This window comes from Muntiacus reevesi, chromosome 1 (assembly GCF_963930625.1).
Source record: "Muntiacus reevesi chromosome 1, mMunRee1.1, whole genome shotgun sequence".
In the NCBI taxonomy this organism is placed as follows: Eukaryota; Metazoa; Chordata; class Mammalia; order Artiodactyla; family Cervidae; genus Muntiacus; species Muntiacus reevesi.
The window spans coordinates 19,978,059-20,238,478 of record NC_089249.1 but is presented as its reverse complement, the minus strand read 5'-3'; the positions used below and the strand labels follow the sequence as shown (position 1 = coordinate 20,238,478).

Below are 260,420 nucleotides of genomic sequence, written 5' to 3'. Positions count from 1 at the left end.
CAGTGACTTCTTGATGACAATGGTGGTGATGATGGTGGTGGTAGCGGCAGTGATGACAACACAGTGGATGGAACATCTGACAGGTATCCATCCAGGTGCCCTTTGAGTTTAGGGTACACTGAGAGACCAGTGAAGTTCCCATGAAATTCCCAGTGTTATGTAGGAACAGAGATTGATTTGGGAAAAATAGTAAGAGGAAAGTAGAAGGCACCAACAGATCAAGGAACTATGCGGTGTGTCAAGGAGATCAACCAGCCTGGGGCCAACAGACAAGGCCTCTCTGACCCTCAATTTCCTCCTCAGTTGGGGATGAAGTTAAACAAGGTATTCTAGGACCATCTGCCTCTCTCCACATTGTGTTCTACAGACTTTAGTTCAATAAATATGAGCTGTTTCACTGAGGCTTCCTTGCATTGATTGATGAGCTCAGCTGGGCTCCAGATGCCTGACCTCCTTCCCCATGAACCTGTCTCCCAGGGTCTCAGGGAGCATGTTCTCCATGGCTCCTCCTGCCTGCCCACTGGGCTCCCATTCAGTCATTTCCCTCAGACCCTGGAGCCCCGCAGGCCCCGTGGGATGCCCCAGGGGAAGCCCGTGTCGTCTGACTTGGGCTGAGCATGGGGATGCTCCTCCTCCAGCCCCGGGGACCAGGATGGACACAGGGCCCCCAAGGGTGACTGAGAGCAGACGGCCTGTGTGCAGGTGTGAGGGGGGGTCAGCCGTAAACAGAGGGGCAGAGTTACAGCACACGCAAAACCCAGGCTGCCTTCACGTTTCCGCAGGACTCCTGCAGGACCTTCCAGAACTGTTTTCCTGTGTTTACCTCAGGGCACTGCCCTGCCTCACCTGTCTATTCCCCACACGGGGCGAGAATAAGTCTTAAGAATATTGATCTTAGCCCTAAGTGCTTCCCCTCCTCCATGGCGGCCCATGACTCTGGGCACAGATGCTCAAAGCCTCCCTGCAGCCTAGCCTGCTGGACCCTGTGGTCCCCCAAGGGCAGAGCTGGCCGCTAGGCTCACTCCATCCCCAGGAGCGGGACTGAGGGGCTGGGAGAAACGAACAGGAAGGAAGGAAAGTCCATCCAAGGCCATGTTCTGACCTGGTCACCCATTGGGGGTTGCACCTGCCAGGACCTTCTGAGGAGACTTCATGGGATGCCTTAGGCTCCTCCTCTCCAGGGAGAAGAGGGCAGCATCTGGGTGTTGCTCTCACCCCACGGGTCTGCTCCATGAGGCACTGACTCTCTGTGTTTCCTTGTGTCGAGCATGTGAGCACTTAACAGGTTCCCATACCTGGAGCCCAGGGCAGGAAGCCAAAGACCCAGGACCTGGAAATGATCCCAGGACGTCTCTCCTAAGTCCCTCCCCACGTGCCGCACAGCCTTCTCCACACTTCTGTCCAAACCTCCCTTGGAAGACTTTCCTCAGTGCCTCTGACTCCCTCTCAGCCCAGGTTTTCCTGAGGATCCAACCGGTCCTCTCATTCCTTTCTGAAGACCTCAGAAGTCATGGCCATCGCCTGCCTGACCCTCAGACATGTGAGTTCATTCCTTCATCAGTTCTTCCTCAGTTCCTGGAGAATTCCCATCCTGCACAGACTTCTCTGGGCAGGTTTCAGGCACCAGGTACAGAACCATCAGTGTCCACGCCCATCGCCCCGGAGCCCCTAGAGCTGGACCCCATTGAGCTCACTGTGCGGCTGATGCAACTCCACGGTGATGCGTGTCAGGTGAAGCCCTGTGGTTCTGAGCACAGAGACTGAGTTTGGTTGAGTGAGCGCAGAAGAGCATGCACTGGGAGGGAAGAAGCCCAGGTCAGAGAACAGAAAGATGTCCCCAACGTGCACAGTTCAGGGAGGACAGGAAGCAGGACATGTCCCCCTCCAGGATCCCACAGTCTGGCCCCTGAGGTCCCGTGAGCAGGGGCTTAGGGCCAAACACCTGGAATCTCAGTGTCAAGGTCCCAGGAGACAGAATAACTTGGGCCTGGGGACTGTATCCTTGGCCTAATAGTTCAGGCTGAAAGATGAGAAAGATGAATGTGTAACAGGGACCTGAACCCTGGGGGAAATTCTCAGGTAGAGAGGCTCCAGATTTAGTGCTTCCTGGATGCACACATGCCTTCTTCTCAGACCAATGGATATGACTCTCCTCACACTGTTCTGGGTCCAATCACCCCACACAGGACAGTAAGTGCCCTGTCCACTTCCCCAGCTGGAGACAAACATGAATTATAGCCACCTGTTGCATCTTGCAGCAGGGGGGAAGGGCCCCAGCTTGATGCTAGTGCTTCTCCTGCTCCGTTGGGCCCCTTTCTCAGTATTCTGCATGTATGTTATATATGTGCAGGCAACAAGGAGGTGCAATAGAGACCCCGGCCTCCAGGAACATTGCTCCCCTGACACCAGTCTTCACTGGAATCCCACTGCCTCTTCCTCTTTGCTGCAGGGAAATTCACACCTGCGGATCCTGGGCTGGGCCATCACTGTGTCAGCACCATCACCTGGGTCTCCATCAGGTCCTCACTGCCCCTCTGAGAGCAGGAGGTATCACCCCAATGGAGAATAGGAGGAAGCTGGGCCCAGGGACCAGAAGAGTGGCTGAGGCCCCTGCCTGGGAAGGGCCATTCTGGGTGAGCCCTCTGGGTGCCTTGAGCCTCCTCCCTGATCCATGTTGAGCTGATTGGTTGGGAGAAGGCAGGGTGTCCTGTTCCAGGAGGAAGTGAAGCAAGCCTGTGGTGTTTCTGCAGCTCAGCTCATCCTGGCCCGGGGCAGTGTACCCACCCCCCGGGAGCCCAGCCCTTGCAGCTGTCTGTCCCCACCTGCTGTCCTGTCCCACGTGGGGAAACGGGCAGGGAGGTGTGCTGTACCCATGTGTGCCCGCCCCCCAGGGCCTGCGCGCCTCCGGGCAGAGCCTCTGCTGACAGTGTCATGTGTCTCTCATGCCTCGGTGCTGGGCATCTTTAAGATCCTGCTCCCATCTCTCAACAATGCCTGGAAGTTCACATTAACTTGTTCTTTTCCAAGGGGTGATGTCCTGGACCTCACACCGGTGATGACAGCTGAGTCTGGGCAAAGCCCTCCCTCCAAAGACAGTGACAGTGTTTCTGAGAGACAGCAGACATGTTATGGCCAATCATTCTTTAACCTGATACTTAAAGAAGCTGTATATTTCATTATGAAAACACTACAACTAACAGTTCAGATTCAAGAAATGGGGTAAAACCTAGAGAAGTAAAATAATTCCCCAGTAAGATTATTGGACATCTCCCTACAGCGCAGCTATGTTTTTAGAAGCAAACCTCAAAAATCTTGTCATTTCTTCTGTACATACTTTAGTTTATCCATATATTTTAAAAAGGTCTTTGCCTGGTGGCCAAACCCTAAAGAATCTGCCCACAGTGCAGGAGACCTGAGTTCATATCCCTTGGGGAAGACTTCCTGGAGAAGGGAATGGCAACCCACTCCAGTATTATTGCCTGGAGAACGTCATGGACAGAGGAGTCTGGCCAGTCTGTGGCTTCACAAGGACTTGAACATAACTGAATGACTAACACTTTGAAATTGTGTAAGTTCGCTCTGCCCATATTATTGAAATTTAGGCTCTTGCAACTTCCTTCATTTTAAATAACACTGCAGTGAACATATCTGTGTATGAAATTTTCTCCTCATCTTTGAGGCTGTTTTTCTGGGGGTGGGCCCTGCAGATGACATTGTTGGGGTAAAGGGAATGAACACTTCAAGGCTCCCTGTGTTTGACACATCCGCCCCCCACCGCCACCCACCCTGGGTGTTCCTGCAGGCTGATTTTGCTACCAAGGCCTTGGCCAAGGCCACCTATCAGCGCATGTTCCACTGACTGGTCCTGCGCATCAACAAGGCTCTGGTCAAGACCAAGAGGCAGGACGTCTTGTTCATCGGGATCCTGGATATCGCTGGCTTCAAGATCTTTAATATGAGCCTCTCTCTCTCGAGCCCCTTCCCTCCTCCCAAGCCTCTGGGGCTGCCTTTTCCAGACATCTCTGGATACCTGGGTGAGGGTTGGGGAATTGTAGGGAGTGTGGCACAGCCCCCTGGGTGAGGGCCACACCTGTAGGCATTGTTGACTTTGTTACTGCCAAAGTTATGGGCAACAAGTGGCATAGCTGACTTCATACCACCTGGCACACAGCCTCCAGGGGCTGGATCCCAGGGCTTGGACCTAATTGAACAGGGGTGTCCTCAGTCTGTGGAGGTCCTGGCTTAGACGAAAGCTTGTTCTTCTCGGCAAACTGTGTTGCTTGCACAGAGTGTCTAACAACTGGTTACACTCAGATGCTGGGTTACACCCAGTCTGGGCCCAGCCACCTCATCAATGACAGTTGTTGATGAGTGATTCATCCTGTCACAGCGGTACTCCCAAGCCACTAGTGGCCCTTGCGTGCCATCCTGCACCTGGCCCCACTTTCTTGGCTTCCCCTGCTTTGCAGCTTACGTTCCTAAGTATGTTGAAGCCCCTCTTACTTTAAACTACCTGTTTAAATAAATACACTTTCTCTAATTACCTAGAGTAATATACCAGAGTCCCCATGTCCACTGCTATCTTTGTTAGAAATGCACAGGGACAGAGATGCCAGCAGGTAAGATCCCTTCAGGGCCCAGGTTCTGTGTTTCTCTGCAAGTCTGACTCCTTACCTGGCCTGTACTGGCCCCCTCCTGCCCCCTTCCTGGTGTCCCTCCACCCCACTTTCCCTGCACCAGGAGAAGTCCATCAGCAGAGCATAAGCCCGATCCAGGGCCTTGGCCTTTCTCCAGGACTCTGTGCTGGCTGGGGTGGCATGTGGTCAGCGGCCAGCTCTCCTCTTCTAGATCAAGGCCCTGGAGCTCGAGAGCAATCTGTACCGCATGGGCCAGAGCAAGGTCTTCTTTGGGAGCCGTGCTAGTCCACCTGGAGGAGGAGCGGGACCTGAAGATCACAGACGCCATCATCGGCTTCCAGGCCTGATGCAGGGGCTACTGCCCCGGGGAAGTGAGTCCCGGGACGCCCACCACCGGCTCAGGGCCCCCAGCTGGCCTGTGGCGGAGGCACTGATAAAGCGGGGCCTGGGCGCCCTCATGCAGACAGGTGTCCCCCGGGGAGGCCCACGTGACATTCCCGCCCCTCTGCTTCCTGTATTTCTGCCTGAGGCTTAAAGTGAGCAGGCGGGAGGGGTGACTGTGCTCCAATTATCCCTGCAGGAAAACCCCTGCCTCCCGCTGTTCCTCCCTGTGTCCCTTCTGTAGGGGTGACACCCAGAGCCGGCTGTCCCCAGAGGACCCCAAGCCCGGGGTGGAGGCGTCCTGTAGTCCCGGCGGCCCCTGTGGGGGAGGGGCGGACCTGCGCAGGTCGGGGGGCGGGGCGGCTGCCCGTGAGCCCCTGACTCCTCTGTGTCTGGGCTCTGGGGTGTCTGTCCTGGCCTGAGCCCTGAGCCCTGGGAACAGGGTGTCAAGTGAATGTTTGCAGGACGTGAGCTGCTGACACTCTCCCACCAAACACACGTCCCTGAGTTGTTGGAACAAAGCGCCCACCTCTCCCCTCCTCTCAGCGCCCTTACCTGCAAAACACAGCAGATACATAACATTTGGCTTTAAGACGAAACTATGGTTGGCTCTCCTCATGGAATAACTTTCTGTCCCTCCCTCAGTCCTGTATGGTGGGGACCATAATGGCCCAGAGACACTTCCTGGGGTGAAGCAGCCCTGGGGGAAGGGCAGGTGGGCCTCCATGGGGCACCCAGGTCTACTGCAGTCACTTCTGCCTGAGGCAAACCTAGAAGTTCACCAGCAGTCCAACTGCAGGACTCCAGACGGTGGGAACTTGATTCTCCATTTCTTCATCTGTGAAATGGAGCCAACACTCCTAGAGCTGGTGTGAGAGTTCAACAGGAAAGGCGTGGACGGTGCAGTCACAGCGCCGGGCACACGCTCCACCCTCCGTCCACAGAGGCTCTTTGCTCAGGAGCCAAACAGGGGGTAGGGCCAGCTCTCCGTTGTAGACTTCTCTGAGTCGCCAGGACACTGGTTTTCTGATTAAAGTCCTTCATTTGGAGAGAAAAAAATCTGTTTTCAGGTGGAGATAAGCCGAGGTAGAAAAGGGCAGCATGCTCTCAGCCCTTCCCATGAACTTCTGCATCCACTTAATGGCAGTGACCCCCAAGGCCGGTCCTCCTCATGGGGACTAAATGCAATAGTTCCATCCCTGCCAGCAGGGCTAAGTCTAGAGGGATCTGATCAAAAGGGATGGGGGGAAGGGTATGGAAAGACTGGCTGAGGGGTGGCCTTAGGCCCCTCTTCCAGGTACCATGGGAGCAAAACAGGAAACAGTGGACTCTACAGGAGAGGTCAGGGAGGGCTTCTCAGAGGAGGTGATGCCAGATTTGGGCTTTGCAGAAAGCATTTCACCCGGCTGGATGCAGCAGGTGTCCCTGACAGAAGAACCTAGAAGTGTGAGCGAATCCTAGAAGCCACCTGGACGTGATCCTCAGCAGCAGAGTATTACCAGTATACACTGAGCAACTGGTCTGCTCTAGGACTGCACCGCATGCTGGAGACACGAAGGTGAATGAGGCAGGCAGGCTGGCGAGTGTAGGGTTAGAGGGGTGAGAAGATGGAAATGGGTGGGTAGTGATTTGCCAAAGGACTCACAGTATGTGGGGTGACAGGTCTTCCTTCATGGAGCCTGAGACGGAGTGGACTGTGTCAAGAACGTTGTGGAATGTCAGGACTGGGCTTCTTTCTCTAAGGGGGTCAGCTGGAGGTGGAAATAGTCTCAGGGTGGGGCCTGCTGGACCGGGTGTTTGTTTGACTTGAACCACTCAGAAGTGACAGCTTTGTTTTCAGTTCTGCTTCCCAGAGCATATCTGGGCCCAGAGGGTGTATGTGGTCATTGCAGAAATGCACAGCTGGTGGCTGCATCTGCACAATTGAGACATTCTGGATCTTGTTGACACTCAGCCAGAGGAAGACGCCTGAGTAAGCAGGGGAGAGGGACCCTGCCCATCTCCCCGACCTCAGGATGAATGTCTGAGAAAGGATATGTCACTAGTCGACAGAAGAAGGAACTGGAAGCTCAGAGAGGTGAGGTCATGGCCGAGGCAGCAGGTGAAGCAGGGGCAGAGCCTGGATGTGGAGGCAGGTGTGTCTGAGGGCTTCCTCCCAGCTGAGGGCCCCTGAATAGAGCAGAGGGAGGGCAGCACCCATCCCGGTGGGCTCAGCTCAGGGTGGGCTCCTGAGATGTGAGCAGTGAGCCCAGGAGGAAGGTGGGTGTTGGGGGTGCTCAGTACTTTGGGAAACTGCAGGAAGCAGAGGGGGTGGAGGAGGACAGGGGAGTCAGAGCCTCCCCTCCGATGGCCTGGCCTCCTTGAAGCTGCCCCCAGGGTGCTAGGCTGGGGAGATGGGGTAAAGGGGAGGTTTTTCAGTTACAAGGAATCAGGGTTGGTGAAAAACCCTGCCTCTGAGTGCCAGGCTCAGTGCCAGGCTCTGGGGGAGACCTTGGCCTGGAGATGGACAGGACGCCAAGCGGGGAGTCGAAGAACATTGACTTCCTGTGTTCGCTGGGCGCTCTGCTCAGGATGTGGGTGATGGGTGGTCCTGTGTGGGGAAGATGGCCCTGCTGGAAGACGTGAGAAGGGCTCACTGCACAAGGTCCACATATAATCCCTCTGTTGCAATATTAAGATAAAAAGCCAAACTCTACAGACATCAGTATAGCAGGAGGGGCATGAGCTTAGATCTATGTTATTTATCGGCAGAGACAACCCTACAAACTTAGTGTTATTAAAACCATGTTCCCACCCCTCCCTCGTACCCATGTCCAAAGGCCTGGTCTTGGCCTCCTCTCTGCCCACAGAGAGCTGTGTGACCCTGGGCAAGCTGCCTCCTGGGGAATTGATTGTTCTATTCACTTAATAAGTTTTTAAAAGCTGATTTCCGTTTTCCCTGTTGTGCAGATGGTTTTTCTGACCTGATTTATGGGATCCGTGGCAATTTTAATTTTCAAGAGACCATTAGGTCAGAATTTCCTTTATATCTTGTGGAATATGTGTATTTAGAAAGGTTTCCTCAAATCAATGTTATTTTTAATGCTTCCTTCAGTCCCTTCAGTTTTTTCTCTCTGGTTTACACTGGATCCTTTTGAATGATTGACTGATTACAACCTTTAGTTTCTTTTCCGCCTTTTTCTCTTCCTCTTTCTCCCCCTTCTATGCTCCCTCCCTCTCTAACTTTCACAGGGGAACTGGGGTTGTGCTGTGTCATCGAGAAGCTGGTTGTTTCATGTCCCCAGAAGGGGTCCCACCCCTCATATTTTGGCCAAGCTGTGCCCAGGAGGGCATAGGGTGCCCAGAGACCCTGGACAGGAGGAGCAGCAGAGAACAGACAGGGTCCCTGATGATGTGGGTAAAGTTCTCAGACCTGGAAGGAACTGAGCAAAAAGGGATAATGACCAGGAAAGTGTGACCTTCAAGAGGACCTGGAGAGGAACTGGAGGAAGGTGGCAGAGGGAGGCTTGGAGCTGGGCCTCCAGGGACAAGTAACCCATCACATAGTGAGGCCAGTGGGGAAACACGTTTCCTGGGGAGGGGCAGCCTGTGCCAAGTGATGTGTCAGGCTCCTGCAGCAGGCCCTGTGGAGACAGAGAGTGTGAGGAAGACAGGAGCTGGGGCAGTCAGGAGGGTCTGGGTGCTGTGCTAGGGACTTTCTTAACTCCCCTTTCCCTTCCCAGGGAGCATGGCTGCAGGCACATGAGTGAGATGGTTGGGGAGAATCAGTCTGCCCATGAGGAGAGGAGGGATACATGACTGGCCATGCAGCTGGGCAGGGACAGTCTTCTTCAGGTTCCTCCCCTCTCCCACCAACAGCCTTTCTAGAAAGGGACCATTCAGAGGCTAACAGAGGAAGATGGCCTGGATAGGAATCCAACAGAGGAAGCACTGCCCACATCCACACCCATGTGAGGCCACAGACAAGGGTCATGACCAGGGCAAGAATGGGAGGGAAGGACAGAAGATGAGTCAAGTGTTCAACGCATTTACAATTGTTTGTCATCATCCAGGAGCCGGCCCTTCTGCCTGAGCCCTCCTCTTTTTTCTGACTTGACTCTGTTCTCATGTTTCAAGATTTCAATAGGCTGGCCTGTCTCCTGGGGTCCTGCAGCTTCTGGGCAGAGAAGGAGGCAGGGGGCCAGCCACCTCTCCTCTCGTATTTACTTGGAGGAGGGCGGGCCTTTGTGAATTCTCCCCCATCCACACGACAATGCCGCCAGCCTTCGCCACCAGGCACACCCCCTAAAAACAAGCTGATGGTCACTGTTCCTGAGGGGGAGCTGTGGGCCTCGCAGAGGAGGGTGTAGAAGGAAAGATTCTAGGAGTGGAGCTTAGGTAAGGCGATTTGGGTAGAGCTCTAAGGAAATGGGGTTGCTCTAGATTGGGTGCTGCAGAGAATGAGGGGCAGCACTACCGTGGAGTCTCAGTAACTCCATCAGTGGAGAGAGGAGACCAGAGTGAGGATAAAGCTGTAATGGGTAAAGAAAGAGCAGTCATGCTTTTCAGCCAAGGGAGGGGGCGAGGTGTGGGTGAGGGCGCAGTGATGGGTGTTTGCTGTCTCCTCACTTCTGCTCTCAGGGTGACCCTGTGTGAGGCTGGAGTTCTGTGAGAGCCTTTACATCCAATAGGAGAAGAGCATCGCCCTGTTGTGACACCAGGTCAGCCTCGGGATGTCAGGGGTTCTTCCTCCATCCTTTATAAACATTCGTGTAAATAAACAGAGAGGAATATACCCAGAGACGTCAAGACTCCTCTTATTATTAAATTCAATTAACACAGAATATTTCCATCACTTTCACTCTTCTTTGCACCATAGAGACAAAAGAAAGGCACCAGCTCAGGTGTGTCCAGCTCTTCGCAGCCTCATGGATGCAGCCCTCCCAGCTCCTCTGTCCATGGGTTTCCCAGCAAGAGTACTGGAGTGGGCAGCCATTTCTTCCTCCAGGGGATCCTCCCTGCCCAGGGATCAATCCCATATCTCTTTCGCCTTGCATCCCCTGCATAACCACTAGCATTCTTTTTAAACGTTATGTCTCTCATTTTGGCCATACACATCTAAAGTCCTCTCATTTGAATTTTATTATGAACTCATGTCCTTTCACAGACTCAACCTGTCTCAATGAAATGTATTCATAGCAATCATTATCTTTTATTATTATTATTATACGTGAATGTCCCCATATGACCACTACTCTGACCATCTTTAAGACCATCCTGTCTTTGCAAGAGGGGAGATGCTGGTCTCTGGGATTCACCTCCCTGGCAAGGGGTCTTCCTTCCTTTGAGGGGATGGAAGCCCATGGGTGCACACATGGGTGGGCAAGATGCTGCTGGACAATATCTGTTTACAATCCACTCATGCTTTTCAGCCAAGCATGTTCACTCTTGTTACTCTGGTTTAGCTCTATTTTCATGCCTACTTTTCTAGAGAACTAGGTTTCATCAACACAAACATGTCTTCTACACTGACAGTTGTCACAGCAGGAGTCACACATTTCTTGTTGGCATTTAATTCAACTGCCTCCATGATCTTTAAGGGGATGGCACTAGAAACCACCCCATTCTTGTGGGTTACTGTCTGCTATAAAGTGACTTCTGTTGTCTTACAGTTAAAACAATCCAGTCCTAAGTGCATATGGTTAAAACAGATCAATTTGTACAGAGGATTCTGCTCATTCCTTCCCAAGGAAAAGTTTCTTCTTTGGATAGTTAATCAATCTCTTTAAATGATATTACTACTTTGGGAAGTAGAATAGTGTGAGAATGTGTACGCAGGAGACAGGAACCTGGATTTGGATTCTGGCTCTAGCACTAGCTGTGTGCCTTGAATATATTCCTTAACCTCTCTGAGCTTCAGTTTCCTTTCTTATAGGATCATTGTGAGAACTAACAGGAAGTGAATTCATACCAAGCGATTGGGAAGGTGCCTGGTGCAAAGTGGGAAGTCATCAACCACAATCGCTAATAAGTAGTAGGTATTGCATTTTGCTTTTTCTTGACTTAAATTTGATAGGATTTATTTACATCTTATTCGGAAAAATGAGGATTTCAGTTATTTTTCTACTTTCTATTGTACCTGTCCCCTTCTTCTCTTTATATCATTATTCCACTAATTGTATATCCTCCGTTAAGAAGCTTTGTAGTTGTAAGCACTTTATTTACATCTTTGTTTCTTATGCTCTCGACTGGACCTACTATTTCTTGATTCCCAGCTTTATAAACTGAGATATTAATCCTCCTCCTCCCTTCAGTGCTTTGCCTCCCAAGTTCTAGAAGTGTATTTCGATTTTTAAATTAGCAAGTACATTTACTTCACATATTTAAATACTCTGTTTCATTTTAAAAGATAAAGATTGTATTATAATGACTATAAATGAAAGAAAACTAAGATTTTTGAATCACTATATTATACATCTGTGAGTTATATCATATTATATATATATTCATATTACTTCAGTTTTAAAACAGTCTCCAAAGGACTTGGACATAGATATATTTACTTTAGATTAAAAAAAAATAAAAGAATTTACATTTTTGGTGATATTTTAATACATTTTTTATGAGCTAACTTGTACCATATAGCTGCACATGCTTCTCAGCAGGTCCGTTCAGTTCAGTCGCTCAATCGTGTCAGACTTTGTGACCCCATGAACTGGAGCACAGAAGGAATCCCTGTCCATCACCAACTCCCAGAGCCTACCCAAACTCATGTCCATTGAGTCGGTGATGTCATCCAACAATCCTCCTGCGCTTTAATTTTTCCTGATGTTTTTAACTGTCTTCATCTTCACCCCTTGCATTCTTTCTCTTCAACATTTCCTCCATTTCTTTCCAACTGTGCCTCATGTGATACCGAGTGCTCTGTCCCTACAGTCTCTGGACTTCTTATCCCATTCTGGACTGGTTTCTCTCTAGGTCTGCTGTGCACCCAGCTGGGATCCTTGGATTCCTTTCCCACTGGGTTGATGTTCCTGATTCCTGGATCCCACGTCTGTCTCTCTCATGGGTATCCTTTACCTTCCTCCATAATTAAACAAACATGTAATCTATGTGTTTTCCTGCATCTCATTCTCAAGTAACCTTCTAAAAGTCTGGTGAAGAGTGAAGGCTGCTGTGAATATGGGATGGGATGTGGGGCTGGTGAGCTTGTCCCCTGCTCTCCCCTCAGCCTCCCTCTCATCTTGCTCCCTCTCTGGGTCTCTGCCCAGCAGACAATCCTTCTCTCCTATGAACAGGCTCCCTGTTTCTCTCCCTCTACTGCACTCCTCTTTATTCAGCTATCACTTCCCCATCCAGTGTGTCTTCAAATATTTGTTAAAAACTCTGGTCTCCTCTTGCTCCCATGTTTGTTTTTATTAGCAGCAGAGGGAGGAGAGGCAAGTATGGGTTCTTGACCCAGTGAGTGGGGTGGAACCAGGGTACCAAGGGCAAGACTTCTGTCCTTAGGTAAGTCAGGTAACACCTATGTCAGCTTCCTTATTTGTGAATGAGGATACAATGGTACACATCTCAAAAGCTAACGGAATGACATATGAGGTACCATTGGTAAAGTTTCAGAGCCGATACCAATGCAGAGCAACGATCACAAACACAAGTTACTCTTATCAGTGAAAGTGAAAGTTGCTCAGTCATGTCCGACTCTTTGTGATCACTTGGATTACACAGTCCATGGAACTCTCCAGTCCAGAATACTGGAGTGGGTATCTGTCCCCTTCTAGAAGGGATCTTCCCAACCCAGGGATCGAACCCACGTCTCCTGAATTGCAGGTGGATTCTTTACCCACTGAGCCACAAGGGAAGCCCAGGTGAAGTTGCTTCCACTCGATTGTGAACCAGAGACCTTTTGAGTGTTAGGTGAAGATGGTAACCACTACACTACGGAAACCATGCACTCTTATCAGTAGATGGAATTATACCAGTATATACCTTTACCATCATTTCAGTCAAGTCTCAGGAGGAGTGGTTGACAGATGCTCTTTTGCTTTCTCAAAAATCGTAGCTACACATCATCAACACTTGCTTTCCTTTCTCATCTCCCATGGCAAGTTAATCACATGCAGAACCAAAATAAATTATTTAATGATAAAGATATGATCTTTTATTTAAAGAAAGACCACGGAGAATGGGTATATATGAAAGGATAGACACCCTCGTATATTAAAAGTGTGAACATAAATTGCTATAGTTTGTTTGCATAACATTGTGGCTCTAGGTATGGAAATATCTAGGTGTTGATGCCATCTGATCTTATTCTACTTCTAGATATAGCTTAAGGATACAGTCTCAGATGTAGGTGAAGTTTTATACAAGGAGAATATTCTTTGCACTATTATTTACATAAAGGATTAGAAACTACATCAAGTCCAATAATCAGGAGGGGAAAACAAGGAGGACAGAACACCTGCAGGAGTTCTCAGCCACTCAGAGCAGGGAGACAGGAATTGGGGCAGGGCTGGTGGGACTCGAGGCCCTTGTGGGAAAAAAGGCTCTTGCACAAGCAAGGAGGACCTGGGCTGTGGGAGCTGTATCACCAGGAATTTTGTCAAGGAGAGACTTGAGCACAGGGAGCTCATCATTTTGCGATGAAAACAGTCATTTACCAGTTAACATATATCCACAAATACATATTTTTGTTTATTTTAGGGAGTAGAGCATAGTCATCCAAAATGTGTGATTTGCATCAGAAAGACTCGGGTTCCAGTCCAGACTCTGGCACCAGCGCAAAAACTTGGACTAAGCTAAGTTTAAGTGAGTTTCAGGAGCCTGCATGTCAATGACATTGGATCAATATTACTATTAATATTAGTTAATACCAATTGGAAACCACAGATATCCCAATCTCACTTCATTTCCAGAGTATCATCTCCTATCTGTTCTAGTCTCTGGTTTGATTGTTCCTATAACTTCACAGATGGCTGTCTCCTGTCTGATTACCTTCTTCTTGGCCCCAACAGGAGAGCAGGATTCTGACTTGGCTTGGAAGGAGCTGTAGGAGGTGAGTGACTTTGCTGAACTAACAACCAGCAGAGCCCAGGAGACAGAGAACCACACTGGGCTAAGTCCCTGGAGGACCTGGTGGCCGTCCAAGGGGAACCCGCTGAGAACTTGGCCCTCGCTGTTCCCTGCAGCCACTGCGCCCTCACAGTGGAGCTCACAGTCTATTTCTCTTCTCCAGCGTTGAGGTCATACCTCCTTCCAGCCTGACACAGACAAGGAGCTGATGGGAAGTCTGTGAGAGCCCCTGCCACCACCATGAGCTCAGAGAACTTCGGACACTGCTCAGGTAGTCAGCTGCCTCTTCTCTGGAAGGTTCCTACTTGTGATCCAGAATTGAGGGTGGTGTTTCCAGGATGAGTTATACTACAGAGGAATCAAGAACCATGAATAGGATGGATAAGCATCCTTGAGCTTCCAAGAGAGACCAGGAGATTCCCCTCACCCTGGAGTCTGCCCACAGCCTCCTTCCTGGCCCTCTGCTCAGGATCCATGACCAAGGTGCTGACTTCCTGCCTCTCCCACCACCCAGCAAGTGACTCAGAACAGAGGCCGGGAGAGCACATGCGGAGCATGGACAGCAGATGGGTGTCCCCAAGGCCAGGCAAGCCTAGGAGAGGAGGTCCTCCAGCTTCACTGGAACTTCTCCTGCTCTCTCCCTTGACCCTCGCCTCTGCTGCTCCCAGAACCTGGGGCATCACCACAGAAGCTGTTTCCTCCGGCTCTTGCCCAGCCACTCTGCAAGGGTCAGTGGACTCTGCACTGAACCTCATTCTGGCCTTTGCTGCCTCCCACCTAGAGAGGAGGAGTGATGAGGATCATATTGACTCCACCCCTCCTCCATGTGGTTGATCCCTTCCCCTGCCCATCCTAGAGTCTGTGGTCAGAAGCAGGAATGTTCTCACATGGTAGTTTTACTCAATGGCGTGTGACCCTAAAGTCTTTTCTAAAGCTAGGTAACATGAGTTTGTAATGTTCTTTTAAGTTTCGTATGTACAACGTTATATTTCTACTTCTATATACACTACTGCATGCTCACCACCAAAAATGAGTTGCAAAGAATCCCCATTGTGTCCTATAGAGTAGAATGAAGAAACCACAGGAGTTTTAAATGTAAGGAGGATTCAAAGTCATGTCCAAAAAATGTCTGACACTTGACCTTGGATTCAACCTCAGAGCTTTCGGCTCTGTGGCCTTGGGCTGTCCCTCCTCCTGCCTGAGTTTCACTTTCCTCTTCTGTGAAATAAGAATAATGCCTCTTTGTGTGGATTTAGCAAGAAACACATTTTATATCACGTCCCAGCCCACATACATATATATAGCCTGGCCACCAATATCTTAGCTGCAATTCAATAACCTCCAGATCTCTGAAATCACACAGGGATTTTGATAACTCATTGAGGAGTAATCTTACCCTGCTGTGATCTGAGGCTATTTACAATCATTACATTCTTTACCACATTTAAGGTGAGTATTCACTTGTTTCACTGCCCAAACATGAAAGCACTCATTTATAGGGTGCTACCTGTCTATTCTGGAAGTGGTAACTAACAGATCACACTTGCTCTTTCTTCTCTTTGTGTGTGTGTTTTCAGTTGCTCAGCCATGTCCAACCTTGCAACCTCATGGGCTGCAGCCTGGCAGCCTCCTCTATCCATGGGATTCTCCAAACAAGAATATTGGAGTGGCTTGCCATGCCCTCCTTCAAGGGATCTTCCTGATTCAGGGATCAAACCCACATCTATCACATCTCCCGCATTGGTGGACAAGTTCTTTACCATTAGAACTCCCTGGGAATCCCACCTTGACCTCTATTTACCTGGGAATCCTACGTAGGACCTCATTCCACCTAACCTCCTTACAAGCCCTATCTTCAAAAAGGTCACCTGGAGGTTAACATTCAACACAAATTGGGGGTGGGGGGACAGTCCATCCATAACCCTAGGTGACCTCACCAAGAGCACCCCAGGCGACTGCTGCTCAGCAAGATGAATTTTAACTACTTTATACTCAATAACATTTATGTTCCACCACAAATTATTCTAATCTTATTCCCTTTTCTTTCATCTAGATATTGAGATCTTTTTTGAGGAGGTTGTTGAATGTCTCTGGGACATACTGGGCAGAAAGGAACTACTCCTCCTGCTGAATGAATTCCTGGAGAGAATTAAGACTGAGGCCAGTTTGTCCAGGTAACCTGCCCACGTGCACCAGGAAGGTCACCCACATCCCCCAGCACCAGGCTAGCTTCCTCCTGGCAGGCACACCTCCTCTAGGCAGGACCCTATGGTTGGGGTCAAGGGTGTTCCTTCTCAAGATCCCATCAGGAATGTTTCCTCCATGTCATTTGCTGACAGTGAATCATCTGAGGTTGAGAAGAATTGAAACCTGCAAGGAGGGGGCAGGTTATGTGACCTTTAACAAGTTACTGAACTACTCTCTGCTTTAGTTTCTTCATCTTTTCATTTTTATTGTGAGGACACTGAGATCATGCATGTAAAGTGCTTCCTGTAATGACTGACACAGATTAAGTACTCAGTTAATACAAACACTTAAAAAACTTGTTGGGAAGAGACAGGGCTCAAGGGTCTTCTTTCTGGTGATAAGAACCAAGCAGAATGTCCTTTGGAACAAGTTAGAAAATCCTGACACCACCATTTGTTTCCTGGCTTCTGCCTACAGTCTTTCTATTCCCCATGTTAGGAACTGTAACAACCCTGCTGGATCCTGCTGGCCCATAAGGCAGAGAGGCTAGAGAGGAACTGGAGGAGCTGGTGGGATCCTGGATTTAGCCCTGCCCAGCTCCTGGGCCTGTGGGCCTAAGACTTTGAATCTCAGATCTGTCCTGTGTCCAATGGGAAGAGCAATTCAGTCTGATGGATTGTGGTGATGGCCTCAGAGTGAACTGCAGGGTCAGAGGTGGGGAACCAAGAGCAATCATCTTGTCCAAAGGACCAGGGAGGCCTGCACCAGGGTCAGACCCAGGGGTCAGGGTGAAACAGAGGGTCTAGGTTGAAGGACTAGTAGGCAGGCTTGGGTAGCAGGACCAGGACTAGAATGAGGAGAGTGGGCCTTAAGGACACAGAACTGAAGGGACTGTGACCCTAGCAGAGGTCCCCTGAGTGGGAGGGGGGAGCATTTCTTCCCTCCCTGATGGGATCCCCTCACGCTGGGCTAGAGGGCCCTGGGTGACTTTGTCTGCACACCTTGCCTTGGACCTGGCTTCTCCCTCCATCTGGGACCCTCTCCTAGTCTACGTGGAGTCCCCCTGACAGTGGGAAGGCCGTGTGACTCAGTGAGCCCTCCAGGGTCACAATGAGTGGCTCCAATTGTGTGTCATTTGAGGGATTCTGAGGAGCCTCACGCATCCCCACCCAAGAGGAAAATGCTTCCTCCACCAGCTGTGCAAGTGCCAGTCTCTTCAGGCTCAGCCGTTCAGATGGGTGTTTCCTCAAGTGTCTTAAATCTTTAGAGGTTCTCCAAAGTTGCACACAGCCTGGGGTGCAGGCAGGTGATGCTGTCGCCAGGTAAATTGTGAGTTATGTTGGTGACCCCTGAGCGGTTGAGGGTGCTGGGTGATGGGTCAGGAGTCAGTGAGGTGAGCTGGAGAGTCCAAGGGAAACCAGGACTCATAGCACATCTCCTGCTTTCCTGTCAACTGGGGCAGTGGGTGGTCTCTATGACCTTCTGCTGAGAAGGTCAAGGGCACAATGCTTAGAAGACAGCAGATGGCAGGTCAAGTGATTATAAGGTGCTTCTAGCTCTGACTTTTGGGGTTTAAAAAATTCTAAGTCATAGAGACAGCCAGTCTGCAAAGAGTAAGGGCACAGTGCCCAGGACTGCCCTTACTTTGACCTCATTCACAAATTTAGAGGATCCCCAAAACAACTCTCAGTTTCAAGAATTCCCGATAGAATAGACAAACTCACTGAGGGTTTCATGATCCCAGCTACAGTTTACTACAGAGAAGGAGAAAAGTTCCCACCAGCCACAGGGCAGAGTCTGGGCAGGTTTCACAGTCGAAGCTTCCATTGTCCTCAGGACACGTACTGACCTGGATTCGGTGTGTGACACGATGCACAGAGTATTGCCCATCAGGGACACTCACCTTGCTTAAAAGCCAGATTACCCTGACCTGTCATCTCCAGCCCCTCCTGGAGGTTAGACTCGTGCCCTAGCGTCCAGCTCTCCCAGATGGCAGAACTGACACCAAGAGACCCAGAGACCTACGATCACTCGTCACCTTGTCAGACTGACCAGTGGCCAAAGACCTGGGCAGGCAAGGACACTCCTATCAGTCGCAATAATAGGGGTTTAGGGACCACTTTGCAGGAGCCAAGGGCAAAGACCATGGAGACTTCTCACTACACACTGAGGCTCTTGAATGAAGGTTTTCTCAACCAGTCCTACTTGTCTTTGTTTATCTGTGGAGTTCCTACTGCAAAAACTCTTTAGAAGTGAAGGTGTTGACCCACCTGTGAGACATCTTTACCACATACCTTTTCTCTGACTGAGCCATATGGCCTGTGGGATCCTCATTCGCCAACCAGGGATAGAGTCAAGGCCGGTAGTGGGAGTGCAGAGTTGTAACCTCTGGACCACCTGGGATTTCTCTCAAATACCTCTCTTAAGTTGCCAGTGTCCTAAGGTGACTTTTGTTTACCTATTCCAAGTTTAGTTATGTCAAGTTGGAGCATCTATAAAGTATGAAATGTGTTTAAGGTTCAAAGAGAAAAGTTTACACTTATAAAATTCTTCTCTAATTGATTGATAGTAACATATCTGTATTTATGAAGAATAGATATTATGGAGCCAGTTTTACAGACAAGCAAACTGCCTTTCTAATCCCTTGACCTTCATTGTTACAGGGAAGAGGCAGAGGAACTACACAAATACCTGAATGAATTAAAAAGAGCTTTGGTTGAGGAGGGCCAAGAAAGAGTCCCCAAAGAGCAGCTGGACAGGAGGAGGTTTGTGATTAAGTTTCCTCGGGTGAAACGGCAGCTGGAGGAGTTCATAGGCAAGTTCCACGAGCTCGCAGACAAGGTTGACAAGGTGCATAAGGGATGTACCATCTCCAATGTGATGGCCCATAGCACTGGTGCTGTGTCTAGTATTCTAACCATTGTTGGCCTGGCTCTGGCACCCGTGACAGCAGGGGCCAGTGTGGTGCTCTTGGCCACTGGGATAGGACTGGGAGCAGCAGCTGCTGTGACCCATGTGTCCACCAGTATCATCGAACATGTGAAGAGGTCATCAGCAGAAACCGAAGCCAGTCACATGATGTCAAGTGTCGTCAAGAAATGGAAGGTTCTCTTAGAGGTACTCAAGAGCAACCCCCACATTGTTGACACAACAGAGAAAGTCACAGAAGCTGTGCAATGCATTGAAATGAACATCTATGCCATGGAGACAGGCAAAGCCAACCCTGGCTCTGCACCCAGTGCAAACATCTACATGAGCCCTGGGAGGATCTCAGGCCCAGCCATTCAGCAGATAGAGGCAGGTTTCAAAGCCACAGCTTTAACAATCACCAAAGGAGTCCGGATCGCAGGCTTGGCCACTGCAGGGGTCTTCCTTCTGGTGGATGTGGGCTTCCTGGTGAAGGAGTCAAAGCACTTGCATGATGGTGCCAAAACAGTAGCAGCTGAAAGCCTGAGGCAGCGGGCATGGGAGTTGGAGAGGAAGTTGGAGGAGCTCACCCAGATCTATGAGAATCTGCAGGAGGACCTGATTTAGCCACCCCCAGAGCAGTGCAGGGTCCAGGGACACGTGAGGGGCTAAAGTGCAGAGGTACCTTGTTAAAGGGAAAGAGAGGGAGACCACATTAATGAAGCTGGGTGTTAGGAATTTGGCATTTCTGTGGTTGAGCACAGCAGGGAAGGGATGGATGTAGGTGATAGATGAGAGAGAAGGAAGGGGCCTGGTGCCTGGATTAAGGGAGGAGGGGGCACGAGAGAATGGGAGGCGGGGAGAAACCACCTTTTTTTCATACTAAGAACTTTTTACTTTGTGTTGGAGTATAGTCGATTAACAATGTTGTGATAGTTTCAGGTGAACTGGAAAGGGACTCAGCCATACACACACATGCATCCATTTTCCCCCTAACTCCCCTCCCATCAGAAACCACTTCCTTTGGACTAAAGGTGACCCTGGAGGCAGAATGAAGGGAGAGGCAGGTGAACTAGCAATGAGAGGCCAGGTATAGGAACGGGTTGACAATGGGAGAAAGTCAGAGAGTTAGGATTGTTGGGATCCAGAAGGAGCAGGGGCTCCTCTATCGCCCTCCCCAGGCTGTGATGTCCCAGCAAGAAGAGTCTTCCCCTGCTGGTGGTCTCTGGACCTCACCTCCACATCAACTCACCTGTGGCCCTAGCTGATGTATCTTACTAAGGCAGTGACTTCTTTTATTTGTTTGCTTTATTGAAGGATAATTGATTTGCAATATTCTGTTAATTTCAGGTATACAGCAAAGTGATTCAATCATACAGGTATCTATGTATTTATCTGGGCTTTCCAGGGGGTAAAGAATGTGTCTGCTAAGAAGTCTACTCATACCTTGATCATTGCAAAGGAAGTGGACCCCTCTCCTTTATCTCTTCCCTTGTCTGTAAGCTCCAGGCCCTGGCCATGCAATTGTTTTCATCCTCTCCTAGTCCAGTTAGTGAACCACTTCTCCACATAACCATGGCCTCCGCTCTACTGGCTTTTTTTGTTCCTTGTCTTGGGAGTATGGGCAAGGCCAGTGCATGGATGTGAAAACCTGTCACTTGCCAGGTCACAAATAGGAGTCATTACTACCCTTACTGTCCAAAACCCTGAACTGTATTCTGGCCTCACTCTAAAATGGTCCCATCCTAGAGCTGATGGACAAGAAGCAACCTGCAGGTGTGGGTGCCACAGGTACCTCTGGGAGGAGCACAGGGGGATGGTCGAGCCAGCTTGGACCACCATCTAGAAGGAAGAAGCCTAAGGATAAGAGGGAGGTTGTAGTTTAAGTTCTTGCCTTCCGGGCACATGAGGACCAATGTGGGAGAGAGCAAAGCACTTCTCAGATGAGGGTTGTTAACAAAATTGGCACAAATGACCATATTCAAGTTGAATAAAGCTTTTAATAAAACAGTCTTGTTCTTTATAAAAAAAAAAAAATGTGTCTGCTAAGCAAGAGACACAGGTTTGATTCCTGGCTAGGGAATATTCCCTGGAGGAGGAAATAACACCCCACTCCAACATTATTCTCTGGGAAATCCCATAGACAGTGGAGCCTGGCATGCTACAGTCCATGGGGTTGCAGAGAGTCAGACACGACAGAACATCTCAGCATGTGTATATCTATATTCTTTTTTATCCATTTCTATTATAGTTTATTACAAGATGTTGAAAACTGTTCCTATGCTACTACAGTAGCAGGCCCTTGTTTATTTGGTGTGTATCTGTTAATCCCATCTCCTAATTTATCTATCCCTCCCAAACTTTGGTAAAATGTTCATTTTCTATGTGTATGAGTCTCTGTAAATATGTTCATTTGTATTATTTTCTGGATTCTACATATAAGTTAATATCACATATTTGTCTTTGTCTGACTTACTTCAGTCAGTATAGTAATCTCTAGATCCATACATATTGTTGCAGATAATATTATTTCATTCTTCTTTATGGCTGAGTAGTATTCCATGGTATGTATACATGTACTACATTTGCTTTATTCATTAATCTGTCAACAGACATTTAGGTTAATATAATGTCTTGGCCGTTATGAATAGTACTGCTATGAACATCAGGGTACATGTATCTTTTCAAATTAGAGCTTTAATTTTTTCTAGATACATGCCCTGAAGAGGGATTGCTAAAGCATACGGTAGCTCTATTTTTAGTTGTTTAAGAAAACTCCATGTAGTCTTCTATGGCGGCTGCACCCATTTACATTCCCACCAACAGTGGAGGAGGGTTCCCTTTTCTCCACAGCCTCAGAGCATTGTAGATGTAGAGGACGGCCCCTCTGATGCTGTAGGGGGGATAACTTACTGCAGTGTGACTTGCGTTTCTCTAATGATTAGTGATGTTGAGTATGTTTTCATGTCCCTGTGGCCATCCGTGCGTCTGCATGGAGCATTGTCCGTGTGGATCCTCAGGCAGTGACTCTGATGACAAGGATGGTCCTGGCGCTGGTGACAGTACTGGAGCTGACAGCACCATGGGGGGAACAGGTGACACGTCGCCAGGTGCTCTTGGGTCCAGAGTGACTGAGAGACTGGGGACGTCTCCATGAAAGTCCAAATGTGGAGTAAGAACAGAGGTTGATTAAAAGAAAGAAAGAGAGAAAGAAGGATGAAACAAGGAGGCAGAAACAGGCCAAGGAACTTTTCAGTGTGTGAGGAGATGAAACAGCCTGGGGTCAAAAGACACGACTTTCTACCCTCGCTTTCTTCTTCAGCTGGGGGTGAGGCTGAATAAGATGTTTCAAGTTGCTCTGGTTCTCTTCACCTTGTGTTCTCTAGAGTATGGTTCAATAAATATGAGCTGACTCACTGAGGCTTCCTTGCATTGACTGATGGGTTCACCTGGGCTCCGGATGCCTGACCTCCTTTCCCATGAGCCTGTCTCCCAGGATCTCTAGGACCACGTCCTACATGGCTCCACCTGCATGCCCACTGGCCTCCCATCCAGTCATTTCCCTCAGACCCTGGAGCCCTGCAGGCCCCGTGGGACGCCCAGGGGAGCCCGTGTCATCTGACTTGGGCTGAGCATGGGGATACTCCTCCTCCAGACCCAGGGACCAGGATGGACACCCAAGGGTGACTGAGAGCAGAGGGTTTGTGTGCAGCTGTGAGAGAGGGTCAGCCATAAACAGAGGGGCAGAGAGAGACAGCACACACCTCACCCAGGCTGCCTCACATGAGGACTCCTGCAGGAGCTTCCAGAACTGTCTTCCTGTGTTTACCTTGGGGCACTGCCCTGCCCCAACCATCTATGTCCGGCACTGCCTAGAATGACCCATAAGAATATTGACCTTAGCGGCAACTGCTTTCACCTCCTCCACGGTTATCTGTGACTCTGAGCACAGATGCTGAAGTCTAATTTCAGACCAAAGCAGCGTGCAGGAGCCTGGGGTCCCCTGAGGGCAGAGCTGGGGGCCAGGCTCCCTCGATCCCCAGGAGCAGGACTGAGGGGCTGTGAGATGGGAGCAGGGATGGTAGGAAAGTCCTTCCAAGGTCATGTTCTGACTGGTCACCCATCTGGGATTGCACCTGCCTGGAACTTCTGAGGATCCTTCATGGGATGCCTCAGGCTCCTCCTCTCTAGGGAGGAGAGGGGGGCATCTGCGTGCTCCTCTCACCCCTACAGGCCGGCTTCATGGGGCACCGACTCTCTATGTTTCCATGTGGAGCATGTGAGCAACAAACAGCCTCCCACACCTGGAGCCCAGGGCAGGAAGCCAGAGACCCGGGACCTGGAAATGATCCCAGGACGTCTCCTACGACCCTCCCCACATGATGCAGAGCCTTCTCCACACTTTTGTCCAAACCTCCCTTGAAGACTGTCCTCAATGCCTCTGACTCTGACTCCCTCTCAGCTAGTGTTTCCCTGAGACGTCAACTGGCCCTTCCATTCCTTCCTGAAGACGTGAGAAAAAAAAAAAAAGCAAAGTGAAGTTGCTCAGTCATGTCTGATTCTTTGCGACCCTATGGACTGTAGCCTGCTGGCCTCTCCCATCCATGGGATTTTCCAGTCAAGAATACTGGAGTGGGTTGCCATTTCCTTCTCCAGGGGATCTGGAGAAGGATCGACTCAGGGATCGAACCATCAGCAGTCATGCCCATCACCTGCCTGACCTTCAGAAATAGGAGTTCATTCTTTCATCAGTTCTTCAACAGTTCCTGGAGAATTCCCATCCTGCACAGACTTCTGGGCAGGGATTCAGGCGCTGGGTACAGAACCATTCAGTGTCCACCCCCAAGTCTCCCTGAACCCTTAGAGCTGGACCCCACTTAGCTCAGTGTGTGGTTGATGCAATTCCGCGGTGACCCCTGGGTCAGGTGAGAGCCCTGTGATTCTGAGCAAGAGACTGAATCTGACTAAGTGACACAGAGGAGGTGCTGGGGGAAGCAGGGCAGGTCAGAGAAAGGAAAGAAACCCCCAAACTCACGCAGTTCAGGAAGGACAGGAAGCGGGACAGGTCCCCCTGCAGGAGCTCACGGTCTGTCCCCTGAGCCCCCGCCAGCAGGGGGCTTAGGTCCCGGCACCAGGAATCCCAGTGTCAAATTCTCAGGACACAGAATAGCTGGGGTCCGGGGACTATATTTTTGGACCAGTAGGTCAGGCAGAAGTCTGCAGAAGACAGTATTTACACTAAAACTGCTTCTTTTCAGCAAGTTGCGTCGCTTGCACAGAATATCTACCAAGAGTTTACACACAGAAGAGTGATAAGCTGGCCTGGGCCCCGTCTCCCCGTCAATGACAATCAGTGATAAGGGACTTGTTCTGTCACAGCCCTGCTTCCAAACCATGTGTAGTCCTAGCCGGCTCCTGCCTGTGGCTGCAACCTGCTCAGCTCTACTGCTTAGCTCCTCTGTCTCCTAAGGCTGCTAAACCCACTCCTGACTATATATTACCTGTTAACCACAAAAAATAAAAAAAGCTTTTTCTCTATTTACCTAAGGTAAAGCTGCCTGAATCCCGATATCCACTGCGACCTTTGGTAGAAGTGCACATGGGTAGAGACAGCCAGATGTGAGATTCCTTCAGGGCTGAGGTTCTGTGTTTCTCTGCAAGTCTAGCTCATGACTTCCCCTTTGTTGACCCGAACTTGTCCCCTTCCCAACCCCTTCTCCACTAGACCCCCAGCTCCTGCTTCCCCTGCATCTGGAAAAGCCTGCTCACAGAGCAGCAGGACTGACCCTGGCTCAGGCTCCTCGCCCAGCTTTGGCCTTGCTCCAGAGCCCAGTGGTGGGTGCTGGTGTGGGGAGTGGGGTGCGGTATGGGATAAGCATCCAGCTCTCCTCTTCTAGATCACAGACCTGGACAGCAGCCTTTACCCCTTGGCCAGAGCAATGTCAGCAAGGTAGGCGGGTATCAAGTGGGAAAGAGGGAGAGAGGGAGGGGCTGGGAAGAAGCCCATGCGGTGGGAGAGTGATGTGCCAAGGGCCTCACAGTCTGTTGGTGGCAGGTCTTCCTTCACAGATCCCGGGTAGGATGTGCTGAGCCAAGAAGGCCCTGGCATGTCAGAGCTGAGCTTGTTTCTCTAAGGGGTCAAAAGGGAGGAGGCAAGAGCCCAGGGTGGGGCCCGGTGGGTGGGCAGGCCTGAGTAACTCAGACATAGGGCTTTCACTTTCACTTTTGCTTCCCGGTGTATATCTGGGCCCAGAGGGTATATGTGGTTTATTGAGAATTTGCACATCTGGGGGCTGCATCTGCAGAGCTGAGAACAACTGGATCTTGTTCACACTCGGGCAGAGGAAGACTCCTGGGTAAGCAGGGGGTTAAGACTCTGCCTAATTCCCCATCCTCAGGATGAATGTCTGAGAAAAGGATGGTTGTCACCAACTGACAGAGGAAGGAAATGGAAGCTCAGAGAGGTGAGGGCATGGCCGAGGCAGCAGGTGAAGCAGGGGCAGAGCCTGGATGTGGGGCAGGTGTGTCTGAGGGCTTCCTCCTGCCACCTGGGCCCCTGAACAGAGCAGAGGGAGGGTGGCACCTGCTCAGGTGGGCTCAGCTCAGGATGTGGACTCCTGAGACGTGACTGGAGACCCGAGAAGGAAGGGGATTTGGGCGGGGCTCCAGTCCTTTGGCCTAGAACACACAGAAGAACTACACAAAAAAGGTCTTAATGACCCAGATGACCACCATGGTGTGGTCACTCACCTAGAGCCAGATATCTTGGAGTGTGAAGTCAAGTGGGCCTTAGGAGGCATCACTAGAAACAAAGCTAGTGGAGGTGATGGAATTCCAGCTGAGCTATTTCAAATCCTTAAAGATGATGCTGTCAAAGTGCTGCACTCAATACACCAGCAAATTTGGAAAGTTCAGCACTGGCCACAGGACTGGAAAATGTCAGTTTTCAATCCAATCAGAAAGAAAGGCAATGTCAAAGAATGTTCCAACTACAACACAATTAAACTCATCTCACACACTAGCAAAGTAATGCTCAAAATTCTCCAAGCTAGGCTTCAACAGTATGTGAACAGAGACATTCCAGATGTTCAAGCTGGGTTTAGAAAAGGCAGAGGAACCAGAGATCATATTGACAATTCATTAGATCATAGAAAAAGCAAGAGAATTCCAGAAAACATCTACTTCTGCTTCATTGACTACACTAAAGCCTTTGACTGTGTGGATCACAACAAACTGGAAAATTCTTCAAGAGATGGGAATACGAGGGAGGAGCTACGATGGTGGAGGAATGGGACGGGAAGACCACTTTCTCCGCTACAAATTCATCGAAAGGACATTTGAATGCTGAGCAAACTCCACAAAACAACTTCTGATCACTAGTAGAGGACATCAGATGCCCAGAAAAGCAGTTCATTGTCTTCGAAAGGAGGTAGGACAAAATATGAAAGACAAAAAGAGAGACAAAAGAGTTAGGGACAGAGACCCATCCTGGGCAGGGAGTTCTAATAGAGGAAGTTTCCAAACACCAGGAAACCCTCTTACTGGCAGGTCTGGGGGAAGTTTTTGAATCTCGGAGGGCAACCTAACTGGGAGGAAAAATAAATAAAACCCACAGATTACATGCCTAAAAGGAACTCCTAGCAGAAAAGTACCCCAGACGCCCGCATCCGCCACCTGCAAGTGGGGGCGGAACGGAGAGGAGCAGGCTGCGTTGCTTAGGGTCAGGACCGGGCCCGAATGCCCTGAGGGCAATCAAAGGGAGCTAACGTGAGATAGCAACTTAAACTGTGGGATAGCAAGAGAGAGAGAGAGAAAATTAACTGGCAAAAAGCCCTAACTGAAGACACTGCTGGCCCGTTCACAGAACAAAGGAAGGACTGGGCAATTCCAGAGAAGAGCTAGCCAGCTGCAGACTGGCCCATCCTCCACTGGAGGCAGGAGGCAGGGGGGAGGGGAATGGGGCAAACTTGGCCCCAGAGAGGGCACCCCCGACGAAACTGCAAACAGGCTCCCAGTTTCTAACCAAAGACTTCCTGAGATCCTGGACGGTTGACATCCGCTGGGAGGGTCGCAGCTAGAGACCAGCTCCCCAGAACAGACACAAGATGCACCCAACCAGCGCGCCTGGAAACCGAGGCTGGGACCGCGGAGGGGAGAAGGCACACCGCACCGGGGAGAGTGCGCCCGTCAAGCTCCTGGCTGCCTGAGCTGCTTGGGCGGGAAAGGCACAAAACGCAGGCCCAACCAAGTCTGCGCTTTTGTGGAGTACCTGAAAACTGGAACCGCAGGCCACGCAGGGCCCGCCCCCTACAGAGCAACCAGGAGCCTGAGTAGTGTAGACGGGGAAAGCACACACCCGTGAGCGGGGGCAAACCCAGTGTGGCCAGAACACTGTGTGTGAGTGCTCCCCACACACGCCAGTGACATTTGTCTGCAGCGCCCCTCCCTCCCCGCAGCACGACTGAACAGGCGAACCTAAACAAGAGACCACCTCTGCCCACTTGTGTCAGGGCGGAAATGAGACACTGAAGAGACCTGCAAACAGAAACCAATTAAACAAAGGGGATCGCTTCAGAAGTGACAGGGGCAACAGATTAAAATCCCTGTAGTTAACACCGACTACACTGGAAGGGGCCTATAGATATCGACAAGTGTAAGCTGGAACAAGGAGCTATCTGAAACTGAACCGAACCCACACTGCCTGCAACAGGTCCAGAGAAATTCCTAGATATATTTTTACTTTTTTTTTTAAATTTACAGAAAAAGATTTAAAATTTAAAGTTTTAAAATTTAAAATTTTTTTTAATTTTTTTTTCTTTTTTCTTTAATTTTTTCTTTTATTTTCTTTTAAAATTCCCTATTACTCCTCTATTACTCCTTAATTTTCATTTTCTTTTATTTTCTTTTAAAGTCCTCTATTACTCCTTAATTTTCATTTTCATTTCACTATAACCTTGCAAAAAAAAAAGACCTATTTTTAAAGCGAACTTCATATATATTTCTTAAAAAATTTTTTTTTAATTTTTGAAAAAAGAATATTCTCTAAGAGAGGAATGGCTGCTATCTAAAAGTCTACAAGCAATAAATGCTGGAGAAGGTGTGGAGAAAAGGGAATGCTCTTACACTGTTGGTGGGAATGCAAACTAGTACAGCCACTATGGAGGACAGTGTGGATATTCCTTAAAAAACTGGAAATAGAACTGTCATATGACCCAGCAAACCCACTCCTGGGCATACACACCGAGCAAACCAGATCTGAAAGAGACACATGCACCCCAATGTTCATTGTTTTGCTTTTAATATTGTATTTTTAAGAGTCTAACCTCTACTCTAGATTTTTAATCTTTGTTTTTCAATATTTGATATTAATTTTGGACATTTAATAATCCAATATTCAGTACCCATTTTTACTCAGGAGTGTGATGATTACTCTGTCCCCCTTTTGACTCTCCTTTTCCTCCCCCAGATCACCTCTATTTCCTCCCTCCCCCTTCTCTTTCCAATCCAATTCTGTGAATCTCTGTGGGTGTCTGGGCTACGGAGAACACTTAGGGAACAGAGTCCTGCATAGATCTATCTCTTTCCTCTTGAGTCCCCCTTTTTCTCCTCCTGCTCGTCTCTATCTCCTTCCTCCCTCTCCTCTTCTTCATGTAACTCTGTGAACATCTCTGGGTGTCCCTCACGGTGGAGAATCTTTTCACCATTAACCTAGAAGTTTTATTATCAGTGCTGTATAGTTGGAGAAGTCTTGAGTCTACTGGAAGAATAAGACGGAAATCCAGAGACAGGAGACTTAAGCCCAAAACCTGAAAATGTAAGAGAACTCCTGACTACAGGGAACATTAAGTACTAAGAGATCATCCAAAAGCCTCCATACCTACACTGAAATCAACCACCACCCAAGAGCCAATAAGTTCCAGAGCAAGACATACCACGCAAATTCTCCAGCAACACAGGAACGTCAACATACAGGCTGTCCAAAGTTACACCAAACACATAGACCCATCTCAAAACTCACTACTGGACACTCCATTGCACTCCAGAGAGAAGAAATCCAGTTTCACACACCACAACTCCAATGCAAACTTCCCTAACCAGGAAACCTTGACAAGTCAATCATCCAAACCCACCCACTGGAAGAAACCTCCACAATAAAAAGGAACCACAGACCACCAGAATACAGAAAGGCCACTCCAAACACAGCAATCTAAACAAGATGAAAAGGCAGAGAAATAACCAGTAGGTAAAGGAACATGAAGAATGACCACCAAGTCAAACAAAAGCAGAGGAGATAGGGAAAATACCTGAAAAAGAATTTAGAATAATGATAATAAAAATGATCCAAAATCTTGAAAACAAAATGGAGTTACAGACAAATAACTTGGAGACAAGGATTGGGAAAATGAAAGGAAGGTTTAAGAAGGACTTAGAAGAAATAAAAAAGAGTCAATTAAAAAGGAGTATTGCAACAAATGAGACCAAAAACACTCTGGAGGGAACCAACAGTAGAATAATGGAGGCAGAAGATAGGATAAGTGAGGTAGAAGATAAAATGGTGGAAATAAATGAAGCAGAGAGGAAAAAAGAATCAAAAGAAATGGGGACAACCTCAGGGACCTCTGGGACAATGTGAAACTCCCCAACACTCGAATCATAGGAGTCCCAGAAGAAGAAGACAGAAAGAAAGGCCATGAGAAAATACTCGAGGAGATAATAACTGAAAGCTTCCCTAAAATGGGGAAGGAAATAGTCACACAGGTCCAAGAAACCCAGAGTCCCAAACAGGATAAACCCAACGCAAAACACCCCAAGACACATATTAATCAAGTTAATAAAGATCAAACACAAAGAACAAATATTAAAAGCAGCAAGGGAGAAACAACAAATAACACACAAAGGGATTCCCATAAGGATAACAGCCGATCTATCAATAGAAACTCTTCAGGCCAGAAGGGAATGGCAGGATATACTTAAAGTAATGAAAGAGAATAACCTACAACCCAGATTACTGTACCCAGCAAGGATCTCATTCAGATATGAAGGAGAATTCAAAAGCTTTACAGACAAACAAAAGCTGAGAGAATTCAGCACCACCAAACCAGCTCTTCAACAAATGCTAAAGGATCTTCTCTAGACAGGAAACACAGAAAGGGTGTATAAACGCGAACCCAAAACAACAAAGTAAACAGCAATGGGACCATACCTATCAATAATTACTTTAAATGTAAATGGATTGAATGCCCCAATGAAAAGACAAAGACTGGCTGAATGGATACAAAAGCAAGACCCCTATATATGTTGTTTACAAGACACCTACCTCAAAACAAGGGACACATACAGACTGAAAGTGAACGGATGGAAAAAAATATTTCACGAAAACGGAGACCAAAAGAAAGCAGGAGTCGCAATACTCATATCAGATAAAATAGGCTTTAAAATAAACGCTGTGAAAAGAGACAAAGAAGGACACTACATAATGATGAAAGGATCAATCCAAGAAGAAGATATAACAATTATAAATATATATGCACCCAACATAGGAGCACTGCAATATGTAAGGCAAATGATAAAGAGTATGAAAGGGGAAATTAACAATAACACAATAATAGTGAGAGACTTTAATACCCCACTCACACCTATGGATAGATCAACTAAACAGAAAATTAACAAGGAAACACAAACTTTAAATGACACAATGGACCAGCTAGACCTAATTGATATCTATAGGACATTTAACCCCAAAACAATCCATTTCACCTTTTTCTCAAGTGCACATGGAACCTTCTCCAGAATAGATCACATCCTGGGCCATAAATCTAGCCTTGGTAAATTAAAAAAAATTAAAATCATTCCAGTCATCTTTTCTGACCAGAATGCAGTAAGATTAGATCTCAATTACAGGAAAAAAAACTATGAAAAATTCCAACATATGGAGGCTAAATAACACTTCTGAATAACCAACAAATCAAAGAAGAAATAAAAAAAGAAATCAAAATATGCATAGAAACAAATGAAAATGAAAACACAACAACCCAAAACCTATGGGACACTGTAAAAGCAGTGCTAAGGGGAAGGTTCATAACATTACAGGCTTACCTCAAGAAACAAGAAAAAAGTCAAATAAATAACCTAAGTCTACACCTAAAGCAACTAGAGAAGGAAGAAATGAAGAACCCCAGTGTTAGTAAAAGGAAAGAAATCTTAAAAATTAGGGCAGAAATAAATGCAAAAGAAACAAAAGAGACAATAGCAAAAATCAACAAAGCTAAAAGCTGTTTTCTTGAAAAGATAAACAAAATTGACACCCCGTTAACAAAAGGAACAAGAACCAAATCAATAAAATTAGAAATGAAAATGGAGAGATCACAACAGACAACACTGAAATACAAAGGATCATAAGAGACTACTACCAGCAGCTCTATGCCAATAAAATTGACAACTTGGAAGAAATGGACAAACTCTTAGAAAAGTATAACTTTCCAAAACTGAACCAGGAAGAAATAGAAGATCTTAACAGACCCATCACAGGCATGGAAATCAAAACTGTAATCAGAAATCTTCCAGCAAACAAAAGCCCAGGACCAGATGGCTTCACAGCTGAATTCTACCAAAAATTTAGAGAAGAGCTAACACCTAGCTTACTCAAACTCTTCCAGAAAATTGGAGAAGAAGGCAGGCTTCCAAACTCATTCTATGAGGCCACCATCACCCTCATTCCAAAACCAGACAAAGATGCAACAAAAAAGGAAACTACAGGCCAATATCACTGATGAACATAGATGCAAAAATCCTTAACAAAATTCTAGCAAACAGAATCCAACAACATACTAAAAAAATCATACATCATGACCAAGTGGGCTTTATCCCAGGAATGCAAGGATTCTTTAATATCCACAAATCAATCAATATAATACACCATATTAACAAATTGAAAGATAAAAACCTTATGATTATCTCAATAGATGCAGAAAAAGCCTTTGACAAAATTCAACATCCATTTATGATAAAAAAAAGAAAACTCTCCAGAAAGCAGGACTACAAGGAACATACCTCAATATAATAAAAGCTATATATGACAAACCCACAGCAAACATTATCCTCAATGGTGAAAAATTGAAAACATTTTCCCTAAAATTAGAAACAAGACAAGGGTGCCCACTCTCACCACTACTATGCAACATAATTTTGGAAGTTTTGGCCACAGCAATCAGAGCAGAAAAAGAAATAAAAGGAACCCAGATAGGAAAAGAAGAAGGGAAACTCTCACTGTTTGCAGATGACATGATCTTCTACATAGAAAACCCTAAAGACTCTACCAGAAAATTACTAGAGCTAATCAATGAATATAGTAAAGATGCAGGATATAAAATTAACACACAGAAATCCCTTGCATTCCTATACACTAACAATGAGAAAACAGAAAGAGAAGTTAAGGAAACAATATCATTCACTATTGCAACAAAAAGAATGAAATGCTAAGGAGTATATCTACCTAAAGAAACAAAAGACCTATACATAGAAAACTATAAAACACTGATGAAAGAAATCAAAGAGGACACAAATAGATGGAGAAATATACCGTGTTCATGAATTGGAGGAATCAATATTGTGAAAATGAGTATACTACCCAAAGCAATCTATAGATTCAATGCAATCACTATCAAGCTACCAACGGTATTCTTCACAGAACTAGAACAAATAATTTCACAATTTCTATGGAAATACAAAAAACCTCGAATAGCCAGAGCAATCTTGAGAAAGAAGAATGGAACTGGAGGAATCAACCTGCCTGACTTCAGACTCTCTACAAAGCCACAGTCATCAAGACAGTATGGTACTGGCACAAAGAAACAAATATAGATCAATGGAACAGAATAGAAAGCCCAGAGATAAATCCATGAACCTATGGACACCTTACTTTCAACAATGGAGGCAAGACTATACAATGGAAAAAAGATAACCTCTTTAATAAGTGGTGCTGGGAAAACTGGTCAACCATTTGTAAAAGAATGAAACTCGAACACTTTCTAACACCATAAACAAAAATAAACTCAAAATGGATTAAAGATCTAAATGTAAGACCAGAAACTATAAAACTCCTAGAGGAGAACATAGGCAAAACACTCTCTGACATAAATCACAGCAGGATCCTCTATGACCCATCTCCCAGAATATTGGAAATAAAAGCAAAAATAAACAAATGGGACCTAACTAAACTTAAAAGCTTTTGCACACAAAGGAAACTATAAGCAAGGTGAAAAGACAGCCTTCAGATTGGGAGAAAATAATAGCAAACAAAGGAACATACAAAAGACTAATCTCAAAAATATACAAGAAACTCCTGCAGCTCAATTCCAGAAAAATAAATGACCCAATCAAAAAATGGGCCAAAGAACTAAACAGACATTTCTCCAAAGAAGACATACAGATGGCTAACAGATGAAAAGATGCTCAACATCACTCATTATCAGAGAAATGCAAATCAAAACCACAATGAGGTACCATTACATGCCAGTCAGGATGGCTGCTATCCAAAAGTCTACAAGCAATAAATGCTGGAGAGGGTGTGGAGAAAAGGGAACCCTCTTACACTGTTGGTGGGAATGCAAGCTAGTACAGCCACTATGGAGAACAGTGTGGAGATTCCTTAAAAAACTTGAAATAGAACTGCCATATGACCCAGCAATCCCACTCCTGGGCATACACACCGAGGAAACCAGATCTGAAAGAGACACATGCACCCCAATGTTCATCGCAGCACTGTTTATAATAGCCAGGACATGGAAGCAACCTAGATGCCCATCAGCAGATGAATGGATGAGGAAGCTATGGTACAAATACACAATGGAATATTACTCAGCCATTAAAAGGAATTCATTTGAATCAGTTCTAATGAGATGGATGAAACTGGAGCCCATTATACAGAGTGAAGTAAGTCAGAAAGATAAAGACCAATACAGTATACTAATACATATATATGGAATTTAGAAAGATGGTAACGATAACCCTATATGCAAAACAGAAAAAGAGACACAGATGTATAGAACAGACTTTTGGACTCTATGGGAGAAGTTGAGGGTGGGATGATCTGAGAGAATAGCATTGAAACATGTATATTATCAAGTGTGAAACAGGTTGGGTGCATGAGACAGGTGCTCAGGGCTGGTGCACTGGGATGACCCAGAGGGATGGATGGGGAGGGAAGTGGGAGGGGGGTTCAGGATGGGAACACATGTAAATCCATGACTGATTCATGTCAAAGTATGGAAAAAAAGCACTACCATATTGTAATTAGCTTACAAATAATAAAAAATAAAGGAAAAAAAAGTTAAGCTATTCACTTGGGGTGACCATTTCATCAATATGCTAATAAAATGATATTTTCAGATACCCATTGGTGGTGTATATATCATCACTGATTTATAATTAATAAAATTTAAAATAGACATTTTAGTTTGTATAAGTTGGGAAGAATACTAATTATCATCCAAGCATTGAGTTTTCAAACAGTCTTAAGTCATAGAATTCCTCTTGAAAGAAAGGCATACATGAAATCACCAAAAACAAAAAAAAAAAGAAGAAGTCACTGCTTGAAGATCTACATAGACAATTCTTCATGAAGATGTACAGATGGCCAACAGGTACATGAAAACATACTCAACATCACTAATTATTAGAGAAATGCAAGTCAAACTACAATATGTTATCTCCCCTACAGCATCAGAGGGGCCATCCTCTACATCTACAATGCTCTGAGGCTGTGGAGAAAAGGGAACCCTCCTCCACTGTTGGTGGGAAAGTAAATTGGTGCAGCCGCCATAGAAAACTATATGGAGTTTTCCTAACCAATTAAAAATAGAGCTACCGTATGATTTAGCAATCCTGCTTCTGGGCATATATCTAGAAAAAATTAAAGCTCTAATTTGAAAAGATACATGTACCCTGATGTTCATAGCAGTACTATTCATAACGGCCAAGACAAAAGCTCCAATTCAAAAAGTAACATGCACTCCAGTGTTCAGAGCAACACTATTTATAATAGCATGGAAGCAACCTAAGTGTCCATCAATAGGTTAAAAAAGGTGCGAAACAACTGGCATAGTACCCAGCCATAAAATAATAAAATAATGCTGTTTTTAGCTGCTTGGATTGACATAGAGATTATTGTAAATGAAGTAAGTCAGTCAGAGAAAGACAAATATTGTATGATCTCAATTATATGTGGAATCAAAAAGTAGTACAAATGGACTTATCTACAAAACAGAAACAGACTCACAGACAAAGAAAACAAACTGATGGTACAAAATAGGAAAGGGGAGGAAGGGTAAATGGGAATATGTGATGAGCAGACGCACATTACCATACATAAAATAGATAGACAATCAGGATTTACTGTACAGCACACAAAACTGCATGTATAATCAGTACATTTGGCTGCACACCAGAAACCCACACAATACCGTTAGTCACCTACACTTCAATAAAAACAAACAAACAAACAAAAGAAGTCACTGCCTAATTAATAACAACCTGCTGGAATCGAAGGTGAGGTTATGCTGGAGACATGGGGCTAGAGAACACCACCAGGGGGAACGCTTCTTGCTGGGACGTCACACCCTGAGGAGGGTGATAGAGGAGCCCCGGCCACTTCTCCTGGATCCCAACAGTCCTCACCCTTTGACTTTCTCTCATTTTCAACCTTTTCATATTCCTGGCCTTCCACAGCTCGTTCCACCTGCCTTTCCCTTTATTCTACCCCCAGTGTGTTCTTCAGTCCAAAGAAGTGGTTTCTCCCCTCCCCTCACTCTTTAGCCCCTCTCCTCCCTTAGTCCAGGCTCCAGGCTCTTGCTTTGTCCTCATCTGCCACCTGCATCCATCCCTCCCTTGCTGTGCTCAGCTCCAGAAATGCCAAATTCCTAACACCCAGGACCATCAATGTTGTCTCCCCTCCTTTTCTCCTCTAACAAGCTGCCTCTGAGACACCCAGCAAATGTCCCTGGTCCCTGCACTCCTCTGGGGGTGGGGGAACTGAGCCCTTCTGCAGATTCTCATGGATCTCAGTGAGTAACTCCAATATGCTTTCCAACTCCTGGGCCCACTGCCTCACCTTTTCAGCTGACTCTGCCTTTGCTCCACGATGTAAATATATTGACTCTCTCACCAGGAAGCCCACATCTATCACAATGCCGATACATGCCATGACTATGCTGGTGATACAGGCTCCTTTTGCCATTGCTGAAGCCATGCCTCCAAAAGTTTTCTGCACCTGAACGCTGCCATGAATGAAGGTTTTCCCTTCGGTTATGAAGAACTTGAGTTTGACTGCTAAGGCAGGGCTGCCTTCTATCACCTTGATGAATTGGAAATTCTTCCCAATGATTTCTAGCACTCTGATGAATGATTTATTTGCAAGAATAATATGAACTTTCCTTTTATGGAGTACATCCTTGATTACCTTCCATCTCTTCCTGTCACCAGACAGCAGTTGGGAACGATTTCTGCTGATGACGTGTTTACTTGTTCCACGATGCTGGTGGACACATGGGTCACAGCAGCCGCTATGCCCAGTGCTAACCCAGTGGCCAAGAGAGGCAGAGTGGCCCCCATTGTCAGAGATGCCAGAGTCAGGTGAAGGATGCTGAGGATGCCAGACACAGTGCCAGTGGAGTGGGCTACTACCTTAGAAATCTGCAGTCTTTGTGTACCTTGTCAACTTTGTCTGCAAAAGCATGGAGCTTTTCTGTGTCTTTCTCCAGGTCTTGTTTCATGACAGGAAACTCCTCCAAAACCTCTTTCTGTCCAGCTGGTCTTGTTGGAGTGTGTCTGGGTCCTTTCCACTCAAGTTTGTATTCAGCCTGTTCAGATATTCATGTAGTGCCTTTTCCTCCTCCCTGTAATAATGAAGGTCAAGGAATTAAGACAATTTGTTTGTGTGTAAAAAAAGGCTGGACAGGATCTATTCTGCATAAATTACAGAAATTGTTTAATTAAATGTTTATAAGCATTTCTTTTTACATTAAGCACATATTCGGACATTGTAGATGCTCCATATACTTATTCAATGGTGGAAAAAATAAGCAAAGGTCATATTAGGATTCAGTTAAGGTAGGTATTTGGTAAAGACACTCGGGACAGGCAAAACCATCACTTGCTAGGAGTTGGTAGGGTGGGAACTCCACAGAGAAACAAAGAAAAGTTTGATTTGAGCAGAAAACCCTTCATTCGTGGACCTTAGTGTGTAGTGAGGAGTCAATCTGCTCTTAGCCCTTGATTCTGGGAAGTGGTCTCTAAGTCCCTAGAATATTCTGGCTGATAGGAGTGTTCTCATCTGCTCGGGCCTTTGGCCACTGGACAAACAGGAAATGTGACATTCCTGATGGGGCCTCTGGGTTACGCGGTATCAGTTCTGACCTCTGGACCGCCAGGAGGAGCTGGTGACCACAAGTTAGGATAATTTTTTTTTTTAAAACAATGGAATTTTATTTTTATGAAAAACGAGTTTACAATCATTTAGTAAATGAAGAGCAAACACTTCATATCCTATCCCGTAACTTTAAAAAAATCATTAGTAAATAAATATCTGTGAACAGATTAAGGGAAAGGCAGACTGGATAATAACCCACCTCTGATGTTCACACTCCCTGCATGTGACTCACTTGAAAAGGATGAAAACAGCACTGAGATAACTGATAAGATATGGTTGAATCTCATCCTCATCATTCAAATAAGCCCAGTGATACTCATTTTTTGCTCATCATGGGCAGCAAACTGTACACATTTTACTGAAGGAATACTTTGATAGAAGCACTTATTTAAATTATATTGTGCATCACAACTATTAAAATGGCTTGAACAGTTCCACTTAACCCCCATTTATAAAGTGCAACTATATAATATTCTACATTTTATCTGGGGTGTGATGAATATCTAGACAAAGTACCCCAGCTGCCAATTTCCACCACTTCTGGAAAGATCTAGATGTGTGAGAAAGGACTGTCCCCCATACAAAGAACCAATTCCACAAACCTACTAGTAAACAAATACATTTATATAACTGGAACCTCAGGATGCTAGAGTTGTACCCATTTAAAAAGCCATTCAACTACCTTTAGTCTTTAAAAAAAAGCCTACACTGCAATATCCTAAACATCGTCCTGTGCATCTCACAATGAAGACAGTGGCCTTGCAGTGCTGGATTAGGAGAGTGCAGCATCGCTGTGAAGAGTAGCATGCTATGGTTTCAAGGAACATCACTGTCACAGCATCGGATTCTGTGCATCGGGATCCAGGTCATTGTTGCCAGAAGGGGGATGGATGGGTAGAATATCCAGCTCATCCACTTTGGGAGTCAGATGCATGACTATCAGCTGGTCCTGGGGAATGTCTGCAGCAGCGGCGGCAAGAGTGGTGATAGATATACTCTTCACACGCTGAAAGTCTACATGCCGGCTCTTTCCTTCTTCCTTCTCCCAAGACATTTGAATAAAGGGTCTTTGGACATAGTTGTAAATCACTTCAGGGCGACCCCCAGGCCTTTTCTTTACTTTTACTTTGTAGGTAGGATAACCTTCTATTCCTAGTCTAATCTTCTTAAGACCCCTTTCCTTCAAAACTGATTTGGCTACATCTCTGTTTTCAATGTACTTGAAAAATCTATAAAATTTTGTGCTATAAATAATTTGTGAATATTCTTATCCCATCTGTGGTGGATATTCTTCATCCCAATCAACTACATCATCATCTGTAAGCACCACTATGTGGCATTCACGTTCCCCACTCTGGGCACTGGCTACCATGAGAGGCAGGATCATTTCTTCCAAGTAAAATTCAAACTGTCTTCGAGCACCATCATTTGACAACTCATGCATTAGGGCGCTGAGATCTTTATATTTAATAGTACTATATTCGAAAGAGATACAAAGATAGTCACAAGCTTCTCTCAACTCAGGAATAGATATGCCATCAGGACCACGGATTATTCCTGTTTTATAATAATCCAGAATTGCTCGGAATACAGTAGAGCCAATTCCTTCTGCCACCTCATACTCTCCCTTCTCATTAGAACGTGTTAAGTTATGTTCTCTGCCAGATCCAAACATCCTGCCCAACATTGTGTTTGGCTGTGCAGTAAAAATGGGTGGGTCTACAACAAATCTAGTGTTATCCACTCTAAGTGTCACTCATTCTGATGTTCTTACATTCCGAGCTCCTCCTTTTGCGTTTTCATACACAAACACCATTCCCCCAGACGTCTTACAGCTACTATCTGAACTTGACTGACTACTGTTTCTGCTGCTGTTCCCAGCTCTGCTACTGGATCCATTTGGAGAGGCTTTCTGAGGACAAGGACTGCTTGGACGAGAGGAACTGTGATCTTTTTCACATTTAACATGGTGCTGTCATGTTGGAGAAGTAACATTTCTAATTCAAGGAGTGAGCTGAAATTCTGTTCTTTCATGAGATGAATCTCGTGATCTGTCACTTGACCTTCGTCTATCTCTTGATCTCTCATGTCCCCCACTAGCACCATGCAGACTCATTTTGGTGTGGTCGACAGCTCCTTTAGCAACATGTGAGGGAGTGCTTGAATGATTATGAAGTTTACGAGGTCTACTATGCAATTTCCGATCCCAATTCTCCGGATCACTGGAGTTACTGTCATAGGTATGAGGCCGTCCTGCCATCCCACTTCAAGCTTCCTCACACTACTGCTCTGAAAGCACACATGTAGCACCCATAACCTGTAGACCCCTTTGAGTGTCCAGGCACAGGCCAGGTCAGCGACACCTCGGCTTCCTCCCCAAGTAGATTCCTCCAGAGACGTGTCTGTGGCTGTGGCTGCTCCGGCGGCTGCGGCTACTCGGATAATCTGTTTTTAAGTGGGTGAGATTCCCTGGCAGACAGTGCTCTGTGTGTCCTGCCGCACACTCATTCCAAGGCTGGAAGGTATCCTGGGGACAACGGAAGCTTTGTGTGTGAAACCCTCCCTGTGGCTGAAACTGCATCCTTTCCTGTAATAAGCCATAACCGGGATGACAATATCTTCAGTGAGTTCTGAGAATCTTTCAGGGAATTCTCAAACCTGAGGGTGATTATGGGAACCCCCAAACTTGCTACTGGTGTTAAATGTAAGGACAGTTCTGGGAACTGTGCTCTCAGGTTTAGCAGGTTGGCTAACTCTGCATACTTAGGGAAAAAAAAAGTCAGAGGTAGAAGGCACCTTCAAGATCATTTTGCCTGGCATCTGCTGTCTTCCAAGGCTTGTGCCCTTGATCTTTCCATTGAAAAGTCACTGGGTCCATCCACTTCCCCAGCTGACAGGGAATCAAGAGATGTGCTGTGAGCCCTGGTCCCCTTGGACTCTCCAGCTCACCTCACTGACTCCTCACCCATCACCCAGCATCCTTGACCTCTCAGATGTTACATGTTAGCTGGTAAATGGGCCTGCACCCCAAGGCCATGTTCAACTTTATACACCCTCTCCAAGACTCAAGAGACTTTAGGAAACATCCATCTGAATTGTTAATCCTGAAGAGACTGGCACTTGCACAACTGGTGGAGGAAGTGCTTTCCTCTTGGGTGGGGATGCGTGAGGCTCCTCAGAATCCCTCAAATGACACACAATCGCAGCCACTCACTGTGAGCCTGGAGGGCTCACTGAGCCACACGGCCTTCCCACTGTCAGGGCCGCTCCACGTAGACTAGAAGAGGGTCCCAGATGGAGTGAGAACCCAGGTCCCAGGCAGGGGGTGGAGGACATGATCACCCAGGGCCCTCTAGCCCAGCGTGAGGGGATCCCTTCAGGGAAGAAAGAAATGTCCCCTCTCCCACTCCCAGAACCTCTGCTAGCGTCACAGCCCCTTCAGTCCTATGTCCATGGGGCCCACTCTCCTCATTCTAGTCCTGGTTCTGCTGCCCAAGCCTGCCTACTCATCCTCCAACCTGGACCCCCTGCTCTACCCTGACTCCTGGGTCTGACCCTGCTCCAGGCTTCTCTGGGCCTTTGGACTAGATGAATGCATTTGCTTCCCCACCTCTGACCTGCATTTCACTCTGAGGACATCACCATAGTCCAACAGATTGAATTGCTATTCCCACTGGACACAGGACAGATCTGAGACTCCAAGACATAAGCCCAGAGCCCCAGAGCTGGGCAGGACTAGAGCCAGGACCCCACCAGATCCACCCAGTTCCTCTCCAGCCTCTCCACTTTATGGGCCAGTTGGATCTTGCAGGGTTGGTACAGTTCCTACGATGGGAAAGGAAAGGACTCTAGTCAGAATCCCCAGGAACACAAAAGGATGTTGGCAGGATTGACTGACTTGCTCAAACATGAGCCCTGCTTTGTCCTCATCTCTAGGAAAAAGATCCTTGGCCCCTATCTCTTCCCAAGAAGTTTTTTTTCAAAGTTAATGTTAACTGAGCACCTACTCTGTGTCAGCCATCACGCAAAGCACTTTGCATGCATGATCTCAGTGTCTTCACAATAAAACTGAACAGATGAAGAAACTAAGGCCGAGAGTAGCTCAGTAACATGTCCAAGGTCACATAACCTGACCCTGTAGCAGGTTTCACCTCTTCTCACCCCGAGGCCATTCACTGCCAGCAAATGACATGAAGGAAGCACTGCTATTGGGATCTTGAGAAGGAACATGCTTGACTCCAACTATAGGATGCTGCCTGGAGGAGGTGTGCCTGCCAGGAGGAACCTAGCCTGGGGCAGAGGGAGCTGAGTGACGTTCCTGGTTACCTGGGTAAATTGTCCTTAGCCACAAATCTCTCCCAGTTTTGGAGTAGGAACTTCAGTTTCTTTTTTGTGATGTGGGAAATCTCAATGACTACTCGAAAAGCAGTTTTGCTCTCTAGAGGGAAAAAGAAAAGGATAAAATTAGAAGAAATTGCAGTAGAATGTAAATGGTGTTGAGTAGTTTGCTCCTTGGAAGAAAAGTTATGGCCAACCTAGACAGCATATTAAAACCAGAGACATTACTTTACCAACAAAGCTCTGTCTAGTCAAAGTTATGGTTTTCCCAGGAGTCATGTATGGATGTGAGAGTTGGACTATAAAGAAAGCTGAGCGCCGAAAAATTGATGCTTTTGAACTGTGGTGTTGGAGAAGACTCTTGGGAGTCCCTTGGACTGCAAGGAGATCCAATCAGTCCATCCTAAAGGAAATCAGTCCTGAATATTCATTGGAAGGTCTGATGCTGAAGCTGAAACTCCAAACCTTTGGCCACCTGATGGGAAGAACTGACTCATTTGAAAAGACCCTAATGCTGGGAAAGATTGAAGGTGGGAGGAGAAGGGGAAAACAGAGGAAGAGATGTTTGGATGGCATCACCAACTCAATGGACATGAGTTTGAGTAAACTCTGTGAGTTGGTGATGGACATGGAGGCCTGACGTGCTTCAGCCCATGGGTTGCAAAGAGTTGGACACGACTGAGCGACTGAACTAAACTGAACTGAAAATGTGTTAAAGGTCCATCTTCCTGACCAAAGGTCCCTGGTATCATGGGAGGGGATATATGTGTCCCCTCTGCCCCAATTCTTATGCTGAAGCTCTGACCACCCCTCCCTGAGGACTGAGGTGGCACAGTCCAGACCTGAGTTCAGTTCAGAGTCCCCTGACCCTTGCAGAGTGGCTGAGGAGGAGGGGGTGGCAGGGCGAGAACTGGAGGAAACAGCCTCTTGGTGACACTCCAGGGTCTGGGAGCAGAAGGAGGCTTGGAGCAAGGGAGAGGGCAGGAGGAGCTCCAGGGATGTTGGGGGACCTCCTCTCCCTCTCCCGCCTGATCTTGGGGATCCCCATCAGCTGTCCCCCTCACCGTGGGCTGTCTTGGCCTCACTTCTGCGTCCCTTGCTGGGTGGCAGTGGGGGAGGAAGGTGGCACCGTGCTGCGGTGCCCTGAGGATGGGTTTGGGATTGATGCTGTATGGATAGGACCCCGAATGTGGGGGCTCCCCTGGCCTCTCTGGAGAGCTCCAGAATGCTCAGCCACCCCCTTCTTGGTTTTTGATTCCTTTGTGGGTTGTCTCAGCCTGGAGGCACCACCCTCGATTCTGGATCACAAGTGGAAACCAGTCAGACAAGTGATAGCTGACTACCTGAGCAGTACAAGAGGTCTATTGAGCTCATGGTGGCAGCAGCAGCGTCTTGGAGATGTCGCTTCGGCTCACCCGTCCAAGTCAGGCTGGAAGGAGGTATGGCTTCACCCTTGGGGGAGACAAAACAGACTGTGGGCTAGATCACGTGTGAGCAGGGGCTGCAGGGAGCAGAGAGGTGGGAGTTCTCTGGTGGGTCCCCTGGGACGGCCACCATTGCCACCGGGGACTTAACCCTCTGTGTTTCTCTGTTCCCTGGACTCTGCTGCCTGTTAGTTAAGACAAGTCACTCACCTCCAAAGCTCCTTCCAAGCTGAGTCAGAGTCCTGCTCTCCTGTTGGGGCCCAGGGAGAAGGTAATCAGACAGGAGACAGCCATCTGTGAAGTTAGAGGAGCAATAAAACCAGAGACAGAAGAGCACATAGAAAGGAACATAGAAAGGAATACTCTGGAAATTATGGGAGGTGGGGACACCTGTGCCACTAATTGGTAATAACTAATATTGATTCAGTGTCTATGATGTGCAGGCTCCTGAAACTCACCTATAGGTCAGCCCAAGATTTCATGCTGTTGCCAGAGTCTGGACTTGAATCCAAGTCTTTCTGATTCAAATAGCATGTTAATGATAACTATGCTGTACTCTGAACAATATACAAAAATACCTACCTGGGGATATATGTTAATTGGTAAGTGACTCTTTTTATTCCAAAATGATGTCTTGCTCCCTGTGCTTGAGTCTCTGCCTTGATAAAGTTTCTGGAGCTGCAGCTCCCACAGCTCACATCCTCCTTAGGAGCCTTTATCCCACAAGCCCCATCCCTGCAGCCCTGCTCTGGGCCGCTGAGGACCTGGATGTTGCCCAATCCTCTCTGCTGTCCTCCCCTGACTGTTGTGCTTTAGGTTGTTTCTAATTATTTGTGTAAATAATAGTGTAAAGAACACTCTTCCTGTATGAAACTTTGCCTGTACTTGTGACTGCGTCCTTAAGCTGGTTCTGGAAGTTGAATGATTTGGTAAGCGCTCTAAACATTTTAAATGTTTTCATACGTAGAGTCGCTCTCTTGTCCCAAAACATTGCACCAATTTATTACAGTTATATTCATATATGAGACTGTCGATTCTTTCAATCTTCCCAATCCTCAGAAGTCTCTACTTTAAAACAGATCTTTATAGAGAGAGAATTTTTTAATTCTGTTTGGGATTACAGTCCCTTGGTAGGTGATGAAAGAAAACAAACATTGATTACATTCAGCAGCATTGTAAGAAGACAAAAGTGCATTTATCAACTACTCCTGAGACCTGACTGAAATGATAGTAAACATGCTTACAGGTATAATAATTGCTACCGATAGGAGGAGTCTTTGTGCTTGTGATCTTTGCTCTGAACTGATAGTTGATCTAAGACTTTACCAAATATAATTTGGATTATTGCAGTAACCCTTGAGATACATACCCTTACTCCCTTCCTTTTCTCATAGATGTTATGTCACTTGCAAAAGGTCAGAAATCTTGTCCATGGCACACTAGGTTTCAACCCACTTACTGGGCTTAAGAACCCATACCTCGCCTCTTGGTACTCTGCTGCTAATACAAAGCCAGGAATGTGGGCAATAGGAGTCCAGAGTCTTCAGAAATAGTTTGAAGACTGACTGGATGAAGAAGTGACTGCTGAATAAAGAGGAGTGGAGGGAAGAGATGGGGAGAAGGTGTACAGGCAAGAGGGATGCTTGCTTAGAGCAACAAGGGAGTGACACAGAAGGAGAGAGCAGGGGACAGCCTCAGCAATCTGCATACTATCACATATTCACGCAAATCCACACCAGAGGGAGGGAAACCGGGATTCAGAGACCCCAGAATAAACATTTCTGTATTCTGGAATTTAGGGGTCCTCAGGCAAGCACTCTAGAGCAAAGTTTACCAGTCAACTTTACTCCCTCTTAAATATGAATGGGTAATCCAGGGTCAGATACATGGAAACGATGACAGTGTGGGAAAGGGTGACTGAGATAAACAGATGAGAAATGACACCAGAAGAGATGGATGGATGATTTTGAAGCCAGAAAATAATTTTAAAAACTTGAACCCAGGTAGTTAAGTAGATTAGAAAGGATTTTTATTCATAAAATGCACTGAGATGCACTGAGAATAGGGAAAAAATGAAACAGACAAAAAAAATCTTGGGACTTAATAAGTGTTTACAAAACAAGTCTAAAGAAAGATCAGAAAAGAAGGTCAAAAAAGCTTCCAGAGATTTTTTTTTTTTAATAACAGAAGAAATGGAGCTAAATGGAGAACAGAAAAGTTGCTATTCCCAATCGTTCCTTAGAAAGGTACTTGAGAGTGAGGTGCAGAGGGAAAGAAAATGTGTGTGTGTGTGTGTGTGTGTGTGTGTGTGTGTGTGTGTGTGTGTGATAATGCGAAGGATAACCAAGAGAAAGAAAGATTCCTAAATGTGATCCAGGAATCAGGAACATCAACCCAGAGAGAAGGGAATCCAAGGATCACAGCTGGGCACATAGCAGATCTAGAGAGAAACCAGTTCAGAATGGGGTGCAAAGTCCAGAGTCTGTGGGGACAGGGGACTCGGTATCATATGAGGCACAGGTGCAAAGAAATGGAGGAAATTTGAAGATAGACAGTGCAAGGGGTGAAAACAAAGGCAATTCAAAACATCACGAAAAACTAAAGCTATGCCAAAATGTATGTGCAAACGCAGAGTATTAATACAAGTTACTCAAGAGAAAATATTTAAAACGTCACAAAAATGTAAATTGTCTTCTTTGACTTTTAACTTTTAGAACAAAGCATTTAAATATGAGAACTAAATTTATTTGCTGTCAATCAATATAAATATTAAATCACACTTCTAAAAGTTGGGAGCTGAAGCACTGAAGGGAGAAAGAGAAATAGTCTCATTTTACATAGTGGGGAATCAAGAAACACCAGTTGAACCTGAGGGCCTAAGAAAGAATGGCACAAATAAAGTGCATATAACCACAAAGTTTTCTAATAGAAGATGTAAGATGAGTGATATAATGATATTAGAAGAAGATGGAGAAGGATGTAAGAAAAGATATAAAAATAACTGAAATCATTTCTTCCCTGGTAAGAAGTAAGTTAATAGTATCCAACTTTTTTAAATTAGGAAAAGAAAAATATGATGCTTAATATTTATTAGCTATTGTGGTTGACGCTGCCGTACTTTGCACCAGGCAGCATTCTAGGTACTTCTCAAGCATCCACTTATTTTTAGTTCTCTCAATGACCCTGTAAGTAAGGAAATTATCTAAGGATATTGCTGAATTACCTAAAGAAAAGGAAACATCTAAAAGTGCTTTTTACTACGAAGGGGTTTCCAGAACCCTCTGTATAAACTGATTTGTTTTAAACATATGCATTTAGTATTTTGGATTTTTTAATTTTATAAAAGCAGAAGTCACTTCATAGTAGTTAGTAACCCATAAGAATGGGTTGATTTCTGGCGCCACCACATAAAACTGGTGGAAGCAATTGGATTAAGAGACAATAAGAAGTAAGCCTGACACCTGATGTGACAACTGTCAGTTTAGGAGGCATGTTTGTGATGATGAAGCCAAGTTCTCTAGGAAAAGGAAGGATGATAATACATGTAAACCAGGAAAACCACAGTGAACTGTGGCCTTAAACAGATACATCATCTAGCAGCAGCTTGCCCACAAACCTGTGCACCCATGGGCTTCTGTCCACGCAAAGGAAGCAAGACTCCTTGAAGGGGAGGTCAGTTCCACAGGTCGGCATCTATATCCACAGGTCGGCATCTATACACCCCCAAAGGCAAAGATTCTCTTGGAAATGTTCAGAGCAGCATTTAGAAGGGGCACCCACATAAAATGAACTTCGAATATGCTTGCAATGTGAGAGACCTGGGTTCAAGCGCTGGGAAGATCCCCTGGAGAAGGAATGGCTGCCCACTCCAGTATTCTGGTCTAGAGAATTCCATGGACAGAGGAGCTGGGCTCCTCTGACAGTCCATGGGATCACAAAGAGTCGGACCCCACCTAGCAACTTTAACAGAATCACATAAAATAATGCTGCTGACGATGGAAAGTGAATACTATGATCATGTTTCATTGGGTCAAGTTGAGTCTAAGAAAGGCCATGAGTTCATAATAATTCAAACAGAAGAGTTTATATCAAGTGTGGCTAAGAAGGGAGACACAAAGCTTACAAAAGGTAACTATGCTGCAAAGAGGAGTAAGTGTAGTGGGAAATAGTTCATTGTTAATTGAATTTAATAATAAGAGGAGTCTGAAAATCTATGCATATATTCCCTTCTGTCTATTTATGTGACCATTAAAAAGGACTGAGAAGGAAAGAATACCCCCGACATCCTGAGGCTGGCCTGGTATCACAACAGGGCGATGCTCTTCTCCCATTGGATGTAAAGGCTCTCACAGAACTCCAGCCTCACACAGGGTCACCCTGACAGCAGGAGCAAAGGAGACAGCAAACACCCATCACTGGCCCTCACCCACACCTCGCCCCCTCCCTTGGGTGAAAAGCGTGACTGCTCCTTCATTACCAATTACACCTTAATGCTCACTCTGGTCTCCCCCCTCCGTAGGTGAGTTACTGAGACCCCCCACTTAGAGGAGTGCCCCTCATTTTCCATGTCACCTGATCTAGAGTGGATCCATTTCCTTAGTGAGTGAGTGAAAGTCTCTCAGTCATGTCCAACTCTTTGCGACCCCGTGGACTATAGAGTCCATGGGATTCTCTAGGCCAGAGTACTGCAGGGGGTAGCCTTTATCTACTCCAGGAGATCTTTCTGACCCAGGAATCAAACTGGGGTCTCCTGCATTGCAAGCAGATTCTTTACCAACTGAGCTATCAGGGAAGCCCCCATTTCCTTAGAACCTCCCCCAAATCCCCTCCCCTGAGCCCCCATCCGAGAATCGTTCTGTCACCTTCTCTCTGTGATGCCTGGGGCTGTCCTGCAGGAAGAGTAACATCAGCTTGTTCACTAGGGAGTGTACCTGGTGGTGGGGCTGGAGGCACTGAGTGTGTGGGTGAGAGAGAACTCGCGCGGGCAGGTCTACCTTGAAGCAGGTGCGAGAGGACAGCTGGCTGGTCCCATGCCGCCCGCCCCGTCTGGAAGCGGCATGACGCGGGAGCCGGGGCAGCCGAGTGACATCATGAAACACGAGGACCAAGAGCCAAGGCAGAGAGAAGAGGAGGGCTTGGGCAGAAAGGGCTGGATCCTGGATGATGCCAAAACTTTGTAATCACATCTGAACCCTCGACCTCATCCTTCTGTCCTTCCCTCCCATTCTTGGCCTAGTCATGACTCTTGTCTGGGGCCTCAGCTGGGTGTGGACGCTGATAGTCCTTCCTCTGCTGGATTCCTGTCCAGGGCTTCCTCCTTTGTTAGCCTCTGATTGGTCCCTTTCTGGAAAGGCTGTTGGTGGGAGAGGGGAGGACCCCGGAGAAGCCTGTCCCTGCCAAGGTGCATGGCCAGTCATGTATCCCTCCCCTCCTTATGGGCAGACAGATTCTCCCCAAGCATCTCCCTCATGTGCCTGCAGTTATCCTTCCTGGGAAGGGAAAGGGGAGTTAAGAAAGTCCCTAGCCCAGCAGCCAGACCCTCCCGACTGCCCCAGCTCCTGTCTTTGTCACACTCTCTGTCTCCACAGGGCCTGCTGCAGGACTCTGACTCCTCACTTGGCACAGGCTGCCCCTCCCCATGAAACGTGTTTCCCCACTGGCCACACTATGTGACGGGTTACTTGTCCCTGGAGGCCCAGCTCCAAGCCTCCCTCTGCCACCTTCCCCCAGTTCCTTTCCAGGTCCTCCTGAAGGTCACACTTCCTTGGTCATGGTTCGCTTATTGCTCAGTTTCCCCAGGTCTGAGAACCCTACCCACATCATCAGGGGCCCTGTCCGTTCTCTGCTGCTCCTCCAGTCCAGGACCTCTGAGTACCTTCACCCACCTGGGCACAGCCTGGCCAAAATATGAGGGGTGGGACCCCTTCTGGGGACATGAAACAACCAACTTCTCAATGACAAGCACAACCCCAGTTCCCCCTGTGAAAGTTAGAGAGGGAGGGAGCGTAGAAGGGGGAGAAAGAGGAAGAGAATGGAGAAGAGGTGGAGAAGAAACTAAAGATCCTAATCAATCATTCAAAAGAATCCAACGTAAACCAGGCAGAAAAAACTGAAGGGACTGAAGGAAGCATTAAAAATAACATTGATTTGAGAAAACCTTTCTAAATACACACATTCCACAAGACATAAAGGAAATTCTGACCTAATGGACTCTTGGAAATTAAAATTGCCATGAATCTCATAAACCAGGTCAGAAAAAACATCCACAACCACAGGGAAAAATGGAAATCAGCTTTTAAAACCTTATTAAGAGAATAGAACAACCCATTCCCCAGGAGGTAGCTTGCCCAGGGTCACACAGCTCTCTGTGGGCAGAGAGGAGGCCAAGACCAGGCCTTTGGACATGGGTATGAGGGAGGGGTGGGAACGTGGTTTTAATAACCCAACGTTTCTAGGGTTGTCTCTTCTGGTGAAAAACATAGATCTAAGCTCATGCCCGTCCTGTTATACTGATGTCTGTAGAGTTTGGCTTTTTATCTTAATATTGCCACACTGGGATTGCATGTGGACCTTGTGCGGTGAGCCCTTCTCACTTCTTCCAGCAGGGCTATCTTCCCCACACAGGACCACCCATCACCCACATCCTGAGCAGAGGGCTCGGTGAACACAGGAAGCCAACGCCCTTTGACTCCCCACATGGTGTCCTGTCCATCTCCAGGCCGCAGTCTCCCCCAGGGCCCGGCACTAGGCCTGGCACTCAGAGGCAGGGTATTTCACAAACCCAGATTCCTTGTAACTGAAAAAACTCCCCTGTCCCCCATCTCCCCAGCCTAGCTCCCGGGGCAGCTTCAAGGAGGCCAGGCTGTAGCAGGCGACGCTCTGACTCCCCTGTCCTCCTCCACCCGCTCTGCTTCCTCCAGTTTCCCAAAGTACTGAGCACACCCAACACCCACCTTCCCCCTGGGCTCACCGCTCACGTCTCAGGGGTCCATGTCCTGAGCTGAGCCCACCGGAATGGGTGCCGCCCTCCCTCTGCTCTGTTCAGGGGCCCTCGGCTGGGAGGAAGCTCTCAGACACACCTGCCTTCACATCCAGGCTCTGCCCCTGCTTCACCTGCTGCCGCAGCCATGACCTCACCTCTCTGAGCTTCCAGTTCCCTTCTTTGTCAACTAGTGACATCATCCTTTCTCAGACATTCATCCTGAGGGTGGGGAGATGGGCAGGCCCCTCCCCTCTGCTTACCCAGGCGTTTTCCTCTGACTGAGTGTGAACAAAATCCAGATGTTCTCAGCTGTGCAGATGCAGCCTCCAGTTGTGTATCTCTGCAATGACTACACACACCCTCTGTGCCCAGATATACTCTGGGAATCAAAACTGAAAACAAAGCTGGCACTTCTGAGTGGTTCACGTCAAACAAACACCCTGCCCACCAGGCCCCGCCCTGGGACTATTTCCACCTCCATCTGACCCCCTTAGAGAAAGAAACCCAGTCCTGACATTGCACAACCTTCTTGACACAGTCCACTCCGTCTCAGGCTCCATGAAGGAAGACCTGCCAACAACACACTGTGAGTCCCTCGGCAAATCACTGCCCACCCACTTCCATCTTCTCACCCCTCCAACCTCACACTCACCAGCCTGCCTGCCTCATTCACCTTCATGTCTCCAGCATGTGGTCCAGTCCTGGAACAGACCAGTTGCTCAGTGCATACTGGTCATACTCTGCTGCTGAGGACCACATCCAGGTGGCTTCTAGGATTTGGTCACACTTCTAGGTTCTTCTGCCAGAGACAGCTGCTGCATCTAACTGGGAGAAATGCTTTCTGAAAAGCCCAAATCTGGCATCACCTCCTCTGAGAAGGCCTCCATGACCTCACCTGTTTCACCTCCCAGGCTCCTCTGTCCCTGGGATTCTCCATAGTTTGGTCTTAAAGCCAACTGTTATGAATCTGTTGTGTTTTGCAGGTAAGGGCGCTGAGAGGAGGGACAGGTGGGCGCTTTGTTCCAGCAACGCAGGGACTTGTGTTTGGTGGGAGAGTGTCAGCAGCTCACGTCCTGCAAACATTCACTTGACACCCTATTCCCAGGGCTCAGGCCAGGACAGACACCCCAGAGCCCAGACACAGAGGAGTCAGGGGCTCACGGGCAGCTGCCCCGCCCCCTGACCTGCGCAGGTCCGCCCCTCCCCCTCAGGGGCCGCCGGGACTACAGGACGCCTCCGCCCCGGGCTCGGGGTCCTCTGGGGACAGCTGGCTCTGGGTGTCACCCCTACAGAAGGGACACAGGGAGGAACAGCGGGAGGCAGGGGTTTTCCTGCAGGGAAAATCAGAGCACAATCACCCCTCCCACCTGCTCACTTTAATCCTCAGGCAGAAATCCAGGAAGCGGGGGTGGGGGGGGGGAGCGGGTGTCACTTGGACCTCCCCCGGGGGACACCTGCCTGCGTGAGAGCGCCCAGGCCCCACTTCCTCAGCGCCTCCACCACAGGACCACTGGGGGCCCTGAGCCGGTGGTGGGCGTCCCGGGAATCACTTCCCCGGCGGGCAGCCCCTGCATCAGGCCTGGATGCCGATGATGACGTCCGTGATCTTCAGGTCCCTCTCCTCCAGGTGGGTCAGCACGACTGCCCAAGAAGACCTTGGTCTGGTCCATGTGGTACAGGTTGCTCTTGAGCTCCAGGGCCTTGATCTAGAAGAGGAGAGCTGGCCGCTGACCACATGCCACCCCAGCCACCACAGATTCCTAGGGAAAGGCCAAGGCCTTGGATCGGTCTTGATGCTCTGCAGGCAGACTTCTCCTGGTGCAGGGAAAGCCGGGTCAGGGGATGCCAGGCAGGCGGCACTTGGGGGCCAGCACGGGCCAGGTAAGGAGTCAGACTTGCAGAGAAACACAGAACCTGGGCCCTGAAGGGATCTTACCTGCTGGCATGTCTGTCCCCATGCACTTCTAACAAAGGTGGCAGCGGACATCGGGGCTTCGGTAGCATTACCCTAGTTAATTAGAGAAAGTGTGTTTCTTTAAACAGGTAGTTTAAACACAAGAGGGGCTTCGACATACTTACGAACCTAAGGAGTGAAGCAGGGGAAGCCAAGAAAGTGGGGCCAGGTGCAGGATGGCACGCAAGGGCCACAGGATGAGTCTCTCATCAACAGCTGTCATTGATGAGGTGGCTGGGCCCAGACTGGGTGTAACCCAGCATCCAAGTGTAACCAGTTGTTAGACACTCTGTGCAAGCAACACAATTTTCCTAGAAGAGCCAGCTTTCGTCTAAGCCAGGACCTCCACAGGCTCACGACACTCCTGTTCAATTGGGTCCAAGCCCTGGGATCCAGTCACTGGAGGCTGGGTGCCAGGTCGTATGCAGTCAGCTCTGCCACTTGCTGCCCATAACATTGGCAGTAACAAAGTAAACGATGCCTACAGGTGTGGCCCTCACCCAGGGGGCTATGCCAAACTCCCTACAATTCCCCAACCCTCACCCGCAGATATCCAGAGATGTCTGGAAAAGGCAGCCCCAGAGGCTTGGGAGGTAGGAGGGGGCTCAAGGGAGAGAAGCTCATATCAAAGATCTTGAAGCCAGCAATGTCCAGGATCCCTATGAACGAGACGCCCTGTCTCTTGGTCTTGTCCAGAGCCTTGTTGATGTACAGGACCAGCCCATGGAACAGGCGCTCATAGGTGGCCTTGGCCAAAGCCTCGGTGGCAAAGTCAGCCTGCAGGGACACCTGGGGCGGGTGGCAGTGGCGGGGGGATGGATCAAACACAGGGAGCCTTGAAGCGCTCATTCCCTTTACCCCAACAATGTCATCTGCAGGGCCCAGCCCCAGAAAAACAGCCTCAAAGATGAGGAGAAAACTTCATACACAAATATGTTCACTGCAGTGTTATTTAAAATGAAGGAAGTTGCAAGAGCCTAAACTTCCAACAATATGGGCAGAGAAAACTTAGACATTTGCAAAGTGTTAGTCATTCAGTTGTGTTCAAGTCCTTGTGAAGCCACAGACTATAGCTGGTCAGACTCCTCTGTCCATGAAGTTCTCCAGGCAAGAATACAGGAGTGGGTTGCCATTCCCTTCTCCAGGAAGTCTTCCCGACTAAGGGATATGAACTTGGGTCTCCTGCATCGTGGGCAGATTCTTTAGGGTCTGGCCACCAGGCAAAGACCTTTTTAAAATATAGGGATAAACTAAAGTATGTACAGAAGAAATGACAAGATTTTTGAGGTTTGCTTCTAAAAACACAGCTGCACTGTAGGGAGCTATCCAATAATCTTACTGGGGAATTATTTTACTTCTTTAGGTTTTACCCCATTTCCTGAATCTGAACTGTTAGTTGCAGTGTTTTCATAATGAAATATACAGCTTCTTTAATTATCAGGTTAAAGAATGGTTGATCATAACACGTCTGCTGTCTTTCAAAAACAATGTCCCTATCTTTGGAGGGAGGGCTCTGCCCAGAGTCAGCTGTCATCAGCGGTATGAGGTCCAAGACAGCACCCCTTGGAAAAGAACAAGTTAATATGAACTTCCAGGCATTTTTGAGAGATTGGCGCAGGATCTTAAAGATGCCCAGCACCGAGGCATGAGAGAAGCATGACACTGTCAGCAGAGGCTCTGCCCGGAGGCGTGCAGGCCCTGGGGGGCGGGCACACATGGGTACAGCACACCTCCCTGCCCGTCTCCCCACGTGGGACAGGATGGCAGGTGGGGACAGACAGCTGCAAGGGCTGGGCTCCCAGGGGGTGGGTACACTGCCCCGGGCCAGGATGAGCTGAGCTGCAGAAACACCACAGGCTTGCTTCACTTCCTCCTGGAACAGGACACCCTGCCTTCTCCCGACCAATCAACCCAACATGGATCAAGGAGGAGGCTCAAGGCACCCAGAGGGCCCACCCAGGATGGCCCTTCTAGGCAGGGGACTCAGCCACTCTCTTAGCCCCTGGGGCCAGCTTCCTCCTGTTCTCCATGGGGGTGATACCACCTGCTCTCAGAGGGGCAGTGAGGATCTAACGAGGGCCCAGGTGACGGTGCTGACACAGTGATTGCCCAGCCCAGGCTCTGCAGGTGTGAATTTCCCTGCAGCAAAGAGGAACAGGGAGTGGGATCCCAGTGAAAACTGATCTCAGGGGAGCAATGTTCCTGGAGGCCGGGGTCTCTATTGCACCTCCTTTTTGCCTGCACATATATAATATACATGGAGAACACTGAGAAGGGAGTCCAACGGAGCAGGAGATGCACTGGCATCGCCCTGGAGCCCTTCCTCCCTGACATCACTGCAAGATGCAGCAGGTGGCAATGATTCATGTTTGTCTCCAGCTGGGGAGGTGGGCGGGGCACTTACTGTCCTGTGTAGGGTGGTTGGACCCAGAACAGCATGAGGAGAGTCATTTCTGTTGGTCTGAGAAGAGGGCACGTGTGCATCCAGGAAACACTAAATCTGGAGCCTCTCTACCTGAGACTTTCCCCCAGTGTTTGGGTCCCTGTTACTCATTCATCTTTCTCATCCTTCAGCCTGAACTATTAGGCCAAGGATACAGTCCCCAGGCCCAAGTTATTCTGTCTCCTGGGACCTTGACACTGAGATTCCAGGTGTTTGGCCCTAAGCCCCTGCTCACGGGACCTCAGGGGCCAGACTGTGGGATCCTGGAGGGGGACCTGTCCTGCTTCCTGTCCTCCCTGAACTGCGCACACTGGGGGCTTCTTTCTGTTCTCTGACCTGGGCTTCTTCCCTCCCAGTGCACGCTCTTCTGCGCTCACTCAGCCAGACTCAGTTTCTGTGCTCAGAACCACAGGGCTCTCACCTGACACGCGTCACCGTGGAGTTGCATCAGCCGCACAGTGAGCTCAATGGGGTCCAGCTCTAGGGGCTCAGGGGGCGATGGGGGGAACACTGAGTGGCTCTGTACCCGGTGCCTGAAACCTGCCCAGAGAAGTCTGTGCAGGATTGGAATTCTCCAGGAACTGAGGAAGAACTGATGAAGGAATGAACTCACATGTCTGAGGGTCAGGCAGGCGATGGCCATGACTGCTGACGTCTTCAGGAAGAAATGAGAGGACTGGTCGGAGCCTCAGGAAAACAGGGCTGAGGTGGAGTCAGAGGCGCTGAGGAAAGTCTTCTGAGAGAGGTTTGGACAGAAGTGTGGAGAAGGTGCTGCAGCACGTGGGGAGGGACTTAGGAGACGTCCTGGGATCATTTCCAGGTCCCGGGTCTCTGGCTTCCTGCCCTGGGCTCCAGGTGTGGGAGCCTGTGTGGTGCTCACATGCTCCACACGTGGAAAGCCAGAGAGTCGGCGCCCCATGGAGCAGGCCCGTGGGCTTGAGAGCACACCCAGATGCTCCCCTCTCCTCCCTGCAGAGGAGGAGCCTGAGGCATCCCATGAAGGCTCCTCAGAAGATTCAGGCAGGTGCAAGCCCAGATGGGTGTCCAGATCAGAACATGGCCTTGGATGGACCTTCCCTCCTTCCTGCCCACTTCCCCTAGCCCCTCAGTACTGCTCCTGGGAATGGAGTGAGCCTGGCATCCAGTTCACCCTCGGGGGAAACAACGGCTCCAGAAGGCTAGGCTGCAGGGAGGCTTTGAGCGTCTGTGCTCAGAGTCATGGGCCACTGCGGAGGAGGGGAAGCAGGCAGGGCTAATTCAATATTCTAGCCCTAGTGGGGCGATAGACAGTCTATTCCTAGTGGTGAATAGACAGGTGAGGCAGGACAGTGCCCCGAGGTAAACACAAATAGGCTGTTCTGGAAGGTCCTGCAGGAGTCCTGCAGAAACGTGAAGTCAGCCTGGGTGAGGTGTGTGCTGTCTCTCTCTGCCCCTCTGTTACCGCTGACCCCCATCACACCTGCACACAAGCTATCTTCTTCAGTCACCCTTGGGTGCCCCGTGTCCATCCTGGTCCCCGGGGCTGGAGGAGAAGCATCCCCATGCTCAGCCCAAGTCAGACGACACGGGCTCCCCTGGACTTCCAATGGGGCCTGCAGGAATCCAGGTTCTGAGGGAAATGACTGAATGGGAGCCCAGTGGGCAGGGAGGAGGAGCCATGGAGAACGCACTCCCTGAGAACCTGGGAGACAGGCTCTCGGGGAAGGAGGTCAGACATCCGGAGCCCAGCTGAGCTTATCAATCAATGCAAGGAAGCCTCAGTGAATCAGCTCATATTTATTGAACTAAAGTCTGTAGAACACAATGTGGAGAGAGGCAGACGGTCATCGAATACCTTGTTCAGCTATATCCCCAACTGAGGAGGACATTGAGGATCAGAGAGGCCTTATCTCCTGGCCCCAGGCTGGTTGATCTCCTTGACGTACTGCATAATTCCTTGATCTGTTGGTGCCTTCTGCTTTCCTCTTTCTTTTTTTCCCAAATCAATCTCTGTTCCTACACAACACTGGGAATTTCATGGGAACTTAATTGGTCTCTCAACGTACCCTGAACTCAAAGGGCACTGGATACTTGTCAGATGTTCCATCCACTGTGTTGTCATCACTGCCGCTGCCACCACCATCATTACCGCCATTGTCATCAAGAAGTCACTGTCTGAAGTGTGACGTAGACCATTCTTCAAAGAAGATATACAGATGGCTAGCCAACATATGTAAAGAGGTTGAACATTGCTAATTATTCAGTTCAGTTCAGTTCAGTTCAGTCACTCAGTCGTGTCTGACTCTTCGCGACCCCATGGACCACAGCACACTAGGCCTCCCTGTCCATCACCAACTCCTGGAGTCTACTCAAAGTCATCTCCATTGAGTCAGTGATGCCATCAAACTATCTCATCCTATGTGTTTGCTAATCAAAACCACAATAAGGGATCACCGCCTACCAATCAGATGGGCCATCAAGTAAAAGTCTACAGACAATCAATATTGGAGATGATGTGGAGAAAAGGCAAGCCTCCTACACAGTTGCTGGGAATGTAAATTGCTGTGGCTGTTATGGAAAACAGTAAAGAAGTTCCTTAAAAACTAAAAATAGAGCTATCATGTGATCCAGCGACCCCACTTCAGGGCATATATTTGGAAAAGAAAAAGTTCCCATTTGAAAAGATACATGCACCCCATGTTCATAGCAGCACTATTTGCAATAGCCAAAACATGGAAGTAACCTAAATGTCTGTCAACAGATGAAGGGATAAAGACAATGTGGTACATACAAACAACGGAATATTACTCAGCCATAAAAAGCATGAAATAACGCCTTTTGTAGTAACATGAGTGGAGCTAGAGGTGACCATACTAAGTGAAGTAACTCAGGGAGAAAAGACAGACATATAATATCACTTACATGGAGAATCTAAGAAATAGTCTAGGTGGTTCCCTGGTGGTTAGAATTTGGTGGTTTTGCTGCTATGGCCATGTTTATCCCTCATCGGGGATCTGAGATCCTACAAACTGCTTGGCATGACCAAAAAAAGAGAGTACAAATGAATTTATGAACAAACCAAAACAGACTCATAGTCATAGAAAACATAACTTGTTACGAAAGAGAGAGAGGGGTAAACTAGAAGTATGGGATTAACAGATGCACACAACCATACATAAAACAGATTAAAAAAAACAAGGACTTTACGTATGGCACAGGGAATAATATTCAGTATCTTATAATAATCTGTAATGAAAAAATTATAAAGAATGTAGATATATACATAGATTATGTATAACTGAATCACTTCGATGTACACCTCAACTAACAGAATATTGTAAATCAACTCTACTTCAATTAAAGAAACAAGCAGACAAAAGAAGTCACAGCCTAATTGAGATAAAACGCTGGAATCAAAGGTGAGTTGTTGGAGAAGTAGGGATCGAGACCACCGCCAGGAGGAGACTCTTCTTGCTGGGTCGTCAAACCCTGGGAAGGGCAATAGAGCAGCCCCTGCTGCTTCTCCTGGATCCCAACAATCCTACCTCTCTATCTCCCACTTTCAACCCTTTTGTATTTCTGGTCTCTTGTTGCTAGTTCCCCTGCCTCTCCTTGTATTCTGCCCCCAGTGACTTCTTTAGTTCAAAGTAAGTGGTTTCTGATGGGAAGGGAGTTGGGGGAGAATGGATGCATGTGTGTGTATGGCTGAGTCCCTTCACTGTCCACCTGAAACTATCTCACCACTGTTAATCACCTGTTCCTCAATACAAAATAAAAAGTTCATAGTATGAAAAAAATAAGAGGTTTCTCCCTCGGCCCCCACCCATTCCCTAGTCACCCTTCCTCCCTTAATCCAGGCTCCTTCTCTCTCCCCATCTATCACCTACATTCACCCCTCCCCTCACGTGCTCAGCTGCAGAAATGCCAGTTTCCTAACCCTCGGCTCCAACAATTTTGTCTCACTCTCCTTTTTCCCTAACAAGGTGCCTCCACACCTTGATCCTGAATGTGTCCCTGGACCCTCACTGCTCTGGGGGTGGTGGAGTTGGGTCCTCTTGCAGATGCTTATAGATCTGGGTGAGCTCCTCCAGCTTCCTCTCCAGCTCCCTGGCCTGCTGACGCAGGTTTTCAGCTGATGCTGTCTTTGCACCATCATGCAGGTGCATTGACTCCTTCACCAAGAAGCCCACATCCACCAGGAGGAAGACACCTGCAGTGGCCGCACCCACGATTCGGGCTCCTTTGGTAACTGCCGAAGCCGTACTTTTGAAAGCTGCCTCTACCTGCTGGACGGCTGGTGCTGAGATTCTCCCAGGGCTCACGAGGATGTTAGCATTGGCTGCAGAGTCAGGGTTGGTTTCGCCTGTCTCCATGGCATGGATACGTCTTTCAAGGTGTTTCTTGGCTTTTGCCAATTTCTCTGTTGTGACAACAATGTGGGGCTTGCTCTTGAGTACCTCTAGGAGCACCTTCCATTTCTTGACAGCAATTGACATCAATTGACTGGCTTTGTTTTCTGCTGATGACCTACTTACACGTTCCACGATGCTGGTGGACACAGCGGTCACAGCACTCGCTGCTCCCAGCCCTATCCCAGTGGCTGAGAGTGCCATACTGGCCCCGGCTGTCACAGGTGCCAGAGCCAGGCCAAGGATGGTCAGGGCGCCAGATAAAGCGCCGGTGCTGTGGGTCACCACATTGAAGATGGTATAGTCCCTGTGGACCTTGTCTACATTGTCTGCAAGCTCCCGGAGCTTGCTTATGAGCTCCACCAGCAGCTGCGTCACCCGAGGAAACCTCCTCAGAAACCTCCTCCTGTCCAGCTGCTCTTTTGGGAGCATTTCCTGGTCCTTCACAGTCAAGTCTCCTTTCAATTCATTCAGATATTCATGTAGCGCATTCATGTCTTCCCTGTAACATGAAGGTCAAGGGCTTAGAAAGGCCGTTTGCTTGTCTGTAAAATAGGTTCCAAAATGTCTATTCTGCATAAATACAGAGATAGTACTATAAATCGATTAGAAGAGAAATCTACAAAAGTAAAATTTCCTCTTTCAACATTAAACACAGATTTTATAGGTTTTAGATGCTCCATAAATTTCTTCAATCCTCTAACAGATAAACAAAAGTCACCTTAGGATACTCGTAGCTTAAGAGAGATATTGGATGGAATTCCCTGGTGGTCCAGAGGTTATGACTCTGCACTCTCACTGCCTCGGGCATGATTCACTCCCTGGTCAGGGAACGAGGATCCCACAAGCCTTGTGGTTCAGCCAAAAAAAAAACCAAAACGCATTTGGTAGAGATGTCTCAAGAGACAGGGCAACACCAGCACTTCGAAAGAGTTGGTGAGTGGGAACTCCACAGAGAAACAAAGAGAAGTGGTGTTAGAGCAGAAAACCTGCATTCAAGGGCCTCAGTGTGTGGTGAGGAGTCAACCTGATCTTGGCCCTTGGCTACAGGGAAGTGGTCCCTAAGCCTCTAGAATATTCTGTCTGGTACCAGTGTTCTTGTCTGCCTGGGCCTTTTGGCCACTGTTCAGTCTGACAGGAGACATGTGATGGGGCCTCTGGAGGAGGTGGACTCTAGGACATTCGTCTGACCTCTGGGAGGGGCTGGAGACCACAAGTCAGGATAATTTGTCTTTAAACAGGTGAGTGTCCCCGGCAGGCAGTGTTCCCTGTGCCCTGCCACTCACCGAGCTCCGGAACAGTAACGCATCCTGGGGACAATAGAAGCTTTGGGTGTGAAATCCGCCCAGACTCTGCCCTGTGGCTGATGGAAACCCAGAGGCTTCCTGTAATGCACTGGGATCATGATGGCTCTCAGTGAGTCCTGTCTGTTCTATAGGGAATTCTCAAACCTGAGGGGGGTTTTGGGGATCCCCTATATTTGCCATTGGTTCAAATGAAAGCATAGTCCTGGGCACTGTGCCCTCACATTTTGCACATTGGCTATCCCTATGACTTAGAATTTGTGAAAAAAAAAAAAAAAAAAACAGCCCAAAGTCAAAACTAGAAGGCCTTAACAGTCCTTTAGTCTGCCATCCGCTGTCTTCTACGGCTTGTGTCCTTGGCCTTCCCAGCAGCAGGTCCCTGAGTCCATCCACTGCCCCAGCGGCCTGGAGATCAGGAGATGTGTTGCTGGTTCCTCTTGGACTCTCCAGCCCACCTCACTGACTCCTGACCCAGCACTCAGCACCCCTGACCTCTCAGGGGTCACATGTTAATCTGTGACAGCTTCATGACCCTGCACCCCAAGGTCATGTGCAACTTTATGGAACCTCTAAAGGTTCAAGATGCTTGAGGAAACACCCATCTGAATGGCTGAGCCTGAAGAGACCTGCATTTGCACAACTGGTGGAGGAAGCATTTTCTTCTTGGGTGGGGATGCACGAGGCTCCTCAGAATCCCTCAAACGACACACAATCACAGCCACTCATTGTGACCCTGGAGGGCCCCCTGAGCCACACGGCCTTCCCACTGTCAGGGAGGCTCCACGTAGACTAGAAGAGGGTCCCAGATGGAGGAAAAGCCAGGTCCCAGGCAGGGTGTGCAGTCATAGTCACCCAGGGCCCTCTAGCCCAGCATGAGGGGATCCTGTCAGGGAGGGAAGAAATGTCCCCCTCTATCACTCAGGGGACCTCTGCTAGGGTCACAGCCTCTTCAATTTTGTGTCCTCGGGGCCCACTCTCCTCCCTCTAGTCCTGGTCCTGCTGCCCAAGCCTGCCTACTAGTCCTCTAGCCTGGACCCTCTGCTCCACCGTGACCCTGGGTCTGACCCTGGTCTAGGCCTTTCCGAGCCCTTTGGATGAGATGATTGTACTTGCTTCCCCATCTCTGACCCTGCAGTTCACTCTGAGGTCATCACCATAGCCCATCAGATTGAATTACTATTCCCACTGGACACATGAATTCTGAAACTGTAACACATAAGCCCAGAATCCAGGAGGTGGGCAGGGCAGGATCCAGGATCCCATCAGCTCCACCCAGTTCCTCTCCAGCCTCTCTGCTTTGTGGGCCAGCAGGATCCTGCAGGGTTGGTACAGTTCCTACGATGAGGACTAGAAAGGCTTTATCTAGGTAGAAGCCCGAGTAATACACATGATGGCATCAAGATTTTCTGACTTGCCCCAAAGGAAATTCTGCTTGGTTCTCATCATCGGAAAGAAAACTCTTCCCAACAATCTTTTTAAATGTTAATATTGATTGAATACCTACTCTGTATCAGTCATTATGGGAAGATCGTTGCATGCAAGATCTCAGGATCCTCACAATAATACTGAACAGATGATGAAGCCAAGGCAGACAATAGCTCAGTAACTAGTCCAAGGTCACATAACCTGCCCCTTCCTTATAGGTTTCATCTTTTCTTAACCTGGGGTTGTTCACTGCCAGCAAATGACATGGAGGAAACATTCCTCATGAGATACTGAGAAGGAACATCCTCGACCCCCACAATAGGGTCCTGCTTGGAGGAGGTGTGCCTGCTAGGAGAAACCTATTCTGGTGCCGCGGGGTGTGGGTGACCTTCCTGACACACCGATCCACCTGTGGAGCTTACCTGGACAAACCAGCCTTCGCCTCAATTTCCCTCAGGAATTCAGTCAGCAGGAGAAACAGTTCCTCCCTGCTCAGTATGTTCCAGAGACACTCAGCGACATCCTCAAAGAAGATCTCAATATCTAGATGAGAGGAAAGGGAATAAGGTTAGAAGAATTTGTGAAGAGAAAAAGGGAAGGTGTTAGTAGCTCAGGCCTATCTGACTCTGTGACCCTGTGGGTTGAAGCTCGCCAGGCTCCTCTGTCCATGGGGTTCTCCAGGCAAGAATACTGGAGTGAGTAGCCATTCCCTCCTCCAGGGTATGTTCCCAACCTAGGGATAAAATCCAGATCTCCCACATTGCTGGTAGATTCTTTACTGTCTGAGTCACTGGGAAACCGCAGAAGATTTTGTGGTGGATCATAAATGGTTTTGGGTAGCTTTTTTTGTTTGTTTTTAACCCTTTGTGACCTGGGGGAGGGCTCACAGATTTTGACAATCCACTCTAAAACAGGTATCTAGATCACCATGGTGACAGAAGTTGAAGAGAGCTATTTGAGTTTTTTAATTTTGTGGACCCGAAGTGCTGAAACTCCAGTTGGATGTTGCTGTACCAATTCTGGAAGACCACCAGGTTCTAACAAAGTCCAAGCATGTGGTGTAAACCCAGTGGACGTATATATTCTCTCTGGCACTCACAGTGTAAAACCACTTCTACCTTATACGCCTAGCTAAGATATGGCTGGGTTAGTAGAAGCTGCTGGAGAGACCGTATCTGCATTCAAGAAAGGTGACATTCACTACCAGGACGATCTTTGGGGGCTACACTGAGTTAGCTCTGGAAACCCATCACATTGTTCACACGCTTCCCCAAAAAACTGGACTTTAAACAAGGAGCTGCCATCAGCATCTCATGTTTTACTGCTTATCGAGTCTGCTCCACAGTGCCCGTGTGAAAGCTGGAGAAAGTGTTGTGGGGCTAGTGGAGGAGCTGGAAGAGCAGCAGGCCAAATGGTTAGAGCTTATGGCTTAAAGATCTGGGCACAGCTACTACTGAGGAAGGACAAAAGATTGCTTTCCAAAATGGAGCCCATGAAGTGTTTAATCACAAAGAAGCTAATTATATTGATAAAACTAAGAAATCTGTTGGTGAAAAAAGAGTTGATGTGATTATTGAAATGTTTGCTAATGTCAAACATAGCGAACATTTAAATTTTTTTCACATGGAGGACGAGTAATAGTTTTTGCCCCAGAGGTCCTATTGAAATAAACCCACAGGATCCATGACAAAGGAATCTAGCATAAAAGGAGTAGCTCTCCCTTCATCCTCCAAGGAGGAATTTCAGCAGCTTGCAGCAGCCCTCCAAGCCGGAATGAATTGGTTAATTGAGACCAGTAATACGTCCCCGGTATTCACTGGAGAAAGTGGCCCAGGTTCAAGAAGATATCATTCACAGCAGTGGGGCTACAGGAAAAATGATTCTTCTCTTAAAATCATTAATCCTGCCATTGATTTCCTGTGTAATTAAAAGGTTTCTTACCTTAGTTTTATGTAGACTGCATTTGCTCTGCTTAGCAATCATTTGATTCAGTGAGTTTCTTCTATTTAAAAAAATTTTTATCTTAGGATTATTAGGCGTTGGAGTGCAGTTTATTTTATAGCTGGGAATATTCTTTATGCCTTCTACCTCTCATCAAGGAATAGTGGGAAATAGGATATTAATGGTCACTTGGCATTGGAGGACATTACAGAAATTCTTAACCAATGCTTATCATTAATTCCATACCTTTGACTGCTGCTACTGCTAAGTCACTTCAGTGGTGTCTGACTCTGTGCGACCCCATAGACAGCAGCCCACCAGGCTCCCCCGTCCCTGGGATTCACCAGGCAAAAACAGTGGAGTGGGTTGCCATTTCCTCTTCCAGCACATGAAAGTGAAAAGTGAAAGTGAAGTCGCTCAGTCATGTCTGACTCTTAGTGACCTCATGGACTGCAGCCTACCAGGCTCCTCCGTCCGTGGGATTTTCCAGGCAAGAGCACTGGAGTGGGGTGTCATTGCCTTCTCTGTACCTTTGACTAAAACATGCTAATTCATAATAGGACTGCTTGATTATCAAGCCTAGTTCTCTTTACAAAGGTTCTTTAGTCTCTAATTAACACAGAACTATACTGGACTCTGATGATTCTCTGAATTAAATGAGACCCCTTTTCTAAACTAATCTCACCTAGATCTACCAGTCTCTTGAAGGGCAAGATAAACCATGTCCAGAGAAATCTGTTAGTTTTCCAATATTCCCCAATATTTTATGCTATTCACTAGGTTAATCATTGACCACCAAGGATCCATGTACTCTCTGAGGACATCAGCCTTATCTCTGGTATGATATGATACTAGGTGCATAGTTGGGTTTCCCAGGTGGCGCTAGTGGTACAGAATCTGCCTGCCAGTGCAGGAGATGAAGATGTTGGTTTGATCCCTGGGTCAGGAAGATCCCCTGGAGAAGGGCATGGCAACCCACTCCAGTATTCATGCCTGGAGAATCCCAAGGACAGAGGAGCTTGGCGGGCTACATAGGGTTGCAAAGATTCGTACATGATGAAGTGACTTAGCACATCAAGTGCATAGTTTCCAAATCTATATGTATTGATTGATTCAACTTGTTTCTGACCACATGAAGGCTTTTAAGTCACAAATGGTGGTTCAAGCTCCTCCAAGTGCCACAGCCTTCTCCAACTGTTACTTGGGCCCTCCTGGATCAAAGATCCTCAATATGAGGATAAGCAGAACATGCTGCTTCAACAATTTAGGGTCTGTGTCCCTGGCCAGCTTGAAGCAGTCTGAACAGAATTGCCACCCGTTTTCCCTAGTAGCCATATTCTCCTAAATGAAAAGGGGAGAAATAAAGGATGACAGTCAGGGAGGAAGGACAGGGGTCCCCAAGTGGGAGGAGGAAGTAAACTGCTAGTGGCAGACATTTTTTCCCCCTTATCTCCATGAGATTAAAAGGTTCCTTATAATCCTGTGTTGCCATGACAACACCTGGTGCCCCCTGAACTTAACTTTTTCTCAAGCCTTGAGCTAACCATTGTGTATTTCTCATGGAAATATTTTTCATAAGCTGTGTTAATGAAACTATTCATTTGCTTGGAAATCTGCCTTTCTTCAAGATTCATGTCAGTTGTTTTATGGCCAGAGGTGAGTCCCCTTGTGCCATTCTCTCTCACAATGCATGTTGTGGGAGAGGAGCCAGGTGCAACACTCTCTGTCTGAGGCATTTCTTTTATCCATTTAGCAGCTTGCTATCAGCTATATAACACCTTGCTAAAAACTAGCAAGGGGGCACTCTTTCTGTCCCCTTCAGAAGTCTATCTTAGAAGCTTTCTCTACCCCATTTACACTTTAATAAAACTCTTCTACAAAAAAGCTCTGAGTGATCCAGCCTTGTCTCTGGCTCCAGATTGAGGTCTTCTCCTTGGAGGCCAAGGATACCAGATTCACTCACAGCTCACGGAAGTAACCTTTCAGAATTGTATCTTTGTGTGCCGGGGATCATGTATTTTTATTTAAATTAATAAACAAAGTTCATGCCTTAAGAATGATCTGCTTTAGTTATCATAATATGATAACTATAATAAATTCTAGAGCAAAATTTTTTAAAAATGCTCTTTAGTATAAATTGTTGAAATTCATCTTCCTAAGGAGTGATCACCTGGGTACTGTTGGTAGAGTCACTTGGGTCATGGATGGACCTGCTTTTCCCACCCTCACCCTCCAATTCATATGTTGAAGCTTTAACCCCCAGTGACTGTATTTGAAGATTGGGCCTTTAAAGAGGGAATTGGGGTAAAATGAAGTCATAGGTGTGAGGGTCTAATCCAATAAGATTGTTGCCTTTATTAGAAAAGAAGACACCAGATTCTCTCTCTTCCTGTCCTCTCCTCCAGAGGAAAGGCCATGTGAGGACACAGTTAGAGCGCAGTTAGGAATTGCAAGTCAGGTAGAGAGGTCTCACCAGAAACCACCACTACCTTGATGATCTTGGCCTTCCAAACCTCCAGAATCATGATCTAATCCTGGGATTTACATGTCTTCAGAAATCAACAATTGTAATTTTTAGAAAGAGAATGAGGGCTTTTTGGTGATACAGTGGTAAAGAATTGGCCGGCCAATGCAGGAGACACAGGAGTTGTGGGTTTGATTGTTGGGTTGGGAAGATCCCCTGGAATAGGAGTTGGCAACCCACTCCCAGTATTCTTGCCTGGAAAATTCCAAGAACAGAGGAGCCTGGCAGGCTACAGTCCATGAGGTCACACAGAATTGAACAAGACTGAACAGACGAGCACATGCACACACACAAAGAGAGAGAATACAGGGCCTGTGTGTTTGTGAGTTACTTCTAGCAGAGACTGGCAGCACCCTGCAAATGAATGCTTTTTTGTTTTGGCAGTGAAACAAAAGAATATTCACATTAAATGGGATAAAGAATGCAATGAAAATAATTAACCTCGGATCAGTACAGGGCAAGATCACTGCTCAAATGAGTTACCAAAATCCCTGTGTGATTTCAGGGATCTAGAGATTATGGAATTGAAGGTAAGACATAGGCAACTAGCATATATATATATATGGGGGGGGGGGCGGTGCTGGAACTCAATGTAAGATGTGTTTCCTGGTACATGAACACACAGAGGCATTATTCTTATTTCACAGAAGAAAGTGAGACAGACAAGAGAAGGGACAACCCAAGGCCAGTGAGCAGGAAGCTCAACGGTGGAAATCAAGCTCAAGTGTCAGACACTTCTTGGACATGACTTTGAATCCTCCTTATTTTAAACTCCTCTGATTTCTTCAATCTGTTACTAGGGATTTTTCCAACTAAATTTTGGTGGTGAGTACGCTGCAGCTGGAGGAGAGCTTGGCAACCCACTCCCATATCCTTCCCTGGAGAATTCAGTGGACAGAGGGGCCTGGTGGGCTGCAGTCCTGGGGGTCGCAAAACATCGACAACGACTGCGCAGCTAAGCAGAGGCTGCAGCAGCACACCGCAGCACACACAGAAGGAGAAGTCCAGTGCTGATCGCGTGAACTTATAGAACGTTGTAAACCAATGTGACCTCATTCTAAAAAGGGTTTAGGACCACCCACCGCTGAGTAAGACTGCTATGTGAGAGGACCCTAATCAGAGACACTCAGGATGGGTAGGGGAGGGGATCAGCCAGGTGGAGGAGGGGTGGACACAGATGTGATCCTGTGAACAACCCGGTCACCCTTCCCCTCCAGGTGGGAGGTGGCAAAGGCAGACTGGGGTTCAGTTCACTGTCCGCGGACTCTTGCGGAGCGGCTGGGTGAGTGGCAGGGTGAGAGCTGAAGGAATGGTGTCTGCGGTGATGCCCCAGGGTCTGGGAGCAGGACGAGGCTGGGCCAGGGAGAGGGCAGGAGGAGCTCCAGGGACCCTGGGGGACTCCTCTCGCTGCCCCATTTGGCCCTGGGGACTCTCTCTGGTGTCCCCCTCCCCATGGGCTGCCCTGGCCTCACTTCTGAGTCACTTGCTAGAGGGCAGTGGGGGAGGAAGTGAGCACCTAGCAAGTGGATCCCCAAGGAGAGGGCTGGGAAAGAGGCTCTGTGGACACACTCGCATTGGGGGAACTCCATGTGGCCCCTCTGGGGGGCTCCAGGATGCTTATCCATCCTCTTCTTGGTTCTTGATTCCTCTGTAGGTTAACTCTGCCTGGAGGAACCACCCTCAATTCTGGGTCACATGTAGGAACTGGCCAGAAAAGAGGCAGCTGCCTACCTAAGCGGTCTCCGAGGTTTTCTGAGCTCATGATGGCAGCAGTGGGGTCTCAGAGATCTCCCGTCAGCTCCTTGTTTCCGTCAGGCTGGAAGGAGGAGTGACCTCACCCTTGGGGAAGAGAAAACAGAATGTGGGCTCGATCACAAGTGAGCAGTGGCTTCAAGGAGCAGTGAGGGCTGAGGTCTCTGGTGGGTTCCCCTGGGACGGCCACCACTGCCAGAGGGGACTTAACCCAGTGTGGCTCTCTGTCTCCTGGGCTCTGTAGGTCACTAGTTAAGGAAAGTTACTCATCTCCGTCCAACTTCCTCCAAGTCAGAGTCCTGTTATCCTGTTGGGGTACAAGGAGAGGATAATGACAGGAGACAGCCATCTGTGAAGTTATAGGAGTAATAAAACCAGAGACGGACGAACAGATAGGAAGGAATACTCTAGAAATTACATGAGGTTGGAGCAACTCTGTTACTAACTGGTAATAGGTGATGTTGATCCAGTGTCTATGATGTGCAGGCTCCTGAAACTAATCTAAATTTAGGTCAGCCCAGTTTTTCACACTGGTGCCAGAGCCTGGATTTGAACCCAAGTCTTTCTGATCCAGATCCCAGGTTTGTGATGACTATGCTCTACTCCATTTAATATATGAAAATAAGTACTTGAGGATATATGTTTATTGGTAAATGACTCTTCTCATTCTAAAACGATGTCTTGCCCCCCAGGTTCGAGTCAGCCTTGACAAAGTTCCTAGTGGTACAAGTCCGACAGCCCAGGTCTTCCTTGCTTCTGCAAGAGCCTTTATCTGACAAGGGCCTGGAGTCCCACCAGCCCCAGCCCACTTCCTATATCCCTGCCCTGCATGGCTGAGCACCCCGAATGGTGCCCCGTCCTCTCTGCTCTCCTCCCCTGACTGCTGGACCCTAGGTTGTCTCTAATACCTTCTGGAAATAATAAAGAACATTCTCTTTCATCTCATTAGAACTGATTCAAATGAATTCTTTTTAGTGGCTGAGTAATGGAGCCCATTATACAGAGTGAAGTAAGCCAGAAAGATAAAGAACATTACAGCATACTAACACATGTATATGGAATTTAGAAAGATGGTAATGATAACCCTATATGCAAAACAGAAAAAGAGACACAGATGTACAGAACAGACTTTAGGACTCTGTGGGAGAAGGTGAGGGTAGGATGTTTTGAGAGAACAGCATCGAAACATGTATATTATCTATAGTGAAACAGATCACCAGTCCAGGTTGGATGCATGAGACAAGTGCTCGGGCCTGGTGCACTGGGAAGACCCAGAGGGATTGGGTAGAGAGGGAGGTGGGAGGGGGGATTGGGATGGGGAATACATGTAAATCCATGGCTGACTGATGTCAATGTATGACAAGACCCACTGTGGTATTGTAAAGTGACTCGCCTCCAAAGAATAAAAATAAATGAAAAAAAAAAAAAGAAGTTAAAAAAAAAAGAACATTCTCCTTGTAGTAAACTTCACTCACATTTGAGGCTGTCTCCTTAAGCTATTTCTAGAAGTAGAATTACTAGATCAGAAGGCATCAATACCTAAAACATTTTCATACCTAGAGCCACACTGTTATGCAAACAGACTGCCATAATTTATGTTCGCACTCATAATATATGAGGGTGTCCATCCTTTCAGACTTTCCCATTTTCAGTGGTCTTAAAAAAAAAAGCTTCAGGTCTTCATATATATAAAAAATTTATTTTGGTTCTGCATGTGATTATCTTGCCATGGGAGAAGAGGAAGGAAAGCAGATGTTGATTACATTTAGCTACTGTTTTCAGAAGGCAAAAGAGCCTTTGTCAGCTCCTCCTCCTGAGACCTGACTGAAATGATAGTAAAGGTATTTACTGGTATAATAATAGCTGCGGAGAAGGGTGACTTGTGTTTGTGGTCATCGCTCTGCATTGGTATTGGCTCTGAAACTTTACCTATGATAACTTGTATGTTATTCCATTAACATTTGATATGTGTACATTGTATCCCCATCTACAGATAAGGAAGCTGAAGTACAGAAGTTTTATGATTTGGCCAAGGTCAGAAGTCTTGCCCCTGGCAGACTGGATTCTGCCCCACTCACTGGGTTCAAGAACCACAGCCTGCCTCTCCTCCCTCTGCTGCTAATAAAGACAAGCATGGGGGCAACAGGAGACCAGAGAGTTCAACAAATGTTCGAAGACTCACTGGATGGAGAAGTGATAGCTGAATAAAGAGGAGTGCAGGAGAGGGAGAGAAACAGGGAGCGTGTTCACAGGAGAGAAGACTGGTCTGCTGGGCAGAGCCCCAGAGAGGGAGCAAGATGAGAGGGAGGCTGAGGGGAGAGCAGGGGACAAGCTCACCAGCCCCACATCCCATCCCATAGTCACAGCAGCCTTCACTCTTCACCAGCCTTTTAGAAGGTTACTTGAAGTTGAGGTGCAGGGAAAAACAATAGGTGGTGTGTTTGTGTAATTATGGAGGAAGATAAAGGATACACACAAGAGAGATTGATGTGGGATCCAGGAGTCAGGAACACCAAGTCAGCCAGAAGCGAATCCAAGGATTGTAGCTGGGCACACATCTGATTGAGAGAGAAGCCAGTCCAGAATGGGATAAGAAGTCCAGAGTCTGTAGGGACAGGGGACTTGGTATCATATGAGGCACAGTTGGAAAGAAATGGAGGAAATGTTGAAGATAAATAGTGCAAGGGTGAAAATGAAGCCAATTAGAAACATCAGGAAAAACTAAAGATCTGCCCAGAAGAATGTGCAGCTTTTTGGTACAAGTTAGCTCTAAAAAAGTGTATTAAAATATGTAAACTCTCTTGTTGATTTTTTAAAGGAAATCTAAGGTAAATTAATATATGTCCAAGTTCTGGTTTTCCCATTTTGATTATTTTGGATGCTTTAAAACTGAAGTATTGTTGATATATATAATGATTAGCAATTCAGTTAATCAATATAAAAACTAAAATACATTTCTAGAACTTGGGACCTGAAACTCTGAAGGGAAGGGTTGTTTACAAACCTAGGAGTAATGACATTGTAGCTCCAGATGAGAGTATAACAAATAAATATGTAAATAAAATGTTTAGAAGTGCAAAGTTTCCTAATAGAGGATATAGAATTAGAGAAATAATGATATAAGCAGAAGATGGGGAAGGGTATACAAAAGTACAAAAGTATAAAAATAAATGAAATCCTTATTTTTCCTAGTAAGAAACGAATACATAATATACAAATTTTTAAATCAAGAAAATTAAAAATGTAATACCTAATACTTATTAGCTGTTGTGGTTGATGACACCCCACTATGCACCAGGCACCTTTCCAATTGCTTGGTATGAATTCACTTACTTTTCATTCTCACAATAATCCTATAAGAAAGGAAACTGAAGCTCAGGTAGGTTAAATAATTTTCTCAAAGCACACAGCTAGTGATAAAGTCAGAATCCAAGTCCAGATTCCTGTCTCCTGAGCACATTTGCACACGATTCCACATCCCAATGTAGTAATATCATTTGTGTGTGTGTTAATCACTCAATGGGTCTGACTCTCTGTGACCCCGTGGACTGTAGCCCATCTAGTTCCTCTGTCTATGGAATTCTAGGCAAGAATACTGGAGTGTGTTTCCATTTCTTTCTCCAAATATAATTTAAAGACATTGATTAACTATCTAAAGAAATAGCTGGATTTAGAAAAGGCACAGGAACCAGAGATCACATTGCCAACACCTGTTGGATCATTGAAAAAGCAAGAGAGTTCCAGAAAAACATCTACTTCTGCTGTATTGACTATGCCAAAGCTTTTGAGTATGTGGATCACAACAAACTGAAAAATTCTTAAAAGATGGGATTACCAGACCACCTGACTGCCTCCTGAGAAATCTGTATGTAGGTTAGGAAGCAACAGTTAGAACGGGACATGGAACAACAGACTGGTTCCAAATCGGAAAAAGAATGCTTCAAGGCTTTATATTGTGACCCTGCTTATGTACTGTATATGCAGAGTACATCATAAGAAATGCTGGGCTGGATGAAGCACCAATTGGAATCAAGATTGCCAGAAGAAATATCAAGAACCTCAAGTATGAAGATGACACCACCCTTATGGCAGAAAGCAAAGAAGAACTCAAGAGCATCTTGATGAAAGTGAAAGAGGAGAGTGAAGAAGTTGGCTTAAAACTAACATTCAGAAAACTAAGGTCATGGCATCTGGTCCCAACACTTCATGGCAAATAGATGGACAAGCAATGGAAACAGTGACAGACTTTATTTTGTTGACCTCCAAAATCACTGCAGATGGTGATTGCATCCATGAAATTAAAGACACTTGCTCCTTGGAAGAAAAGTTATGACCAACCTAGACAGCATATTGAAAAGCAGAGACATTACTTTGCCAACAAAGGCCTGTCTAGTCAAAGCTATGATTTTTCCAGTAGTCATGTATGGATGTGAGAGTTGGACTATAAAGAAAGCTGAGCTCCGAAGAATTGATGCTTTTGAACTGTGGTGTTGGTAAAGACTCTTGAGAGTCCCCTGGGCTGCAAGGAGACCCAATCAGTCCATCCTAAGGGAAGTCAGTCATGAATATTCATTGGAAGGACTGATGTTGAAGCTGAAACTCCAATCCTTTGGCCACCTGATGAGAAGAACTGACTCATTAGAAAAGACCCTGATGCTGGGAAAGATTGATGGCAGGAGGAGAAGGGGATGACAGAGGATGAGATGGTTGGATGGCATCACCAACTCAATGGACGTGAGTTTGAGTAAACTCTGGGAGTTGGTCATGGACAGGAAGGCCTGGCGTGCTGCAGTCCATGGGGTTGCAAAGAGCTGGACGTGACTGAGTGACTGAACTGAACTGAAAGAAATAGCTTTTCCTTGGGAAGGAATGAGTAGAGCCCTCTGTACAAATTGATGTTTTTTAACCATATGCACTTAGGATTTTGATTGTTTTAACTCTAAGACTGCTGCTAGTGAAGTTGCTCAGTCGTGTCTGACTCTTTGCAATCCCATGGACTATAACCTGCCAAGTTCCTCCATCCATGGAATTTTCCAGCCAAGAGTACTGGAGTGGGTTGCCATTTCCTTCTCCAGGGGATCTTCCCAATCCAGGGGTCGAACCCAGGTCTCCCACATTGCAGACAGATGCTTTACCATCTGAGCCACCAGGGAAGCCCTAAGACAGCAGAAGTCACTTTATAGTATTCAGTAACCCACAAGAATGGGGTGGTTTCTAAGCACCACCACCTTAGAGATGATGGAAGCTGTTGAATTAAGTGCCAACAAGAAATAGGTGTGACTCTTGCTGTGACAACTGTCAGTGTAGGAGGCATGTTTGTGTTGATGAAACCAATTTCTCTAGAAAAGTAGGCATGAAAACAGGGTCAAACCAGAATAATGAGAGTGAACTGTGACCTTCAACAGCTATTGTCCTGCAGCATCTTGTCCACCCACATGTGCACCCATGGGCTTCTGTCCATCAAAGGAAGGAAGACCCCTTGCAGGAGAGACATTCACAGGCCAACATCTCTGTTCCTGCAAAGGCAAGGATGCTCTTGAAGATGTTCAGAGAAGTGGTCAGAAGGGCACCCACATATAATAATAATAATAATAATAATAATGAAAGGTAATGTTACTATAAATATATTTCATATGGCCTTGTTCAGTCTGTGAAAGGCCATGAGTTCATAATAATAAGCAAATGAGAGGACTTTAGATAAAGTATGATCAAAAAGGAAGACATAGAGTTGAAAAACTGCACTAGTGGTAATGCAGGAGATGAAAAATGCAAGAGATGTGGGCTCAGTCCCTGAGCTGGGAAGATCCCCTGGAGAAGGAAATGGCAATCCACTCAAGTATTCTTGCCTAGGAAATCCCATGGAGAGGAGCCTAGTGGGCTACAGTTCATGGGGCTACAAAGAGTTGGACAGGATTGAGCTGGTATCTTTCTTTTCTTCTCATGGTGTAAAGAAGAGCAAGTATAACAGAAAATATTTTGTTGTGAAATAAATTTAATAAGAAGAGCTGTCTCAAAGTCTGTGGGGATATTTCCTTCTGTTTATTCACAGGAATGTTTATAAAGGATTGAGAAAGAAAGAACCCCTGACATCCCAAAGCTAGCCTGGTGTCACAACAGGGTGATGGTCTTTTCCTCTTGAATGTAAAGGCTCTCACAGAACTCCAGCCTCACACAGGGTCACCCTGAGAGCAGGAGTGAAGGAGACAGCAAACACGCATCACTGCCCCCCCATCAAGGAAACACCCCTCCTTTGGCTGAAAAGCATGACTGCTCCTTCTCTACCAATTGCACCTTTATCCTCGCTCTGGTCCCCAACTCCATAGATGGAGTTACTGAGACTCACATTGGTAGAACTGACCCCTGTTCTCGGCAGCACCCAATCTAGAGTTGCTCCATATCTTTAGAGCCTCCCCCAATCCTGGGATCTATCTTTCTATCACCTTCTCTCTGTGATGCCCAGGGTTGTCCCTCAGGAAGAGTAACCATCAGCTTGTCCACTAGGGAGTGTGCCTGGTGGCAGAGGCTAGAGGCACCGACCCTGTGGATGGGAGAGTATTCACAGAGGAGGCCTGCCTCCAAGCATATGGGAGAGGAGAGCTGGCTGCTCCCCTGCCTCCTTCTTTGCCTCAAAGCTGCAGGACCCCAGGAACCAGGGCAGCCAATTGAAATCATGAAACATGAGAAGGAAAATTCAAGCCAGAAAGAAAAAGAGGAGTCCAATAGAAGGGCCAGCTCCTGGATGAGGCCAAAGAATTGTAAATGCATCATGACTGTGGACTTATCCTTCTGTCCTTCCCTCCCATTCTTGTACTGGTCCTGACCCTTGTCTTGGGCCTCAGCCAGGTGTGGATGTTGGGCAGTGCTCCCTTCTGCTTTATTTCTATTGAGGATGTCTGTTAGCTTCCAGGTCACTTCCTGTAAGGCTGTTTCTGGGAAAAGGGAGGACTGTGGGGAACCCTGTCCCTGCCCAACTGCATGGCCAGACAGAGAGCCCTCCCCTCCCCGTGGGCAGACAGAGATTCTCTCAAACATCTCCCTGCACATGGGACAGCTCATACTCTATGGGCAGGGATAGTAGGGGTAAAGGCAGGGTCAGATTCAGAGTCCTTAGCCCATCACCAGGCCCTCCTGATGCTCCTACTCCTGTCTGACTCACCCTCGTGATCACCTGGCCCTCCTGATGCTCCTACTCCTGTCTTCCTCACCCTCATCCTGACTCCACAAGGCCTGGTCCAGGGGCCTGGAGGACTCCCAGCTCCCTGGACTCTGATTCCCCCCCAGCCTCCAGGCCTTCACTCAGGTTGCTCCTCCCCCTGCAATTTCTTTCCCCACCTGCCTCACCAGGTGAAATGTTACCTGTAATTAGAGTTCCCACTCCAAAGCCTCCTCCCCCTGCTGCCTCCTGGAGTTCCACTCCAGGACCCCCTGGAATCTTGCACTTTCCTGGTTTCGGGTCTGTTTGTGTGGGGTTTCTTCAGCTCCCAGCACTGGGCAGCTGCCCTGTCTCTTCTCTGCTGCTCCTCCTGCTCCAGGGCCTCAGGGGCTCCCTCCACCCTCCCGGGCACAGCCTGGTTAGAATACGAGGTGTGGGACCCGTTACTGGGACATGAAGCAACCAGTTTCATAAAAACACAGCACCACACTTTTATCTGCGGTGGAGTGCTTCCATTTGTTTTCCTTGTCTGTCTTGATAAAAGTTTTTGATAAATAGTGTTAGCACATTTCGGAGCATTTCCATTTATGGTCATCCTGCACTTTCCAGAAGATCACCCTCTACCAGTAAACTGTGATGTGAGACCTACGTCATCTATGCTCTATGTCATCTTGGTTTAGGAAAGCTTTTGTAGGAACAGACACACACCTGCCTCCACATCCAGGCTCTGACACTGCTTAACCTGTACTTCGGGCCATGATCTCACCTCCCTGAGCTTCCATTTCCCTTTTTCTTTAAAGTAGTGAAAATTATCCCCTTCTCAGACAGTCGTCCTGAGGATGGGGAGATGGGCAGGGCTCCTACGCCCCTGCTTACCCAGGAGTCTTCCTCTGCCGGAGTGTGAACAAGATCCAGTTGTTATCAGCTCTGCAGATGCAGCTGCCTTCTGTGCGTCTCTGCAATAACCACACACTTTCGGGCCCCAGATATACCCAGAGAACTGAAAGGGAAAGTGAAAACTTCTTCCCTGAGTTGCTCAAGTTAACAACACCCTGTCCACCTTGGCCCCAACCTGGGCTATTCTCACCCCCTCCTGACACCATGGAGAAACAACCCCCAGCCCTGACATTCCACGACCTTCTTGACACAGTCTTCCCTGCCTCATCTCCTTGAAGGAGAAATGTCACCCACACATTTTAAGTCCCTTGGCGAACCACTCCCCCCTCCACGGCCATCTTCCCACCCGCTCAGTCCTCTCCACCCCCACGCAGTCGCCAGCCTGCCTGCCTTATTCACCTTTGTTCCACCAGCATGTAGTCATACTGCTGCTGCTGAGGGCTATGCCCATGTGGCTTCTAGGATTTGTTCATGCAGATCCTACTGCCAGGGACACCTGCTGCAACCAAGCTAGTGAAATCATACTCGCCCTGTAGAGCCAAAACCTCACATCACCTCCCCTGAGAGGCCCTCCAGGGCCTCCCCTGCAGAGTCCACTCTCCCCTGCTTGCTCCCATGGTACCTGCGAGAGGGGCCTAAAGCCACCCCTCAGCCACTCTGTCCATACCCACCCTTTGATCAAGTCCCTCTGGATTCGGCCCTGCTGACAGGGTCAGAACTAGTGCCTTCCGGTCCCAGCAACTCACCTGAGGAGGCCCAGCATTGGTGGTCAAAGCCATTTGGATGGGTGCCAAGTTCCTAGGAAGGGCTGAGAGCATGCTGCTTTTTTCTCCCCTTGCTTATTTCTGTTTGACACAGTTCTTTTTTCTCCAAACGGAGGACTTTAAGAGGAAGGCTAGTGACCTGGCAACTCAGAAAAGTCTACAACAGAAAACCAGTCTTAATTTCTGTTTGGCTCCTGAGCAAAGAGCCTAGGTGTATGGAGGGCTGAGAATGTGCAGACTCTGTGCAGGCACCATCCACACCATTCCTGTCCATACTCTCACATCAAATCTAATCAGTTTCAGCTCCATTTTTCAGATTAAGAAACAGAAGAACAGGACCCACAGCCTGAGAGTCATGCAGCTGGACTGTCGGTGGACTTTCCTTTTTAGCCCCAAGCAGTATGGGCAGCAATGGGCCTGGAACCCTCATGGAGACCCACCTGCCTGACATCAGGGCTGCTTCACCCCAGATAATGCCCTGGTCATCATGGTCACCTCCTTTCAGCTTTTGAGGGAGGACCAGAGGAGTGATGGGTGGTATCCCATGATGACCACACACTAGATTTTGATGTTACAATCACCCTGGAAATTAGGCCAGCAATCTGATCTCATTTTACTGATAAACAACCAAGGGGAGGGGCAAGGTGTGGTAGAAGCCCACGGTAGAAGCCACAATTCAAGCCAAGATTGTTGTTTGCCTATTGTAAATGCCACTCTGTGTTTAAAGTACTTTTTGTTTTCAACTATCTTTTTTCCAGTAAACTCCCTCCTACTGATACTTCTCTCTTCCAATAGCATGAGTTTATCTGGACAGTCAAGCAAAACCACCATGAGATGCAGAACTCAGCTAATTCATGTGTGTGGGAACCATGTTTTACTGCTTTCTCCGAAACATCTCCTGGAACTTAATCTTACTCATTCTCTCTTCTTTGCTTGCTCTTTCTCCCTCCTTTAAGTCAGATGTTCTGGTGGACACATCAGCATTATTAGATGCTGTTCTGCACACAGAACAAACCCCCTTATCTTCAAAGTCCTTTCTTTATGACTCTAATGTAATTACCTCTGGACCTCCGAGAGGTTTCCTTAATCTTAGAATTCTGGTCTCTTCCTTGCCTTACTGCTCTTACTTAATAATTACAAGATAAGTTATCAATAAATATGCACACTGCATTATCCCAGAGAGTATCTCTTCTGCGAGACACTCCCATAATCTCATGTGTTTGTGAGAATTATTCAGTGCGCTGTTGCCACAACTGGCACCTGATCAGGGACCACGCCCATGCAAGGAAAAAGGATGTCTGTTGATCCAGGTAGGGACTTCGGCCTCTGAGGCTAGAGATGGAACAAAGTCGTTAGACACGCAGTACTTTTGCTTTCTGCTTTGGGTAATTCTCTTTCTTCTCAACAGCTTTCACATTATCATCAGCTTTCCTTTCTGCTTGCTGCCGCTGGTTGTAAGGTTTTTGTTTCACTCTTAACTAAACCTCTTATGGTGATTTATACTCATTGTCCTTGGTATCCACAAGAAGATTCTTTGAAAGTGTCTCATTGGGAATGAGTAGGTCATTGGTTGAGAAAGTTGTGAATGCGCAGCATCTAAATACTTGGAATTTATGTTGTATTGGGTTTCTGCCATAGAAAAATGAGAAATTCCTTGGACTGATCCTATTCCTCTGCCAGAGGCACCTCCACCTCCTCCTTTTATTATGTTTAAACCCAGCTGAATAGCATCAACAAAGACTACTTTACCTGCTCATGAATCTGCTCAAGGACTTACTCAATCACTTCCTAATGTTTCTCAGCATTCTATGGTAGAAAACATGGTCAGAGAAGGTTTAGAGAAGGAAGGAACTGTAGATACCTTCCCCAGGACAATGGCATCTCTAGTTCATTTACTAATGGGATCATAGAAAGTATAGGTGGTGGATACCAAATGACTCCCTGGGATTGGAAGACGCTTGTAAAAATGGCTTTACCTACTGCTCAATACTCCTTATCGTTCCAAGAATATAGAGATTACTGTACTATGCTTGCTTTAAACAGTCTTCAAACAAAGCATCCCTGTTAACATAGATACGCTTGTGGGAGAAGGACAACACATACCTGTGGCTGCTCACACCAAAACGGACACTCAGGCTTCTACAGAAGCCCCCAAAGCTGCGCATAAACCTCGTCTTTGTTTACCCAATCTTACAGTCCCACGGGAATCCTTTTCTACTATAAAACAAGGAGCAAATGAACCTTACATAGCTCTGTAGACAATTACAAAATGCTCAGTTCAGTTCAGTTGCTCAGTCATGCCCGACTCTGTGTGACCCCATGGACTGCAAGATGCCCGGCTTCTCTGTCCATGACCAACTCCTGGAGCTTGCTCAAACTCATGTCCATTGAGTCGGTGATGCCATCCAACCATTTCATCCTCTGTTGTCCCTATCTCCTCCTGCCTTCAATATTTCCCTACATCAAGGTCTTTTCTAAGGAGTCAGGTGTTTGCATCAAAATGCTATTGACCGACAAATTGGTTATTTGGAGACTCGGAAGGTATTAATACTGCAATTAATTCTTGAAAATGCAAATGAAGATTGTAAATGAGCCATGCAACCCACTGGTAATTTGCCAACAACTAATATGTCAGAAACATTAAAAGCCTATCAAAATATAGGAACAGAATCCCATAAAGCTGCTATGCTGACCACTGCATTAATTCCCCAAAGATGTTTTAAATGTGGCAAACCTGGACATATGCAAAAAAAAAAAAAAAAAAGTCATTCTGGTAAAAGGAACCTTTTCTAAAATGTCCTCTTTGCAATAATGGCCTCCACTGGGCTAAGCAGTCCCATTCCAAATTTGTTAATAAGGGACAGACTCTGTCAGGAAACTACTGGAGATTTCAACCCCAGGCCCCACAACAAAAACATGGGACAAACAAAAAGCAGACTTGGAATGTGAAATGCCCCAGAATGGAGTCCCAGTAATCCCTTTTTGAACACCAAAAGAGTTCAAAACGAAAGCTAATCTCAGATTTAAATGCTGCCACAACCAGCAGGATAGGACTGGACCTTGTTATTACTGAAAGTTGTACTTTTGATATTATCGATGATAATGTATTCCTACAGAAGTTTATGGCCCTTTACCTAAAGGTATAGTTGGATTTATTTTAGGCCACTCCAGCATAACTGTGAAACATATTCATATTTTACCAAAAGTAATTGATTCTGATTACACAAGCAATATTCAAATTATGGCTTTCTCACATACTTATCAGACAGTAGAGAAAGGGATAAAACTTACACAGTTATTACTTGTGCCTTATTTTGTGCCCTCAACAGAGAAAAAAATTAGGAAAGGAGGTTCTGGATCTACAAATGCAGCCTATGGGACTATGCTGATTAACTCTAACCACCCTAGATTAACTCTAAAAATTCAAGACCTTTCTTTCAAGGGCTTAGTAGAAACAGGAGCTGATGTAACTATCATCACAAAATAAGAATGTCCCTCCGACTGGCCTTTAAAAAGAGCCCATGGACAAATGTTAGGTGTTGGAGGATTCCAAAAACCATCAAAGAACCTTTCCAAAAATCTGTACAGATTCAGAAGGGCATGTAGCTATTACCTGTCCTAACATCATGACTATTCCTACAACTTTATGGGGACAAGATATACTACAACAATAACAATTAAAACTACAGACACATTCATCGTAAGGGCCACTGCTTTTATACCACCATTACAAACTATTTGGACTGAGCACCCCCCTCCCCCACTGGTCTGGATTGAGCAGTGGCCCATGACAAAAAAAAAGACAAAAAGCATATAGAACAATTGATTAAAGAACAGTTAAATGCAGGAGACATAGAAGAGAATCTTCCATGAACCCATGGAATACTCCCATCTTTATTATCCCCTGAAAATATTAGGAAAATGGCATTTAAATCATGATTTAAGAGCAAGTGATGCTCCAATACAATTGTTGGGTTCATTACTACCAGGTATTCCAAACCCCTCTCTAATTCCAGATGATCACACTAGAATAGTTTTAGATCTTAAGGACTCCTTTTTACCATACCCTTACATCCTGAAAATAATCAGAAATGTGCCCTTTCAGTTCTTAATGTAAATCATCATCATCCTTTGCAATGATATCAGTGGAAATACTTACCTCAAGTATGATGAATAGCCCCACCATGTGTCAAAGATTTGTAGATTTAACTCTGCAACCATTAGGACAACAACTTCTCAATGCCTATATTTGTCATTATATGAATGACATTCTTTTAGCTCACACTTTGCCACAAAAATTAACAGAAATTCTCTCTTCATTACAGACATATTTGAATTCACAGGGGTTAATAATAGCTCCAGAAAAATCCAACACATTCCCCCATGGAAATACATTGTCTTTCAAATTTTACAAAGAACAATTATTCCTTTATAATTTTCTTTCAAGTTTCCAGAACCATTAATGCTTCGTTATTTATAGCAATTCTTGGGTCACTTAAATTGGATACAACCTAGCTTAAGCATACCGACATATGCAATGCTTCCTTTCTTTCAGTTATCACTGGCAAATGAAGACCCTATCTCACCCTGCTATTTTTCTTCTCAATATTATGCTTTACTAAAACAATTTAACACTGCTTATGCTAAACATTTTCTTGACAGGTGTGTTCACATCCTCTTTAACTGATTCTTCTTTCTACAAAACATACTCCTACAGCAATACTTGTCCAAATCTTACCTAAAGAGATAAAAATCATTGAATGGCTACATTATCCTAATCAGCCAAAATGCCATTTTCTTCCTTATCTACAGGTGAGACTACATTTGTGACAGCAAGGACACTTACGTCTCTGTCGCCTTACTAGCTCAGATCCACAATTTATATGGGAATATCTAAAGAAAACGTGGAATTATATCAAACTAATGAACAAGTAAGCCAGAAAGATAAAGACCAATACAGTATATTAACACATACATATGGAATTTAGAAAGATGGTAACGATAACCCTATATGCAAAGCAGAAAAAGAGACACAGATATATAGAACAGAATTTTGGACTCTGTGGGCCATATCATATTTTACAGGGGAGTTTATTTACAACATGCCGATGGATAAAAGAATTTCTATTTTATAATTAATGCCCTTTTCTTTACATCTTATTATCTCTAAACATCCTATTCCTAACATGCTTACCCTCTATACAGATGGCAAACTCAAGGAATAGTAACCTTGAAAGAAACATCAGAACGGAAAAAGATCCTTACCAACCCCCAAGCTTGTGAATTAGCTGCTGTCTTGCTCACTTTAAAAACCTTCTCACGAACTTCCTTTAATCTCTTAACAAATTCTTTTACATTGTTAATATCATTCAACAATTGCCAGATTCTATTTTAAATACTTCAATCGACAAATGATTACTTTCCCTCTTCATTTCTATTTAAACTCTTTTAACTAGAAGATAACATCCTTTTTTATAGCTCATATTTTAGGACATACACAATTTCCCAGAGTTCTCACTTTTGGGAATCAAAAGTTGACTTATCTCTTTGCCTTATGGGATCATTATTTACTGAGACCTTTCAGTCACACCAATTCTTCCACCAGGGTGCCAAGGCACTATGTAAACAATTTGCTTTAATCCTACAGAAGGCCAACCTGCCCCACATGTCAATTATTAACTCCTTTTCTCTCAGCAGGTGGAGTTAACCCTGACAATCTTTCTTCTAATGAGTTTTGGCAAATGAATGTGACTCATTATTCTCCATTTAAACCATTTCACTTTGCACATGTAACTATTGATAATTTTTCAGGCTTTCTGTGGGCTATGCCCAACAAGAAGAACAAGCACGTCATGTGCGAACTCACCTTCTTGAACGTTTTGCTCTTTTAGGACATCCTCAAGCCAGTAAAACTGATAATGCTCCAGCATATACATCTCACAAACTTTGGGATTTCTTTCATCTATGGGATATTAAACACATCACAGGTATTCCTCACAACTCTACTGGACAAGCCATTATTGAATGTGCAAATGAGCTACTGAAATGATTTTTAAATAAACAGAAAAGGAAAGAATTAACCCCTCCCAGGGAATGATTGTGTATTGCCCTATTCACTCTTAATCACTCTTAGTCAATTTATAGAAAAGTTTTCACAATAAGCTGCTGCTAGACATTTTTCTCCTCCACATTCACAAGAATATCCTCTAGTACTTTTTAAACAACCACCCTCTCCTATTTGGCAAGGACCTGTTAAATTACTAACATAGGCAAGGGGATATGCTGCATTTCTGTCTTCATCAGGTCCACTTTGGATCCCTGTCTGTTGTGTGAAACCTTATCATGAGTTGGCACCAAGAATTTCAAGATCCATTACCAGAGTTCCATCTGTTGACCATCCAGAAGACTCCTGGCACGTCTCTTCCAAAAACACAGAGGAATAAACATCTACCAGTCACTGACATTACATGGGGTGACAACAAATGTCTTACTTCAAGAGCTGAAATAGCACTTGTTAATACTGGCACACCTGTTACTCCTGAAAATCCATAACTGTTACCACAGCAGCTGCTATTGCAGCAACTGCTGCCACTGCCCTTTCTATATCCTTAAAAACCGCCAACCAAGTACAGACTTTTATGACTAATATAACTTCCGACTTTACTGAACAAGTAGAAACTGATCTAATGATTTTTATCTCGACTTGCAGCTTCGGACACCACGGTTTTGGGGCTCAGTGAACATCATTGTGCTCTTTGGACTCAATCACAATTAGACTGTGATAGTGTATTTTCTCATGTGTGTGTTACACCTTATTTTCTCATAATTATTCTGAAACCCGGAATGATTTGTGTCAACAACTAGATCCAAAATCAGACCCTATACTCAAAGACTTTGTCCTACACTTACAACACATCCTTCATCAACAGATTCAATCCCTTCAACAATACTGTTCAGATGTTACTATTCAAACCTTCTTAGATATAGCCACATGGCTCAACCCAAAGAGCTGGTTCTTCTCCCTAAATTTAAAATCTTGTTATTTTCCCTTTCATCTTATTCATAACATTGCTTTGTGTTTTATTTCTAGTCAGAATATTGTTTCATTTTCTTGACTCAACTGCACTGAGGTGATGCTAATGCTATTCCTCCCAAAAGAAGATCAAAGAAACATTCATTAAAGAAAATGAGAAGACGGGAATTATGGGAACCATGTTTTACTGCTTTCTCAGAAATGTCTCCTGTAATTTAATCTTACGCATTCTCTTTTCTTTGCTTACTCTTTTCCCCTCCCTTAAGTTAGACATTCTGGCTGACATGTCAGGACTAGTTAGATGCTGTTCTGCACACAGAACAAACCCCCTTATCTTCAAAGTCTTTTCTTTATGATTGTAATGTGATTAGAGTCATACAGAAACCAGAGATCAAATTGCCAGCATCCATTGGATCATTGGAAAAGCAAGAGAGTTTCAGGAAAACACTTACTTCTGCTTTATTGATGATGCCAAAGCCTTGACTGTGTGGATCACAACAAACTGTGGAAAATTCTTTAAGAGATGGGAATCCCAGACCACCTGACCTGCCTCCTGAGAAATCTGTACACAGGTGAAGAAGCAACAGTTAGAACTGGATATGAAACAACGAACTGGTTCCAAATTGGGAAAGGAGTATGTCCGGCTGTATACTGTCACCCTGCTTATTTAACTTATATGCAGAGGACATCATGCAAAATACCAGGCTGGATGAAACACAAGCTGGAATTAAGATTGTTGGGAGAAATAGCAATAACCTCAGATATGCAGATCACACCACCCTTATGGCAGAAAGCGAAGAGGAACTGAAGAGCCTCTTGATGAAAGTGAAAGAAGAGAGTGAAAAAGTTGGTTTAAAACTCAACATTCAAAAGACTAAGATCATGGCATCTGGTCCCATCACTTCATGGCAAATAGATGGGGAAACAATGGAAACAGCGACAGACTATTGGAGAAGGCTCTTGAAAGTCCCTTGGACTGTGAGGAGATCCAACCAGTCAATCCTAAAGGAGATCAGTCCTGAATTTTCATTGGAAGGACTGATGTTGAAGCTGAAGCTCCAGTACTTTGGCTACCTGATGCAAACAACTGACTCATTTGCAAAAGACCCTGATGCTGGGAAAGATTGAAGGCAGGAGGAGAAGGGGACAACAGAGGATGAGATGGTTGGATGGCATCACCAACTCAATGGACGTGAGTTTGAGTAAACTCTGGGAGTTGTTGGTGGACAGGAAGACCTGGCATGCTGCAGTCCATGGGGTTGCAAAGAGTTGGACATGACTGAGTGACTGAACTGAACTGAAAGCACACTAGGAGTCCCTGTCCATCACCAACTCCTGGAGCCTAACCCAAACTCATGTCCATTGAGTCAGTGATGTCATCCAACCATCTCATCTTCTGTCATCCCCTTCTCCTCCTGCCTTCAATCTTTCCCAGCATCAGGGTCTTTTGCAAATGAGTCAGTTGTTTGCATCAGGTAGCCAAAGTACTGGAGTTTCAGCTTCAGCTCCTCTTCGCTTTCTGCCATAAGGGTGGTGTGATCTGCATATCTGAGGTTATTGCTATTTCTCCCAACAATCTTGATTCCAGCTTGTGTTTCATCCAGCCTGGTATTTTGCATGATGTCCTCTGCATATAAGTTAAATAAGCAGGGTGACAGTATACAGCCGGACATACTCCTTTCCCAATTTGGAACCAGTTCGTTGTTTCATATCCAGTTCTAACTGTTGCTTCTTCACCTGTGTACAGATTTCTCAGGAGGCAGGTCAGGTGGTCTGGGATTCCCATCTCTTAAAGAATTTTCCACAGTTTGTTGTGATCCACACAGTCAAGGCTTTGGCATCATCAATAAAGCAGAAGTAAGTGTTTTCCTGAAACTCTCTTGCTTTTCCAATGATCCAATGGATGCTGGCAATTTGATCTCTGGTTTCTGTATGACTCTAATCACATTACAATCATAAAGAAAAGACTTTGAAGATAAGGGGGTTTGTTCTGTGTGCAGAACAGCATCTAACTAGTCCTGACATGTCAGCCAGAATGTCTAACTTAAGGGAGGGGAAAAGAGTAAGCAAAGAAAAGAGAATGCGTAAGATTAAATTACAGGAGACATTTCTGAGAAAGCAGTAAAACATGGTTCCCATAATTCCCGTCTTCTCATTTTCTTTAATGAATGTTTCTTTGATCTTCTTTTGGGAGGAACAGCGTTAGCATCACCTCAGTGCAGTTGAGTCAAGAAAATGAAACAATATTCTGACTAGAAATAAAACACAAAGCAATGTTATGAATAAGATGAAAGGGAAAATAACAAGATTTTAAATTTAGGGAGAAGAACCAGCTCTTTGGGTTGAGCCATGTGGCTATATCTAAGAAGGTTTGAATAGTAACATCTGAACAGTATTGTTGAAGGGATTGAATCTGTTGATGAAGGATGTGTTGTAAGTGTAGGACAAAGTCTTTGAGTATAGGGTCTGATTTTGGATCTAGTTGTTGACACAAATCATTCCGGGTTTCAGAATAATTATGAGAAAATAAGGTGTAACACACACATGAGAAAATACACTATCACAGTCTAATTGTGATTGAGTCCAAAGAGCACAATGATGTTCACTGAGCCCCAAAACCGTGGTGTCCGAAGCTGCAAGTCGAGATAAAAATCATTAGATCAGTTTCTACTTGTTCAGTAAAGTCGGAAGTTATATTAGTCATAAAAGTCTGTACTTGGTTGGCGGTTTTTAAGGATATAGAAAGGGCAGTGGCAGCAGTTGCTGCAATAGCAGCTGCTGTGGTAACAGTTATGGATTTTCAGGAGTAACAGGTGTGCCAGTATTAACAAGTGCTATTTCAGCTCTTGAAGTAAGACATTTGTTGTCACCCCATGTAATGTCAGTGGCTAGTAGATGTTTATGATCCTCATAAAAATACAGGGAAATATTCTTCTCATTTTACAGGCTAGGTCAGGTAAGTTGCTCCATGTCACAGAGGTGAGAGATGGCAAAGGCCAGATTTGGGTTTAGTTCAGGGTCTATTGACCCTCACAGAGTGGCTGGGCTGGCAGCAGGGCAAGAGCTGGAGGAAACAGGTTCTGTGGTGATGCCACAGGGTCTGGGATTAGGAGCAGATTTTGACCAAAGGGAGAAGGCAGGAGAAGTCCCATCTGGCCTCGGGGACTCACTCTGCTGTCCTCCCTCCCGGTGAGCTGTCGTGGCCTCACTTCTGAGTACCTGTTGGGTGATGGGAGGAAGTGAGCACCTTGGACTTGGCTCCCTGAGTAGAGGATCCAGAAGGAGGCCTTGGGGACACCCCTAGTTGCAGGACTTCCCCGACCCCTGTGGGCAGCTGGAAGTTGCTTATTCATCCCCTTCTTGGTTCTTGATTCTTCTTTGGGTTAATTCAGCCAGTTGGCACCACCTCAGCTCTGGGTCACAAGTAGGAACCATCCAGATAAGAGGCAGCTGATTACCTGAACAGTCCCCCAGGCCTTCTGGGTTCATGGTGGCAGCACTGGGGTCTCAGAGATCTCCCTTCAGCTCCTTGTTTGTGTCAGGCTGGAAGGAGGTGTGGCTTAACCCTTGGGGAAGAGAGAACAGACTATGGGTTCGATCATGAGTGAGTAGTAGCTGCAGGAAGCAGTGGGAGGCAAATTTCTGGTGGGTTCCCCGGGGATGGCCACGAGTGCCACCGGGGACTTAACTCTGTGTGGTTCTCTGTCCTCTGGGCTCTGCTGGCCACTAGCTAAGATAGGGGCTCCCCTGGTGGCTCAGACAGTTACTCATGTTCCCACCAGCTCCCTCCAGGCCAAGTCAGTGTCCTGCTCTCCTTGGGGCACAAGGAGAATGTAGTCAGACAGGAGACAGCTATTTGCAAGGCTATAGGGACAATGAAACCAGAGACAGAAGAAAAGATAGGAGGGGAATGCGCTTGGAATGAAGTGAGGTTGGGAACACTTGTGTTTACTAATTGGTAAAAGATAATATTGATCTAGTGTCTATGACGTGCAGACTCCTGAAACTCACCTAACCTTCGGTAAGCCCAAGTTTTCACACTGCTGCCAAAGCCTAGACCTGAACCCTAGTCTTTCTGATCCAAATCACATGTTTGTGATGACGATGCTCTACTCCCTATAATATACAAAAGTATTTATTCATTGAAAGTGAAAGTCTTAGTTGCTCAGTCGTGTCTGACTCTTTGTGACCCCCATGGACTGTAGCCCTCCAGGTTTCTCCATCCATGGGATTTTCCAGGCAAGAATAGTGGATTTGGTTGCCATTTCCTTTTCTAGGGGACCTTCCCAACCCAGGGATCGAACCCAGGTCTCCCATATTGCTAGCAGACTCTTTACCATCTGAACCACTAGGGACATCAATTTATTCATGGATATATATTAATTGGTAAATGACTCTTTTCATCCCAAAATGATGTCTTGCTCCCTGTGTTTAGTCTCTGTCTTGATCAAGATCCTTGTACCTCAGCTCTCACAGTCCACACCCTCCTTGCTTCTGCAAGAGCCTTTATTCTACATGGGCCTGGAGTCCCACAATCCCTGCCCCATCCCTGCAGCCCTGCCCAGGGAGGCTGAGCACCTCTGATGGGACCTAGTCCTCTCTGCTGTCCTCCCCTGATTGCTAAATTTTTGGCTCTTTCTAATTATTTATGTAAATAATAGTGTAAAGAACACCTTTCTTGTAGAAAACTTTACTTGCATTTGACTATTTCCTTAAGCTATTTCAGGAGTAGAATAACTATATCTGAGTATATCAACATGTAAAATTTTTTTATACTTAGAGCCACACTGCTTTGGAAAGAAACAACACCAACTTACATTCACACTCATGGTATGCGATGTGTCCAGCTTCTCAGTCTTGCCAGTTCTCAGTTGTTTGTTTAAGTAGCAGATCTTTATACAGAGAGAATCTCTTTTGATTCTGGTTGTGACTATCTTGTGTTGGGAGACGATGAAAGAAAGCAAATGTTGCTTATGTTTATGTACTATTTTAAGAATTCAATAAAGCACTTCTTAATGACCCCTCCTGAAACCTCCGGGCTGAAATGATAGCTAAGGTCCTTATAGTAATAGCTACTGATAAGGGTGGTTTGTGTTTCTGATTTTGCTCTGCACTGGTATTTGCTCCAAGACTTCATAAATTAGAAATCATATTTTCTGGTAACCCAGAAGTCTGTACCCTTGTATCCCTGTTTACAGCTAAAGAAGCTGAAGCATAGATGTTTTGTTATCTGCCCAAGATCAGAAACCTTGTTCAGCATAAGTTGGGTTCCAACCCTCTCTCTGGGCTCAAGAATTCATACCTGACCTCTTCTCACTCTGTGGGTACTTTTAAAAAATCATGGATGGAGGTAATAGGAGCCCAGAGTCTTTAACACATATTTGAAAACTGATTGGATGGAGAAGTGATAACTGAATAGAGAAGAGTAAAGGGAGAGAAACGAGAGTGTGTAGGGGCAAGAAGAATGGTCTGCTGGGCAGAGTCCCAGAGAGGGAGCAAAATGAGAGGGAGCCAGAGAGGAGAGCAGAGGATAAGCTCACAGGCCCTATGTCCCATCCTATATTCACAGAAGCCTTAAGCCTGCAACAGAGGGAGGAAATCAGAAAGGAAAGACTCCAGAAAAAATTTTCTGTCCTATGGGAAATCACAGGTCCTCATCCAGTCACTCTACAAAAATGCTTGCCAGTCAACCCTTCTCAATCTTAATATGAATGGGCAATCCAGGATCAGATGTATGAGAAATATGACAACCTGGAATAAATGACTAAGATAAGTGATAAAAATGACATCAGAAGAAACAGATAATTTTTTAAAAATTATTTATTTATTTGGCTGAGCTGGATCTTAGTTGTGGCATGCAGGATATTTTAGTTGTGGCATATGAACTCTTTGTTGAGTTTGTGGAATCTAGTTCTCTGACACAGGCTGCCTGTGTGGGGAGCATGGAGCCTTAACCACTGGACCAGGGATGTCATGAAGCAGAGAATTTTGAAAACTCAAACCCATGTCTCAAGAAGACTAGAAAGATATTTTATTCATAAAATGAGAACAAAATGCATGGGAAAGGTAAATAAATAATGAAACAAACAAAACAGATCTTGGAAATTAATAAAGTGTTTACAAAATAACTGTAAAGATAGATTGGAAAGAAAGTCAAAGGAAGCTTGTGGAAAATTAAGCAAACAAACGGCAGAAGAAAAGGAGCTAAATGAGGAATAGAAAGGTTGCCATCCACAGTTGTTTCTGAGAAAGTTATTTGCAAGTGAGCTGCAGGAGAAAAAAGGGGTGCGTGTGTGTGTTTATAGAGTGAGGTGAGGAATAACCATGAAAGACATGGATCCGGGAATCAGGACTATCAACCCAGAGAGAAGAGAATCGAAGGATCACAGCTGGGTGTGCACCAGACCTAGAGAGCTACCAGTCCAGAATGGGATAGAATGGGATAAGAAGTCTAGGAGTTTGTGGAGACAGGGGACTTGGTATCATATGAGCACAGGTGGAAAGAAATGTAGGAAATGGTGAAGATAAACAGGGAAAGGGGTGAAAATAAAAAGCAATTACAAACATCAGGAAAAACTAAAGCCATGTAAAAATCATATGCAACTGTATGGTAAAAGTTAGCTCTACAGAAAATATTTAAAACATCACAGAAATGTTAACACTCTTCTTTGATTTTTAACTTTTTGAACAAAACTGAACATTTACTTTTTTTTTTAATGTGCTGCATGGCTTGTGGGATCCTAATACATTGACTGGAACGGAGAAGAAAAAGAGGAAGAAGAAGAAACAAAAAGCTTCTTCTCAATCATTCAATCAATCCTGAAACCCAAAGGAATCTAAATGTAAACCAGAAAGAAAGAAAGAAAAAAAAAAAAACCTACAAACATATTGGAAAAAATGAAAACATAATGTGAATATACTAAGTTAAGGAAACTTTTCTCACCAGGCCACAAATCCCTGAAACCAGTGGATCTCTTAAAAATTAAAAATTGCAAAGGACACCATAAATCAGACCAGAATACAAGAAACCTGGAGACAGCGTTTGCAATATTTGCAGTAGATAAGGGTGAACATCTTCAACAGCCATAGTAGCTACAAACCCACATAAGCAGACTGAAACCAGCTTTTTAAAAATAAGAAATCTGAACAAACAATTTCCCAGGAGGTGACTTGCCCACAGTATCTTGGGGCAGACACAGGTCTCCATGGGCAGAGCGCAGGCCAAGACCAGGCCTTCTGACACAGGTATATAGGTTGGGAATGTGATTTCATTATATTTTTAAAACTGATCAAATTTTACATTTTATTCTTTATTTTTTGTTTCAGCTGGGCCTCCTGGCATGTGGATCTCAGTTCACTGACCAGGGATGGAACAAACACCTTCAGGGTAAACATGGAGTCTTAACCACGGGACTGCCAGGAAAGTCCTAGGAATGTGAATTTAATAACCCCAAAGTTTCTAGGTTTGTCTCTGCCTATCTGAACACATAGATCTAAGGTCATGCCCCTCTTGTTATACTGACATGTCTACAGTTTGGCTTTTTATCTTAATATTGCAGCACTGGGATCATAATGTGACATAGTGCAGTAAGCCCTTTTCACTTCCTCCATTGAGAGCCATCCTCTCCTGCACAGGACCACCCATCACCCACAGCCCTGAGCTGAGGACCTGGCGAGTACAGAAAGACAAGGGTCTGGGGCTCCCTACTTGGTCTCCTGTCCCTCCCCTTTCAGGCCTCAGTGTCCCCCCAGGGCCTAACACTGAGCAGGCACTCAGAGACAGATTAGTGATAAACCTGGATTCTTTGTTTCTCAAAAGGAACCCTTTCTCTCATCAGCCTCAGCACAGCACCGGGGGGCAGCCTCAAGGTGACCAGGGCACAGGAGGAGAGGGTCTGATCCCTTCCCTTCTCCATCTGCTCTGCCTCCTACAAATTTCCCAACAGACTATGTACCCTTGACACACACCTTCCTTCAGATACAGCCTCCAGCTATGTGTCTCTAAATAGCCAGACACACCTCTGAACCCAGACCTGAAGAAGGAAAGGGGAAAGTGAATGCCCTCACGTCTGAGTGGCTCAAGTCAAACAAGCACTCTGCCCACCAGGCCCCACCTTGGGCTTATCCCACTCTCCCTGCTGACTTCTTTAGAGAAACAATCCCAGTCCTGACATGCCAGGTCCTATCAGGTCGGCACATCCTACCTTGGGCTCCGAATAGGCAGACCTGCCACCAAAAGACTGTGAGACCTTTGGCCAATCACTCCCTCACCACATGGTGTTTTCCCAGCACCCTCTGTCCCCTGCATCAGGCCCTGCAGCCCTGAAGGAAGGTCAGGTGGACCTCCATGGGGGGAGTCCAGGCCCACTGCAGCCCCTTCTGCTTGACAAAAAGTCCACCACCTGCAAGACCCTCAGACTGTAGGAACATTATCTTCTCTGTTACTTCATCTGTAAAACAGAGCCAACAATTCTTAGAGTTGATGTTTCAGGTTAAACAGGAAATACATGGACATGCTCAGCTCTTCTTTTTGCTCAGGATCCAAACAGGAAACACAGCTAGTTTATGTTTTAGACTTTTTGAGTCAGGGCACTAGCCTTCCTGTAAAAGTCCTCAATTTGGAGAGAAGTATATCTGTTGTCAAGTAGAAATAACCTGGGTTAGAAATAGCAGTATGCTATTAGTCCTTCCCACAAATTTCTGCTATTGTTGTTGTTGTTATTTAGTTGCTAGGTCATGTCCAACTCCTGTGACAAAATGGACTGTAGCCTGCCAGGCTCCTTCTGCCCATGGGATTCCCCAGGCAGGAATACTGGAGTGAGTTGTCATTTCCTTCTCCAAGGGATCTTCCTGACCCAGGGATTGAACCTGTATCTCCTGCATTGGTAAGCAAATTCTGTACCACTGAGGCACCTGGGGTCCCCCAGGAACTTCTTCATTCATTCAGTGGCATGGACCACCAAAGCTGGGCCTCCTTGACTGTGTTACTGGGCCCCAAAGGCCCTGGTGCAGTCCGTGCCATCAAGACCAAGTCTACAGGTACCTGATCAAAAGGGATAGAGGTGGGACATGGACAAAGTGGCTGAGAAGTGGCCTTAGGCCCCTCTCCCAGGTACCATGGGAGCAGAGCAGGGGAGAGAGGACTCTGCAGGGGAGGTCCTGGAGGGCTTCTCAGAGGAGGTGATTCCAATTTGAGTTTTACAGGATGAGCATGATTTTTCCAGGTGGTATAAGCAGGTGTCCCTGGCAGAGGGTCCTAGAACCCACATGGGCCTGGCAATCAGCGGCAGCAGTATGACCTGTATGTGGTGAGCAGCTGGTATGTTCGGGAACTGTGCCATGTGCTGGTGGCATGAAGGTGAATGAGGCAGGCAGGCTGGTAAGTGTGTGTAGGGAGGGAGGAGGGATACAGAGGGAATGCTGGGAAGATGCTCACGGGGAGGGGGAGTGATTGGCCAAGAGCCTCACGGTCTGTTGCTGGCAAGACTTCCTTTTCAGAGCCTAAGGCAGGATGTGCTGACCTGATAAGAACCCGGCATGTCAGGACTGGGCTTGTTTCTCTCAGGGGGTCAGCAGGGAGGGTGGGATAAACCCAGGGTGGGGCCTGGTGGACAGAGTGTTTGTTCGACTTGAGCCACTCAGAAGTGAGGACATTCACTTTCCCCTTTTCTTCTCCGGGTATATCTGGGTCCAGAAGTTGTGTGTAGTCATTGCAGAGAGGCACATCTGCAGATTTGAGAACACTGGATCTTGCTCACATTCGGCCAGAGGAAAATTCCTGGGTAAGCAGTGGAGTAGGACCCCGCCCACCTCCCTATCCTCAGGATGAATGTCTGGGGAAAGGATGATTGTCATTAGCTGACAGAGAAAGGAAATGGAAGCTCAGAGAGCTCATGGCCGAGACGGCAGGTTAAGCGGGGGCAGAGCCTGGATGTGGAGGCAGGTGTATCTGAGGGCTTCCTCCCGTCCCCCTGGGCCCCTGAACAGTGCAGAGGGGGGGAGACACCTGCTCGGGTGGGCTCAGCTCGGGATGTGAACTCCTGAGATGTGAGTGGTGACCCCAGAAAGAAGGTGGGTGTTGAGGGTACACAGTCTGTTGAGAAATTTGTAGGAGGCAGAGGGGATGGAGGAGGTCAGATCCTCTCCTCCTATGGCCTGGCCAACTTGAGGCTGCCCCCAGGTGCTGTGCTGAGGCTGATGGGGAAAGGGTTCCTTCTGACATACAAGGAATTCAGGCTCATCACCACCCTGTCTCTGAGTGCCTGCTCAGTGACTGACCCTGGGGGACACCGAGCCCTGAGAGGGGAGGGGCAGGAGACCAAGTGGGGAGACCCAGGGCTTTGGCTTCCTGTGCTTGCCAGGCCCTCAGCTCAGTGATCCTCTGCGGAGGAGGACGGCCCTGATAGAGGAAGTGAGAAGGGCTTACTGCACTATGTCTGTGTTATGATCCCGGTTTTGCAATATTAAGATAAAAAAAGGCAAACTGTAGATATGTCAGTATAACAAGAGGAGCATGACCTTAGATCTATGTGTTCAGACAGGCAGAGACAAACCTAGAAACTTTGGGCTTATTAAATTCACATTTCTAGGACTTTCCTGGCAGTCCTGTGGTTAAGACTCCAAGTTTCCACTGAAGGTCGTGTTGGTTCCATCTCTGTTCAGGGAACTGAGATCCCACATGCTAGGAGGCCGAACTAAAACAAAAAATAAAAGTAAAGAGAGAATAAAGTGTACACTTTTATCAGTTTTAAAAATTTAATAAAATCACATTCCCAACCTAAATACCCATGTCAGAAGGCCTAGTCTTTACCTATGCTCTACCCACAGAGAGCTGTGTGACCCTGAGCAAGACACCTCCTGGGGAATTTCTTGTTCAGATTTCTTACTTGTTTTTAAAAAGCTGATTTCAATCTGTTTATGTGGGTTTGTAGTTCCTATTGCTGTTGAGGATGTTCACCCTTACAACATCTTGAGGATGTTGTAAATAATGCAAACACTGTCTTCAGGTCTCTTGTATTCTGATCTGGTTTATGGTGTCCTTTGCAATTTTTTTTTTTCTTTATTAGTTGGAGGCTAATTACTTCACAACATTTCAGTGGGTTTTGTCATACATTGATATGAATCAGCTATGGAGTTACATGTATTCCCCATCCCAATCCCCCCTCCCACCTCCCTCTCCACCCGATTCCTCTGGGTCTTCCAAGTGCACCAGGCCCGAGCACTTGACTCATGCATCCCACCTGGACTGGTGATCTGTTTCACTATAGATAATATACATGCTGTTCTTTCTAAACATCCCACCCTCACCTTCTTCCACAGAGTTCAAAAGTCTGTTCTGTACTTCTGTATCTCTTTTTCTGTTTCGCATATAGGGTTATCATTACCATCTTTCTAAATTCCATATATATGTGTTAGTATGCTGTAATGATCTTTATCTTTCTGGCTTACTTCACTATGTATAATGGGCTCCAGCTTCATCCATCTCATTAGAACTGATTCAAATGAATTCTTTTTAACGGCTGAGTAATATTCCATGGTGTATATGTACCACAGCTGCCTTATCCATTCGTCTGCTGATGGGCATCTAGGTTGCTTCCATGTCCTGGCTATTATAAACAGTGCTGCAATGGGTGCACGTGTCTCTTCAGATCTGGTTTCCTCAGTGTGTATGCCAAGAAGTGGGATTGCTGGGTCATATGGCAATTCTATTTCCAGTTTTTTAAAGAAATCTCCACACTGTTTTCCATAGTGGCTGTACTAGTTTGCATTCCCACCAACAGTGTAAGAGGGTTCCCTTTTCTCCACACCCTCTCCAGCATTTATTGCTTGTAGACTTTTGGATAGCAGCCATCCTGACTGGCGTGTAATGGTACCTCATTGTGGTTTTGATTTGCATTTCTCTGATAATGAGTGATGTTGAGCATCTTTTCATGTGCTTGTTAGCCATCTGTATGTCTTCTTTGGAGAAATGTCTGTTTAGTTCTTTGGCCCATTTTTTGATTGGGTCATTTATTTTTCTGGAATTGAGCTTCAGGAGTTGCTTGCATATTTTTGAGTTTAATCCTTTGTCTGTTGCTTCATTTGCTATTATATTCTCCCAATCTGAGGGCTGTCTTTTCACCTTATTATAGTTACCTTTGTTGTGCAAAAACTTTTAAGTTTCATTAGATCCCATTTGTTTAATTTTGCTTTTATTTCCAATATTCTGGGAGGTGGGTCATAGAGGATCTTGCTGTGATTTATGTCAGAGATTGTTTTGCCTATGTTCTTCTCTAGGAGTTTTATAGTTTCTGGTCTTACATTTAGATCTTTAATCCATTTTGAGTTTATTTTTGTTTATGGTGTTAGAAAGTGTTCTAGTTTCATTCTTTTACAAGTGGTTGACCAGTTTTCCTAGTACCACTTGTTAAAGAGGTTGTCTTTTTTCCATTGTATATCCTTGCCTCCTTTGTCAAAGATAAGGTGTCCATAGGTTCATGGATTTATCTCTGGGCTTTCTATTCTGTTCCATTGATCTATATTTCTGTCTTTGTGCCAGTCCCATACTGTCTTGATGACTGTGGCTTTGTAGTAGAGTCTGAAGTCAGGCAGGTTGATTCCTCCAGTTTCATTCTTCTTTCTCAAGATTACTTTGGCGATTCAAGGTTTTTTGTATTTCCATACAAATTGTGAAATTATTTGTTCTAGTTCTCTGAAAAATACCGTTGGTAGCTTGAAAGGGATTGCATTGAATCTATAGATTGCTTTGGGTAGAATAGCCATTTTGACAATATTGATTCTTCCAATCCATGAACACGGTATGTTTCTCCATCTGTTTGTGTCCTCTTTGATTTCTTTCATCAGTGTTTTATAGTTTTCTATGTATAGGTCTTTTGTTTCTTTAGGTAGATATACTCCTAAGTATTTTATTCTTTTTGTTGCAATGGTGAATGGTATTGTTTCCTTAATTTCTCTTTCTGTTTTCTCATTGTTAGTATATAGGAATGCAAGGGATTTCTGTGTGTTAATTTTATATCCTGCAACTTTACTATATTCGTTGATTACCTCTAGTAATTTTCTGGAAGAGTCTTTAGGGTTTTCTATGTAGAGGATCATGTCATCTGCAAACAGCGAGAGTTTCACTTCTTCTTTTCCTATCTGGATTCCTTTTACTTCTTTTTCTGCTCTGATTGCTGTGGGCAAAACTTCCAACACTATGTTGAATAGTAGTGGTGAGAGTGGGCACCCTTGTCTTGTTCCTGATTTCAGGGGAAATGCTTTCAATTTTTCACCATTGAGGGTGATGCTTGCTGTGGGTTTGTCATATACAGCTTTTATTATGTTGAGGTATGTTCCTTGTAGTCCTGCTTTCCGGAGAGTTTTAATCATAAATGAGTGTTGAATTTTGTCAAAGGCTTTCCCTGCGTCTATTGAGATAATCATACGGTTTTTATCTTTCAATTTGTTAATGTGGTGTATTATATTGATTGATTTGTGGATATTAAAGTATCCTTGCATTCCTGGGATAAAGCCCACTTGGTCATGATGTATGATTTTTTTAATATGTTGTTGGATTCTGTTTGCTAGAATTTTGTTAAGGATTTTTGCATCTATGTTCATCAGTGATATTGGCCTGTAGTTTTCTTTTTTTATGGCTTCTTTGTCTGGTTTTGGAATTAGGGTGATGGTGGCCTCATAGAATGAGTTTGGAAGTTTACCTTCTTCTGCAATTTTCTGGAAGAGTTTGAGTAAGATAGGTGTTAGCTCTTCTCTAAGTTTTTGGTTGAATTCAGCTGTGAAGCCATCTGGTCCTGGGCTTTTGTTTGCTGGAAGATTTCTGATTACAGTTTTGATTTCCTTGCTTGTGATGGGTCCGTTAAGGTCTTCTATTTCTTCCTCGTTCAGTTTTGGAAAGTTCTACTTTTCTAAGAGTTTGTCCATTTCATCCAAGTTGTCCATTTTATTGGCATAGAGCTGCTGGTAGTAGTCTCTTATGATCCTTTGTATTTCAGTGTTGTCTGTTGTGATCTTTCCATTTTCATTTCTAATTTTGTTAATTTGGTTCTTCTCTCTTTGTTTCTTAATGAGTCTTGCTAATGGTTTGTCAATTTTGTTTATTTTTTCAAAAAACCAGCTTTTAGCTTTGTTGATTTTTGCTACGGTCTCTTTAGTTTCTTTTGCATTTATTTCTGCCCTAATTTTTAAGATTTCTTTCCTTCTGCTAATCCTAGGGTTCGTAATTTCTTCCTTCTCTAATTGCTTTAGGTGTAGAGTTAGGTTATTTATTTAGCTTTTTTCTTGTTTCTTGATGTAAGCCTGTAATGCTATGAACCTTCCCCTTAGCACTTCTTTTACAGTGTCCCAGAGGTTTTGGGTTGTTGTGTTTTCATTTTCATTCATTTCTATACATATTTTGATTTCTTTTTTGATTTCTTCTTTGATTTGTTGGTTATTCAGAAGCGTGTTATTTAGCCTCCCTATGTTTGAATTTTTAACAATTTTTTTCCTGTAATTGAGATCTAATCTTACTGCACTGTGGTCAGAAAAGATGACTGGAATGATTTCAATTTTTTTGAATTTTCCAAGACCATATTTATGGCCCAGGATGTGATCTATTCTGGAGAAGGTTCCGTGTGCACTTGAGAAAAAGGTGAAGCTGATTGTTTGGGGGTTAAATGTCCTATAGATATCAGTTAGGTCTAGCTGGTCCATTATGTCATTTAAGGTTTGTGTTTCCTTGTTAATTTTCTGTTTAGTTGATCTATCCATAGTTGTGAGTGGGGTATTAAAGTCTCCCACTATTATTGTGTTACTATTAATTTCCTCTTTCATACTCGTTAGTGTTTGCCATATATATTGCGGTGCTCCTATGTTGGGTGCATATATATTTATAATTGTTATATCTTCTTCTTGGATTGATCCTTTCATCATTATGTAGTGTCCTTCTTTGCCTCTTTTCACAGCATTTACTTTAAAGTCTATTTTATCAGATATGAGTATTGCGACTCCTGCTTTCTTTTGGTCTCTGTTTGCATGAAATATTTTTTTCCATCCGTTCACTTTTAGTCTGTATGTGTCCCTTGTTTTGAAGTGGGTCTCTTGTAGACAGCATATATAGGGGTCTTGTTTTTGTATCCATTCAGCCAGTCTTTGTCTTTTGGTTGGGGCATTCAACCCATTTACATTTAAGGTAATTATTGATAGGTGTGGTCCCGTTGCCATTTACTTTGTTGTTTTGGGTTCACGTTTATACACCCTTTCTGCATTTCCTGTCTAGAGAAGATCCTTTAGCATTTGTTGAAGAGCTGGTTTGGTGGTGCTGAATTCTCTCAGCTTTTGCTTGCCTGTAAAGCTTTTGAATTCTCCTTCATATCTGAATGAGATCCTTGCTGGGTACAGTAATCTGGGTTGTAGGTTATTCTCTTTCATTACTTTAAGTATGTCCTGCCATTCCCTTCTGGCCTGGAGGGTTTCTATTGATAGATCAGTTTATGGGATTCCTTATGGGAATCCCTTTGTGTGTTATTTGTTGTTTCTCCCTTGCTGCTTTTAATATTTGTTCTTTGTGTTTGATCTTTGTTAATTTGATTAATATGTGTCTTGGCGTGTTTTGCCTTGGGTTTATCCTGTTTGGGACTCTCTGGGTTTCTTGGACTTGGGTGGCTATTTCTTTCCCCATTTTAGGGAAGTTTTCAGCTATTATCTCCTCGAGTATTTTCTCATGGCCTTTCTTTTTGTCTTCTTCTTCTGGGACTCCTATGATTCGAATGTTGGGGCGTTTCACATTGTCCCAGAGGTCCCTGAGGTTGTCCTCATTTCTTTTGATTCTTTTTTCTTTTTTCCTCTCTGCTTCATTTATTTCTATCATTTTATCTTCTACCTCACTTATCCTATTGTCTGTCTCTGTTATTCTACTCTTGGTTCCCTCCAGAGTGTTTTTGATCTCATTCATTGCATTTCATTTTTAATTGACTCTTTTTTATTTCTTCTAGGTCTTTATTAAACATTTCTTGCATCTTTTCAATCTTTGTCTCCAGGCTATTTATCTGTAACTCCATTTTGTTTTCGAAATTTTGGATCATTTTTATTATCATTATTCTAAATTCTTTTTCAGGTAGATTCCCTATCTCCTCCTCTTTTGTTTGACTTGGTGGGCATTTTTCATGTTCCTTTACCTATAGGGTATTTCTCTGTCTTTTCATCTTGTTTAGATTGCTGTGTCTGGAGTGGGCTTTCTGTATTCTGGATGTCTGTGGTTCCTTTTGATTGTGGAGGTTTTACCCAGTGGGTGGGGTTGGGCGATTGGCTTGTCAAGGTTTTCTGATTAGGGAAGCTTGCATCGGTGTTCTGGTGCATGGAACTTGATTTCTTCTTTCTGGAGAGCAATGGAGTGCCCAGTAATGAGTTTTGAGATGGGTCTCTGTGTTAGGTGTGACCTTGGGCAGCCTGTATGTTGACGTTCAGGGCTATGTTCCTGCGTTGCTGGAGAATTTGCGTGGTATGTCTTGCTCTGGAACTTACTGGCTCTTGGGTGGTGGTTGGTTTCAGTGTAGGTATGGAGACTTTTCGATGGTCTCTTTTTACTTAAAGTTCCATGTAGTCAGGAGTTTTCTGGTGTTCTCAGGTTTTGGGCTTAAGTCTCCTGCCTCTGGATTTCAGTTTTATTCTTCCAGTAGTCTCATGACTTCTCCAACTATACAGCACTGATAATAAAACTTCTAGGTTAATGGTGAAAAGATTCTCCCCCATTAGGGACACCCAGAGAGGTTCACAGAGTTACATGAAGAAGAGGAGAGAGAGGAGGGAGATAGAGATGAGCAGGAGGAGAAAAAGGGGGACTCAAGAGGAGAGAGGCAGATCTACTCAGTTGTCTATTCCCAGAGTGTTCTCCGTAGCCCAGACACCCACAAAGATTCACAGAATTGGATTGGGAAGAGAAGGGGAAAGGAGGAAATAGAGGTGTTCTGAGGTAGAAAACAGAGAGTCAAGATTGGGAGAGAATAATCAACACACTCCTGAATAAAAATGGGAACTGAATATTGGATTCTTAAATGTTCACATTTATATCATGTACTGAAAAACAAAAATTAAAAACCTAGAGTAGAGGTTAGACTCTTAAAAATACTATATTAAAAACAAAAACCAAAACACACAAAAAAAGTTTTAGAAATATATATGAAGCTCAGTTTAAAAATAGGGCTTCTCTTCTTTTTTTTTTTTTGGTAAGGTTATAATGTATTGAAAATGAAAATTAAGGAGTAGTAGAGGAGTAATAGAGGACTTTAAAAAGAAATAAGAGAAAACGAAAAATAGAAAATAGAAGAGAAAGAGAAAAAGAAAAGAAGAAAAAAGAAAAAGAAAAAAAAATTTCCCCTAATTAAAAAAATCGTAAAAATCTATGAAAATGAAAGTTAAGGAGTAGTGGGGGAGTAATAGGGAATTTTAAAAGAAAATAATAGAGAAAAAATAAAAAAGAAAAAATAAAAAAATTTTTTTCCTTACTTAAAAAATATAAAAATAAAAATATATCTAGGAATTTCTCTGAAGCTGTTGTGGTCAGTGTGGGTTTGGCTCAGTTTCAGATACCTCCTCGTTCCAGCTTACACTTCTCGGTATCTACAGGCCCCTTCGGGTGTAGTCGGTGTTTTCTACAGGGATTTTAATCTGTTGCACCGGTCCCTTCTGAAGCGGTTCCCTTTGTTTATTTGGCTTCTGTTTGCCGGTCTCTTCAGAGCCTCATTTCCGCCCTGACACAAGCGCGCGGAAGTGGTCTCTTATTCAGGTTGCTGGTTCAGCCGCGCTGCGGGGAGGGGCTTGGCGCTGCTTTCTCCGTCTGTGCTGCTTGGGCTCCCGGCTGCTCTATATGGAGCGTGCCCTGCGCTGTGCGCGGTTCCAGCCCTCGGGTGTTCCACAAAAGCACGGAATAAAAAGCTGCGCCTGCTTTTTATGCCTTCCCTGTCAGAGCAGTCCAGGTAGCCAGGAGCTTGACAGGTGCACTCTCCCCAGGTGCAGTGCGCCTACTCCCTTCCGTGGTCCCAGTCTCAGTCCCAGTCGGGTGCAGCTCCCTCCGATTGTCCTCAGGGCACTCAGGCCCGGACCTTACCCTAAGCAATGCCGCAGGCTCCTCTCCGTTCTGCCCCCACTTGCTGGTGGCGGATGCGGGCATCTGGGGTACTTTTCTGCTGGGAGTTGCTTTTAGGCTCATAATCTGTGGGTTTTATTTATTGTTCCCCTCCCAGTCAGGTTGCCCTCCGAGGTTCAAACACTTCCCCCAGACCCGCCAGTGCAAGGGTTTCCTGGTGTTTGGCAACTTCCTCTATTAAGACTCCTTTCCCCGGGACGGATCTCCGTCCTTAGCTCCTTTGTCTCTCTTTTTATCTTTTATATTTTGTCCTACCTCTTTTCGAAGACAATAGGTTGCTTTTCTGGGAGCCTGATGATCTCAGCTAGCTATCAGAAGTTGTTTTGTGAAGTTGCTCTGCGTTCAGTTATTCTTTTGATGAATTTGTAGGAGAGAAAGTGGTCTCCCCATCCTAATCCTCCATCATCTTGGCTCCTCCCCCTGCAATTTTTAATTTTTAAGAGATTCACTGGTTTCTGGGATTTGTGTCCTGGTGAGAAAAGTTTCCTCAACTCAACAGTATTTTACCAGTATGCTTTCATTTTTTGTCTAGTATGTGTGTAATTATTTTTTTCCTTTCAGGTTTGCATTTAGATACCTTTGGGATTCAGGACTGATCATTATTTTTTGTTTCTTCTTATTTTTCTTCCCCATTCTACCTATCCCCTCCTTCCATTGTCTCCTCCTCCTCTCCTGCTTTCCTTCCCTCCTTGCCTGTCTCCTTCTTCTTCTCCTTAAAGCAGGACATATTTAACAGGTACCTACTGCAGTCAAAAGGAGCACACTCTTTTGTGAGGTTTTGCGTATGGCCATATATTTGGGAGGGAACAGGCTTCTCCAGGTTCCTCCCCTCTTCCTCCCACCAACAAATGAACAATTAGAGACTAGCAGAATAGGATGCCCGGGATAGTAACCCAGCAGAGGGAGCACCGTCCAGCATCCACAGGCAGCTGAGGCCCCATACAAGGGTCAGGACCAGAGCAAGAATGGGAGAGAAGGACGGAGGGATGAGGTCAAGGGTGCAGCCACATTTGCAAGTGTTTGGCATGATCCAAGTGCAGTTTCTTCTGGTGATACCCTCCTCCTCTCTCTGCCTTGGCACTTGGTCCTCGTGTTTCATGATTTCAGTTGGCTACCCTGGCTCCTGGGGTCAAACAGCTTCCAGGCAGAGAAGGAGGCAGGGGACCAGCCAACTGTCCTCTCCCACGTGCTTCAAGGGGTGCCTGCCTGTATGAATTCTCTCCCATCCACATGTCAGTACCTCCAGTCTCTGCCACCAGACACACTTCCTAGCGAGCAAGCTGAGGGTTAGGTTACTCTTCCTGAGGGAGAACCCTGGGCATTGCAGAGGAAGGTGTAGAAAGAAAGATTCTAGGATGGGGCTCAGGTGAGGCGATTTGAGGGAGGCTCTAAGGAAATAGGGCCATTTTAGGTTGGGTGCTGCAGAGAATTGGAGTCAGTTCTACCAATGAGAGTCTCAGTAACTCCCTGTATGGAGACCAGAGCGAGGATAAAGGTGTAAATGGTAAAGAAGGAGTAGTCATGCTTTTCAGCCAAGGGAGGGGGCGAGGTGTGGGTGAGGGCGCAGTGATGGGTGTTTGCTGTCTCCTCACTCCTGCTCTCAGGGTGACCCTGTGTGAGGTTCAGTTCTGTGAGAGCCTTTACATCCAATAGGAGAAGAGCATCGCCCTCTTGTGACAACAGGTCAGTCTCGGGATGTCAGGTTTTTTCTTGTTTTATTTCTCAAAACTTTATAAATGCTCACATGAATAAACAGAAGGGAAAATAGCCATAGAATGCAGGACTCCTCTTCTTATTAAATTCAATTAAAAATTAAACACTTCCCATTATACTAATTCTTATTCGCAACAAAACTACTATTTTAATATCTAACTTTGGTGGTATATATATAATTTTTCTTTTGTATTGAGTAGAGTTAATTTAACAGTATTGTTAGTTTTAGGTGTACAAAGTGATTCAGTTATACATATATGTGTATCTATTCTTTTTCAAATTCTATTCCCATTTAGGTTATTAGAGAACACTGCACAGAGTTGTGTGTGCTATACAGTAGGTCTGTGATGGCTATACTACACTTGGCAATGTGTACACATGAATCCTTTTTGGATATATTTTTTCTGAAACGTTCTCATTTTAATATTATTATGGACTAATGGCCTTTAACAGACTCAACCTGGTCCAATTAAACAAGATAATATTTATTTTCCATTAGAATGATGATGATGATTCTACATTGGTGCCCCCTGTCACCACAGCTCTGAGCATCTTCAAGAGCATCCTTGCCTTTGTAGGAGCAGAGATATGGGCCTCTGGAATTCACCTCCCTTGCAAGGGATCTTGCTTCCTTCGAGTGGACAGAAGCCCATGGATGCACATGTGTGTGGGCAAGATGCTGCTGGACAATATGTCTGTTTAAGGTCATAGTTCACTCTGATTATTGTGTTCACTCTGGTTTATGTGTGTTATCATCCCTACGTTTTTAGAGAACTTGGTTTCATCAACATGAACATGTTTCCTACATTGACAGTTGTCACAGCAAGAGTTAGGATTCTTTCTTATTTGTACTTCACCTGATTCAGAAAACTAAGATCATGGCATCCAGTCCCATCACTCCATGGGAAATAGATGGGGAAATAGTGTCAAACTTTATTTTTTGGGGCTCCAAAATCACTGCAGATGGTGACTGCAGCCATGAATTTAAAAGACGCTTACTCCTTGGAAGGAAAGTTATGACCAACCTAGATAGCATATTAAAAAGCAGAGACATTACTTTGTCAGCAAATGTCCATCTACTCAAGGCTATGGTTTTCCAGTGGTCATGTACGGATGTGAGAGTAGGACTATAAAGAAAACTGAGTGCAGAAGAATTGATACTTTTGAACTGTGGTGTTGGAGAAGACTCTTGAGAGTCCCTTGGACTGCAAGGAGATCCAACCAGTTCATCCTAAAGGAGATCAGTCCTGGGTGTTCATTGGAAGGACCGATGTTGAAGCTGAAAACTCCAACACTTTGGCCCCCTGATGTGAAGAGCTGACTCATTTGAAAAGACCCTGATGCTGGGAAAGATTGAGGGCAGGAGGAGAAGGGGATGACAGAGGATAAGATGGTTGGATGGCATCACCGACTCAATGGACATGGGTTTGGGTGGATTCCGGGAGTTGGTGATGGACAGGGAGGCCTGGCGTGCTGTGGTTCATGAGGTCGCAGAGTTGGACACGACTGAGCAACTGAACTGAACTGAACTGAACTGATTGCTCCCACCATTTTAAGGGGTGGCAACGGACACAACCTAATTCTTGTGGATTACTAACTACTATAAAGTGACTTCTGCTGTCTTAAAGTTTAAAAAAATCTGAAGTGCTAAATGCATATTGTTAAAATAAATCAATTTCTACAGAGAATTCTGCTCATTCCTTCCCAAGGAAAAGCTTTTTTCTTTGTATAATTAATTAATGTCTTTAGATAATATTCTTACATTGGGGCACAGAATAGTGTGAGACTGTTTGCTCCGGAGATAGGAACCTGGATTCAAATTGCTGGCTCTGGCACTTGCTGGGCACTTTGAGTACATTACTTAATCTCTCTGAGCTTCACTTTCCTTTCTTTTTTTTTCCCAATTATTTTTATTAGTTGGAGGCTAATTACTTTACAGTATTGTAATGGTTTTTGCCATACATTGACCTGAATCAGCCATGGATTTACATGTGTTCCCCATCCTGAACCCCCCTCCCACCTCCCTCCCCATCCCATCTCTCTGGGTCATCCCAGTGCACCAGCCCTGAGCACTTGTCTCATGCATCCAACCTGGACTGCCGATCTGTTTCACACTTGATAATATACATGTTTCAATACTGTGTGGAATTTTACTCAGCCATTAAAAAGAATACATTTGAATCAGTTCTGATGAGATGGATAAAACTGGAGCCCATTATACAGAGTGCAGTAAGCCAGAAAGATGAACACCAATACAGTATACTAATGCATATATATGGAATTTAGAAAGATGGTAATGATAACCCTATATGCAAAACAGAAAAAGAGACACAGATGCAAGGAACAGACTTTTGGACACTTTCCTTTCTTAAAGGGTCATTGTTAGAACTAAAAGTGATTGAAAGCCTACCAAGCACTTGGAATGTTGCTTGGTGCAAAGAAGGGAGTCATCAACCACAATATCTAATAAATGCTAATAAACTGCATTTTTTTCATTATTTATTTCCCTTTTCCATGCATCTTATTCTCATTTTATGAATAAAATATCTTTCTAATCTTCTTGAGACATGGGTTTGAGTTTTCAAATTTTTTCAATTTTCAAAATTCTCTCTTATGTGACTTCCCTGGTGGTCCAGTGGCTAAGATTCCATGCTCCCAATGCAGCGGGCCTGGGTTCCATCCCTTGTCAGGGAACTAGATTCCACAAGCTCAACAAAGAGTTTATGTGCCACAACTAAAATATCCTGTGTGCTACAACTAAGATCCAGCATGGCTGAATAAATAAATAATTTTTTTAAGTTATATGTTTCTTCTGATGTCATTTTTATCTGTTTATCATAGTCCTTTTTTTTTCCAGGTTGTCATATTTCTCATATGTCTGATCCTGGATTACCCATTCATATCAAGATGGAGGAGGGTTGATTGGCATATTTTTGTAGAGTGATTGGATGAGGACCTGCGATTTCCATAAAACAGAAATTTTTTTCTGGAGTCTTTCCATTCTGATTTCCCCCCTTTGTTGCAGACTTAAGGCTGCTGTGAATATGGGATGCACCATGGGATTGGTGAGCTTGTCCCCTGCTCTCCCCTTTGGCTCTCTGTCATCTTGGTCCCTCTCTGGGACGTTGCCCAGTGGACCATTTTTCTTGCCTCTACTCCCTCTTGCTAGTTCTCTCCTTCTGCTTTTCTCTGTTCAGCTATCACTTCTCCATTCACTCAGTCCTCAAATATGTGTTGAAGACTCTAGGCTCCTATTGCCCCCATTCATGGTTTTGTTTTTGTTTTGTTTTGTTTTTAGCCACAGAGTGAGGAGAGGCAGAGTATGGGTTCTTGAGCCCAAGAGTGGGTTGGAACCCAGTCTACGCTGAACCAGGTTTCTGACCTTGGGCAAATCACAAAGCATCTATGCTTCAGCTTCCTTAGCTATAAACAGGGATACAAGGGTACAGACTTCCAGTTTATCAGAAAATATGCTTTATAATTTATGAAATCTTAGAGCAAATACCAGCTCAGATCAAAATCAGAAACACAAACCACTCTCATTAATAGCTGTTACTCTAACTATAAGGACCTTTACCATCATTTCAGCCAGGTTTCAGAAAGGGTAGTTAATAAGTGCCCTTTTGAATTCTTAAAATAGTACATAAACATAAGCAACATTTGCTTTCTTTTGTCATCTCCCAACACAAGATAGTCACAACCAGAAACAAAAGAAATTCTCTCTATATAAAGATTTGCTACATAAAACAGACAACTGAGAACTGGCAAGACTGAAAGGCTGGACACATTACAATTCATGAGTGTGAATGTAAATTGGTGCAGTTTCTTTCCAAAGCAGTGTGGAAACTGCTTAGATGTTGATAAGCCCAGACACAGTTATTCTACTTCTGAAATAGCTTCAGGAAAAAGTCAAATGCAAGCAAAGTTTTCTACAAGAAGAGTGTTCTTTGCTCTATTAATTACATAAATAATTTAAAAGAGTCCCAAATTTAATACTCAGGGGAGGACAGCAAAGAAGACTGGGCCCCATCAGAGGTCCTCAGGCACCCAGGGCAGGGCTGCGGGGATGGGGCGGGGATCGTGGGACTCCAGTCCCTTGTAGGATAAAGACTCTTGCAGAAGCAAGGAGGGCATGGGCTGTGGGACCTGAAGCACCAGGTACTTTATCTCAAGACAGAGACTTGAGCACGGGGAGCAAGACATCACTTTGGAATGAAAAGACTCATTTACCAATTAACATATATCCACAAGTAAATATTTTTGTATATTATATGGTGTAGAGCATAGTTATCACAAACATGCAATTTAGATCAGAAAGACTTGGGTTCAAGTTGAGGCTCTGGCACCAGAGTGAAAACTTGGGTTGACCTAAGTTTAGGTGAGTTTCAGGAGCCTGCGTGTCATAGACACTGGATCAATATCACCTATTATCAATTATTAAACACAAGTGTTCTGAACCTTGTGTAATTTCCAGAATACTCCTTCCTGTCTGTCCTTCTGTCTCTGGCTTCACTGTTCCTAGCCTCACAAGTGGCTTTCTCCTCTCTGATTACTTTCTCCTTGCACCCCAACAGAAGAGCAGGACTCTGACTCCACCTGGAGGGAGCTGGTGGGAGGATGAGTAACTTTCCTTACCTAGTGGCCAGCAGAGTCCAGGGGCCAAAGGACCACGCTGGGTTAAGTCCCTGGTGGTACTCATGGCTGTCCCAGGGGAAATAACCATAGACCTTGCCCCTCTCTCTTCCCCAAGGGTGAAACCACACCTCCTTCCATCCTGATGCAGAGAAGGAGCTTAAGGGAGATCTCTGAGATCCTGCCACTGCCACCATAAGCTCAGAAGATCTGGGGGACTGCTCAGCTAGTCACCTGTCTCCTATCTGACTGGTTCCTACTTATGACCCAGAATTGAGGTGATGCCAACGGCCAAAATAAACTAGAGAAGAATCAAGAACCAAGAAGAGGACGGATAAGCATCCTCGAGACCCTAGAGGAGTCAGGAGAGCCCAGCAGCCAGGGCTCCACCCACAAGGCCCTCTGCCAGGCCCTCTGCTCAGGGAGCCAAGTCCAAGGTGCTCACTGCCCCCACCACCCAACAAGTGATGCAGAAGTGAGGCCAGGACAGCCCATGGGGAGGGAGGACAGCAGAAGGAGCCCCCGAGGCCAGACGGGGCTTCTCCTGCCCTCTCCCTTTGGTCCGAACCTCCTCTTGCTCCCAGCCCCTGGGCCTCACCACAGAAGCCAGCCCAGCTGCTCTGTGAGAGTCAGCAGACCCTGAACTGAATCCCAACTGACCTTTGCCATCTCCCACCTGTGTGATGAGGAGCACCTTACCTGACCTCACCTGTAAAATGAGAAGAATATTGCCTTATATTATGATGAGGATCAAATATAATGGGTGTCCATGGCCTGGGCCACATAGCAGGTCCTGCAGAGTGTGATGCTGTCCCCTTTACCTGGAATGTGTTAGTTTAGGTGGAAACCTCTCCCCTCCTCCAGATATCCCTGCCCCGTGCTGAATTGGGACACCTGCCCAGTGCTCTCGTATACAAGCACCTGCTTACCAAGTGTGTCTGGCCTCAGATAGGTGCTCGTCCTATTGTTCTCAAATGCCCATGCAGACACCCAGGTGTTCAGTTTCTCCACCCGAATCATTCAACACACAGATTTAGCACTCTGGGTTCCCTCCATGCGAGCTGGGATTCTTTCTCCCTTAGTGACACAGGGAAAAGAGAAAAGTTAACAACTTCATGCCATGGGATAGAAAGAGAGAGTGAGAGATCTTGTGACTCTTCTTCTGGGAAGGACATCAATCTTATTGGAATAGACCACACACTTATGGCCTCATTTCACTGTAATTACTGCCTTAAAGGCCCCTATCTTCTAATACAGTCATTACAATGGGGTCTGGACTTTAACCTTTTTTTCTTTTTTTCCCAATTATTTTTATTAATTGGAGGCTAATTACTTCACAATATGGTAGTGGTTTTTGCCATACACTGACATGAATCAGCCATGGTTTTACATGTGCTCCCCTTGGGGCTGGTGGACACAGCCCACCTGTAAGCCCAGGTGAATCCATCAGCAGTATTCCAGATGACTGCTGCCCAGGAAGGTGAACTTTACCCACTTTATGTTGCTGTTCTTCGCCACCCCATGGACTGCAGCACACCAGACTTCCCTGTCCATCACCATCTCCTGGAGCTTACCCAAACTCATGTCCACTGAGTTGGTGATGCCATCCAGCCATCTCATCCTTTGTTGGCCCCTTCTCCTGCTGCCTCCAATCTTTCCCAGCATCAGGGTCTTTTCTAATAGGTTGGCTCTTCACATCACAATACCATTTACCTTCCACCATAATTTCTTCTAATTTTTTTTTCCTGACTAGAGAGCCAAATGGAGAAGGAAATGGCAACCCACTCCAGTATTCTTGCCTAGAGAATCCTGTGGACAGAAGAGCATGGTGGGCTGTTGTCCATAGGGTGGCATAGAGTTGGACATAACAGAAGTGACTTAGCATGCATGAATGCGTTGGAGAAGGCAATGGCAACCACTCGAGTGTTCATGCCTGGAAAATCCCAGGGACGGATGAGCCTGGCGGGCTGCCGTCTATGGGGTCGCACAGAGTCGGACCCAACTGAAGTGATTTAGGGGAAGCAGCAGCAGAGAGCCAAAGCTTTTCTGAGCCTGTCGTTAGGTATTTCCAGGAAAGAGTGAGCTGGGAGGAACTGCCTTTCCTGCTCACTGAAGAGGAAGCCTGTGAGAACTTTGTGACAACGGCTGGTTTCTCCAGGTAACCCACAAAGTTGTGCCAGAAATCTCACCCAGATCCTTCCCAACTCAGGCTAGTTTCCTCCTGGCAGGCACACCTCCTCCAGGCAGGATTCCATGGTTGGGGTTGAGGATGTTCCTCCTCAAGATTCCAGGAGGAGTGTTTCCTTCATGTCGTTTGCTGGCAGGGAATGTCCTCTGATTGAGAAAAGATGAAACCTACAAGGAAGGGGCAGGTTATGTGAACTGCACAAATTACTGAGCCTTAGTTTCTCTGCCAAGTTACTCTGCCTTAGTTTCCTCATCTGTTCAATTTTATTCTGAGGAAACTGAAATCATGCATGCAAAGTACTTGGCAAAATTGCTGATTCATGTGGCGGTTTCACACTGAATAGTTCTCACAAACACCCAAGATTATGAGAGATGGTACAGGGGGACCTCGCAGAAAAGACACTCTCCAAGAAAAGCCTGATCCCATATTTATTGACAATTCATCTCGTGATCCTTAACTAACAGCAGCAAGGCAAGGCAGAGACCAGAATTTAGGGTTAACGAAGCCTCCTCCTGGAGGTCCAGAGGTAATCACATTAGAGTCATAAAGAAAGGACTTTGAAGATAAGGGGGTTTGTTCTGTGTGCAGAACAGCATCTAACTAATGCTGACATGTCAGTCAAAACGTCTAACTTAAGGGAGGGGGGAAGAGAAAACAAAGAAAGGGAATGGGTCATTTTCTGTGATGAAGCAGTCCTGTTGTCAGGAAGGTGGGCCTCCATGGGGGGGTCCAGGCCCATTACTGCCCCTGCTGCTGGGGCCTAAAAAGAAAAGTCCACCGGCAGTCCAGCTGCATGACTCTCAGGCTGTGGGTCCTGTTCTTCTGTTTCTTAATCTGAAAAATGGAGCTGAAACATCCTAGAGCTGATGTGAGAGTGTGGACAGGAATGGTGTGGATGCTGCCTGCACAGAGTCTGCACATGCCCAGTTCTTGATACACCTAGGCTCTTTGCTCAGGAACCAAACAGAAATTAAGACTGGTTTTCTGTTGTAGACTTTTTTGAGTTTCCAGGTCACTAGCCTTCCTCTCAAAGTCCACAACTTGGAGAAAAAGGAACTGTCAAGTAGAAATAAGCCAGGGGAGAAGGGAGCAGTGTGCTCTCAGCCCTTCCCACCAACTTGGCATCCATCCAAATGGCTTTGACCACCAATGCTGGGCCTCCTCAGGTGAGTTGCTGGGACCGGAAGACACTAGTTCTGACCCTGTCAGCAGGGCCAAGTCCAGAGGGACTTGATCAAAGGGTGGGCATGGCCAGAGTGGCTGAGGGGTGGCTTTAGGCCCCTCTCGCAGGTACCATGGGAGCAAGCAGGGGAGACTGGACTCTGCAGGGGAGGCCCTGGAGGGCCTCTTAGGGGAGGTGATGTGAGGTTTTGGCTCTACAGGGCGAGTATGATTTTGCCAGGTTGGTTTCAGGAGGCATCCCTGGCAGTAGGATCTGCATGAACAAATTGTAGAAGCCACATGGGCATAGCCCTCTGCAGCAGCAGTATGACTACATGCTGGTGGAACAAAGGTGAATAAGGCAGGCAGGCTGGCGACTGCGTGGGGGTGGAGAGGACTGAGCGGGTGGGAAGATGGCCGTGGAGATGGGGAGAGGTTCGCCAAGGGACTTAGAATGTGTGGGTGACAGTTCTCCTTCAAGGAGATGAGGCAGGGAAGACTGTGTAAAGAAGGCTGTGGAATGTTAGGGCTGGAGTTGTTTCTCTATGGTGTCAGGAGGGGGTGAGAATAGCCCAGGTTGGGGCCAAGGTGGACAGGGTGTTTTTAACTTGAGCAACTCAGGGAAGAAGTTTTCACTTTCCCTTTTGGTTCTCTGGGTATATCTGGGCCCCAAAATTCTGTGGTCACTGCAGAGATGCCAGAAGGTGGCTGCAACTGCAGAGTAGAGAACAACTGGATCTTGTTCACACTCGCCCAGAAGAAGACTCCTGGGTAAGCACAGGAGTAGGAGCCCCGCCCATCTCCCCATCCTCAGGACGACTGTCTGAGAAGCGGGTGCTCCTCACTACGGAAGAAGGGAAATGGAGGGAAATGGAAGCTCAGGGAGGTGAGGTCATGACTCGAGGCACAGGTTAAGCAGTGGCAGAGCCTGGATGTGGAGGCAGGTGTGCGTTTGTTCTTACAAAAGCTTTCCTAAACCAAGATGACATAGAGCATAGATGTTGTAGGCCTCAAATCACAGTTTACTGGCAAAGGGTTATCACCTGGAAAGTGCCGATGGCCATAAATGGAAATGCTCAAAAATGTGATACACTGTCAGAAAGAACTTTTATCAAGACAGAAAAGGAAAACAAATGGAAGCACTCCACTGCAGTTAAAAGTGTGGTGCCTGTTTTCACGAAGCTGGTTGCTTCAAGTCCTAGTAATGGGTCCCATACCTCGTATTGTAGCCAGGCTCTGCCTGGGAGGGTGGAGGGAGCCCCCAAGACCCTGGAGCACGAGGAGCAGCAGAGAAGAGACAGGGTACCTGCCCAGTGCTGGGAGATGCAGGAACTCCACACAACAGATCCACAACCAGGAAAGTGCAAGATTCCAGGGGGGCCTGGAGAGGAACTGGGGGAGGCAGCAGGGGGAGGAGGCTATGAAGTGGGAACTCTAATTACAGGTAACATTTCACCTGGTGAGGCAGGTGGGGAAAGGCATCGCAGGGGAAGTAGCAACCTGAGTGAAGGCCTGGACACTGGCGGGGGGTGGGGGGCAGGGGGGAAATCAGAGTCCAGGGAGCTGGGAGTCCTCCAGGCCCCTGGACCAGGCCCTGTGGGGTCAGGAGCGTGAAGAAGACAGGAGTAGGAGCATCAGGAGGGCCTGGTGATGGGCTAAGGACTCTGAATCTGACCCTGCCTTTACCCCTACTATCCCTGCCCATAGAGTATGCGCTGTACCACGTGCAGGGAGATGTTTGATAGAATCTCTGTCTGCCCCACGGGGAGGGGAGGGCTCTGTGTCTGGCCATGCAGTTGGGCATGGACAGGCTTCCCCGCAGTCCTCTCTTTTCTCAGAAACAGCGTTTCCAGGAAGTGACCTGGAGGCTAAAGAGGAAGACACTCACAATAGAAACCCAGCAGAAGGGAGCACCGCCCAACATCCACACCTGGCTGAGGCCCAAGACAAGGGTCAGGACTAGGACAAGATTGGGAGGGAAGGACAGAAGGATAAGTCCACAGTCATGATGCATTTACAATTCTTTGGCCTCATCCAGGAGCTGGCCCTTCTGCTGGAGCCTTCTTCTTCTTTCTGGCTTGAATTTTCCTTCTCATGTTTCATGATTTCAATTGACTGCCCTGGCTCCTGGGGTCCTGCAGCTTTGAGGCAAAGAAGGAGGCAGGGGAGCAACCAGCTCTCCTCTCCCATATGCTTGGAGGCAGGCCTCCTCTGTGAATACTCTCCCATCCACAAGGTCGGTGCCTCTAGCCTCTGCCACCAGGCACACTCCCTAGTGGACAAGCTGATGGTTACTCTTCCTGAGGGACAACCCTGGGCATCACAGAGAGAAGGTGATAGAAAGATAGATCCTAGGATGGGGCTTAGGGGAGGGGATTGGGGGAGGCTCTAAAGATATGGGGCAACTCTAGATTGGGTGCTGCCGAGAACTGGGGTCAGTTCTACCAGTGTGAGTCTCAGTAACTCCATCTGTGGAGTTGGGGACCAGAGCGAGGATAAAGGTGCAATTGGTAGAGAAGGAGCAGTCATGCTTTGCAGCCAAGGGAGGGGTGTTTCCTTGATGGGGGCAGTGATGCGTGTTTGCTGTCTCCTTCACTCCTGCTCTCAGGGTGACCCTGTGTGAAGGTGGAGTTCTGTGAGAGCCTTTACATCCAAGAGGAAAAGACCATCACCCTGTTGTGATAGCAGGCCAGCTTTGGGATGTCAGGAGTTCTTTCTTTCTCAATCCTTTATAAACATTCCTGTGAATAAACAGAATGGAATATCCCCACAGACTTTGAGACAGCTCTTCTTATTAAATTTATTTCACAACAAAATATTTTCTGTTATACTTACTCTTCTTTACACCATGAAAAGAAAAGAAAGAGACCAGCTCAGTCCTGTCCAACTCTTTGTAGCCCCATGAACTGTAGCCCATCAGGCTCCTCTCCATGGGATTTCCTAGGCAAGAATTCTTGAGTGGGTTGCCATTTCCTTCTCCAGGGGATCTTCCCAGCTCAGGGACTGAATCCACCTCTCTTGCATTTTTCATCTCCTGCATTACCACTAGTGTAGTTTTTCAACTTTATGTCTCCCTTTTTGATCATACTTTATCTAAAGTCCTCTCATTTGCTTATTATTATGAACTCATGGCCTTTCACAGACTGAACAAGGCCCAATGAAATATATTTATAGTAACATTACCTTTCATTATTATTATTATTTTTATTATTATATGTGGGTGCCCTTCTGACCACTTCCCTGAACATCTTCAAGAGCATCCTTGCCTTTGCAGGAACAGAAAAGCCAGCCTATGGATGCCTTCCCTGCAAGTTATCTTGCATCTTTGATGGACAGAAGCCCATGAGTGCACATGTGGGTGAGCAAGATGCTGCTGGACAATATCTGTTGAAGGTCACAGTTCACTCTCATTATTCTGCTTTACCCCTGTTTTCATGCCTACTTTCCTTGAGAACTTGGTTTCATCAACACGAACATGCTTCCTGCACTGACAGTTGTCACAGTAAGAGTCACACCTATTTCTTGTTGGCACTTAATTCAACTGCTTCCATCATCCTTAAGGTGGTGGTGCTAGAAACCACCCCATTCTTGTGGGTTACTGAATACTATAAAGTGACTTCTACTGTCTTAGGGCTTCCCTGGTGGCTCAGATGGTAAAGCATCTCCCTGCAATGTGGGAGACCTGGGTTCAATCACTGGATTGGGAAGATCCCCTGGAGAAGGAAATGGCAACCCACTCCAGTACTCTTGGCTGGAAAACTCCATGGATGGAGGAACTTGGTAGGTTATAGTCCATGGGATCGCAAAGAGTCGGACACCACTGAGCAACTTCACTAGCAGCAGTCTTAGAGTTAAAACAATCAAAATCCTAAGTGCATACAGTTTAAAAAAATCAATTTGTACAGAGGGTTCATCTTTCCCAAGGAAAAGCTATTTTTTTCAGTTCAGTTGAGTCACTCAGTCGTGTCCAACTCTTTGCAACCCCATGGACTGCAGCACGCCAGGCCTTCCTGTACATGACCAACTCCCAGAGTTTACTCAAACTCATGTCCATTGAGTTGGTTATGCCATCCAACCATCTCATCCTCTGTCATCCCCTTCTCCTCCTGCCTTCAATATTTCCCAACAACAGGGTCTTTTCCAGTGAGTCAATTCTTCTCATCAGGTGGCCAAAGGATTGGAGTTTCAGCTTCAACATCAGTCCTTCCAATGAATATTCAGGACTGACTTCCCTTAGGATGGACTAATTGGATCTCCTTGCAGCCCAGGGAACTCTCAAGAGTCTTTACCAACACCACAGTTTAAAAGCATCAATTCTTCAAAGCTCAGCTTTCTTTATAGTCCAACTCTCACATCCATACATGACTACTGGAAAAATCATAGGTTTGACTAGATAGGCCTTTGTTGGCAAAGTAATGTCTCTGCTTTTTAATATGCTGTCTAGGTTGGTCATAACTTTTCTTCCAATGAGCAAGTGTCTTTTAATTTCATGGCTGCAATCACCACCTGCAGTGATTTTGGAACCCCACAAAATAAAGTCTGTCACTGTTTCCATTGCTTGTCCATCTATTTGCCATGAAGTGTTGGGACCAGATGCCATGATCTTAGTTTTCTGAATGTTAGTTTTAAGTCAACTTCTTCACTCTCCTCTTTCACTTTCATCAAGAGGCTCTTGAGTTCTTCTTTGCTTTCTGCCATAAGGGTGGTGTCATCTTCATACTTGAAGTTCTTGATATTTCTTCTGGCAATCTTGTTTCCAGCTTGTGTTTCATCCAGTCCAGCATTTTTATGATGTACACTGCATATAAGTAAACAAGCAGGGTCACAATATACAGCCATGATGCATTCTTTTTCCGATTTGGAACCAGTCTGTTGTTCCATGTCCCGTTCTAACTGTTGCTTCCTGACCTACATACAGATTTCTCAGGAGGCAGGTCAGGTGGTCTGGTAATCCCATCTTTTAAGAATTTTTCACAGTTTGTTGTGATCCACACACTCAAAAGCTTTGGCATAGTCAATACAGCAGAAGTAGATGTTTTTCTGGAACTCTCTTGCTTTTTCAATGATCCAGCGAATGTTAGCAATTTGATCTCTGGTTCCTCTGTCTTTTCTAAATCCAGCTATTTCTTTAGTTAATCAATGTCTTTAAATTATATTTGGAGAAGGAAATGGAAACACACTCCAGTATTCTTGCCTAGAATTCCATAGACAGAGGAGCCAGATGGGCTACAGTCCACGGGGTCACAGAGAGTCAAACCCACTGAGTGATTAGCACACACACAAATGATATTACTACATTGGGAGGTGGGATCGTGTGAGAACATGCTCAGGAGACAGGAATCTGGACTTGGATTCGGACTCTAGCACTAGCTGTGTGCTTTGAGTAATTGACTTAACCTCTATAGGCTTCGGTTTTCTTTCTTATAGGATTGTTGTGAGAACTAAAAACAAGTGAATTCATACCAAGCAATTGGAAAGGTGCCTGGTGCATAGTGGTGTGTCATCAACCACAACAGCGAATCAGTATTAGGTGCTGCATTTTTCATTTTATGATTTGAAAATTTGTATATTATTTATTTATTTCTTACTAGGAAAGATAAGGATTTCATTTGTTTTTATTCTTTTCTATACCTCTCCCCATCTTCTGCTTATATCATTATTTCTCTAATTCTATATCCTCTATTAGCAAGCTTTGCACTTCTAAACATTTTATTTACATATTTATTTGTTATACTCTCAACTGTAGCTACTATTTCGTTACTCCTAGTTTTGTAAACAACTCTTCCCTTCAGAGCCGACTCCTGGATCCCACGTCTATCTCTCTTGTGGGTATCCTTTATCTTCCTCCATAATTACACAAACACACCACCTATTGTTTTTCCCTGCACCTCAACTTCAAGTAACTTTCTGAAAAGGCTGGCGAAGAATGAAGGCTGCTGTGACTATGGGATGGGATGTGGGGCTGGTGAGCTTGTCCCCTGCTCTCCCCTCGGCCTCCTTCTCATCTTGCTCCCTCTCTGGGGCTCTGCCCAGCAGACCAGTCTTCTCTCCTGTGAGCACGCTCCCTGTTTCTCTCCCTCTCCTGCACTCCTCTTTATTCAGCTATCACTTCTCCATCCAGTGAGTCTTCAAACATTTGTTGAACTCTCTGGTCTCCTGTTGCCCCCATGCTTGTCTTTATTAGCAGCAGAGGGAGGAGAGGCAGGCTGTGGTTCTTGAACCCAGTGAGTGGGGCAGAATCCAGTCTGCCAGGGGCAAGACTTCTGACCTTGGCCAAATCATAAAACTTCTGTACTTCAGCTTCCTTATCTGTAGATGGGGATACAATGTACACATATCAAATGTTAATGGAATAACATACAAGTTATCATATGTAAAGTTTCAGAGCCAATACCAATGCAGAGCGATGACCACAAACACAAGTCACTCTTATCCGCAGCTGTTATTATACCTGTTATATATACCTAAGTACCTTTACTATCATTTCAGTCAGGTCTCAGGAGGAGGAGTTGACAAAGGCTCTTTTGCCTTCTGAAAACAGTAGCTAAATGTAATCAACATCTGCTTTTCTTCCTCTTCTCCCTGGCAAGATAATCACATGCAGAACCAAATAAATTTTTTATATATGTGAAGACCTAAAGTTTTTTCTTTTTTAAGGCCACTGAGAATGGAAAAGTCTGAAAGGATGGACACCCTCATATATTATGAGTGCAAACATAAATTATGACAGTGTGTTTGCATAACAGTGTGGCTCTAGGTATGAAAATGTTTTAGGTATTGATGCCTTGTGATTTAGTAATTGTACTTCTAGAAATAGCTTAAAGAAACAGTCTCAAATGTGAGTGAAGTTTAATACAAGGAAAATGTTCTTATTATTTACACAAGGTATTAGAGACAACCTAAAGTCCAGCAGTCAGTGGAGGACAGCAGAGGGGAGGGGGCACCATTCAGGGTCCTCAGCCACGCAGGGCAGGGATACAGGAAGTGGGCTGGGGCTGGTGGGACTCCAGGCCCTTGGGAGATAAAGGCTCTTGCAGAAGCAAGGAAGACCTGGGCTGTCGGAGTTGCACCACCAGGGACTTTGTCAAGGCAGACTCGAGTCTGGGGGGCAAGACATCATTTTAGAATGAGAAGAGTCATTTACCAATAAACATATATTCTTAGGTAATTATTTTCATATATTAAATGGACTAGAGCATAGTCATCACAAACCTGGGATCTGGATCAGAAAGACCTGGGTTCAAGTCCAGGCTCTGGCACCAGTGTGAAAAACTGGGCTAACCTAAAGTTAGATTAGTTTCAGGAGCCTGCACATCATAGACACTGGATCAACATCACCTATTACCAGTTAGTAACAGAGTTGCTCCAACCTCATGTAATTTCTAGAGTATTCCTTCCTATCTGTTCGTCCGTCTCTGGTTTTATTAGTCCTATAACTTCACAGATGGCTGTCTCCTCTGTCATTATCCTCTCCTTGTACCCCAACAGAGTAACAGGACTCTGACTTGGAGGAAGTTGGACAGAGATGAGTAACTTTCCTTAACTAGTGACCTACAGAGCCCAGGAGACAGAGAGTCACGCTGGGTTAAGTCCCCGCTGGCACTGGTGGCTGTCCCAGGAGAACCCACCAGAGACCTCAGCCCTCACTGCTCCTTGAAGCCACTGCTCACTTGTGATTGAGCCCACATTCTGTTTTTTCTTCCCCAAGGGTGAGGTCACACCTCCTTCCAGCCTGACGGAAACAAAGAGCTGACAGAAGATCTCTGAGACCCTGCTGCTGCCATCATGTGCTCAGAAAACCTCGGAGACCGCTTAGGTAGGCAGCTGCCTCTTTTCTGGCCAGTTCCTACATGTGACCCAGAATTGAGGGTGGTTCCTCCAGGCAGCGTTAACCTACAGAGGAATCAAGGCCAAGAAGAGGATGGATAAGCATCCTGGAGCTCCCCAGAGGGGCCACGTGGAGTTCCCCCAACGGGGGTGTGTCCACAGAGCCTCCTTCCCAGCCCTCTCCTTGGGGACCCACTTCCTAGGTGCTCTCTTCCTCCGGCACTGCCCTCTAGCAAGTGACTCAGAAGTGAGGCCAGGGCAGCCCATGGGGAAGGGGACACCAGAGGGGGTCCCCAAGGCCAAATGGGGCAGTGAGAGGAGGTCCCTCGGGGTCCCTGGAGCTCCTCCTGCCCTCTCCCTGGCCCAACCTCGTCCTGCTCCCAGACCCTGGGGCGTCACCGCAGACACCATTCCTTCAGCTCTCACCCTGCCGCTCACCCAGCCGCTCCGCAAGAGTCCGCGGACAGTGAACTGAACCCCAGTCTGCCTTTGCCACCTCCCACCTGGAGGGGAGGGGTGACCAGGTTGTTCACAGGATCACATCTGGCTCCACCCCTCCTCCACCTGGCTGATCCTCTCCCCTACCCATCCTGAGTGTCTCTGAAAAGGATCCTCTCACACAGCAGTCTCACTCAGCGGTGGGTGGTCCTAAACCCTTTTTAGAATGAGGTCACATTGGTTTACAATGTTCTATAAGTTCACGCGATCAGCACTGGACTTCTCCTTCTGCTTGTGCTGCGGTGTGCTGCTGCAGCCTCTGCTTAGCTGCGCAGTCGTTGTCAACGCTTTGCGACCCCCAGGACTGCAGCCCACCAGGCCCCTCTGTCCATGGGATTCTCCAGGGAAGGATATTGGAGTGGGTTGCCAAGCTCTCCTCCAGCTGCAGCATACTCACCACCAAAATTTAGCTGGAAAAGTCCCTAGTCGCAGAATGAAGAAATCAAAGGAGCTTAAAATAAGGAGGATTGAAAGTCATGTCCAAGAAGTGTCTGACACTTGACCTTGGGCTCCACCTCTGAGCTTTCTTCTCACTGGCCTTGGGTTGTCCCTTCTCCTGTCTCACTTTCTTCTTCTGTGAAATAAGAATAATGCCTCTGTGTGTTCATGTACCAGGAAACACATCTTACATCATGTCCCAGCCTCCCCGTATATATACATGTATATTCTAGTGCCTACGTCTTAACTTCAGTTTCATAACCTCTAGATCCCTGAAATCACACAAGGATTTTGGTAACTCATTTGAGCAGTGATCTTGCCCTGTACTGATCTGAGGTTAGTTATTTTCATTACATTCTTTATCCCATTTCATGTGAATATTTTTTTTCACTGCCAAAACATGACGCATTCATTTGCAGGGTGCTGCCAGTCTCTGCTACAAGTTACCACAAACACACAGGCCCTGTATTCTCTCTCTTTGTGTGTGTGCATGTGCTCATCTGTTGATTTGTGTTCAATTCTGTGTGATCTCATGGACTGTAGCCCGCCAGGCTCCTCTGTTCTTGGGATTTTCCAGGCAAGAATACTGGGAGTGGGTTGTCATCTCGTATTCCAGGGGATCTTCCCAACCCAGGGATTGAACCCATGACTCCTGTGTCTCCTGCATTGGTAGGCCAATTTTTTACCACTGTACCACCAAAAAGCCCTCGTTCTCTTTCTAAAAGTTAAAATTGTAGATTCCTGGAGACATCTAAATCTCAGGATTAGATCATGATTCTGGAGGTTTGGAAGTCCAAGATCATCAAGGTAGTGGTGGTTTCTGGTGAGACCTCTCCATCTGGCTTGCAATTCCTAACTGCCCTCTAACTGTGTCCTCACATGGCCTTTCCTCTGGAGGAGAAGGCAGGAAGAGAGAGAATCTGGTGTCTTCTTTTGTAATAAAGACAACAATCTTATTGGATTAGGGCCTCACACCTATGACTTCATTTTACCTCAATTGCCTCTTTAAAGGCCCAGCCTTCAAATACAGTCTCTGGGGGTTAAACTTCAAGATATGAATGGAGGGTGAGGGCAGGAGAAGCAGGTCCATCCATGACCCAGGTAACTCTACCAACAGTGCCCAGGTGGTCACTCCTCAGGAAGATGAATTTTAACAATTTATACTAAAGAGCATTTTTTTTAAATTTTGCTCTAGAATTTGTTGGAGTTACCATATTATGATAACAAAAGCAGATCATTCTTAAGGCATAAACTTTGTTTATTAATTTAAATGAAAATATATGATCCCACACATAGATACATGTATCACACATAGATACAATTCTGAAAGGTTACTTTTGTGAGCTGGGAGCAAATATCTGGTATCCTTGGCCTCCAAGGAGAAGACCTCAATCCGGAGCCAGAGACAAAGCTGGATCACTCAGAGCTTTTCTTGAAATAGAGTTTAATTGAAGTGTAAATTGGGTAGAGAAAGCTTCTAACATAGACTTCAGAAGGGGACAGAAAGAGTGCCCCCTTGCTAGTTTTTAGCAAGGCATTATATACCTGATCAGTTCAGTCGTCCCTCAGTCGTGTCTGACTCTTTGCAACCCCATGAATCGCAGCAAACCAGGTCTCCCTGTCCATCACAAACTCCCAGAGTTTACTCAAATTCATGTCCATCGAGTCGGTGATGCCATCCAGCCATCTTATCCTCTGTTGTCCCCCTCTCCTTCTGCCCCCATTCCTCCCAGCATCAGGGCCTTTTCCAATGAGTCAACTCTTCGCATGAGGTGGCTAAAGTATTGGAGTTTCAGCTTCAGCATCAGTCTGTCCAATGAACACCCAGGGCTGATCACTTTAGGATGGACTGGTTGGATCTCCTTGCAGTCCAATGGGCTCTCAAGAGTCTTCTCCAACACCACAGTTCAAAAGCATCAACTTTTCAGTGCTCAGCTTTCTTCACAGTCCAGCTCTCACATCCATACATGACCACTGGAAAAACCATAGCCTTGACTAGATGGATCTTTGTTGGCAAAGTAATATCTATGCTTTTTAATATTCTATCTAGGTTGGTCATAACTTTCCTTCCGAGGAGTAAGCATCTTTTAATTTCATGGCTGCAATCACCATCTACAGTGATTGGAGCCCCCAAAAATAAAGTCTGACACTGTTTCCACTGTTTCCACATCTATTTGCCATGAAGTGATGCCATGATCTTAGTTTTCTGAATGTTGAGCTTTAAACCAACTTTTTCACTCTCCTCTTTTACTTTCATCAAGAGACTTTTTAGTTCCTCATCACTTTCTGCCATAAGGGTGGTGTCATCTGCATATCTGAGTTTATTGGTATTTCTACCGGCAATTTTGATTCCAGCTTGTGCTTCATCCAGCCCAGCGTTTCTCATGATGTACTCTGCATATAAGTTAAATAAGCAGGGTGACAATGTACAGCCTTGACGTACTCCTTTTCCTATCTGGAACCAGTCTGTTGTTCCATGTCCAGTTCTAACTGTTGCTTCCTGACCTGCATACAGGTTTCTCAAGGTATGCCCATCTTTTTCAGAATTTTCCACAGTTTATTGTCATGCACACAGTCAAAGGTTTTGGCATAGTCAGTATAGCAGAAATAGATGTTTTTCTGGAACTCTCTTGCTTTTTTGATGATCCAGCAGATGTTGGCAATTTGATCTCTGGTTTCCCTGCCTTTTCTAAAAGCAGGTTCAACATCTGGCAGTTCATGGTTCATGTATTGCTGAAGCCTAGGTTGGAGAATTTTGAGAATTACTTTATTAGTGTGTGAGATGAGTACAAGTGTGCTGTAGTTTGAGCATTTTTTGGCATTGCCTTTCATTGGGATTGGAATGAAAACTGACCTCTTCCAGTCCTGTGGCCACTGCTGAATTTTCCAAATTTGCTGGTATATTGCATGCAGCACTTTGACAGCATCATCTTTCAGGATTTGAAATAGCTCAACTGGAATTCATCACCTCCACTAGCTTTGTTCGTTATGATGTTTTCTAAGGCTGACTTGACTTTACATTCCCGGATGTCTGGTTCTAGGTGAGTGATCACACCACCGTGATTATCTGGGTCATGAAGATCTTTTTTGTACAGTTCTTCTGTGTATTCTTGCCACCTCTTCTTAATATCTTCTGCTTCTGTTAGGTCCATACCATTTCTGTTCTTTATCGAACCCATCTTTGCATGAAATGTTCCCTTGGTATCTCTAATTTTCTTGAAGAGATCTCTAGTCTTTCCCTGTCTGTTGTTTTCCTCTATTTCTTTGCATTGATCACTGAGGAAGGCTTTCTTATCTCTCCTGGCTATTCTTTGGAACTCTGCATTCAAATGAGAATATCTTTCTTTTTCTCCTTTGCTTTTCACTCTTTTCTTTTCACAGCTATTTGTAAGGTGTCCTCAAACAACCATTTTGCCTTTTTGCATTTCTTTTCCATGGAGATGGTCTTGATCCCTGTCTCCTGTACCATGTCACGAACCTCCGTCCATAGTTCATCAGGCACTCTGTTTATCAGATCTCATCCCTTAAATCTATTTCTCACTTCCACTGTATAGCCAGAAGGGATTTGATTTAGGTCATACCTGAATGGTCTAGTGGTTTTATACCTGATAGCAAGCTGCTAAATTGATAAAAGAAATGCCTCAGACAGAGAGTGCTGCACCAGGCTCCTCTCCCACAACATGCATTGTGAGAGAGAATGGCACAAGGGGACTCACCTCTGGCCATAAAACAATTGACATGAATCTTGAAGAAAGGCAGATTTCCAAGCAAATGAGTAGTTTCATTAACACAGCTTAAGAAAAACATTTCCATGAGAAATACACATTGGTTAGCTCAAGGCTTGAGAAAAAGTTAAGTTCAGGGGGCACCAGGTGTCGTCATGGGAACACAGGATTACAAGGAACCTTTTAATCTCATGGAGATAACGGGGGAATAATGTCTGCCACTAGCAGTTTATTTCCTCCTGCCACTTGGGGACCCCTGTCCTTCCTCCCTGACTGTCATCCTTTATTCCCCCCCTTTTCATTTAGGAGAATATGGCTACTAGGGAAAAGAGGGGGCAATTCTGTTCAGACTGCTTCGAGCTGGCCAGGGACACAGACCCTAAATTGTTGAGGCAGCATGTTCTGCTTACCCTCATATTGAGGATCTTTGATCCAGGAGACCTGAAGTAATAGTTGGAGAGGATGTGGCACTTGGAGGAGCTTGAACCACAATTTGTGACTTAAAAGCCTTCATGAGGCCAGAAACCAGTTGAAATAATCAATACATATATATTTGGAAACTATGCACTTGATGTGCTAAGTCATGTCATCATGTACGACTCTTTGCAACCCTAGGTACTGTATGTAGCCCGCCAAGCTCCTCTGTCCATGGGATTCTCCAGGCATGAATACTGGAGTGGGTTGCCATGCCCTCCTCCAGGGGATCTTCCTGACCCAGGGATCAAACCAACATCTCCTACATCTCCTGCACTGGCAGGCAGATTCTGTACCACTAGCACCATCTGGAAAGGCCAACTATGCACCTAGTATCATATTATACCAGAGATAAGGCTGATGTTCTCAGAGAGAACATGGGTCATTGTTAGTCAATGATTAACCTAGTGAATAGCATAAAATATTGGGGAATATTGGAAAACTAACAGATTTCTCTGGACATGGTTTATCTTGCCCCTCAAGAGACCAGTAGATCTAGATGAGATTAGTTTAGAAAAGGGGTCTCATTTAGTTCAGAGAATCGTCAGAGTCCAGTATAGTTCTGGGTTAATCAGGGACTAAAGAACCTTTGTAAAGAGAACTAACCTTGGGAATCAAGCAATCTTCTTTTGAATTAGCATGTTTTAGTCAAAGGTATGGAATTAATGATAAGCATTCGTTAGAATTCCTATAATGTTCTCCAATGCCAAGTGACCATTAACATCCTATTTCCCACTATTCCCTGATGAGAGGTAGAAGCCATAAAGAATATTCCCAGCTATAAAATAAACTGCACTCCAACGCCTATGAATCCTAAGATAAATGTTTTTTTAAATAGAAGAAACTCACTGAATCAAATGATTGCTAAGCTGAGCAGATGGAATGTACATAAAACTAAGGTAAGAAACTTTTTAATTACACAGGAAATCAATGACAGGATTAATGATTTTAAGAGAAGAATCATTTTTCCTGTAGCCCCACTGCTGTGAATGATATCTTCATGAGCCTGGGCCACCTTCTCCAGTGAATACTGGGGACCTATTACTGGTCTCAAATAACCAATTCATTCCGGCTTGGAGGGCTGCTGCAAACTGCTGAAATTCCTCCTTGGAGGATGAAGGGGAGCTACTCCTTTTATGCTAGATTCCTTTGTCATGGATCCTGTGAGTTTATTTCAATAGGACCTTTGCGGCCAAAAACTATTACTGGTCCTCCCTGTGACAAAAAGATTAAATCTTCACTAAGTTTGACATTAGCAAACATTTCAATAATCACATCAACTCTTTTTTCACCAACAGATTTCTTAGTTTTATCAATATAATTAGCTTCTTTGTGATTAAACATTTCGTGAGCTCCATTTTGCAAAACAAACATTTGTCCTTCCTCAGTAGTAGCTGTGCCCAGAATCTTTAAGCCATAAGCTCTAACCATTTGGCCTGCTGCTCTTCCAGCTCCTCCACTAGCCCCACAACACTTCCTCCTGCTTTCACACGGACACTGTGGACCAGACTCGATAAGCAGTAAAACATGAGATGCTGATGGCAGCTCCTTGTTTGAAGTCCAGTTTTTTGGGGAAGCATGTGAACAGTGTGATGGGCTGCCAGAGCATACTCAGCGTAGCCCCCAGAGATCGTCCTGGTAGTGAATGTCACCTTTCTTGAAAGAAGATACATTCTCTTCAGCAGCTTCTACCATCCCAGCCACATCTTAGCTAGGTGTATAAGGTAGAAGTGGTTTTATACTGTGAGTGCCAGAGAGAATATATACGTCCACTGGGTTTACACCACATGCTTGGACTTTGTTAGAACCTGGTGGTTTTTCAGAATTGGTACAGCAACATCCAACTGGAGCTTCAGCACTTTGGATTGGCGAAATTAAAAAAATCAAATAGCTCTCTTCAACTTCTGTTGCCATGGTGATCTAGACACCTGTTCTAGAGTGGACTGTCAAAATCTGTGAGCCCTCCGCCAGGTTACACAGGGTTAAAAAAAAACAAAAAAAGCTACCCAATACCATTTATGATCCACCACAAAATCTTCTGCGGTTTCCCAGTGACTCAGACAATAAAGAATATGCCAGCAATGTGGGAGATCTGGATTTTATCCTTAGGTTGGGGAGATCCCCTGGAAGAGGGAATGGCTACTCACTCCAGTATTCTTGCCTGAAGAAGCCCATGGACAGAGGAGCCTGGCGAGCTACAGCCCACAGGCTCACAAAGAGTCAAAAAGGACTGAGCGACTAACACTTTCCCTTTTTCTCTTCACGAATTCTTCTAACCTTATTCCCTTTCTTCTCATCTAGATATTGAGATCTTCTTTGAGGAAGTCGCTGAGTGTCTCTGGAACATACTGAGCAGGGAGGAACTGCTTCTCCTGCTGACTGAATTCCTGAGGGAAATTGAGGCAAAGCGTGGTTTGTCCAGGTAAGCTCCACAGGTGGATCTGTGTGGCAGGGAGGTCACCCACACCCCGAGGCACCAGAATAGGTTTCTCCTAGCAGGCACACCTCCTCCAAGCAGGACCCTATGGTGGGGGTCGAGGATGTTCCTTCTCAGTATCTCATGAGGAATGTTTCCTCCATTCATTTGCTGGCATTGAACAACCTCAGGTTGAGAAAAGATGAAACCTATAAGGAAGGAGCAGGTTATGTGACCTTGGACTAGTTACTGAGCTATTGTCTGCCTTGGCTTCATCATTTGTTCAGTTTTATTGTGAGGATACTGAGATCTTGCATGCAACGATCTTCCCATAATGACTGATTCAGAGTAGGTATTCAATCAATATTAACATTTAAAAAGATTGTTGGGAAGAATTTTCTTTCTAGTGATATTCCATCAACTATCTCTCTTAAGTGACGAGTATCCTAAGGTGACTTTTGTTTTTCTGTTAGAGGATTGAAGAAGTATGGAGCATCTACAAGGTATAAAACTTGTGTTTAATGTTGAAAGATGAAATTTTACTTTTGTAAATTTCTCTTCTAATCGATTTATAGTACTATCTCTGTATTTATGCAGAATAGAAATTTTGGAACCATTTTACAGACAAGCAAACTGCCTTTCTAAGCCCTTGACCTTCATGTTGCAGGGAAGACATGAATGCACTACACGAATATCTGAATGAATTAAAAACAGACTTGGCTGGGAAGGATCAGGAAACAATCCCAAAAGAGCAGCTGGACAGGAGGAGGTTTCTGACGAAGTTTTCTCGGGTGACTCAGCAGCTGGTGGAGCTCATAAGCAAGCTCCGGGAGCTTGCAGACAATGTAGACAAGGTCCACAGGGACTGTACCATCTCCAATGTGGTGACCCACAGCACCGGCGCTTTATCTGGCGCCCTGACCATCCTTGGCCTGGCTCTGGCACCCGTGACAGCCGGGGCCAGTATGGCACTCTCAGCCACTGGGATAGGGCTGGGAGCAGCGAGTGCTGTGACCGCTGTGTCCACCAGCATCGTGGAACGTGTAAGTAGGTCATCAGCAGAAAACAAAGCCAGTCAATTGATGTCAATTGCTGTCAAGAAATGGAAGGTGCTCCTAGAGGTACTCAAGAGCAACCTCCACGTTGTTGTCACAACAGAGAAATTGGCAAAAGCCGAGAAACACCTTGAAAGACATATCCATGCCATGGAGACAGGCGAAACCAACCCTGACTCTGCAGCCAATGCTAACATCCTCGTGACCCCTGGGAGAATCTCAGCCCCAGCCATCCAGCAGGTAGAGGCAGCTTTCAAAGGTACGGCTTCGGCAGTTACCAAAGGAGCCCGAATCGTGGGTGCGGCCACTGCAGGTGTCTTCCTCCTGGTGGATGTGGGCTTCTTGGTGAAGGAGTCAATGCACCTGCATGATGGTGCAAAGACAGCATCAGCTGAAAACCTGCGGCAGCAGGCCAGGGAGCTGGAGAGGAAGCTGGAGGAGCTCACCCAGATCTATAAGCATCTGCAAGAGGACCCAACTCCACCACCCCCAGAGCAGTGAGGGTCCAGGGACACATTCAGGATCAAGGTGCGGAGGCACCTTGTTAGGGAAAAAAGGAGAGTGAGACAAAATTGTTGGAGCCGAGGGTTAGGAAACTGGCATTTCTGCAGCTGAGCACGTGAGGGGAGGGGTGAATGTAGATGAAGCTGAACAAGGTGTTCTAGGACCATCTGCCTCTCTCCACATTGTGTTCTACAGACTTTAGTTCAGTAAATATGAGCTGATTCATTGAGGCTTCCTTGCATTGATTGATGAGCTCAGCTGGGCTCTGATGCCTGACCTCCTTCTCCATGAGCCTGTCTCCCAAGATCTCAGGGAGCACGTCCTCTATGGCTCCTCCTGCCTGCCTGTTGGGCTCCCATTCAGTCATTTCCCTCAGACCCTGGAGGCCTGCAGTCCCCGTTGGACACCCGGGGGAACTCGTGGCATCTGACTTGGGCTGAGCACGGGGGTACTCCTCCCCCAGCCCCAGGGACCACAATGGACGCGGGCAACCAGGGGTGATTGAGAGCAGAGGGCTGTGTGCAGGTATGAGGTGGGAGGTCAGCTGTAAACACAGGGGCAGAGAGACCGTACACACCTCACCCAGGCTGCCTTCATGTTTCCGCAGGACTCCTGCAGGAGCTTCCAGAACAGTCTTTTTGTGTTTACCTCGGGGCACTGCCCTGCCTCACCTGTCTATTCCCCACATGGGGCTAGAATGACTTGATCTTAGCCCTACCTGCTTCCCCTCCTCCATGGCGGCCCATGACTCTGAGCACAGATGCTCAAAGCCTCCCTGCAGCCTAGCCTGCTGGAGCCTGTGGTCCCTCAAAAGCAGAGCTGGATGCCAGGCTCACTCGATCCCCAGGAGCAGGACTGAGGAGCTCTGGAAGTGGGCAGGAAGGAGGGAAGGTTCATGCAAGGCCATAATCTGACCTGGTCACCCATCTGGGATTGCACATGCCTGGACCTTCTGAGGAGCCTTCATGGATGCCTTAGGCTCCTTCTCTCCATGGAGGAGAGGGGAGCATCTGGGTGTTTGTCTCACCCCCACGGGCCTGCTCCATGGGACACCGATTCTCTGGCCTTCCACGTGTGGAGCATGTGAGCACCTAACTGTCTCCCATGCCTGGAGCCCAGGGCAGGAAGCCAGAGACGCAAGACCTGGAAATAATCCCAGGACATCTCCTAAGTCCCTCCCCACGTGCTGCAGCACCTTCTCCACACTTCTGTCCAAACCTCTCTCAGAAGACTTTTCTCAATATCTCTGACTCCCCCTCAGCCCTGTTTTCCTGAGGCTCCAACTGCTCCTCTCATTCCTTCTTGAAGACGTCAGCAGTCATGGTCATCGCCTGCCTGACCTCCAGACATGTGAGTTCATTCCTTCATCAGTTCTTCCTCAGTTCCTGGAGAATTCCCATCCTGCACAGACTTCTCTGGGCAGGTTTCAGGCACCGGGTACAGAGTCACTCAGTGTCCCCCCCATCTCCCCCTGAGCCCTTAGAGCTGGACCCCATTGAGCTCACTGTGCGGCTGATGCAACTCCATGGTGACGCGTGTCAGGTGAGAGCCCTGTGGTTCTGAGCACAGAGACTGAGTCTGGCTGAGTGAGCGCAGAAGAGCATGCACTGGGAGGGAAGAAGCCCAGGTCAGAGAACAGAAAGATGTCCCCAATGTGCACAGCTCAGGGAGGACAGGAAGCAGGACATGTCCCCCTCCAGGATCCCACAGTCTGGCCCCTGAGGTCCCGTGAGCAGGGGCTTAGGGCCAAACACCTGGAATCTCAGTGTTTCAAGTGTAATCAAGTTCCCAGGAGATAGAATAACTTGCGCCTGGGGACTGTATCCTGGGACTAATAGCTCAGGCTGAAAGATGAGAAAGATGAATGAGTAACAGGGACCTGAACCCTGGGGGGAAAGTCTCAGGAAGAGAGGCTCCAGATTTAGTGCTTCCTGGATGTACACGTGCCCTCTTCTCAGACCAACAGAAATGACTCTCCTCATGCTGTTCTGGGTCCAACCACCCTACACACGACAGTAAGTGCCCCACCCACTTCCCTGGTTGGAGACAAACACGAATCATAGGCACCTGCTGCATCTTGCAGTGATGTCAGGGGTGAAGGGTCCCAGCGTGATGCTAGTGCTTCTCCTGCTCCGTTGGGCCCCTTTCTCAGTATTCTGCATGTATATTATATATGTGCAGGCAGCAAGGAGGTGCAGTAGAGACCCCGGCCTCCAGGAACATTGCTCCCTGACACCAGTCTTCACTGGGATCCCACTCCCTGTTCCTCTTTGCTGCAGGGAAATTCACCCCTGTGGAGCCTGGGCTGGGCCATCACTGTGTCAGCACCGCCACCTGGGTCTCCATCAGGTCCTCACTGCCCTTCTGAGAGCAGGTGGTATCACCCCAATGGAGAACAGGAGGAAGCCGGGCCCAGAGACCAGGAGAGTGGCTGAGGCCCCTGCCTGGGAAGGGCCATTCTGGGTGAGCCCTCTGGGTGCCTTGAGCCTCCTCCCTGATCCATGTTGGGTTGATTGGTCGGGAGAAGGCAGGGTGTCCTGTTCCAGGAGGAAGTGAAGCAAGCCTGTGGTGTTTCTGCAGCTCAGCTCATCCTGGCCCTGGGCAGTGTACCCACTCCCCGGGAGCCCAGACCTTGCAGCTGTCTGTCCACCTGCCGTCCTGTCCCACGTGGGGAGACGGGCAGGGAGGTGTGCTGTACATATGCGCCCGCCCCCCAGGGCCTGCACGCCTCCGGGCAGAGCCTCTGCTGACAGTGTCATGCTTCTCTCATGCCTCGGTGCTGGGCATCTTTAAGATCCTGCTCCCATCTCTCAACAATGCCTGGAAGTTCACATTAACTTGTTCTTTTCCAAAGGGTGCCGTCCTGTACCTCACACTGGTGATCACAGCTGAATCTGGGCAGAGCCCTCCCTCCAAAGACAGTGACAGTGTTTCTGAGAGACAGCAGACGTGTTATTACCAAACATTTTTAACCTGATACTTAAAGAAGCTGTATATTTCATTATGAAAACACTACAACTAACAGTTCAGATTCAGGAAATGGGGTAAAACCTAGAGAAGTAAAATAATTCCCCAGTAAGATTACTGGACATCTCCCTACAGCGCAGCTATGTTTTTAGAAGCAAACCTCAAAAATCTTGTCATTTCTTCTGTACATACTTTAGTTTATCCATATATTTTAAAAAGATCTTTGCTTGGTGGCCAGACCCTAAAGAATCTGCCCAGAATGCAGGAGACCCAAGTTCATATCCCTTGGTCGGGAAGACTTCCTGGAGAAGGGAATGGAAACCCACTCCAGTATTCTTGCCTGGAGAACGTCATGGACAGAGGAGTCTGGCCAGCTATAGTCTGTGGCTTCACAAAGACTTGAACACAACTGAATGACTAACACTTTGAAATTATGTAAGTTCACTCTGCCCATATTATTGAAATTTAGGCTCTTGCAACTTCCTTCATTTTAAATAACACTGCAGTGAACATATCTGTGTATGAAGTTTTCTCCTCATCTTTGAGGCTGTTTTTCTGGGGCTGGGCCCTGCAGATGACATTGTTGGGGTAAAGGGAATGAGCACTTCAAGGCTCCCTGTGTTTGACACATCCGCCCCCCACCGCCACCCACCCCGGGTGTCCCTGCAGGCTGATTTTGCTACCAAGGCCTTGGCCAAGGCCACCTATCAGCGCATGTTCCACTGGCTGGTCCTGCGCATCAACAAGGCTCTGGACAAGACCAAGAGGCAGGACGTCTTGTTCATCGGGATCCTGGACATCTCTGGCTTCAAGATCTTTGATATGAGCTTCTCTCTCTCGAGCCCCTTCCCTCCTCCCAAGCCTCTGGGGCTGCCTTTTCCAGACATCCCTGGATATCTGCGGGTGAGGGTTGGGGAATTGTAGGGAGTGTGGCACAGCCCCCTGGGTGAGGGCCACACCTGTAGGCATCGTTTGCTTTGTTACTGCCAAAATCATGGCCAGCAAGTGGCAGAGCTGACTGCATACGACTTGGCACACAGCCTCCAGTGGCTGGATCCCAGGGCTTGGACCTAATTGAACAGGGGTGTCCTCAGCCTGTGGAGGTCCTGGCTTAGAAGAAAGCTGATTCTTCTCGGCAAACTGTGTTGCTCGCACAGAGTGTCTAACAACTGGTTACACTCGGATGCTGGGTTACACCCAGTCTGGGCCCAGCCACCTCATCAATGACAGTTGTTGATGAGAGATTCATCCTGTCACAGCGGTACTCCCAAGCCACTAGTGGCCCTTGCGTGCCATCCTGCACCTGGCCCCACTTTCTTGGCTTCCCCTGCTTTGCTCCTTACGTTCCTAAGTATGTTGAAGCCCCTCTTACTTTAAACTACCTGTTTAAATAAATACACTTTCTCTAATTACCTAGAGTAATATACCAGAGTCCCCATGTCCACTGCTATCTTTGTTAGAAATGCACAGGGACAGAGATGCCAGCAGGTAAGATCCCTTCAGGGCCCAGGTTCTGTGTTTCTCTGCAAATCTGACTCCTTACCTGGCCCGTGCTGGCCCCCTCCTGCCCCCTTCCTGGTGTCCCTCCACCCCACTTTCCCTGCACCAGGAGAAGTCTCGCAGGGCATAAGACCAATCCAGGGCTTTGGCTTTTCTCCAGGACTCCGTGCTGGCTGGGGTGGCATGTGGTCAGCGGCCAGCTCTCCTCTTCTAGATCAAGGCCCTGGAGCTCGAGAGCAATCTGTACCGCATGGGCCAGAGCAAGGTCTTCTTTGGGAGCCGTGCTAGCCCACCTGGAGGAGGAGAGGGACCTGAAGATCACAGACGCCATCATCTGCTTCCAGGCCTGATGCAGGGGCTACTGCCCCGGGGAAGTGAGTCCCGGGACGCCCACCACCGGCTCAGGGCCCCCAGCTGGCCTGTGGCGGAGGCACTGATAAAGCGGGGCCTGGGCGCCCTCATGCAGACAGGTGTCCCCCGGGGAGGCCCACGTGACATTCCCGCCCCTCTGCTTCCTGGATTTCTGCCTGAGGCTTAAAGTGAGCAGGCGGGAGGGGTGACTGCACTCTGATTTTCCCTGCAGGAAAAACCCCTGCCTCCCACTGTCCCTCCCTGTGTCCCTTCTGTAGGGGTGACACCCAGAGCCGGCTGTCCCCAGAGGACCCCGAGCCCGGGATGGAGGCGCCCTGGAGTCCCGGCCGCCCCTGAGGGGGAGGGGCGGACTTGCGCAGGTCAGGGGGCGGGGCGGCTGCCCCTGAGCCCCTGACTCCTCTGTGTCTGGGCTCTGGGGCGTCTGCCCTGGCCTGAGCCCTGAGCCCTGGGAACAGGGTGTCAAGTGAATGTTTGCAGGATGTGAGCTGCTGACTCTCCCACCAAACACAAGTCCCTGCGTTGCTGGAACAAAGCGCCCACCTGTCCCTCCTCTCAGCGCCCTTACCTGCAAAACACAACAGATACGTAAGAGTTGGCTTTAAGACCAAACTATGGTTGGCTCTCCTCATGGATAACCTTCTGTCTCTCCCTCAATCCTGGATGGTGGGGACAATAATGGCCCAGGGACACTTCCTGGGGTGAAGCAGCCCTGGGAGAAGGGCAGGTGGGCCTCCATGGGGCATCCAGGTCCACTGCAGTCACTTCTGCCTGAGGCAAACCTAGAAGTTCACCAGCAGTCCAACTGCAGGACTCCAGACGGTGGGAACTTGATTCTCCATTTCTTCATCCGTGAAACGGAGCCAACACTCCTAGAGCTGGTGTGAGAGTTCAACAGGAAAGGCGTGGGTGGTGACTGCACAGCGCCGGGCACATGCTGACCTCTCTGTCCACAGAGGCTCTTTGCTCAGGAGCCAAACAGGGGACAGGGCCAGCTCTCCGTTGTAGACTTCTCTGAGTCGCCAGGACACTGGTTTTCTGATAAAAGTCCTCCATTTAGAGAGAAAAAATCTGTTTTCAGGTGGAGATAAGCCGAGGAAGAAAAGGGCGGCGTGCTCTCAGCCCTTCCCACAAACTTCTGCATCCACCTAATGGCAGTGACCCCCAAGGCCAGCCCTCCTCATGTGGGTCACTGGGAATAAAGGCACTAGTTCCATCCCTGCCAGCAGGGCTAATTCTACAGCGATCTGATCATAAGGGGTGGAGGTGGGGCTGAGACAGAGTTGCTGAGGGATGACCTTAGGCCCCTCTTCCAGGTACTATGGGAGCAGAACAGGAAACAGTGAGTCTACAGGTGAGGTCTCATACGGCTTCTCCCAGGAGGTGATGCCAGATTTGGGCTTTGCAGAAAGCATTTCTCCTGTTTGGATGCAGCAGGTGTTCCTGGTAGAAAAACCTAGAAGTGTGAGCGAATCCTAGAAGCCACCTGGACGTGGTCCTCAGCAGCAGAGTATGACCACTATGCACTGAGCAACTGGTCTATTCTAAGATTGTACATCATGCTGGAGGCACGAAGGTGAATGAGGCAGGCAGGCTGGCGAGTGTGGGGTTGGAGGGGTGAGAAGATGGAAATGGGTGGGTAGTGATTTGCCGAGGGACTCATGGTGTGTTGGTGGCAGGTCTTCCTTCATGGAGCCTGAGACGGAGTGGACTGTGTCAAGAAGGTTGTGGAATGTCAGGACTGGGCTTCTTTCTCTAACGGAGTCAGCTGGAGTTGGAAATAGTCCCAGGGCGGGGCCTGGTGGGCAGGGTGTTTGTTTGACTTGAACCACTCAGAAGTGAGAGCTTTGCTTTCAGCTCTGCTTCCCAGAGTGTATCTGGAAACAGAGGGTGTGTGTGGTCATTGCAGAGACGCACAGCTAGTGCTGCATCTACACAACTGAGAACATCTGAATCTTGTTCACACTCAGCCAGAGGAGGACTCCTGGGTAAGCAGGGAAGTGGGACCCTGCCCCTCTCCCCATCCTCAGGATGAATGTCTGAGAAAGGATAATGTCACTAGTTGACAAAGAAGGGAACTGGAAGCTCAGAGAGGTGAGGTCATGGCCACAGCAGCAGGTGAAGCAGGGGCAGAGCCTGGAGGTGGAGGCAGATGTGTCTGAGGGCTTCCTCCCAGCCGAGGGCCCCTGAACAGAGCAGAGGGAGGGCGGCACCCATCCCGGTGGGCTCAGCTCAGCACGTGGACCCCTGAGACGTGAGCGGTGAGTCCAGGGGGAAGGTGGGCGTTGGGTGTTGTCAGTACTTTGAGAAACTGGAGGAAGCAGAGCGGGTGGAGGACAGAGGAGTCAGAGCCTCCCATCCTATGGCCTAGCCACCTTGAAGCTGCCCCCAGGGTGATAGGCTGGTGCTGATGGGGAAAAAGGGAGTTTTTTCAGTTACAAGGGATCAGGGTTTGTGAAAGAATCCTGTCTCTGAGTGCCAGGCTCAGTGCCAGGCCCTGGGGGAGACTGCGGCCTGAAGAGAGACAGGAAACCAAGCCGGGAGTTGAAGGGCGTTGGCTTCCTGTGTTCACCGAGCCCTCTGCTCAGGATGTGGGTGATGGGAGGTCCTGTGTGGGGAAGATGGCCCTGCTGGAAGAAGTGAGAAGGGCTCACTGCACAAGGTCCACATGCAATCCCAGTGTGGCAATGTTAAGATAAAAAGCCAAACTCTACGGACATCAGTATAACAGGAGGGGCATGAGCTTAGATCTATGTTTTTCACCAGAAGAGACAACCCTAGAAACTTTGGGTTATTAAAACCACGTTCCCACCCCTCCCTCATACCCATGTCCAAAGGCCTGGTCTTGGCCTCCTCTCTGCCCACAGAGAGCTGTGTGACTCTGGGCAAGCTACCTCCTGGGGAATGGGTTGTTCTATTCTCTTACTAAGTTTTTAAAAGCTGATTTCCATTTTCCCTGTGGGTGCAGATGTTTTTTCTGACCTGGTTTACAGGATGCATGGCAATTTTAATTTCTAAGAATCCAGTAGGTCAGAATTTATATCTTGTGGAATGTGTGTATTTAGAAAGGTTTTCTCAAATCAATGTCATTTTTAATGATTCCTTCAGTCCCTTCAGTTTTTTCTCTCTGGTTTACATTGGATCCTTTTGAATGATTGATTGATTAGGATCTTTAGTTTCTTATCCATTCTCTTCCTCTTTGTCCCCCTTCTACCCTCCCTCCCTTTCTAACTTTCACAGGGGAACTGGGCTTGTGCTGGTCGAGAAGCTGCTGGTTTCATGTCCCCAGAAGGGGTCCCACCCCTCATATTTTGGCCAGGCTGTGCCTAGGAGGGCATAGGGTGCCCATAGGTCCTGGACAGGAGGAGCAGCAGAGAACAGACAAGGCCCCTGATGATGTGGGTAGGGTTCTCAGACCTGGAGGAACTGAGCAAAAAGGGAACATGACCAGGAAAGTGTGACGTTCAAGAGGAGCTGGAAAGGAACTGGGGGAAGGTGGCAGAGGGAGACTTGGAGTTGGGCCTCCAGGGACAAGTAACCCGTCACATAGTGAGGCCAGTGGGGAAACACGTTTCATGGGGAGGGGCAGCCTGTGCCAAGTGAGGAGTTTGAGTCCTGCAGCAGGCCCTGTGGAGACAGAGAGTCTGACAAAGACAGGAGCTGGGGCAGTCGGGGGGGTCTGGGTGCTGGGCTAGGGACTTTCTTAACGCCCCTTTTCCTTCCCAGGGAGCATGGCTGCAGGCACCTGAGGGAGATGGTTGGGGAGAATCTGTCTGCCCATGAGGAGGGGAGGGATGCATGACTGGCCATGCAGCTGGGCAGGGACAGGCTTCTCCGGGGTCCTCCCCTCTCCCACCAACAGCGTTTCCAGAAAAGGACCAATCAGAACTAACAGAGGAGGACGCCCTGGACAGGAATCCAGCAGAGGAAGCACTATCAGCGTCCACACCCAGTTGAGGCCCCAGACAAGTCATGACCAGGCCAAGAACGGCTGGGAAGGACAGAAGGATGAGGTCGAGGGTTCAGATGCGATTGCAAAGTTTTGGCATCATCCAGGATCCAGCCCTTTATGCCCAAGCCCTCCTCTTTTCTCTGCCTTGGCTCTTGGTCCTCGTGTTTCATGATGTCACTCGGCTGCCCCGGCTCCCGGGTCATGCAGCTTCCAGGTGGGGCGGGCGGCACAGGACCAGCCAGCTCTCCTCTTGCACCTGCTTCAAGGTAGACCTGCCCGCGAGAGTTCTCTCCCATGCACAGACTCAGTGCCTCCAGCCCCACCACCAGGGTCACTCCCTAGTGAACAAGCTGGTGGTTACTCTTCCTGCGGGACAGCCCCAGGCATCACAGAGAGAAGATGACAGAACGATTCTCGGATGGGGGCTCAGGGGAGGGGATTTGGGGGAGGCTCTAAGGAAATGGGGGCTTCCCTGATAGCTCAGTTGGTAAAGAATCTGCCTGCAATGCAGGAGACCCCAGTTTGATTCCTGGGTCGGAAAGATCTCCTGGAGTAGATAAAGGCTACCCCCTGCAGTACTCTGGCCTAGAGAATTCCAGGGACTCTATAGTCCATGGGGTCGCAAAGAGTTGAACATGACTGAGAGACTTTCACTCACTCAGTAAGGAAATGGGTCCACTCTAGATCAGGTGACATGGAAAATGAGGGGCACTCCTGTAAGTGGGGGTCTCAGTAACTCACTTATGGAGAGGGGAGACCAGAGTGAGCATTAAGGTGTAACTGGTAAAGAATGAGCAGTCATGCTTCTCACCCAAGGGAGGGGGCGAGGTGTGGGTGAGGGCCAGTGATGGGTGTTTGCTGTCTCCTTTGCTCCTGCTCTCAGGGTGACCCTGTGTGAGGCTGGAGTTCTGTGAGAGCCTTTACATCCAATGGGAGAAGAGCATCGCCCTGTTGTGATACCAGGCCAGCCTTGGGATGTCAGGGGTATTCTTTCCTTCTCAGTTCTTTTTAATGGTCACATAAATAGACAGAAGGGAATATATGCATAGATTTTAAGACTCCTCTTATTATTAAATTCAATTAACAATGAACTATTTCCCACTACACTTAGTCCTCCTTGCAGCATAGATACATTTTGTAAGCTTTGTGTCTCCCTTCTTAGCCACACTTAATAAAAACTCTTCTCATTGAATTATTATGAACTCATGGCCTTTCTCAGCCTCAACTTGGCCCAATGAAACATGATCATAGAATTCACTTTCCATCGCCAGCAGCATTATTGTAAGTTGCTCAGTCGGGTCTGACTCTTTGTGATTCCATGGACTGTCAGGAGCCTGGCTCCTCTGTCCAGGGAATTCTCTAGACCAGAATACTGGAGTGGGGAACCATTCCTTCTCCAAGGGATCTTCCCAGGGCATGAACCCAGGTCTCTCACATTGCAAGCAGATTCTTTACCATCTGAGTCACCAGGGAAGCTCATTTTATGTGGGTGCCCCTTCTAAATGCTGCTCTGAACATTTCCAAGAGAATCTTTGCTTTTGGGGGTGTATAGATGCCAACCTGTGGATATAGATGCCGACTTGTGGAACTGACCTCCCCTTCAAGGAGTCTTGCTTCCTTTGCGTGGACAGAAGCCCATGGGTACACAGGTTTGTGGGCAAGGTGCTGCTAGATGATGTATCTGTTTAAGGCCACAGTTCACTGTGATTATCCTGGGTTATGTGTATTATCATCCCTCCTTTTCCTAGAGGAATTGGCTTCATCATCACAAACATGCCTCCTAAACTGACAGTTGTCACATCAGGTGTCAGGCTTATTTCTTATTGTCTCTTAATCCAATTGCTTCCACCAGTTTTATGTGGTGGCACCAGAAATCAACCCATTCTTATGGGTTACTAACTACTATGAAGTGACTTCTGCTTTTATAAAATTAAAAAAATCCAAAATATTAAATGCATATGTTTAAAACAAATCAGTTTATACAGAGGGTTCTGGAAACCCCTTCGTAGTAAAAAGCACTTTTAGTTGTTTGCTTTTTCTTTAGGTAATTAAGCAATATCCTTAGATAATTTCCTTGCTTACAGGGTCATTGAGAGAACTAAAAATAAGTGAATGCTTGAGAAGCACTTAGAATGCTGCCTGGTGCAAAGTGGGGAGTCGCCAACCACAATAGCTAATAAATATTAAGTATCATATTTTTATTTTCCTAATTTCAAAAGTTGGATACTATTAACTTACTTCTTACCAGGGAAGAAATTATTTCAGTTATTTTTGCACCTTTTCTTATATCCTCCCCTGTCTTCTCCTAATACCATTATATCACTCATCTTACATCTTCTTTTAGAAAACTTTGTGGTTATATGCACTTTATTTGTGCCATTCTTTCTTAGGCCCTCAGGTTCAACTGGTGTTTCTTGATTCCCCACTTTGTAAAATGAGACTATTTCTCTTTCACCCTCCAATGCTTCAGTTCCCCACTTCTAGAAGTGTGATTTAATATTTATATTGATTGACAGCAAATAAATTTAGTTCTCAAATTTAAATGCTTTGTTCTAAAAGTTAAAAGTCAAAGAAGACAATTTACATTTTTGTGATGTTTTAAATATTTTCTCTGGAGTAACTTGTATTAATACTCTGCGTTTGCACATACATTTTGGCATAGCTTTAGTTTTTCCTGATGTTTTGAATTGCCTTTGTTTTCACCCCTTGCACTATCTTCAAATTTCCTCCATTTCTTTGCACCTGTGCCTCATATGATACTGAGTCCCCTGTCCCCACAGACTCTGGACTTTTCACCCCATTCTGAACTGGTTTCTCTCTAGATCTGCTGTGTGACGAGCTGTGATCCTTGGATTCCCTTCTCTCTGGGTTGATGTTCCTGATTCCTGGATCACATTCAGGAATCTTTCTTTCTCTTGCTTATCCTTCACATCATCCCCCCCACCCCCAACACACACATCTTTTATTTCCCTCTGCACCTCACTCTCAAGTAACTTTCTAAGGAATGATTGTGAGTAGCAACTTTTCTGTTCTCCATTTAGCTCCATTTTTTTGTAATTAAAAAAAATTTTTCTGGAAGCTTTTTTTGACCTTCTTTTCCAATCTTTCTTCAGACTAATTTTGTAAACACTTATTAAGTCCCAAGGTTTATTTGTCTGTTTAATTTTTCCCCAAATCTCAGTGCATCTTCTCATTTTATGAATAAAAATCCTTTCTAATCTAATTAACGACCTGGATTCAACTTTTAAACTTATTTTCTTCCTTCAAAGTTGTCTATCCGTCTCTTCTGGTGTCTTTTCTCATCTGTTTCTCTTAGTCACCCTTTCCCACACTGTCATCATTTCCATGTATCTGACCCTGGATGACCCATTCATATTTAAGAGGGAGTAAAATTGACTGGTAAGCTTCGCTCTAGAGTGCTTGCCTGAGGACCCCTATATTCCATAATACAGAGATGTTTTTTTCGGGGTCTCTGAATCCAGGTTTTCCTCCCTCTGATGTGGATTTGCATGAATATGTGATAGGATGCAGATTGCTGAGACTGTCCCCTCCTCTCTCCTTCCGCATCACTCTCATGTTGCTCTAAGCAAGCATCCCTCTTGCCTGTACACCTTCTCCCCGTCTCTTCCCTCCACTCCTCTTTATTCAGCAGTCACGTCTTCATCCAGTCAGTCTTCAAACTATTGCTGAAGACTCTGGGCTCCTGTTGCCCACATTCCTGGCTTTATATTAGCAGCCAAGTACTGATAGGTGAGGTGTGGGCTCTTGAGCCCAGTAAGTGGGTTGGAACCTAGTGTGTCATGGACAAGATTTCTGACCTTGGGCAAGTCACATAACATCTATGAAAAAAATAAGGGAGTTCACTTCAGTTCAGCTCACTCACTCAGTCATGTCTGACTCTTTGTGATCCCATGAATTGCAGCAGGCCAGGCCTCCCTGTCCATCACGAACTCCTGGAGTTTACTCAAACTCATGCCCATCGAGTTGGTGATGCCATCCAACCATCTCATACTCTGTTGTCCCCTTCTCCTCCTGCCCCCAATTCCTCCCAGCATCAGGGTCTTTTCCAATGAGTCAGCTCTTTGCATGAGGTGGCCAAAGTATTGGAGTTTCAGCTTCAGCATCAGTCCTTCCAATGAACACCCAGAACTGATCTCCTTTAGGATGGACTGGTTGGATCTCCTTGCAGTTCAAGGGACTCTCAAGAGTCTTCTTCAATACCACATTTCAAAAGCATCAATTCTTTGGTGCTCAGCTTTCTTCACAGTCCAACTCTCACATCCATACCTGACCACTGGAAAAACTATAGCCTTGACCAGACGGACCTTTGTTAGCAAAGTAATGTCTCTGCTTTTTAATATGCTGTCTAGATTGGTCATAACTTTCCTTCCAAGGAGTAAGCATCTTTTAATTTCATGGCTGCAGTCACCATTTGCAGTGATTTTGGAGCCCCAAAAAATAAAGCCAGCCACTGTTTCCACTGTTTCCCCATCTATTTGCCATAAGGTGATGGGACCAGATGCCATAATCTTAGTTTTCTGAATGTTAAGCTTTAAGCCAACTTTTTCACTCTCCTCTTTCACTTTCATCAAGAGGCTTTTTAGTTCCTCTTCACTTTCTGCCATAAGGGTGGTGTCATCTGCATATCTGAGGTTATTGGTATTTCTCCCGGCAATCTTAATTCCAGCTTGTGCTTCTTCCAGCCCAGCGTTTCTCATGATGTACTCTGCATATAAGTTAGATAAGCAGGGTGACAATATACAGCCTTGGCATACTCCTTTTCTATTTGGAACCAGTCTGTTGTTCCATGTCCAGTTCTAACTGTTGCTTCCTGACCTGCATATAGGTTTCTCAAGAGGGAGGTCAGGTGGTCTGGTATGCCCATCTCTTTCAAAATTTTCCACAGTTTATTGTGATCCACACAGTTGCAGGCTTTGGCTTAGTCAATAAAGCAAAAATAGATGTTTTTCTGGAACTCTTTTGCTTTTTTGATGATCCAGCAGATATTGGCAATTTGATCTCTGGTTCTTCTGCCTTTTCTAAGACCAGCTTGAACATCTGGAAGTTCTCGGTTCACGTATTGCTGAAGCCTGGCTTGGAGAATTTTGAGCATTACTTTACTAGCGTGTGTGGTAGTTTGAGCATTCTTTGGGATTGCCTTTCTTATGGATTGGAATGAAAACTGATCTTTTCCAGTCCTATGGCCACTGCTGAGTTTTCCAAATTTGCTGGCATATTGAGTGCAGCACTTTCACAGCATCATCTTTCAGGATTTGAAATAGCTCAACTGGAATTCCATCACATCCACTAGCTTTGTTCATAGTGATGCTTTCTAAGGCCCACTTGACTTCACATTCCAGGATGTCTGGCTCTAGGTGAGTGATCACACCATCGTGATTATCTGGGTCATGAACATCTTTTTTGTATAGTTCTTCTGTGTATTCTTGCCACCTCTTCTTAATATCTTCTGCTTCTGTTAGGTTCATACCATCTGTCATTTATTGAGCCGATTTTTGCATGAAATGTTCCCTTGGTGTCTCTAACTTTCTTGAAGAGATCTCTAGTATTTCCCATTCTGTTGTTTTCCCCTATTTTTTTGCATTGATCACTGAGGAAGGCTTTCTTATTTCTCCTGGCTATTCTTTGGAACTCTTCATTCAAATGGGAATATCTTTCCTTTTCGCCTTTGTTTTTTGCTTCTCTTCTTTTCACAGCTATTTGTAAGGTGTCCTCAGACAACCATTTTGCCTTTTTGCATTTCTTTTCCGTGGGGATGGTCTTGATCCCTGTCTCCTGTACCATGTCACGAACCTCCATCCATAGTTCATCAAGCTCTCTGTCTATCAGATCTAGTCCCTTAAATCTATTTCTCACTTCCACTGAATATTCATAAGGGATTTGATTTAGGTCATACCTGAATGGTCTAGTGGTTATCCCTACTCTTTTCAGTTTAAGTCTGAATTTGGCAATAAGGAGTTCATGATCTGAGCCACAGTCAGCTCCAGGTCTTGTTTTTGCTGACTATATAGAACGTCTCCATCTTTGGCTGTAAAGAATATAATCAATCTGATTTCAGTGTTGGCCATCTGGTGATGTCCATGTGTAGAGTCTTCTCTTGTGTTGTTGGAAGAGGGTGTTTGCTATGACAGTGCATTCTCTTGGCAAAATTCTATTAGCCTTTGCCCTGCTTCATTCCGTACTCCAACGCCTGTTACTCCAGGTGTTTCTTGACGTCCTGCTTTTGCATTCTCAGTCCCTTATAATGAAAAGGACGTCTTTTTTGGGTGTTAGTTCTAAAAGGTCTTGTAGGTCTTCATAGAACCGTTCAACTTCAGCTTCTTCAGAATTACTGATTGGGGCATAGGCTTGGATTACAGTGATATTGAATGGTTTGCCTTGGAAACGAACAGAGATCATTCTGTCATTTTTGAGTTTGCATCCAAGTACTGCATTTCAGACTCTTTTGTTGACTATGATGGCTACTCCATTTCTTCTAAGGGATTCCTGCCCACGGTAGTAGATATAATGGTCATCTGTGTTAAATTCACCCATTCCAGTCCATTTTAGTTTGCTGATTCCTAGAATATCGACATTCACTCTTGCCATCTCCTGTTTGACCACTTCCAATTTGCTTGAGAGAGAGAGAGAGAGAGAGAGAGAGAGAGAGAGAGAGTGACCAGACTGGGGTGTGAAGCAGGGTCTGGCGATGCTTTATTTTTTTTTACCGTGGCTTTTAGACCCTAAGTTAGTACATTTCTAAGGGGAAGATAGTTTAACATCACATCAGCTTGTCCTTCATGAAACCAGGGTGTTTTCTGCATACTTCTTTGTTTATGAAGGTCTTGTACATTATTTTCTGGCCTTGGGACCTATTAACATTTTATGCAAGTCAGGTGAATGTAAACCTATTTTCTGTTTCTGTGGTGATCTTAACAGAAAAGTTACAGTCTCATAGGGCAACAGTACAGCATGTCACAACATAGTAGAAATATAACCTTGTTAACATAAAGGTCAATTCTTCTGCAGAAGTTGTCAGTTGAATTTATCTAAGAGGTTTACCCCACACAGACTCTGCAGCTTCAGTGAGGCAACCTCTGCCTAGCACTCCTGGCTGACAATTAAGAACCATCTCATTGTGACCACACTAGGGCTAAGCTCTTATTTTTCTAGATCTATAATTATATTAACTAATGGTTTCCACTGCACAACCTTAGCACATTAAGAGTAAAAACACAGCAAGCAAGTGTTAACCCAATAACCAATTTTAGAATAATTTTTCTTGTGTTTTCTAATAGGGCTTCCTCACTCCCCAAAGGGCTCTATGTCTATTGGGGCCTTTACATGATCAGGTTCTTTATGGTATTTTATGATTAGGGTATTATGAGCAGTCATACATATTAGTACCAAGGGCATAAACGCTTTTGCTAAACAAACTAGAATGCCAGCAAAGGAGTTTAAATTGAAACACTCCTTTCATCCTGGATAATCTCATAAGATACACCACCTGGGAAACTTATTGATGAAAGTTCTAAATTGATTCTTATTTGGAAAGAGATCGGGGAAGACCTTCTGCCTATGTCACAGAAATTAGGGAGTAGTCTATTGAAGCAAGCATCAGAAAGACAGATATCATCTTTAAGGTGAGCACCGGGGGCAGCTTTTCAGAATCCCTGAAAACCTGATCCACATTGCCTGTCAGGTTTTCTCCTCATGACCTTGTCATGGGCAGGATCTCGTGAGCTGGCTCCCAGCACTATGCAATATTGCTCTTTATAGCATCGAACCTTGCTTCTATCACCAGTCCCATCCACAACTGGGTATTGTTTTCGCTTTGGCTCCCTCCCTTCATCCTTTCTGGAGTTATTTCTCCACTGATCTCCAGTAGCATATTGGGCACCTACCAACCTGGGGAGTTCCTCTTTCAGTATCCTATCATTTTGCCTTCTCATACTGTTCATGGGGTTCTCAAGGCAAGAATCCTGAAATGGTTTGCCATTCCCTTATCCAGTGGACCACATTCTGTCAGACCTCTCCACCATGACCCAACCATCTTGGGTGGCCCCACATGGCACGGCTTAGTTTCACTGAGTTAAACACAACTGTGGTTCTGTGATCAGATTGGCTAGTTTTCTGTGATTATGATTTTAGTATGTCTGCCCTCTGATGCCCTCTCGCAACAACTACCATCTTACTTGGGTTTCTCTTACCTCAGACGTGGGGTATCTTCTCACAGCCGCCCCTCCTGAACTTGGACGTGGAGTACCTCCTCTCGGAGCAGGGGTACATATCTCAAGGGTTACTGCAATAATCCAAATTATATTTGGTAAAGTCTTAGATCAGCTATCAGTACAGAGCAAAGACCACAAGCACAAAGACTCCTCCTATCGGTAGCTGTTATTATACCTGTAAGCATGTTTACTATCATTTCAGTCAGGTCACAGGAGGAGTAGTTGATAAATGCACTTTTGTCTTCCTAAAATACTGGTGAAGGTAATCAACGTTTTCTTTCTTTCATCACCTACCAAGGCAACATAATCCCAAACAGAATTAAAAAACTCTTTCTCTATAAAGATATGTTTTAAAGTGGAGACTTCTGAGAATTAGCAAGATTAAAAGAATTGACAGTCTCATATATGAATATAACTGTAATAAATTGGCGCAATTTTTTGGCACAAGAGAGCGACTCTAGGTATGAAAACATTTGAAATATTTAGAGCCCTTACCAAACCACTCAACTTCCAGAACCAGCTTAAGGACACGGTCTCAAGTACAGGCAAAGTTTCATACAGGAAGAGTGTTCTTTACACTATTATTTACACAAATAATTAGAAACAACCTAAAGTACAACAGTCAGGGGAGAACAGCAGAGAGGACTGGGCAACAATCAGGTCCTCAGCAACCCAGGGCAGGGCTGCAGGGATGGGGCTTGTGGGATAAAGGCTCCTGCAGAAGCAAGGAGGATGTGGGCTGTGGGAGCTGCAGCTCCAGAAACTTTATCGAGGCAGAGACTCAAGCACAGGGAGCAAGACATCATTTTGGAATAAAAAGAGTCATTTACCAATTAACATATATCCCCAGGTAAGTATTTTTGTATATTGTTGAGAGTACAGCATAGTTATCATTAACATGCTATTTGAATCAGAAAGACACGGATTCAAGTCCAGACTCTGGCACCAGCATGAAATCTTGGGCTGACCTATGTTTAGGTGAGTTTCAGGAGCCTGCACATCATAGACATTGAATCAATATTAATTATTACCAATTAGTGGCACAGGTGTTCCAACCTCCCATAATTTCCAGAGTATTCCTTTCTATGTTCCTTTCTATGTGCTCTTCTGTCTCTGGTTTTATTGCTCCTCTAACTTCACAGATGGCTGTCTCCTGTCTGATTACCTTCTCCCTGGGCCCCAACAGGAGAGCAGGACTCTGACTCAGCTTGGAAGGAGCTTTGGAGGTGAGTGACTTGTCTTAACTAACAGGCAGCAGAGCCCAGGGGACAGAGAAACACAGAGGGTTAAGTGGCACTCATAGCCATCCCAGGGGAACCAACCAGAGACCTCCCCCCTCGCTGCTCCCTGCAGCCCCTGCTCACGCGTGATCTAGCCCACAGTCTGTTTTGTCTCCCCCAAGGGTGAAGCCACACCTCCTTCCAGCCTGACTTGGACGGGTGAGCCGAAGCGACATCTCCAAGACGCTGCTGCTGCCACCATGAGCTCAATAGACCTCTTGTACTGCTCAGGTAGTCAGCTATCACTTGTCTGGCTGGTTTCCACTTGTGATCCAGAATCGAGGGTGGTGCCTCCAGGCTGAGACAACCCACAAAGGAATCAAAAACCAAGAAGGGGGTGGCTGAGCATTCTGGAGCTCTCCAGAGAGGCCAGGGGAGCCCCCACATTCGGGGTCCTATCCATACAGCATCAATCCCAAACCCATCCTCAGGGCACCGCAGCACGGCGCCACCTTCCTCCCCCACTGCCACCCAGCAAGGGACGCAGAAGTGAGGCCAAGACAGCCCACGGTGAGGGGGACAGCTGATGGGGATCCCCAAGGTCAGGCGGGAGAGGGAGAGGAGGTCCCCCAACATCCCTGGAGCTTCTCCTGCCCTCTCCCTTGCTCCAAGCCTCCTTCTGCTCCCAGACCCTGGGGTGTCACCAAGAGGCTGTTTCCTCCAGTTCTCGCCCTGCCACCTCCTCCTCCTCAGCCACTCCGCAAGGGTCAGGGGACTCTGAACTGAACTCGGGTCTGGACTGTGCCACCTCAGTCCTCAGGGAGGGGTGGTCAGAGCTTCAACATATGAATTGGGGAAGAGGGGACACATATGTCCCCACCCATAACACCAGGGACCTTTGGTCAGGAAGATGGACCTTCAACACATTTTCAGTTCAGTTCAGTTCAGTCACTCAGTCGTGTCCAACTCTTTGCAACCCATAGACTGCAGCAGGCCAGTCCTCCATGTCCATCACCAACTCACAGAGTTTACTCAAACTCATGTCCATTGAGTCAGTGATGCCGTCCCACCATCTCATCTTGTTTTCCCCTTCTCCTTCCACCTTGAATCTTTCCCAGCATTAGGGTCTTTTCAAATGAGTCAGTTCTTTGCATCACGTGGTGAAAGTATTGGAGTTTCAGCTGCAACATCAGACCTTCCAACGAACACCTAGGACTGATCTCCTTTAGGATGGACTGGTTGGATCTCCTTGCTGTCCAAGGGACTCTCAAGAGTCTTCTCCAATATCACAGTTCAAAAGCATCAATTCTTCAGTGCTCAGCTTTCTTTATATAAAACTTTAACATCCATATATGACTACTGGAAAAACCATAGCTTTGACTAGAAAGATTTTTGTTTGCAAAATACTGTCTCTGCTTTTTAATATGCTGTCTAGGTTGGTCATAACTTTTCTTCCAAAGAGTAAGCTACTCAATGCCGTTTGCATTCCACCACAGTTTCTTCTAATTTTATTCTTTTCTTTTTCCATCTAGAGAGTGAAAATGTTTATCAAGTTGTCGCTGAGCCTTCCCAGGACACAGAAAATAAACTGAAGCTCCTAACCCAAAACTGGGAGAGATTTGTGGCTAAGGCCAATTTACCCAGGTAACATGCATGGGTGCACCAGGAATGTCACTCAGCTCCCTCTGCCCCAGGCTACGTTCCTCCTGGCAGGCACACCTCCTCCAGGCAGCACCCTATAACTGGAGTCAAGGATGTCCCTTTTCAAGATCCCAATAGCAGTGCTTCCTTCATGTCATTTGCTGGCAGTGAATGGCCTTGGGGTGAGAAGAGGTGAAACCTGCTACAGGGTCAGGTTATGTGACCTTGGACATGTTACTGAGCTACTCTCGGCCTTAGTTTCTTCATCTGTTCAGTTTTATTGTGAAGACACTGAGATCATGCATGCAAGGTGCTTTGCATGATGGCTGACACAGAGTAGGTGCTCAATTAATATTAACTTTGAAAAAACTTCTTGGGAAGAGATAGGGGCCAAGGATCTTTTTCCTAGAGATGAGGACAAAGCAGAGCTCACTTTCAAACAAGTCAGTAAATCCCACCAACATCCTTTTGTGTTCCTGTGGATTCTGACTAGAGCTCTTTCCTTCCCCATCGTAGGAACTGTAACAACCCTGGAAGATTCAACAGACCCATACACCAGAGAGGCTGGAGAGAAACTGGGTGGATTTGGTGGGGTCCTGGCTCTAGCCCTGCCCAGCTCTGGGGCTCTGGGATTATATCTTGGAGTCTCAGATCCGTCCTGTGTCCAGTGGGAATAGCAATTCAATCTGATGGACTATGGTGATGGCCTCAGAGTGAAATGCAGGTTAGAGGTGGGGAATCAAATGCAATCATCTCGTCCAAAGGCTCAGGGAGGCCTGGACCAGGGTCAGACCCAGGAGTCAGGGTGGAGCAGAGGGTCCAGGTTGGAGAACGAGTAGACAGGCTTGGGCAGCAGGACCAGGACTAGAGTGAGGAGAGTGGGCCCTGAGGACACAGGACTGAAGGGGCTGTGATGCTAACAGAGGTTCCAGGAGTGGGAGGGAGGATATTTCTTTCTTCCCTGATGGGATCCCTTCACGCTGGGCTAGAAGGGCCCTGGGTCATCATGTACTCCACACCCTGCCTGGGACCTGGGTTCTCACTCCATCTGAGACCCTCTTCTAGTCTACGTGGAGCGGCCCTGACAGTGGGAAGGCCGTGTGGCTCAGTGAGCCCTCCAGGCTCACAGTGAGTGGCTGCGATTTTGTGTCATTCGAGGGATTCTGAGCAGCCTCACGCATCCCCACCCAAGAGGAAAACACTTCCTTCACCAGCTGTGCAAGTGCCGGTCTCTTCAGGATTAACATATCAGATGGATGTTCCCTCAAGTCTCTTGAGTCTTGGAGAGGGTGTATAAAGTTGCACATGGCCTTGGGGTGCAGGCCCATTTACCAGCTAACATGTAACATCTGAGAGGTCAAGGATGCTGGGTGATGGGTCAGGATCAGTGAGGTGAGCTGGAGAGTCCAAGGGAACCAGGGCTCACAGCACATCTCCTGCTTCCCTGTCAGCTGGGGAAGTGGTTGGACCCAGTGACTTTTCAATGGAAAGATCAAGGGCACAAGCCTTGGAAGACAGCAGATGCCAGGCAAAATGATCTTGAAGGTGCCTTCTACCTCTGACTTTTGGTGGGTTTTTTTTCCTAAGTATGCAGAGTTAGCCAATCTGCAAAATCTGAGGGCACAGTTCCCAGAACTGTCCTTACATTTAACACCAGTAGCAAGTTTGGGGGTTCCCATAATCACCCTCAGGTTGAAAATTCCTTAGAAGCATTCTCAGAACTCACTGAAGATATCGTCATCCCGGTTATGGTTTATTACAGGAAAGGATGCAGTTTCAGTCACAGGGCAAAGTCTGGGCGGGTTTCACACACAAAGCTTCCGTTGTCCCCAGGATGCTTTCCAGCCTTGGAATCAGTGTGCAGCAGGACACAGAGAACTGTCTGCCAGGGAATCTCATGCACTTAAAAACAAATTATCCTAACCTGTGGTCTCTAGCTCCTCCCGGCGGTCAGACTAATGACCTAGAGTCCAGCTTCTCCAGAGGTCAGAGCTGATACCACATGACCCAGAGGCCCGCATCGTGAGTGTTACCTTTCCTGTTTGTCCAGTGGCCAAAGGCCCGAGCAGATGAAGACACTCCTATCAGCGAGAATGTTCTAGGGGCTTAGAGACCACTTCCCAGAAACAAGGGCTAGGAGCAATTGACTCTTTGCTACACACTAAGGTCCATGAATGAAGGGTTTTCTGCTCAAATCAAACTTTTCTTTGTCTCTCTGTGGAGTTCCCACCCTACCAACTCCTGGCAAGTGATGGTTTTGACCTGCCCCCGAGTTCTAAACCAAATACCTACCTTAACTGTATCCTAATATGATTTTGGCTTATTTTTTCCACCATTGAATAAGTATATGGAACATCTTCAATGTCTGAATATGTGCTTAATGTAAAAAGAAACACTTATAAACATTTAATTAAACAATTTCTGTAATTTATGCAGAATAGATCCTGTCCAGTCTATTTTTACAGACAAACAAATTGTCTTAATTCCTTGATCATCATTATTACAGGGAGGAGGCAGAGGCACTACATGAATATCTGAACAGGCTGAAAACAAACTTGAGTGGAAAGGACTCAGAGACACTCAGAGAAGACCAGCTGGACAGAAAGAAGTTTTTGGAGGAGTTTCCTATGATGAAACAGGACCTGGAGGAAGACACAGAAAAAATCCATGCTTTTGCGGACAAAGTTGACAAGGTACACAAGGACTGCACGATTTCCAAGGTGGTGGCCCACTCCACTGGCACTGTGTCTGGCATCCTCAGTGTCCTTGGCCTGGCTCTGGCACCTCTGACAATGGGGGCCACTCTGCCTCTCTTGGCCACTGGGTTAGCGCTGGGCATAGCGGCTGCTGTGACCAATGTGTCCACCAGCATCGTGGAACAAGTAAACACATCATCAGTGGAAATCAAAACCACTCAACTGCTGTCCCATGACCGGAAGAGATGGAAGGTAATCAAGGATGTACTCCTTAAAAGGAGACCTCAAATTATTTCTGCAACAAAGTCACTCATCAGTGCCCTAGAATACACTGAGAAGCAAGTCCAATTCATCAAGGTGATCAAAGCCAGCCCTGCCTTAGCAGCCAAAGTCAAGTTCTTCATAACCAAAGGGAAAAACATCATTCATGGCGGTGTTCAGGTGCGGAAAAGTTTTGGCAGCGTGGCTTTAGCAATGACAAAAGAAGCCCGTATCACTGGCATAGTCATGTCAGGTATCGGCATTGTGATAGATGTGGGCTTCCTGGTGAAAGAGTCAATACATTTACATCGTGGAGCAAAGGCAGAGTCAGCTGAAAAGCTGAGGCAGCAGGCCCAGGAGTTGGAAAGCATATTGGAGTTACTCACTGAGATCCATGAGAATCTGCAGAAGGGCTCAGTTCCCCCACCCCCAGAGGAGTGCAGGGACCAGGGACATTTGCTGGGTGTCTCAGAGGCAGCTTGTTAGAGGAGAAAAGGAGGGGAGACAACATTGATGGTCCTGGGTGTTAGGAATTTGGCATTTCTGGAGCTGAGCAAGGGAGGGATGGATGCAGGTGGCAGATGAGGACAAAGCAAGAGCCTGGAACCTGGACTGAGGGAGGAGAGGGGCTAAAGAGTGAGGGGAGGGGAGAAACCACTTCTTTTCGACTAAAGAACACACTGGGGGTACAATAAAGAGAAAGGCAGGTGGAACTAGCTGTGAAGGCCAGGAATACGAAAGGGTTGAAAATGAGAGAAAGTCAAAGGGTGAGGACTGTTGAGATCCAGGAGAAGTGGTTGGGGCTCCTCTATTGCCCTCCTCAGGGTGTGACGTCCCAGCAAAAAGAGTTCCCCCTGGTGGTGTTCTCTAGCCCCATGTCTCCAGCTTCAACTCACCTTCGATTCCAGCAGGTTGTTATTAATTAGGCAGTGATTCTTTTGGTTGTTTGTTTGTTTTTATTGAAGTGTAGGTGACTTACGGTATTGTGTGGGTTTCTGGTGTGCAGCCAAATGTACTGATTATACATGTAGTTTTGTGTGCTGTACAGTAAATCTTGATTGCTTATCTCTTTTATGTATGGTAACATGTATCTGTTCATCACATATTCCCATTTACCCTTCCTCCCCTTTCCTATTTTGTACCATCAGTTTGTTTTCTTTGTCTGTGAGTCTGTTTCTGTTTTGTAAATAAGTTCATTTGTACTACTTTTTAGATTTCACATACAATTGAGATCATACAATATTTGTCTTTCTCTGACAGACTTACTTCATTTACAATAATCTCTATGTCAATCCAAGCAGCTAAAAACAGCATTATTTTATTCTTTTGGGTACTATTCCAGTTATTTCGCATCTTTTCTCATCTATTGATGGACATTTAGGTTGCTTCCATGCTATTATAAATAGTGCTGCTCTGAACACTGGAGTGCGTGTTACTTTTTGAATTAGAGCTTTTGTCTTTTCCAGAAGTACTAACTCATACAATAACTCTACATTTAGTTTTTTAAGGAAACTCCATGCTTTTCCATGGGCTTCCCAGGTGACTCAGTGGTAAAGAATCTGCCTGCCAATACAGGAGACAAGTGTTCGGCTTCTGGGTTGGGAAGATCCCCTGGAGAAGGAAATGGCAATCCACTCCAGTATTTTTGGAAACATTCCATGGAAATGTCCTGGAAATATTCCATGGACAAAGGAGTCTGGCAGTCCATGAGGTCACTAAGAGCCAGACATGACTAACGACTAACACTGGATCTCCTCACCTTGTGTTCTCCAGACTTTATTTCAATAAATAGGACTGATTCACTGAGGTTTCCTTGTGTTGACTGACGGGGCTCACCTGAGTCCAGATGCCTGAGCTCCTTCCCCGTGAGCCTGTCTCCCAGGATCTCAGGGAGCGCGTCCTCCATGGCTCCTCCTGCCTGCCCGCTGGGCTCCCGTTCAGTCATTTCCCTCAGACCCTGGAGCCCCGCAGGCCCCATGGGACAGCCGGGGGAGCCGGTGTCATCTGACCTGGGCTGAGCACGGGGATACTCCTCCTCCCACCCCGGGGACCAGGATCGACACGGGGCACCCAAGGGTGATTGAGAGCAGAGGACTTGTGTGCAGGTGTGGGGGGGGGTCAACCATAAACAGAGCAGCAGAGAGACAACACACCTCACGCAGGCTGCCTTCATGTTTCACCAGGACTCCTGCAGGACCTTCCAGAACTGTCTTCCTGTGTTTACCTTGGGGCACTGCCTTGCCTCACTCATCTATTCCCTGCATGGGCTAGAATGACCCATAAGAATATCGACCTTAGCTTCCTTATCCATTCGTCTGCTGATGGGCATCTAGGTTGCTTCCATGTCCTGCCAATTATAAGGAAGCTATGGTACATATGCACAATGGAATATTACTCAGCCATTAAAACGAATTCATTTGAATCAGTTCTAATGAGATGGATGAAACTGGAGCCCATTATACAGAGTGAAGTAAGCCATAAAGATAAAGACCAATACAGTATACTAATGCATATATATGGAATTTAAAAAGCTAGTAATGATAACCCTATATGCAAAACAGAAAAAGAGACACAGATGTACAGAACAGACTTTTGGACTCTGTGGGAAAGGCGAGGGTGGGATGTTCTGAGAGAACAGCATCGAAACATGTATATTATCTAGGGTGAAACAGATCACCAGGCTAGGTTGGATGCATGAGACAAGTGCTCGGGGCTGGTGCATTGGGAAGACCCAAAGGGATGGGATGGGGAGGGAGGTGGGAGGGGGGATCGGGATGGGGAATACATGTAAATCCATGGTTAATTCATGTCAATGTATGGCAAAAATCACTACAATACTGTAAAGTAATTAGCCTCCAACTAATAAAAATAAATTTTAGAAAAAAGAATATCAACCTTAGCAGCAACTGCTTTCGCCTCCGCAATGGTTACCCATGACTCTGAGCACAGAAGCCGAAGCCTAATTGCAGACCAAAGCAATGTGCAGGAGCCTGGGGTCTACCAAGGGCAGAGCAGGACACCAGGCTCACTCGATCCCCAGGAGCAGGACTGAGGAGCTGGGCGATGGGGGCAGGGATGGAGGGAAAGTCCACCCAAGGCCATGTTCTGACCTGGTCAACCATCTGGGCTTGCACCCGCTTGGACCTTCTGAGGAGCCTTCATGGGATGCCTCAGGCTCCTCCTCTCCAGGGAGGAGAGGGGGTCATCTGGGTGTTGTTCTCATCCCATGGGCTGCTCCACAGGGCACCGACTTTCTGTGTTTCCACGTGTGGAGCATGTGACCACCTAACAGTCTCCCTCACCTGGAGCCCAGGGCAAGAAGCCAGAAACCCAGGACTTGGAAATGATCCCAGGACGTCTCCTAAGTCCCTCCCCACGTGCTGCAGAGCCTTCTCCACACTTTTGTCCAAACCTCCCTCGGTAGACTTTCCTCAGTGCCTCTGACTCCCTCTCAGACAGTGTTTCCCTGAGACTTCAGTCGGCCCTTCCATTCCTTCCTGAAGATGTCAGCAGTTATGGCCATCATCTGTCTGATCCCCGAATCATGAGTTTCTTTCCTTCTTTCATTCTTTGTAAGTTCCTGGGGAATTCAAATCCTGCACAGACTTCTCCTGGGTAGGGTTCTGGACCCAGTGCCTGGATACAGAACCATTCAGTGTCCATCCCCATGTGCCCCCAAACCCTCAGAGATGGACCCCATCCAGCTCAATATGCAGATGATGCAATTCCACGGTGACCCCTGACTCAGGTGAGATCCCTGTGCTTCTGAGCAACAGAGACGGAGTCTGGCTAAGTGAGCACAGGAGAGCGTGCACTGGAGGGATGCAGGCCAGGTCAGAGAAAGGAAAGAAGCACCCAAACCTGCACAGTTCAGGAAGGACAGAAAGTAGGGCAGGTCCCCCTGCAGGAGCTCACAGTCTGTCCCCAGAGGCCCCTTCTAGCTGGGAGCTTAGGTTCAAGCACTTGGAATCTCAGTGTCAGGTTCCCAGGAGACAGAAGAGCTTGGGTCTGAGGACTATATTCTTGGACCAATAAGTTAGGCCGAAGGATGAGGAAGTTGAATGGTTAACAGGGACCCAAACCCTGAGGGGAAAGTCTCGGGAAGAGAGACTCCAGATTTAGTACTTCCTGGGTGCACAACGTGCCCTCTTCTCAGACCAATGGAAATGATTCCCCTCACCCTATCCTGGGTCCAAACATCCCACACACGACAGTAAGTACACTGCCCACTTCCCCAGCTGGAGACAAACACGAATCATCTCCACCTGCTATGTGTTGCAGGGATGTCAGGGGAAAAGGGTCCCAGTTCAATGCTAGTGCTTCTTCTACTCTGTTGGGCTCCTTTCTCAGTGTTCTGCATGCATCTTATATATGTGCAGGCAGCAAGGAGGTACAGTAGAAACCAGGACCTCCAGGAGCATTACTCCCCTGATACCAGTCTTCACTGGGATTCCACTCCCTGTTCCTCTTTCCTTCAGGGAAATTCACACCTGCGGAACCTGGGCTGGGCCATCGCTGTGTCAGCACCATCACCTGGGTCCTCATAGGTCCTCACTGCCCCTCTGAGAGCAGGTGGTATCACCCCCACGGAGAACAGGAGGAAGCTGGGCCCAGGGTCCAGGAGAGTGGCCACAGCCCCCACCTGGGAAGGGCCATCCTGGGTGTGGCCTCCGGGTGCCTTGAGCCTCCTCCCTGATCCATGTTGAGTTGATTGGTCAGGAGAACACAGGGTGTCCTGTTTCAGGAGGAAGTGAAGCAAGTATGTTGTTTCTGTAACACAACTCATCCTGGGCCCAAGGTGGTAGACGCACCTCCTTTCAGCCCAGGACACGGGGCTGTCTGTTGCCACCTGCTGTCCTTTCCAATGTGAGGAGAGATGAGCACAGGTATGCCCTGCACCCAGGACCTGAGTCCCTTCTGGCAGGGCCTTTGTGGAGGTTCCTAGCTCCTCGCTTGCCCTGAGTTTGGTGGTTTTAAGCTGCTGCTCCTAGTTCGCACAGACTCCTTGAAGTTCACAGAGCTGCCTTCACACCAACTGGCACACAGCCTCCAGCTGGCTTGTTCCCGGGGCTTAGACCTCAGATCACATGGGTGTCTTGCGTCTGCAGAGGTCCATACTTAGAATACACCAGTTTTCTCAGGAAGATGTGCTGCTGACACTGAATATCTAGCAACTGGTTACCCTCAGATGCCTGAGGAGCTGGTCTGGACCCAGCCTCTCCGTCAAGGACAATTGGTGAAGAGCACCTTGTACTGACCAGTGAGGCTCTCAAGCCACCTGTGCTGTTGCCCATCACCCTGCACATGGCCCCACACTGCTCAGCCACCCCTGCTTAGCTCCGTCTGCTTCTGAAGGACGTTGAAGCCAGTCTTGAATTTAAAGTACCTTTTCCAAAAGAAACCTTTTGGGACTTCCCTGGTGGTCCAGTGATAAAGAATCTGCCTGCCAATGCAGGGGACACAGGTTTGATCCCTGGTCCGGAAAGATCCTACATGCTGCAGAGCAACTAAGCCCGTGCACCGCAACTTCAGAGCCCGCACACTAGACCCGTGCTCTGCAAAAATAGAAGCCATTGCTATGAGAAGCCCATGTACTCAATGAAGGATAGCACACTCGCTGCAACTAGAGAAAGCACCCCCTGCCCCTCAACAATGAAGACCCAGGGCAGTCAAATAAACAAACAAAGACATTGTTTCCCTAGTGAATGCCTAATGCTTCCCTAAGGTAATGCCTCCTAAGCCCCACTATCTACTGCCACCTTTGTTAGAAATGCACGTGGGCAGAGACTCCAGCAGGTAAGGTCCCTACAGGGCCGAGGTTCTGTATTTCTCTGTGGCTTTCACTCGTTACCTGTCCCGTGCTAACCCCCACCTGCCCCTCCTGCGTCCCCTCAGCCCCACTCTCCCTGCACCAGGAGGAGGCTGCCCACAGAGCAGCAGGGCCAACCCCGGCTCCAGGCCCCTCCCCGGGCCTTGGCCTTTCTCCGGGACTCCGTGGTGGCGGGGGTGGCACATGGTCAGCAGCCGGCTCTCCTCTTTCGGACAGAAGCCCTGGAGCTCGACAGCAACCTGTACCACATTGGCCAGAGCAAGGTTTTCTTCTGGGCCAGCGTGCTGGCCCACCTGGAGGAGGAGCAGGACCTGAGGATCACGGACATCATCATTGGCTTCCAGGTCTGCTGCTGGTGCTACCTGGCCAGGAGGTGAGTCCCGGGACACCCACCCCACTCAGCCTGATCCTCACTCGGGGTCTGTAGCTATCCTGTGGTGGAGGGCAGGTAGGAAGCGGGGCCTGGGCACCCTCATGCTGTCAGATTCCCGCCGGGGAGGCCCACATGGCTTTCCCTGCCCCTGAATTTCTGCCTGAAGTTTAAAGTAAGCAGGCGGGAGGGATGACTGTGCTTGGATTTTCCCTCCAGGAAAGCTCCTGCCTCCCACTGTTCCTCCTGTGTCCCTTCTCTATGGGTGACGCCCAGAGCTGGCTGTCCCCAGGGGACCCCAAGCTCTGGAAAGGAGGCCTCCTTGAGTCCCGACAGCTCCAGTAAGGTCAGGAGCGGACTTGTGCAGGTCAGTGGGCAGGGCAGCTGCCCGTGTGCCCCTTGACTCCGCTGTTGTCAGGAAGCATCTAACAGGAGGCTTCCTGTGTGCTGTTTTGGATCTGTCAGGAATCCTCTGTTCCTTACTAATTCCTGAATATTCAGGAGTTAACAGGAAAGGCAAGCCTTTCCAGGGGCTGAGGAATCCAAGCATCTCCTTTATTAGTTTTTCAACATGGTGATAAGTATCCTCTTCCTTCTTATGAACCATACGGTAAAAGTGATTGCTTACAACTCTCTCTCTTTAATATTGATTGCCTTATGTTTTGTAAGTCTGGAATTTTAATCTTTATCTTTGCTGAGAATAACTACCTTGTAAGACAGTATATATGCCCACACCATGTTGATTAAAACACCTTTGCTCCATCAGAGCTTGGATCCCCATGTCTGTCTTTGTTTCTCTCTCTCTCTCTCTCTCTCTATATATATATATATATATATATATATATTTATATTATATATATTTCTGGTTGATTCCCTGGAATGTGAAAGCCAACTGCATAACCCAGGGAATATTAGCCTCTTTCCTTCTTTCACTTTCTCATCGTCAACTCCAGACCACCAGGTTCCAGTCCAATAAAGCACCAAGACTCTGTGCCTGGGCTCTGAGGCGTCTGTCCTGGCCTGAGCCCTGAGCCCTGAGCCCTGGGAACAGGGTGTCAAATGAACGTTGGCACGATGTGAGCTGCTGACTCTCCCACCAAACACACATCCCTGAGTCGCTGGAACAAAGAAGCCACCTCTCCCCTCCTCTCAGCGCCCTTACCTACAAAACACAAGAGATACATAACAGTTGGCTTTAAGACCAAACTATGGTTGGCTCTCCTCATGGAATAACCTTCTGCCCCTCCCTCAATCCTGGACGGTGGGGACAATAATGGCCCAGGGACACTTCCTGGGGTGAAGCAGCCCTGGGGGAAGGGCAGGCAGGCCTCCATGGGGCACCCAGGTCCACTGCAGTCACTTCTGCTTGAGGCAACCCGAGAAGTTCACCATCAGTCCAGCTGCAGGACTCTCACTGTGGGAACTTGATTCTCCATTTCTTCATCTGTGACACGGAGCCAACACTCCTAGAGCTGGTGTGAGAGTTCAACAGGAAAGGCGTGGATGGTGCAGTCACAGCACCTGGCACACGCTGACCTCTCTGTCCACAGAGGCTCTTTGCTCAGGAACCAAACAGGGGACAGGGCCAGCTCTCTCTTGTAGATGTCTCTGAGTCACCAGGACACTGGTTTTCTGATAAAAGTCCTCCATTTGGAGAGAAAAAAAATCTGTTGTCAGGTGGAGATAAGCCGAGGTAGAAAAGGGCAGTGTGCTCTCAGCCCTTCCCACGAACTTCTGCATCCACCTAATGGCAGTGACCACCAAGGCCGGTCCTCCTCATGTGGGCTAAAGGCACTAGTTCCGTCCCTGCCAGCAGGGCTAAGTCTAGAGGGATCTGATCAAAAGGGATGGGGAAAGGCATGGAGAGAGTGGCTGAGGGGTGGCCTTAGGCCCCTCTTCCAGGTACCATGGAAGCAGGACTGGAAATAGTGGATCTACAGGTGAGGTCACGGAAGGCTTCTCAGAGGAGGTGATGCCAGATTTGGACTTTGCAGAAAGCATCTCTCCTGGTTGGATGCAGCAAGTGTCCCTGGCAGAAGAATGTGTGTGAGTGAATCTTAGAAGCCACATGAGCACAGCCCTCCACAGCAGTGTATGACAAGTAGGCACTGACCAACTGGTGTGTTCTGGGACTGTACCACATGCTGGTGGCACAAAGGTGAATGAGGCAAGCAGACTGGTGAGTGTGGGGTTGGGTGGGGGAGAAGATGGAAATATGGAGGAGTGATTTGCCAAGGGACTATGGTGTATTGGTGGCCGATCTTCCTTAAAGGAGCCTGAGGCAGGGTGGACTGTGTCAAGAAGGAAGTGGAATGTCAAGACTGGACTTGTTTCTCTAGGGTGTCAGCAGGAGAGTGGGAATAGCCCAGGGCGGGGCCTGGTGGGCAGGGTGTTTGTTTGACTTGAGTCACTCAGAAATAAGGGTTTTGCTTTCAGTTTTGCTTCCCAGAGTTTATCTGGGCCCAGAGGGTGCATGTGGTCATTGCAGAGACGCAGAGCTGGCGGCTGCATCTGCACAGATGTGAACAACTGGATCTTGTTCACACTTGGAGAGAGGAAGGTTCCTGAGTAAGCAGGTGGGTAAGACCCCGCCCATTTCATCTTCCTTTCCTCAGGACGATTGTCTGAGAAAAGGATGGTTGTCACTAACTGACAGAAGAAGAAAATGGAAGCTCAGAGAGGTGAGGGCATGGCCGAGGCAGCAGGTGAAGCGGGGTCAGAGCCTGGATGTGGGGCAGGTGTGTCTGAGGGCTTCCTCCCAGCCGAGGGCCCCTAAAGAGAGCAGAGGGAGGGCGGCACCCATTCACATGGGCTCAGCTCAGGACGTGGACCCCTGAGACATAAGCAGCGACCCCCAGAAGGAAGGTATATGTTCTGGGTACTCAGCCATTTAGGAAATTAAAGGAAGTAGACAGGGTGGAGGAGGACAAGGGAGTCAGAGCTTCCCCTCCTATAACCTGGTCACCTTGAAGCTTTCCCCAGGGAGCTCGGCTGGGGCTGGTGGGAGAAAGGGGATTTTTTTCAGATACAAGGAATCAAGGTTTGTTGAAAAAATGTGCCTCTGAATGCCAAGCTCAGTGCCAGGGGCCGGGGGACACTGCGGCCAGGAGAGAAACAGGACACCAAGCGGGGAGTCGAAGGGCGCTGGCTTCCTGTGTTCCCCGGGCCCTCTGCTCAGGATGTGGGTGATGGGTGGTCCTGTGTGGGGAAGATGGCCCTGCTAGGAGAAGTGACAAGGACTCACTGCACAAGGTCCACATGTAATCCCTGTGTGGCAATATTAAGATAAAAAGCCAAACTCTACAGACATCAGTATAACAGCCTTTTCTGAATCAAGCTTGAACATCTGGGAGTTCATGGTTCACATACTGTTGAAGCCTGGCTTAGAGAATTTTGAACATTACTTTGCTAGCATGTGAGATGAGTGCAACTGTGCTGTAGTCTGAGCATTCTTTGGCATTGCCTTTCTGCCTGATTGGAATGAAAACTGACCTTTTCCAGTTCTGTGGCCACTCCTGAGTTTCAGTACTTTCAGTTTTTTTCTCTCTGGTTTACATTTGGATCTTTTTCAATGATCGATTGCTTAGGATCTTTAGTTTCTTCTCCATTCTCTTCCTCTTTCTCCCCCTTCTACCCTCCCTCCCCTTTCTAACTTTAACACGGGAACTGGGGTTGTGCTGTGTCATCGAGAAGCTGCTGGTTTCATGTCCCCAGAAGGGGTCCCACGCCTCAAATTTTGGCCAGGCTGTGCCCAGGAGGGCGGAGGGTGCCCAGAGACCCTGGACAGGAGGAGCAGCAGAGAACAGACAGGGCCCCTGATGATGTGGGTAGGGTTCTCAGACCTGGAGGAACTGAGCAAAAAGGAAACATGACCAGGAAAGTGTGACCTTCAGGAGGACCTGGAGAAGAACTGGAGGAAGCTGGCAGAGGGAGACTTGGAGCTGGGCCTCCAGGGACAAGTAACTGGTCACATAGTGAGGCCAGTGGGGAAACACATTTCACGGGGAGGGGCAGCCTGTGCCAAGTGAGGCATTAGTCTCCTGCAGCAGGCCCTGTGGAGACAGAGAGTGTGAGGAAGACAGGAGCTGAGGCAGTCGGGAGGGTCTGGGTGCTGGGCTAGGGACTTTCTTAACGCCCCTGAACCTTCCCAGGGAGCATGGCTGCAGGCACATGAGGGAGATGGTTGGGGAGAATCTGTCTGCCCGTGAGGAGGGGAGGGATGCATGATTGGCCATGCAGCTGGGCAGGGACAGGCTTCTCCAGGGTCCTCCCCTCTCCCACGAACAGCTTTTCCAGAAAGGGACCAATCAGAGGCTAACAGAGGAGGAAGCCCTGGATAGGAATCCAGCAGAGGAAGCACTGCCCACATCCACACCCATGTGAGGCCCCAGACAAGGGTCAGGACCAGGCCAAGAATGGGAGAGAAGGACAGAAGGATGAGTCCAGTGTTCAATGCATTTACAATTGTTTGTTGTCATCCAGGAGCCGGCCCTTCTGCCTGAGCCCTCCTCTTCTTTCTGACTTGACTCTCCTCTCATGTTTCATGATTTCAATAGGCTGGCCTGGCTCCTGGGGTCCTGCAGCTTCAGGGCAGAGAAGGAGGCAGGGGGCCAGCCAGCTCTCCTCTCCCATCCTCTTGGAGGAGGGCCTGCCTTTGTGAATTCTCTCCCATCCACATGACAATGCCACCAACCTTCGCCACCAGGCTTACCCCCTAAACACAAGCTGATGGTCACTCTTCCTGAGGGGGAGCTGTGGGCATTTCAGAGGAAGGTGTAAAAGGAAAGATTCTAGGAGTGGAGCTTAGGTAAGGGGATTTGGGGGGAGCTCTAAGGAAATGGGGTTGCTCTAGATTGGGTGCTGCAGAGAATGGGGGGCAGCACTACCATGGGGTCTCAGTAACTCCATCAGTGGGGAGGGGAGACCAGAGCGAGGATACAGCTGTAATGGGTAAAGAAGGAGCAGTCATGCTTTTCAGCCAAGGGAGGGGGCGAGGTGTGGGTGAGGGCACAGTGATGGGTGTTTGCTGTCTCCTCACTCCTGCTCTCAGGGTGATCCTGTGTGAGACTGAAGTTCTGTGAGAGCCTTTACATCCAACAGGAGAAGAGCATCACCCTGTTGTGACACCAGGTCAGCCTCGGGATGTCAGGGGTTCTTTCTTTCTCAATCCTTTATGAACATTCGTGTAAATAAACAGAGAGGAACATACCCATAGACTTTAAGACTCCTCTTATTATTAAATTCAATTAACACAGAATATTTCCATCACATTCACTCTTCTTTGCACCATAGAGACAAAAGAAAGGTACCAGCTCAGGTGTGTCCAGCTCTTCGCAGTCTCATGGACTGCAGCCCTCCCAGCTCCTCTGTCCATGGGTTTCCCAGCAAGAATCCTGGAGTGGGCAACCATTTCTTCCTCCAGGGGATCCTCCCTGCCCAGGGATCAATCCCATATCTCTTTCATCTTGCATCCCCTGCATAACCACTAGCATTCTTTTTAACCTTTATGTCTCTCTTTTGGGCCACACTTTAGAAAAGTCCTCTCATTTGAATTTTATTATGAACTCATGACCTTTCACAGACTCAACCTGTCTCAATGAAACACATTCATAGCAATCATTATCTTTTTATTATTATTATTGTATGTGGATGCCCCCTTATGACCACTTCTCCAATCATCTTCAAAAGCATCCTTGTCTTTGCAGGAGCAGAGATGCCAGTCTATGGAATTCACCTCCCTGGTAAGGGGTCTTCCTTCCTTTGAGGGGACAGAAGTCCAAGGGCACACATGTGGGTAGGCAAGATGCTGCTGGACAATATATGCTGAAGGTCACAGTTCACTCTCATTATTCTGGTTTAGCTCTGTTTTCATGCCTACTTTTCTAGAGAACTAGGTTTCACCAACACAAACATGTCTCCTACACTGGCAGTTGTCACAGCAGGAGTCACACATTTCTTCTTGGCATTTAATTCAACTGCCTCCATCATCTTCAAGGTGGTGGCACTAGAAACCTCCCCATTATTGTGGGTTACTGACTACAATAAAGTGACTTCTGCTGTCTTAGAGTTAAAACAATCCAGTCCTAAGTGCATATGGTTAAAACAGATCAATTTGTACACAGGGTTCTACTCATTCTTTCCCAAGGAAATGCTTCTTCTTTGGATAGTTAATTGATCTCTTTAAATGATTTTACTACATTGGGAGGTGGAATAGTGTGAGAATGTGTGCACAGAAGACAGAAACCTGGATTTGGATTCTGGCTCTTGTCTAGCTGTGTGTTTTCAGCAAATTACTTAACCTCTCAGAGCATCAGTTTCCTTTCTTATAGGATCATTGTGGACTAAAAGGAAATGAATTCATACCAAGCAATTGGGAAGGTGCCTGGTGCAAAGTGGGAAGTCATCAACCACAATTGCTAATAAGTAGTAGATGTTGTATTTCGCTTGTTCTTGACTTAAATTTGATGGTATTTTTTACTTCTTATTAGGAAAAATAAGGATTTCATTTATTTTTAAACTTTCTATTATACCTGTCCCCTTCTTCTCCTTATATTATTATTCCACTAATTGCATATCCTCTGTTAGGAAGCTTTGTATTGTAAGCAGTTTATTTACATCTTTGTTTCCTATGCTCTCCACTGGACTGACTATTTCTTGATTCCCAGCTTTGTAAACTGAGATATTAATCCTCCTCCTCCCTTCAGTGTTTTGGCTCCCAAGTTCTAGGCGTATATTTTGATTTTTAAATTAACAAGTACATTTACTTCACATATTTAAACCTTCTGTTTCATTTTAAAAGATAAAGGTTATTTTATAATGACTATAAATAAAATAAAACTAATATTTTGGAATCACTATATTATACATCTGTAAGTTATATCATATTATATATATTAATATAACTTCAGTTTTAAAACATTCTCCAAAGGACTCGGACATAGATATATTTACTTTAGATTTTTTAAAAGATCAAACAAAGGTGTTTACATTTTTTGTGATAATTTAATACTTTATCTTTTCATTTATTTTTATTAGTTGGGGGCTAATTACTTTACAATACTGTAGTGGTTTTTGCCATACATTGACATGAATCAGCCGTGGATTTACATGTATTCCCCATCCTGAGCCCCCTCCCGCCTCCCTCCCCATCCCATCCCTCTGGGTCATCCCAGTGCACCAGCCATGAGCACTTGTCTCATGCATCCAACCTAGACTGGTGATCTGTTTCATGCTTGATAATGTACATGTTTCAATGCTATTCTCTCAGATCATCCCACCGTCGCCTTCTCCCACAGAGTTCAAAAGTCTGTTCTATACATCTGTGTCTCTTTTTCTGTCTTGCATATAGGGTTATCGTCATCATCTTTCTAGAGTCCGTATATATGCGTTAGTATACTGTATTGGTATAAAAACATGGAACACTTCAGAAATTTGCATGTCATCTTTGTGCACGGGCCATGCTAATCTTCTCTGTATCATTCCAATTTTAGTGTATGTGCTGCCGAAGTGAGAATTTAATACATTTTTTAAGAGCTAACTTGTACCATATAGCTGCACATGCTTCTCAACTGTTCCATTCAGTTCAGATTAGTCACTCAGTCGTGTCCGACTCTTTGCGACCCCATGAACTGCAGCACACCAGGAATTCCTATCCACCACCAGCTCATTGAGCTACCCAAACTCATATCCATTGAGTTGGTGATGTCATCCAACCATCTCACCCTCTGTCATCCCCGTCTCCTCCTGCACTTTAGTTTTTCCTGATGTTTCTAACTGGCTTCATTTTCACCCCTTGCACTGTTTCTCTTCAACATTTTCTCCATTTCTTTCCAACTGTGACTCATGTGATACCGAGTCCCCTGTGCCCACAGATTCTGGACTTCTTATCCCATTCTGGACTGGTTTCTCTCTAGGTCTGCTGCACACCCAGCTGGGAACCTTGGATTCCCTTCCCACTGGGTTGATGTTCCTGATTCCTGGATCCAACATCTATCTCTCTTATAGGTATCCTTTACCTTCCTCCATAATTAAACAAACAAGTAATCTATTTTTTTTTCCTGCATCTCATTCTCAAGTAACCTTCTAAAAGTCTGGTGAAGAGTGAAGGCTGCTGTGAATATGGGATGGGATGTGGGGCTGGTGAGCTTCTCCCCTGCTCTCCCCTCAGCCTCCCTCTCATCTTGCTCCCTCTCTGGGTCTCTGCCCAGCAGACCATTCTTCTCTCCTATGAACAGGCTCCCTGTTTCTCTCCCTCTCCTGCACTCCTCTTTATTCAGCTATCACTTCTCCATCCAGTGAGTCTTCAAATATTTGTTAAAGACTCTGGTCTCCTATTGTTCCCATGCTTGTTTTTATTAAAGCAGCAGAGGGAGGAGAGGCAGGCTATGGGTTCTTGACCCAGTTAGTGGGGTAGAACCAGGGTACTAAGGGCAAGATTTCTGAACTTAGGTAAGTCAGGTAACATCTATGTGTCAGCTTCCTTATTTGTAAATGAGGATACAATGGTACACATCTCAAAACCTAAAGGAAAAACATATGAGGTACCATTGGTAAAGTTTCAGAGCCGATACCAATGCAGAGCAACAATTACAAACACAAGTTGCTCTTATCAGTGAAAGTGAAAGTTGCTCAGTCATGTCTGACTCTGTGATCACTTGGATTACATAGTACATGGAATTCTCCAGTCCAGAATACTGGAGTGGGTTGCCATTTCCTTCCCCAGGGGATCTGGAGAAGGATCGACTCAGGGATCGAACCATCAGCAGTCATGCCCATCGCCTGCCTGACCTTCAGAAATAGGAGTTCATTCCTTCATCAGTTCTTCATCAGTTCCTGGAGAATTCCCATCCTGCACAGACTTTTGGGCAGGGATTCAGGCGCTGGGTACAGAACCATTCGGTGTCCACCCCGAAGTCTCCCTGAACCCTCAGAGCTGGACCCCACTTAGCTCAGTGTGTGGTTGATGCAATTCCGCGGTGACCCCTGGGTTAGGTGAGAGCCCTGTGATTCTGAGCAAGAGACTGAGTCTGACTAAGTGACACAGAAGAGGTGCTGGGGGAAGCAGGGCAGGTCAGAGAAAGGAAACAAAACCCCAAACTGGCGCAGGTCAGGAAGGACAGGAAGCGGGACAGGTCCCCCTGCAGGAGCTCACGATCTGTCCCCTGAGCCCCCGCCAGCAGGGTCTTAAGTCCTAAACTAGGAATCCCAGTGTCAAATTCTCAGGACACAGAATAGCTGGGGTCCGGGGACTATATTTTTGGACCAGTAGGTCAGGCTGGGGATGAGGAAGATGAATGGGTAACAGGGACCCTGAACCCTGGGAGTAAAGTCTCAGGTCAAGAGGCTCCAGATTGAGTGCTTCCTAGATGCACATGTGTCCTCTACTCAGACCAACAGAAATGACTCTCCTCACCCTGTTCTGGGTCCAAGCATCCCACACACAACAGCAAGTGAACCGCTCACTTCCCCTGCTGGAGACAAACACGCATTACCTCCACTTGCTGCATCTTGCAGTGATGTCAGGGCTGAAGGGCCCCAGGTGATGCCAGTGACTCTCCTGCTCTGTTGAGCCCCTTTCTCTGTGTTCTGCATGTATGTTACATATGTACAGGCAACAGGGAGGTGCAGTGGGCCCTGACCTCCAGGAACATTGCTCCCCTGAGACCAGTCTTCACTGGGATCCCACTCCCTGTTCCTCCTCCCTGCAGGGAAATTCACCCTGTGGAGCCTGGGCTGGGCCATCGCTGTGTCAGCAGCGTCACCTGGGTCCTCATCAGATCCTCACTGCTCCTCTGAGAGCAGGTGGTATCACCCCCACGGAGAAAAGGAGGAAGCTGGGCCCAGGGTCCAGGAATGTGCCCCGGCCCCTGCCTGGGAAGGACTGTCCTGGATGGGGCCTCTGTGTGTTTCCAGCCTCTTTCCAGCAACCAGGTTGAGCTGACTGCTTGGGAGGACACAGGGTGTCCTGTCCCAGGAGGAAGTGAAGCAAGCAGGTGGTGTGTCTGTAGCACAACTGTCCTGGGTCGGTGCAGTGTACCTGCCTTCTTGGAGCCCAGGTCACGCAGCTGTCTGTCACCACCTGCTGTCCTGTCCCACGTGGGGAGAGACGGGCAGGGGTCTGTGCTGCACGCACATGCCCACCACCCAGGACCTGAGTCCCTCCCAGCAGGGCCTCTGCTGGTGGTTTCTAGTTTCTCTGCAGGCCCCGGCACTCGGTGATTTTAAGCTGGTGCTCCCATGTCTCAAATGTACCTTGCAATTCACAGAGCCGCTTTCACACCAGCTGCGCACAACTTCCTGTATATTTGTTCCTGGAGCTTAACCTAACTGAGCAGTGTTGTGCTAAGTCTGCAGATGTCAGAATTTACATTAAAGCTGCTTCTTTTCGGCAAGTTGTGTTGCTGGCACAGAATATCTACCAAGAGTTTACACTCAGATGAGTGGTGAGCTGGCCTGGGCCCTGTCTCCCTGTCAATGACAATCGGTGATAAGAGACTTGTTCTGTCACAGCCCTGCTTCCAAACCACGTGTAGTCCTAGCTGGCTCCTGCCTGTGGCTGCAACCTGCTCAGCTCTGCTGCTTAGCTCCTCTGCCTCCTAAGGCTGCTAAACCCACTCTTGACTTTACATTACCTGCTGAACATAAAAAATTAAAAAAGCTTTTTCTCTACTTACCTAAGGTAAAGCTGCCTGAACTCCGATGTCCACTGCGACCTTTGGTAGAAGTGCACGTGGACAGAGACAGCCAGATGTAGGATTCCTTTAGGACTGAGGTTCTGTGTTTGTCTGCAAGTCTAACTCATGACTTCCCCTGTGCTGACCCCAACTTGTCCCCTTCTCAACCCTTCTCCACTAGACCCCCAGCTCCTGCTTCCCTTGCATCTGGAACAGCCTGCTCACAGGGCAGCAGGACTGACCCTGGCTCAGGCTCCTCGCCCAGGCTTGGCCTTGCTCCAGAGCCCAGTGGTGGGTGCTGGTGTGGGGAGTGGGGTGTGGTATGGGATAAGCATCCAGCTCTCCTCTTCTAGATCACAGACCTGGACAGCAGCCTTTACCCCTTGGCCAGAGCAACGTCAGCAAGGTAGGCGGGTATCAAGTGGGAAAGGGGGAGAGAGGGAGGGGCTAGGAAGAAGCCCATGCGGTGGGAGAGTGATGTGCCAAGGGCCTCACAGTCTGTTGGTGGCAGGTCTTCCTTCACAGATCCCGGGTAGGATGTGCTGAGCCAAGAAGGCCCTGGCATGTCAGAGCTGAGCTTGTTTCTCTAAGGGGTCAAAAGGGAGGGGGAAAGAGCCCAGGGTGGGGCCCGGTGGGTGGACAGGCCTGAGTAACTCAGACATAGGGTTTTCACTTTCACTTTTGCTTCCCAGTGTATATCTGGGCCCAGAGGGTATATGTGGTTTATTGAGGATTTGCACAGCTGGTGGCTACATCTGCAGACCTGAGAACAACTGGATTTTGTTCACCCTCGGCCAGAGGAAGACTCCTGGGTAAGCAGGGGGTTAAGACTCCGCCTAACTCCCCGTCCTCAGGATGAATGTCTGAGAAAAGGATGGTTGTCACTAACTGACAGAGGAAGGAAATGGAAGCTCACAGAGGTGAGGGCATGGCCGAGGCAGCAGATGAAGCAGGGGCAGAGCCTGGATGTGGGGCAGGTGTGTCTGGCGGCTTCCTCCCGCCACCTGGGCCCCTGAACAGAGCAGAGGGAGGGCAGCACCCATTCCGGTGGGCTCAGCTCAGGATGTGGACTCCTGAGACGTGACTGGAGACCCGAGAAGGAAGGGAATTTGGCGGGGGGGCTCTAGTCCTTTGGCCTAGAACACACAGAAGAACTACACAAGAAAGGTCTTAATGACCCAGATGACCACCATGGTGTGGTCACTCACCTAGAGCCAGATATCTTGGAGTGTGAAGTCAAGTGGGCCTTAGGAGGCATCACTAGAAACAAAGATAGTGGAGGTGATGGAATTCCAGCTGAGCTATTTCAAATCCCAAAAGACGATGCTGTCAAAGGGCTGCACTCAATACACCAGCAAAATTGGAAAGTTCAGCTGTGACCACAGGACTGGAAAAGGTCAGTTTTCATTTCAATCAGAAAGAAAGGCAATGTCAAAGATTGTTCCAACTACAACACAATTACACTCATCTCACACAATAGCAAGGTAATGCTCAAAATTCTCCAAGCTAGACTTCAACAGTATGTGAACAGAGAAATTCCAGATGTTCAAACTGGGTTTAGAAAAGGCAGAGGAACCAGAGATCAAGTTGACAACATTCATTGGATCATAGAAAAAGCAAGAGAATTCCAGAAAACATCTACTCCTGCTCCATTGACTACGCTATAGCCTTTGACTGTGTGGATCACAACAAACTGGAAAATTCTTCAAGAGGTGCAAATACCAGACCACCTGACCTGCCTCCTGAGAAATCTGTATGTAGGTAAGGAAGCAACAGCTAGATCCAGACATGGAACAACAGACAGGTTACAAATTGGGAAAGGAGTACACCAAGGTTGTATATCGCCACCCTGCTTATTTAACTTATATGCAGAGTACATCATGAGAAATGCAGGACTGGATGAGCACAAGATGGAATCAAGATTGTCGGGAGAAATATCAATAACCTTAAATATGCAGATAACACCACCCTTAGGGCAGAAAGCAAAGAGGAACTAAAGAACCTCTTGAAGAAAGTGAAAGAGGAAGAGTGAAAAAGTGGACTTAAAACTCAACGTTCAAAAAACTAAGATCGTGGCATCCGGTCTCATCACTTCGAGGCAAATAGATGGGGAAACAATGGAAATGGTGACAGACTTTATTTTCCTGGACTCCAAAATTACTGCAGATGGTGACTGCAGCCATGAAATTAAAAGATGTTTGCTCCTTGGAAGAAAAGCTGTGACCAACATAGACAGCATATTAAAAGGCAGAGACATTAGTTCGCCAACAAAGGTCCGTCAAGTCAAAGCTATGGTTTTTCCAGTAATCATGAATGAATGTGAGAGTTGGACCATAAAGCAAGTTGAGCACTGAAGAATTGATTCTTTCAAACTATGGTGCTGGAAAAGACTCTTGAGAGTCCCTTGGACTGCAAGGAGTTCACACCAGTTAATCCTAAAGGAAATCAGTCCTGAATATTTATTGGAAGGATTTATGCTGAAGCTGAGGCTCTAACACTTTGACCACCTGATGCAAAGAACTGACTCATTGAAAAAGACCCTGATGCTAGGAAAGATTGAAGGCGGGAGGAGAAGGGGACAACAGAGGATGAGCTGGTTGGTGGTATCACCAACTTAATGGACATGAGTTTGAGCAAGCTCTGGAAGTTAGTGATGAACAGGGAAGCCTGGAATACTGCAGTCCATGGGGTTGCAAAGAGTCAGACAGGACTGAAGGACTGAACTGAACTGAGGAGAGGCCAGGTATGGGATCTTGAGCCCATAGAGTGAACTGGAACCCAGTCTACCATGAACAAGATTTCTGACCTCGGGCAAATCACATAACATTTATGATTCAGTTTCCTTATCTCCAAACAGGAATACAATAGTACACATCTCAGGGTTATTGGATTAATATACATTATAATTAATAAAACCTTAGAGCAACTGAAGTGTAGAGCAAAATCAGAAACACTTGAGGCTCTCATCAATAGCTGTTGCTATATCAGTAAGGATCTTTACTATCATTTCAGTCAGGTCTCAGGAGGGGGAGTTGATAACTGCTCTTTTGCCTTCTAAAACGGGGTTAAACATAATCAATATTTGCTTTCTTTCTTTACCTCCCAGCACATGATAGTCACAACCAGAACCAAAAGAAAACCTCTCAATATAAAGACCTGCTTAAAAAAAAAAAAAAAACTGAGAACTGACAAGATCGAAAGGATGAACTATCCTATTTCATGAGGATGAATATAAATTGGTAGTTTCTTTGCATAACAGTGTGGCTCTGTGCATGAAAAATCTTTAGGTGTTGATACCCTCAGACCCAGTCATTCTACTTCCAGAAGTAGCTTAAAGAAATATTATCAAAGGAAGGCAAACTTTTCTACAGGAAAGATTTCTTTGCATTATTATTTACATAAATAATTAGAAACAGCCTAAAAGTTCAACAGTCAGGGGATGACAGCAGAGAGGACTGGGCACCATCAAGGGTCCTCAGTCACCCTGGGCAGAGCTTCAGGGATTGGGCGGGGTCGGAGGGACTTCAGGCGCTTGTGGGATAAAGGCTGTTGCAGAAGCTAGGAGGCTGTGGGCTGTAGGAGCTGCAGCATCAGGAAGTTTATCAAAGCAGAGACTGGCACACAGGGAGCAAGACATCATTCAGATTGAAAACACTCGTTTGTTAATAAACATATCTACGAACACATATTTTTATATTAAAAAGGCACAGGGCATAGTCATCACAAATGTGGGATGTAGATTGGAAAGACCAGGCTCTGGCACCAGCATCAAAACTTGGGCTGACCTAATTTTAGGTGAGTTTCAGGAGCCTGAATGTCATAGACGATGAATCAGTATTAGTTATTACCAATTAGTACACACAAGTGTTCCCTCACGTAATTTCCAGAGTATCCCTTCCTATCTGTTCTTCTGTCTCTGGTTTTATTGCTCTATAACTTCCCAGATGGTTGTCTCCTGTCTGATTACCTTCTCATTGGGCCCCAAAAGGAGAGCAGGACTCTAACTCAGGGTGGAGACAGCAGTGGGAGGATGAGTAACGTTCCTTAACTAGTGGCCAGCAGAGCCCAGGGGACAGAGAATCATGCTGGGTTAAGTCCATGGTCGCACTGGTGGCCGTCCTAGTGGGAACCACTGGAGACCAAACAAACCCTTCACTGCTTCCTGCAGTCATTGCTCACTCATGATGGAGCCCACAGACTGTTTTTCCTTCCCAAGGGTGAAGTCACACCTCCTTCCATCCTGACGCAGACAAGGAGCTGAAAGGAGATTTCTGCTGCTGTCATGAACCCAAAAGACCTCTGAGAACGCTCAGGTAGTCAGCTGTCTCTTGTTTGGATGGTTCCTACTTGTGACCCAGAACTGAGATGGTGCCATCTATCTGAATTAACCTAGAGAAGAATCAAGAAGGGAATAGATAAGCATCCTCGAGTCCCATGGAGTCCAAGGGGACTTCCCCTACACTGGGGTCTGTCCCCATCACCTACTTTCTGGCCCTCTTCTATGGGAGCCATGGGCAACGTTGTCAGTTTCTCCCTCCAAGTCCCCCAGATCCCAGTTCATGACTCAGGAGTGAGGCCAGAACATCCCAAGGACAGAAGGGACAGCAGAGAGTCCCCGAGACCAGAGAGGGCAGGGAGAGGAGGTCCTGCAGCATCCCTGAAGCTTCTCCTGCCCTCTCTCTTGTCCAAGCCTCCTCCTGCTCCCAAAACCTGGGGCATCACCACAGAGGCTATTTCCTCCAACTCTCACCCTGCCGCCTGCCCAGCTGCTCTGCAAGGATCAGCAGACCCTGAACTGAACCCCAGTCTGGCCTTTGTTGTCTCCCCCTCATGTGACCTGGAGCACAATTACCTGACCTCACCTGTAAAATGAGAAGAATATTTCCCTATATTGTTATGAGGATGAAATGTAACGTGCTCTGTGGCCTGGTCCACACAGCAGGTCCTGCCAAGTATGATGCTGTCCCCTCTACCTAGAATGTCTTAGATCCAGGTGGAAAACTTGCCCTCCCCCCAGAATCAGCTCTGCCTCCATGCTGTGTCACCACACTCGCCCAGGGATCTCATATATAAGCATGTGCTTACCAGGTCTGACACCTCAGGCAGGTTCTGGCTCTAATGATCTCAAACACCCCTGCAGACTCCCAAGTGCTCTGTTATTTCCCCCACCCACCCACACCCCAATCAATAAATACACAGATTTAGTGCTCTGGGTTCCCTCCATATGAGACCTGGGTTCCTTTCACTATAACTAAAACAGGAAAAAGAAAAACAATTAACAACCCCTCATGCTGCAGGATAGACAGAGAGCGAGTGAGCTGATATCACTTCCTCTTCAAAAAGGACACAAGTCTTCCTGGATTAGGTCCCCACACTTCTGACCTCATTTCACTGGAATTTCCACTTAAAGGCTCTATCTTCAAATAGACTCATTGAGGTGGGGGTGAGGCTATGGCTTCAGCATATGATTGGGGCAGTTGGACACAGTCCACCCATAACCCCAGGTGAATCCATCAACAGTACCCCCAGATGACTGCTGCTCAGAAAGATTAATTTAACCACTTCATACTCATTACCATTTACCATTTACATTACAGCATAATTTCTTCTCATCTTAGTCTTTTATCCACCTAGAGTAAAAACTTTTCTTGAGGATATCATTGAGCATATCCAGAAGAGAGTAAGCAATGAATAGCTGCAAAACCTCCTCACTGAAGGCAAAACCTGCTCACTGAAGGCACAACCCGGGAGAACTTTGTGACTGAGGATGGTTTGTCCAGGTAACCTACACCGGTGCATCGGGAATGTTACCCACATCCCCCCCACTCAGGCTAGCTTCCTCCTGGCAGGCCTCTTCCAGGGGTCAGGATGGAGCAGAGGGTCCAGGCTGGAGGACTAGTAGACAGGCTCAGGCGGCAGGCCCAGGACTAGAGTGAGGAGAGTGTCCCCAAGGACACAGAACTGAAGGGGCTGTGACCCTAGCAGAGGTCCCCTGAGTGGGAGGGGGGAATTTCTTCCCTCCCTGTTGGGATCCCGTCAAGCTGGGCTAGAGGGACCTGGGTGACCGTGTCCTCCACACCCTGCCTGGGACCTGGCTTCTCCCTCCATCAGGGACCCTATTCTGGTCTGCATGGAGCTGCCCTGACAGTGGAAGGCCGTGTGGCTCAGTGAGCCCTCCAGGGTCACAGTGAGGGGCTGTGATTGTGTGTCATTTGAGGGATTCTGAGGAGCCTCGTGCATCCCCACCCAAGAGGAAACGCTTCCTCCACCAGCTGTGCAAGTTCCACTCTCCTCAGGCTCAGCAATTCAGATAGATGTTTCCTAAAGTCTCTTGAATCTTTAGAGGTTCCACAAAGTTGCATATGGCCTTAGGGTGCAGTATGTGAAGCTGTTACCAGGTAAGGTGTGAGTTAGGCTGGTGACCCCCGAGAGGTCAGGGATGCTGGGCACAGAAAGATGTCACGATTCTAGTTACAGTTTATTGCAGAGCAGAATTCAGGTTCCCATCAGCTCCAGGACAGTCTGGGCAGGTCTCACACATGAAGCTTCCATTGTCCTCAGGACGACTTACTGTCCTGGATTCAGCGTGTGGCAGGACACACAGAGCCCAGCCCCCAGGGAAGTTCATCCTGTATAAAAACAAATTATAACTTTTTTTTTTAATGTTCATTTTGCCTGAAATACAACATCAAATAAATTGGTGAGTTATCATAGGATGAGATTTCTAGAAAGTTCTGGATATGTGTACTGTGCATTTTGCTTATTTGTATAATGTCTACAGTCCTCATTTGTGTTTGTCTTTGTATTGTGATAGTCTTTCCTTTTTGTTAGTTGCCAGTAAGTTAATTCAGTGTTAAACAATGTTAAATGCATGACAACAAAAACCCTTTTGTGATGTTGAATGAGACTAGGACCAGGCTTCAATCTTTTATTTATTATGGTGATGCTTTATTTCTCTATTACTGTTATTATTTTCAAGCTAAAAATTTAAAAACAAATTATTAATACCCTGACCTGTTTTCACTGGCTACTCCCAGAGGTCAGACTAGTGCCTTCGTGTCCAGCTCCTCTGGAGGTCAGTGCAGATATTACTTGACCCAAAGACACCATCGTGTGTCACTTTGTCAGACTGCCCAGTGGCCAAAGGCCCAGGCAGACAAGAACACTCCTATCAGCCAGAATATTCCAAGAGCTTAGGGACCACTTCCCAGTTGCCAAGGGCAAAGAGCAGGTTGACTCCTCACTACAAACTAAGGCCCTTGAATGAAGGTTTTCTTCCCAAATCCCACTTCTGTTAGTTTCTCTGTGGACTTTCCACCCTACCAGTCCTTTGGAAGTGATTGTGTTGACCTGCCTCTGAGGCATCTTTATCAAATACCTCTATTAAGATTATCTTAAAATGACTTTTGCTTATTTATTTCATGATTGAATAATGGAGTATCCATGAGGTACAAACATGTGTTTAATGTTGAAAATAATTTACATTTGCAAAACTCTTCCCTTGTGATTTATAATAAAATCTCTGTGTCTTATGCAGAATAGATCCATGGACCTTATTTTACGGACAAGCAAATTGTCTTTCTTAATCCCTTGATGTTCCTTGTTACAGGAAAGAAGTGGAGGCATTACATGAATTTCTGAATGAGTTAAAGACAGACTTGGCTATGGAAGACCAAGAGAGATTCCAACGGGACCTGCTAGACAGGGAGAGGTTTTTAAAGGAGTTTCCTCAGGTGAAAAAGGAGCTGGAAGAGAGCATAAGAAAGCTCTATGCACTTGCAGACAGGGTTGACAAGTCGCACAGGGACTGTACCATCTTCAAGGTGGTGGCCAACTCTACCAACACTGTGTCTGGTGTTCTAAACATCCTTGGCCTGGCTCTGGCACCCGTGACAGCCGGGGCCAGTTTGGCGCTCTCGACCACTGGGTTAGGGCTGGGAGCAGCAGCTGCTGTGACCACCATGTCCACCACCATCGTGGAACACTTTAGTAGATCATCAACAGAAACGGAAGCCAGTGGCCTGTTGTCAACTAGCATCACAGAAAACATGTCTGTGGGAGCTCAATGTCTGTCTGCACTTGGGATGGCTTTTTCTACAAGAAAAGTCTACAAATCCATGCAAGGGGTTAGGAAAAATGTCCATGCTGCAAAGTTTGTGAAAGAAAACTCTCAGTTAGTAGCCCAAGTTAAAAGCTTCACAAGCACTGGGCAAGTCTTCATCCAGACAAGCAAGGAGGTGAACGAAGTTTTCAAAGGCACCATTCTGGAAATGACCAAAAAGGCTCGGATCATTACTGGAGGCTTTACAGGAATCTTCCTTCTAGTGGATGTGGGCTTCCTGGTAAAAGAGTCGATGCACTTGCATGAGGGGGCAAAGACAGAGTTGGCTGAGAAGTTGAGGCAGCAGGCCAGGGAGCTGGAGAAGAAGTTGAAGGAGCTCATACAGACCTATGAGAGGCTGAAGTAAGGCCTGATTCCCCCACCCCCAGAGAAGTGCAGGAACCAGGGACACATGTGAGACCAAGGATCAGAACACCTTGTTGAGGGGAAAAGAGGGGGAGACAACACTGATGGAGCTGGGTGTTAGGAATCTGGCCTTTCAGTAGCTGAGCACAGCAGGGGAGGAATGCATGCAGGGTGAAGATGGGGAAAGAGAAGGAAGGAGCCTGGAGTCTGGACTAAGGGATGAGAATGACGGGAGGGGAGATACCACTTATTTTGGACTAAAGAACACACTGGGGGCAGAACAGAGAGGCAGAAGAGCTAGCAACGAGAGGCCAGGAATATGAAAGCATTTAAAATGGGAGAAAGTCAAAGAGGAGCAAAGCTGGGATTCAGGAGAAGCAGCCCGGGCTCCTCTATCGCGCTCCCCAGGGTTTGCTGTCCCAACAAGAAGAGTCTCCCCCTGATGGTGGTCTCTAGCCCTCCTTCTCCAGCATCAGCTCCCCTTTGATTCCAGCAGGTTTACCTTAATTAGGCAGTGACTTCTTGATGATAATGGTGGTGGTGGCAGCAATGACTACTCACTGTGTGGGACATTTGTCGAGATGCAGGTGATATTTGGGACCAGGATACACTGAGTGACTAATGAAGACCCTAGGAAATCCAAATGCTGTGTGAAACAGAGGTGGGTACAAAAAAAAATCACAAAAGAAAGAAGAAATGACACCAGAAGGCAACAGCTGACCAAGGAACTGTGTGGTGTGTCAAGGAGATCACCAACCTGCGGTGAGGAAAGGCCGCCTCTCAGACCCTCGGATTCCTCTCCAGTGGTGGGTGGGGCTGGACAAGATACTCAGGTGCCTTTGTCTCCCCCCACCTTTTGTTCTCCAGACTCTGGTTCAATAAATATGAGCTGGTTCAGTGAGGCTTCCTTGCGTTGATTGATGCGTTCAACGGGGTTCCAGATGCCTGACCTCCTTCTGCATGAGCCTGCCTCCCAGGATCTCAGGGGGCACGTCCTCCATGGCTCCTCCTTCCTGCCCACTGGGCTCCCATCCAGTCATTTCCCTCAGATCCTGGAGCCCCCAGCCCCATGGGACACCCAGGAGAGCTCGTGTCATCTGACTTGGGCTGAGCACGGGGATACTCCTCCTCCAGCCCCGGGGACCAGGATGGACACAGGGCACCCAAGGGTGATTGAGAGCAGAGGGCTTGTGTGCAGGTGTGAGAGAGGGTCAGCCATAAACAGAGGGGCAGATGGAGACAGCACATCCCTCATCCAGGCTGCCTTCATGTTTAACCAGGACTCCTGCAGAAGCTTCCCCTCTCCTCTTGGTCAGAGCCTGGACCTCAAAGGGTGAAGGTTGAGCTTTGGGACCTTGCTCTTTCTTATCATAAAAGAGAATAATTTGTTTGCTGGAGGTTCACAGGAATATCATGACCTGACATCAAGAAAAAAGGCTCTAACACCAAGAAGGCTGCAACAAATAACCAGGCCCCTCGCTTACCTTTCTCAAGAAAGGGCTTTGCTAAGAGTTTCAGAGAGTTTGGGATTTTAAAGGCATGAGTCACCTGTGTGTTTGCATGGCCCTGCAATGAACCTTCTTTGGTTCCAAATCCCAACTTTTGGTATTGTTTGGCCTCACTGTGTGTTGGAAACATGGACTTCCATTCAATAAAACAGGCAGTCCAAAGTATTCTGCTGGAGTCTCAATCCCTTGAAGGCAGAGGTGGACTCCAGGCTCACTACATCCCCCGGAGCAGGACTGGGGGGCTGGGAGAAGTGGGCAGGAAGGAGGGAAAGTCTATGCAAGGCCATGTTCTGACCCAGTCACCCAACTGGGATAGCACCTGCCATGACCTTCTGAGGAAACTTCATGGAATTGCCTCAGGCTCATCCTCTCCAGGGAGGAAAAGGGAGCATCTGGGTGTGGCTCTCACCCCCCTGGGCCTGCTCCATGGGGCACCAACTCTCTGTCTTTCCATGTGGAGCATGTGAGCACCAAACAGGTTCCCATCCCATGGTGACCCCTGTCTCAGGTGAGATCCCTGTGGTTCTGAGCAACAGACACCGAGTCTGACCAAGTGAGCACAGAAGAGAGCCCACTGGAGGGAAGTGGGGCAGGTCAGAGAATGGAAAGAAGCCCCCAAACCTGTGCATTTCAGGAAAGACAGGAAGCAGGACAGGTCCCCCTGCAGGATCTCCCGGTCTGTCCCCTGAGGCCTCTGCCAGCGGGGGGGCTTAGGTCCAGGCACCTAGAATTCAGAGTCAAAATCCCAGGGCAGAGAAGAGCTTGGGTTGGGAGACTATTCTTGGCCCAATAGGTCAGGCTGAAGGATGAGAAGGATGAGTGTGTAATAAAGACCTGAACCCTGGGGGGAAAGTATCAGGTGAAGAGGCTCCAGATTGACTGCTTCCTGGATGCACATGAGCTCTCTTCTCAGACCAACAAAATGACCCTCCTCACCCTGTTCTGGGTCCAAGCATCCCACACACAACAGTAAGTGCACCACCTTTTCACACGGTTCGTCCTGTTCATGTTCATGGGGTTCTTGCGGCAAGAATACTTTGGCCACCTGATGTGAAGAGACGAGTCACGGAAAAAGCCTGATGCTGGGGAAGACTGAGGATTACTGGCTACTCTGGGCTCTGTCCTTGGGGCTTTTTCAGGCCAGAAGGGTAGCAGACTTATCAGAATTTCAGTCACTTCTATCCAACCAAGGACTGTAGCTGCCTTCAGGAGAAATCGACAAAAAATGACTATCTCTTCCTTTACCCATCATTCAATCTGTATTTGACTCCCCTCAAAATCCTCCTGTTCTGCTCCTTCTCCTGAGCCCTCGCATGGCGGTTTTGCACTCTCTACTTTTGTGTTCTGTACTTTGTACCAGGTCTAGAGTGTGTGGTTGTTGCCTGCAAGAGATTCTGCTTGTCAGGAGCTTGTCTTACATGATTTTTGAGCCTTACTTCTTTCTCTGACTTGTGTGATCTGAAGAAGTCGCGTCCCTGCCTTTTTTTTTTTTCTTTCTTTTATCCCCCAAGTTTTTTATTTTATTTTATTTTATTTTATTTGGGTTTTGTCACACATTGACATGAATCAGCCATGGAGTTACATGTATTCCCCATCCCGATCCCCCCTCCCACATCCCTCTCCACCCGATTCCTCTGGGTCTTCCCAGTGCATCAGGCCCGAGCACTTGTCTCATGCATCCCACCTGGGCTGGTGATCTGTTTCACCCTAGATAATATACATGCTGTTCTCTCAAAACATCCCACCCTCGCCTTCTCCCACAGAGTCCAAAAGTCTGTTCTGTACTTCTGTGTCTCTTTTTCTGTTTTGCATATAGGGTTATCATTACCATCTTTCTAAATTCCATATATATGTGTTAGTATGCTGTAATGATCTTTATCTTTCTGGCTTACTTCACTCTGTATAATGGGCTCCAGTTTCATCCATCTCATTACAACTGATTCAGATGAATTCTTTTTAACGGCTGAGTAGTATTCCATGGAGTATATGTACCACAGCTTCCTTATCCATTCGTCTGCTGATGGGCATCTAGGTTGCGTCCCTGCCTTTGCCTGTATCCCTATCTACATAATAAAATAATAATTCTGCCCCTCTTCAAGAGAATCACATGATAAAAATGTAAATGAGTTGCAAATAGCCAAGCGCTCTTCTGATAGAATCATACCCTTTGCTCCTCCTGTCCTTCCACAGGCTCTCCAGGGTCCAGGGCGCCCCATGACCTCTATACCAGGGAAGCAGGCCCTTATGGGGAGGGAGAACTTGGACCTCTCCTCTGTGTTTCAGGCCCCCTCCCATCTCCTTCCCCTTGGACATAAATCAGAATGGCGAAGATCCCAACTTTAGAGTCAGACCTGGGTTTCTATGTTTCTTTACATCTCTGACATCTCGGATAAGCCGTTTCCCTTTCCCTGACGAGCAAGGCTGCCCTTTGCCTCCCCACTGATGGGGAGACCCTTCTGCTGACACAGTGCCGTTCTCAAGCCTCATGTGGTTCTCGCCCTCTGCTTCCACATCTGGCCTGGCAATGCTTGTCCTCCTGCGATTTACTCCTCTGGCTCCTAAGTAGGTTAGGTCACTCTTGACTTTGAACTACCCTTTTAAAAAAAGCAACCGTGTTTCTCTAGTCACCTAAAGCAATGCTACCTGAGCCCCATGTCCTCTGCCACCTTTGTGAGAAATGCACATGGGCAGACCTCCACAGGTCAGGCCCTTCAGGGCTGAGTTTCTGCGTTTCTCTGTGAGTCTGACTCCTGACCTGCCCCTTGCTGCCCCCCACCTGCCCCCTCTTGGCGTCCCCTTACCCCCTTACTCTCCCTGCACCAGGAGGAGGCTTCCCACAGACCAGCAGGGCCAACCCTGGCCCCAGGCCCCTGCCCTGGCCTCGTTGTTCCAGGGCTCCGTGCTGGCCCAATGATCAGTAGCCGGCTCTCATCCTCTGGATCGAAGCCCTGGAGCTCTGCAGCAGCCTGTACCGCATTGGCCAGAGCAAGGTCTTCTTCCAGGCCGGCCTGCTGGCCCACCTGGAGGAGCGGGACCTGAGATCACAGATGTCATCATCGGCTTCCAGGACTGCTGCAGGGGCTACCTGGACACGAAGTGAGTCCCGGGACACCCACACCTTGCTCGTGACCCCCCAGCTCTCCTGCAGTGGAGGTCACTGAGGAAGCAGGGCCTGGGCGCCCTCATGACAGGAGGTGTCCCCCGGGAAGACCCACATAGCTTTCCCTGTCCCCTGCTTCCTGGATTTCTGCCAGAGGTTTAAAGTGAGCAGGAGGGAGCGGTGACTGTGCTCAGATTGTCCTTCCAGGAAAGTCCCTGGCCACCGCCTATCTTCCTTGTGTCCCTCCTGTAGGGGAGACACCCAGTGCCGGCTGTCCCCAGAGGACCCCGAGCTCCAGGGAGGAGGCGCCCTTAAGTCCTGACCACTCCTGTGGGGTCGGGGCAGGCTTGTGCAGGACCTCAGGAGGGGCAGCTGCGTGTTTGCCCCTTGACTCCTCTGTGTCAGTGCTTCCAGCCTGAGCCCTGAGCGCTGGGAGAGAGCGTGAGAGTGTGGTGTTTGGACATATGGACGTTTGCAGGACATGAGCTGCTGATATTCTTCTGCCCAACAACAGAGGTTTTCTGAGTTGCTTGAAGAAAGCTCCGCCTCTCCCTGACCAAGGCTGCCTTATCTGCAAAATCAGATCAAATTTCTGGCCTTTGTTGTGGGTGATTGTAAGACCAAATTGCATTGTGTGGTCCTCATGGAATAACACCCATCACTCTTCTGTCCGTCCCTCAAAACCTGGGGGGGAGGTGACCATGATGGCCCAGGGACATTTCCTGGGATGAAGCAACCCAATGGATGGTCAGGCTGGCCTCCCTGAAGGGCATAGGCCCATTGCAGTCACTTCTGCTTGGAGGCAAAGAAGAGAAAGCCCAACAGCAGTTGAGTATAAAGACTCTCAGGCTGAGTTACCTCTGCTTCTCCATTTCTTCGTAAAATGGAGCCAGTACTTCCTAGAGCTGATGTGAGAGTTCAACAGGAAAGGCATGGACGGTGCAGACACAGCACCTGGCACACGCTCAGCCCTCCGTCCACAGAGGCTCATTGCTCAGGAACCAAACGGAGACAGGGCCAACTCTGTTGTAGACTTCTCTGAGTTGCCAGGACACTGGTTTTCTAATAAAAGTCCTCCATTTGGAGAGAAAATATCAAGTTGTCAAGTGGAGATAAGCCAGGGAAGAAAAGGACAGCATGCTCTCAGTCCCTGACCCCCGCCGCAATGAACTTCTGCTTTCACTTAATGGCAGTGACCACAAAGACCAGGCCTCCTCCTGTGGGTCACTGGGAACAAAGACTCTAGTTCCATCCCTGCCAGCAGGGCTAAGTCTAGAGGGATATGATCAGAAGGGGTGGGAGGGGCATGGACAGTGTCAGAGGAGTGGCCTTAGGCTCCTCACCCAGGTACCATGGGAACAGACCAGAGGAATGTGGACTCTACAGGGGAAGGTCCTAGAGGGCTTCTCAGAGGAGGTGATGTCAGATTTGGGCTTTGCTGCATGAACATGATCTCCCAGGTGGTTGCAGCAGGTGACCCTGGCAGAAGGTCCTCTGTAAGTAGGTGCCCAGAATCTGCATGGATGTGACACTCAGCAGCAACAGCATGACCAGTATGCAGTGAGTAGGTGGCATTTTCTGGGACTGGGTCTCATGCTGGTGGCATGACAGTGAATAAGGCAAGCAGGCTAGCAGGTGTGGGTTAGTAGAGAAGGCAGAGGCGGCTGGGAAGAAGCCTATGGGCTGAGGCCAAGGGCCTCAGAGTGCGATGATGGCAGGTCTTTTTTCAAGGAGCGCAGAGCAGGATGAACTGAGCCAAGAATGACCTAGAATGTCAAGACTGGGCTTGTTTCTCTAAGGGAGCCATAGGAGGGAGGGAAAAACCCAGGGAGGGGCCTGTTGGGCAGACTATTTGATGCAAGTGACTGAGAACTGAATGTGTTCAATTTCCCCTTTTGGTTCTCCAGGTTTATCTGGACCCACAGGATGTGTGGTTTATTGCAGAGACACACAGCTTCTCGCTGCATTTGCAAAGCTGAGAACAACTGGATCTTGTTCACACTCGTCCAGAGAAGATTCCTGGGTAAGCAGGGAGGTAGGGCCCCCGTCCATCTCCCCATCCTCACTATTAAGAAAAGGATGATTGTCACTAGTTGACAGAAGAAGGAAAGGAAGCTCAGAGAGGTGAGGTCAGGGCTGAGGCAGCAGGTTAAGCAGGGGCAGAGCCTGCATGTGGAGGCAGGTGTGTCTGGCAGCTTCCTCCGGCCACCTGGGCCCCTGGAGAGTGCAGAGGGAGGGTGACGCCTGCTCAAGTGGGCTCAGCTTGGAACCCAGGCTCCTGAGACGAGAGCCGACACCCCAGAAGGAAGATGTAAGTTGCAGGTGCTCAGCCCTTTGGGAAACTGGAGGAAATGGAGGGGGTGGAGGAGGAAAGAGGAGTCAGAGCCCCCCCTGCTGCAGCCTGGCCACCCTGAGGCTGCCCATAGGTGCTTCACTGCAGCTGATGGAGGAAAGGCTTCCTCTTGAGATACAAGGAATCCAGGTGTATCATCACCTTGTCTCTTGAATGCCTGCGCAGTGCCAGCCCCTGCGGGGGGAACTGAGGCCTGAGAGGGGAGGAACAGGAGACCAAGTGGGGAGACACAGGATTTGCTATACAATGCCTACATTATGAACTCGGTTTTATAATTTTAAGACAAAAAGCCAAACTGTGAACACATCAGTCTAACAGGAGGGACATGGGCTTTGATCTATGTGTTTTACAGGCAGAGACAATGCTGGAAACTTTGGGGTTACAAAAACCATGTTCCCCCCTCACATATGCATGTCAGAAAGTCTGCCCATGGAGAACTGTGTGACCCTGGGCAAGTCCCCTCCCCGGGAATTGTTTCCTCAGCTTCTTACTCAAATTTTTAATATATATATACTTTTTTAAAAAATTTGAGTGTGTCAGGTCTAGTTGAAGCAAATGGGGTGAGTTGCTCCATAGCATGTGGGATCTTAGTTCCTTGACCAGAGGGCAAACCCACGTGCCCTACATTGCAAGGCGATTTAACCACTGAACCACCACGGAAGTCCCTGTTACTCAATTTTTAAAAACTGGTTTCAGTCCTTTTCTGTGGATTTTAGGCTCTCTCTTGTGGATTTTCACCTTGTTGACCCTAGGTATTGCAAAGTATCGGCTGGTCTCTCCTTGGAATCTGACCTGGCTTATGGTATGCTTTGCATGTTTTAATATTTAGAGGACAATAAATCAGCCTTTTCTTTATGGCTTATGGGATTTATGTCTTGACTAGAAAGGTTTCCTCAAATCAATCTTATTTTGAACATTTTTTTCCTAGGGCCATTATAGTGTTCTCTTTCTGGCTTACATTTGGATCTCTTTGGGACTCACTGATGGATTGATTAGAAGTTTTTTCTTTCTTCCTCTTCCTCCTCCTCCTTCTTCTTTCTCCTTTTCTCCTTCTTCTCTTTCAAGCGGGACGTATTTAATGGGTGGTTTTCTCAGTCAAGGTCTTCCCAGGTGGCGCTTGTGGTAAAGAACCCACCTGCGAATGCAGGAGATATGAGAGACGTGAGTTCAATCCCTGGGTCGGGAAGATCCCCTGATGAAGGACAAGGCAAGCCACTCCAGCGCTCAGTCAAAAAGGAGCACACCCTTTCTTGGGTCTTCAAAGCAGCCTCACGGCAGTCTGGGTATGACTGCACTCTCTCCCCCCGAAGTCCGCAGCAGCAGTTAGGGAACAGGGAGCGAGAGGCTGGAGGGAGCTGGGCCCCACAGCCACGCTTGGCCCTGGATTACAGTATGGGGCGTTCTCCTCTGTTACTCTCTGATAGGCCGCTTCCTGGAAAGGCTGTTTCTGGGAAACAGGAGGACTCTGGAGAAGCCTGTCCCAGGCTTTGGAATGTCTGAATCAAGGGTAAGGCATGTATCAAATTTTAGATAAGTCCCATGCTTTTCCACAATTCTCTCTTCCTTTCCTCATGTAATAATATCATAGCTGGAGTAAGGAGACATGAGGAAATAAGGTGTTTCTGCCACCAGAAAGTACAGGGTTCCTATGAAAATTTTGCAAATCAAAATGGCATAGAGCATAGACAATCTAGGTCTCACATCACAGTTTATTGGCAGAGGCTAATCTTTTGGAAAGCAGGGGATGCCTAAGGAAATACACTCAGAAATCTGATAATACTGTCTGTCAGAAAGAGCTTTTCATCCAGACAGACCAGGAAAACAGATGGAATTACTGCACTGCAGGTAAAACAGGGATTGTGCTGTGTCTTTGAGAAACTGGTTGTTTCATGTCCCCATAAGGGGTCCCCACACCTCATATTTTAGCCAGGCTGTATCCAGGAGGGTAGGAGGTGCCCTGCCAGTCCTGGACAGGAGGAGTAGCAGAGAAGAGACAGGGTCCCACTCTTTGAGACCCCACGGACTGCATCCCACTGGTCTCCTCTGTCCGTGGGGGTTCGGCAAGCAAGAATACTGGAGTGGGTTACCATGATCCAAACCAGGGATCAAACCCAGGTCTCCTGCATTGCAGGTGGATTCTTTTCTGACTGAGCCCCAGGGAAGCCTAAATGGGTAACAGAGCTTAAGAATTTGTCCATTTGTGTTGAGAAAAAAATGACCACCAAAAGATTTAATAATACCTCTCTCTTAGGAAATTTATGTCTAGTGCTACCACCAGAGTTTCAAGAATTACAGCTTCAAGATAACCCCAGGAGCATAAACACAATACAAAGGGTTGGAGTTAACTGTTGGATATTTCATTTGAAATGCTAACTGGACAAATCTGTTTTTAAATACATTTTCTGTTAATTTTTTTCCTGACTCCTGTTTCTTGTTGGTTTAGCGGCCCTGTTGTCTCTCCCATCTCCATCTGGGTCATTTTTCCTTGAGAGCCTCATTTCCCTCTCTGGGACCTGTGAGATAGTTGGGTTTTCCTCCCATCAAGCAAGATGAAGGTACAAAGCTCTGAGAGAGTGGTGAAAATTAAACCCCATATCCAATTATACACACATGGAACTTTCTAGAAAAGAGTCTGAAGAAAATTAGAGATCAAAGCAGATGAAACAAGGACCTAATTGCTCTTGAGGAAGCATGTTCCCTGTCATTTAATTTGGGAATAATAAAATCTGACATAGAAAAAAAATACAAGCAAAGTTTTATATAAGAAGAGTGTTGCTTACACTATTGTTTACATAAAGAATTAGAAACAACCTAAAGTTTAACAGTCAGTAGAGGACAGTAGAGAGGACTTGGCCCCTTTTTTTGTTTGTTTGTTTTATGGAAGGATAATTGATTTACAATATTCTGTTAATTTTAGGTACACAGCAAAGTGATTCAGTTATACAGGTATCTATCTATTTATCTGGGCTTCCCAGGTGGCGCTAGTGATAAAGACTGTGTCTGCTAAGCAAGAGACACAGGTTTCATTCCTGGATACGGAAGAGTCCCTGGAGAAGGAAATGACACCCCACTCCAACATTCCTGTCTGGGAAATCCCATAGACAGTGGAGTCTGGCATGCTACAGTCCATGGGGATACAGAGAGTCACACACGACAGAACATCTGAGCATGTGTATATCTATATTCTATTTTATTCATTTCCATTATAGTTCATTACAAGATATTGAATACTGTTCCTATGCTACTACAGTAGGCAGGCCCTTGTTTATCTGGTGTGTATCTGTTAATCCCATCACCTAATTTATCTGTCCCCCCAAAGCTTTGGTAAAAATTTCCTTTTCTGTGTCTATGAGTCTGTTTCTATTCATTGGTTCACTTGTATTATTTTCTGGATTCCACATATAAGTTAATATCACATAGTTGTTTTTGTCTGACTTACTTCACTCAGGATAGTAATCTCTAGATCCATACATATTGTTACAGATAATATTATTTCATTATTCTTTATGGCTGAGTAGTATTCCATGGTATGTATACATGTACTACATTTGCTTTATTCATTAATCTGTCAACAGACATTTAGGTTAATATAATGTCTTGGCCCTTATGAATAGTACTGCTATGAACATCAGGATACATGTATCTTTTCAAATTAGAGCTTTAATTTTTTCTAGATGTATGCCCAGAAGCGGGATTGCTAAATCATACGGTAGCTCTATTTTTAGTTGTTTAAGAAAACTCCATGTAGTGTTCTATGGCGGCTGCACCAATTTACATTCCCACCAACAGTGGAGGAGGGTTCCCTTTTCTCCACAGCCTCAGAGCATTGTAGATGTAGAGGATGGCCCCTCTGATGCTGTAGGGGAGCTAACTTATTGTAGTTTGACTTGCACTTCTCTAATAATTAGTGATGTTGAGTATGTTTTCATGTACCTGTTGGCCATCTGTACATCTTCATGAAGGATTGTCTATGTAGATCTTCCAGAAGTGACTTCTTTTTATTTATTTATTTATTTATTTATTTTTGGTGATTTCAAGTATGCCCTTCTTTCAAGAGGAGTTCTATGACTTAAGATTGTTTGAAAATTCAATACTTGGATGATAATTAGTATTCTTCCAACTTATACAAACTAAAATATCTAATATCAATTTTATTAACTATAAATCAGGGGTATCTGATTTATACCCACCACCAATGGGTATCTGAAAATATCATTTTGTTAGCATATTGATGAAGTGCTTACCCCAAATGAATAGCTTAACTTCTTTTTTCCTTTATTTTTTTTAGTTAGAGGCTAATTACATTACAATATTGTAGTGGTTTTTGCCATACTTTGACATGAATCTGCCATGGATTTACATGTGTTCCCCATCCTGAACCCCCTCCCACCTCCCCCCCATCCCATCCTTCTGGGTCTTCCCAGTGCACCAACCCTGAGCACTTGTCTCATGCATCCAACCTGGACTGGCCATCTGTTTCACACTTGATAATATACATGTTTCGATGTTGTTCTCTCAGATCAGCCCACTCTCGTCGTCTAATAGAGTCGAAAAGTCTGTTCTATATATCTGTGTCTCTTTTTCTGTCTTGCCTATAGGGTTATTGTTACCATCTTTCTAAATTGCATAGGTATGAGATAGTATACTGTATTGCTGTTTACCTTTCTGGCTTACTGCACTCTTCATAGTGGGCTCCAGTTTCATCCATCTCATTAAAACTGATTCAAATGTATTCTTTTTAATGGCTGAGTAATATCCCATTGTATATTTGTACCATAGCTTCCTCATCCACTCGTCTGCTGATGGGCGTCTAGGTTGCTTCCATGTCCTGGCTTTTATAAACAGTGACTCTTGATGACAAGGATGGTGATGATGCTGGTGAGAGCAGTGGTGATGACAACACAGTGGATGGAACAGGTGACAAGTCGCCAGGTGCTCTTGGGTCCAGAGTGACTGAGAGACTGCTGACGTTTCCATGAAAATCCAAATGTGGAGTAGGAACAGAGGTTGATTAAAAAAGAAAGAGAGAAAGAAGGATGAAACAAGGAGGCAGAAACAGGCCAAGGAACTTTGCGGTGTGTGAGGAGATGAAACAGCCTGGGGCCAACAGACACGACTCTCTGACCCTCGCTGTCTTCTTCAGCTGGGGGTGAGGCTGGAGAAGATATTTCAGGTTGCTCTGGTTCTCTTCACCTTGTGTTCTCTACACTCTGGTTCAATAAATATGAGCTGATTCACTGAGGCTGCCTTGCGTTGACTGATGGGTTTACCTGGGCTCCAGATGCCTGACCTTCTTCCCCAAGAGCCTGTCTCCCAGGATCTCTGGGACCACTTCCTCCATGGCTCCTCCTGCCTGCCTGTTGGGCTCCCATCCAATCATTTCCCTCAGACCCTGGAGCCCTGCAGTCCTTGGGGGGCGCACAGGGGAGCCCATGTCATCTACTTAGGCTGAGCATGGGGATAATCCTCTTCCAGCCCTGGGGACAAGGATGGACACGGGCACCCAAGGGTGATTGAGAACAGAGGGCTTGTGTGCAGTGTGAGAGAGGGTCAGCGATAAACAGAGGGGCAGAAAGAGACAGCACACACCTCACCCAGGCTGCCTTCATGAATCCACAGGACTCCTGCAGGAACATCCAGAACAGTCTTTTTGTGTTGACCTTGGGGCACTGCCCTGCCTCACCTGTCTATTCCCCACATGGGACTAGAATGACTCTTTGGAATATTGGCCTTAGCCCTGCCTTCTTCCCCTCCTGCACGGCGGCCCATGACTCTGAGCACAGACGCTCAAAGCCTCCCTGCAGCCTAGCCTGCTGGAACCTCCGGTTCACGCAAGGGCAGAACTGGATGCCAGGCTCACTCCATCCCCGGGAGCAGGACTGAGAGGCTGGGGAAAGTGGGCAGGAAGGAGGGAAAGTCCATCCAAGGCCATGTTCTGATCTGGTCACCCATCTGGGATTGCACATGCCTGGACCTTCTGAGGAGCCTTCATGGGATGACTCAGGCTCCTCCTCTCCAGGGAGGAGAGGGGAGCATCTGGGTGTTGCTCTCACGCCCACGGGCCTGCTCCACGGGGCGCCGACTCTCTGTGTTTCCATGTGTGGAGCATGTGAGCACCACACAGGCTGCCACGCCTGGAGCCCAGGGCAGGAAGCCAGAGACCCGGGACCTGGAAATGATCCCAGGACGCCTCCAAAGTTCCTCCCCACGTGCTGCAGCACCTTATCCCCACTTTTGTCCAAACCTTCCTCGGAAGACTTCCCTCAGTGCCTCTGGCTCCCCCACAGCCCTGTTTCCTGAGGCTCCAACCGCTCCTCTCATTCCTTCTTGAAGACGTCAGCAGTCATGGTCATCACCTGCCTGACCTTCAGAAATGTGAGTTCATTCCTTCATCAGTTCTTCCTCAGTTCCTGGAGAATTCCCATCCTGCATAGCCTTTTCTGGGCAGGTTTCAGGCACCGGATACAGAGCCACTCAGTGTCCCCCCCATCGCCCCGGAGCCCCTAGAGCTGGACCCCATTGAGCTCACTGTGCGGCTGATGCAACTCCATGGTGACGCGTGTCAGGTGAGAGCCCTGTGGTTGAGAGCACAGAGACTGAGTCTGGCTGAGTGAGCGCAGAAGAGCGTGCGCTGGGAGGGAAGAAGCCCAGGTCAGAGAACAGAAAGACGTCCCCAACGTGCACAGCTCAGGGAGGACAGGAAGCAGGACAGGTCCCCCTCCAGGATCCCACAGTCTGGCCCCTGAGGTCCCGTGAGCAGGGGCTTAGGGCCAAACACCTGGAATCTCAGTGTCAAGGTCCCAGGAGACAGAATAACTTGGGCCTGGGTACTGTATCCTTGGACTAATAGTTCAGGCTGAAGGATAAGAAAGATGAATGAGTAACAGGGACCCAAACACTGGGGGAAAGTCTCAGGTAGAGAGGCTCCAGATTTAGTGCTTCTTGGAAACACACTTACCGTCTTCCCAGACAAACGGGAATGACTCTCCTCACGCTGTTTTGGGTCCAACCACCCAACACACGACAGTAAGTGCACCGCCCACTTCCCCAGCTGGACAGAGACATGAATCATAGGCACCTGCTGCATCTTGCAGTGATGTCAGGGGTGAAGGGCCCCAGTTCAATGCTAGTGTATCTCCTGCTCCATTTGGCTCCTTTCTCAGTATTCTGCATGTATATCATATATGTGCAGGCAACAAGGAGGCAACAACGTTAGAGACCCCGGCCTCCAGGAAAATTACTCCCCTGATACCAGTCATCACTGGGATCCCCCTATCTGTTCCTCTTTGCTGCGGGGAAATTCACCCCTGCGGATCCTGGGTGGGCCCATCGCTGCTCAGCACCGACACGTGAGTCCTCATCAGGTCCTCACTGCCCCTCTGAGAGCAGGCGATATCACCCCAATGGAGAGCAGGAGGAAGCTGGGCCCAGGGACCAAGGGAGTGGCTGAGGCCCCTGCCTGGGAAGGGCCATCCTGGGTGAGCCCTCTGGGTGCCTTGAGCCTCCCCCCTGATCCATGTTGGGTTGATTGGTCGGGAGAAGGCAGGGTGTCCTGTTCCAGGAGGAAGTGAAGCAAGCCTGTGGTGTTTCTGTAGCTCAGCTCATCCTGGCCCGGGGGCAGTGTACCCACCCCCCAGGAGCCCAGACCTTGCAGCTGTCAGTCCCCACCTGCTGTCCTGTCCCTCGTGGCGAGACGGGCAGGGAGGTGTGCTGTACCCATGCGCCCACCCCCCAGGGCCTGCGCGCCTCCGGGCGGAGCCTCTGCTGACAGTGTCATGTGTCTCTCATGCCCCGGTGCTGGGCATCTTTAAGATCCTGCGCCAATCTCTCAACAATGTCTGAAACATCATATTAACTTGTTCTTTTCCAAAGGGTGCTGTCCTAGACCTCACACTGGTGATCATCGCTGAATCTGGTCAGAGCCCTCCCTCCAAATATAGGGGCATTGTTTTTGAAAGACAGCAGACGTGCTATGACCAACCATTCTTTAACCTGATACTTAAAGAAGCTATATATTTCATTATGAAAACACAACAACTAACAGTTCAGATTCAGGAAATGGGGTAAAATCTAGAAATGTAAAATAATTCCCCCAGTAAGATTACTGGACAGCTCCCTACAGTGCAGCTATGTTTTTTGAAGCAAACCTCAAAAATCTTGTCATTTCTTCTGTACATACTTTAGTTCATCCCTATATTTTAAAAATGTCTTTGCCTGGTGGCCAGACCCTAAAGAATCTGCCCTCAACGAGGGAGACCCGAGTTCATATCCCTGGGTTGGGAAGACTTCCTGGAGAAGGGAATGGCAACCGACTCCAGTATTCTTGCCTGGAGAACATCATGGACAGAGGAGTCAGGGAAGCTACAGTCCATGGCTTCACGAAGACTTGAACACAACTGAATGATTAACACGTTGCAAATGTCTAAGTTTTCTCTGCCCATATTGTTGGAAGTTTAGGCTCTTGCAACTTCCTTCATTTTAAATAACATTGCAGTGAACATATTTGTGTATGAAGTTTTCTCCTCATCTTTGAGGCTGTTTTTCTGGGGGTGGGCCCTGCAGATGACATCGTTGGGGTAAAGGGAATAAGCGCTTCAAGGCTCCCTCTGTTTGACCCGAGGCCCCGACACAACCACCCATCCTGTTTGTCCCTGCAAGCTGACTTTGCCACCGAGGCCTTGGCCACGGCCACCTATGAGCACTTGTTCCTCTGGCTGGTCCTATGCATCAAAGGCTCTGGACAAGACCAAGAACCAGGGCATCTATTTCATCAGGATCGTGGACATAGCTGGCTTCAAAATCTTTGACATGAGCTTCTCTCCATGGAACCCCTTCCCTCCTCCCAAGCCTCTGGGGCTGTCTTTTCCAGACATCCCTGGATACCTGTGGGTGAGGGTTTGGGAATTGTAGGGAGTGTGGGACAGCCCCCTGGGTGAGGGCCACACCTGTAGGTACTGTTGGCTTTGTTACTGCCAAAGTCATGGCCAGCAAGTGGCAGAGCTGACTTCACACCACCTGGCACACAACCTCCATTGGCTGGATCCCAGGGCTTGGACCTAATTGAACAGGGGTGTCCTGAGCCTGTGGAGGTCCTGGCTTACACGAAAGCTGGTTCCTCTCGGCAAATTGTGTTGCCTGCACAGAGTGTCTAACAGTTGGTTACACTGGGATGCTGGGTTACACCTAGTCTGGACCCAGCCTCCTTTTAAATTACAGCTATAGATGAGAGACTCGTCCTGTCATAAGGCTGCTCCCAAGCCACTTGCAGACCTTGTGCGCCATCTGCACCTGGTCCCACTTTCTTGGCTTCCCCTGCTTCACTCCTTAGGTTCCTAAGTATGTCGAAGCCCCTTTTGACTTTAAACTACCTGTTTAAAGAAACACTTTCTCTAATTACCTAGAGTAATGCTACCGAAGCCCCGATGTCCACCGCCACCTTTGTTAGAAATGCATGAGGACAGAGATGCCAGCAGGTAAGATCCCTTCAGGGCCCAGGTTCTGTGTTTCTCTACAAGTCTGACTCCTTACCTGGATCTTGCTGGCCCCCACCTGCCCCCTTCCTGGCGTTCCTCCACCCCACTTTCCCTGCACCAGGAGATGTCTGTCCGCAGAGCATTAAGACCTATCCAGGTCCTTGGCCTTTCTCTAGGACCCCGTAGTGGCTGGGGTGGCATGTGGTCAGCGGCCAGCTCTCCTCTTCTAGATCAAGGCCCTGAAGCTCAAGAGCAACCTGTATCTCATTGGACAGAGCAAGGTCCTCTTTGGGAGCCGTGCTAGCCCACCTGGAGGAGGAGCGGGACCTGAAGATCACAGACGCCATCATCTGCTTCCAGGCCTGATGCAGGGGCTACCCGCCTGGGAAGTGAGTCCCGGGACGCCCACCACTGGCTCTGGACCCCAGCCGTCCTGTGGTGGAGGCACTGAGAAAGGGGGGCCTGGGCACCCTCACGCAGGCAGGTGTACCCCAGGGAGGCCACATGGCTTTTCCCGCCCCACTGCTTCCTGGGTTTCTGCCGGAGGCTTAAAGTGAGCAGGCGGGAGGGGTGACTGTGCTCAGATCTTCCCTGCAGGAAAAACGCCTGCCTCCCGCTGTTCCTCCCTGTGTCCCTTCTGTAGGGGTGACACCCAGAGCCGGCTGTCCCCAGAGGACCCCGAGCCCAGGGCGGAGGTGCCCTGGAATCCCAGTGGCTCCTGTGGTGGTGGGGCGAACTTGCGCAGGTCAGGGGGCTGGGCAGCTGCCCGTGTACCCCTGACTCCTCTGTGTCTGGGCTCTGGGGCGTCTGCCCTGGCCTGAGTCCTGAGCCCTGGGAACAGGGTGTCAAGTGAATGTTTGCAGGATGTGAGCTGCTGACACTCTCCCACCAAACACAAGTCCCTGAGTTGCTGGAACAAAGCGCCCACCTGTCCCCTCCTTTCAGCTCCCTTACCTGCAAAACACAGCAGATACATAACAGTTGGCTTTAAGACCAAATTATGGTTGGCTCTCCTCATGGATAACCTCTGTCACTCCCTCAATCCTGGATGGTGGGGACCATAATGGCCCAGGGACACTTCCTGGGTTGAAGCAGCCCTGAGGGAAGGGCAGGTGGGCCTCTATGGGCCATCCAGGTCCACTGCAGTCACTTCTGCTTGAGGCAACCCGAGAAGTTCACCAGCAGTCCAGCTGCAGGACTCTCAGACTTGGGAACTTGATTCTCCATTTCTTCATCTGTGAAACGAAGCCCACTCCTACAGCTGGTGTGAGAGTTCAACAGGAAAGGCGTGGACGGGGCGAGCCCAGCGCCGGGCACACGATCAGCCCCCCGTTCACAGAGGCTCTTTGCTCAGGAGCCAAACAAGGGGCAGGGCCAGCTCTCCATTGTAGACATCTCTGAGGCGCCAGGGCACTGGTTTTCTGAAAAAGTCCTCCATTTGTAGAGAAGAAAATCTGTTGTCAGCTGGAGATAAGCCGAGGTAGAAAAGGGCAGCGTGCTCTCAGCCCTTCCCATGAACTTCTGCATCCACGTAATGGCAGTGACCCCCAAGGCCGGCCCTCCTCATGTGGGCTAAAGGCACTAGTTCCGTCCCTGCCAGCAGAGCTAAGTCTAGAGGGGTCTGATCAGAAGGGATGGGGAAGGGCATGGATAGAGTTGCAGAGGGATGGCCTTAAGCCCTTCATCCAGGTACCCTGGGAGCAGAACAGCAAATCATGTGTCTACAGGTGAGGTCATGGAGGGCTTCTAGAGGAGGTGACGCCAGATTTGGGCTTTGCAGAAAGCATTTCTCCCAGTTGGATGCAGCAGGTATCCTTGGCAGAAGAAGCCAGAAGTGTGAGCAAATCCTAGAAGCCACCTGACGTGGCCCTCAGCAGCAGAGAATGACAGGTATGCACTGAGCAACTGGTCTGCTCTAGGACTGCACCGCATGCTGGAGGCACAAAGGTGAATGAGGCAGGCAGGCTGGCGAGTGTGGGGTTGGAGGGGTGAGAAGATGGAAATGGGTGGGCAGTGATTTGCCGAGGGACTCATGGCGTCTTGGGGACTGGTCTTCCTTCATGGAGCCTGAGATGGAGTGGACTGTGTCAAGAAGGTTGTGGAATGTCAGGACTGGGTTTCTTTCTCTAAGGGGGTCAGCTGGAGGTGGAAATAGTCCCAGGGCGGGGCCTGGTGGGCCGGGTGTTTGTTTGACTTGAACCACTCAGAAGTGAGAGCTTTGCTTTCAGTTTTGCTTCCCAGAGTATATCTGGGCCCAGAGGGTGTATGTGGTCATTGCAGAAATGCACAGCTGGTGGCTGAATCTGCACAGATGTGAAAAACTGGATCTTGCTCACACTCGGACAGAGGAAGTTTCCTGAGTAAGCAGGTGGGTAAGACCACGCCCATCCCATCTTCCCATCCTCAGGACTACTGTCTGAAGAAAGGATAATTGTCACTAGTTGACAGAAGGGAACTGGAAGCTCCAAGAGGTGAGCTCATGGCCACGGCAGCAGGTGAAGCAGGGGCAGAGCCTGGAGGTGGAGGCAGGTGTGTCTGAGGGCTTCCTCCCAGCCGAGGGCCCCTGAACAGAGCAGAGGGAGGGCGGCACCCATCCTGGTGGGCTCAGCTCAGGATGTGGACCCCCGAGACGTGAGCAGTGAGCCCAGGGGGAAGGTGGGCGTTGGGTGTTGTCAGTACTTTGGGAAACTGGAGGAAGCAGAGCAGATGGAGGAGGACAGGGGAGTCAGAGCCTCCCATCCTATGACCTGGCCACCTTGAAGCTGCCCCCAGGGTACTAGGCTGGTGCTGATGGGGAAAGGGGATTTTTTTCAGTTACAAGGAATCAGGGTTTGTTGAAAAAACCTGCCTCTGAGTGGAGGCTCAGTGCCAGGCCCTGGGGGAGACTGCGGCCTGGAGAGAGACATGAAACCAAGAGGGGAGTCGAAGGGCGTTGGCTTCCTGTGTTTGCCGGGCCCTCTGCTCAGGATGTGGGTGATGGGAGGTCCTGTGGGGAAGATGGCCCTGCTGGAAGAAGTGAGAAGGGCTCACTGCACAAGCTCCACATGCAAACCCGGTGTGGCAATATTAAGATAGAATGCCACACTCTACAGACATCAGTATAACAGGAGGGGCATGAGCTTAGATCTATGTTTTTTACCGGCAGAGACAACCCTAGAAACGTTGGGTTATTAAAACCACGTTCCTGGAGAAGGTGAGGGTGGGATGTTTCGAGAGAACAGCATTGAAACATGTATATTATCTAGGGTGAAACAGATCACCAGCCCAGGTTGGATACATGAGACAAGTGCTTGGGCCTGGTGCACTGGGAAGACCCAGAGGGATGGAGTGGGGAGGGAGGTGGGAGGGGGGATCGGGATGGGGAATACATGTAAATCCATGACTGATTCATGTCAATGTATGACAAAAACCACTACAATATTGTAAAGTAATTCGCCTCCAACTAATAAAAATAAATGAAAAAAAAAAAAAAACCCACATTCGCACCCCTCCCTCGTACCCATGTCCAAAGGCCTGGTCTTGGCCTCCTCTCTGCCCACAGAGAGCTGTGTGACCCTGGGCAAACTACCTCCTGGGGAATTGATTGTTCTATTCTCTTACTAAGGTTTTAAAAGCTGATTTCCATTGTCCCTGTGGGTGCAGATGTTTTTTCTGACCTGGTTTACAGGATCGTTGGCAATTATAATTTCCAAGAGTCCATTAGGTCAGAATTTCCTTTACATCTTGTGGAATGTGTGTATTTAGAACGGTTTCCTCAAATCAGTGTTACTGTTAATGCCTCCTTCAGTCCTTCAGTTTTTTCTCTCTGGTTTACACTGGATCCTTTTGAATGATTGACTGATTAGGACCTTTAGTTTCTTCTCCACCACTTCTCCATTCTCTTCCTCTTTCTCCCCCTTCTATTCTCCCTCTCTTTTTAACTTTCATAGGGACCTGGGATTGTGCTGTGTCATCGAGAAGTTGCTGGTTTCATGTCCCCAGAAAGTGTCCCAGCCCTCATATTTTGGCCAGGCTGTGCCCAGGAGGGCGGAGGGTGCCCAGAGAGCCTGGACAGGAGGACCAGCAGAGAACAGACAGGGCCCCTGATAATGTGGGTAGGGTTCTCAGACCTGGAGGAACTGAGCAAAAAGAGAACCATGATCAGGAATGTGTGACCTTCAAGAGGAGCTGGAGAGGAACTGGGGGAATGTGGCAGAGGGAGGCTTGGAGCTGGGCCTCCAGGGTCAAGTAACCTGTCACATAGTGAGGCCAGTGGGGAAACACGTTTCATGGGCAGGGGCAGCCTGTGCCAAGTGAGTTGTCAGTCTCCTGCAGCAGGCCCTGTGGAGACAGAGAGTATGAGGAAGACAGGAGCTGGGGTAGTCGGGAGGGTCTGGGTGCTGGGCTAGGGACTTTCTTAACACCCCTTTCCCTTCCCAGGGAGCATGGCTGCAGGCACATGAGGGAGATGGTTGGGGAGAATCTGTCTGCCTATGAGGAGGGGAGGGATGCATGACTGGTCATGCAGCTGGGCAGGGACAGGCTTCTCCGGGGTCCTCCCCTCTCCCACCAACAGTCCTTCCAGAAAGGGACCAATCAGAGGCTAACAGAGGAGGAAGCCCTGCATAGGAATCCAGCTGAGGAAGCACTGACCAAGTCCACACCCAGCTGAGGCCCCAGACAAGGGTCAGACCAGGCCAAGAATGGGAGGGAAGGACAGAAGGATGAGTCAAGTGTTCAATGCATTTACAATTGTTTGTCGTCACCCAGGAGTCGGCCCTTCTGCCCGAGCCCACCTCTCTCTTTCTGACTTGACTCTCTTCTCATGTTTAATGATTTCAATAGGCTGATCTGGCTCCTGGGGTCCTGCAGCTTCTCAAGGCAGAGAAGGAGGCAGGGGGCCAGCCAGCTCTCCTCTCCCATCCTCTTGTAGGAGGGCCGGCCTTTGTGAATTCTCTCCCATCCAAATGACAATGCTGCCAGCCTCTCCCACCAGGCACCCTCCCTAAGACAAGCTGATGGTAACTCTTCCCGAGGGAGAGCTGTGGGCATCGCAGAGGAAAGGGTAGAAAGAAAGATTCTAGGAGTGGAGCTTAGGTAAGGGGATTTGGGGGGAGCTCTAAGGAAATGGGGTTGCTCTAGATTGGGTGCTGCAGAGAATGGGGGGCAGCACTACCATGGGGTCTCAGTAACTCCATCAGTGGAGAGGGGAGACCAGAGCGAGGATAAGGTGTAATGGGTAAAGAAGGAACAGTCGTGTTTTTCAGCCAAGGGAGGGGGCGAGGTGTGGGTGAGGACGCAGTGATGGGTGTTTGCTGGCTCCTCACTCCTGCTCTCAGGGTGACCCTGTGTGAGGCTGGAGTTCTGTGAGAGCCTTTACATCCAACAGGAGAAGAGCATCGCCCTGGTGTGACACCAGGTCAGCCTCGGGATGTCAGGGGTTCTTTCTTTCTCAATCCTTTATAAACATTCATGTAAATAAACAGAAAGGAATATACCCATAGGCATCAAGACTCCTCTTATTATTAAATTCAATTAACACAGAATATTTCCATCACATTCACTCTTCTTTGCACCATAGAAACTAAAGAAAGGTACCCGCTCAGGTGTGTCCAGCTCTTCGCAGCCTCATGGCCTGCAGCCCTCCCAGCTCCTCTATCCATGGGTTTCCCAGCAAGAGTCCTGGAGTGGGCAACCATTTCTTCCTCCAGGGGATCCTCCCTTCCCAGGGATCGATCCCATATCTCTTCCATCTTGCGTCTCCTGCATAACCACTAGCATTCCTTTTAAAGCTTTTGTCTCTCTTTTTGACCACACTTTTCTAAAGTCCTCTCATTTGAATATTATCATGAACTCATATCCTTTCACACACTCAGCCTGTCTCAATGAAACATATTCATAGCAATCATTATCTTTTATTATTTTTATTATTTGTGGATGCCCCCTTATGACCACTTCTCTGATCACCTTCAAGAGCATCGTGCCTTTGCAAGAGCAGAGATGTCGGCCCGTGGGATTCACCTCCCCGGTAAGGGGTCTTCCTTCCTTTGAGGAGATGGAAGCCCAAGGGTTCACATGTCAGTGGGAAAGATGCTGCTGGACAATATCTGTTTACAGCTCACTCATGCATTTCAGCCAAGTATGTTCACTCTCATTATTCTGGTTTAGCTCTGTTTTCATGCCTACTTTACTAGAGAACCACGTTATACTTTTGGGCTCCAAAATCATTGCAGATGTTGATTGCAGCCTTGAAATTAAAGGATGTTTATTCCTTGGAAGGAAAGTTATGACCAACCTAGACAGCATATTAAAAAGCAGAGACATTACTTTGCCAACAGAGGTCTGTCTAGTCAATGCTATGGTTTTTCCAGAGGTTTTGTATGGATGTGAGAGTTGGACTGTGAAGAAAACTGAGCACTGAAAAATTGATGCTTTTGAACTGTGGTGTTGGAGAAGACTCTTGAGAGTCCCTTGGACTGCAAGGAGATCCAACCAGTCCATCCTAAAGGAGATCAGTCCTGGGTGTTCATTGGAAGGACTGACACTGAAGGTGAAACTCCAAAACTTTGGCCACCTCATGTGAAGAGTTGACTCATTGGAAAAGACCCTGATGCTGGGAGGGATTGGGGGCGGGAGGAGAAGGGGACGACAGAGGACGAGATGGCTGGATGGTATCACCGACTTGATGGACATGAGTTTGAGTAAACTCTGGGAGTTGGTGATGGACAGGGAGGCCTTGCGTGCTATGATTCATGGGGTCTCGAAGAGTCAAACACAACAGAGTGACTGAACTGGCTGAATGAGTTTCATCAACACAAACATGTCTCCTACATTGACAGTTGTCACAGCAGGAGCCACACACTTCTTGTTGGCATTTAATTCAGCTGCTTCCATCAACTTTAAGGTGGTGGCACTAGAAATCAGACCAATCTTGTGAGTTATTGACTACTATAAAGTGACTTCTGCTATCTTAGAGTTAATACAATCTAGTCCTAAGGGCGTAAGGTTAAAACAGATCAATTTGTGCACAGGGTTCTGCTCTTTTCTTCCAAGGAAAAGCTTCTTCTTTGGATAGTTAATCAATCTCTTTAAATGATATTGCTGCTTTGGGAGGTGGAATAGTGTGAGAATGTATGCACAGGTGACAGGAGCCTGGATTTGGATTCTGGCTCTAGACTAGCTATGTGCCTTGAGTAAATTACTTAACCTCTCTGAGTGTAAGTTTCCTTTCTTATAGGATCATTGTGAGAACTAAAAGGAAGTGAATTCATACCAAGCAATTGGGAAGGTGCCTGGTGCAAAGTGGGAAGTCATCAACCACAATCGCTAATAAGTAGTAGGTATTGCATTTTGCTTGTTCTTGACTTAAATTTGATAGTATTTGTTTGCTTCTTATTAAGAAAAATAAGGATTTCATTTCTTTTTATACTTTCTATTATACCCGTCCCCTTCTTCTTTTTTTTTTTTTTCCTTCTTCTCCTCATATTATTATTCCACTAATTGTATATCCTCTGTTAGGAAGCTTTGTACTTGTAAGCACTTTACTTACATCTTTGTTTCTTATGCTCTCGACTCGACCTACTATTTCTTGATTCGCAGCTTTGTAAACTGAGATATTAATCCTCCTCCTCCCTTCAGTGCTTTGGCTCCCAACTTCTAGAAGTGTATTTCGAATTTTAAATTAACAAGTACATTTATTTCACATATTTAAATACTCTGTTTCATTTTAAAAGATAAATATTATTTTATAATGACATTAAATGAAATATAACTAAGATTGCTGAATCACTATATTATACACTTGAGAGTTATATCATATTATATATGTTAATATTACTTCAGTTTTGAAACAGTCTCCCAGGGACTTGGACATAGATAGATTTACTTTAGACTTTCTTTTAAAAAATCAAACAAAAGAGTTTACATTTTTTGTGATATTGTAATACATTTTTTAAGAGCTAACTTGCACCATATAGCTGCACATGCTTCTCAGCAGTTCAGTTCAGTTCAGTGTAGCCGGTCAGTCGTGTCCTGCTCTTTGCGACCCCATGAACTGCAGCACAGCAGGAATCCCTGTCCATAACCAACTCCCAGAGCCTACCCAAACTCATGTCCATTGAGTCGGTGCTGCCATCCAACCATCTCATCCTCTGTCATCCCCATCTCCTCCTGCACTTTAGTTTTTCCTGATATTTCTCACTGTCCTCATCTTCACCCCTTGCACCGTTTCTCTTCAACATTTCCTCCATTTCTCTCCAACTGTGCCTCATGGGATACCAAGCCCCCTATCCCCACACTCTGGACTTCTTATCCCATTCTGGACTGGTTTCTCTCTAGATCTGCTGGGCACCCAGCTGGAATCCTTGAATTCCCTTCCCACTGGGTTGATGTTCCTGATTCCTGGATCCCATGTCTGTCTCTCTCATGGGTATCCTTTACCTTCCTCCATAATTAAACAGAGACGTAATCTAATTTTTTTTCCCGCATCTCATTCTCAAGTAACCTTCTAAAAGTCTGGTGAAGAGTGAAGGCTGCTGTGAATATGGGATGGGATGTGGGGCTGGTGAGCTTGTCCCCTGCTCTCCCCCTGGCCTCCCTCTCATCTTGCTCCCTCTCTGGGGCTCTGCCCAGCAGACCATTCTTCTCTCCTGTGAACATGCTCCCTGTTTCTCTCCCTCTACTGCACTCCTCTTTATTCAGCTATCACTTCTCCATCCAGTGAGTCTTCAAATATTTGTTAAAGACTCTGGTCTTCTGTTGCTCCCATGCTTGTTTTTATTAGCAGCAGAGGGAGGAGAGGCACGCTATGGGTTCTTGACCCAGTGAGTGGGGTCAAACCAGTGTACCAAGGGCAAGACTTCTGAACTTAGGTAAGTCAGGTAACACCTATGTCAGCTTCCTTATTTGTAAATGAGGATACAATGGTACACATCTAAAAAGCTAACGGAATGACATATGAGGTACCATTGGTAAAGTTTCAGAGCCGATACCAATGCAGAGCAACGATCACAAACACAAGTTGCTCTTATCAGTGAAAGTGAAAGTTGGTCAGTCATGTCCGACTCTTTGTGATCACTTTGATTACACAGTCCATGGAATTCTCCAGGCCAGAATACTGGAGTGGGTATCTGTCCCCTTCTAGAAGGGATCTTCCCAACCCAGGGATCGAACCCACGTCTCCTGAATTGCAGGTGGATTCTTTACCCACTGAGCCACAAGGGAAGCCCAGGTGAAGTTGTTTCCACTTGATTGTGAACCGGGGACCTTTGGCGTGTTAGGTGAATGTGATAACCACTATACTACAGAAACCACGCAGTCTTATTAGTAGATGTTGGTACTATACCAATATATACCTTTACCATCATTTCAGTCAAGTCTCAGGAGGAGTGGTTGACAGATGCTCTTTGGCTTTCTTAAATACAGTAGCTACACATCATCAACACTTGCTTTCCTCCCTCATCTCCCATTGCAAGATAATCACATGCAGACCCAAAATAAATTGTTTAATGATAAAGATATGACCTATTCTTAAAGAAAGACCACGGAGAATGGGTATATCTGAAAGGATAGACACCCTCATATATTAAAAGTGTGAACATAAATTGCTATAATTTTTTGCAAAACATTGTGGCTCTAAGTATGGAAATATTTAGGTGTTGATGCCATCTGATCTTAATTCTACTTCTAGATATAGCTTAAGGATACAGTCTCAGATGTAGATGAAGTTATATACAAGGAGAATATTCTTTGCACTATTATTTACATAAAGGATTAGAAACTACATCAAGTCCAATAATCAGGAGGGGAAAACAAGGAGGACAGAACACCTGCAGGTGTTCTCAGTCACTGAGAGCAGGGAGACAGGAATTGGGGCAGGGCTGGTGGGACTCGAGGCCCTTGTGGGAAAAAAGGCTCTTGCACAAGCAAGGAGGACCTTGACTCTGGGAGTTGTATCACCAGGAACTTTATCAAGGAGAGACTTGAGCACAGGGAGCTCATCATTTTGGGATGAAAAGAGTCATTTACCAATTAACATATATCCACAAATAAATATTTTTGTATATTATAGGCAGTAGAGCATAGTCATCACAAATGTGTGATTATCATCAGTAAGACTCGGGTTCCAGTCCAGACTCTGGCACCAGCGTGAAAACTTGAACTGAGCTAAGTTTACATGACTTTCAGGAGCCAGCATGTCAAAGACACTGGATCAATACTATCATTAATATTAGTCATTACCAATTTGGAAACACAGGTGTCCCAACCTCACTTCATTTCCAGAGTATCACCTCCTATCTGTTCTTCTACTCTCTGGTTTGATTGTTCCTGTAACTTCACAGATGGCTGTCTCCTGTCTGAGTATCTTCTCCTTTTGCCCCAACAGGAGAGCAGGACTCTGACTTGGCTTGGAAGGGGCTGCAGGAGGTGAGTGACTTTGCTGAACTATCATCCAGCAGAGCCGAGGAGACAGAGAACCACACTGGGCTAAGTCCCTGGAGGACCTGGTGACTGACTGAGCAGAACCCACCAGAGAACTTGGCCCTCACTGCTCCCTGAAGCCACTGCACCCTCACAGTGGAGCTCACAGTCTGTTTTCTCTTCCCCAGGGGTGAGGTCACACCTCCTTCCAGCCTGACGCAGACAAGGAGCTGATGGGAGGTCTCTGAGAGCCCCTGCTGCCAACATGAGCTCAGAAAACTTGAAACACTGCTCAGGTAGTCAGCTGCCTCTTCTCTGGAAGGTTCCTACTGGTGACCCAGAATTGAGGGTGGTATTTCCAGGCTGAGTTAAAGTCCAGAGGAATCAAGAACCATGAAGAGAATGGATAAGCATCCTTGAGCTTCCAAGAGAGACCAGGAGATTCCCCTCATCCCAGGGTCCCCCCACAGACTCCTTCCCGACCCACTCCTCATGATCCATGACCAAGGTGCTGACTTCCTGCCTCTCCCAGCACCCAGCAAGTGACTCAGAACAGAGGCCGGGAGAGAACATGTGGAGCATGGACAGCAGATGGGTGTCCCCAAGGCCAGGCAGGCCTGGGAGAGGAGGGCCTCCAGCATCACTGGAGGTTCTCCTGCTCTCTGCCTTGGCTCAAACCTCCTGCTGCTCCCACACCCTGGGGCGTCACCACAGAAGCTGTTTCCTCCGGCTCTTGCCCAGCCCCCTGCCCAGCTGCTCTGCAAGGGTCAGTGGACCCTGCACTGAATCCTAGTCTGGCCTTTGCCGCCTCCTACTTGCAGGGGAGGGGTGATGGGGATCACACTGGCTCTACATCTCCTCCACCTGTTTGATCCCCTCCCCTGCCCATCCTAGAGTCTGTGGTCAGAAGCAGGAATCCTCTCACATGGTAGTTTTACTCAATGGCATGTGGTCCTAAAGTCTTTTTTAAAATTAGGTAACATGAGTTTGTAATGTTTTCTAAGTTTCGTGTCTACAACATTATATTTCTACTTCTATATATGCTACTGCATGCTCACCACCAAAACTGAGTTGCAAAGAACCCACATTGTGTACTATAGAGTGGAATGAACAAATCACAGGAGTTTTAAATGTAAGGAGGATTCAAAGTCATGTCCAAGAAATGTCTGACAATTGACCTTGGATTCAACCTCAGAGCTTTCAGCTCTGTGGCCTTTGGCTGTCCATACTCCTGTCTGAGTTTCATGATCTTCTTCTGTGAAATAAGAAGAATGCCTCTTTGTGTGGATTTACCAAGAAACACATTTTATATCAAGTCCCAGCCCACACGCATATATATAGCCTGGCCACCAATATCTTACCTACAATTTCATAACCTCCAGATCTCTGAAATCACACAGGGATTTTGATAATCATTGGGAGTAGTCTTACCCTGCAATGATCTCAGGCTATTTATAGTCATTACATTCTTTATCCCATTTTACATGAGTATTCAATTGCTTCACTGCCCAAACATGGAAGCATTCATTCATAGGGTGCTGCCAGTCTATTCTGGAAGTGGTAACTAACAGATCACACTTGCTCTTTCTTCTCTTTGTGTGTGTGTGTGTTCAGTTGTTCAGTCATGTCCAACACTTTGCAACCACATGGACTGTAGCCTGGCAGCCTCTCTATCCATGGGATTCTCCAAACAAGAATAATGGAGTGGCTTGTCATGCCCTCTTTCAAGGGATCTTCCTGGCTCAGGGATCAAACCTGCATCTCTTAGATCTCCCACATTGGCGGGCAGGTTCTTTCCCACTAGAACACCCTGGGAATACACCTATGACCTCAATTTACCTGGGAATCCCATGTAGGACCTCATTTCACCTAACCTCCTTACAAGCCCTATCTTAAAAAATGTCACCCGGGGACTAACTCTTCAACACAAATTGGGGGTGGCGGGACAGTCCATCCATAACCCTGGTGACCTCACCAAGAGCACCCCAGGTGACTGCTGCTCAGCAAGATGAATTTTAACTACTTTATACTCAATAACGTTTATGTTCCACCACAAATTCTTCTAATCTTATTCCCTTTTCTTTCATCTAGATATTGAGATCTTTTTTGAGGAGGTTGTTGAATGTCTCTGGGACATACTGGGCAGAAAGGAACTGCTCCTCCTGCTGAATGAATTCCTGGAGAGAATTAAGACTGAGGCCAGTTTGTCCAGGTAACCTGCCCACGTGCACCAGGAAGGTCACCCACATCCCCCAGTACCAGGCTAGCTTCCTCCTGGCAGGCACACCTCCTCCAGGCAGGACCCGATTGTTGGGGTCAAGGGTGTTCCTTCTCAAGATCCCATCAGGAATGCTTCCTCCATGTCATTTGCTGAGCGTGAATGATCCTGGGCTGAGAAGAGCTGAAACCTGCAAGGAAGGCGCAGGTTATGTGACCTTGGACAAATTACTGAGCTACTGTCTGCTTTAGTTTCTTCATCTTTTCATTTTTATTGTGAGGACACTGAGATCATGGATGTAAAGTGCTTCCCATAATGACAAAGTAAGGAATCAGTCAATATTAACACTTGAAAAACTTATTGGGATGAGACAGGCCCAAGGGTCTTCTTTCTGGTGATGAGAACCAAGCAGAATGTTCTTTGGGACAAGTTAGAAAATCCTGACACCATCATCTGTGTCCCTGGCTTCTGCCTACAGTCTCTCTATTCCCCATGTTAGGAACTGTACCAACTCTGCAGGATCCTGCTTGCTAGATCCTGCAGACCTAGGCTAGAGAGGAACTGGAGGAGCTGGTGGTATCCTGGATCTAGCCCTGCCCAACTCCTGTGCCTTACAGGGCTTAAGACTTTGAATATCAGATCTGTCCTGTGTCCAATGGGAAGAGCAATTCAGTCTGATGGATTATGGTGATGGCCTCAGAGTGAACTGCAGGGTCAGAGGTGGGGAACCAAGAGCAATCATCTTGACCAAAGGACCAGGGAGACCTGCACCAGGGTCAGACCCAGGGGTCAGGGTGAAGCAGAGGGTCCTTGTTGGAGGACTGTGAGGTAGACTTGGGCAGCAGGACCAGGACTAGAGTGAGGAGAGTGGGCCTTAAGGACACAGAACCAAAGGGACTGTGACCCTAGCAGAGGTCCTCTTAATAGAGGGTGGGACATTTCTTCCCTCTCTGATGGGATCCCCTCATGCTGGGCTAGAGGGCCCTGGGTGACCCTGTCTGCACACCCTGCCTTGGACCTGGGTTCTCATTCCATCTGGGACCCTCTTTTAGTCTACGTGGAGTCCCCCTGACAGTGGGAAGGCCGTGTGGCTCAGGGAGCCCTCCAGAGTCACAATGAGTGGCTGCGACTGTGTGTCATTTGAGGGATTCTGAGGAGCCTCACACATCCCCAAACAAGAGGAAATGCTTCCTCCACCAGCTGTGCAAGTGCCGGTCTCCTCAGGCTCAGGCGTTCAAGGATATTTCCTCAAGGCCCTTGTATCTTTAGAGGTTCCACAAAGTTGCACATGGCCTGGGCTGCAGGCAGGTGAAGCTGTCGCCAGGTAAATTGTGAGTTAGGTTGGTGACCCCTGAGCCATTGAGGGTGCTGGGTGACGTTTCAGTGAGGTGAGCTGGAGAGTCCAAGGGAAACCAGGACTCATAGCACATCTCCTGCTTCCCTGTCAACTGGGGTAGTGGGTAGACCCCGTGACCTTCTGCTGAGAAGGTCAAGGGCACAATGCTTAGAAGACAGCAGATGGCAGACCAAATGATTATAAGGTGCCTTCGAGCTCGGACTTTTGGGGTTTAAAAAATTCTAAATCATAGAGACAGCCAATCTGCAAAGTGTAAGGGCACAGTGCCCAGGACTGGCCTTACTTTGACTTCAGTGGCAAATTTAGGGGATCCCCAAAACAACTCTCAGGTTCAAGAATTCCCTATAGAATGGACAGGACTCACTGAAAGCTTCATGATCCCAGCTACAGTTTACTACAGGGAAGGAGAAAAGTTCCTACCAGTCACAGGGCAGAGTCTGGGCAGGTTTCACAGACGAAGCTCCCATTGTCCTCAGGACACGTACTGACCTGGATTCGGTGTGTGACACGATGCACAGAGTACTGCCCATCAGGGACACTCACCTTGCTTAAAAGCCAGATTACCCTGACCTGTCATTTCCAGCCCCTCCTGGAGGTCAGACTCGTGCCATGGTGTCCAGCTCTCCCAGATGGCAGAACTGACACCATGAGACCCAGAGACCCTGGGTCACTCGTCACCTTGTCAGGCTGATCAGTGGCCAAAGGCCCAGGCAGGCAAGGACATGCCTATCAGCTGGAATTCTAGGGGCTTAGGGACCACTTCCCAGTAGCCAAGGGCAAAGAGCAGGGAGACTTCTCACTACACACTGAGGCCCTTGAATGAAGGTTTTCTCAACCAGTGCTACATGTCTTTGTTTATCTGTGGAGTTCCCACTCCAAAGACTCTTTCGAAGTGAGAGTGTTGACCCAACTGTGAGACATCTTTACCACATACCTTTTCTCTGGCTGAGCCATATGGCCTGGGGATCCTCATTCCCCAACCAGGGATTGAGTCAAGGCCAGCAGTGGGAGTGCAGAGTTGTAACCTCTGGACCACCTGGGATTTCTCTCAAATACCTCTCTTAAGTTGCCAGTATCCTAAGTTGACTTTTCTTTACCTATTCCAAATTTAGCTATGTCAAAATGGAGCATCTATAAAGTAGGAAACGTGTTTAATATTGAAAGAGAAAAATTTACATTTATAAAATTCTTTTCTAATTGATTGTAACATATCTGTATTTATGCATAATATATATTATGAAGTCAATTTTACAGACAAGCAAACTGCCTTTCTAACCTCTTGACCTTCATTATTACAGGAAAGACACCAAGGATCTACACAAATATCTGAAGGAATTGAACAGAGCCTTGGTTGAGGAGGACCAGGAAAGACTCACCAAAGAGCAGCTGGACAGGAGGAGGTTTCTGATTAAGTTTCCTCGGGTGAAACGGCAGCTGGAGGAGTTCATAGGCAAGTTCCACGCGCTCGCAGACAAGGTTGACAAGGTGCATAAGGGATGTACCATCTCCAACGTGGTGGGCTACAGCACCGGTGCTGTGTCTAGTATTCTGACTATTGTTGGCCTTGCTCTGGCACCCGTGACAGCGGGGGCCAGTGTGGTGCTCTTGGCCACTGGGATAGGGCTGGGAGCAGCAGCAGCTGTGACCGGTGTGTCCACCACTATCATCGAACATGTGAACAGGTCATCAGCAGAAACTGAAGCCAGTCACATGAAGTCAAGTGTTGTCAAGAAATGGAAGGTTCTCCTAGAGGTACTCAAGAGCAAACCCCACATTGTTGACACAGCAGAGAAAGTCACAGAAGCTGTGCAATGCATTGAAATGAACATCCATGCCATGGAGACAGGCAAAGCCAACCCTGAGTCTGCACCCAATGCACACATCTACATGAGCCCTGCGAGGATCTCAGTCCCAGCCATCCAGCACATAGAGGGAGGTTTCAAAGCCACAGCTTTAACAATAACCAAAGGAGCCCGGATTGCGGGCTTGGCCACTGCAGGGATCTTTCTTCTGGTGGATGTGGGCTTCCTGGTGAAGGAGTCAAAGCACTTGCACGATGGTGCCAAAACAGTAGCAGCTGAAAGCCTGAGGCAGCAGGCGTGGGAGTTGCAGAGGAAGTTGGAGGAGCTCACCCAGATCTATGAGAGTCTGCAGGAGGACCTGATTTAGCCATCCCCAGAGCAGTGTGGGGTCCAGGGACACGTGAGGGGCTAACGTGCAGAGGTACCTTGTTAGAGGGAAAGAGAGGGAGACCACATTAATGAAGCTGGGGGTTAGGAATTTGGCATTTCTGTGGTTGAGCACAGCAGGGAAGGGATGGATGTAGGTGATGGATGAGGAGAGAGAATGATGGGGCCTGAAGCCCAAATTAAGGGAGGAGGGGGCACTAGAGAATGAGAGGCGGGGAGAAGCGAGTTTTTTTTTCATACTAAGAACTTTTTACTTTGTGTTGGAGTATAGCCGATTAAAAATGTTGTGATAGTTTCTGGTGAACTGCAGAGCAACTCAGCCATACACACACATGCATCCATTTTCCCCCAAACTCCCCTCCCATCAGAAAGCACTTCCTTTGGACTAAAGATGACCCTGGAGGCAGAATAAAGGAAGTCAGGTGAACTAGCAATTAAAGGCCCGGTATAAAATGGCGTGAAAGTGGGATAAAGTCAGAGAGTTAGGATTGTTGGGATCCAGAAGGAGCCGGGGCTCCTCTATCGCCCTCCCCAGGCTGTGATTTCCCAGCAAGAAGAGTCTTCCCCTGCTGGTGGTCTCTGGACCTCTCCTCCACATCAACTCACCTGTGGCCCTACCTGATGTATCTTACTAAGGCAGTGACTTCTTTTGTTTGTTTGTTTGTTTTATTGAAGGATAATTGATTTACAATAGTCTGTTAATTTCAGGTATACAGCAACGTGATTCAATCATACAGGTGTCTATGTATTTATCTGGGCTTTGCAGGTGGTAAAGAATATGTCTGCTAAGCAAGAGACACAGGTTTCTTTCCTGGGTAGGGAAGATTCTCTAGAGGAGGAAATGACACCCCACTTCAATATTCTTGTCTTAGCCTAGCATGCTAAAGTCCATGGGGTTGCAGAGAGTCACACACGACAGAACATCTGAGCATGTGTATATCTATATTCTATTTTATTCATTTCCATTATAGTTCATTACAAGATATTGAATACTGTTGCTATGCTACTACAGTAGGCAGGCCCTTGTTTATCTGGTGTGTATCTGTTAATCCCATCACCTAATTTATCTGTCCCCCCAAAGCTTTGGTAAAAATTTCCTTTTCTGTGTCTATGAGTCTGTTTCTATTCATTTGTTCACTTGTATTATTTTCTGGATTCCACATATAAGTTAATATCACATAGTTGTTTTTGTCTGACTTACTTCACTCAGGATAGTAATCTCCAGATACATACATATTGTTGCAGATAATATTATTTCATTATTCTTTATGGCTTCGTAGTATTCCATGGTATGTATACATGTACTACATTTGCTTTATTCATTAATCTGTCAACAGACATTTAGGTTAATATAGTGTCTTGGCCGTTATGAATAGTACTGCTATGAACATCAGGGTACATGTATCTTTTCAAATTAGAGCTTTAATTTTTTCTAGATGTATGCCCAGAACTGGGATTGCTAAATCATACGGTAGCTCTATTTTTAGTTGTTTAAGAAAACTCCATATAGTCTTCTATGGCGGCTGCACCCATTTACATTCCCAGCAACAGTGGAGGAGGGTTCCCTTTTCTCCACAGCCTCAGAGCATTGTAGATGTAGAGGACGGCCCTCTGATGCTGTAGGGGGGATAACTTACTGCAGTGTGACTTGTGTTTCTCTAATGATTAGTGATGTTGAGTATTTTTTCATTTCCCTGTGGCCATCTGTACGTCTGCATGGAGCATTGTCTGTGTGGATCCTCAGGCAGTGACTCTGATGACAAGGATGGTGCTGGCGCTGGTGACAGCACTGGAGCTGACAGCACCGTGGGGGGAACAGGTGACAAGTCGCCAGGTGCTCTTGGGTCCAGAGTGACTGAGAGACTGGGGACGTCTCCATGAAAGTCCAAATGTGGAGTAAGACCAGAGGTTGATTAAAAGAAAGAAAGAAAGAAAGAAGGATGAAACAAGGAGGCAGAAACAGGCCAAGGAACTTTTCAGTGTGTGAAAAGGAGCTTTTCAGATGAAACAGCCTGGGGCCAAAGACACGAATCTCTGACCCTCGCTTTCTTCTTCAGCTGGGGGTGAGGCTGAATAAGAAATTTCAGGTTGCTCTTGTTCTCTTCACCTTGTGTTCTCTAGAATCTGGTTCAATAAATATGAGCTGATTCACTGAGGCTTCCTTGCGTTGACTGATGGGTTCACCTAGGCTCCGGATGACTGAACTCCTTCCCCGTGAGCCTGTCTCCAAGGTTCTCAGGGAGCGTGTCCTCCATAGAGCCTCCTTCCTGCCCACTGGCCTCCCATCCAATCATTTCCCTCAGACCCTGGAGCCCCGCAGGCCCCGTAGGACGCCTGGGGGAGCCCGTGTCATCTGACTTGGGCTGAGCACGGGGATAATCCTCCTCCAGACCTGGGGATCAGGGTGGACACCCAAGGGTGACTGAGAGCAGATGGCCTGTGTGCAGGTGGGGGGGGGGGGGTCAGCCATAAGCAGAGGGGCGGAGAGAGAAAGCACACACCTCACCCAGGCTGCCTCACACCAGGATTCCTGCAGGAGCTTCCAGACCTGTCTGCCTGTGTTTACCTTGGGGCACTGCCCTGCCCCACCCGTCTATTTCCCGCACTGCCTAGAATGACCCAGAAGAACATCAACCTTAGCGACAATTGCTTTCACCTCCTCCACGGCTACCCGTGACTCTGAGAACAGATGCCAAAGCCTAATTGCAGACCAAAGCAGCATTCAGGAGCCTGGGGTCACCTGAGGGCAGAGCTGGGGGCCAGGCTCCCTCGATCCCCAGGAGCAGGACTGAGGGGCTAGGGGGTGGGAGCAGGGATGTAGGGAAAGTCCACCCAAGGCCATGTTCTGACCTGGTCACCCATCTGGGATTGCACCTGCCTGGAACTTCTGAGGAGACTTCATGGGATGCCTCAGGCTCCTCTTCTCCATAGAGGAGAGGGGAGCATCTGGGTGTTGCTCAAAGGCCCACGGGCCTGCTCCACGGGACACTGACGCTCTATGTTTCCATGTGTGAAACATGTGAGCACCTAACAGGTTCCCACACCTGGAGCCCAGGGCAGGAAGCCAGAGACCCGGGACCTGGAAATGATCCAAGGACGTCTCCTAAGTCCCTCCCCACATGCTGCAGAGCCTTCTCCCCACATGCTGCAGAGCCTTCTCCCCACTTTTGTCCAAACCTCCCTCGGAAGACTTTCCTCAGTGCCTCAGACTCTGACTCTGACTCCCTCTCAGCCAGTGTTTCCCTGAGATGTCAACTGGCCCTTCCATTCCTTCCTGAAGATGTGAGAGGAAAAAAAATGCAAAGTGAAGTTGCTCAATCATGTCTGATTCTTTGTGACCCTATGGACTGTAGCCTGGTGTCCTCTCCCATCCATGGGATTTTCCAGTCAAGAATACTGGAGTGGGTTGCCATTTCCTTCTCCAGGGGATCTGCAGAAGGATCCACTCAGGGGTCGAACCATCAGCAGTCATGCCCAACACCTGCCTGACCTTCAGAAATAGGAGTTCATTCCTTCATCAGTTCTTCATCAGTTCCCGGAGAATTCCCATCCTGCACAGACTTCTGGGCAGGGATTCAGGCGCTGGGTACAGAACCATTCGGTGTCCACCCCGAAGTCTCCCTGAACCCTTAGAGCTGGACCCCACTTAGCTCAGTGTGTGGTTGATGCAATTCCGCGGTGACCCCTGGGTCAGGTGACAGCCCTGTGATTCTGAGCAAGAGACTGAGTCTGACTAAGTGACACAGAAGAGGTGCTGGGGGAAGCAGGGCAGGTCAGAGAAAGGAAAGAAGCCCCCAAACTCGCGCAGTTCAGGAAGGTCAGGAAGCGGGACAGGTCCCCCTGCAGGAGCTCACGGTCTGTCCCCTGAGCCCCTGCCAGCAGGGGGCTTAGGTCCCGGCACCAGGAATCCCAGTGTCAAATTCTCAGGACACAGAATAGCTGGGGTCTGGGGACTATATTTTTGGACCAGTAGGTCAGGCTGAGGATGAGGAAGATGAATGGGTAACAGGGACCCTGAACCCTGGGAGTAAAGTCTCAGGTCAAGAGGCTCCAGATTGAGTGTTTCCTAGATGCACATGTGCCCTCTTCTCAGACCAACAGAAATGACTCTCCTCACCCTGTTCTGGGTCCAAGCATCCCACACACTACAGCAAGGGCACCGGTGACTTCCCCAACTGGAGACAAACACGCATCACCTCCACCTGCTGCATCTTGCAGTGATGTCAGGGGTGAAGGGCTCCAGGTGATGCCAGTGCCTCTCCTGCTCTGCTGAGCCCCTTTCTCTGTGTTCTGCATGTATGCTACATATGTACAGGCAACAGGGACGTGCAGTGGGCCCTGACCTCCAGGAACATTGCTCCCCTGAGACAAGTCTTCACCGGGGTCCCACTCCCTGTTCCTCCTCCCTGCAGGGAAAATCACACTGTGGAGCCTGGGCTGGGCCATCGCTGTGTCAGCACCGTCACCTGGGTCCTCATCGGATCCTCACTGCTCCTCTGAGAGCAGGTGGTATCACCCCCACGGAGAACAGGAGGAAGCTGGGCCCAGGGTCCAGGAAGGTGGGCCCGGCCCCTGCCTGGGAAGGACTGTCCTGGATGGGGCCTCTGTGTGTTTCCAGCCTCTTTCCTGCATCCAGGTTGAGCTGACAGCTCGGGAGGACACAGGGTGTCCTGTCCCAGGAGGAAGTGAAGCAAACAGGTGGTGTGTCTGTAGCACAACTGTCCTGGGTCCGGGGCAGTGTACCTGCCTTCTTGGAGCCCAGGTCACACGGCTGTCTGTCACCACCTGCTATCCTGTCCCACGTGGGGAGAGACGGGCAGGGGTCTGTGCTGCACGCACATGCCCACCGCCCAGGACCTGAGTCCCTCCCAGCAGGGCCTCTGCTGGTGGTTTCTAGTTTCTCTGCAGGCCCCGGCACTCGGTGGTTTTAAGCTGCTGCTCCCACATCTCAAAGGTACCTTGCAATTCAGAGCCGCTTTCACACCAGCTGCACACAACCTCCTGTTGACTTGTTCCTGGGGCTTAAACCTAACTGAGCAGTGTTGTACTAAGTCTGCAGAGGTCAGAATTTACACTAAAGCTGCTTCTCTTCAGCAAGTTGTGTTGCTTGCACAGAATATCTACCAAGAGTTTACACTCAGATGAGTGATGAGCTGGGCTGGGCCCCATCTCACGGTCAATGACAATCGGTAATGAGAGACTTGTTCTGTCACAGCCCTGCTTCCAAACCATGTGTAGTCCTAGCCGGCTCCTGCCTGTGGCTGCAACCTGCTCAGCTCTGCTGCTGAGCTCTTCTGTCTCCTAAGGCTGCTAAACCCACTCTTGACTTTACATTACCTTTTAATCATAAAAAATTTAAAAAGCTTTTTCTCTATTTACCTAAGGTAAAGCTGCCCGAACCCCGATGTTCACTGAGACCCTTGGTAGAAGTACACGTGGGCAGAGACACCCAGATGTGAGATTCCTACAGAACTGAGGTTCTGTGTTTGTCTGCAAGTCTAACTCATGACTTCCCCTTTTCTGACCCCAACTTGTTCCCTTCCCAACCATTCTCCACTAGACCCCCAGCTCCTGCTCACCCTGTATCTGGAAAATCCTGCTCACAGCGCAGCAGGACTGACCCTGGCTCAGGCTCCTCGCCCAGCCTGGCCTTGTTCCAGAGCCCAGTGGTGGGTGCTGGTGTGGGGAGTGGGATGCGGTATGGGATAAGCATCCAGCTCTCCTCTTCTAGATCACAGACCTGGACAGCAGCCTTTACCCCTTGGGCAGAGCAACGTCAGCAAGGCAGGCGGGTATCAAGAGGGAAAGGGGGAGAGAGGGAGGAGCTGGGAAGAAGCCCATGCGGTGGGAGAGTGATATGCCAAGGGCCTCACAGTCTGTTGGTGGCAGGTCTTCCTTCACAGATCCCGGGTAGGATGTGCTGAGCCAAGAAGGCCCTGGCATGTCAGAGCTGAGCTTGTTTCTCTAAGGCGTCAAAAGGGAGGAGGCACGAGCCCAGGGTGGGGCCCGGTGGGTGGGCAGGCCTGAGTAACTCAGACATAGGGTTTTCACTTTCACTTTTGCTTCCCGGTGTATATCTGGGCCCAGAGGGTGTGTGTGGTTTATCGAGGATTTGCATAGCTGATGGCTGCACCTGCACATCTGAGAACAACTGGATCTTGTTCACACTTGGGCAAGGAAGACTCCTGGGTAAGCAGGGGGTTAAGACTCCGCCTAACTCCCCGTCCTCAGGATGAATGTCTGAGAAAAGGATGGTTGTCACTACTGACTGAGGAAGGAAATGGAAGCTCAGAGAGGTGAAGGCATGGCCGAGGAAGCAGGTGAAGCAGGGGCAGAGCCTGGATGTGGGGCAGATGTGTCTGAGGGCTTCCTCCCGCCACCTGGGCCCCTGAACAGAACAGAGGGAGGGCGGCACCTGCTCACATGGGCTCAGCTCAGGATGTGGACTCCTGAGACGTGACTGGAGACCAGAGACGGAGGGGATTTTGGGGGTGATCTAGTCCTTTGGCCTAGAACGCACAGAAGAACTACACAAAAAAGGTCTTAAGGACCCAGATGACCATGATGGTGTGGTCACTCACCTAGAGCCAGATATCTTGGAGTGTGAAGTCAAGTGGGCCTTAGGAGGCATCACTAGAAACAAAGCTAGTGGAGGTGATGGAATTCCAGCTGAGCTATTTCAAATCCCAAAAGACTATGCTGTCAAAGGGCTGCACTCAATACACCAGCAAATTGGAAAGTTCAGCTGTGGCTACAGGACTGGAAAAGGTCAGTTTTCATTCCAATCAGAAAGAAAGGCAATGTCAAAGAATGTTTCAACTACAACACAATTACACTCATCTCACACACTAGCAAGGTAATGCTCAAAATTCTCCAAGCTAAGCTTCAACAGTATGTGAACAGAGAAATTCCAGGTGTTCAAGCTGGGTTTAGAAAAGGCAGAGGAACCAGAGATCAAGTTGACAACATTCACTGGATCATAGAAAAAGCATGAGAATTCCAGAAAACATCTACTTCTACTTCATTGACTACGCTAAAGCCTTTGACTGTGTGGATCAAAACAAACTGGCAAATTCTTCAAGAGGTGGGAATACCAAACCACCTGACCTGCCTCCTGAGAAATCTGTATGTAGGTAAGGGAGCAACAGCTAGATCCAGACATGGAACAACAGACAGGTTACAGATTGGGAAAGGAGTACATCAAGGTTGTATATTTAACTTATATGAGAGTACATCATGAGAAATGCCGGACTAGATGAAGCACAAGATGGAATCAAGATTATCGGGAGAAATATCAGCAACCTCAGATATGCAGATAACACCATCCTTATGGCAGAAAGCAAAGAAGAACTAAAGAACCTCTTGATTAAAGTGAAAGAAGAGAGTGAAAAAGTTGACTTAAAACTCAGTGTTCAAAAAACTAAGATCATGGCATCCGGTCTCATCACTTCAAGGCAAATTGATGGGGAAACAATGGAAATGGTGACAGACTTTATTTTCCTGGGCTCCAAATTCACTGCAGATGGTGACTGCAGCCATGCAATTAAAAGACGTTTGCTCCTTGGAAGAAAAGTTATGACCAACATAGACAGCATATTAAAAGGCAGAGACATTACTTCCCCAACAAAGGTCCATCAAGTCAAAGCTATGGTTTTTCCAGTAGTCATGAATGAATGTAAGAGTTGGACCATAAAGAAGGTTGAGCACTGAAGAATCGATTCTTTCAAACTATGGTGCTGGAAAAGACTCTTGAGAGTCCCTTGGACTGCAAGAGGTTCACACCAGTTAATCCTAAAGGAAAAAAGTCCTGAATATTGATTGGAAGGACTTATGCTGAAGCTGAGGCTATAACACTTTGACCACCTGATGCAAAGAACTGACTCATTGGAAAAGACCCTGATGCTAGGAAAGATTGAAGGCGGGAGGAGAAGGGGACAATAGAGGATGAGATGGTTGGGTGGTATCACAAACTCAATGGACATGAGTTTGAGCAAGTTCTGGAAGTTAGTGATGAACAGGGAAGCCTGGAATGCTGCAGTCCATGGGGTTGCAAAGAGTCAGACAGGACTGAAGGACTGAACTGAACTGGAAAGAGGCCAGGTATGGGATCTTGAGCCCATAGAGTGAATTGGAACCCAGTCTACCATGAACAAGATTTCTGACCTCGGGCAAATCACATAACATTTATGATTCAGTTTCCTTATCTCCAAACAGGAATACAATAGTACACATCTCAGGGTTATTGGAATAATATACATTATAATTAATAAATCCTTAGAGCAACTGAAGTGTAGAGCAAAATCAGAAACACTTGAGGCTCTCATCAATATCTGTTGCTATATCAGTAAGGATCTTTACTATCATTTCAGTCAGGTCTCAGGAGGGGTAGTTGATAAATGCTCTTTTGCCTTCTAAAAAGGGGTTAAACATAATCAATATTTGCTTTCTTTCTTTACCTCCCAGCACATGATAGTCGCAACCAGAACCAAAAGAAAACCTCTCAATATAAAGATCTGCTTAAAAAAAATAAAGACAACTGAGAACTGACAAGATCGAAAGGGTGGCACTCTCCTATTTCATGAGGATGAATATAAATTGGTAGTTTCTTTGCATAACAGTGTGGCTCTATGCATGAAAAATCTTTAGGTGTTGATACCCTCAGACTCAGTAATTCTACTTCCAGAAGTAGCTTAAAGAAATATCAAAGGAAGGCAAACTTTTCTACAAGAAAGGTTTCTTTGCATTATTATTTACATAAATAATTAGAAACAGCCTAAAAGCTCAACTGTCAGGGGATGACAGCAGAGAGGACTGGGCACCATCAAGGGTCCTCAGCCACCCTGGGCAGAGCTTCAGGGATTGGGTGGAGTCGGAGGGACTTCAGGCCCTTGTGGCATAAAGGCTGTTGCAGAAGCTAGAAGGCTGTGGGCTGTAGGAGCTGCAGCATCAGGAAATTTATCAAAGCAGAGACTGGCGCACAGGGAGCAAGACATCATTTCAGAATGAAAACATTCATTTGTTAATAAACATATCTACGAACACACATTTTTATATTAAAAAAGGCATAAGGCATAGTCATCACAAATGTGGGATATAGATCAGAAAGACCAGGCTCTGGCACCAGCATGAAAACTTGGGCTGACCTAATTTTAAGTGAGTTTCAGGAGCCTGCATGTCATAGACGATGAATCAGTATTAGTTATTACCAATTAGTACACACAAGTGTTCCCTCATGTAATTTCCAGAGTATCCCTTCCTATCTGTTCTTCCATCTCTGGTCTTATTGCTCCTATAACTTCGCAGATTACTGTCTCCTGTCTGATTATCTTCTCCTTGGGCCCCAACAAGAGAGCAGAACTCTAACTCAGGGTGGAGATAGCAGTGGGAGGATGAGTAACTTTCCTTAACTAGTGGCCAGCAGGGCCCAGGGGACAGAGAATCATGCTGGGTTAAGTCCATGGTGGCACTGGTGGCCGTCCTAGTAGAAACCCCTGGAGACCAAACCCGTGACGGCTTCCTGCAGTCACTGCTCACTCATGATGGAGCCCACAGTCTGTTTTTCCTTCCCAAGGATGAAGCCACACCTCATTCCAACCTGACACAGACAAGGAGCTGAAAGGAGATCTCTGCTGCTGCCATGAACACAAAAGACCTCTGGGACTGCTCAGGTAGTCAGCTGTCTCTTGTTTGGATGGTTCCTACTTGTGACCCAGAACTGAGATGCCGCCAACTATCTGAATTAACCTAGAGAAGAATCAAGAAGGGAATAGATAAGCATCCTCAAGTCCCATGGAGTCCAAGGGGACTTCCCGTACCCTGGGTTCTGTCCCCATCACCTACTTTCTGGCCCTCTTCTCTGGAAGCCATGGCCAAGGTGCTCAGTTTCTCCCTCCCGGTCCCCCAGTTCCAGCTCATGACTCAGGAGTGAGGCCAGAACAGCCCAAGGACCGAGGGGACAGCAGAGGGAGTCCCCGAGACCAGACAGGGCAGGGAGAGGAGGTCCTGCAGCATCCCTGAAGCTTCTCCTGCCCTCTCTCTTGTCCGAGTCTTTGCCTGCTCCAAAACCCTGGAGCATCATCACAGAGGCTGTTTCCTCCAACTCTCACCCTGCCGCCTGCCCAGCTGCCCTGCAAGGATCAGCAGACCCTGAACTGAACCCCAATCTGGCCTTTGTCGTCTCCCCCTCATGTGACCTGGAGCACAATTACCTGATCTCACCTGTAAAATGGGAGGAATATTTTCCTATATTGTTATGAGGATGAAATGCAACGTGCTCTGTGGCCTGGGCCACACAGCAGGTCCTGCCGAGTATGATGCTGTCCCCTCTACCTAGAATGTGTTAGATCCAGGTGGAAAACTTCTCCTCCCCCCAGAATCAGCTCTCCCTCCATGCTGTGTCACCACACTCGCCCAGGGATCTCATATATAAGCATGTGCTTACCAGGTCTGACACCTCAGGCAGGTTCTGGCTCTACTGATCTCAAACACCCCTGCAGACACGCAAGTGCTCTGTTATTTCCCCCACCCACCCACAAACCAGTCAATAAATACACAGATTTAGTGCTCTGGGTTCCCTCCATATGAGACCTGGGTTCCTTTCACTCTTACTAAAACAGGAAAAAGAAAAAAAATTAACAACCCCTCATGCTGCAGGATAGACAGAGAGCGAGTGAGCTGGTATCTCTTCCTCTTCAAAAAGGACACAAGTCTTCTTGGATTAGGGCCCCACACTTCTGACTTCATTTCACTGGAATTTCCACTTAAAGGCTCTATCTTCAAATAGACTCATTGAGGTGGGGTGAGGCTATGGCTTCAGCATATGATTGGGGCAGTTGGACACAGTCCACCCATAACCCCAGGTGAATCCATCAACAGCACCCCCAGATGACTGCTGCTCAGGAAGATTAATTTAACCACTTCATATTCATTACCATTTACCATTTACATTACAGCATAATTTCTTCTCATCTTAGTCTTTTATTCACCTAGAGTAAAAACTTTCTTTGAGGCTATCATTGAGCATATCCAGAAGAGAGTAAGCAATGAATAGCTGCAAAACCTCCTCACTGAAGGCAAAACCTGCTCACTGAAGGCAAAACCCGGGAGAACTTTGTGACTGAGGACGGTTTGCCCAGGTAACCTACACCGGTGCATCGGGAATGTTACCCACATCCCCCCCACTCAGGTAGCTTCCTCCTGGCAGGCCTCTTCCAGGGGTCAGGGTGGAGCAGAGGCTTCAGGCTGGAGGACTAGTAGGCAGGCTCAGGCAGGAGGACCAGGATTAGAGTGAGCAGAGTGGGCCCCAAGGACACAGACTGAAGGGGTTGTGACCCTAGCAGAGGTCCCCTGAATGGGAGGGGGGCATTTCTTCCCTCACTGATGGGATCCCCTCAAGCTGGGCTAGAGGGACCTGGGTGACCGTGTCCTCCACACCCTGCTGGGACCTGGCTTCTCCCTCCATCAGGGACCCTCTTCTGGTCTGCATGGAGCTGCCCTGACAGTGGAAGGCCGTGTGGCTCAGTGAGCCCTCCAGGGTCACAGTGAGGGGCTGTGATTGTGTGTCATTTGAGGGATTCTGAGGAGCCTCATGCATCCCCACCCAAGAGGAAACGCTTCCTCCACCAGCTGTGCAAGTTCCACTCTCCTCAGGCTCAGCAATTCAGATAGATGTTTCCTAAAGTCTCTTGAATCTTTAGAGGTTCCACAAAGTTGCATATGACCTTAGGGTGCAGGTATGTGAAGCTGTTACCAGGTAAGGTGTGAGTTAGGCTGATGACCCTCGAGAGGTCAGGGATGCTGGGCACAGAAAGATGTCACGATTCCAGTTACAGTTTATTGCAGAGCAGAATTCAGGTTCCCATCAGCTCCAGGACAGTCTGGGCAGGTCTCACACATGAAGCTTCCATTGTCCTCAGGACGACTTACTGTCCTGGATTCAGCGTGTGGCAGGACACACAGAGCCCAGCCCCCAGGGAAGTTCATCCTGTATAAAAACAAATTATAACGTTTTTTTTTAATGTCCATTTTGCCTGAAATATAACATCAAATAAATTGGTGAGTTATCATAGGATGAGATTTCTAGAAAGTTGTGGATATGTGTACTATGCATTTTGCTTATTTGTGTAATGTCTACAGTCCTCATTTGTGTTTGTCTTTGTATTGTGATAGTCTTCCCTTTTTGTTAGTTGCCAGTAAGTTAATTCGGTGTTAAACAATGTTAAATGCATGACAACAAAAACCCTTTTGTGATGTTGAATGAGAATAGGACCAGGCTTCAATCTTTTATTTATTATGGTGATGCTTTATTTCTCTATTACTGTTATTATTTTCAAGCTAAAAATTTAAAAACAAATTATTAATACCCTGACCTGTTTTCTCTGGCTACTCCCAGAGGTCAGACTAATGCCTTAGTGTCCAGCTCCTCTGGAGGTCAGTGCAGATATTACTTGACCCAAAGACACCATCATGTGTCACTTTGTCAGACTGTCCAGTGGCCAAAGGCCCAGGCAGACAAGAACACTCCTATCAGCCAGGATATTCCAAGAGCTTAGGGACCACTTCCCAGTTGCCAAGGGCAAAGAGCAGGTTGACTCCTCACTACAAACTAAGGCCCTTGAATGAAGGTTTTCTTCCCAAATCCCACTTCTGTTAGTTTCTCTGTGGACTTTCCACCCTACCAGTCCTTTGGAAGTGATTGTGTTGACCTGCCTCTGAGGCATCTTTATCAAATACCTCTCTTAAGACTATCTTAAAATGACTTTTGCTTATTTATTTCATGATTGAATAATGGAGTATCCATGAGGTACAAACATGTGTTTAATGTTGAAAATAATTTACATTTGCAAAACTCTTCCCTTGTGATTTATAATAAAATCTCTGTGGCTTATGCAGAATAAATCCAAGGAACTTATTTTATGGACAAGCAAATTGTCTTTCTTAATCCCTTGATGTTCCTTGTTACAGGAAAGAAGTGGAGGCATTACATGAATTTCTGAATGAGTTGAAGGTAGACTTGGCTATGGAAGACCAAGAGAGATTCCAACGGGACCTGCTAGACAGGGAGAGGTTTTTAAAGGAGTTTCCTCAGGTGAAAAAGGAGCTGGAAGAGAGCATAAGAAAGCTCTATGCACTTGCAGACAGGGTTGACAAGTCGCACAGGGACTGTACCATCTTCAAGGTGGTGGCCAACTCTACCAACACTGTGTCTGGTGTTCTAAACATTCTTGGCCTGGCTCTGGCACCCGTGACAGCTGGGGCCAGTTTGGCGCTCTCGACCACTGGGTTAGGGCTGGGAGCAGCAGCTGCTGGGACCACCATGTCCACCACCATCGTGGAACACTTTAGTAGGTCATCAGCAGAAACAGAAGCCAGTGACCTGTTGTCAACTAGCATCAAAGAAAACGTGTCTGTGGGAGCTCGATGTCTGTCTGCACTTGGGATGGCTTTTTCTACAAGAAAAGTCTACAAATCCATGCAAGGGGTTAGGAAAAATGTCCATGCTGCAAAGTTTGTGAAAGAAAACTCTCAGTTAGTAGCCCAAGCTAAAAGCTTCACAAGCACTGGGCAAGTCTTCATCCAGACAAGCAAGGAGGTGAACGAAGTTTTCAAAGGCACCATTCTGGAAATGACCAAAAAGGCTCGGATCATTACTGGAGGCTTTGCAGGAATCTTCCTTCTAGTGGATGTGGGCTTCCTGGTAAAAGAGTCGATGCACTTGCATGAGGGGGCAAAGACAGAGTTGGCTGAGAAGTTGAGGCAGCAGGCCAGGGAGCTGGAGAAGAAGTTGAAGGAGCTCATACAGACCTATGAGAGGCTGAAGTAAGGCCTGACTCCCCCACCCCCAGAGAAGTGCAGGAACCAGGGACACATGTGAGACCAAGGATCAGAACACCTTGTTGAGGGGAAAGGAGGGGGAGACAACACTGATGGAGCTGGGTGTTAGCAATCTGGCCTTTCAGTAGCTGAGCACAGCAGGGGAGGAATGCATGCAGGGTGAAGATGGGGAAAGAGAAGGAAGGAGCCTGGAGCCTGGACTAAGGGATGAGAATGACGGGAGGGGAGATACCACTTATTTTGGACTAAAGAACACACTGGGGGCAGAACAGAGAGGCAGAAGAGCTAGCAATGAGAGGCCAGGAATATGAAAGCATTTAAAATGGGAGAAAGTCAAAGAGGAGCAATAGCTGGGGTCCAGGAGAAGCAGCCCCGGCTCCTCTATCGCGCTCCCCAGGGTTTGCTGTCCCAGCAAGAAGAGTCTCCCCCTGATGGTGGTCTCTAGCCCTCCTTCTCCAGCATCAGCTCCCCTTTGATTCCAGCAGGTTTACCTTAATTAGGCAGTGACTTCTTGATGATAATGGTGGTGGTGGCAGCAATGACTACTCACTGTGTGGGACATTTGTTGAGATGCAGGTGATATTTGGGACCAGGATACACTGAGTGACTAATGAAGACCCTAGCAAATTCCAAATGCTGTGTGAAACAGAGGTGGGTACAAAAAAAAATCACAAAAGAAAGAAGAAATGACACCAGAAGGCAACAGCTGACCAAGGAACTGTGTGGTGTGTCAAGGAGATCACCAACCTGCGGTGAGGAAAGGCCGCCTCTCAGACCCTCGGTTTCCTCTCCAGTGGTGGGTGGGGCTGGACAAGATACTCAGGTGCCTTTGTCTCCCCCCACCTTTTGTTCTCCAGACTCTGGTTCAATAAATATGAGCTGGTTCAGTGAGGCTTCCTTGCGTTGATTGATGCGTTCAACGGGGTTCCAGATGCCTGACCTCCTTCCGCATGAGCCTGTCTCCCAGGATCTCAGGGGGCACGTCCTCCATGGCTCCTCCTTCCTGCCCACTGGGCTCCCATCCAGTCATTTCCCTCAGATCCTGAAGCCCCCAGGCCCCATGGGACACTCAGGAGAGCCCATGTCTTCTGACTTGGGCTGAGCACGGGGATACTCCTCCTCCAGCCCCGGGGACCAGGATGGACACAGGGCACCCAAGGGTGATTGAGAGCAGAGGGTTTGTGTGCAGGTGTGAGAGAGGGTCAGCCATAAACAGAGGGGCAGAGGGAGACAGCACATCCCTCATCCAGGCTGCCTTCATGTTTCACCAGGACTCCTGCAGAAGCTTCCCCTCTCCTCTTGGCCAGAGCCTGGACCTCAAAGGGTGAAGGTTGAGCTTTGGGACCTTGCTCTTTCTTATCATAAAAGAGAATAATATGTTTGCTGGAGGTTCACAGGAATATCATGACCTGACATCAAGAAAAAAGGCTCTAACACCAAGAAGGTTGCAACAAATAACCAGGCCCCTCGCTTACCTTTCTCATGAAAGGGCTTTGCTAAGAGTTTCAGAGAGTTTGGGATTTTTAAGGCATGAGTCAACTGTCTGTTTGCATGGCCCTGCAATGAACCTTCTTTGGTTCCAAATTCCAACATTCTGGTATTGTTTGGCCTCACTGTGTGTTGGAAACATGGACTTCCATTCAATAAAACAAGCAGTCCAAAGTATTCTGCTGGAGCCTCAATCCCTTGAAGGCAGAGGTGGACGCCACGCTCACTACATCCCCCGGAGCAGGACTGGGGGGCTGGGAGAAGTGGGCAGGAAGGAGGGAAAGTCTATGCAAGGCCATGTTCTGACCCGGTCACCCAACTGGGATTGCACCTGCCATGACCTTCTGAGGAGACTTCATGGAATGGCCTCAGGCTCATCCTCTCCAGGGAGGAAAAGGGAGCATCTGGGTGTTGCTCTCACCCCCCTGGGCCTGCTCCATGGGGCACCAACTCTCTGTGTTTCCATGTGGAGCATGTGAGCACCAAACAGGCTCCCATCCCATGGTGACCCCTGTCTCAGGTGAGCTCCCTGTGGTTCTGAGCAACAGACACCGAGTCTGACCAAGTGAGCACAAAAGAGGGCCCACTGGAGGGAACCGAGGCAGGTCAGAGAATGGAAAGAAGCCCCCAAACCTGTGCCTTTCAGGAAGGACAGGAAGCAGGACAGGCCCCCCTGCAGGAGCTCCCGGTCTGTCCCCTGAGGCCTCTGCCAGCGGGGGGGCTTAGGTCCAGGCACCTATATTTCAGAGTCAAAATCCCAGGGCACAGAAGAGCTTGGGTTGGGAGACTATTCTTGGCCCAATAGGTCAGGCTGAAGGATGAGAAGGATGAGTGTGTAATAAAGACCTGAACCCTGGGAGGAAAGTCTCAGGTGAAGAGGCTCCAGATTGAGTGCTTCCTGGATGCACATGAGCCCTCTTCTCAGACCAACAAAATGACCCTCCTCACCCTGTTCTGGGTCCAAGCACCCCACACACAACAGCAAGTGCACCACCTTTTCACACGGTTCGTCCTGTTCATGTTCATGGGGTTCTTGCGGCAAGAATACTTTGGCCACCTGATGTGAAGAGACGAGTCACTGGGAAAGAGCCTGATGCTGGGGAAGACTGAGGATTACTGGCTACTCTGGGCTCTGTCCTTGGGGTTTTTTTAGGCCAGAAGGGTAGCAGACTTATCAGAATTTCAGTCACTTCTATCCAACCAAGGACTGTAGCTGCCTTCAGGAGAAATCGACAAAAAATGACTATCTCTTCCTTTACCCATCATTCAATCTGTATTTGACTCCCCTCAAAATCCTCCTGTTCTGCTCCTTCTCCTGAGCCTTCGCATGGCGGTTTTGCACTCTCTACTTTTGTGTTCTGTACTTTGTACCAGGTCTAGAGTGTGTGGTTGTTGCCTGCAAGAGAGTCTGCTTGTCAGGAGCTTGTCTGAAATGATTTTTGAGCCTTACTTCTTTCTCTGACTTGTGTGATCTGAAGAAGTCGCGTCCCTGCCTTTTTTTTTTTTCTTTATTTTATCCCCCAAGTTTTTTATTTTATTTTATTGGGTTTTGTCACACATTGACATGAATCAGCCAAGGAGTTACATGTATTCCCCATCCCGATCCCCCTTCCCACATCCCTCTCCACCCGATTCCTCTGGGTCTTCCCAGTGCATCAGGCCCGAGCACTTGTCTCATGTATCCCACCTGGGCTGGTGATCTGTTTCACCATAGATAATATACATGCTGTTCTCTCGAAACATCTCACCCTCGCCTTCTCCCACAGAGTCCAAATGTCTGTTCTGTATATCTGTGTCTCTTTTTCTGTTTTGCATATAGGGTTATCATTACCATCTTTCTAAATTCCATATATATGTGTTAGTATGCTGTAATGATCTTTATCTTTCTGGCTTACTTCACTATGTATAATGGGCTCTAGTTTCATGCATCTCATTAGAACTGATTCAAATGAATTCTCTTTAACGGCTGACTAGTATTCCATGCAGTATATGTACCACAGCTTCCTTATCCATTCATCTGCTGATGGGCATCTAGGTTGGGTCCCTGCCTTTGCCTGTATCCCTATCTACATAATAAAATAATAATTCTGCCCCTCTTCAAGAGAATCACATGATAAAAAAGTAAATGAATTGCAAATAGCCAAGCGCTCTTCTGATAGAATCATACCCTTTGCTCCTCCTGTCCTTCCACAGGCTCTCCAGGGTCCAGGGCACCCCATGACCTCTATACCAGGGAAGCAGGCCCTTATGGGGAGGGAGAACTTGGACCTCTCCTCTGTGTTTCAGGCCCCCTCCCATCTCCTTCCCCTTGGACATAAATCAGAATGGCGAAGATCCCAACTTTAGAGTCAGACCTGGATTTCTATTTTTCTTTACATCTCTGACATCTCGGATAAGCCGTTTCCCTTTCCCTGACGAGCAAGGCTGCCCTTTGCCTCCCCACTGATGGGGAGACCCTTCTGCTGACACAGTGCCGTTCTCAAGCCTCATGTGGTTCTCGCCCTCTGCTTCCACATCTGGCCTGGCAATGCTTGTCCTCCTGCGATTTGCTCCTCTGGCTCCTAAGTAGGTTAGGTCACTCTTGACTTTGAACTACCCTTTTAAAAAAAGCAACCGTGTTTCTCTAGTCACCTAAAGCAATGCTACCTGAGCCCCCATGTCCTCTGCCACTTTTGTGAGAAATGCACATGGGCAGACCTCCACAGGTCAGGCCCTTCAGGGCTGAGTTTCTGCGTTTCTCTGTGAGTCTGACTCCTGACCTGCCCCTTGCTGCCCCCCACCTGCCCCCTCTTGGCGTCCCCTTACCCCCTTACTCTCCCTGCAGCAGGAGGAGGCTTCCCACAGACCAGCAGGGCCAACCCTGGCCCCAGGCCCCTGCTTTGGCCTTCGTTGTTCCAGGGCTCCGTGGTGGCACATGGTCAGTAGCCGGCTCTCATCCTCTGGATCGAAGCCCTGGAGCTCTGCAGCAGCCTGTACCGCATTGGCCAGAGCAAGTTCTTCTTCCAGGCCGGCCTGCTGGCCCACCTGGAGGAGCGGGACCTGAGATCACAGATGTCATCATCGGCTTCCAGGACTGCTGCAGGGGCTACCTGGACACGAAGTGAGTCCCGGGACACCCACACCTTGCTCGTGACCCCCCAGCTCTCCTGCAGTGGCGGGCACTGAGGAAGCAGGGCCTGGGCGCCCTCATGACAGGAGGTGTCCCCTGGGAAGACCCACGTAGCTTTCCCTGTCCCCTGCTTCCTGGATTTCTGCCAGAGGTTTAAAGTGAGCCGGAGGGAGCGGTGACTGTGCTCAGATTGTCCTTCCAGGAAAGCCCCTGGCCACCGCCTATCTTCCTTGTGTCCCTCCTGTAGTGGAGACACCCAGCACCGGCTGTCCCCAGAGGACCCCGAGCTCCAGGGAGGAGGCGCCCTTAAGTCCTGACCGCTCGTGTGGGGTCCGGGCAGGCTTGTGCAGGACCGCAGGAGGGGCAGCTGCGTGTTTGCCCCTTGACTCCTCTGTGTCAGTGCTTCCAGCCTGAGCCCTGAGCGCTGGGAGAGAGCGTGAGAGTGTGGTGTTTGGACAGATGGACGTTTGCAGGACATGAGCTGCTGATATTCTTCTGCCCAACAACAGAGGTTTTCTGAGTTGCTTGAAGAAAGCCCCGCCTCTCCCTGACCTTGGCTGCCTTATCTGCAAAATCAGATCAAATTTCTGGCCTTTGTTATGGGTGATTGCAAGACCAAATTGCATTGTGTGGTCCTCATGGAATAACACCCATCACTCTTCTGTCCGTCCATCAAAACCTGGAGGGGAGGTGACCATGATGGCCCAGGGACATTTCCTGGGATGAAGCAACCCAATGGAAGGTCAGGCTGGCCTCCCTGAAGGGCATAGGCCCATTGCAGTCACTTCTGCTTGGGGGCAAAGAAGAGAAAGCCGAACAGCAGTTGAGGATAAAGACTCTCAGGCTGAGTTACCTCTGCTTCTCCATTTCTTCGTAAAATTGAGCCAGTACTTCCTAGAGCTGATGTGAGAGTTCAACAGGAAAGGCATGGACGGTGCAGGCACAGCGCCTGGCACACGCACAGCCCTCCGTCCACAGAGGCTCATTGCTCAGGAACCAAACGGAGACAGGGCCAACTCTGTTGTAGACTTCTCTGAGTTGCCAGGACACTGGTTTTCTAATAAAAGTCCTCCATTTGGAGAGAAAATATCAAGTTGTCAAGTGGAGATAAGCCAAGGAAGAAAAGGACAGCATGCTCTCAGCCCCTGACCCCCGCCGCAATGAACTTCTGCTTTCACCTAATGGCAGTGACCACAAAGACCAGGCCTCCTCCTGTGGGTCGCTGGGAACAAAGACTCTAGTTCCATCCCTGCCAGCGGGGCTAAGTCTAGAGGGATCTGATCAGAAGGGGTGGGAGGGGCATGGACAGAGTGTCAGAGGAGTGGCCTTAGGTCCCTCTCCCAGGTACCATGGGAGCAGAGCAGAGGAATGTGGACTCTACAGGGGCAGGTCCTAGAGGGCTTCTCAGAGGAGGTGATGTCAGATTTGGGCTTTGCTGCATGAACATGATCTCCCAGGTGGTTGCAGCAGGTGACCCTGGCAGAAGGTCCTCTTTAAGTAGGTGCCCAGAATCTGCATGGATGTGACACTCAGCAGCAGCAGCATGACCAGTATGCAGTGAGCAGGTGGCATTTTCTGGGACTGGGTCTCATGCTGGTGGCATGACAGTGAATAAGGCAAGCAGGCTAGCAGGTGTGGGTTAGTAGAGAATGCAGAGGCGGCTGGGAAGAAGCCTATGGGCTGAGGCCAAGGGCCTCAGAGTGCGATGATGGCAGGTCTCCTTTCAAGGAGCGCAGAGCAGGATGAACTGAGCCAAGAATGACCTAGAATGTCAAGACTGGGCTTGTTTCTCTAAGGGAGCCATGGGAGGGTGAAAAAAGCACGGGGTGGGGCCTGGTGGGCAGACTATTTGATGCAAGTGACTGAGAACTGAGTGTGTTCAATTTCCTCTTTTGGTTCTCCAGGTTTATCTGGACCCACAGGATGTGTGGTTTATTGCAGAGACACACAGCTTCTGGCTGCATTTGCAAAGCTGAGAACAACTGGATCTTGTTCACACTCATCCAGAGAAGATTCCTGGGTAAGCAGGGAGGTAGGGCCCCCGTCCATCTCCCCATCCTCACAACTAAGAAAAGGATGATTGTCACTAGTTGACACAAGAAGGAAAGGAAGCTCAGAGAGGTGAGGTCAGGGCTGAGGCAGCAGGTTAAGCAGGGGCAGAGCCTGCATGTGGAGGCAGGTGTGTCTGGCAGCTTCCTCCGGCCACCTGGGCCCCTGGAGAGTGCAGAGGGAGGGTGACGCCTGCTCAAGTGGGCTCAGCTTGGAACACGGGCTCCTGAGACGAGAGCTGACACCCCAGAAGGAAGATGTAAGTTGCAGGTGCTCAGCCCTTTGGGAAACTGGAGGAAATGGAGGGGGTGGAGGAGGAAAGAGGAGTCAGAGCCCCCCCTGCTGCAGCCTGGCCACCCTGAGGCTGCCCATAGGTGCTTCACTGCAGCTGATGGAGCAAAGGCTTCCTCTTGAGATACAAGGAATCCAGGTGTATCATCACCTTGTCTCTTGAATGCCTGCGCAGTGCCAATCCCTGCGGGGGGAACTGAGGCCTGAGAGGGGAGGAACAGGAGACCAAGTGGGGAGACACAGGATTTGCTATACAATGCCTACATTATGACCTCGGTTTTATAATTTTAAGACAAAAAGCCAAACTGTGAACACATCAGTCTAACAGGAGGGACATGGGCTTTGATCTATGTGTTTTACAGGCAGAGACAATGCTGGAAATTTGGGGTCACTAAAACCATGTTCCCCCCTCACATATGCATGTCAGAAAGTCTGGTCTTGGCCTCCACTCTGCCCATGGAGAGCTATGTGACCCTGGGCAAGTCCCCTCCCCGGGAATTGTTTCCTCAGCTTCTTACTCAAATTTTTAGTATATATATATACTTTTTTTAAAATTTGAGTGTGTCAGGTCTAGTTGAAGCAAATGGGGTGAGTTGCTCCATAGCATGTGGGATCTTAGTTCCTTGACCAGAGGGCAAACCCACGTGCCCTACATTGCAAGGCGATTTAACCACTGAACCACCACGGAAGTCCCTGTTACTCAATTTTTAAAAACTGGTTTCAGTCCTTTTCTGTGGATTTTAGGCTCTCTCTTGTGGATTTTCACCTTGTTGACTCTAGGTATTGCAAAGTATCGGCTGGTCTCTCCTTGGAATCTGACCTGGCTTATGGTATGCTTTGCATGTTTTAATATTTAGAGGACAATAAATCAGCCTTTTCTTCATGGCTTATGGGATTTATGTCTTGACTAGAAAGGTTTCCTCAAATCAATCTTATTTTGAACATTTTTTTCCTAGGGCCATTATAGTGTTCTCTTTCTGGCTTACATTTGGATCTCTTTGGGACTCACTGATGGATTGATTAGAAGTTTTTTCTTTCTTCCTCTTCCTCCTCCTCCTTCTTCTTTCTCCTTTTCTCCTTCTTCTCTTTCAAGCGGGACGTATTTAATGGGTGGTTTTCTCAGTCAAGGTCTTCCCAGGTGGCGCTTGTGGTAAAGAACCCACCTGCGAATGCAGGAGATATGAGAGACGTGAGTTCAATCCCTGGGTCGGGAAGATCCCCTGATGAAGGACAAGGCAAGCCACTCCAGCGCTCAGTCAAAAAGGAGCACACCCTTTCTTGAGTCTTCAAAGCAGCCTCACAGCAGTCTGGGTATGACTGCACTCTCTCCCCCCGAAGTCCGCAGCAGCAGTTAGGGAACAGGGAGCGGGAGGCTGGAGGGAGCTGGGCCCCGCAGCCACGCTTGGCCCTGGATTACAGTATGGGGCGTTCTCTGTTACTCTCTGATAGGCCGCTTCCTGGAAAGGCTGTTTCTGGGAAACAGGAGGACTCTGGAGAAGACTGTCCCAGGCTTTGGAATGTCTGAACCAAGGGTAAGGCATGTATCAAATTTTAGATAAGTCCCATGTTTTTCCACAACTCTCTCTTCCTCTCCTCATGTAATAACATCATAGCTGGAGTAAGGAGACATGAGGAATAAGGTGTTTCTGCCACCAGAAAGTACAGGGTTCCTATGAAAATTTTGCAAATCAAAATGGCATAGAGCATAGACAATCTAGGTCTCACATCACAGTTTATTGGCAGAGGCTAATCTTTTGGAAAGCAGGGGATGCCTAAGGAAATACATTCAGAAATCTGATAATACTGTCTGTCAGAAGGAGCTTTTCATCCAGACAGACCAGGAAAACAGATGGAATTACTGCACTGCAGGTAAAACAGGGATTGTGCTGTGTTTTCGAGACGCTGGTTGTTTCATGTCCCCATAAGGGGTCCCCACACCTCATATTTTAGCCAGGCTGTATCCAGGAGGGCAGGAGGTGCCCTGCCAGTCCTGGACAGGAGGAGTAGCAGAGAAGAGACAGGGTCCCACTCTTTAAGACCCCACGGACTGCATCCCACTGGTCTCCTCTGTCCGTGAGGGTTCGGCAAGCAAGAATACTGGAGTGGGTTACCATGATCCAAACCAGGGATCAAACCCAGGTCTCCTGCATTGCAGGTGGATTCTTTTCTGACTGAGCCCAAGGGAAGCCTAAAAGGGTAACAGAGCTTAAGAATTTGTCCATTTGTGTTGAGAAAAAAATGACCACCAAAAGATTTAATAATACCTCTCTCTTAGGAAATTTATGTCTAGTGCTGCCACCAGAGTTTCAAGAATTACAGCTTCAAGATAACCCCAGGAGCATAAACACAATACAAAGGGTTGGAGTTAACTGTTGGATATTTCATTTGAAATGCTAACTGGACAAGTCTGTTTTTAAATACATTTTCTGTTAATTTTTTTCCTGACTCCTGTTTCTTGTTGGTTTAGCTGCCCTGTTGTCTCTCCCATCTCCATCTGGGTCATTTTTCCTTGAGAGCCTCATTTCCCTCTCTGGGACCTGTGAGATAGTTGGGTTTTCCTCCCATCAAGCAAGATGAAGGTACAAAGCTCTGAGAGAGTGGTGAAAATTAAACCCCATACCCAATTATACACACATGGAACTTTCTAGAAAAGAGTCTGAAGAAAATTAGAGATCAAAGCAGATGAAACAAGGACCTAATTGCACTTGAGGAAGCATGTTCCCTGTCATTTAATTTGGGAATCATAAAATCTGACATAGAAAAAAAATACAAGCAAAGTTTTATATAAGAAGAGTGTTGCTTACACTATTGTTTACATAAAGAATTAGAAACAACCTAAAGTTTAACAGTCAGTAGAGGACAGTAGAGAGGACTTGGCCCCTTTTTTTGTTTGTTTGTTTTATGGAAGGATAATTGATTTACAATATTCTGTTAATTTTAGGTACACAGCAAAGTGATTCAGTTATACAGGTATCTATCTATTTATCTGGGCTTCCCAGGTGGCGCTAGTGATAAAGACTGTGTCTGCTAAGCAAGAGACACAGGTTTCATTCCTGGATACGGAAGAGTCCCTGGAGAAGGAAATGACACCCCACTCCAACATTCCTGTCTGGGAAATCCCATAGACAGTGGAGCCTGGCATGCTACAGTCCATGGGGATACAGAGAGTCACACACGACAGAACATCTGAGCATGTGTATATCTATATTCTATTTTATTCATTTCCATTATAGTTCATTACAAGATATTGAATACTGTTCCTATGCTACTACAGTAGGCAGGCCCTTGTTTATCTGGTGTGTATATGTTAATCCCATCACCTAATTTATCTGTCCCCCCAAAGCTTTGGTAAAAATTTCCTTTTCTGTGTCTATGAGTCTGTTTCTATTCATTTGTTCACTTGTATTATTTTCTGGATTCCACATATAAGTTAATATCACATAGTTGTTTTTGTCTGACTTACTTCACTCAGAATAGTAATCACTAGATCCATACATATTGTTGCAGATAATATTATTTCATTATTCTTTTTGGCTGAGTAGTATTCCATGGTATGTATACATGTACTACATTTGCTTTATTCATTAATCTGTCAACAGACATTTAGGTTAATATAATGTCTTGGCCGTTATGAATAGTACTGCTATGAACATCAGGATACATGTATCTTTTCAAATTAGAGCTTTAATTTTTTCTAGATGTATGTCCAGAAGCAGGATTGCTAAATCATACGGTAGCTCTATTTTTAGTTGTTTAAGAGAACTCCATGTAGTGTTCTATGGCGGCTGCACCAATTTACATTCCCACCAACAGTGGAGGAGGGTTCCCTTTTCTCCACAGCCTCAGAGCATTGTAGATGTAGAGGACGGCCCTCTGATGCTGTAGGGGGGATAACTTATTGTAGTTTGACTTGCACTTCTCTAATAATTAGTGATGTTGAGTATGTTTTCATGTACCTGTTGGCCATCTGTACATCTTCATGAAGGATTGTCTATGTAGATCTTCCAGAAGTGACTTCTTTTTATTTATTTATTTATTTATTTTTGGTGATTTCAAGTATGCCCTTCTTTCAAGAGGAGTTCTATGACTTAAGATTGTTTGAAAATTCAATACTTGGATGATAATTAGTATTCTTCCCAACTTATACAAACTAAAATGTCTAATATCAATTTTATTAACTATAAATCAAGGGTATCTGATTTATACCCACCACCAATGGGTATCTGAAAATATCATTTTGTTAGCATATTGATGAAATGCTTACCCCAAATGAATAGCTTAACTTCTTTTTTCCTTTATTTTTTATTAGTTAGAGGCTAATTACATTACAATATTGTAGTGGTTTTTGCCATACTTTGACATGAATCTGCCATGGATTTACATGTGTTCCCCATCCTGAACCCCCTCCCACCTCCCCCCCATCCCATCCTTCTGGGTCATCCCAGTGCACCAACCCTGAGCACTTGTCTCATGCATCCAACCTGGACTGGCCATCTGTTTCACACTTGATAATATACATGTTTCGATGTTGTTCTCTCAGATCAGCCCACTCTCGTCTTCTAATAGAGTCCAAAAGAATGTTCTATATATCTGTGTCTCTTTTTCTGTCTTGCCTATAGGGTTATTGTTACCATCTTTCTAAATTGCATACGTATGAGATAGTATACTGTATTGGTGTTTCTCTTTCTGGCTTACTGCACTCTTCATAATGGGCTCCAGTTTCATCCATCTCATTAAAACTGATTCAAATGTATTCTTTTTAATGGCTGAGTAATATTCCATTGTATATTTGTACCATAGCTTCCTCATCCACTCGTCTGCTGATGGGCATCTAGGTTGCTTCCATGTCCTGGCTATTATAAACGGTGACTCTTGATGACAATGATGGTGATGATGCTGGTGAGAGCAGTGGTGATGACAACACAGTGGATGGAACAGGTGACACGTCGCCAGGTGCTCTTTGGGTCCAGAGTGACTGAGAGACTGCTGACGTTTCCATGAAAATCCAAATGTGGAGTAGGAACAGAGGTTGATTAAAAAAAGAAAGAAAGAAAGAAGGATGAAAGAAGGAGGCAGAAACAGGCCAAGGAACTTTGCGGTGTGTGAGGAGATGAAACAGCCTGGGGCCAACAGACACGACTCTCTGACCCTCGCTGTCTTCTTCAGCTGGGGGTGAGGCTGGAGAAGATATTTCAGGTTGCTCTGGTTCTCTTCACCTTGTGTTCTCTACACTCTGGTTCAATAAATATGAGCTGATTCACTGAGGCTGCCTTGCGTTGACTGATGGGTTCACCTGGGCTCCAGATGCCTGACCTTCTTCCCCAAGAGCCTGTCTCCCAGGATCTCTGGGACCACTTCCTCCATGGCTCCTCCTGCCTGCCTGTTCGACTCCCATCTAATCATTTCCCTCAGACCCTGGAGCCCTGCAGTCCTTGGGGGGCGCACAGGGGAGCCCATGTCATCTACTTAGGCTGAGCATGGGGATAATCCTCTTCCAGCCCTGGGGACAAGGATGGACACAGGCACCCAAGGGTGATTGAGAACAGAGGGCTTGTGTGCAGTGTGAGAGAGGGTCAGCGATAAACAGAGGGGCAGAAAGCGACAGCACACACCTCACCCAGGCTGCCTTCATGAATCCACAGGACTCCTGCAGGAACATCCAGAACAGTCTTTTTGTGTTGACCTTGGGGCACTGCCCTGCCTCACCTGTCTATTCCCCACATGGGACTAGAATGACTCTTTGGAATATTGGCCTTAGCCCTGCCTTCTTCCCCTCCTGCACGGCGGCCCATGACTCTGAGCACAGACGCTCAAAGCCTCCCTGCAGCCTAGCCTGCTGGAGCCTCCAGTTCACGCAAGGGCAGAACTGGATGCCAGGCTCACTCCATCCCCGGGAGCAGGACTGAGAGGCTGGGGAAAGTGGGCAGGAAGGAGGGAAAGTCCATCCAAGGCCATGTTCTGATCTGGTCACCCATCTGGGATTGCACATGCCTGGACCTTCTGAGGAGCCTTCATGGGATGCCTCAGGCTCCTCCTCTGCAGGGAGGAGAGGGGAGCATCTGGGTGTTGCTCTCACGCCCACGGGCCTGCTCCACGGGGCGCCGACTCTCTGTGTTTCCATGTGTGGAGCATGTGAGCACCACATAGGCTGCCACGCCTGGAGCCCAGGGCAGGAAGCCAGAGACCCGGGACCTGGAAATGATCCCAGGACGCCTCCAAAGTTCCTCCCCACGTGCTGCAGCACCTTATCCCCACTTTTGTCCAAACCTTCCTCGGAAGACTTTCCTCAGTGCTTCTGGCTCCCCCTCAGCCCTGTTTCCTGAGGCTCCAACCGCTCCTCTCATTCCTTCTTGAAGACGTCAGCAGTCATGGTCATCACCTGCCTGACCTTCAGAAATGTGAGTTCATTCCTTCATCAGTTCTTCCTCAGTTCCTGGAGAATTCCCATCCTGCATAGCCTTTTCTGGGCAGGTTTCAGGCACCAGGTACAGAGCCACTCAGTGTCCCCCCCATCGCCCCGGAGCCCCTAGAGCTGGACCCCATTGAGCTCACTGTGCAGCTGATGCAACTCCACGGTGACGCGTGTCAGGTGAGAGCCCTGTGGTTGAGAGCACAGAGACTGAGTCTGGCTGAGTGAGCGCAGAAGAGCGTGCGCTGGGAGGGAAGAAGCCCAGGTCAGAGAACAGAAAGACGTCCCCAACGTGCACAGCTCAGGGAGGACAGGAAGCAGGACAGGTCCCCCTCCAGGATCCCACAGTCTGGCCCCTGAGGTCCCGTGAGCAGGGGCTTAGGGCCAAACACCTGGAATCTCAGTGTCAAGGTCCCAGGAGACAGAATAACTTGGGCCTGGGTACTGTATCCTTGGACTAATAGTTCAGGCTGAAGGATGAGAAAGATGAATGAGAAACAGGGACCCAAACACTGGGGGAAAGTCTCAGGTAGAGAGGCTCCAGATTTAGTGCTTCTTGGAAACACACTTACCCTCTTCCCAGACAAACGGGAATGACTCTCCTCACGCTGTTTTGGGTCCAACCACCCAACACACGACAGTAAGTGCACCGACCACTTCCCCAGCTGGACAGAGATATGAATCATTGCCACCTGCTGCATCTTGCAGTGATGTCAGGGGTGAAGGGCCCCAGTTCAATGCTAGGGCATCTCCTGCTCCATTTGGCTCCTTTCTCAGTATTCTGCATGTATATCATATATGTGCAGGCAACAAGGAGGCAACAACTTTAGAGACCCCGGCCTCCAGGAAAATTACTCCCCTGATACCAGTCATCACTGGGATCCCCCTCCCTGTTCCTCTTTGCTGTGGGGAAATTCACCCCTGCGGATCCTGGGTGGGCCCATCGCTGCTCAGCACCAACACGTGAGTCCTCATCAGGTCCTCACTGCCCCTCTGAGAGCAGGCGGTATCACCCCAATGGAGAGCAGGAGGAAGCTGGGCCCAGGGACCAAGGGAGTGGCTGAGGCCCCTGCCTGGGAAGAGCCATCCTGGGTGAGCCCTCTGGGTGCCTTGAGCCTCCCCCCTGATCCATGTTGGGTTGATTGGTCGGGAGAAGGCAGGGTGTCCTGTTCCAGGAGGAAGTGAAGCAAGCCTGTGGTGTTTCTGTAGCTCAGCTCATCCTGGCCCGGGGGCAGTGTACCCACCCCCCGGGAGCCCAGCCCTTGCAGCTGTCTGTCCACCTGCTGTCCTGTCCCACGTGGGGAGACGGGCAGGGAGGTGTGCTGTACCCATGTGTGCCCGCCCCCCAGGGCCTGCGGGCCTCCGGGCAGAGCCTCTGCTGACAGTGTCATGTGTCTCTCATGCCCCGGTGCTGGGCATCTTTAAGATCCTGCGCCAATCTCACAACAATGTCTGGAACATGATATTAACTTGTTCTTTTCCAAAGGGTGCTGTCCTGGACCTCACACTTGTGATCATGGCTGAATCTGGTCAGAGCCCTCCCTCCAAATATAGGGGCATTGTTTTTGAAAGACAGCAGACGTGCTATGACCAACCATTCTTTAACCTGATACTTAAAGAAGCTATATATTTCATTATGAAAACACAACAACTAACAGTTCAGATTCAGGAAATGGTGTAAAATCTAGAAATGTAAAATAATTCCCCCAGTAAGATTACTGGACAGCTCCCTACAGTGCAGCTATGTTTTTTGAAGCAAACCTCAAAAATCTTGTCATTTCTTCTGTACATACTTTAGTTCATCCCTATATTTTAAAAATGTCTTTGCCTGGTGGCCAGACCCTAAAGAATCTGCCCTCAACGAGGGAGACCCGAGTTCATATCCCTGGGTTGGGAAGACTTCCTGGAGAAGGGAATGGCAACCCACTCCAGTATTCTTGCCTGGAGAACGTCATGGACAGAGGAGTCTGGGAAGCTACAGTCCATGGCTTCACGAAGACTTGAACACAACTGAATGATTAACACGTTGCAAATGTCTAAGTTTGCTCTGCCCATATTGTTGGAAGTTTAGGCTCTTGCAACTTCCTTCATTTTAAATAACATTGTAGTGAACATATTTGTGTATGAAGTTTTCTCCTCATCTTTGAGGCTGTTTTTCTGGGGGTGGGCCCTGCAGATGACATCGTTGGGGTAAAGGGAATAAGCGCTTCAAGGCTCCCTCTGTTTGATCCGAGGCCCCGACACGACCACCCATCCTGTTTGTCCCTGCAAGCTGACTTTGCCACCGAGGCCTTGGCCAAGGCCACCTATGAGCACTTGTTCCTCTGGCTGGTCCTATGCATCAAAGGCTCTGGACAAGACCAAGAACCAGGGCATCTATTTCATCAGGATCCTGGACATAGTCGGCTTCAAAATCTTTGACATGAGCTTCTCTCCATGGAACCCCTTCCCTCCTCCCAAGCCTCTGGGGCTGCCTTTTCCAGACATCCCTGGATACCTGCGGGTGAGGGTTTGGGAATTGTAGGGAGTGTGGCACAGCCCCTTGGGTGAGGGCCACACCTGTAGGTACTGTTGGCTTTGTTACTGCCAAAGTCATGGCAAGCAAGTGGCAGAGCTGACTTCACACCACCTGGCACACAACCTCCATTGGCTGGATCCCAGGGCTTGGACCTAATTGAACAGGGGTGTCCTGAGCCTGTGGAGGTCCTGGCTTACACGAAAGCTGGTTCCTCTCGGCAAATTGTGTTGCCTGCACAGAGTGTCTAACAGTTGGTTACACTCGGATGCTGGGTTACACCTAGTCTGGACCCAGCCTCCTTTTAAATTACAGCTATAGATGAGAGACTCGTCCTGTCATAAGGCTGCTCCCAAGCCACTTGCAGACCTTGTGCGCCATCTGCACCTGGTCCCACTTTCTTGGCTTCCCCTGCTTCACTCCTTAGGTTCCTAAGTATGTCGAAGCCCCTTTTGACTTTAAACTACCTGTTTAAAGAAACACTCTTTCTCTAATTACCTAGAGTAATGCTACCGAAGCCCCGATGTCCACCGCCACCTTTGTTAGAAATGCATGAGGACAGAGATGCCAGCAGGTAAGATCCCTTCAGTGCCCAGGTTCTGTGTTTCTCTACAAGTCTGACTCCTTACCTGGATCTTGCTGGCCCCCACCTGCCCCCTTCCTGGCGTTCCTCCACCCCACTTTCCCTGCACCAGGAGAAGTCTGTCCGCAGAGCATTAAGACCGATCCAGGTCCTTGGCCCTTCTCTAGGACCCCGTAGTGGCTGGGGTGGCATGTGGTCAGCGGCCAGCTCTCCTCTTCTAGATCAAGGCCCTGAAGCTCAAGAGCAACCTGTATCTCATTGGACAGAGCAAGGTCCTCTTTGGGAGCCGTGCTAGCCCACCTGGAGGTGGAGCGGGACCTGAAGATCACAGACGCCATCATCTGCTTCCAGGTCTGATGCAGGGGCTACCCGCCTGGGAAGTGAGTCCCGGGACGCCCACCACCGGCTCTGGGACCCCAGCCGTCCTGTGGTGGAGGCACTGAGGAACGGGGGCCTGGGCACCCTCACGCCGGCAGGTGTACCCCAGGGAGGCCACATGGCTTTTCCCGCCCCACTGCTTCCTGGGTTTCTGCCTGAGGTTTAAAGTGAGCAGGCGGGAGGGGTGACTGTGCTCAGATCTTCCCTGCAGGAAAAACCCCTGCCTCCCGCTGTCCCTCCCTGTGTCCCTTCTGTAGGGGTGACACCCAGAGCCGGCTGTCCCCAGAGGACCCCGAGCCCGGGGCGGAGGTGCCCTGGAATCCCAGTGGCTCCTGTGGTGGTGGGGCGGACTTGCGCAGGTCAGGGGGCTGGGCAGCTGCCCGTGTACCCCTGACTCCTCTGTGTCTGGGCTCTGGGGCGTCTGCCCTGGCCTAAGTCCTGAGCCCTGGGAACAGGGTGTCAAGTGAATGTTTGCAGGATGTGAGCTGCTGACACTCTTCCACCAAACACAAGTCCCTGCGTTGCTGGAACAAAGCGCCCACCTGTCCCTCCTTTCAGCTCCCTTACCTGCAAAACACAGCAGATACATAACAGTTGGCTTTAAGACCAAACTATGGTTGGCTCTCCTCATGGATAACCTCTGTCACTCCCTCAATCCTGGATGGTGGGGACCATAATGGCCCAGGGACACTTCCTGGGTTGAAGCAGCCCTGAGGGAAGGGCAGGGGGCCTCTATGGGCCATCCAGGTCCACTGCAGTCACTTCTGCTTGAGGCAACCCGAGAAGTTCACCAGCAGTCCAGCTGCAGGACTCTCAGACTTGGGAACTTGATTCTCCATTTCTTCATCTGTGAAACGAAGCCCACTCCTACAGCTGGTGTGAGAGTTCAACAGGAAAGGCGTGGACGGGGCGAGCCTAGCGCTGGGCACACGATCAGCCCCCCGTTCACAGAGGCTCTTTGCTCAGGAGCCAAACAAGGGGCAGGGCCAGCTCTCCATTGTAGACATCTCTGAGGCGCCAGGGCACTGGTTTTCTGAAAAAGTCCTCCATTTGTAGAGAAGAAAATCTGTTGTCAGCTGGAGATAAGCCGAGGTAGAAAAGGGCAGCGTGCTCTCAGCCCTTCCCATGAACTTCTGCATCCGCATAATGGCAGTGACCCCCAAGGCCGGCCCTCCTCATGTGGGCTAAAGGCACTAGTTCCGTCCCTGCCAGCAGGGCTAAGTCTAGAGGGATCTGATCAGAAGGGATGGGGAAGGGCATGGATAGAGTTGCAGAGGGATGGCCTTAAGCCCTTCATCCAGGTACCCTGGGAGCAGAACAGCAAATCATGTGTCTACAGGTGAGGTCATGGAGGGCTTCTAGAGGAGGTGACGCCAGATTTGGGCTTTGCAGAAAGCATTTCTCCCAGTTGGATGCAGCAGGTATGCTTGGCAGAAGAAGCCAGAAGTGTGAGCAAATCCTAGAAGCCACCTGACGTGGCCCTCAGCAGCAGAGAATGACAGGTATGCACTGAGCAACTGGTCTGCAGCGCATGCTGGAGGCACAAAGGTGAATGAGGCAGGCAGGCTGGCGAGTGTGGGGTTGGAGGGGTGAGAAGATGGAAATGGGTGGGCCGTGATTTGCCGAGGGACTCATGGCGTCTTGGGGACTGGTCTTCCTTCATGGAGCCTGAGATGGAGTGGACTGTGTCAAGAAGGTTGTGGAATGTCAGGACTGGGTTTCTTTCTCTAAGGGGGTCAGCTGGAGGTGGAAATAGTCCCAGGGCGGGGCCTGGTGGGCCGGGTGTTTGTTTGACTTGAACCACTCAGAAGTGAGAGCTTTGCTTTCAGTTTTGCTTCCCAGAGTATATCTGGGCCCAGAGGGTGTATGTGGTCATTGCAGAAATGCACAGCTGGTGGCTGAATCTGCACAGATGTGAAAAACTGGATCTTGCTCACACTCGGACAGAGGAAGTTTCCTGAGTAAGCAGGTGGGTAAGGCCCCGCCCATCCTATCTTCCCATCCTCAGGACTACTGTCTGAAGAAAGGATAATTGTCACTAGTTGACAGAAGGGAACTGGAAGCTCCAAGAGGTGAGCTCATGGCCACGGCAGCAGGTGAAGCAGGGGCAGAGCCTGAAGGTGGAGGCAGGTGTGTCTGAGGGCTTCCTCCCAGCCGAGGGCCCCTGAACAGAGCAGAGGGAGGGCGGCACCCATCCTGGTGGGCTCAGCTCAGGATGTGGACCCCCGAGACGTGAGCAGTGAGCCCAGGGGGAAGGTGGGCGTTGGGTGTTGTCAGTACTTTGGGAAACTGGAGGAAGCAGAGCGGATGGAGGAGGACAGGGGAGTCAGAGCCTCCCATCCTATGACCTGGCCACCTTGAAGCTGCCCCCAGGGTACTAGGCTGGTGCTGATGGGGAAAGGGGATTTTTTTCAGTTACAAGGAATCAGGGTTTGTTGAAAAAACCTGCCTCTGAGTGGAGGCTCAGTGCCAGGCCCTGGGGGAGACTGCGGCCTGGAGAGAGACATGAAACCAAGCGGGGAGTCGAAGGGCGTTGGCTTCCTGTGTTCGCCGGGCCCTCTGCTCAGGATGTGGGTGATGGGAGGTCCTGTGGGGAAGATGGCCCTGCTGGAAGAAGTGAGAAGGGCTCACTGCACAAGCTCCACATGCAAACCCGGTGTGGCAATATTAAGATAGAATGCCACACTCTACAGACATCAGTATAACAGGAGGGGCATGAGCTTAGATCTATGTTTTTTACCGGCAGAGACAACCCTAGAAACGTTGGGTTATTAAAACCACGTTCCTGGAGAAGGTGAGGGTGGGATGTTTCGAGAGAACAGCATTGAAACATGTATATTATCTAGGGTGAAACAGATCACCAGCCCAGGTTGGATACATGAGACAAGTGCTTGGGCCTGGTGCACTGGGAAGACCCAGAGGGATGGAGTGGGGAGGGAGGTGGGAGGGGGGATCGGGATGGGGAATACATGTAAATCCATGACTGATTCATGTCACTGTATGACAAAAACCACTACAATATTGTAAAGTAATTCGCCTCCAACTAATAAAAATAAATGAAAAAAAAAAAAAAAACCCACATTCCCACCCCTCCCTCGTACCCATGTCCAAAGGCCTGGTCTTGGCCTCCTCTCTGCCCACAGAGAGCTGTGTGACCCTGGGCAAACTACCTCCTGGGGAATTGATTGTTCTATTCTCTTACTAAGGTTTTAAAAGCTGATTTCCATTGTCCCTGTTGGTGCAGATATTTTTTCTGACCTGGTTTACAGGATCGTTGGCAATTATAATTTCCAAGAGTCCATTAGGTCAGAATTTCCTTTATATCTTGTGGAATGTGTGTATTTAGAACGGTTTCCTCAAATCAGTGTTACTGTTAATGTTTCCTTCAGTCCCTTCAGTTTTTTCTCTCTGGTTTACACTGGATTCTTTTGAGTGATTGACTGATTAGGACCTTTAGTTTCTTCTCCACCACTTCTCCATTCTCTTCCTCTTTCTCCCCCTTCTATTCTCCCTCTCTTTTTAACTTTCATAGGGACCTGGGATTGTGCTGTGTCATCGAGAAGTTGCTGGTTTCATGTCCCCAGAAAGTGTCCCAGCCCTCATATTTTGGCCAGGCTGTGCCCAGGAGGGCGGAGGGTGCCCAGAGACCCTGGACAGGAGGAGCAGCAGAGAACAGACAGGGCCCCTGATGATGTGGGTAGGGTTCTCAGACCTGGAGGAACTGAGCAAAAAGAGAACCATGATCAGGAATGTGTGACCTTCAAGAGGAGCTGGAGAGGAACTGGGGGAAGGTGGCAGAGGGAGGCTTGGAGCTGGGCCTCCAGGGTCAAGTAACCTGTCACATAGTGAGGCCAGTGGGGAAACACGTTTCATGGGCAGGGGCAGCCTGTGCCAAGTGAGGTGTCAGTCTCCTGCAGCAGGCCCTGTGGAGACAGAGAGTGTGAGGAAGACAGGAGCTGGGGTAGTCGGGAGGGTCTGGGTGCTGGGCTAGGGACTTTCTTAACACCCCTGTCCCTTCCCAGGGAGCATGGCTGCAGGCACATGAGGGAGATGGTTGGGGAGAATCTGTCTGCCTATGAGGAGGGGAGGGATGCATGACTGGTCATGCAGCTGGGCAGGGACAGGCTTCTCCGGGGTCCTCCCCTCTCCCACCAACAGTCCTTCCAGAAAGGGACCAATCAGAGGCTAACAGAGGAGGAAGCCCTGCATAAGAATCCAGCAGAGGAAGCACTGACCAAGTCCACACCCAGCTGAGGCCCCAGACAAGGGTCAGGACCAGGCCAAGAATGGGAGGGAAGGACAGAAGGATGAGTCAAGTGTTCAATGCATTTACAATTGTTTGTCGTCACCCAGGAGTCGGCCCTTCTGCCCGAGCCCACCTCTCTCTTTCTGACTTGACTCTCTTCTCATGTTTAATGATTTCAATAGGCTGATCTGGCTCCTGGGGTCCTGCAGCTTCTCAAGGCAGAGAAGGAGGCAGGGGGCCAGCCAGCTCTCCTCTCCCATCCTCTTGTAGGAGGGCCTGCCTTTGTGAATTCTCTCCCATCCAAATGACAATGCTGCCAGCCTCTCCCACCAGGCACCCTCCCTAAGACAAGCTGATGGTAACTCTTCCCAAGGGAGAGCTGTGGGCATCGCAGAGGAAAGGGTAGAAAGAAAGATTCTAGGAGTGGAGCTTAGGTAAGGGGATTTGGGGGGAGCTCTAAGGAAATGGGGTTGCTCTAGATTGGGTGCTGCAGAGAATGGGGGGCAGCACTATCATGGGGTCTCAGTAACTCCATCAGTGGAGAGGGGAGACCAGAGCGAAGATAAGGTGTAATGGGTAAAGAAGGAACAGTCGTGCTTTTCAGCCAAGGGAGGGGGCGAGGTGTGGGTGAGGACGCAGTGATGGGTGTTTGCTGGCTCCTCACTCCTGCTCTCAGGGTGACCTTGTGTGAGGCTGGAGTTCTGTGAGAGCCTTTACATCCAACAGGAGAAGAGCATCACCTGGTGTAACACCAGGTCAGCCTCGGGATGTCAGGGGTTCTTTCTTTCTCAATCCTTTATAAACATTCATGTAAATAAACAGAAAGGAATATACCCATAGGCATCAAGACTCCTCTTATTATTAAATTCAATTAACACAGAATATTTCCATCACATTCACTCTTCTTTGCACCATAGAAACAAAATAAAGGTACCCGCTCAGGTGTGTCCAGCTCTTCGCAGCCTCATGGCCTGCAGCCCTCCCAGCTCCTCTATCCATGGGTTTCCCAGCAAGAGTCCTGGAGTGGGCAACCATTTCTTCCTCCAGGGGATCCTCCCTTCCCAGGGATCGATCCCATATCTCTTCCATCTTGCGTCTCCTGCATAACCACTAGCATTCCTTTTAAAGCTTTTGTCTCTCTTTTTGACTACACTTTTCTAAAGTCCTCTCATTTGAATATTATCATGAACTCATATCCTTTCACACACTCAGCCTGTCTCAATGAAACATATTCATAGCAATCATTATCTTTTATTATTTTTATTATATGTGGATGCCCCCTTATGACCACTTCTCTGATCACCTTCAAGAGCATCCGTGCCTTTGCAAGAGCAGAGATGTCGGCCCGTGGGATTCACCTCCCCGGTAAGGAGTCTTCCTTCCTTTGAGGAGATGGAAGCCCAAGGGTTCACATGTCAGTGGGAAAGATGCTGCTGGACAATATCTGTTTACAGTTCACTCATGCATTTCAGCCAAGTATGTTCACTCTCATTATTCTGGTTTAGCTCTGTTTTCATGCCTACTTTACTAGAGAACTAGGTTATACTTTTGGGCTCCAAAATCATTGCAGATGATGATTGCAGCCTTGAAATTAAAGGATGTTTATTCCTTGGAAGGAAAGTTATGACCAACCTAGACAGCATATTAAAAAGCAGAGACATTACTTTGCCAACAAAGGTCTGTCTAGTCAATGCTATGGTTTTTCCAGAGGTTTTGTATGGATGTGAGACTTGGACTGTGAAGAAAACTGAGCACTGAAAAATTAATGCTTTTGAACTGTGGTGTTGGAGAAGACTCTTGAGAGTCCCTTGGACTGCAAGGAGATCCAACCAGTCCATCCTAAAGGAGATCAGTCCTGGGTGTCATTGGAAGGACTGACACTGAAGGTGAAACTCCAAAACTTTGGCCACCTCATGTGAAGAGTTGACTCATTGGAAAAGACCCTGATGCTGGGAGGGATTGGGGGCGGGAGGAGAAGGGGACGACAGAGGATGAGATGGCTGGATGGTATCACCGACTTGATGGACATGAGTTTGAGTAAACTCTGGGAGTTGGTGATGGACAGGGAGGCCTTGCGTGCTATGATTCATGGGGTCTCGAAGAGTCAAACACAACAGAGTGACTGAACTGGCTGAATGAGTTTCATCAACACAAACATGTCTCCTACATTGACAGTTGTCACAGCAGGAGCCACACACTTCTTGTTGGCATTTAATTCAGCTGCTTCCATCAACTTTAAGGTGGTGGCACTAGAAATCAGACCAATCTTGTGAGTTATTGACTACTATAAAGTGACTTCTGCTATCTTAGAGTTAATACAATCTAGTCCTAAGGGCATAAGGTTAAAACAGATCAATTTGTACACAGGGTTCTGCTCTTTTCTTCCAAGGAAAAGCTTCTTCTTTGGATAGTTAATCAATCTCTTTAAATGATATTGCTGCTTTGGGAGGTGGAATAGTGTGAGAATGTATGCACAGGTGACAGGAGCCTGGATTTGGATTCTGGCTCTAGACTAGCTATGTGCCTTGAGTAAATTACTTAACCTCTCTGAGTGTCAGTTTCCTTTCTTATAGGATCATTGTGAGAACTAAAAGGAAGTGAATTCATACCAAGCAATTGGGAAGGTGCCTGGTGCAAAGTGGGAAGTCATCAACCACAATCGCTAATAAGTAGTAGGTATTGCATTTTGCTTGTTCTTGACTTAAATTTGATAGTATTTGTTTGCTTCTTATTAAGAAAAATAAGGATTTCATTTCTTTTTATACTTTCTATTATACCCATCCCCTTCTTCTTTTTTTTTTTTTTCCTTCTTCTCCTCATATTATTATTCCACTAATTGTATATCCTCTGTTAGGAAGCTTTGTACTTGTAAGCACTTTACTTACATCTTTGTTTCTTATGCTCTCGACTCGACCTACTATTTCTTGATTCGCAGCTTTGTAAACTGAGATATTAATCCTCCTCCTCCCTTCAGTGCTTTGGCTCCCAACTTCTAGAAGTGTATTTCGAATTTTAAATTAACAAGTACATTTATTTCACATATTTAAATACTCTGTTTCATTTTAAAAGATAAATATTATTTTATAATGACATTATATGAAATATAACTAAGATTGTTGAATCACTATAGTATACACTTGAGAGTTATATCATATTATATATGTTAATATTACTTCAGTTTTGAAACAGTCTCCCAGGGACTTGGACATAGATAGATTTACTTTAGACTTTTTTTTAAAAAATCAAACAAAAGAGTTTACATTTTTTGTGATATTGTAATATATTTTTTAAGAGCTAACTTGCACCATATAGCTGCACATGCTTCTCAGCAGTTCAGTTCAGTTCAGTGTAGCCGGTCAGTCGTGTCCTGCTCTTTGCGACCCCTTGAACTGCAGCACAGCAGGAATCCCTGTCCATCACCAACTCCCAGAGCCTACCCAAACTCATGTCCATTGAGTCGGTGCTGCCATCCAACCATCTCATCCTCTGTCATCCCCTTCTCCTCCTGCACTTTAGTTTTTCCTGATATTTCTCACTGTCCTCATCTTCACCCCTTGCACCGTTTCTCTTCAACATTTCCTCCATTTCTCTCCAACTGTGCCTCATGGGATACCAAGCCCCCTATCCCCACACTCTGGACTTCTTATCCCATTCTGGACTGGTTTCTCTCTAGGTCTGCTGGGCACCCAGCTGGAATCCTTGAATTCCCTTCCCACTGGGTTGATGTTCCTGATTCCTGGATCCCACGTCTGTCTCTCTCATGGGTATCCTTTACCTTCCTCCATAATTAAACAGAGATGTAATCTAATTTTTTTTCCCGCATCTCATTCTCAAGTAACCTTCTAAAAGTCTGGTGAAGAGTGAAGGCTGCTGTGAATATGGGATGGGATGTGGGGCTGGTGAGCTTGTCCCCTGCTCTCCCCCTGGCCTCCCTCTCATCTTGCTCCCTCTCTGGGGCTCTGCCCAGCAGACCATTCTTCTCTCCTGTGAACATGCTCCCTGTTTCTCTCCCTCTACTGCACTCCTCTTTATTCAGCTATCACTTCTCCATCCAGTGAGTCTTCAAATATTTGTTAAAGACTCTGGTCTTCTGTTGCTCCCATGCTTGTTTTTATTAGCAGCAGAGGGAGGAGAGGCAGGCTATGGGTTCTTGACCCAGTGAGTGGGGTCAAACCAGTGTACCAAGGGCAAGACTTCTGAACTTAGGTAAGTCAGGTAACACCTATGTCAGCTTCCTTATTTGTAAATGAGGATACAATGGTACACATCTAAAAAGCTAACGGAATGACATATGAGGTACCATTGGTAAAGTTTCAGAGCCGATACCAATGCAGAGCAACGATCACAAACACAAGTTGCTCTTATCAGTGAAAGTGAAAGTTGGTCAGTCATGTCCGACTCTTTGTGATCACTTTGATTACACAGTCCATGGAATTCTCCAGTCCAGAATACTGGAGTGGGTATCTGTCCCCTTCTAGAAGGGATCTTCCCAACCCAGGGATCGAACCCACGTCTCCTGAATTGCAGGTGGATTCTTTACCCACTGAGCCACAAGGGAAGCCCAGGTGAAGTTGTTTCCACTTGATTGTGAACCGGGGACCTTTGGCGTGTTAGGTGAATGTGATAACCACTATACTACAGAAACCACGCACTCTTATCAGTAGATGTTGGTACTATACCAATATATACCTTTACCATCATTTCAGTCAAGTCTCAGGAGGAGTGGTTGACAGATGCTCTTTGGCTTTCTTAAATACAGTAGCTACACATCATCAACACTTGCTTTCCTCCCTCATCTCCCATTGCAAGATAATCACATGCAGACCCAAAATAAATTGTTTAATGATAAAGATATGACCTTTTCTTAAAGAAAGACCACGGAGAATGGGTATATCTGAAAGGATAGACACCCTCATATATTAAAAGTGTGAACATAAATTGCTATAATTTTTTGCATAACATTGTGGCTCTAAGTATGGAAATATTTAGGTGTTGATGCCATCTGATCTTAATTCTACTTCTAGATATAGCTTAAGGATACAGTCTCAGATGTAGGTGAAGTTTTATACAAGGAGAATATTCTTTGCACTATTATTTACATAAAGGATTAGAAACTACATCAAGTCCAATAATCAGGAGGGGAAAACAAGGAGGACAGAACACCTGCAGGTGTTCTCAGTCACTGAGAGCAGGGAGACAGGAATTGGGGCAGGGCTGGTGGGACTCGAGGCCCTTGTGGGAAAAAAGGCTCTTGCACAAGCAAGGAGGACCTTGACTCTGGGAGTTGTATCACCAGGAACTTTATCAAGGAGAGACTTGAGCACAGGGAGCTCATCATTTTGGGATGAAAAGAGTCATTTACCAATTAACATATATCCACAAATAAATATTTTTGTATATTATAGGCAGTAGAGCATAGTCATCACAAATGTGTGATTATCATCAGTAAGACTCGGGTTCCAGTCCAGATTCTGGCACCAGCGTGAAAACTTGAACTGAGCTAAGTTTACATGACTTTCAGGAGCCAGCATGTCAAAGACACTGGATCAATATTATCATTAATATTAGTCATTACCAATTTGGAAACACAGGTGTCCCAACCTCACTTCATTTCCAGAGTATCACCTCCTATCTGTTCTTCTACTCTCTGGTTTGATTGTTCCTATAACTTCACAGATGGCTGTCTCCTGTCTGAGTATCTTCTCCTTTTGCCCCAACAGGAGAGCAGGACTCTGACTTGGCTTGGAAGGGGCTGCAGGAGGTGAGTGACTTTGCTGAACTATCATCCAGCAGAGCCGAGGAGACAGAGAACCACACTGGGCTAAGTCCCTGGAGGACCTGGTGACTGACTGAGCAGAACCCACCAGAGAACTTGGCCCTCACTGCTCCCTGAAGCCACTGCACCCTCACAGTGGAGCTCACAGTCTGTTTTCTCTTCCCCAGGGGTGAGGTCACACCTCCTTCCAGCCTGACGCAGACAAGGAGCTGATGGGAGGTCTCTGAGAGCCACTGCTGCCAACATGAGCTCAGAAAACTTGAAACACTGCTCAGGTAGTCAGCTGCCTCTTCTCTGGAAGGTTCCTACTGGTGACCCAGAATTGAGGGTGGTATTTCCAGGCTGAGTTAAGTCCAGAGGAATCAAGAACCATGAAGAGAATGGATAAGCATCCTTGAGCTTCCAAGAGAGAACAGGAGATTCCCCTCATCCCAGGGTCCCCCCACAGACTCCTTCCCGACCCACTCCTCATGATCCATGACCAAGGTGCTGACTTCCTGCCTCTCCCAGCACCCAGCAAGTGACTCAGAACAGAGGCCGGGAGAGAACATGTGGAGCATGGACAGCAGATGGGTGTCCCCAAGGCCAGGCAGGCCTGGGAGAGGAGGGCCTCCAGCATCACTGGAGGTTCTCCTGCTCTCTGCTTTGGCTCAAACCTCCTGCTGCTCCCACACCCTGGGGCGTCACCACAGAAGCTGTTTCCTCCGGCTCTTGCCCAGCCCCCTGCCCAGCTGCTCTGCAAGGGTCAGTGGACCCTGCACTGAATCCTAGTCTGGCCTTTGCCGCCTCCTACTTGCAGGGGAGGGGTGATGGGGATCACACTGGCTCTACATCTCCTCCACCTGTTTGATCCCCTCCCCTGCCCATCCTAGAGTCTGTGGTCAGAAGCAGGAATCCTCTCACATGGTAGTTTTACTCAATGGCATGTGGTCCTAAAGTCTTTTTTAAAATTAGGTAACATGAGTTTGTAATGTTTTCTAAGTTTCGTGTCTACAACATTATATTTCTACTTCTATATATGCTACTGCATGCTCACCACCAAAAGTGAGTTGCAAAGAACCCACATTGTGTACTATAGAGTGGAATGAACAAATCACAGGAGTTTTAAATGTAAGGAGGATTCAAAGTCATGTCCAAGAAATGTCTGACAATTGACCTTGGATTCAACCTCAGAGCTTTCAGCTCTGTGGCCTTTGGCTGTCCATACTCCTGTCTGAGTTTCATGTTCTTCTTCTGTGAAATAAGAAGAATGCCTCTTTGTGTGGATTTACCAAGAAACACATTTTATATCAAGTCCCAGCCCACACACATATATATAGCCTGGCCACCAATATCTTACCTACAATTTCATAACCTCCAGATCTCTGAAATCACACAGGGATTTTGATAATCATTGGGAGTAGTCTTACCCTGCAATGATCTCAGGCTATTTATAGTCATTACATTCTTTATCCCATTTTACATGAGTATTCAATTGCTTCACTGCCCAAACATGGAAGCATTCATTTATAGGGTGCTGCCAGTCTATTCTGGAAGTGGTAACTAACAGATCACACTTGCTCTTTCTTCTCTTTGTGTGTGTGTGTGTGTTCAGTTGTTCAGTCATGTCCAACACTTTGCAACCACATGGACTGTAGCCTGGCAGCCTCTCTATCCATGGGATTCTCCAAACAAGAATAATGGAGTGGCTTGTCATGCCCTCTTTCAAGGGATCTTCCTGGCTCAGGGATCAAACCTGCATCTCTTAGATCTCCCACATTGGCGGGCAGGTTCTTTCCCACTAGAACACCCTGGGAATACACCTATGACCTCAATTTACCTGGGAATCCCATGTAGGACCTCATTTCACCTAACCTCCTTACAAGCCCTACCTTAAAAAATGTCACCCGGGGACTAACTCTTCAACACAAATTGGGGGTGGCGGGACAGTCCATCCATAACCCTGGTGACCTCACCAAGAGCACCCCAGGTGACTGCTGCTCAGCAAGATGAATTTTAACTACTTTATACTCAATAACGTTTATGTTCCACCACAAATTCTTCTAATCTTATTCCCTTTTCTTTCATCTAGATATTGAGATCTTTTTTGAGGAGGTTGTTGAATGTCTCTGGGACATACTGGGCAGAAAGGAACTGCTCCTCCTGCTGAATGAATTCCTGGAGAGAATTAAGACTGAGGCCAGTTTGTCCAGGTAACCTGCCCACGTGCACCAGGAAGGTCACCCACATCCCCCAGCACCAGGCTAGCTTCCTCCTGGCAGGCACACCTCCTCCAGGCAGGACCCGATTGTTGGGGTCAAGGGTGTTCCTTCTCAAGATCCCATCAGGAATGCTTCCTCCATGTCATTTGCTGAGCGTGAATGATCCTGGGCTGAGAAGAGCTGAAACCTGCAAGGAAGGTGCAGGTTATGTGACCTTGGACAAGTTACTGAACTACTCACTGCTTTAGTTTCTTCATCTTTTCATTTTTATTGTGAGGACACTGAGATCATGGATGTAAAGTGCTTCCCATAATGACAAAGTAAGGAATCAGTCAATATTAACACTTGAAAAACTTATTGGGAAGAGACAGGCCCAAGGGTCTTCTTTCTGGTGATGAGAACCAAGCAGAATGTTCTTTGGGACAAGTTAGAAAATCCTGACACCATCATCTGTGTCCCTGGCTTCTGCCTACAGTCTCTCTATTCCCCATGTTAGGAACTGTACCAACTCTGCAGGATCCTGCTTGCTAGATCCTGCAGACCTAGGCTAGAGAGGAACTGGAGGAGCTGGTGGTATCCTGGATCTAGCCCTGCCCAACTCCTGTGCCTTACAGGGCTTAAGACTTTGAATATCAGATCTGTCCTGTGTCCAATGGGAAGAGCAATTCAGTCTGATGGATTATGGTGATGGCCTCAGAGTGAACTGCAGGGTCAGAGGTGGGGAACCAAGAGCAATCATCTTGACCAAAGGACCAGGGAGACCTGCACCAGGGTCAGACCCAGGGGTCAGGGTGAAGCAGAGGGTCCTTGTTGGAGGACTGTGAGGTAGACTTGGGCAGCAGGACCAGGACTAGAGTGAGGAGAGTGGGCCTTAAGGACACAGAACCAAAGGGACTGTGACCCTAGCAGAGGTCCTCTTAATAGAGGGTGGGACATTTCTTCCCTCTCTGATGGGATCCCCTCATGCTGGGCTAGAGGGCCCTGGGTGACCCTGTCTGCACACCCTGCCTTGGACCTGGGTTCTCATTCCATCTGGGACACTCTTTTAGTCTACGTGGAGTCCCCCTGACAGTGGGAAGGCCGTGTGGCTCAGGGAGCCCTCCAGAGTCACAATGAGTGGCTGCGACTGTGTGTCATTTGAGGGATTCTGAGGAGCCTCACGCATCCCCAAACAAGAGGAAATGCTTCCTCCACCAGCTGTGCAAGTGCCGGTCTCCTCAGGCTCAGGCGTTCAAGGATATTTCCTCAAGGCCCTTGTATCTTTAGAGGTTCCACAAAGTTGCACATGGCCTGGGCTGCAGGCAGGTGAAGCTGTCGCCAGGTAAATTGTGAGTTAGGTTGGTGACCCCTGAGCCATTGAGGGTGCTGGGTGACGTTTCAGTGAGGTGAGCTGGAGAGTCCAAGGGAAACCAGGACTCATAGCACATCTCCTGCTTCCCTGTCAACTGGGGTAGTGGGTAGACCCCGTGACCTTCTGCTGAGAAGGTCAAGGGCACAATGCTTAGAAGACAGCAGATGGCAGACCAAATGATTATAAGGTGCCTTCGAGCTCGGACTTTTGGGGTTTAAAAAATTCTAAATCATAGAGACAGCCAATCTGCAAAGTGTAAGGGCACAGTGCCCAGGACTGGCCTTACTTTGACTTCAGTGGCAAATTTAGGGGATCCCCAAAACAACTCTCAGGTTCAAGAATTCCCTATAGAATGGACAGGACTCACTGAAAGCTTCATGATCCCAGCTACAGTTTACTACAGGGAAGGAGAAAAGTTCCTACCAGTCACAAGGCAGAGTCTGGGCAGGTTTCACAGATGAAGCTCCCATTGTCCTCAGGACACGTACTGACCTGGATTCGGTGTGTGACAAGATGCATGGAGTACTGCCCATCAGGGACACTCACCTTGCTTAAAAGCCAGATTACCCTGACCTGTCATTTCCAGCCCCTCCTGGAGGTCAGGCTCGAGCCATGGTGTCCAGCTCTCCCAGATGGCAGAACTGACACCATGAGACCCAGAGACCCTGGGTCAGTCGTCACCTTGTCAGGCTGATCAGTGGCCAAAGGCCCAGGCAGGCAAGGACATGCCTATCAGCTGGAATTCTAGGGGCTTAGGGACCACTTCCCAGTAGCCAAGGGCAAAGAGCAGGGAGACTTCTCACTACACACCGAGGCCCTTGAATGAAGGTTTTCTCAACCAGTGCTACATGTCTTTGTTTATCTGTGGAGTTCCCACTCCAAAGACTCTTTCGAAGTGAGAGTGTTGACCCAACTGTGAGACATCTTTACCACATACCTTTTCTCTGGCTGAGCCATATGGCCTGGGGATCCTCATTCCCCAACCAGGGATTGAGTCAAGGCCAGCAGTGGGAGTGCAGAGTTGTAACCTCTGGACCACCTGGGATTTCTCTCAAATACCTCTCTTAAGTTGCCAGTATCCTAAGTTGACTTTTGTTTACCTATTCCAAATTTAGCTATGTCAAAATGGAGCATCTATAAAGTAGGAAACGTGTTTAATATTGAAAGAGAAAAATTTACATTTATAAAATTCTTTTCTAATTGATTGTAACATATCTGTATTTATGCATAATATATATTATGAAGTCAATTTTACAGACAAGCAAACTGCCTTTCTAATCCCTTGACCTTCATTATTACAGGAAAGACACCAAGGATCTACACAAATATCTGAAGGAATTGAACAGAGCCTTGGTTGAGGAGGACCAGGAAAGACTCACCAAAGAGCAGCTGGACAGGACGAGGTTTCTGATTAAGTTTCCTCGGGTGAAACGGCAGCTGGAGGAGTTCATAGGCAAGTTCCACGCGCTCGCAGACAAGGTTGACAAGGTGCATAAGGGATGTACCATCTCCAACGTGGTGGGCTACAGCACCGGTGCTGTGTCTAGTATTCTGACTATTGTTGGCCTTGCTCTGGCACCCGTGACAGCGGGGGCCAGTGTGGTGCTCTTGGCCACTGGGATAGGGCTGGGAGCAGCAGCAGCTGTGACCGGTGTGTCCACCACTATCATCGAACATGTGAACAGGTCATCAGTAGAAACCGAAGCCAGTCACATGAAGTCAAGTGTTGTCAAGAAATGGAAGGTTCTCCTAGAGGTACTCAAGAGCAAACCCCACATTGTTGACACAGCAGAGAAAGTCACAGAAGCTGTGCAATGCATTGAAATGAACATCCATGCCATGGAGACAGGCAAAGCCAACCCTGAGTCTGCACCCAATGCACACATCTACATGAGCCCTGCGAGGATCTCAGTCCCAGCCATCCAGCACATAGAGGGAGGTTTCAAAGCCACAGCTTTAACAATAACCAAAGGAGCCCGGATTGCGGGCTTGGCCACTGCAGGGATCTTTCTTCTGGTGGATGTGGGCTTCCTGGTGAAGGAGTCAAAGCACTTGCACGATGGTGCCAAGACAGTAGCAGCTGAAAGCCTGAGGCAGCAGGCGTGGGAGTTGGAGAGGAAGTTGGAGGAGCTCACCCAGATCTATGAGAGTCTGCAGGAGGACCTGATTTAGCCATCCCCAGAGCAGTGTGGGGTCCAGGGACACGTGAGGGGCTAATGTGCAGAGGTACCTTGTTAGAGGGAAAGAGAGGGAGACCACATTAATGAAGCTGGGGGTTAGGAATTTGGCATTTCTGTGGTTGAGCACAGCAGGGAAGGGATGGATGTAGGTGATGGATGAGGAGAGGGAAGGAAGGGGCCTGGAGCCTGGATTAAGGGAGGAGGGGGCACCAGAGAATGAGAGGCGGGGAGAAGCGACTTTTTTTTTCATACTAAGAACTTTTTACTTTGTGTTGGAGTATAGCCGATTAAAAATGTTGTGATAGTTTCTGGTGAACTGCAGAGCAACTCAGCCATACACACACATGCATCCATTTTCCCCCAAACTCCCCTCCCATCAGAAAGCACTTCCTTTGGACTAAAGATGACCCTGGAGGCAGAATAAAGGAAGTCAGGTGAACTAGCAAGCAATTAAAGGCCCGGTATAAAATGGCGTGAAAGTGGGATAAAGTCAGAGAGTTAGGATTGTTGGGATCCAGAAGGAGCAGGGGCTCCTCTATCGCCCTCCCCAGGCTGTGATGTCCCAGCAAGAAGAGTCTTCCCCTGCTGGTGGTCTCTGGACCTCTCCTCCACATCAACTCACCTGTGGCCCTAGCTGATGTATCTTACTAAGGCAGTGACTTCTTTTGTTTGTTTGTTTGTTTTATTGAAGGATAATTGATTTACAATATTCTGTTAATTTCAGGTATACAGCAACGTGATTCAATCATACAGGTGTCTATGTATTTATCTGGGCTTTGCAGGTGGTAAAGAATGTGTCTGCTACGCAGGAGACACAGGTTTCTTTCCTGGGTAGGGAAGATTCTCTAGAGGAGGAAATGACACCCCACTTCAATATTCTTGTCTTAGCCTAGCATGCTAAAGTCCATGGGGTTGCAGAGAGTCACACACGACAGAACATCTGAGCATGTGTATATCTATATTCTATTTTATTCATTTCCATTATAGTTCACTACAAGATATTGAATACTGTTCCTATGCTACTACAGTAGGCAGGCCCTTGTTTATCTGGTGTGTATCTGTTAATCCCATCACCTAATTTATCTGTCCCCCCAAAGCTTTGGTAAAAATTTCCTTTTCTGTGTCTATGAGTCTGTTTCTATTCATTTGTTCACTTGTATTATTTTCTGGATTCCACATATAAGTTAATATCACATAGTTGTTTTTGTCTGACTTACTTCACTCAGGATAGTAATCTCTAGATACATACATATTGTTGCAGATAATATTATTTCATTATTCTTTATGGCTGCGTAGTATTCCATGGTATGTATACATGTACTACATTTGCTTTATTCATTAATCTGTCAACAGACATTTAGGTTAATATAGTGTCTTGGCCGTTATGAATAGTACTGCTATGAACATCAGGGTACATGTATCTTTTCAAATTAGAGCTTTAATTTTTTCTAGATGTATGCCCAGAACTGGGATTGCTAACGCATACGGTAGCTCTATTTTTAGTTGTTTAAGAAAACTCCATATAGTCTTCTATGGCGGCTGCACCCATTTACATTCCCAGCAACAGTGGAGGAGGGTTCCCTTTTCTCCACAGCCTCAGAGCATTGTAGATGTAGAGGACGGCCCTCTGATGCTGTAGGGGGGATAACTTACTGCAGTGTGACTTGTGTTTCTCTAATGATTAGTGATGTTGAGTATTTTTTCATTTCCCTGTGGCCATCTGTACGTCTGCATGGAGCATTGTCTGTGTGAATCCTCAGGCAGTGACTCTGATGACAAGGATGGTGCTGGCGCTGGTGACAGCACTGGAGCTGACAGAACCGTGGGGGGAACAGGTGACACGTCGCCAGGTGCTCTTGGGTCCAGAGTGACTGAGAGACCGGGGACGTCTCCATGAAAGTCCAAATGTGGAGTAAGACCAGAGGTTGATTAAAAGAAAGAAAGAAAGAAAGAAGGATGAAACAAGGAGGCAGAAACAGGCCAAGGAACTTTTCAGTGTGTGAAAAGGAGCTTTTCAGATGAAACAGCCTGGGGCCAACAGACACGAATCTCTGACCCTCGCTTTCTTCTTCAGCTGGGGGTGAGGCTGAATAAGAAATTTCAGGTTGCTCTTGTTCTCTTCACCTTGTGTTCTCTAGAATCTGGTTCAATAAATATGAGCTGATTCACTGAGGCTTCCTTGCGTTGACTGATGGGTTCACCTAGGCTCCGGATGACTGAACTCCTTCCCCGTGAGCCTGTCTCCAAGGTTCTCAGGGAGCGTGTCCTCCATAGAGCCTCCTTCCTGCCCACTGGCCTCCCATCCAATCATTTCCCTCAGACCCTGGAGCCCCGCAGGCCCCGTAGGACGCCCGGGGGAGCCCGTGTCATCTGACTTGGGCTGAGCACGGGGATAATCCTCCTCCAGACCTGGGGATCAGGGTGGACACCCAAGGGTGACTGAGAGCAGACGGCCTGTGTGCAGGTGGGGGGGGGGGGGTGGTCAGCCATAAGCAGAGGGGCGGAGAGAGAAAGCACACACCTCACCCAGGCTGCCTCACACCAGGATTCCTGCAGGAGCGTCCAGACCTGTCTGCCTGTGTTTACCTTGGGGCACTGCCCTGCCCCACCCGTCTATTTCCCGCACTGCCTAGAATGACCCAGAAGAACATCAACCTTAGCGACAATTGCTTTCACCTCCTCCACGGCTACCCGTGACTCTGAGAACAGATGCCAAAGCCTAATTGCAGACCAAAGCAGCATTCAGGAGCCTGGGGTCACCTGAGGGCAGAGCTGGGGGCCAGGCTCCCTCGATCCCCAGGAGCAGGACTGAGGGGCTAGGGGGTGGGAGCAGGGATGTAGGGAAAGTCCACCCAAGGCCATGTTCTGACCTGGCCACCCATCTGGGATTGCACCTGCCTGGACCTTCTGAGGAGACTTCATGGGATGCCTCAGGCTCCTCTTCTCCATAGAGGAGAGGGGAGCATCTGGGTGTTGCTCAAAGGCCCACAGGCCTGCTCCACGGGACACTGACGCTCTATGTTTCCATGTGTGAAACATGTGAGCACCTAACAGGTTCCCACACCTGGAGCCCAGGGCAGGAAGCCAGAGACCCGGGACCTGGAAATGATCCAAGGACGTCTCCTAAGTCCCTCCCCACATGCTGCAGAGCCTTCTCCCCACTTTTGTCCAAACCTCCCTCGGAAGACTTTCCTCAGTGCCTCAGACTCTGACTCTGACTCCCTCTCAGCCAGTGTTTCCCTGAGATGTCAACTGGCCCTTCCATTCCTTCCTGAAGATGTGAGAGGAAAAAAAAAAGCAAAGTGAAGTTGCTCAATCATGTCTGATTCTTTGTGACCCTATGGACTGTAGCCTGGTGTCCTCTCCCATCCATGGGATTTTCCAGTCAAGAATACTGGAGTGGGTTGCCATTTCCTTCTCCAGGGGATCTGCAGAAGGATCGACTCAGGGGTCGAACCATCAGCAGTCATGCCCAACACCTGCCTGACCTTCAGAAATAGGAGTTCATTCCTTCATCAGTTCTTCATCAGTTCCCGGAGAATTCCCATCCTGCAGAGGCTTCTGGGCAGGGATTCAGGCGCTGGGTACAGAACCATTCGGTGTCCACCCCGAAGTCTCCCTGAACCCTTAGAGCTAGACCCCACTTAGCTCAGTGTGTGGTTGATGCAATTCCGCGGTGACCCCTGGGTCAGGTGAGAGCCCTGTGATTCTGAGCAAGAGACTGAGTCTGACTAAGTGACACAGAAGAGGTGCTGGGGGAAGCAGGGCAGGTCAGAGAAAGGAAAGAAGCCCCCAAACTCGCGCAGTTCAGGAAGGTCAGGAAGCGGGACAGGTCCCCCTGCAGGAGCTCACGGTCTGTCCCCTGAGCCCCTGCCAGCAGGGGGCTTAGGTCCCGGCACCAGGAATCCCAGTGTCAAATTCTCAGGACACAGAATAGCTGGGGTCTGGGGACTATATTTTTGGACCAGTAGGTCAGGCTGAGGATGAGGAAGATGAATGGGTAACAGGGACCCTGAACCCTGGGAGTAAAGTCTCAGGTCAAGAGGCTCCAGATTGAGTGTTTCCTAGATGCACATGTGCCCTCTTCTCAGACCAACAGAAATGACTCTCCTCACCCTGTTCTGGGTCCAAGCATCCCACACACAACAGTAAGTGCACCACCTTTTCACACGGTTCATTCTGTTCATGTTCATGGGGTTCTTGCGGCAAGAATACTTTGGCCACCTGATGTGAAGAGACGAGTCACTCGGAAAGAGCCTGATGCTGGGGAAGACTGAGGATTACTGGCTACTCTGGGCTCTGTCCTTGGGGCTTTTTCAGGCCAGAAGGGTAGCAGAATTATCAGAATTTCAGTCACTTCTATCCAACCAAGGACTGTAGCTGCCTTCAAGAGAAATCGACAAAAAATGACTATCTCACCCTTTACCCATCATTCAATCTGTATTTGACTCCCCTCAAAATCCTCCTGTTCTGCTCCTTCTCCTGAGCCCTCGCATGGCGGTTTTGCACTCTCTACTTTTGTGTTCTGTACTTTGTACCAGGTCTAGAGTGTGTGGTTGTTGCCTGCAAGAGAGTCT

At 47.4% G+C, this 260,420-nt stretch overlaps 8 protein-coding genes, 1 long non-coding RNA gene, 1 other non-coding gene and 3 pseudogenes across 14 annotated transcripts; 9 read left to right on the top strand and 4 right to left on the bottom strand.

The window, feature by feature from the left end:
* Positions 1-6,915: 6,915 nt before the first annotated feature.
* Positions 6,916-19,885, top strand: LOC136170640 (apolipoprotein L3-like). The gene is made up of 6 exons (XM_065939011.1): positions 6,916-7,095; positions 10,933-11,035; positions 14,015-14,055; positions 14,236-14,343; positions 16,126-16,246; positions 18,923-19,885. Exons 4-6 carry the CDS (start codon positions 14,313-14,315, stop codon positions 19,791-19,793), a joined length of 1,023 nt encoding a protein of 340 aa, XP_065795083.1. The 5' UTR covers positions 6,916-7,095; positions 10,933-11,035; positions 14,015-14,055; positions 14,236-14,312; the 3' UTR covers positions 19,794-19,885.
* An 18,537-nt stretch (positions 19,886-38,422) lies between these two features.
* LOC136159293 (BTB/POZ domain-containing protein 10 pseudogene) lies at positions 38,423-39,850 on the bottom strand (annotated as a pseudogene).
* Positions 39,851-58,732: 18,882 nt separating this feature from the next.
* On the bottom strand, positions 58,733-62,609 carry LOC136164609 (apolipoprotein L3-like). The gene is made up of 3 exons (XM_065929861.1): positions 62,582-62,609; positions 62,271-62,391; positions 58,733-59,621 (listed from the first exon to the last, which is right to left on the bottom strand). Exons 1-3 carry the CDS (start codon positions 62,607-62,609, stop codon positions 58,733-58,735), a joined length of 1,038 nt encoding a protein of 345 aa, XP_065785933.1.
* A 174-nt stretch (positions 62,610-62,783) lies between these two features.
* On the top strand, positions 62,784-65,767 carry LOC136164557 (zeta-crystallin-like; annotated as a pseudogene).
* A 1,791-nt stretch (positions 65,768-67,558) lies between these two features.
* On the bottom strand, positions 67,559-126,705 carry LOC136164508 (zeta-crystallin pseudogene; annotated as a pseudogene).
* A 65-nt stretch (positions 126,706-126,770) lies between these two features.
* Positions 126,771-128,661, top strand: LOC136164454 (apolipoprotein L3-like). The gene is made up of 3 exons (XM_065929458.1): positions 126,771-126,798; positions 126,991-127,111; positions 127,773-128,661. The coding sequence occupies exons 1-3, from the start codon at positions 126,771-126,773 to the stop codon at positions 128,659-128,661; spliced, it is 1,038 nt and encodes a 345-aa protein (XP_065785530.1).
* A 6,721-nt stretch (positions 128,662-135,382) lies between these two features.
* On the top strand, positions 135,383-154,232 carry LOC136159289 (apolipoprotein L2-like). The gene is made up of 5 exons (XM_065921344.1): positions 135,383-135,488; positions 146,823-146,906; positions 147,083-147,191; positions 148,433-148,544; positions 151,048-154,232. Exons 3-5 carry the CDS (start codon positions 147,161-147,163, stop codon positions 151,982-151,984), a joined length of 1,080 nt encoding a protein of 359 aa, XP_065777416.1. The 5' UTR covers positions 135,383-135,488; positions 146,823-146,906; positions 147,083-147,160; the 3' UTR covers positions 151,985-154,232.
* A 5,930-nt stretch (positions 154,233-160,162) lies between these two features.
* On the top strand, positions 160,163-218,001 carry LOC136170705 (uncharacterized). 2 transcript variants are annotated; one of them, XR_010663667.1, is made up of 4 exons: positions 160,163-160,274; positions 168,725-168,777; positions 169,064-169,183; positions 217,898-218,001. It is a non-coding gene; the product is annotated as an uncharacterized lncRNA (long non-coding RNA). The 2 variants fall into 2 exon arrangements; XR_010663666.1 differs by lacking the exon at positions 217,898-218,001 and adding an exon at positions 171,478-171,576.
* LOC136156720 (U6 spliceosomal RNA) lies at positions 165,106-165,212 on the bottom strand. Its single transcript, XR_010661206.1, has one exon. It is a non-coding gene; the product is annotated as a U6 spliceosomal RNA (small nuclear RNA).
* Positions 172,593-177,613, top strand: LOC136170692 (apolipoprotein L3-like; the record flags this gene model as incomplete). Its single annotated transcript, XM_065939107.1, has 2 exons — positions 172,593-172,684; positions 175,981-177,613. Coding segments are annotated over 2 exons (951 nt in total), but the record flags the coding sequence as incomplete, so codon positions are not given.
* LOC136170611 (apolipoprotein L3-like) lies at positions 195,525-209,473 on the top strand. 3 transcript variants are annotated; one of them, XM_065938962.1, is made up of 6 exons: positions 195,525-195,640; positions 200,489-200,587; positions 203,636-203,676; positions 203,859-203,966; positions 205,762-205,882; positions 208,544-209,473. In XM_065938962.1, the coding sequence occupies exons 4-6, from the start codon at positions 203,936-203,938 to the stop codon at positions 209,412-209,414; spliced, it is 1,023 nt and encodes a 340-aa protein (XP_065795034.1). In that variant the 5' UTR covers positions 195,525-195,640; positions 200,489-200,587; positions 203,636-203,676; positions 203,859-203,935; the 3' UTR covers positions 209,415-209,473. The 3 variants fall into 3 exon arrangements, with proteins under 3 accessions (XP_065795034.1, XP_065795043.1, XP_065795050.1); XM_065938971.1 differs by having other exon boundaries at positions 200,489-200,591; XM_065938978.1 differs by lacking the exon at positions 203,636-203,676.
* Positions 218,002-220,992: 2,991 nt separating the features above from the next.
* LOC136159282 (apolipoprotein L3-like) lies at positions 220,993-224,151 on the top strand. The gene has a single exon (XM_065921332.1). The coding sequence runs from the start codon at positions 222,453-222,455 to the stop codon at positions 223,254-223,256; it is 804 nt and encodes a 267-aa protein (XP_065777404.1). The 5' UTR covers positions 220,993-222,452; the 3' UTR covers positions 223,257-224,151.
* A 17,815-nt stretch (positions 224,152-241,966) lies between these two features.
* Positions 241,967-255,914, top strand: LOC136170629 (apolipoprotein L3-like). Of its 2 annotated transcripts, XM_065938990.1 has the most exons (6): positions 241,967-242,058; positions 246,909-247,007; positions 250,056-250,096; positions 250,279-250,386; positions 252,183-252,303; positions 254,965-255,914. In XM_065938990.1, the coding sequence occupies exons 4-6, from the start codon at positions 250,356-250,358 to the stop codon at positions 255,833-255,835; spliced, it is 1,023 nt and encodes a 340-aa protein (XP_065795062.1). In that variant the 5' UTR covers positions 241,967-242,058; positions 246,909-247,007; positions 250,056-250,096; positions 250,279-250,355; the 3' UTR covers positions 255,836-255,914. The 2 variants fall into 2 exon arrangements, with proteins under 2 accessions (XP_065795062.1, XP_065795069.1); XM_065938997.1 differs by lacking the exon at positions 250,056-250,096.
* Positions 255,915-260,420: the final 4,506 nt, after the last annotated feature.

Coding starts and splice junctions, on each gene's coding strand:
- LOC136170640 (XM_065939011.1), top strand. CDS start 14,313: ATGAGCTCAGAGAACTTCGGACACTGCTCAG. Junction 14,344..16,125: donor GAACTTCGGACACTGCTCAG/GTAGTCAGCTGC, acceptor TCTTTCATCTAG/ATATTGAGATCTTTTTTGAG. Junction 16,247..18,922: donor ACTGAGGCCAGTTTGTCCAG/GTAACCTGCCCA, acceptor TCATTGTTACAG/GGAAGAGGCAGAGGAACTAC.
- LOC136164609 (XM_065929861.1), bottom strand. CDS start 62,609: ATGTGGGAGATCTGGATTTTATCCCTAG. Junction 62,392..62,581: donor GATCTGGATTTTATCCCTAG/GTTGGGAACATA, acceptor CCTCTCATCTAG/ATATTGAGATCTTCTTTGAG. Junction 59,622..62,270: donor GCGAAGGCTGGTTTGTCCAG/GTAAGCTCCACA, acceptor TTCATGTTACAG/GGAAGACATGAATGCGCTAC.
- LOC136164454 (XM_065929458.1), top strand. CDS start 126,771: ATGTGGGAGATCTGGATTTTATCCTTAG. Junction 126,799..126,990: donor GATCTGGATTTTATCCTTAG/GTTGGGGAGATC, acceptor CTTCTCATCTAG/ATATTGAGATCTTCTTTGAG. Junction 127,112..127,772: donor GCAAAGCGTGGTTTGTCCAG/GTAAGCTCCACA, acceptor TTCATGTTGCAG/GGAAGACATGAATGCACTAC.
- LOC136159289 (XM_065921344.1), top strand. CDS start 147,161: ATGAGCTCAATAGACCTCTTGTACTGCTCAG. Junction 147,192..148,432: donor AGACCTCTTGTACTGCTCAG/GTAGTCAGCTAT, acceptor TTTTCCATCTAG/AGAGTGAAAATGTTTATCAA. Junction 148,545..151,047: donor GCTAAGGCCAATTTACCCAG/GTAACATGCATG, acceptor TCATTATTACAG/GGAGGAGGCAGAGGCACTAC.
- LOC136170611 (XM_065938978.1), top strand. CDS start 203,936: ATGAGCTCAGAAAACTTGAAACACTGCTCAG. Junction 203,967..205,761: donor AAACTTGAAACACTGCTCAG/GTAGTCAGCTGC, acceptor TCTTTCATCTAG/ATATTGAGATCTTTTTTGAG. Junction 205,883..208,543: donor ACTGAGGCCAGTTTGTCCAG/GTAACCTGCCCA, acceptor TCATTATTACAG/GAAAGACACCAAGGATCTAC.
- LOC136159282 (XM_065921332.1), top strand. CDS start 222,453: ATGGAAGACCAAGAGAGATTCCAACGGGACCTGCTAGACAGGGAGAGG.
- LOC136170629 (XM_065938997.1), top strand. CDS start 250,356: ATGAGCTCAGAAAACTTGAAACACTGCTCAG. Junction 250,387..252,182: donor AAACTTGAAACACTGCTCAG/GTAGTCAGCTGC, acceptor TCTTTCATCTAG/ATATTGAGATCTTTTTTGAG. Junction 252,304..254,964: donor ACTGAGGCCAGTTTGTCCAG/GTAACCTGCCCA, acceptor TCATTATTACAG/GAAAGACACCAAGGATCTAC.